Source organism: Capricornis sumatraensis, chromosome 22 (genome assembly GCF_032405125.1).
Source record: "Capricornis sumatraensis isolate serow.1 chromosome 22, serow.2, whole genome shotgun sequence".
In the NCBI taxonomy this organism is placed as follows: Eukaryota; Metazoa; Chordata; class Mammalia; order Artiodactyla; family Bovidae; genus Capricornis; species Capricornis sumatraensis.
In genome coordinates, this window is record NC_091090.1 from 20,499,355 (window position 1) to 20,762,764 (window position 263,410).

General features: G+C 48.7%; 8 protein-coding genes across 10 annotated transcripts; 4 read left to right on the plus strand and 4 right to left on the minus strand.

Annotated features, from left to right (window-relative positions):
* Window positions 1–18,177: 18,177 nt before the first annotated feature.
* MED20 (mediator complex subunit 20) lies at window positions 18,178–27,219 on the minus strand. Its single transcript, XM_068960813.1, has 4 exons — window positions 27,128–27,219; window positions 24,482–24,636; window positions 20,367–20,620; window positions 18,178–18,861 (listed from the first exon to the last, which is right to left on the minus strand). The coding sequence occupies exons 1-4, from the start codon at window positions 27,139–27,141 to the stop codon at window positions 18,646–18,648; spliced, it is 639 nt and encodes a 212-aa protein (XP_068816914.1). The 5' UTR covers window positions 27,142–27,219; the 3' UTR covers window positions 18,178–18,645.
* A 149-nt stretch (window positions 27,220–27,368) lies between these two features.
* Window positions 27,369–37,791, plus strand: BYSL (bystin like). The gene is made up of 8 exons (XM_068961085.1): window positions 27,369–27,496; window positions 27,672–27,943; window positions 31,952–32,108; window positions 34,138–34,276; window positions 34,536–34,669; window positions 35,246–35,406; window positions 35,514–35,616; window positions 36,096–37,791. The coding sequence occupies exons 2-8, from the start codon at window positions 27,676–27,678 to the stop codon at window positions 36,439–36,441; spliced, it is 1,308 nt and encodes a 435-aa protein (XP_068817186.1). The 5' UTR covers window positions 27,369–27,496; window positions 27,672–27,675; the 3' UTR covers window positions 36,442–37,791.
* Window positions 37,780–132,333, minus strand: CCND3 (cyclin D3). Of its 3 annotated transcripts, none has more exons than XM_068961087.1 (5): window positions 132,136–132,333; window positions 43,481–43,696; window positions 40,386–40,545; window positions 39,731–39,867; window positions 37,780–39,269 (listed from the first exon to the last, which is right to left on the minus strand). In XM_068961087.1, the coding sequence occupies exons 1-5, from the start codon at window positions 132,169–132,171 to the stop codon at window positions 39,102–39,104; spliced, it is 717 nt and encodes a 238-aa protein (XP_068817188.1). In that variant the 5' UTR covers window positions 132,172–132,333; the 3' UTR covers window positions 37,780–39,101. The 3 variants fall into 3 exon arrangements, with proteins under 3 accessions (XP_068817188.1, XP_068817187.1, XP_068817189.1); XM_068961086.1 differs by lacking the exon at window positions 132,136–132,333 and adding an exon at window positions 44,595–44,854; XM_068961088.1 differs by lacking the exons at window positions 43,481–43,696; window positions 132,136–132,333 and adding an exon at window positions 44,595–44,854.
* A 1,217-nt stretch (window positions 132,334–133,550) lies between these two features.
* TAF8 (TATA-box binding protein associated factor 8) lies at window positions 133,551–154,774 on the plus strand. Its single transcript, XM_068994243.1, has 9 exons — window positions 133,551–133,595; window positions 134,355–134,511; window positions 137,274–137,372; window positions 137,694–137,756; window positions 138,753–138,877; window positions 142,744–142,891; window positions 144,445–144,587; window positions 151,297–151,436; window positions 151,745–154,774. The coding sequence occupies exons 1-9, from the start codon at window positions 133,551–133,553 to the stop codon at window positions 151,755–151,757; spliced, it is 933 nt and encodes a 310-aa protein (XP_068850344.1). The 3' UTR covers window positions 151,758–154,774.
* A 17,483-nt stretch (window positions 154,775–172,257) lies between these two features.
* Window positions 172,258–194,424, minus strand: C22H6orf132 (chromosome 22 C6orf132 homolog). The gene is made up of 5 exons (XM_068994145.1): window positions 194,325–194,424; window positions 194,064–194,170; window positions 178,661–178,736; window positions 173,107–176,407; window positions 172,258–172,375 (listed from the first exon to the last, which is right to left on the minus strand). Exons 1-5 carry the CDS (start codon window positions 194,422–194,424, stop codon window positions 172,258–172,260), a joined length of 3,702 nt encoding a protein of 1,233 aa, XP_068850246.1.
* Window positions 194,425–205,079: 10,655 nt separating this feature from the next.
* On the plus strand, window positions 205,080–224,020 carry CIMIP3 (ciliary microtubule inner protein 3). Its single transcript, XM_068961089.1, has 2 exons — window positions 205,080–205,385; window positions 223,606–224,020. Exons 1-2 carry the CDS (start codon window positions 205,146–205,148, stop codon window positions 223,933–223,935), a joined length of 570 nt encoding a protein of 189 aa, XP_068817190.1. The 5' UTR covers window positions 205,080–205,145; the 3' UTR covers window positions 223,936–224,020.
* A 9,709-nt stretch (window positions 224,021–233,729) lies between these two features.
* On the plus strand, window positions 233,730–240,641 carry GUCA1A (guanylate cyclase activator 1A). Its single transcript, XM_068960965.1, has 4 exons — window positions 233,730–233,930; window positions 239,560–239,709; window positions 240,060–240,153; window positions 240,469–240,641. The coding sequence occupies exons 1-4, from the start codon at window positions 233,730–233,732 to the stop codon at window positions 240,639–240,641; spliced, it is 618 nt and encodes a 205-aa protein (XP_068817066.1).
* Window positions 240,642–243,303: 2,662 nt separating this feature from the next.
* GUCA1B (guanylate cyclase activator 1B) lies at window positions 243,304–253,313 on the minus strand. The gene is made up of 4 exons (XM_068961076.1): window positions 253,107–253,313; window positions 246,083–246,232; window positions 244,352–244,472; window positions 243,304–243,431 (listed from the first exon to the last, which is right to left on the minus strand). Exons 1-4 carry the CDS (start codon window positions 253,311–253,313, stop codon window positions 243,304–243,306), a joined length of 606 nt encoding a protein of 201 aa, XP_068817177.1.
* Window positions 253,314–263,410: the final 10,097 nt, after the last annotated feature.

Below are 263,410 nucleotides of genomic sequence, written 5' to 3' on the forward strand. Positions count from 1 at the left end.
TGGACTGTAGCCTGCCAGGCTCCTCTGTCCATGGGATCTCCTAGGCAAGAATACTAAAGTTGGTTGTCATTTCCTTCTCCAGGCAATCTTCCCTACTCGGGGATTAAACCTGCGTCTCCTGCACTGGCAGGTGGATTCTTTACCACTGAGCCACCGGGGAAGCACAAAAATACCTTCCCTCCTAAACAGCAACACCTCAATAGCACTTCTTAACATCTTACAAAAATAGGAACATTCTTTATTGTCCTATATCGTGACTTAAAAAAAAACAAACTTAAAAATGGATATCTTTCTACATCAGCAATAAGAGATTCACTGCATTCCTTAATAGCTGAATGGTATTCCATTGTATGGACTCCCTACACATTATTTAGCCAGTTCCTAGCTGATGGACATCACTGTTTTTGCAGGGACAAACGATGCTATAAAGAAAAACTTTATACTCATTTTTTCATGCAAGTGTATAAATATATTTATAGGACAAATTTCTAGAAGTAAAATCTCTAGGTCACAGGATACGCACATTTAAAATTCCAACAGGGCCTCCCTGGTGGCTCAGCTGGTAAAGAACCCGCCTGCCAGTGCAGGAGACATAAGAGATGTGGGTTCAGTCCCTGGGTCGGGAAGATCCCCTGAAGAAGGAAATGGCAACCCACTCCGGTCTTCTTGCCTGGAAAATCCCATGGACAGAGGAGCCTGGAGGTGCACAGTCCATAGGGCTGCAAAGAGTTGGACACGACTGAGGACGCACATTGCAGTGCATGTACACGCACGGCCGAGTCACTGTGCTGCACAGTGGAAACTAACACTACGTTGTGAAGCTGCTGTTAAGTCACTTCAGTCGTGTCCGACTCTGTGCGACCCCATAGACGGCAGCCCACCAGGCTCCCCCGTCCCTGGGATTCTCCAGGCAAGAACACTGGAGTGGGTTGCCATTTTCTTCTCCAGTGCCTGAAAGTGAAAAGTGAAAGTGAAGTCGCTCAGTCATGCCCGACCCTCAGCGACCCCAAGGACTGCAGCCTACCAGGCTCCTCCGTCCATGGAATTTTCCAGGCAAGAGTACTGGAGTGGGGTGCCATTGCCTTCTTCGTGTGAAGCTGCTGCTGCTGCTGCTGCTGCTAAGTCGCTTCAGTCGTGTCCGAGACTGTGCGACCCCACAGACGGCAGCTCACCAGGCTCCCCCGTCCCTGGGATTCTCCAGGCAAGAACACTGGAGCGGGTTGCCATTTCCTTCTCCAGTGCATGAAAGTGAAAAGTGAAAGTGAAGTCACTCAGTCATGCCCGACTCTTAGCGACCCCATGGACTGCAGCCCACCAGGCTCCTCCGTCCATGGGATTTTCCAGGCAAGAGTACTGGAGTGGAGTGCCATTGCATTCTCCGTGTGAAGCTACTATACTCCAATTTTTAAAAGTTCAGCAGATGCTGCCAATTTATCTTCAAAGAAACTTACATTCCCATCAAAAGTGAGACTTCCAATTTCCCCACATCCTCATCTACTACTGGCCACATCAATTTGTTTAATCTCTTAATCTAACAGGTAAAAAAAGTGGTAATTGTGTTTTATGTTATATTTATTTAAAGGAATAGAATTAGAATTTATAGCTTAAATAGGTTTTGAACTTCTTAGCTGTAGGCAAAGCTGAATGGCCTATGAAGAAAAAAGAATTCAAGAAGTATATTAACAGTATAACTAGGAACAACGTTAACGTTTAACCATTTTGGGAATAGACAGTGATGCCACCACAAATGAGTTTGATCTCTTCACTAAGGCACACTTATTTACCTTTCACTTGAAACATACAGTTATCAGTTCTTCACACTATGCCATATATTGTAGAAATGTTTCTTTTAAAAGAATATATTCAATTCCATAGTCATAATTCACTTTCTTACTTTTAACTCACAATACCCATATGATCAAACCCCTGTGATACTTTATTTTTTCATATGTTGTTTATTAATCTGACCTTTGACCTCTTTTAGATGTGGAAGCACAAAAGTGTAATCAATATCTCGCCATGAACATCTAATATAAATAAGACAATGGATATAGGTGGTTATACTAGAACACAGGAAAAGGAGAGTAAAGAAAGCAAATGTTAGCAAAGGCCAACCACAGAAACATTCAGAACGCTAGCACAGCCCCGCATACTCAGTGAATGCTAACATAAACGAGACGTCCTCTGTTCATGAATACTGCTTCACTGTCAAAAGCTAGACGTCTATGATTATAATGCTATTAGCAACGATGGCTGAACTGGGCTATTCACACATTTTCTTACCTGATTTTCTTTGTGGTTACCTCCAGGTAACAATTTTTGTCAGGGAGACTCTAATTAGCTCTAACAGGGATTGTGACCTTATTATCCTGATGAATGAGGATTCCTAACTACAAAAATAAGTACCACAAATTATCAAGCATTCTAGAAAGGTTTTGGCTCAAAACCGATACATCAGTAATCCCCTCTCTACCCTTCCTTTAATTCTCAATTTAAATTTCTATTCCTCACAGAACAAACTGATCCTTAAGACTTTTATTTCAAAGTCAGTCGCTCCTGCTGCATTACCATGCTCACATCACACGGCCTACCCGAGTGAACACAGGACAGACACTACACACAGACGTCAGAGTCCCATGTCAGAGACTGAGAGAGGCAGCATGGGGCCAGGAGAGAGTGGAACACCAACGTGACCAAGTGCTCAAGCCAAGCTCTAAATGGTCTTCTGCTCACTGGCGGCTGCATTTTGAAAACGCTGACGGAAAGGTAGGGCCTGTCTTTGCTTTGGAGAGAGTCAAGTGTCATATAAAAGCATGCTGTCCTCCCACCCCTCACACAAGCTGCCCGGCAAGAGAGGCACTGCTGGCTCCTAGAGACAATGACCAGGAGCTCTGTATTCTGTCCAAGGGAGGGAGCACTGAAGACCAGCTTCCTGGGCTCTAAACTATGCCAGACTGCCCTGCTAATCCCCCCTAAATCCTACAGTGTGGGGGTGGGGTGCGGTGGGGGTGAGGGTGGGAGACAGAATAGAAAACAGTCCGAAGTTGAAGCAAGGGCAGTAGCTCTGGACTGCAAGTCACAACGTTTCTGTTTGAATGGGGGAGGGGCAGGGGCAGCATGGCAGGGGACGCAGATACGAAAAGCCTGTGTGTTTATAAAAACACAACACAAAAATAAATTTTATCCGTGATCCTTCTGATGTGCTAACCAACATCTGCCCCCCATCATTTGCCAGCCCGGGCTGCATGGAAGGCGCAGAATAGCAGGCATTTTCACACGCTGAAAATGCGAGGCTGAAAGAGATGTTACTAGAGTGTAAATTACTAATTAGCTCAATAGGAGACAAAGAGAGAAAATACCTGTCACAGAATGCTGTTTACAACTTGACACATAATAAAAACAACCCTGGAAATTTCAGAAGACTGTCTTACTTTTCAGACTTCTATTAACATGCAAATGGCAAAGGAACAGTAGTATAGTCTTTAAAACTGCCCATGACTCAGAAACAATAACACATGACTGGAAAGAAAGCTTTTCCAATAATTTGTAATTTTCTCATCCTTGTAAAAGCAAAGTGTTTTTCATTATTATCACCAGCTTTAATAAGAGCTATATTTTATAGCTTTGATGATCACTTAACAGGGGCGGGGGTCGGGGCAGTGCTATATTTTACCTTGGTTAGAATTCAGTTCATAATCCCTTCAGCTGAAATCAGACAGGCCTCATTCTGAAGGTTATGCCTTTATCAAACGGACAGGCTACCATTTTCATAAAGATGAAGGATGAGTTGGACGGTGGCAATGGGGAGAGGGTCTGTAAAATCCCTTCATATCACAACAACTGAATAGACTCCCCAGATTTAGGTTTATTTTGGGGGAGGTAATAGAATGTTAAGATATTTATATTCATCTCTTTACCATCAGGCAAACCTACTTGTATTAACTGCAAGCAGTGTTTCTCAGGCAGTCTATTTTACACTTAGATCTTTTCCAGTTCCTCGAAGCAACAGAAGGGTCTTTAGGTAAAATGTGTATTTCACTTAAATATGTCTCAGTCAAGGAGCTGAATGGTGCTGTGGCTCCTGTTTTTATGCAGTAATTACCCACACATCATCCAGAGCTGGCATATGCTGAGGACCACCTTGTGTGAGCATACCGTCCAGGGTACTAAGGAGGCCCCTACAAAAGGGCAGACCAGGACAGCTTTTGCTGATGAGGAATGTTTTTCAAAATATCATGAGGACAACAAACCATGAAACCGCAAAATCCACTCAAAGTCCAATCTTGAGATTCTTTTGCTTCACATGCTTGACTGAAATCAAACACATACCAACTTGCTGATATACTGAAACCATTCTTCCCTTTTCTTTTTAAGACTAAGGGCTTCATATCCATTTTTCTTTCAAACTTAATTCTCTAAAAATACATAGGTGAGGATACGTATGGTCCCTTTCGCTGTTCACCTGAAACTATCACAACATTGTTTGTTAATCGGCTATACCCCACTATAAAAGAAAAAAAAAAATACACAAGTGAGAGAAAATGATAAAACAAATGGGGCAAAATAAAACAATTCCTGGATTTGAAGAAAGGTATATATAAACTCCTTGTATCATTTTTTCAACTTTTCTATAAATTTGAAAACTGTAAAAAAAATCCAAAGTCACCAAAAAAAAACCTGAGTAAAATCCCCACAAAGAAGCTTTCTCCTAATGTTGTTTTGAGTTTCAAGCAATTCACATACAATTCACACAAGCAATTCACATACAATTCACATAACTCATGCTGGGTACTTAGAAAACACTAATAATAATAAATTATTACTTATTTTTTAAATGTCAATTGTAAGAAACCACTTTGGTGAGGGATACTGATAATGGGGGGAGGTTATGCAGGTGTAGGGGCAGGGAAACCTCTGTACTTTCCCTTCAATTTTACTGTGAACCTAAACTGTTCTAAAAAAACAAACAAACAATCCCATGGAGAAGGAGCCTGGTGGGCTACAGTCCATGGGGTCGCAGAGTCGGACACAACTTAGTGACTAAACAACCACAAAAAACATGCATAAATGTCTTTAGCATGTGGCCTACATAGGCACATACAAAGAGAATTCAGGGGGGAAAATCAGCAAGCATCTGAACAGATTTTGTTTATGGATAGCTATCCACACTGAAACCTGAGTTCCATATTTTCCTCGGTGGGCAAACAATTTCTCATCTACAAACCTGTGTGGACTTGTTATATACCATAGAGGTCTGCAGATGAGAGACTGTTACCCACTGAGGAAAAGCCAATGGCCTCTTTCTAGCCAAAAAAGTTGACAATAATCAATCTGAAATACAATTTGGCATCTTATTGATTTGGATTTGTTTTGTTTTAAAAATACAATTTTGTAAGGAAAAATATACAACAGTGTAAGAACCCTGATGCAATCTTTGCATCAAAGACAGCCCTTATGGTGTCTGTCCCAAGTTCCCCATCTAGGAAGGACTGAAATGGTTAATAACAGAATCACAGGGCTAATTTAAGGATTGGCAAACAAGACTGGTTATGGATAAAATAATCTGAAGAGCATGGTGATGGATCACCTCACAACAGTCAAGCAGAGGTAATACTAAAGTAAACTGCCCATAAAACGCCAAGGTTCAAACCCTATCCCCACCTCACCCTACCTTATAAACTAAGATTAAATCTATCCTTTAGTTATTACCTGATTAAAAAAAAAACATATAATCTGTACTACAAGATTATCAACTATCAAACAAGTAGCTGTAGAAATATCTGAATATAACCTTGGGCAAGACATTTAATCTCAAAGACCTTGTATTTCATCCCATGGAAAATGAGAACAGTAGTATGCCACCCTCACAGGACTACTGGAAGGAGTAAATGAGTTACAGTCTGCAAAGAGCTTACAACAGTGTCTGACACAAAAGCACTATACATGGGGAGCTACTATTACTGAGTTTACGAAGAAATAAGGTCATCTCGATTTTCGAGTATAAATATCTGCTTACTATAGTATCAAGAATGGGGCAAGAGAGAACAACCACAAATACTGTATTTTTATTCTGCATTTGTTCTGTATTCTGGATAGAATACAGACTGTCCTGTTAGAGAAAATAATTAAATGCTGGAAATGTTGTATATTAATGTTGTATATTAACTACAAAGGTTGCCACATTACCTCTGAAGATTTACACAAAGAGGATAAATTTTTATCTACCTGGGATGATTTAAGTGGCATATTGACTGAAGTTGCAGGATAAACTAGAGGTCCTTTCAAGATCTCTTCCCATCCAAAGAATCTACAATTAACCAGAAAAACATTTAATTATATACAACCTACTGGTTGAATAAATAAACGTAAAAGTTTTCGGCTTAGCAAATGAGATTGTAGCCAAAATAAACTGAGTAGAATTCTGCTTGATGAAAAAATGAAAATAAAACTTAAATTTATCACTGAATTCCTTACTGACAAATAGTATTATTTGTACTAAAAGAGAAATATCAACTGAGAAATAACCATTTACAGTGAGAAGTAGAGATTTAACACACCACAGCAGCATACAGAAACAACAGCTAAGGCCCAAATGGACTTTCCTCTGGTTTATCTTGTAGTTTATATTTTCTTCTTCATCATTACCAAGTCTAGAGTAATTTATACTAAGATATCAAGTACAAAACAATTATAATATAAAAATGGCAATACCACACACAGAATACAACCTACTAGCACTGCCAAACACATGTAGAAAGGACGGGGACACACACACACACACACTTCATAGAGACAGATGCCTCACACCAAAGTCACCCTTCAGTTTGAAAGTTAACATTCAGACTAATCCTCCTCTTGAAACTTAGCAGGAAAAAATAGTAATTTTAAAAAATCCTGTCAAACTGCTAAACCAATCTAGTCACCTTGAACACCTGCTCCACAGAATCTGGAATCCATGAACATAGCAGCTGAACCCAGAAATTTAATTTAATATTCTAAATTACTCACCTATATTAATGACCAGTGTTTCTGATGTACACTAATCAAGATCTAATCTTTGCTAACTATCACAGATACCATAAAGCTGATCTTTGCTATTTATACAAATATCCAGAAAACAGTGGCAATCCAAAATTTACACAACTTTGAAGAAAAAGCATCTTTGTGTATCTGAACGTACACCAATGAAATAACCTCATATAAGAGTCTCAAAAACAGTTTGTGGTTTTTTCTTAAGTAAATTATATGCTATCCTTTGGTATCATCAAATGCAAAGTAATAATCGTTCATATTTTTAGCTAAATGTAAAAGCTTCAGGATTAAAAATCATCAAAACAAAATACTTGGTTAAGAATAACTTAAATTTTGTCCCAAATTTATCTTCCTTTAAATTCCCCAAAGTGTCTTAAATATAAAAAACTTATTCTAGAAAAATATTAATTTTTTATTCACAACTATGAAACAGGAGAGGCAGTGGAGCTGTCCAAGGCTCCAGCATGCATTACCTTACAGGTTATGATAAAATTACTCATAAGCCCATTATTTAACTGAAAGATAAATCCCACTGTAAAAGCCTCTACTATTCTAAATCTCCCTTTCTTTATTCCATTTTTGTCAAATGGGTGAGTTCTCTGTTACAGTACAAAAAGTCACACACAAAGCTAAAGGCAGCTAAACCCTCAGCACGCTGATTTAAATCTCTTCCCCTGCAAACTTCCCTGGTTGGCTATTTGCCTTTCTCTGAAATGATTTCAATGTTCTTCAGCCATCAAAAACAAGTAGGCAGAAATTTGGTTGATTAAACAAAACAAAAAGATTTTCATCTTTATCTATCTCAATAACAGGGTGCTCGCCACTGAAAATAAAAATGCTGTCGAGAAAGCACTGCCTAGCGCTTGTCAGGTACCACACTGCTACAGCACAACACTGTCACACCATACAGGCACAACCACACTGGAAATACAACCCAGTTTCCTATGATCACACCACCAGTAAAAGGCAGAGCTTCTCAGCACCCAGTTGACACTTTATCATTCATACAAGAACAAAATCAAAATGGGTCTCATCTTTTCAAAGTGGACATGAAAAGTCGATTTAAAAAACCATGAAAGGTGGAAGCAGATTCAAGATTCCTTGAAGAGAGAAAGAGGTTTCTGGAATTTCCTACTTTCATGGACAAAAGGACTCACACTTTCAATACACTAACAGTTCTCTTCTCAACAAAGAATTCCTTTCCTGCACCCCCCACCTCCACTGTTACTTTTTAGTTTTTGCCCCTATCTCTAGGTCTCTTTTCACTCACCATGGTTCCTCCTCTTCTGCACCAAAGGCTCCCTACTCTTGATCCTTCGCTAGAGAGTCTGTGCCCTGACCCAAGCGAACCTTCTGGAGCATCTCCCCCAACTGTGCAGTCTCCCCCAGGTTGAAATCCATCAGGCTTCCCCAAGCTTCCCTTAGCTCTGTTCTTTTCCCTCACTCCCCATCTCATCCTTTAAATCCTGGGGTCCATCTCTTCCTTGCTCCTCTCACCCTATGCTTTCAGCCTTGTCTCTTTACCTCAGTCTGGACCTAGGATCTTGCTGAACCTCGGCGATTAACACAATTCCCCAGTTACCCTGTCCCAGACCGCCATCACTTCTCACACCCTCACTCTCTTCTTTGAGCTTTTCTGGCCCCCGAATTGTCCTACAAACGCCCCATCTCTCATGTCCATTGCTTTTCACCCTTCCAAATCGGCCGCACTTATTCCTAACTCCACCTGGTTACTAGTCCAGTGTTTAATTCCCCTCTTCCTCACTTTCAAGAATTCACACCCACTGCCCATCCACTAACCCATACCTTTCTCAGACCTCGCAGTTTCCACCCATCGCCGGTCCTAGTCGTTCAGCTCATCTCGCTCTGCACTAGTTCACACCCTTGTCACGTCTGGCTCTTAATCACTCTCTCTCCTCTACTCCCAACTACTCCCCCAGCTCTGCCCCTCCTTGCCTTCCACTTCCAACTCCTACCCCTGTAACCCTCGCCCCACTACCATCCCCTACCAAGCTTTCCCCTCCAGAACGCTGCTCTCACACCTAACCGGGGAAGCCCTCTTCCCGGGCTCGGTCCTCCTAACCTCATTCCCGGCCCGGATTCCTTATCACCCAGCCTGGGCTTTGCCTCCTTCCCACCTCCTTGGCTGGCTTTTCCTCACTCCTTCTCTCCCTGCCTCCTACCCCTTTCTCCCCTTAATCCTCTTCATCTCATTCTCAGATCCGTTCCCCCGAAAAGCCCCCAAGCCTGCCTTCCCTTCTCCCCTCCAGGCTTTTACCCCAAACCCAGCGGTCGCCCACCCCGCCAAAATAAAGGGCCGGCGCGCCAGGACAGCCGGCTCTCGCCTCCCGCGGACCCCCGCCCCGGGCGCCCCCAGCCCGCCGGCGCCGCGGTCCCGCCCCCTGCCGCCACTCCTCCCGCCCGCTAGCCGCGCGCCGCCTTTGTCGCCCCTCACCCGGTGTGTGAGGATTTTGCTTCTTTAAAGGGGAGGGCCAGTGTGCCGGAGACTCCTGTCCCCGCCTCCGAGTCTCCGAATGGGATCCCTGGCCGTCACGTCCTCCCCGGTTCCCGTCCCCCCACTCTCTGGAGCTACCCCCTTTGCGGCCGCCCCACCTCCTCCGCCCCCTCTCCCGACCCCCCTCTATTTACCGCCATCATCAGCACGCGCGAGCTGTCACCAGGGCGCGAGACAACCGAACGCGGCCCCGCCCCCTTTCCGCCCATTGGCCCGCCCGCCGGAGCCCCGCCCCCCACGCCCCGCATTGCGCCAACGGCGCAGCCTAGGGCCCCGAGCCGGCACAGACATCCTCTCCGGGGGTTCGCGCGGCGGCCGCTAAGTTTAGGGTTAGCCACCGACGCGCGGCCGACTTGAGCCTGGCGTAAGGGGCGGTGGCGTAGAGGGGCGTTGTGAATCGCGGGTCGAAGTTTGGTTGAAGCACAGGAGGGTAAATAAGGAGGTTTCCAGACAAAGAGACTCTTAAAGGTACAGTCTTACGGCCGTCCCTCCTCCTTAAAGGACCAGAGACTCACAAGAGCCCATCTCCGCCCCCTTCTCCGCAGCCCTTCAGCCTGCGGAACTGTAAAGGAATCTTACGGTAGTTCGCCGCACTCCTTTGGGATGGACCGTCTTTAACATCTCTTCCCACTGCCAAGCGGGAAAGCGTTCCTCATTATACCGTCTAGGTTTTGTTTTGTTCTGTTAAAAATAAGACTATCAGTTTTCACGGTGTCCGAAAGATCCTGAGTCAGCTTTTGAAGAAGTTACTATTGGTTCCCAGGCGATAGAGCAAGTGTCTCACTTTTGCCACTGATAACCCAGTCGGGATTCCGCCTTTTTATGTAAATTCCCCTAAGGAAGTGGTTCGCTGCTGCTGTAAACTGAAGAAGTTCAGCAGAAGGTGGGGATGGAGACCCCAGGGAAACAGAACTGCAGCTACTTACAAATCTACTCAACATCAGAAAAAGTCTCCTTCCCGAGGAGCCTCTTGGGTGCATTGTCCTGACATAGTTGGGGGGGAGTTCCTCCAAATAAGACCAACACTGTTACATCACCCAACTGCAAGGCTGAAACAGGTAAAGGCTTACGTTTAAATACAAGCGCAAGGAAAAGAAACACATTCCTTACTACCTACACTGGCTCAAAGCTACACACTTGTAAATATGAAACAGAGAATTAACAGAAGCCAAAGAACAACAAACAAAATAAGGGAGCAGGGCATGTGCATGTGTAAGCATGAATCTACAGCCTGCAGTCAGCTCTGTGACACTTCCAAAGGTAACTAACACTTCAAAAACGTCTGATGAAGCGATAAAACCTAGTGATTGATTAATCTATTTGATGAGGATTTGCCATGTGGTTCAAGAGCTCAGTGTTCCTGTTCAGTGTGTGACCCTTGGCCACCCCATGGACTGTAGCCCTCCGTGGGATTTTTCAGGCAAGAATACTGGAATGGGTTGCCATTTCCTCCTCCAGGGGATCTTCTTCACCCAGGGATCAAGCCTCCATCTCCTGCACCTAGTCACCTGGGAAGCCCACAAGTTGGTAAGACCTAAAATTTAGCACTCCCTTTGCTAACACCTTTAACATAATTTTAAGGAATTCGTATCTTACATTTTAACTCAATTATCTATTTTCTCCTCCTGCTCCCCAAACCCTCAAGAAAATTTCTGGAGAATAAGATCGTATTTTATTCAATGTTATTTCTCTAACAAAGTTCCTGACACATGGGTGCTTTTTTGAGTGACGGATTTTGGAGTCACTTAAAACTTCTGAAGGAAGGGCTGGCTTGCAAAAAAGCAATTCTCAGTACTGTAAGTATTAGACCAGTGGTTCTCAAAATGTGGCCTGTGGAGCCCTGGTGACCCGAAGACTTTCAGGAGGATCCCTGAAATCAAAACTGTTTTCATAGTAGTAAGATACTACTTGCCTTTGTCAGTGATGACATTGGCGCTAATGATACAAAAGTAACAATGGGTAAAACTGCTGCTTCCATAACACAAATCCAGGAAATGGCACTAAATTGTACTAGCAGTCAACGCAGTCTTCACTGCCATCCAGTCACAGGAAAAAAGAATTATACCTGTGTCACTTTAAGGAACTGCTTGATGAAACACTAAAATAAAAACTTTGTTTTATGTAAGAACGTATTTTTCCAATAATACTGTTCTATGTGATTAAGTAGATAGAGACATAAAGCACTTTGGTGCCTTATAAAGTTTCTCTTGAGGAAAAGCACTTGTTCAATTTCTCTGAATTTTGAGCTGAATTAGCAATTCATGCAATACCATTTTCACTTGGAAGAACAGCTAACAGTCATTCAGCCTTGGGTATCTGACAGATATTTCCTCAGAAATAAACAAATTGAGCCTGACAGCATTTGTTAGTAATGATCAAACTCAAGCTCTCAAGCAAAACTTAGGATTTTTGAAAATATATCTACCACTCGGAGCTTAATAGCTTCCCAAGACTTTTCTGTTGAGACTGATGGTGATATTAACAAATATGATTTTTTGATATTGTATAATGAAATGTGTCAACATTTAAAAGCTCTGCAGTATTGTCCAAATGACCAATGCATGCTACAAAATCGTGTATGGTTAAAAGAGCCCTTCACAGTGCAAAATAAACTAATCAATGTTAATATAACAGAGTACAGAAAGCTCACTGATAGAATTTGAGATTCCACACTGCAACTAACCTTTAGCAGAGTTGTGATGGAGCATCAAAGAACATCCCCTATTATTGGAAGACAGTATCACTGTGGTGGTGGTGGTTTAGTTGCTCAGTCATGTCTGACTCTTTGTGACCCCATGGACTGTAGCCCTCCAGGTCCGTCTGTCCGTGAGATTTCTCAGGCAAAAATACTGGAGCAGGTTGTCATTTCCTTCTCCAGGGAATCTTCCTGACCCACGGTTTGAACCTGCAGCTCCTGCGTCTCCCACGTGGCAGGTGGACTCTCTACCCCTGAGCCACCTGGGAAGCCCCAGAATGTGTGAGGTTGGATTTCTTCACATTCTTCAACTGAATAACAAATTTCAACAGACTGACTAAAGAAGCAGACACTAGGATCCATTGTCTTCGACTATGCCAGATAGTCAAGAGATTTGCAAAAATATAAAACAATGCCATTCTTCTAAACTTTTTTGGAAAAGAGATACTTTTCATTAAAATATTTTATTTATGTTAACATGTGATGGGTTTATTATTACCTTTAGATGAAGTAATGCTTTTTCATTATAAATAAGTTTTAATTAACTATCAATGATACAACCCACACTAAGGCTCTTTGGGGTACTCAGTTAATTTTTAAGAGCATCAAGGAATCCTGATACCAACAAGTTTGAGAATTGTGCATCAGATGGAAGCATAAAGAATAAAAAGGCTATTTTATTTTAGATAAGTAAAACAGGAAAAGCTTATGTAGGTAACAAAAAGGTTTTATTATAGCTTCAGAGTTAACAGCTTAGGTGGTTCATCAGTGAGGAATGGAAAACACAATTGGGAACACTGAACTTAGCCACCACTGGCTGCAAGTAAAGCCACCACATACATCCGTATCAGAAACAGTTCAGAAGCAGGCACTAAGACTTGGGAACTGAGGAGAAACAGGGATGGATGTACTGCATAAAGAAGATATAGTTAATTCTATATATTTCTATACCCCCCGCCTTTTTTGTTGTTGTTGTTAGTTCAGCTTCTTTTCCTTTAGACTGTAAGAGAACAAGTAAACATCTCAACCCTATGAGTGAATATTACAGTCCCTACAACTATGCTCACTGATCTGGTTACAAAAATACACCTGTATGATAGACACTTTCTCTGGACCCTCTCCCCACATTGCTTGGTCTCCATTACAACTATTTCCTTTGCACTGGAGCAGAATTTTAATCTGCTACCAAATAGTAATGACCCCGTAGCTTCCCGTCTTCAACATCCTAGCCATACACAGTACCTTTGGTGCCATTAAAAAGAAGCAAGAGCAGAGGCAGCATCACTTGCCTACAAGGCACTCTCACACCTCTTCTCCCTTGAGCATCTCAACAAGCCTATGAAACACAAAGGGCATCATCACTCCCACTACACAGATGAGACCCAGAAAGGCCAACGTGACTGAAGCTACCTGGCAGGTTAGGGACGGTACTGTAGCAAGCACGCAGCCATCTGTCTCCTAAAGCCGTGTTCTCTTCCCTTTAGGAGGCTGCCTCGGAACATCTGTCCTGTCACCTCCACATTCCTAGCCTTGCCTTTCCCACAAGACAGAAGATGTTCAATATTGAATTCTGCCTTTATACAATCTAGAATATACATATGTGGACCCTAAATTATTTTTTAAAGCCTCCAAAGAAAATTCAGTAGAATTCATGTTAACTTTGAAAAACAGGTCTGTGCCATCTGACGCAGCAGGGCCGTATTGGCAAATAAAACAGAGACCACAAGAGAATTAGGGATCTTTGCCCTTAAAGTTCCAAGAATCTTTTCAACTCACTAATTTCATTTCAGAGGCAACGAACTATTTCTCGCCTCATCAATCACACCATCCTGAAAAATGAAAATATGCTCATGAAGCCGGATGCCATTACAACAGGGTAATATTCAGACCCCATGGGCTGAGTCACATGGAAGAGTAACCCCTGGGCTACAAAGTGGGCTATAAATTTGCTCCTGACATAATTACTCCTACTCATTTCTAAGAGGTTGTGTGTACATAGAGAAAAGAGGAGAAGCAGGAACCTATAGGAGGGAAAAGAGCAAGGACACAGTGCAGCTTCCCAGAACCTGACTGAAAGGCTGGAAGGACTATAAAAAATGAAGGAGGGAAAACCTTGGAGGGGATGGACCCGAGATGAAGGTCCGAAAGGCAGGGGAAGCGCTCGCGTGTGCTAAGTCAGCTGGATGTATCTCACACCTGCTTTATCTTCACCTTCCTGTTCTTTCCTTTCAGGATGCTCTCCCTTCAGAGATTCTTTTTTTTGGATCACAGATCTTTGAGATACTTTAATGAACCCTATAAATCCTATTCCCAGAGAACTGCATTTCTCCACAAACCTGTGTCCACTTTCGAGGCATCTTAGGCCTCCTGAGGCTCCCTCAGGGGTTGAGAACCTGCAGTAGAGTTAGAACCATAGTCCGCTCATACTCCAGCACCAACTAATGATCAGTTCCCTCATTAAGCACCAGACGGTATCCACAATCTGGGAGGGAAAGAACGGGTAGGTTTTGATTTTTGTCTCAGAGGTAGTGACAAAAGTGAAATAAACAGGGAAGAGACTTCTCTAGATGAGGTCAAGTCAAGGCTTCGTGATCGCTGGGAGGGATGGTGTAAAGTTATGGGTACTGAATGACAGTCAAACTGTGTGACCTCAAGGGTCCCTTGTAACCCAAGAGACTGATTTTGGAATGCTCCACACAATGGCAGAAACGCGCCTTGCAGGGAGTTTTAAGTCTTAACTTTTGACACCTAGAGGACACACTTAGATGGGAATTTCTAACCACTCCCCTCACCTTCGGAGGCACTGGCGACCCACTCCAGTACTCCTGCCTGGAAAATCCCATGGACGGAGGAGCCTGGTAGGTTGCAGTCCATGGGGTCGCTGGGGGTCGCTGAGAGTCGGACACAACTGAGTGACTTCACTTTTACGCACTGGAGAAGGAAATGGCACCCCACTCCAGTGTTCTTGCCTGGAGAATCCCAGGGACAGAGGAGCCTGGTGGGCTGCCTTCTATGGGGTCACACAGAGTTGGACACAAGTGATGCAACTTAGCAGCAATAGCAGCCCCTCACCTTCTAGGATTTGGGGAGAAAATTTCTCACTACCTCTCTCGTCCTGAAGCCTCAGGAACGAACACTGGATACAGTGGGCTGGGACAGACCTGGCGGTAGGAAGGAGTGATCAATCCCTGGGTATTCCTTCAGTGACACAGTGACACTCAAACACAGCGGGGGGGACATGGGATGACTTGGTCCTTCAAGACCAAAGAAAAGCAAGCAAGCAGGAGGCAGCATGGCAACGGGGGGACAGAGAGTCAGAAGAGCACAGGAGAGACGGGGGCGAACACAGCCCAGGAGCAAAGGCAGGAACCATCAAGGGATACAAGCAGCAGACGACCCACAGGAGAACACAGCATTTCCCCAAAGTCTAGCATCCATCTTCCTCCTCCAGATTCTGCCTCTTGTAGGTATCACCTGTAGTATAACTTACTAGTTCCCTTTAAGAAGACTCTTTTTAAAAAACTTACTTATCCTCATCATATAAGGCAAAAGTGCCAGTTATATTTCTAATATATATTAGAATAAGGCATAAGTATTAAAATAAAAATGTATCCCACATTCCACTTAAAATCACCTGGCCCCACAGAGGTCCAGGTGCCACTCTTTGACACATGCTGGGAGCCATGAGTCCTGAGTCTGAAGTTTGGTCCTGACTCCAGCCTCACCTCTCAGCATGATCCCCCCATCTTATAGTGAAGGAGAACCAGGTAAATCTTAATGCTGCCCTGCAGGGCTCCAACAGGTTAGCGGATTTCTCTGTAACTGGCAAAGGTACCCACCAAGGTGACATGTGAGCAGGACCCAGAAACATTCTGGTTTCTGCTCGTTTGGGGTTAGATACAGAGGTGGCAGGGGCAAGGCATCTGGGGAGAGGAGGGAGGGACAAGAAGGCAGTCTGGTGTAGAAGGAATGTCAGGCTTGAACCCAAACGCCCACTTTCTCACTGAGTGTAAGCTTTTTAATCTTAAAATGAGGCTAACCATGCCCTCTTTCCCTTATTCAAAAGCTTAACTTTCACTCAACCTCATCTTTCAAAAATTATATGCCAACAATACTAAACTAACTCTTGATAGTCCCATTCAGACGTAGATACAGAAGGTGGATGACATTTGGGCCCTTCCCACTAGTTATCAGTTCAGTTTTGGCAACTTTGCTAGTGGAGTTAAATTAAGAAATGTATTGTATTACTTGCCTTTTTTTTAGTAATAAGCTTTCTTTAACTGACACAAAGGACAAAGACGGACAAGAGTACGTGAGGTGGCAACTTTTATAGATTGATCTGGTGTTCACTGGACTTAAATCTGGTCAAATGTATGCTCAAAATAAGGGAAAAGAACAAAAGTGAAGACTTTCTGGAAATTTATGAGCCAAGATTGTATCTAAAAGACATAGTTAGGGAGTTAGTAATAGAAATCCCTCCTTATAATGCATAAATCTAGAGTCATATTTCCCACGTTCGATTTCTGTTTATTTTCAGGAACACATCATGCTCAAAATGCTATCTCATCTCATAGAAGATTTAAAGCAGTCTACAGCAAAATACAAACGGGTAAGTCTGGACAGGAGCCAACATAAATCAGAAGGCCAAAAACATAAAAATAAAACTATGTATTTTATTATGTATAAGTTAATATCTAAAACATATCTCCATTATAAAATGAAAAAAGAAAAAAACGAAGAAACAAACGAAGCCAGCGGAAGGTGAGAACAGAAAACACGGATGACAGATTCTCCAGTTAGAAAGCTGAACTGTGCTTCTTGCCAGCCAAAGTTAAGAGGGAAATGTGACCACCACCTGATTCTTGTTACAGAGCCTTAGATCTGAGCACTTAGATGTGAAAATGGTTCCTCCTCCTGGGTTTTCAATGAGAGACAGATCCTAGGACAACCCACAGTACATACATGAACTTGCTTCTTAAGACCAGCTCTGACTGTGACCTCAGGGTTAGCTGGACTGAGCATCTCTGAAGCAGGAAGGCAGGGGCAGGCGATGGAGGTCAAATGAGCAGCTTGGAGGCTCCCATGAGATGAGGAGTTAAGAGTTCAGGACACCCTGAAGCGCAGTGTGGGCCTCAGGTCAACTGTTTAACCCCGAGCTCTGGGCACTCGAGAACTGGAGAGGTCTTGATGCGGAGACTTGACTCAAGGGGTGCAGAAGTGACGTCCCCATGTGAATAATCCAGCTAAAGTGGCTCCGATATCAGCCCCATCCCAATCCAACTCAGAAACAAATAGCTTACTTACAGGGGTGCTCTTTGCAAAATAGCAAGAATAGTCTTGGGCATGTCCATTGAGCTCCCTGGGGCAGAGGCTACTAACTGGGGCCCCACATCCATTTTTTCCTTCACCTTTTGGTCGCAGAAGCCCTGGCATTTTAACTGGGCACATGACCACCCAAATAAGAGGCTCTCTATCCCTGAGCTCCTCTCAGCCAGGTGTAGCCAGAGTGACTGGAGCAACTCCAGGGCATGGCCTTTAGAAAAGAAAACTGTTCTCTTTCTCTTACCCCAGGGGAACTGGACAGGTAGTTGATGATGCTCTGAGTTGCCCAAGGACAACACCCCAGGGGTGGCTGGACAACAAGCTCAAAGGAAACCAAGTTCCTGACGACCTTGTGGAGTTAAGGCTGCCCTGGGCTATCTGATTACCTCTGTACTATTAGAGAAGAGAAAAATAAAACTATGAGCCTCTGTACTTTAGCTTCTCCTTATAGCCACTCAGCCTGTGCTTTAATATCATTCACTACAGAATGGAAAGATGGCCAGAGGGGAGACTTCAAAGGACTCAGGCAACACCCTAGAAAACTGATCTCACGATTTACCTCAGCAAACAGGTCAGAAAACGACAGCCATCAAATAAGCTTGGCCTCCTGCTTCTTTCCCAGGAAAGGCCCAGCCACATCCTCTGAGTGAAGCCCAAATGCAACACATAGCCTGTCCACTATGTGGCTGGACCGAATCCTCAGGAGCTGGTAACACAGACTGCCTTTCCACCGACACTCAGCAAGGACACCCCCATCTGACCTTTTCCCCTAAAGCAGGAGAGTTCCAGACGTCTCTGCTCTGGGTAATCACTTTCCTGAGGACCGGCCAAGCCCAGCAAGGCAGGGGCTGAAACAGCTGTGGCGGGGGAGGCACAGGAGGGACTGTGTGTGAGGCTCAGTGGAGGGGAGTCCAGCGCCCCAGAACAAGAGCCACAGCTGGGAACTAGACAGGGGGGGACACCCTCCCGTCTGCCCAGGATTTCCGGGGTCCAGAGGCCTGAGGGTGCAGCACCTGCTCCTTCTGTGGAGTGCTCCCCCGACCCCCCCGGTGACACAGCTCAGCCCAGCAGCTGCCAGTTGCTAACGAATCCCCGCCACCGGCACCTGCTGCTGCTTGCGGATCTTGTTGAAGAGTTCCATGTACTGGACCATGGTGTCTGCTGGGCTGTAGACAGCGTCATGTCTGTTCCCAAACACTGCGGGTGCCCCTGGGGTGTGGCTGCCTAGAAAGCTCTGCAGGAACTCCAACAACAAGCTCCAGCAGTCGCTAGCTACCACACAGGGGCCATACTCCACCTGGGGACCAAGAGAAGGGAGATGGAGGGTGAGTGAGAGCAAGGACAGGTCATTTGCCCTCTGCATCCATCTTCCCCAACCCGGAGACCAGGACAGGAACCTTCCAACCCAGAGTCGCCCCGCAGGAAATATCCAGCTCAAACACCAGGAATTTGAAACCCTCAGCACTGTACACTTTAAGCTCAAACATTCTCATCTTGGGATTATCAACTCACAGCCCTACGCACAAGACCCAGAGGCACAGCTTGGTCCCTTCAAATTATTTCTGAATTTTATAGTCCCAGCTATGATGCGTGTAGATTCATGGATAGCTTGGGAAAATTCTATGAGAGAAAACAAAGAGCAGGAGAAAGAGTCTGCAAGTGTGTATGAGTTGGGGGAATTGACAAGAGGGCATATAGGCCCGTAAGTCACTTCAAGACCAATCGTTATTCCCAAGGTAGATATAACCTGGGCTCTGACCCTAAGAAATGATTTCCCAACTCATGTGACAGGGGCTGAAGGATACAGATCTTAGGGTTGCTCATTCTCCTCTCCCAGTTTTTCACTGGAGAGATGGCAGGGCAAATTACTGGCAAGTACAAGGAGAAATAAGTAAAGAAACTGCCAGGTGTGTTTGTGTTGCAAAGTTGAAAATGTGGAGGATAAACAAACAGTGAGTTCCCCGTGGGTCTTGGCAAATTCTCTGTGTGTTATGAATGAAAAGAGTCAGGACATCTTAGCTCTAGAGGTCTCTGGAGTGTCACAGTAGTCATGACCACTAACGCCCTTTTCTCCACCTGTCCTGCTTTTGGGGACTTACCTATCCCCAAGTCTCCACATTTCAATTCCCTCCTTAAATGCTAATCTTGCAGGAGGTATCACAGTCCCCAGAGTCAGCAGTGCTCTCTGCCCCGAACTCCCAGAGCAATCTGTGCTTCCTTTATGGCATTTCTTACAGACTAACTTCAAAAACAGCCTGCATGTTTAGGCCTGGCTCTCTTATTAAGTCATAAACGTTCAAAAGGAAGGCCCTGCAGTTTACTTATTCTTTTTTATTTAATCTCACACAGTGCTGGGACTGTGTTAGATTGTGCAGACTCTCACTGGTCCCAAAGCCAGCTACTGTCACACTCCATCTTTGTCATTTTCAAAATATGTCATAGATGAAATCGTCACACATACCATGAAAGAAAGTGGACAGCATGTCAAAGGGAAGGGCACATCTTTGCTTCAAAACTTTGATTGGTCCCTCCGTGTAACAGTTCACCTGCCCCTCCTTGACCATCCCTCCTCTTCTCTTTCCTAAGCCAGCCTTCCTAAGCTTTCTACCTGCTAAAAAGCCAGCTCCCCATTCCCATCCTGGGCCAGAGTGTCCCTCAGTGATTGAAGAAAGGGTAAAAATAGCAGGGCAAGGAAGTGTAGCTGCTCTGCAGACAGGAATCAGGGAGGCAGACACATCTGCCTGTGGGAACCTGCAGAGCCAGGCCCTTCACCACATCTGCTCTAGTTCACCGAGGTCTTACCTCCACGGAGATGCCTCGGGCACTAGGCCCCATTGTGACCGTGCCCACCTTCACTAGGAAGTCACAGTACTGGTAACGGGTGCCCCGGGTCTCGATCTTGCTGGCCTTGGCACTCTGGAAAAAGCCCTTGAGTTTCACCATGAGCACGTCAAAGTTGGTGTCGGCAACAAGGCAAGGGCCATTCTCAAAGAGGGCGAAGCAGCTCAAAGGGTACTCAGAATTGTGCATCACATACATCAGCTTCCCGGCCTGACCTGCAAGGGATGGAGATCCTGCTCAGCGACAAGACCTTCCTCAGCACATCCCAGAGTAGAGGCCAAAGTGCTGAATGGGGCCAGGAGGCAATCCAGCATCGCCCCAGCAGTCCTGGAGGGCAGTGGAGGCAAGGGCCTCACCAACAGCCTTTTCCAGAGAAGACCAGCAGCCAGGCAGCATGTGGCAGAACCCACCCAATCTACAGAAAAAGGTGATGGGCACACTAGAACTTTTGACAGTCCAGATAATGGTTTATTTCATTTTTTCCCCCAGCTTTTATATTTATTTCTGATAGTTGGGAGTAAGTTTTGCACCCCATTATTTGTAGTCAGCCCTGCATTTTTGCATTCTGGTTGCTATGCCTTTTAGTTTTTAGTTTCTATTTTCTTCTCTCTTGCTCTTTTTCCTTTTAGCCACACTGTACAGCATCTGGAATTTCCCTGGCCAGGGACCAAACCTGCCCCCCCTGCGGTAAAAGCACAGAATCTTAACCACTGGACCACCAGGGAAGTCCCTGGTTTAACTCTTAAGGTTGAGTGATGGGCTCACAGATGGATGATTAAAGATGATGATTAATAACTCACACAAGATTTACATATGGCCTTCTGTATAGTCATATATTACATAACAAGGAAAATAAAAGTAACAGCATTTGAGCACACATGAAGCAGCTGCTCTCTTTTTTGCCCATCACTCCCTTCCTTGGCTTCCACCCTCTTTGAAACAGAGGAAGTGGCCCCACAGAAGCAGCACGGGGGAGAATCTGAACACGAGGCTGGACAGGAGGCCTGAGCCTTGCCTTCTGTGCCCAAGTTTAGTCTTCATCCTGAAGGCAATGGGGGGCGGGGGCAGGGGGTGGCTTGGGAGAATTTTAAGACATCTAGCTGACTTAGGAAGCAAGCAGTGCAGTACAACCATAGTAGAAAGAACTTGGAATCTAGATCAGAAGATCCAGTTTTAAATCTCAGCTTACCGGCTCCAGTCCCTGAGAAGTGAGTTTTCCAAGTCCTTGAACTAGCCCCAACACTGTGCTAGGGCTGAAGAGGCATGTAAGTAGAGGACTTAGCCCCTGGCCTCAAGAAGCTGACAGTCTCACTGAAGACTGTCATTGTCCTTCCCTGATAGCTCAGTTGGTAAAGAATCTGCCTGCAATGCAGGAGACCCCTGTTCGATTCCTGGATTGGGATGAGAAGGGATAGGCTACCCACTCCAGTATTCTTGGACTTCCCTTGTGGCTCAGCTGGTGAAGAATCTGCCTGCAATGCAGGAGACCTGGGTTCAATCTCTGGGCTGGGAAGATCACCTGGAGAAAGTAACAACTCCCCACTCCAGTATTCTGGCCTGGAGAATTCCATGAACTGTATAGTCCATGGGGTTGCAAAGAGTCGGACATGACTAAGCGACTTTCACTTTCATTGAAGATAGGTGGAAAACTTTTTAGAAGACCATGAAACCAAAGTGTTTGCCTGATGACAGACCAGAAGTCTTTGAAGGGAAGGAAAGACCTCAGGGAAGGAAGTGGTCAAAGTGGCAAGAGTCAGTTGGAAGAACCTTCATGGAAAAAATAGGACCTGAAGTAGGATACAAAGTGGGTGGATTCAGGCAGGGATGAGAGCGCAGCAATAGGAATGAGTGCAGAGACGAGTGCGGGTGGTGTGGCCTCTGCAGGCCTCCACTGCGCTGCCACTGCCTGAACACCATCGGCTCTGCACCAACCTCGCCCCACACCCTCCCAACTGCCCGCTGCATACTCACACCTTTCACCTGGGAAGTCCAGTTCCAAACATTTTAATCCTCCAATAAAGACATCCAAAGCCGATCTGTCATTCTGTTCTCATGCAGACTCACTGTGATACTTAATTCATATTATGGGAGTCTGGAAGTGTTTTTATTCTCTTGAAAAAATTCTGAAAAGCTTTGGTCCCTGACCAGCCAGCACCCACATCACTACCTGGGAATCTGTTACAAATGTATATTCTCCACCCTACCCCACAGCCACTGGGTCAGAAACTCTGCGGGGGTGGGGAGAAGGGAACCCACCCATCTGTGTGATAACAAGCCTTCCCTCTAGGTGATGCTAAAGCTAGACAGTGTGAGAACTTCTGATTCAAAGGCACAGAGCCGGTAAGCGACAGAACTGGAACTCTAATCTAGGCATCCTGACCTCCTTCCATCCTACCCCACAGCCCACCAAGAACCTGCTGTTTCTCCAACTAGACTGTAGCTCCTTGAAACCAAAGGTCTGATCAGGAAAACAGAGACCAAGCCAGGGAGTGTCACAGAAGTAGCATGTCATCTTATATCTGTATACTGCTGCTGCTAAGTCACTTCAGTCGTGTCCGACTCTTAGCTACGCTATGGACTGCAGCCCACCAGGCTCCTCTGTCCACGGGATTCTCCAGGCAAGAATACTGGAGTGGGGTGCCATTGCCTTCTCCACATCTGTATACTAGTGTTCTGTTTTCCAAATGCTTTCATAATTGTTCTCTCTTTTGATTCTTATATTCTGCCTTTTGCAGGCAAAACAAATGCTAACATTGCAATTGCACTGACCATGAAATTCAGTACAGCTCTTAAGCTACCATTTATCAGCTATTTATTCCATGACAACCTTGGTTCGAAGAACTTTGTGTGTACGAACTTATTTAACTAGGAGATAAATACTGGAATTATCTTCATTTTGCAGATAAGTGTACTGGGAAGGGTGCAAAAACGGAGCCCACACAGGTAAGTTTCTTTAGAGGGGGTTTAATACAGGGAACGAAGTACAGGGGTTGGTAGAACTGAAAAATCAAATGGAATGGTGAGGTCACCCAAAGATTAGTAACACAGGGAGCCGCTACCATCCCTAGGGCTGGAAGGAAAAAGGGCAGCTGTGCTGTTCTGAGAGCCAGGAACAAGGGTTGCCTAACAGGAGGTAGAACCAAGGAAGAGACACAGCCCAAGGCAGAGGGACAGGGAGAGAGGCTGTCTCTCTCTTTCCTCCTCTCTCCAATTTTTGCCAGTGCCTTTCACTGGCCAAAGGGAACTAAATGGGGGCCAGTCAAATGTAGTTCACAGGAGCAGGGCAGGGAATAAATCCCTGGGGAAATAGGCAAGTGACTGGCACAGGAACAGTCACACACTGCAGAATTACCTAAGGATGCAGTTAGTTGTGGCAGGCAGGACTCCGTTATCTGGTTCCATGATTTAGGCTTATTCACTGTGCTGTGGAACCATCCAAAGTCAAGTTACTGAAGAGACAAGACTAAAAGAACCTAGGTTCCCTAACTCCTATTCAGAGATCCTCTTTACCTCCCTACCACCACCAGCCACAATGCATCTCAATTTGAAATACATTTAAACAAAAGTTAATTCATCAATCAAGGTTATGCTAAGGTGGTAGCCAAGGCCACTGGCTAGGTGTGGGAAACAGGAAGCTTTTCTACAGAAAGTTCCCCAAACTCTAAAGCTCCAACAGAATCATATACAAAGGCTTCTGAGCTTAAAAGGAGACTTTTTCAAACTTTGGAGTGCATAAAGATCACCTGTGAAATTTACTATAATGTAGATTATGACTGATTACCAGTGAGTCTGTAAGCTGGGCCAGGAACCTGCACCTCTAACAAGCAACCCAGATGATTCTGAGAAAATTAGTGACCAACACTTTGAGAAATGAAAAGTGCTTTAAAAGTGCAAAAAGACTACAACACAGGCCCAGACTACGAGATGAAGGAAAAAATTAATGAATTCAGAAACACATATACCACATATCCAAGAACACCACCCTCAGCAGACGAGCAGAAAGATTCCAATGAACATGAATGTCTATTAACTCCAAACCAGGTTCCAGCCATCCCACAGGCCCATCTCTCACTGACCTTGGCTGCCCAGGGTAGAGGCAGCTGTGTGATAGGTCTCACAGTCCACACAAAATGTTCCTTGCTTCTCTGCTCCAAGCATCTCCAATTTCCGGGTGAGGAGCTCCACAGTCTGCTGGACGCTCTTGCCCTCGGCCACGGGCATCTGAGACACACTGGAAGGAAAAGGACCAAAATCATCAATGAGTCACTCACTTGCCTGCAGAATCGTAGCTCATCAGGGCCAGTATGTGCACAGACACCATCAAACTGAACCTTCTCAGTTTAAAAAGAAGGAAACAGAGGCCCATAGTCTCTTGAGAACTCCACTAAGAACCAGAGCAGGTCTCAGGACGCATACCAGTGCTTTGAACTTCCTGTTTAGAGCACCACCGTTGACGGAGTGTGGCAAGTATGCCAACGTTCAAGAGAAGATTTTAGGTGGCACACAGATTGGGCATTCAGTAACACAGAGTCATACAATGAGAAAGGGATTTCTTCTGCGTTTCTTTCAGTTTTGACTACATCAAGAAGAAAGCCTCAACTTGGAATTATTATTCCAATTATTATTACTCTCTTTAAGACTTTGCATGCAAGCTGTCCAGCACAGTAGCCACAAGCCACATGCAACTATTTACATTTAAACGAATTAAAAATTAAAACCTCAACTCCTCAGCTGCAAAACCCACATTTCAAGGCTTGACAGCCACAAGTGGCTGAGAGCAGTGCTAATACAGAACATTTCCATCAAGGCAGAAAGTTTTAAGGCTCCTGGGACCAAACAGAAAGCAAGCCTCAAGTTTCTAATCCTCAGACGTGAAAGGAAACAGCATGTACACGAATTTAACCAAAACAACGAAACAAAAAGTCATTTCCAAGATTTCCTTCTATGGTGAGGGAAACTGGCTCCCCCTTTACAGAGTGGCAGGTAACAATCACCAAGGACCAGCTATGTGACAGGTAGTGCCCAAAGACCTTTCGATGAACTAACTCTTTGAATCCTCACATTAGCCCCATAAGATATACAATTATCTCTTTGTTACCAGTGAGGAAAGAAAAGTACAGAGCGGTTGAATAACTCGCACAAGGTCACACAGCTTGGTGTGGTGTGGCCGAGAGTCAAAGCCAGGCAAGCTGGCTCCACGTCCATGCTCTTAACTGTACCAGAATGCTTCCCCAGAAATACAGCTATAAATACTTTTAAGGAAAAGAAAGGGAATTAAAAGAAGACATTAATAAATAATATTTCAAGTGCTACATGGCTATTTAAAAATCTTGAGTAGAATCATATGTGGCTGAATGTTGGGGGACACTGCATTACTTTATGATCAACCAAAATCAACTAGATGAAGCTATAGAGTCCTGTTACTAAAATTGTCTCTAATCTCCATCAGAAAAAGTACTAACAAGTAATGATGATGATGTGCCTTATTTTGAAATATAAAAGAATCCCTAAGGTGATGCTACTGGGGTCAGAAGTCCTAGAAGCCTGAAAAAGTTGAGAAGCATTCCAACAGAGCCCTTTCCCTGCTTGCCTTCTGCCCTGAGAGAACAGGTACTTCCAGGGTTTCACGCCTCTTTGCAGCACGCTTTTTTTTTTTTTTTTTGGTTGCGCCACAAGGCATACAGGATCTAATTCCCCAATCAGGGATTGAACCCATGCCCCCTGAAGTAGAAGGTGCCTCCTGCAGTGGAAGCGTGGAGGGTTAACCACTGGACTGCCATGAAAGACCCTAGCAAACTTTTCATTCCCATTCTTCGCACCCTTCTTACACTACAGGACTTTGAAGGAGGCTCATGATGCCAACTTCAGGAAGCAAATGTGCAGTCACTGACAAATCTGCAAGACCTGGGCTACCAGGAGTTCCCACAGGCTCTTACATGAGAAGCCTAGAGCCATTGCCTTCAGATAACCTGGCCTCTAAGCCCTCTCTGGGAGAGATGCTCAAGATACATATTTTTTAAAGCTCTGAAATCAAGCATTTGGAACTAAATGACTCGAAGAGAATTAAGCCCATACCTTTCCCTGCCACACTGACTTATAACGTGTTAGAAATAAGTCCATAGAAACTAAACCAACCAGGTAATTAAACAGAATAGGAAACAGACCCTGAAGAGGTGATGTGCCTGTAATTCCTATCTCCTAATTCCCAACAGCTCCTTTTTTCCCTCCAGACTCAAGATCTTACAAAGGCCAAAACTAGAACCAGACACATGCTGATCTAACTGCATTTAGTGGCTGTAAGGAGGGGCAGGCAAAAACCTAAAAAAGATACTATCTCCTTGTTGCTTATCCCCTACCCATCCAAGCCCTGCCTGCAGACGGGTCCGAGTCCCGACATACTACTTTCAACCCTAAAGTTCTACCCCAGGCTTCACAGTCAAGAAATTGTACCAAGAAAAAAGGAAGGAGGTACACGATCATTAACGGGTTCTTAAACCCTTTTTCTGCCGCCTTCCAGGAAGAAGGGGCGAATCTCCGAGGAAAGGGGCCTGCAGATTCTGCAGCCCTCGCGGTGGCCCCCTCACTTACACAATCCGAGGACATTTTGCTCATCTTCCGGGGGACTGTGGACCCTGGTCGGGATCCTCCTCCCGGGTATATTCGAGGCTCCAGGGGCCTTCAAGTCCCCAAACCCCGCCCCACAAAGTCCTCTGAAGTCCTACCAAGTCACTCCCATGGTGTCGGGCCAGGAGGATGGGAGGATCAAATAACTGAAATGCGGTGTGCTCCAGCAGCCCACACGAAGAGAAACCACCTCGCTAAAGCGATCTCCGATGGAGGCAGGCGCTCCGGAACTTACGTAAAAACACAGCGCCCAGTCGACACGCCCACGAGGAAGGGCGTGTCTAGGTCCTTCGGTGAGGTCACTGCCCGACTCCGCCCCGCCCCCGATCGCCTGTTTCGCCGCTCAGGGAATTCCCATTCGCCTGGGCACCCTGGACCCAGATCCATGAAACTAGGAAAGTGTAGCTCGGACTAAAACCACTTAGAGAAGGCAACGTTAAATTCGGGAGGACCCAGCTCCAGGACCCGTGAGCTCTTTTTGGTGGGGTGGGACGGGGCTTCTGGCACACCCGGCCTCCAGACGCGAGGGGGCGCTGTGAGCTCCGGTGGGCTCTTGGGCGCTGGGTGTTTACCGCGCAAGCGCACTCGGGGCCTTTTTTTCCTCCATACCCACGTGGGAAACTTCACGGCTTGGTTTTCTAGAAAAATGCCCAAGTTCAAGGCGGCCCGCTCGGCCGGGGGTCAGGAGAAGCATGCGCCGCTGGCCGAGCAGATCCTGGCTGGTGACGCGGTGCGGGCAGGAGCCCGAGAAAAACGGCGGGGTCGCGGAACCGGAGACGAGGAGGAAGAGTACGTGGGGCCCCGACTGACCCGACGGATTTTGCAGCAAGCGCGGCAGCAGCAAGAGGAGCTCGAGGCCGAGCATGGGAGCGGGGACAGGCCCGCGGTGCCGCGGGAGCGCACCACGCGGCTGGGTGAGTGGGGGGGATGGGGTACGAGGAGGAGGGTGGGTAGCTGGGGCGGACGGCTGAAAGGTGTCTGGCAGGGGAATAACTTGGAATTAAAAAAAAAAAACCTGAGGCCCTTGGCAAAGGTAATGGGGTTGGGAGACCCAGCTCTGGGGCAGATTGAGGGTTGCCGGAGCCCTCCACGCCCATTCCTTAGACGCATTCTTATAGGCATCACAGAGGTTAGGCCAGCAGGAAGCGGTTACTCACACCGCTAAGTTCTCCTGGCATTTATTTACGTGTTCTGTAAGTAATCATGGAGTGTCTACTACGCACATCCCGCCGTGCTAGGAGTTTAGATGGTTTAGGTAAAAAATTGTAAACAGGGTAAAGGTATACCTAACGTCAGGATCTTTCAGTGTAGCCCGAGAGAGAGAATTAAGTAAGCAATTAGAATAATGCACTCGTGATAAAGTATAGCTTCTCTGACAACAATAGCATTAGTCTTGGGAGTCAGGTTTCCCAGGTTGCATGACCGTTGTGCTGAGAACTGAAAAGTAGGGAGTGCTCTGAGCACAAAGAACAATATTGTTTCAGGACTAGAAAGGGAGTGAGATTATTTAAAAGATGGTCATTTTTCTCGTTATTACTCTTGAAAGTGTTGACCTCCAAGTTGCTTAATCCATTTCTCAACACTCATCTTTCATTTGTCTGTGAGCAGCATTCACAAACGGAGAAGGCAATGACAGCCCACTCCAGTACTCTTGCCTGGAAAATCCCATGGACGGAGGAGCCTGGTGGGCTGCAGTCCATGGGGTTGCTAAGAGTCGGACACGGCTGAGTGACTTCACTTTCACGCACTGGAGAAGGAAATAGCAACCCACTCCAGTGTTCTTGCCTGGAGAATCCCAGGGATGGGGGAGCCTGGTGGGCTGCAGTCCATTGGGTCGCTGAGTTGGACACGGCTGAGCGACTTCACTTTCACTTTTCACTTTCATGCATTGGACAAGGAAATGGCAACCCAGTCCAGTGTTCTTGCCTGGAGAATCCCAGGGGTGGGGGAGCCTGGTGGGCTGCCGTCTGTGGGGTCGCACAGAGTCGGACACGACTGAAGCGACTTAGCAGCAGCAGCAGCAGCGTTCACAAACACTAGCCTCCTTGCTACAGTATCTTTACTCGGCTTCTAAGACATCACATCCCTGTTTTGCTAGTTTTTCACCTCAGTGGGCTTCCCAGGTGGTGGAACCCACCTGCCAATGCAAGAGATGTTGGTTCAATCCCTGAGTCAGGAAGATCCCCTGGAGAAGGAAATGGCAACCCACTCCAGTATTCTTACCTGGAGAATCCCATGGACAGGGGAGCCTGACAGGCTACAGTCAGGAAAAGTCCACAGGTCACAAAGAGTCAGACACGACTGAGTACACGCATGCACCTCTCAGTATCCTTTGCTGGCTCCTATTCCTCCCCTCCCGACGCCTGCTGATGGGATCTCAGTTCCCCCACCAGGGATTGAACCCTGAGCCCCGGCAGTGAAAGCCCAGAATCCTTACACTAGGCCACCAGGGAGCTCCCTTTGCTGACTTCTCGTTTGTTGCCAACCTCTTCCTGTAGTGCCACAGCGTTGCATCCTTGGAGCTAGTCTCTTCACCTCTGATGACTTCCCTCGTGCTATCATCAGGGTCAAGGTTTAAATACTGTCTGTTTGGTAACTGCTTCCAAGTTCATATTCCAGCCTCGATCTCTTCCATGAAACCCAAAGTCTTATATTTCAGCTCTCTCTTTAGCTTCTCCAATTTGAAGTCTAAGAAACATCTCAGATTTAGCATGTCCAGAACAGAAATCCTGACCATCTTGCCAGACCTGCTCCACTCCCAGTCTACTTCATCTCAATTAATGACATGATGTCCTTCCATTTGCTCCAGGCAGAAAACTCCAGACTTGTCTCTTTCTCGCTCCATATCCAATCAATTAGGGTGTCCTGTTGACTCTGCCTTAAAAATATATCCAGAATCAGATCAGTTGGCACCATCTTGGAATACCATCCTGTTCAAACCACAGTGATCTCTCACCTGGATGACTGCAGTAGCCTCTTAGCGAGAATCCCGTATCTGCCACAGTCTACTCTCCACTCAGCAACTCAGGATTACCTGATCTACAGAGACCTATATGATCTGTACCTGTTGTCAGTCTGACCTCTCCTGCTCCTTTCCCTTTGCCCTCTTCTCTCCATCCGGGTCAAACCAGTCAGTTCTAAAAGAGATCAGCCCTGAATATTCATTGGAAGGACTGGTGCTGAAGCTGAAGCTCCAATCCTTTGGCCACCTGATGTGAAGAGCTGACTCATTGGAAAAGACTGATGCTGGGAAAGATTGAATGCAGGAGGAGAAGGGGACGAGAGAGGATGCAATGGTTGGATGGTGTCATGAACTCAAGTCCATCCATATAGGCTTCATTGCTCCTTAAACATGGCAAGTCAGGGCCTTCACCCTGGCAGGTCCTTCTGTCCTCGTACTCCTGTTGGTTTCCTCCCTTAATTCTTCACCTGCTCAGAGAGGCCTATCCTGACCACCCCCATTAAAAACTGCAACACATCACCCCTGTCTCCACATCACAACTTCTCTACTCTGCTGTATTTCTTTGTCGTGGCATTTGTGTTTTTTTAACATAAAGTACATCATATTAGTTCATTGTCTGTGTTCACCATTAGAACGTAAGTTCTGTAAGGGCAAAATGTTTTTCTCTTGTTTGCTGATATATTTCTGGCACCCAGAACAGTGCCTCACATGTAGTAGGCACTGTCAGCGTTTGCTGAATGGTGGTTACATAAGTCTCAGTGGCTGCCCTGAAGAGTAGGAAGCGAATAGAGACTAAAGAGACCAGTTATGGGACTGTGGAATTATCTAGACAAGAGATGATACTGACCTAGGCTTTGGCAGGTCTGTGAAAGCTTTGCGAGAGATTGTGTGAGGTTCAGTGGAAAAGGACTTGGTAGTTGGTTGGGTGTTGGGAGTAGAGGGCAGTGGGCAAGGAAGGCCTGCTGCCTAGGTTCCGGCTTAGCATTGACTGGATGGTGGTTCCATTTACTTAGATGTGGAACACGGAGAATAGACCTAGGAGGGTCGGGAGTGACAGACCAGGATTGAAGTGCCTGGGGGTCATCCATGAACAAGCTGTACAAGAGGCAGCTGGCGTTAGGGTCTGGAGCAAAGAAATTGTAACCCTACGGGTACAGATTTGGGAGTTGTGAGCATGTGGAGACAGAACATCTGGTACGTGTAACCCTCCCCCTTTATCTAACTTTTATCACACAGTATCTCTGGGGGTTGTGTGTGTGTGTGTGTGTGTGTGCTGCACCTCAGGCCATGTGGGATCTTAGTTCCCCAACCATGGCACAGATTGTACTTCTTCTCGCTTCCTGCAGTGAAAGCATGGAGTCCAAACCACTAGACCTCCAGAGAGTTCCTAGCAGACACTCTTGGGCTTCCCAACAAGCCCTCCTGCCAGTGTTACCGAGGTCTAGAACACACTCCTCCAGTTCCCATACTGCCCATCCAGAGCCTAGGCATCCTTCGCATCCATCATCTCTTCTGAGTGCCTGTGGTATACATCGTCTCTGCCACTCATTTCGACACTAATCAAGCCCTGCCACGCGTGTAAGAGAGAGGTGGTGAATGTATGCTCTAGACCCAGACTGCCTGCAGTAGGCAAGTCAGTCAACTTTTCTGTGCTTCAGCATCCCCATCTGAAACCGGGTATAATAATAGTACCTGCTCCTTACGGTCACGGTGGTTACGTATGTTATGTAACAGTTTAGTGTGTTTGCTGTTGTTTGCGGCTATCACTGTCTCATTGGTTCACACGTGTACATTTTGGTTCTCAAGCAGGATGGCACGCCCCTGGGGTCTGGAAGGTGGTGTGCATTTATTACAAGCATGTGAGGCCCGGACCATATCCACAATGGTTAAAGTTGAGTTGGCCTCTGGATTCCTCACCCACTGCTTGGCCTTGCTCACCCATTTCATCTCCCTCTTCCAGGCCCGGGAGCGCCGCAGGATGGATCAGATGACGAGGAGTGGCCCACCCTGGAGAAGGCTGCCACAATGGCAGGGCCGGGCTCTCAGGCGGAGGTGGTCGTGGACCCCGAGGATGAGCGTGCCATTGAGATGTTCATGAACAAGAACCCTCCTGCCAGGTAGGGCTGGCACAGCCTGGGATTTGGGAGAGCAGGTCCTAGTAGCAACTATGTAGGAAAGAAAGATGAGATGCAGAGAAGCGTATGCTCTGGCAGAGTTTTGAGTCCCCATCTCTGGGAAGGGCCTGAGCATTCATTGCCAGTTTGGGAAGCCACTTTGACAAAAGGACTGCTCTGAATGAGAATGATGCAGACTCAAGATAGCTCCCCCGCTCTGTCCACCCGTCTTAGAACTGCTTGGATTGCCTGGTGACGTTGCTGCAAGGTCTTATTCTGTCTCTGGGCAATCCACTCCATTGCATTTGGTCTTGGTATGCTCAGTTTTCTTAGCAGTAGGCTCGGTTTCTTTGGCCACATCTCTTTCACACCCTAACTGTCATTTTATCCAGGGTTTTCCAGCCCTTGCACCCCTGGCATTTGAGGCTGGATAGTTCTCTTCTGTGGAGGCTGTCCTGTGCAGTGTAGGCTGTTAAACAGCATGCCTGACCTGTACCCACTGGACAGCAGTAGTGACCCCCTCCCCCACTCTGTGATAACCAGAAATATCACCAGATGCTGTCAGATGTCCCCTAAAGGACAGAATCATCCCCCAGATGAGAACAAATTAGAACCACTATGCTGGGTCAAAAACATGCAGGTTTTTAAGCTCCTATGGTCAGGCTCCAGAGCCCAGGGTTTTGGCCCAGGAGAGAGGTGCCTCCGATGAGGGCCCTCAACCAGTTCATTCTGATGCTGTGATGATACTGTTCTTGGTTCCTCAGGTTGTTTATGGGTTCACACATGCTAGCATCATTAGTATACTAGTATCGGCGCTATTAACGCTATGAAAGACGGGGTCTGAACAGCAAGTTCCGCGGCCGTGTATTTGAGCCGTGAAGGCATGAGTCCCTTTCCCAGCTTGCCGCCCAGGATCCAAGGTGGATATCACAGAATGTGTGCTGGTCTCTCCAGAGAGCCTCTCAGGGTCTCACTCAGCGCCTGTCCCTCTGCTTTGGCAGCTCATTCTGACGAGCTTGGCGTGATGGTTTTCAACAGAAGGGTAAAACAGCTAGGAACAGGGGCTCCTGACAGTCTTGAGGGGTGGCAGCCGGTGTCTGCAGAGAGCCGGCTAGACCCACATGGACTCAGCAGTCAGAGGCCGCTTAGCTGGGGGGCACGCATATACTGTAAGGTACCTGGCCTTCAGACCTTGAAAGACCAGGCTTTGACTCTTTCCCCCACTCTAGACCATGGATGGGTTACTGACCCCTCTGCCTTTTGGTTACCTTGTCTGTCGCATAGATGGTACAAGGGAATGTCTGGCTTCTGCCATACATTGCTTTAAAGTGCTGTGGTGGAAGGGCACATCTCGGAAGTCCTGCCCTCCAAACACAGGAGTGGTTTGTATATAGACTTCAGCAGCCCCTGAAGATGCCCTTACTGTACTGAAGCCCAATGTAATGATAATTCTGAATCATCACAGTCAGATTGTGTGTAAGGAGGCTGGGATAAACTGATCATTCATCTTGGACCTCTCCCCATCAATTTTAATAAATTGAAACAGGAGAGGGGGTATGCCATGCTCTCTTCCTAATGATCCCAGCTCCCAGAAATCTCAGTGTATCACTGAGGTGTGTCTGGCACTCTGAAGAGGTCAGAGAAGGGTTTTACTCCATGTGCTAACTTTATGCAGGTAGGTATGTTATCATCCCTGTTTTATAGGGGAGGGAGCTGAGGCTTAGAGAGGCAGAGTAGCCTGCCCAAGGTCACAGAGGGAGCGGAGGAGCCACGACCTGAACCCAGCAGTCGCCTTCAGAGCCCAGGTTCCTCCCCTCCGTGCAACTCGAAGCTCCATCCTCAGCTGAATGACTGCCTGGTCCTTTGTGCTCTGCAGGGATTCTTTGCTGGGTGGGTAGGCCCAGCGTGGACCGAGGTCACACATCCCAGCAAGGTTGCAAGTTTATCAGGGCTCTCGAGAGACGGCGTGGGGTGTCCAGAGCTCCCCAGACTGAGAGAGTGGCCCTGCCGACCCTCCCTCCTGTTCCCCCAGGCGCACCCTGGCTGACATCATCATGGAGAAGTTAACTGAGAAGCAGACGGAAGTCGAAACAGTCATGTCCGAGGTCTCAGGCTTCCCTGTGCCCCAGCTGGACCCCCGCGTCCTAGAGGTCTACAGAGGGGTTCGGGAGGTAAGGACTGAGAGGAGAGCCATGACGGGACACCCCCACCAGGGCTCTGGGGGCCCACATCTCTTGTAGGCCCAAGGGCAGGCTCAGGGTCCCTCTCCCCGCTTATGACTCTAGGCTCAATTCCCCACTGAAAAATGAGGATGATACTAGAACCTCCTTACAGGATGGTTGTGAGGACTGAGTGAGTTAATGGACGCAAGGAACTCAGATGGGTGCCTGACAAGCAGCGACGAGGATTATTCTATTCCCTCCTGCGCAGGTGTTGTCTAAGTACCGCAGTGGGAAACTGCCCAAGGCATTTAAGATCATCCCTGCCCTCTCCAACTGGGAGCAGATCCTCTACGTCACGGAGCCTGAGGCCTGGACCGCTGCTGCCATGTACCAGGCCACAAGGTAGAGCTGATGGGAGTGGGGCAGCCTTGGGTCTGTAGGGCGGGCTGGGTGTGGGAAGGACAGGCTTTCCCTCTCTTTGTCGTTACATTCCCTCTCAGAGCTCTCTTGTGCTTCTTTATGGCATCACTTCCCCAGCTTTTCCTATTTCCTGTTCTGGGGCCAAGGTCCTGTTAAGAACGTCCTGTGATGAATTTCTAGGGGAGAGGCGCCTAACTACAGGGACACAACCCTGCAGTGTCAGGGTGGCCTCAAAAGTCTGTGGCTCCCCAGGCGTGTGCAGGTCCCTGGTCACAGCAGGGTACAGCGGACCCCTGATAGGGAGGGGAAGGTGAACAGCTGGTTCCTGTCTGTCTGCAGAGCTCTGGCTCGCCTGAAGACAGACAGTGTTCACCCCCATTCAGGTACATCTTGCAGCCCCTCCTGTTCCCTCTCTAATCTGACCTGGGTGCTGCACTCACCCAGCTCCCTCCCCGGACCCTCAGATCTCTTGCATGCAAGTATCATCCGCAGTGATATTTGAAGGGCCAGCTCTTTGAACTGACCTGGGATCTTCCTCCTTCTTTCTAAAACCACTAGGATTTTTGCCTCTAACCTAAAGGAACGGATGGCCCAGCGCTTCTATAACCTGGTTCTGCTCCCCCGGGTACGAGATGACATTGCTGAGTACAAACGACTCAACTTCCACCTCTACATGGCCCTGAAGAAGGCCCTGTTCAAACCTGGAGCCTGGTTTAAAGGTGGGGACCCAGGAGGCGATTAAGAAAGGGCAGGGCTGGAGCTCTTGCAGGACCTCCTTTCTCTCACTCTGGACTGCTAGTGACCGTGCCCCTCTGCCCCTCCCCAGGCATCCTGATCCCGCTGTGCGAGTCGGGCACCTGTACCCTCCGGGAAGCCATCATCGTGGGCAGCATCATCACCAAGTGCTCCATCCCCGTGCTGCACTCCAGGTAGTGTTGTGGGCTGTGCAGGACCATAGATTGGCCCATCTCGACAGCAGAGTCCCAGGACTTGGGGCGGTGGGGGGGACACATGGGGAAGGAGTCAACCATAAGCCCTTGGGTTTGCAGTTAAGTCGATGGGTATATGATAACTCCACAAGATTGTCAGTCCCGTGGGAACAAGGTCCCAGGGCCTGGCCCATGCTAGGTGCTCAGTAAAGAGTTGAATGAATGAGAGAGGGGGGAACGCAAGAAGAAAGTAGGTTGGGGCAGAGACATTTGGACACACTCTGAGACAGAAGCAGTCTGAGCCAGACGAGGGTATTTGGCGTGATTCAGCGTAGCCTGGGTAACAGGTCGACGGAGTGAGGGGAGGGGAGAAGAATGCAGAGATTTTCCTTTAGGGACAGCACAGTTTAGACCCCGTGGCGGGGCCGGGGTAAGGAGCAGCTTTCCCCCAGCGTTTCCCTGCCTCCCTTCCCCACTAGTGCGGCCATGCTGAAAATTGCAGAGATGGAGTACAGTGGGGCCAACAGCATCTTCCTGCGGCTGCTGCTGGACAAGAAGTACGCGCTGCCCTACCGAGTGCTGGACGCCCTGGTCTTCCACTTCCTGGGCTTCAGGACAGAGAAGCGCGAGCTGCCCGTGCTCTGGCACCAGTGCCTCCTGACTTTGGTCCAGCGCTACAAGGCCGACCTGGCCACGGAGCAGAAGGAGGCCATCCTGGAACTGCTCCGGCTGCAGCCCCACCCCCAGCTGTCCCCAGAGATCAGGCGTGAGTTGCAGAGTGCCGTCCCCCGAGATGTAGAAGATGTTCCTGTCACCATGGAGTGAGGACGCAGCGCTCGTCCGGGTCTGCAGAGCGTGGAAGGACTCCAGGATCCCTGCTGGTGACTGGAGGTGATTCCGAGCCTTGACAGCTGAAGACCCGGATCAGGGCCAAGACAGGTCGCGGGCCTCTGACTCCCCAGTTCTCAACAGGGGGACCTGAGTAGGGCTGGTTCCCTCTTGCGTTCTAGGCCTGCATCCCTGCTCAGTTCTGAGACCTGACTTGAGGTCCCACAGCCCAGCACTCCCGGGTCCCAGCTAGGGTTGGAATGGGTACTTCCTTTCAGGCTGGTGTCAGGTCACCGGGAGGTGGATAAAGACAAAAGGCAGGTATTTATTGAACCTCAGTGTTTTGATGTGATGGATGATCTTTGCTATCCTTGTTTCACTGGAAGCAAGCACTGCTTTGCTGGAGGCGGGCACTGCTTTCCCCTCATGCATAGCAGTGGATCCTTACCTATTTACATGGTAGCCTCGCACTTCCCCCACCTTATTCTACAAGTCTTCTCTAGGCTGTACCCACCCTGCCAGCCCCTAGAGGGCACAGCCTTTGCCTTCCCCTGACACAAGCTACTTGGGGAGAATACCAGCAACCAGGAGGTTGTTCAAACACGAGAAGGTCTCAGATTGGTTGCAAGAGCTAGAAGAAAGCACCTAGAAGAAGGTGGAAATTCAGGATGAGAAAGGTCAGACCCAGGGTCACCACCAGACCAGTTCCCTTTCTAACTTTCTTAGCCAATGAAAGCGTTCAACCAGGGGTTGGCAAATCAGGGTTGTGTATGCCTGTTTTCTTACAGTCCATGAGAGACAAGTGATTTTTTACATTTTAAATGGTGGGGGAGGCAGAGAAAAAACAGCAGTATTTTGTGATAGGTGAAGATTATATGAAATTTAAGTTTCAGTGTCCCTAAAATAAAGTTTTATTGGGACACAGCCACATCCATCCACTTCCATGTCCTGTGACTACTTTCACTGCCCCTACAGCAGAGACCAGTGCAGCCTGGCTAGAACCCTGTTACTTGCTTTTGCAAATATGAGTTTGTTCCAACCTAATTACTCTATTTGGTCATAAAGCAAATTTCATTTATATAGTTTTGTCTTGAGACACTAGATGAAAGCGAAAAACTACCCCCACAGAGCCAAGCCAGATGACACACAAAACGCACATGCCCAGCCCTGTGCCAGCGCCCCCAGCTCACCTTCTGGGTTGGCACCACACCCACATCTGGTGTCACAACGTGCCTTCCACATCCTTCCGACCTCTGCGTCCACAGCCAACTTCAGGTGTTTGTTTTTCAAGATAAAGGGCCATATACAGTATGTGTTTCTTAGCCATTTAATGTGTAAAAACATCATCTTAAAAAAAAAGTGTCCTTCATTAAGTATTTGAGTATTGTGCTTCAAGCCCCATTTTCCCCCATAAGCCATGTGGCCTTAATTGTGCAGTTTTGCATAGTGCAGTGCTTTTTAGAAATGTGCACATCAGGTTCTACAGCAGAACTCCGGATAACACAGGCAGAAGCCACATGGCCCACAAAGCCTGAAGTGTCTGCTCTGGCCCAAGACAGAAAAGGTGGGACGACTCCTGCTCCAGACATTGATTTCTGCCCTCTGTTACCCCATGCAGTCTAGAAATAGGCTTTCCCACAGACTGCCCTCTAATCCAAGAAGCCAAAGTCAGTTTTATTCTAGAAACTTTATTATAAAGGTAGCATGATGGTCCTCAGCCACCAGCCTGGACCTTGTGGCCTCAGGAAAGACCTGTGTTAACAGGGCCTGCCTCCCTCTCTGGACAGGGGGCTTGGTCATCACCAGGTCATCCCCTGTTTCATTCTGCAACGCCCCCTGCTCCTGGAGGATGGGGCAGAGGGCCAAACGGAGAGGAGGGTATGGCCCCACTCCAGGCATAGCAGCTCCTTGGCCACAAAGATCCTCTAGCAAGTAGCAGAGGGGAGGAATACAGCAACCACCAGGGTTACCACCCCTGTGGCAGGGGGAGAAGGGCCCCACCACACCCTCATACAGTTGTACTCAAAGTAATTAATAAATTAAAACAACTTCCTTCTGCACTGACACCCCCCTCCCCCCAATCACACAGGAGAAGCTGAGCAGAAAGCAAAGCAAGGAGGTTGGTTCCTGCCCCTGGACGGTGGCCGGGGCCCCTCCTAGGAGTAGCTAGGATTATGCAGGGCCTCCAAGTGCTTGGAGAGGGATGTCCACTCTTGCCCCTAATGTGTAACTAGAACATCCGAGGCTTCTTCAGAAAGATCCCAATCCAAATGCAGTAATTAGGGAATCCCCTGGCGGTCCAGTGGTTAGGACTCCGAGCTTTCTCTGCCAGGGGCTCGGGTTCAGTTTTGGCAGTTGAGAGCCCCAGAGATAAGGGAGCCCCTAGAAAGGAATGCTGGTACATGTATTACACCTCAATGTCACTGGCTGGATGCAGGCAGGAGGAGGAGCCGGACTGGCCCCCAGCCGTGGCCGGCCAGGCCCCTTAGTGCACACTGCAGGGTTAGGTAGGACCTGACCCCTCTGGCTGGCGAGGGGCAAGGGGAAGGAGCCCCCTCAGGCTTCAGCTGTGGCATGATTCTGTTCCTGCAGCCAGGGAGGGGGATGACAAGGTCCCCTCCTGCTGTCAGCAGCCACTCGAGGGGGCCTCTCCAGGGCTACAGGTGGATGGCCGTGACGTCTGTGGGAGTGCTGGTCTGGCTGGGCCCCTGGCTGCTGGAGCCCCTGGGGGCTTTGGGCGCTGGGCTGGGAGAGGTCTGGGCGGCTTCCCTGAGGCTCTCCCTGAGGGCAGCTTCAATCTGCTCCTGACAGGCCCGCAGGCAGTCCTGGGGACAAGGGGGAGTGGTGAGGAAGGTCCGCTTCCCGCCCTCCACCAGCATCTGGCAGCAGGTACAGGAGGACACCTCCCAACACAGCGAAGTCTGGGGAGGTTAGGCCACAGCCCAACCCCAGGAATCAGCCTTCAGTTCTCAGAAACTGGCAAGAGGATGTGGCAAGAGGGTGTGAGAGGGCCTGACATCTGACACCGAACCCCCCACCCCCACTCCTGCATACTGCTCGGCAAGGAAAGGGTACCCAGGGGCAGTGCCTTTCGGCCCACCCGCAGCACTTGTTCTTCTCCAGACCAAGGCAGGAGATAAAAGACCACAGAAGCCGCAAAGGTGGGGCACTTGAAACCTGGAGTGGAGACCAGGTTGGGAGTGGTCCACAGCACCCTCTGCTGGAAGCTCAGGGGAAAGTGCTACCTCGTGAGCTGAGGCCGTTTGCCCAGCTGCCCAGCACTCACCACTTCAGTGCCTGTGATCCCTGCCAGCAGCTCTGTGAGCTCGTCCCCAGACGTGGAGCAGGCACCCAGGCCTTGCACTGCAGCTCCGATGCTGCCTGTGGCAATCATGGATGGTGGGTACATGGCAAAAGTGTAGTCTAGGAAAGAGAAAAGGGACCATGAGACAAGGATGAATACCAGTGTGCACCTTCTATTTCCCAGGAAATGCCAGGCTGTATGAATAGAGCATGGGTATACTGGGACACCCCAGCAGTGCGTGGTATAAGAACAGCTGGGGAGAGGGTCAGGGTAGTAAGTGATCCAGGCCAGGAACCAGAGAGTGAATGGGTCTCTTCCTGGTATGGACACAAAATTAAGGTTAAGAGACCTGGGTTCTTGGCCTGGCTTAGTCACTGAGACAGCCTGGGCAAGTCACTTCTCTCTAAGCCCTTGGTGTCCCCAGCTACATACTCGGGTGGGAGGTGGGGGTGGGGGTGGGGGGCTGCAGCATCTCTGAGATCCCAGACAGCTCTGCTGCTTTCTTGTGTTGATACTGGGGGCTCAGAGGATAGAATTTTCACAAATTTTGAAGTTATAAACCGAACCTCCTAGTTCTCTCTCACCTTTCCAAGTCTTCTGATTTCCCTGGCTTGGCACGTGTGTGTGGGGCTCTTACCCGTAGCACAGAGGGCCAAAAAGGTCTGGGCGTGCTTCTTGACCAAGGCTTGTCGGTCGCGGGGCAGAGAGAGCCGGTGCAGAATCAGGGCCAGGAAATCGTGGGCAATCACTGCGGCCAGGTCCCACTTGAGCTTCCCCAAGACCAGCACCTCCCAATCCTGGAGGCAGAGGAAGAGGGCGGGGTCAGTGGCTGAAGAAGGGAAGGGGAGGAAGTAAAGTGGAAGTCTCACAGGGAACGAAGCACATCACACTTGAAGGTCAAGACTCCAGGTCTGCTTTTGAACTTCAGGACTGGTACTGTGGAATGGGGAGTCCAGGGCAGGGAACAGCTAGGGGCACTTGCTTTGAGCATCTATTGATCAACTTCCTAGATGCCAGAACTACATGCTTTACATAAACTGCCTCTTTTAATCCTGCTGGGTTATCTTTTGGGGGTCCAACTGTCCAGGCCTTCTCTCAACTTCCTGCAAGGCTCTGAGCAGGCCTCCAGGCATAGCTGAAAGAAAAGTCTGCAGACCACCATCGCCAGGAACTAGAGGCTCTTCTGGTGTGAAGCAGAAAGACTCTCCATAATCTCAAGGATTTGTGAAAGAGGAGATTACTAGCCTCTCCCCCAACTCAGCATGCCCACCAAGTCCACACCTCTTGAAGAAACTGGGGTTAGCGTGAGGCCCTTCCTCCTCTGACACAGCCCCTGAGCCAACCCCAAGGTTCCTCAAAGTGGAGGTTGCCCAACCCAACCCACATCCCCTTGGGGGGACACTGGGGTGGGGGGCCGAAATAGAGCACCCCACTCCACCTCTCTGGCTGAAACCCAGTGCTTAGTGTCATTTGAGTCTCAGGGGGAGAAGTGGAGGTCAAGGCAGACAGGATGGGTCCAGGTGATGATCCCTGAGGGACCAAACCATCTCTCCATCAGTCCCAGCCTCCCTACTACTGCTGGGTCCTGGAAGGAGACTGGGAGCCCCACCCAGTCCACTCCTCTGGGGTTCCCAGCCCTGGCCCTATTTCTGAGTTGCACACAGGAGGATTTCTTCATTGTTTTATCTCAGGAAGGAACTCATGGGTTTGACCCTTAGTGGGGTAGAAATGGCAACCCCACCCAATCTCTTTTCGGCCCTCTGTCACAGCTGCCCCTCTCCTGGCCCCCACCTAGGTGTCATGATCTTCAGCCTCTCACAAAGCCTCACAGAAATCAGCCTGGCCTGGAGCCAGAAGAAGTTGAGCAGAGAAGTTAGCATTCTACTCCCCGTGCTTATTCCAGGGGTCAAACTCCTAACTCAGAAGTCAACAAAAAGCATCCAGGATCCAAGGAAACATCTGGAAGGCAGCTCGGAGTGGGGACGCATAGGGTCCTGCGTTGGGGGAGGGTGGCCACCTTACCCTCCATCTGGGCAGAATATCTCCTGAGAATCTCAGTCGTCACTTGACAGAGAACACACCCCTAGCAGCTTCCATAACAACCCTAACCTCTGAGGCCACCTGAGGCCTCGAACACACCACCCTCCAAGCAGCACCGAGCCAGGACCCTTCCTTCCTCCTCTGGGCCCCCACCTTCTTTGTGGCACAAGGATTATTTGGACTGACCGGAGCTCTCTGATGTCCCTTCCAACTCTGACCTTCTAGGAAGTCATCGATCGGCACGCTCCACCCCCAGCTCAGGCAGGGGGAGTGGGAGGAGAGGACTTTTGGCCTGTTCTGAAAAACTGCCCTCACATAAAGGCACACATCCCATGCTCATCTTTTCACAAAAATGAAGTCCCCTTCCACCAGCCCAAACTCCTTCAGAAACATCTTGCTCTCTAGCCCTGGAAACCAGCTCCACCTTCAGACTTGCCCAAAACTACCAGATTCATCACAAAGGGCTGTGGAGCCTCCCAGATTCCCAGCTCTGGCCTCCTACTCCCATATCCGAGAGCTACTTGGCAGGAAGAGGAATCCCGTTCCCCGACAAGCAGCACTCAGGGGCCCCAGTACCCTGGCTTTCCTGGCCAGCCAATCACAGCAGCCAGCACGCTGCCCTCCTCCCCGGGAGATGGGGCCCAGAGACGCCTCTCGGGTCAAGAGAAGACTCGACTGCTGTAGAGCAAGGTGGAGGAAGGTGCCAGCTCACCCCTCTCCCCTGGGTCCCCCGAGAGATGATCTGCACGCTCCCAAATAACCTCTTCCAAATCCAAGCAACTCCCCACCTCCTCTCCAGGCTCAGTGGGGAAAGAGAACCATGACTGCCCTGCCCTGCCTTGGGAAGAGCCCACCCCAAGTTCCCAGCAAGAGGCCCAGGGAGCCACTTCCCAAACCACAGGAGTGACAGCAGCTCCCCACAGGGTTATGAAAGACCTTGGTCAGGGTGGGTGGGCCAGGGGAGAGGGCATCATTATCACATCGGAAGCAGCTGCAGTTCAGCCAGTCTGTGCCTCGGCACTGGCCTTTGGCTAAAGGGGGAAAGATGATTCCACCCGGCCTGAAGCAGCTGCTTCTGAGAGCAGTTTCTCAGGGTGAGACTAGGGAATGGAGAATGAGGGAAGGAGCTGGTTCTCCTGGGATATAAAAGGAAGGAAGGAAGCAAAGTGGGATGGAACTCCTCGGCCCTTCCTTACAGCAGCTGGGGCCTGGCTTTAATCAGCTCTGGGAGACTTTTTGATCACAAAGTCCACACACTGGGAGACAAGATTCAACCTGGGCGGCCCCTTCCCCCATGTGAAGCACGTTCCACTCCCCCACTCCAGTGGGGGTGCACAGGCATGTCCTGCTGCTGCCAATAAATAACTCATGGTGGCTGTGTAAACCCAGAGGCAAAGTGCTAGTGAGTGTAGACATGCAGTTTGACTTGTTGCTATCTAGGGGAAAGACCATGAAGGAGTGGCACCCCCTGGAGGTCAAGACAGGGGATCTGGTTCATGCTGGGAGCGCAAGCCTGAACTGGGGCCACCCTGACCATCACACCACACTGTCCCATCTTTTGTCAAAAGAAAAAGAAAAAAAGCTGCTACCCCCCCCAGGGGCAGAAAGCCTCCGGAGGCCTCAGCTTCCCCCCTCCTGGTACGTCAGGAAGGAGGCAGGGGGTGCTGGCAGGTGGGGAGGGTATGCACGCACCCGCAGCTGGCGCGGGGAGACAGAATGGTCGGTGTAGATGCACAGCTTCTCGATGGTCAGGGGCGTCGTCTCGCGCAGCTTGGAGGCCAGCAGCATGCAGACCGCACCCAGGAGCTGCAACTGCGCCTTTCGGGTGGGGACGCAGGACAGGTAGCGATCCAGGTAGTTCATGGCCAGGGGGAAGACTTCCTCTTCACAGCGCTGCTCCTCACACACCTGGGGGAGGGCGCACAGTCACTTCGGGGGCAGAGGCTTAGGAAACGCAGCAGCAACTAAAGGCGAGGGGTGCGGTGCGCTGAAGGGAAGTGGAATGGGGAGCAAGACACGGGAGGGGGTAGGTGTACTCACAGTGACAAGGACTAACACGCAGGATGCGCCTTCCCCAAGGTGACACCCTCCCACTTCCTCTGCGGTGCCTCCTTTCCCCGGGGGTGGGAGTGGGGGGGGGTGGGAGCGGGATACGCCAGAGGCTCCCTTCCTTCAGGAATCCAAACTGAGGCTGATCTGCACCCCCCATACCAAGGGAGAGGGGTTCGGAAGAGCCACCCATAGAAGCCAGAGAACTGGGACCTTACCCCCATTACTGCCACCCAGTGCACACACCCAAAAGGAAGGGAGGAGACTCCAGCGGCTGCCTCCCGCACTTTCCATTTCCCTGACGGCCGGAACAGCGCGCCACCCCCACCGGCTTCCCCGCCAGAACCCCCGCGACACACACAAGGAACCGGCTCTGCGGCGGGGGCGGCCGAGCCCAGGGTTTTCCAGGCGCGCTCTCCCGAGAAGACCGGGCGTGCGGTGGGGGCGGGGGGAGGCTTTTGAGAGAAGTCAAGAGGGGAGAGGGTGGCCCTCGCCCCGCTTTCCCGGCCCGAAGACAGGGTTATTTGGGGGTGCCAAATGCCTGGCGGTCAGGGTCAGAGAAGGGCAAGAAAAAGACAGCACCGAGGCAGCCGGCTAAGGGGGCGCGAGTGAAAAGTCCAGGCCCCGGGGATCTGCGCCACAGAAACATCTTGCTGATTGTTGCTGAGGACCAGGATGTCCCGACAGGGCGGCCCCGGGATGTCCGGAGCCCGGGGCGCGGGGGTGACGGGGGAGGGGAGACCCGCCCGGGCGGTACCTCCAGCATCCAGTACGCCAGCATCTTCCGCATGTGCGGCTTGATCTCCCTCTGCACACACTGGAAGTAAGAGGCGCGGGGGACGTAGCGCTCCTCCAGGCGGAGCAAGCTCTGCAGGACACGCTGGTCCCCTAGCAGCCGCGGGTCCGGCCCGGCCCGGGGCGCGTGCCGAGTGCCCTCGCAGCACAGCAGCTCCATCCTCGGGCAGCGTGCGGGCAGGGCGGGAGTGCGGGCTCGGGAGCCAGAACGCAGGCGGCGGGCCGGAGAGCGCGGGGCGCGGGACTGTGGCGCTGTCGCTGGCACTGCGCGGCCGAGCCTCAGCCCGCCCCCGCCGCCGCGCGCGCGCCGCTTCCCTGACAGGCGCCCCGCCCCTCGAGACCGAGTAGCAACCGTGGAATGCTCAGACGTCGCGACGCTCCGGGGGCGGGGCCTCCGGCGCCCGGACGGAAAGGGCTGGCGGGCGCTCCCCCTCCCCCGGGCGACCGCATTGGTCGGCTGGGCGCGGGCCGCCGGCTTCCGGGCGCTCCGGATCCTTCTGACCACCCGGTGCTAGAGGAGTGTGCTTTGGAGGTGGGCCTCTCCTCGCCCCCCGCCCCCACCTCCGAGCCCTTCCATTTTTGCATCTCCCGACTCCAGGCGCCCCGAAAGGTTATTCATTCATTCGTCAAACTCTACTTCACCCGCTGCTTGCTCTAGGAAAAGTAAATAATAATAAAATAGCTAGATCTTAGGGGAGACTGGTCTGAGCACTTATTAAAATCTTAATGAAGAAGCTGTGGGTTAGGTCTTATACTGATTTTGCAGTTGAGGAAACTGAAGCAGTAACTATAATAATAGTTCGTCTGCGGCAGAGCTAGGATTGGGAAGCCGACGGTCTGCCCCCAGAATCTCTGCTCTACCCCATGGCTACTTAAACTGATCCCCGAACCAGCCTGAGAGCGGGTCAGAAAAGCAGAACCTCAGGCCCATCCCCTGACCTACTGGATCAAAATCTGCCTTTAACCAGATCCCTGGTGATTCCTGTACACACTAAAGTGTGAGAAGAGACAGTCCTAAATCCGCACGCTTGAGAACTACAACAGGGCGGAAGGGTCATGGATTCAAGGCCTCACCTTGTCTGTCATTAAGTTGGGTGTGTGGCCTTGGACAAACCCTGACGTTGGCCTTAGTTTCCGTTTGAGGAAATGATGGGCGGAGAAACTGCCTCCTTTCTAGAGGAGTTTCTTGCTCAGATTCTATAAAATCTTTCAGGCGCCACTTTTATCTCCCAAGCTTTGGGACTTTGCAGTGTTTCCAGAGCTGGATTCCGCGTGACCAGGAGGCAAACACACCACAAGCCTCCAGTAATGCTCCAAATGGCAGGAGGCCATGGGGATCCCTGCCTCTCCTGGGGTCCTCCAAGGAGGTGAGACACTAAGGAAGTTAGTTACTAGAGAAATGACACTCTATAGAAAGAGGTCAGTCCTGCGCTAAGCATTATCCCAGTGAATTGTTCTTTTTTATGCAATAAAATTTTTGTTGTTTGCATATCATGGAAATATTCAATGCATTGCAGAAGACAGAAAATATCGATGTCACACAAAAAAGTAAATAGTAAGTACTGGCAGTTTCACCATCCAGATTGTTGTCCTTCAGTCATTAAGTCGTATCCAACTCTTTGAGACCCCATGGACTGCAGCATGCCAGGCTTCCCTGTCCTTCACTATCTCCCAGAGCTTGCTCAAACTCATGTCCATTGAGTCAGTGATGCCATCCAACCATCTCATCCTCTGTTGTCCCCTTCTCCTCCAGCCCTCAGTCTTTCCCAGCATCAGGGCCTTTTCCAATGAGTTGGTGCATTGCATCAGTTAGCCAGATAACCCTTTAAAATGACAATGTTTATTTTTCTAAAATTGTTCTATGAATAAACATATTTTTAAGAATGACATCATTGTGAACTATTTTGTAAACTTTTTTGTTTTCACGGAAAAGTATACTGTCAGCACTTTTCCATCTCCTTAAATATTCTATAACTTTTTAAATAACTACCTAGTAAACCACTGAGTGAATATAGCGTAATGTATTTCACCAAAGCTGTATTATTGGAAATCTAGGTAGTTTCTAGTTCCTCCCTATTAGAAATAATACTGTAAAATATTTTTGTGGTAATATTTTTGTGCACACTCATGATTATTTCTAGAAGTGAATTAATTTCTAGAAGTGAAATTTCTCAATCTGAAGTTATGAAACATTCTAAGGCTTTTGATACAGTTCTTATTACCAAATTTCCCTGCTGAAAGGCTGAACCAAACTAATGAACAAACATTAGATATCTACTTAAAAAAAAAACAAACTACCAACTGGCGAGATGAAAAGTGGTTTATTAGTAATGTGTATGAATTTTTAAATTCAAGAGTTCTTGTTGTATCAGTGTGAATGTGGGCTGTGTACCTTCTCTGATCTTGTAAGCCTTCTATTCCTGTCTTCAAAAATACAAGCAAGAAGTTTCTTGAGCTAACTAATCATTGCATTGCACGCTTTTGTTAAAGAGAACAGTGTATTTAAAATTATAAAAATTAGATATGACGTTAAGGGGAGGCAAACATGTTGAAGCATACAGGGCTTTTAGGGTGCAGAAGGGCTAAAAATGTAGCTTTTGAAGTCAGTACATAACCAAAAACCAGTTCTGTCCTGGATGTTTTTTTACTTTCAGAATTATTGAGTAGGACTGTTCTGTTAAGATGGTGCATCTTTGATGAGAGAGTGAATCATTTTTTTTTCCCCATAAGTATACTATTATTTCCCTCCATTTTACAGAAAGGGAAACCAGTACTTTAAAGTGGCTAAATAATTTGCCCAAGGTCACAAAGCTAAAGTGGTCGAGGCTAGATACAATCTAGTGAGTCTGGCTGGAGAATCCATGCTCTTAACTACTTCATTCCGCTACCTCTTGTGCTGATCTATGAGTGCAAATTGATTTATTAGTTGTTGGTTTAGTGAGGAAGGCGGACAGAAACTACCCGGTCCTGGAAGCTTGGGAGTGAGCCTACATCCTGGGGAAGGGGGCTCCTGGTAAGCCGGGCATTTTGAAGGATACCTCTGCCTCGCCCTTGACTAGGACTGACATGCCCAGAGCAGAGTCATCCGGGACCTCTGGCCAAGGTCAGCTACAAGCTGGCTGGCTGTCCTCCATGGAGGCGGGTGAGCTCAGTGCTGGGCCAGGGCAGAGGAGTTCCTGGAGGGTTGGCTGATCTGCCTGGGAACTTCACCAAGCACCTCCATCTCAAAGGAACAGGGGCTCCCCTCATTATTCATAAAAGAAGGGGAAAAAAAAAAAAGGCAAAGCACTGACCAGGGCCAATATGGGGAGGAGTTTCTGCCCAGGTGCATTCAATTAGAACAAGTTGCTCAATGAAATGGCAAATGAGAGGAGGGGTGGGAATGGAATGTCACAAGCCAGATGAAAAGCTCCAAGGAGGAAGGAAACAATGCTTTCTTCCCCTTCTTCCTCTTCCCACTCCTCCTCCTCTTCAGCATTGAAATGTCCCCCTCCTAGAACTGAGGGGGTGAACAAGGTGATGGGTGAGGCTCATCACCCCACGGGCTACATTCCGTGGCTCAGTTACCTTCGGACCCGTTCAGATGACAGGTAGAGAGGCGAGGCATCTTGGGTGGGGGCTGGGGCAAGTCTGCTTGCCTTCAACGCCGGGCTCTACCTTTTCTTTTTTTGTTCAATGAGAGTAAGAATAGTTTCAGCCGCAAAGGGGTTCTGAGGACTAAACAGGCAGAAAGCATCTTGCCGGTGCCTGGCCCACTGAATGCCTGTGAGCATTCAAAGATGGTAGTTTTTGTTGCTATGACTATCATTCCCTCTCTTAAGGAGTACCCTTTACTCTATGAACATACACCCAGAACCCCTCAGAGAAAAGTAAAGGTTTGAGCAGCAGAAGCCATCCTTCTAGAATGGCACCGCCATTACATTTCACAGTGTAAAGCGAGTGGTCAAGGGGACGGTGATGAACACTGGAGGGCTTGGGGCCACATCACTCTGTCCCTCCACCTACCCTGGCTGTGTGACTTTGGGCAAATTGTACCACCTTTCTGTGCCTCAGTTTCCTCTTCTGAAACTAAGAATGACAGTAATGAAACTGTGCTTCTGTTGCCTGGTTTTGTTGCTAAGCAAGCCTGTTGGGTTTGGTAGTTAAGCAAACCTGCTTTCTTGAGTGATCATTAACTTACAGGGGTCTCCTATACTTTTTTCTTTACTTACAATGCCCTAGTGGGATTAACTTTTTAATTACTTGCTTTGTCCCTTTACTCTGTCTCTATGAGTAATACCTCCCCTTCGAGTGGCTAGAAGGATGGAATGCACTCATTCGTGTTAAACACATGAAATAGTGCCTGGCATATGGTGAGCCATTTTTTTAAAGTTCATTGTGATTGTGGTACTTACAGACACAAACTTCTTTATGTGTACAGACTATTTATGATAATAAATGTAACACAATAGATGTGGAGGCACATGGAAAATAAAAATGCCAGGGATTACTGTAGTGGTGGTGAAGATCTGGCAAATTCTAATATATGAAAACTGGTCTGATGGGCTATTATCAGATATCCTAGTTTTCTGAGAACTGGAGACACTTATATGAATACTCTTCATACTGTTCCCCCCCCCCAACTTTTTACTTGGAAATATTTCAAAACTACAGGAAAGCTGCAAGAATAGCAGTGACCACTAACACACCTTTCACCTAAATTCCTATGTGTATTTTGCTGAACTATTTGAGACCTGATTACAGACATCATGATTTCTCATCTCTACATGTTTCAGTCTGGGTCGCCTAAGAATGCAAGTCTCCCACGTAACCATGAAACAATGATCCCAATTAGAAATGTATGTATATCGCAATCTGCATACCAAGGTCCCTAGCTGTTCCAGTAATAACCCTTCATAGCTTTTTGCTTTCTCAACCCAAGATCCATTCAAGGATTGTGTTTGCAATGTAACCTCTTTAATTTCCTTTACTCTAGAACAGTTTCTGATCCTTTAAAAAAAGTTTTTGATGTACTTCCCCAGTGGTCCAATGGTTAGGACTGTGCTTCTACTCCAGAGGGCACAGGTTTGATACCTGGTCAGGGAACTAAGATCCCACATGCCTTGCACTGTGACCAAGGGGAGGAAAAGTCTTTGAGAACATGGGTATTTTGGAAAGCCAGTTGTTTTACACAGTGTACTCCAATTTGGATGCATCTGATTGTTTTCTCCTGACTAAATGAGGATTGATAAATATTTTTATATTTTTAGTAGAAATATTACCTAATGATGTTGTGTCCTGAATGCGTATTTTTGAGTGGAAAAATCAAGCACAAAACCAAACTGGGGGCTTCCTGGGTGGCTCCGTGGTAATGAATCCACCTGCCAATGAAGGAGACACGGGTTTGATCCCTGGTCTGGGAAGATCCCACGTGCCACAGAGTAACTAAGCCATGCGCCACAACTACTAAGCCTGTGCCCTAGAGTCTGCGAGCCGAAACTATTGAGCCCACATGCTGCACCTACAGAAGCCTGAGAGCCCTGGAGATCCTCAGCTTTCCTCAACAAACCTGCTCCTCCCACCAGCTTCCCCCATATCAGCACATGGCAACTCCATCCTTCCAGCTGCTCAGGCCAGAACACTTGGTGTCATTCTTGACTACTCTCTTTCAACTCCCACATCCACCCATCAGCAGACCATGGAAGAGTCTACTTTCAAAATATCTGTAAAATTCAACCCTCTTTCTTCTTTTCCTCTGCTACCTCCCTGGTCCAAATTCAGTTCTTCTTTGTCCTGACTGGTCTCCCACATCCAAAGCATTACTCATTTCTATGTCCAAAATACATCTCCAGTCCTTGCCTTTTCTCTGTTTCCGCTTCTCCCACCCTGGTCTAAGCGGCATCATCTGTTGCCTGGATTGGGATGGTGGCTCCTAAGGGGCATCCCTGGTCCACCCTTGCCCCCTCCAGTCTAGTCTCAACCCCCAGGGCTCTCCATTCACGTAATTGTCTCTCACTCACCCTGCTCTGGCCACACTGGTCTCCTTATTGCTCCTGGACCATACCAGGCATACATGTTCCCTTTGTATTTCCTGTCCCATCTGCCTGGCATGTTCTGCATCCAGTGACCCCATGGCTCTGCCTTTGGGCTTTGACTAAAGTCACTGCTCGATTTTTCTGCTTACCACTAATCACTGACATACACCACACCTTACCTCCGTGTTCTGTTTATAGTTTGTCTACTCTACCCCACTGAAACAGAATGGTGCCTGGTTCATAGTAAGTGTTTAAACTGTTTTTTTTTTTTTTTCCTGCCTAAATAAATGAATGCATGAATGAGACAAATTGGATGTGAGAAAAACACCAGCACAATCGCACGGTTGAAGGCTGCTGCGTGTGGAGGCAGGTCTGGAATTAAGCACCACCAGCACTTCCAGCTTTCCTGGATGGTGGTGGGCACAGTGGGTCCTGACAACGGCAAGAGCCATCAGGCAAAGTCACAAGGCTGGGGGCTTGGACCGGGGGGACTGCTGTACCCTAAAATGTGAGGTCCATGGGCATCGAGGTGGAAAACAGCTGTACGTGCTACCTCATCAGAGTGGAGCACGAGTTATAATCCTGAGTAAATGTATTTTTAACAGTTTTGTGCTCATTCGAAAGTTGTGTGTGCACCAGAACATCAAAGCTGGGCCTTCATCAAGCTTCCTTTTTAAGATACATTTATCTAATGAAAAACTATTAATTTTGAAAATATGAAGTAGGATGTGGCGGTTGTGAGGGCACCATGTGAATGACAGACAACTGGGAATTCACGGAAGAGGAAGAAAACAGCATATTTTGGTAATTCCCCAGCAGTCCAGTGGTTGGGACTCTTCGCTTTCACTGCAGGAGGCGTGGGTTTGATCCCTGGTTGGAGGAAATAAGATCCCACATGCCCCATGGTCTGGCAAAAAAAAAAAAAGGAAGAATTTTGAACCCAAAGACCTCAATTTAAGTCTCAAGACCTGGTTCTGTACCAGCTATAAACCCAGAACCAAGCAAGTGCTTTAAATCTGGGAGCTTATTTCCCCATCTATAAAAGGGGATAACAAGAGCCCAAACTGCTTAGGGGATGGTTCTAAGACCAGATGAATTAAGGCACTGGTTAAAAAACACTAAGTTGGGACTTCCCTGGTGGTCCAGTGGTTAAGGCTTTGAGTTCCCAATGCAGGGGACCCAGGTTTGAGCCCTGGTCAGGGAACTAGATCCCACATGCCCCAACTAAAACTTCTGCATGCCACAACTAAGACCTGGTACATCCAAATAAATAAATACTAAAAAACAACAACAACAACAAAAAACCCCACTAAGTAAACTGTGAAGTGCTAGGCAAATCTAAGGGGTGATTCGAAGAAATATCATGGAGAACCAGTAGGGATGGGAAATCCTACCCTGCCCTTCTTTGTGTGACCCCCAAAGCCCCCACTATCGCCACCCCAACTTCAGCCTTACAAACAGAACCCAGATTTTGTTGTGATATCAGATGACTGTTTTAGAAGAGGCTGGATACTCCTCTGTCTGAGAGGTTAAACCTAAATTATTCTAAACCAAATCAAGACAATTCCATAGCTGGTTTAGGAATGGGTAGTTGTCATAATCTGGCCATAAGGCGTGAAATAAGTCTGCTGCTGCTACTGCTGCTGCTAAGTCGCTTCAGTCGTGTCCGACTCTGTGCGACCCCATAGACGGCAGCCTGCTAAGGGGCTTCAATAAATGCAGCGCAAAAGATAAAAGACTCATTTCTGCCTTATGTGAGAATGGAGTAAGATATGCTAAAATTTATTGGATGCTTACTATGATTCTAAGCGGAGAAGGCAATGGCACCCCACTCCAGTACTCTTGCCTGGAAAATCCTATGGATGGAGGAGCCTGGTAGGCTGCAGTCCATGGGGGTCGCTAAGTCGGACACGACTGAGCAACTTCACTTTCACTTTTCGCTTTCATGCATTGAAGGAGATGGCAACCCACTCCAATGTTCTTGCCTGGAGGATCCCAGGGACGGTGGGGAGCTGGGATCCTTGGTGGCCTGCCATCTCTGGGGTCACACAGAGTTGGACACGACTGAAGTGACTTAGCAACAATGATTCTAAGTGCATAATTCTAAGAGTTTAAAAAACTAATTCATTTAATCCATATAATATTAAACTTCTGAGGTAACGGACTATTACCATCCCATATGACAGATAGGTTAAGCAGTTTACCCAGTATCAGATACCTATGGGATCTGAAACCAGGTTTGGCTACAGAACCCACACCCTTAGCCATGTTGCTGTGATGTCCAGAGCAGCTGCAGCCATCTTGCAACAATGAGGGAAGGAGCTGACACCTGAGAATGACAGCTGAAAGATCAGAATGAATTTCTCTCCCTAGTGTTGTTGCACTGCTGATTTAACCAATCTTGGCACCACCTACCACTGGGCTTTTTGTGATGCGTGAGATAGTAAATTTTCCTCATTGTTTAGGCAACTTTCACTCCCAAAATAAAAGTTCCTTTCTCTACTCTCACCCACACGATAGGACACCCTTCAATAGCAAATAGGCAAAGAGCTCCACCAAACATTCAAGAAAACAGTCATTTCAATACAAACTCTTTCAGAGAATATAAAAAGAGGGTTCACATCTCAACTCATTTTTAGTATAATTTTGATTCCAACAAGTGCAATATGAGAAAAGACAATTACACTTATGAACATGAATGTAAAATCCTAAGCAAGATATTAGCAAATATAAAAAGGGTGATATGTTATTGACTTTATACAAAAAATGCATAGTTTATTTTGAACAGAACCATTATATATTATCACGCTAAAAGATTAAAGGGGAAAAAAAACATATGATCATATCAACAGATGCCAAAGAAGTTTTTTATAAAATTCAACATCCATTTACAATAAGAAAAAACTCTTGTCAAAGTAGAGATAGATGGAAACTTTTCTAGTCTGATATAGGGCATCTATAATATCCTACAGTAAACATCTTATTTAGTAGTGATGCACTGAAAGTAAAGTAGGCAAAGTGCCAAGGATGCCAAGCCATTGGACGGAACTCTGAAGGCTTTAGCAGAGGCTGAAAAAGACCAAAGGTTACTGGTTCCTTCTCCGTGGCCATCCTTTGTTCTCAAGGCCACCTGTGCCCAATGTTCTCAAGGTAGACCATCATCTTCCCACCCCTCTCTTATACATATTTTAAAAGTATCAGTTATCTCTTTTATTTATTTAATTAATTAGTTCAGGCCACACGGTGTGGCATGTGGGATCTCAGTTCCCTGACCAGGAATCAAACTTGCACCCCCTCCACATGGCAGTGCAGAATCTTAACCACTGGACTGCCGGGGAAGTCCCCTTAACTTGTACATTTTTTAATGAATAGCATCATCTTTCTTCAGAGTCCTCAGACTTTAAGCTCTAGTGCCATCTTAGATTTCTTTCTTCATTGGGTTTCCTGTACCCAATTGGTTCCCTGGGCCAATAAAACCATTCCCTGAAGCTCACTTAGATCCCACTATTCCTATTCCTCTGGTAGGCTTTTGGCAAATTTCTCAAAATTTGCCACTAGTGGTCCAGTGGTTGAGAATCTGCCTGCCAATGCAGGGGACATGAGTTCGATCCCAGGGTCAGGAAGCTCCCACAGGCCTCGAGGCAGCTATGCCCTGCGCCACAACTACTGAGCCTAACAGTGTTCTAGAGCCTAACAGCCACAACTGTGGAGCCCAGGCGCCACACCTCCAGAAGCTTGAGTGCCCTAGAATGTATGCTCCTCCGAAACAAGAGAAGACCACCTCCGTGAGATGCCCGTGCATCACAACTGGCAAGCAGCTCCTGCTCTCCTCAACTAGAGAAAGCCCTCTCCCAGCAACAAAGGCCCAGCACAGCCAATTAATTAATTAATTAATAATAAAAAAAAGACTTCACTTTCCAGTGCAGGGGGTGCTGATTTGATTCCTGGTTGGGGAGCTAAGATGCCACATGCCTCAGGGCCAAAAGTCCAAAGCCTAAAACAGAAGCAGCACTGTAACAAATTCCATAAAGACTTTAAACATGGTCCACATCCAAAAACAACAACAACAACAAAAAAAACCCAAAGCAAACCCCCTTCACAGCAGAAAGAATTCATCTCTCTGAAGAATCCGTTTGCATAATCTAAAATTGCTTTCTGCAAACCTGAAAGTCTAATGCATGCATGCTCAGTTGCTCAGTCATGTCTGGTTCTTTGCCACCCCATGGACTGTAGCCTGTCAGGCTCCTCTATGCATGCCATTGTCCAGGCAAGAATATTGGAGCAGGTTGCCATTTCCTCCTCCAGAGGACCTTCCTGACCTAGAGAGCAAACCCAAGTCTCAAGTCTCCTGCATTGGCAGGTGGATTCTTTACCACTGAGCCACCAGGAAAGCCCAAAGTCTAATATGCTGTCTTTAAAATGTATGTACATTTGGCATGAGCTCCATAATACAGTCATAATTGCTAAAATATAAAAATAATGGTTTAAATTATCAATGGCTAAGGAAAATGAAACTCCATGGAAGTGATATACATCATAAGACTGACCCCAAAGGAGTTTCAAACCCTCTTTTGAAAGGCCGGGGCTACATTACAATTATAGAAGCCTCCCTCAGAGGCTCTAGGTCTTTACCCTGCTTCCAGATAGATTCAGGATCCATGGCCCAGAGCCATCAGATTAATCTCTCATAGACACACCTTTCATCTCCAGTCCATGGACCTGCTTATCAGTCAAATTTAAAAGTCAACCAGCCTGTCTTTTAAAGTTCTTCAAGAGTGCCAAGGCACCCTATCCCATTTTATCTTAGCTGGAGCACTCCAGTCCACCTCAGAGCCTTATCACCCAACACTGGCATCCTGCTCCTTCCTTCAAATCTACCTCTTTACTTTAAGGCCTAGCTCCTGGCCCACCAATTCCAGGAACTTCCCAGGTTGTAAGATTGAAAGATTCACAGGAATTTTGAGCCAAAAAGGTTGATGACACCCAGTCATACAACCAGTATGACACCCAGGCTTGATGACACCCAGGCATACAACCAGTAAAAGGGTGTTACAACTGCAGCCATGAAATTAAAAGACGCTTGTTCCTTGGAAGAGAAGCTTGACAAACCTAGACAGCATATGAAAAAGCAGAGACATCATTTTGCCGACAAAGTCAAAGCTATGGTTTTTCCTATAGTCATGTATGGATGTGAGAGTTGGACCATAAAGAAAGCTGAGCGCTGAAGAATTGATGCTTTTGAACTGTGGAGCAGGAGAAGACTCTTGAGAGTCCCTTGGACAACAAGGAGATCAGACCAGTCAATCCTAAAGGAAATCAGTCCTGAATATTCATCGGAAGGACTGATGCTGAACTTGAAGCTCCAATACTTTGCCAACCTGATGTAAGAACTGACTCATTGGAAAAGACCCTGATGCTGGGTAAGATTGAAGGCAGGAGGAGAAGGGGACAGCAGAGGATGAGATGGTTGGATGGCATCACGGACTCGATGGACATGAGTTTGAGCAAGCTCTGGGAGCTGGTGATTAACAGGGAAGCCTGGTGTGCTGCAGTCCATGGAGTTGGAAAAGAGTTGGACATGACTGAGTGACTGAACTGAACAAACTGTGCCCACTGTATTCCCCAAAGATTGGAAACTCCTGGGAGTAGGTATCACATTTATTCCTAAAGTTTGTTAACCTCCTGTAGGGTAAAGACATGGCTGTGGTTCCAGACTTCCTGCTCAGGCAACTCCCCTGTGTGGAAGGCCTTTCCTCCACCTCTTGTCAGTCATTTACACTGGCAAAATCCAGTTTAAGATTCCCAAATCAATAACGTCAGGTATGCAGATGACACCACCCTTATGGCTGAAAGTGAAGAGGAACTGAGAAGCCTCTTGATGAAGGTGAAAGAGGAAAGTGAAAAAGCTGGCTTAAAACTCAACATTCAAAAAACTAAGATCATGGCATCCAGTCCCATCACTTCATGACAAATAGATGGGGAAACAATGGAAACAGTGACAGACTTTTATTTTCTTGGGCTCCAAAGTCACTGCAGATGGTGACCACAGCCATGAAATAAAAGACGCTTGCTCCTTGGAAAAAAAGCTATGACCAACTAGACAGCATATTAAAAACCAGAGGCATTACTTTGCTGACAAAGGTCCATCTAGTCAAAGCTATGGTTTTTCCAGTAGTCATGTGTGGATGTGAGAGTTGGACTAGAAAGAAAGCTGAGTGCCAAAGAATTGATGCTTTTGAACTGTGGTGTTAGAGAAGACTTTTGAGAGTCCCTTGCACTGCAAGGAGATCAGACCAGTCAATCCTAAAGGAAATCAGTCCTGAATATTCATTGGAAGGACTGATGTTGAAGCTGAAGCTCCAATATTTTGGCCACGTGATACGAACAGCTGACTCACTGGAAAAGACTGATGCTTGGAAAACTGAGGGCGGGAGGAGAAGGGGGCAACAGAGGATGAGAGGGTTGGATGGCATCACCGACTCACTGGACATGGGTTTGAGCAAACTCCGGGAGATAATGAAGGACAGGGAACTTGTGTGCCGCAGTTCACGGGGTCACAAAGAGTCAGATACGACTGAGTGATTAAACAAGGGTTGTTAATGAGCAGAAAAGATCCATACTTCCCCCAAACACACAAATCCAAGCCAGCTGACTTTTCATTTTTAAAAATACTATTTATTTATTTGGCTGTGTCGAATTATAGTTGTGGCATGCAGGATCTAGTTTCCTGACAAGGTATGGAACCCAGGTACCCTGATTGGGAGCTCATAGTCTCAGCCACTGGACCATCAGGGAAGTCCCCAGGTGACCTTTTCTTCCTTTTTTTTTTTTTTAAAAACATTTCCTCCAAGAGTGTTTGTATCATTTTTTCTCTTATTCATTCATTTATTCCACAGATCTTCCCTGACACCCGATCAAATGCCAAGAACCTCCTAAGGCCATGACCAATACAAGAACAAATAAAAGACAGCTCTTTTCTCTTAAAGGGAACACAATCTCCTGGGGGAAACAAAATGTACTTTGCTTTCCTTCTTAATAATTTACCTTTACTTGATTCTTTAATTGACTCAAGTATGTGGCTTTGGGGGCTTTGACTCATCGTGTGGCCTGAAAGTTCTCTGAAATCAGGAATTGAATCTTCTAAATTTTTTTGTATCTAAGTAGACTATGTTCCAGTTAGTAGCATTTGTCCTAGTATAATTATAAATGGTGCACCCTTTCACTCTCAAAAGTGTCCCAGATTGGAATAACAAGTGTTGCTGAGGATATGGAGAAAGTGGAGCCCTCCTACACTGACTGCTATGGGAATATAAAATGGTGAAGCTACTTTGGAAAACAACTTGGCAGTTCCTCAAATGTTAAACAGACAGTTACCATATAACCTAGTGATTTCACTCCTAGGTAGATGCCCAAGAAAAAACCATACATCTACACAAAAACTTGAATACAGGTGTCAGAGCATTATTATTATTCACGACAGCCAAAAAATGTAAGCAATCAAATGTCCATCAACATATGAACAAATATAATGAATCATATTTAAGAATGGTCTAATGAGTGGTATTCAGACAATGGAAGATCACTGAGACATTCGTAAAAAGGAATGAAGGGACCTCCTTGGTGGGCCAGTGGTTAAGAAGCCAGCTTCCCCTGCAGGGGGCGAGGGCTGGAGAACTAAGATCTTAGATGCCCTGCAGCATGGCCAAAAAATAAATAAAAAATAACATAACATAAAAAGGAATAAAGCACTGATGCATAGTACAACATGAATGAACTCTGAAAGCATTATGGTAAGAGAAGGAAGCCAACCAAAAGCCCCATGCATAGTATGACTCCATTTATATGAATTGTTCAGAATAGGCAAATCTATGGAGGCAGAAAATAGATCAGTGGTCAGCCTAGGTCTGGGGTGGTGGTGCTGATGACTGACTGCTAATGGGTACTGCATTTCTTTTGGGGATGATGAAAATATTCTAAAATTAGATTATAGTGATGATTGCACAAGTCTATAAATATCCTAAAAACCACTGAGGTGTGCACTTTATATAGGTGAATTCTATGATATGAAAATTATATCTCAATAAAACTTTTTAAAAAGCATTCTAGACTTCCCTGGTGGCCCACTAGCTAAGACTCTGTGCTCCCAATGCAAGGGGACCGGATTCGATTCCTGGTCAGGGAATTATATCCCACGTGTGCAACTAAGAGCTTGCATTCTCCAATTAAAAGATCCCACATACTGTAACAAAGACTGAAGATCCCGCGTGCTGCAACTAAACCCTGCAACAGCCCCCCAAAATAAATGGATACCCCAAAAAAGGTGTTTCCAATTGGATAATAAATTATATGGTCACCTTTTATCTAGGGAGGCCTTAGCATGAATTATTGAGAGCACAGGTCTTTTGAGTTAGACCTGAGCTTGAATCCCACCTCTGCCACTTAACTTGTTATGTGTCCTGGGAGAAAGCCTTGGAGACTTGTTGTAATGTAAATAAGGTTATGCATGAAGAGGGCTGGCAGCCTCCCAATCCCATGTTCAAAGTCCTCAACTTCTAGTGGCTATTGACACAGGGAAATCTGATCTAGAATGGATGGAGGGACCGATAGGTGGAGCAAGCCTGAAGCAACTCAAAATTCAGGGGACTCATCCCACAAATGGTATGTTCTTCTTAAAAAGGAACTCAAGGAGAATCAGCAGACTGGGTTCCCCGCTGCCCCCCATTCTGCTTGGTTATTCTGCCCGCACATCTGGTGCTCTATAGGGTGCAAAGCCCTGGGCTGAGCTTCCTGGAGAATAATGGGGGAGAGGTCAGGATCTCCACTTTCAGGAGTTTCTCCCCCCACCCCCCAACTCCCCCCACCTGCCCCCCACCCCCACCCCAGCAGTAGGAAGCTGGGTGCGTGCAGAGGAAGAGGCCACCTGCACAGAGGCCATGTAAATAACCCCAGGCTGACCAGAAGCACCGCTGGCTGGTCTGCGTGTCTCTAAGCAGATAACCCAGACTTAGTCAACCGTGTGCCCTCCATTAAATGTGTCCTCTACCGCCTATCATCGGGCGCTGAGATGTGTCAAACAGTCCCAGGGATGCCTTAATCAAAACACTCATCCACAGTCCCCCACCCCTGGTTCACCTGCCTCTGGAAGTACAAACATCTTCCAGGCCTTAAGGCCCTGGTTTTCTCTTCTCACCTAGCACACCTCTTAGACCTCACTCCATTCCTTCAGCCTCAGCTCTCACGCTTCTCTAGCTCTAACCTCCATCCCAAACTCCCAACCCACACCCGCTACCCGATGTCACAGAGACGCCTCAAGCACAAGATGCTCAAAACCTGTCCTCAGTGAACCATGAGCCACTGTTTCACCACGTGGATAAAACGTGGACAGTATTCTTTGTCAGCTCCTCTGGCTCAGGCTCCACATCAACCTACAAGCCGATCCTGTTACCTCTTCTTCCAACCGTCTCTGGAATCTAGTCCCCCCGCTCTAGCCTCCAGCACTCTTGCCGAAGCTGGACACTCCTGCCGTGCTCTCTTCCCACGGTCCTCCACCTCCATTCACCCTCTCAGCCTGAGTTCCCAGGATTGTCCAAGTACTCTTTCAAAACTTCAGGAATGTACACACATTTCCTTTACTTCTTTAAACCTTAAAATCTCTATGTCTACAGGGCAAAATCCAGATCTCTTATCTGAAATGCACACGCAAAGTCATCCATTTAAAAAAAAAAAAAAAAGGTTGCCATGATCTACCCAAAATTCTCTCTCCAGTCTTATCTCCCCAACAACACGTTCCACCCACCCCCACCTATACTCCTGGGCCACTGAAGTGTCCAACATTGATGTTTCTGCTCAGCTCATACACTTCTTTCTGTCTAAAACCCCACTTCCCCACCGCTCTTAAAATGCTCCATGTCCTTTGAGGCCAGCTCATACACCACCTCTGCAGAGACACTCACTTCCGTTCTTCTGCTGAAGTCTGAAAGAAGCTGTGGGATGAGACACAGAGGCCACTCTGACCACTGACCAGCTAGGGGGAGTTTGCCTTTGCCAAGCCACCATAATCCAGGGTCTGGTCCTCACCTTTGCAGGAAAAAGCGTTATTCTTATTATTATTTACTTGGCTGTGTCAGGTATTAGCTTCAGTTTCCTAGATTTGGTGCAGGATCTTTTAGCTGGGGCAGATGGGATTTAGTTCCCTGACCAGGGATTGAACCCGGGCCTCCTGCGTTGGGAGTTTGGTGTCTCAGCCACTGGACCACCAGGGAAGTGTCCAAGAAAGTGTGCTTTTTGAAGCTGCTGGGGGAGGAGACACAACTGCACTGTCTCCAGCAAATACCAGGGAAAGAAATGGATGGGCCAAACAGAGAAACAGAGCCACAGATGAGTAACAGCCGATCTGCCCATGCCGTACTTGACGTGGGAAGTCAGACTCCAGCCAGAGAGTGTCACGGTGAATGAGCTGTCCGCCCTCAGCCAAGGCACCCAATGTCCCTCCAAAAGACCATGTAGAGTAATGGCCCAGAGAAAGAGTCAGGAGTTACTGAACTGGGGTTGAAGACCCAGCTCGGCCACTTACTCTGTGATTCTGGATGACTTAACCTAGACTCTCGGCTTCCTCATCAGTCCAAAGGGGCTAGGGATCCCTTTGTCCTGGCTATTCCTTCTGCCTGGACCACCCTTCCCCTAGATTCCCTCACAGCTCCCTTCCCCCTTGTCTCATGTCTCTGCTCACTGTTCACCTTCTCAGAGATGTTTCCTGACCTTTCTAGATAAACAGGAATCCCTTTTCTCACCCCAGGCATTCCTAGCCTCCTAACCCTGCCACATCCAGGCACCAGGGCTGGACCAGAGGAAAGTGCTCAACAAATGTAACAGAATGGATGAAAGAAGCATACAGACCTCAGAGAGGCCTGAGGATGTAAGGTGCACAGACCTGAGCATGGCCCACACCAAGCAGTGCCACCCTTTACGAGGAGCGCCTCCAACTGCCATGTATCCGGTACCCAGAGATGCTGAAGGGGAACTGGGGGCTCAGAGTCTTGTTGGAAAAACAGACGGAAACCTCAGGAGAAGCGCGCCTGCTCCAGCCTCTGTGTGTGTGTGTGTGTGTGTGTGTGTGTGTGTGTGTGTGTGTGTGTGTGTGTGTGTGTGTGTGTGTGTGTGTGTGTCTATGTGCGGTCTTCCAGCAAAGACTTAGTGATGCTTAGTGAGGTGTGAGAAACTGGAATATTTGGTATGTGGTTCAGCACAGCCAGCAGGTAGGGCCCAAGACAGGATGGCAGCAGGAACAGAGGCCAGACAGAAAGCAGGGGTGACCATGAAGGGCCTTGTGGCTACAGCAGTATCTGAGTTGTGCTCCAAAGGCAATGGAGAGCTATTAAAGGGTTTTCATCTGGACTAGAGCCTGAGTCGGAGAAGGCAATGGCACCCCACTCCAGTACTCTTGCCTGGAAAATCCCATGGATGGAGAAGCCTGGTAGGCTGCAGTCCATGGGGTCGCTGAGGGTCGGACATGACTGAGCGACTTCACTTTGACTTTTCACTTTCGTGCATTGGAGAAGGAAATGGCAACCCCCTCCAGTGTTCTTGCCTGGAGAATCCCAGGGACGGGGGAGCCTGGTGGGCTGCCATCTAGGGGGTCACACAGAGTCGGACACGACTGAAGTGACTTAGCATAGCATAGCATAGAGCCTGAGGACAGAAGTGTTCGGAGTTTGGGAAGGAGTGAGCTTAGTGAACAGTTAAGAGGTTCTTATAATAACAGTGAGAAATTGCAAGGACAGCTTATGATAACAGAAGAAATGCAGAAGACAGAAACACTAAAAGTCAGTGGCCATTTGGGTGGTGGCCGGGGAAATAGTCCAGGCTGACCATCCGGAATCTGGCTTTGACAATTTGATGGAAGGTGAGTCTGTTTCTTCCGATTAGGAATCTATGTGGAAGAACAGATTTAGAGGGAAAGACCCTCTGAAGTCTCCATATTCACATAAAGTCCCACACTGGCCGGACATAATAAATAGATGCCCTTTACAGAGCTCTTACTGTGTTTCTGGAATACCAAGTCTATTTTCATTCCCATGACAATCATTTAGGATAGGTGTTACGATCCCATTTCACAGGTAAAGAGACTGAGGTTAAAAAAAAATAAAATAACTTCTAAGGTCCACAGGCAAGATGGACCCAGCCGGACTGTGAACTCTGGTCCTAGCTGACGATGCCCTCATCTCTCCTCAACCCTGACCTTGATGTCTTGAGTCTGGACATCAAGGATACAAAACTCTGAAGTCTTTAGCACAGGCACCCCAACTCCGGACTGGAAGCTGCCACCGAGGAAACCTGGTGGATTGGAATGAAGAGATATGCCACACTCAAGGGGTAAGCAGAGAAAGAGGAGCTTCCGAAGGAAATTAACAGCCAGAGAGGTGGGGAGAGAAGGAAGAAAGAAGCAAAGAGCTGATGCTGGGGACTTTCCTGGTGGTCCAATGGCTAAGACTCCCAGTGCAGGGGGCTCAGGTTCGATCCTTGGTCTTGGAACTAGATCCCACATGCTGCAGCTAAAGATTCCACGTGCCACAACTAAGACCAGGTGCAAATAAACAAACACGTAAAGAAAGCTGACAGCAGATCAGGACGCTCCCAGAGGTCAGCAGGGGTGGGTCCTCTCCCTCAGCCCAAGCAGCACCCCCAGCCCCATTGACGCATTCTTTCTGTAGATATGTTAACAGAGGCCAAGGGTTAAGGGCAAGACTTCCTTGGCTCCCTAAGCCTCTGGATCTTTTTAAATCAGTTTGCATATCTCTTCCAACCCGTCATGTATGGATTTTACAGTTTACATCAGAGCAGAGGATCTTAATGTCAATTCCTGAGAAGTTTCTCCCAGGTGGACCTCCTGCAGGGTGGAGTGGGGAGCTGCTGCATAGCACAGGAAGCTCATCTCTGTGCTCTGTGATGACCTGGAGGGGTGGTGGGATAGGGTGGGATGGGGTCGGGGGAGGTGGTTCAAAAAGGAGGGGGTATATGTATATATACATAACCGATTCATTTCGTTGTACAGCAGAAACTAACACAATACTATAAAGCAACTATACCTCAATTTATAATATATATAAATATTTATATTAGGCCTTTCGACTCAGACCTAGATTTAAATAGAAGCTCTTCTGTATGATCTTGACCCTCAGTATTCTTACCTATAAAATGGGGATACTATAAGCTGCTCGCAGGGGTGGTTCTGAGACAGGGCAATGCATCTCTGATGTCCAGTTTATAGTATATGTTGTCATTATTACATTGTCTCCGATTACTGCTTGGCCTCACACCTGATCACCTGGGGAGCTTGAGAAGAATTCTTTTTTTGGGGGGGGGGGGCCACTCTGCACAGCTTGTTGGGATCTCAGTTCCTTGACTGGAGGCTGAACCCAGGCCACAGGAGTGAAAGTGCCGAACCCCAACCACTCACTGGACTGTCAGGGAAGTCCCAAGCTTGTGAAGAACTCTGATACCCCTGCTCCACTCCAAGACCTAGAGCCCGGCATCTCTAGGCCTGGGGCCCAGGTTTGTATGCTTATCCCCAGGTGGCTATAAAACACCTCCCGGGCTGAGAGCCACAAGTCCCCCTTCACCCAGGAATTACTCTCTTCAAAATGGCAACCCACCCCAGTATTCTTGCCTGGAGAATACCATGGACGGAGGAGGTTGGTGGGCTACAGTCCACAGGTGGCAAAGAGTCGGACACGACTGAGCGACTTCACTTTCCCCTGATGCCCATATACCTCCGCACTGAATTTCTCAGTCGATCCGGGAACTATCCCTTAGAAAGTAGGTCTGTCTCCCAAGATTGGACATTCTCAGAAGAGGGCCACCCCCTCCTAGGATGAATGTGGTTATTCCCAAACCAACAATCCACTGAGTCATGCCTCTCACCCATTTACAAGAATTTCATTTTCAGAGGTCACCTCGGAGCTTTCTAATGTATTCACATATTCCCTCATTTACTGTCGCCCCCTTTAGCTCTCCGCATTAGTCGCTCAGTCGTGTCTGACTCTTTGTCACCCCATGGACTGTAACCCGCCAGGCTCCTCTGTCCATGGAATTCTCCAGGCAAGAACACTGGAGCGGGTTGCCATTCCCTTCTCCAGGGGATCTTCCTGACTCAGGGATGGAACAGAGTTCACACACATCTGGGGTGAGATTAGAACCAATGCAAAGAAAAGACATTTAGCAGGAGTTTATCCATGTCTCCTCTAGGTATTAATATCTGCTTTGTAATTCATGATAACAACAGTTATATATACTGTATGTCAAGTGTGGTTCTAAATGTTTTACATAAATTAATTATCTTAATTCTCAAATTTAGTGTTATCCTCACTTTACAGAGGAGGAAACTGAGGCACTGAGAAGTGAAATGACTTGCCCAAGGTCACACAGCTAGTAAGAGGATGCCAAATTTCAACCCAAGGAATCTGCGTCTAGGATCTGGATTTAATGATTCAAGGACAAGCTAAGGAGACTTGGACTGGACAAGCCCCCTGCAGCCTCAAACCAGCGACCACGGAAGAAGAAGAACTGACCTTGTCCTCAGGCCTGGGGAGAAGGCGGGAGGAGGAGGGGTGAGTCCCAGGAAATCAGACCAGGGGGTCACAGCTGACCGCAGGCCAAAGGCTTCCTGGATTCGCTGGCAGAGGAATGAGCAACATGGAAAAGACATTCCTCCAGGAAAAGACAACATTTTTGAGGGTTTTTCGGCCTCATCTCTGATTTCAGACCCATGGTTTCTTTGCTGAGTCATGGAGGACATCGAAAGGGGTGGGGCAGTGCTGGAGTAGCATGTCCCCTCTCCCACGCTGGACTGGCCAGGGGCCTCCTGGGCAGCCCAACTCCCTGCCCCTGGAAGGCTGACACCACCCAGCACCTGCTCTAAAAATAGTTCACCAGGAGGAAGTAGCTGCTATGCTGTTCTTCTTCGTCTTCCCCTGAGTCTCTTCAGTGAATAAATTAAAACACGTATGAATGCTTGAACGAATAACCAAGTAAGTAAGTAACATTTACTGATCCCCTACTGAAAGCCTTGGAATCAGACACTCCTTGGTTTCCAGCTCTGCCACATGACCCTAGACAGGTGATGGAGCCTCAGTTTCTTCATGCATAAAATGGGGGTATTTGGGGACTTCCCTGGTGGTCCACTGGTGACTCGGAGCTCCCAATGAACAGGTCCTGGGTTCGATCCCTGGTGGGGAAACTAGATCCCACAGGCTGCAACTAAGATCCAGTGCAGCCAAATAAATAACTAAAAAAGTATTTTAAATGGGGGGTATTTGTTTCAGCCTACAAGCTTAAGAAGAAGGCCATGGGAGGTAAGACAGGCAAAGCTCTTGGCACCCAGTGGACGTCCCATTATGGTAACTCTTGTGTGCCAGGCACTGAGAGGGGTTGGAAATCAAAGAGGAATACCCCACGACCCTCTAGTTGGCGGCCTGTGGGAAGGGAAATAGAAATACAATGAATCAACACAAAGGATGGGTACCAGAAGACAGGCCAGGTCCCGAGGTGAAGGACACAGAGAGGAAAAAGACCAGCTGCCAAGTTGGGATGGGGGTAGATCTGGAAGATTCTGCTAAAGTTCTGGTGCAGGGCTTCTCAGACAATCCCCTGCACAGAATCACTCAGGACTTGGTGAAGATGCAGACTAAGATTTAGCAGTTCTGGGTGGAGCCCGAGTGTCTGCATTTCTTTTAATTTTTATTTATTTACTGGCGGTTCTGGGTCTTTTTTTGCTGCACACAGGCTTTCTCTAGTTGTAGCAAGCAGGGGCTACTTTCTAGTTGCAGTGTGGGGACTTACTGCAGTGGCTTCTCTTGCTGCAGAGCACCGACTCTAAGCGCAGGGCCGTCAGTAGCTGTGGCCCACAGGCTTAACTGCCCTGCGGCAGGTGGAATCTTCCCAGACCAGGGATGGAACCCGTGTCCCCTGCACTAGCAGGCAGATTCAGGCTTAACTGCCCTGCGGCAGGTGGAATCTTCCCAGACCAGGGATGGAACCCGTGTCCCCTGCACTAGCAGGCAGATTCAGGCTTAACTGCCCTGCAGCAGGTGGAATCTTCCCAGACCAGGGATGGAACTTGTGTCCCCTGCACTGGCAGGCGGATTCTTATCTACTGGACCACCAGGGCAGTCCAGATTCTGCGTTTCTATCCAGCAACCCCAGCAACTGGGGATCAGGGGTCAAACTTTGAGTCCACGGCAAGGCAGCTGACAGCTGTCCACACATTCGCAGATTCCTGTTATTCTCTGTATCCATTTTAGGGCACCTGCTCAAAGTGCCTTCAGAATGTATTAACTTGAGCCCCTCCCCAGATCCCAGAATCAAATTCTCAGACACACTCTGGTAACTCTTGTCCATTAAGGTTCATATCCTTGAAGATGGTTATTTATTTGCTTCCTCCAGCCTTCCCTCTTTCTAGGCCAGATCGTCCAAATGCTTCAGATGTTTTTGCATCCGGTATTTTGTAATGAATTCCCTTTAGAAGGTCATAGATTTAGGAGAAAGAAGTTTAATTATGAGCCTTTTTTTTTTTTGAGCCTTTTATTAATGTAATCAATTTTCATTCCATCTCAAGGAGTAGGAAAGGGGAAGCTATTAAAAAAGATTAGAATATTTTTTTGCTGATTTGTCATAAAACAGTGATTATCAACGAAGATAACATTTAGCTGACAGCAAATGGCATAAGACATATCACTAATTTGAAGATTATTTTCGATAAATCACTGCATCAGAAAACACAAATTGCCCTAAAATCATATGGTTCACATACGGCAGGAATTTTGATGGAGACTTTCCCAAATGTGACAACTACAGGGAAGCCTGACTTGCTGCAGTCCATGGGGTTGCAGAGTCAGACACGACTGAGAGAATGAACTGAAATGAGCTGAACCCTAACATTTATATGACATCACCAGTCACTTGTAATGCTGAAATAAACTTCTAAACTATTGATAATTTAAAAAAACTTCCAATCAACTGTGCTAAATAACACTGAGTTATCTTTTTTATTTTCTCTATGGAGAGTGTCATAAGAAGACACAAAAAAAGGAAAATGCAGCCAAAAGATATAAGGAAAAGTAACATAGAGGAGAATCAAGTAGTTAACACAAATGTTTTATTATTTTTCTGGATTTTGTGATGTTTGTGACATTTTTGAGCCCTCACATTTGTTCTAGTATGTCGAGATTTCATTTTAAAATCTAAATAAATATTTGTTTCTGTACCATTTATATTTGTGATATTTGTACTATTTTTCTTAAAGCAGGCCTCCCAAATTATATAAGGTTTAGGCTGAACAAAATCTGAATCTAGGGACTTCCCTGGTGGTACAACAGCTAAGACTCCATGCTCCCAATTCAGGGGGCACAGGTTCAATCGCTTGTCATGGAACCAGATGTCCCATGTGCCACAACTAAGATCCAGAGAAGCCAAATAAATAAGTAATAAATAAAATAAACATGAAAAAAAATCTGAATCTACCCTGGGCAGAAAGTACATGGGCTTTGGTGTCAGTCCTGGGCTTAAATCACAGACTTACCCCTTGATGGTTGTGTGCAGCAGGGCCTTAGACAAATTAGTTAACTTTCCCTGAACCACAGTTTTCTCGTTTATCTAAAATGGGATGGTAACATCTATCTCTCAGGCTGGTCTTAAGGATTAAATAAGATGCTGCATGTAAACTGGCTATTATGTGGCCATCTCAATGACCTTGTGGTAAAGAGAGAATTGAGACCATGAGAGGTTCACTTGAGGTCACACAGCTGAGGACATGTACTTTACAAAAAAAAAATCTGATTTCAAGTTTATATTAACAATCCTCCTTCCTCTCCATCTCCCCCGCCCCTTTCAAGACAGGAAGTAAAAAGCAATCCTGTGTTATCCCTGAGCCCAAGAAACTCTCACCCATCCCTCTTCACCAAACAGAGGTCAGAGCTGTTTCTCACCACCAGCACCACTCGCCTCCATGGGGGGAATGTGAATGAGCACCCCCCTGACACTTGCCTGTGAGAAATCGTGAATCAGATGAAATTAAGAAATACTTGGCCTTTTGTTGAAATCATATATTTGGTTACCAGTTATATGTTCTCTTTTTTCCACCAACTCAGACAACCCCAAGATTCTTCTCTTTTTTCCACAAACTTGTGCCAGTTTCTTTACCAGCATTATCTCATTTCTTTCTCACAGTGGCCCCATAGGCTAAATACTTATTACTCCCATTTTGTGGAAAAAGAAACTGAGGCTCAGAGAGGTGAAGCACCTTGCCTGGATACGAATCCTGGTCTGTCTAACGTCAGAGCTCAGGCTGTTCATCATCAGGCCACGTTGTCTTCCTCCCAACTGTCCCCTCCTGTATTTCTCAGGGGGCTGGCTTTCCTGGTGACTCAGTGGTAAAGAATCAGCCTGCAATGCAGGAGCCGCAGGAGATGCAGGCTTGATCCCTGGGTCATCAGGAAGATCCCCTGGAGGAAGGCAAGGCAACTTACTCCAGTATTCTTGCCTGGAAAATCCCATGGACAGAGGAGCCTGGTGAGCGGGCTACAGTCCAGAGGTTTGCAAAAAGTTGAACACAACTGAAGCGACTTAGCACGCATGGGAACATATTTCTCAGGACAATGGAATTGAAACTCAGATGTGTCCTGGAGGTAGGAGTGGACAATCAGAGAATCCCCATGCCTGCACAGGGCCCCTGAACCCCAGCCTTGCCCAGTGGTGCCAAACTACTCCCTCCTCCCTTCAGCCTGCCTACTGACTCATCCTTTTGCTCCAATCCTCCCAACAGAGTAGAGCTAAGAGCTGCCTGCCACTTGAGGAGCTATGGGGTAGGCATCAGAAGACTCTAGTTCTAATCTGGTTGGGCTACCATCTTGCCCTTAGGAAAGTCAGTGGATCTCTCTGAATCGCCTTTGCCACAATTTTAAAATAAGGTAGGAAAAGAGACTCCCAAGATCCTTTGCAATTCCAACATTCTCCAAGTGAGCCCACCTGGTGTATACACATGCAGGCAAGTGAACATGTTCTTGCTGATTTACTGAAGATTCCTCCCTCCCAGAGATAGCGTGTCGTCTATTTACAGTGTATCATGAAGGTTACAAAGCAGACATGGTGGGTAACACGATGTGGCTGTGGAGTTAGATTAGTCCTGGCTGCCCCCAGCCCTAGCTACATGGTCTTGGGCAAGCCCTTAACCTCTTGAAGTCTCCTTTCCTCCTCTACAAAATGGTGGTCTCAGGACTTCCCCAGGGGTCCAGCGGTTAAGACATTGCGTTCCAATGCCAGGGGCATGGGTTCCATTCCTGGTCAGCGAACTAAGGTCCCACATGTTGAGGGGTGTGGCTAACATTTTTGAAAAAACAAACAAAATGGTGGTCTTATAGTGATTCTATCCCATAAAGTTGATGTGAGTATAAAAGCAATGGAGCCTGGAAAGCTCTCAGTGCCAGACGGAGGACTCAACCAATAAAGGCCATTACAATAATTACTGTGTGTGATGCCCTCAAGCTTCCTTGTCTGTTTTGGACCTGGGATATATGGCTCCCAGGTGGCACAGAGAAAAACAACCTGCCTGCCAATGCAAGAGATGCAAGAGACTCGAGTTCGATCCCTAGGTCGGTAAGATTCCCCTGGAAATGAAAATGGCAACCCACTCCAGTATTCTTGCCTGGGGAAATCCCAGGGACAGAGGAGCCTGCCGGGCTACAGTCCAAGGGGTCGCAAGAGTTGGACACAACTTGGCAATTGAGCATGCATACAGACACTGAAAAGAGTACCCAGGAACGGAGACTGAGTTGTTGGAGAGGGGCAGACGGAGCAAGGGACATGGGATGGACAGATGGTGAGACTCCGGATGGCTGCACCTGGCTGATCTGGGGGAAAGAAGGGCCTCACCCTCTTCCCGCCCCACCCACGGGTGTCTGCACAACATCAACGAGATGTTGGGCTGGAAAATGCTACAGAACGTGAAAATATCCAAAGTGGGAATGACAGATATTTCTGAAATGCATTCCAAATTTTCTGTCTCAGGAGGCAATGCCAAATCCCCGGGCTCAAGCATAGAGTCTGTTCCTTCCTTCTCTCCACACTGGCACCATTCCTAATCAGAATTTCATTCTCCATTCAAGCAGTCAACTCAAAGTCTCCAACGCTTCAGCCTCGGGGAGCTCAGCCCATCTGCTCTAAATCCTTTAAAACAAACAAATAAACTGGGAAAACAAACAACATTCCTACCATTTCTCTCTCTTAAAAAAAAAACAAAACTTGGCATTTATTTAAAATGCTAAAAAATGGAAACAGCCTAAATGTCCAACAATAGTGGATTCATTAAATGAGTTATAACCTTTTAATAAACTATTATACTACAGTAGGATATTGCGCTATATATTATGGTTGAATATTATAATATCAACCGTGGATGTAGAATAGACTGGTATTTACCAGTGTGACCCCTGGAAATAGACTGACCCAGGTCTGCCACCTAAATTGTGTGGCCTAGACAAGTCTCTCTCTGGCTTAGGTGTGTGTTGGAAAACCGACACTAATAATAAAAAAGAGCTCCAACTCCACAGTCGGACTTCCTGCCCAGTTTAAATCCCAGTTTTGCCATATTCTAACAGCTGTACTATCTTGGCGAATTAAGCCTTCTGTGCCTCAGTTTCCTCAACTGTAAATGAAATCTACCACCAGGATTTGGGGAGGTGCAAATTAAAGATGTAAAACCCTTTGAATAGTACTCAGCACGGCTAATCAGATACCGTCTTTTCCCACCCCCACCGCACTTCTAAGCCCCTCCAAGTGATTTCTAAATATAAATGCACATCCAAGTTGCTTAGAAGGTGCCACCTCAAAAAGGCACACGTGAGGCTCTCCAGTTGTGCAGCATGAGTGTGCATCCAGCTCACATGGGAGCCTTGGCAGGGGCCTCCGCCATCCGTCAGGACTGGCTGAGCAAGCACTAACCCTCGCCCCTTCCCCTCTGACAGTAGCAGCTGGGGGTTGCTGGGGTTCAGTCCGGAAAATCAACAGCCTGAGCTCAGGGTCTGGTGAACCACGTGATGGGGCGCGCTGCCCTTGAGCTTAACTGGAAGCTCGCCGGCCGGCTGCAGCAGGCTCCTGATGAAGGGTCCCAAGCGCCCTCGTTACCCTCAACAACAGCCCGACTCGGCCGGGGTCACAGGGGGGCAGCCACCTGCTGAACCACAGCACGGTTCAGTTCCCACCTTAGCTCTTCCTCTGGGTAAACCCAGGCCCTGTCATCAATGCAACCCTGAAAACGGGGCAGGGAGGTGGGTGGGTGAGGGGGAGCAATCTGCTATTGCTCTTGAGCTTAACTGTCAATTTCCCACTGTTCTTGGCTTCCAGCAGAACCACGGTAACTCATACGGCACATTACACTTTTCATAATGTACGCACACACGGTCCCATTTTAAAGTGACGATCGCCATTTACGTGTGTACAATGCTGAACCATGTTAGAAAGGGCTTTCTTCTCCACTCATCGGCTTCATCTTCACAAGAACATGGAGCTGAACTGCAGAAACTGGAGCGAGGTGAGCACAGCAGGTGTTGCCTGGGGAGGCAGCTTCAAGGCCACATGGGCAGCGTGCCTGGACCTGTCTCCTCAGTCTCTAAAATATGACCAGCCAGCAGGTCCAGAGGGGCCTCCACACCTGGGGGCACACCAGGGAACCAGCACTCCAAGGAAGCGGTGCACCCCACACAGCCAAGTATTAACTGACAGTGGGAGACACAGTTTGCTGAGTGAACAAGACGGAAGCACCCAGGGGCCCCCGGTCAGCACGTATTCTCCAAGTAGGCTCTTCCCCAGGGGCAGGCAGAGGGGAATCTGAAGGGACTTGGAGAGTGAGGGGGTGAACTAAGGGAAGGTGTTTCAGTGTTGGGGACACAGCCTAAGTGGTGACTCTTATCCACAATAGGGAATAATCACCAGGCTTGGCCAGGCCACCTGTCTACTCAGTGACCTCTTGCCGCTTTTAAAAAGTATCGAGGGCTGGGAATTCCCTGGCAGCCCAGTGGTTAGGACTCTGCACTTTTCACTGCTGTCCTGGGTTCCATCCCTGGTCAGGGAACTAAGATCCTATAAGCCATGCAGCATAGCCAAAAGGAAAAAAAAAAACAAAACTCCCCAGGGCTAACAGACCTTTCTCAGAAAATAGGTAGATATTTCTGGTCCAATGACAATAAGGCCTTGTTTTTCTGGAAGCTGTTCTGTTTCTTTAAGGTAACTCTGTACACCTCTGCTCTATCCATTATCTTTTGACCCATGTCTACCTCTCAGAGTCTGATTCTGCTTTCCAGCTCTGGATGGAGGTGAGGGAAGTAGAGAGGGATGCATCTCTGAAGCTGTTAGATTGTATTAAAAAATTATATATATATATATATTTAGCCGCACTGTATGTGGGATTTTAGACCCCTGACCAGGGATCGAACCCACACCCTTGCACTGGAAGCTTGGAGTCTTAACCACTGGACGACCAGAGAAGTTCCCTAAATTGTATTATTGTTACTTTTACTCTCATATTATATATGAGGAAACTGAGGCTCTGAGAAGTAGTGAAAACAAAACTGTCGTTTGTACATAAAGGTATCATATTATCAGCTCCTTGGAGTGGAGAGCCTGTTGGACTGACCTGGACAACACCTCCTGGCCCCATAACACACACAGAGTCTCCCCACCAGGAGCCTTCCTCTTCCACTTGCTAGTTCAGACGTGAGGCTGTCTGAGGCTATTATTTGCTCAAGGGCTACATGGTACCTGTCCCCAGAACAATCTCTGCCAGGGGGAGTATATCTGAAGAACTAGACCTCAGCTGTAGTGGCAGAGCTGAGCAGATCCAATCACATCTTTACCCAATCCTCCCAGCTCAAAGCTCACATTTGCAGAATGACTCATTGGATGAGGGGTCCAGCCAGGACCTAGAAATGCGAGAATCTCAGGGTCAGAAGGGGAGTCAAGGGCACCTCATTGAGCCTAACCAAATTATTCACTTTCCCCACAACTGTAGTTCCCAGAAATTTACATTTGAAAGACCAATAAAATTTCCCCCAAAATTTTGGAGACCAAAAATTAAGACAGTTGTCAAGGTTATCAGGGGAAAAACCTAGTTTATATATACCATATTTCATAAAATAAAGAATATGTGAACACTAAACCCTTAAAGAGGGCTTAGAATAAAGGACAGTACCTTTAATGGAATGAATCTAGGTATATATAAAAAAAATTAAAACCCAGTACATCCTCTGATGAAAACTAGTTTGCAGTCCCAGTCCTGTACCCGCCCCCGATGATCTATGTAGTACTTATGGGAACTTCTTCAATGATGGGAACTCACAGTTTCTGAGATGGCCCAACCTATTTTCAAAAAAACTTTACTAAGATTTTTAAAAGATTGTATAATGTAGGGCTTCCCTGGTGGCTCATTGGTAAAGAATTTGGCAGCCAAATGCAGGAGACACACGTTCGATCCCTGGTCCGGGAAGATCTCACATGCAGAGGAGCAACTAAGCCTGCTTGCCACAGCTATAGAGCCTGTTCTCTAGAGCCTGGGAACGACTGGGAACCACAGCTTCTGAAGCCTGCCTGCCCGAGAGCCCGTGCTCCACAACAAGAGAAGCCACGGCAATGAGAAGCCGGCATACCACAACGAAGAGTAGACCCCGATCGCCGCAATTAGAGAAGAGCCTTTGCAGCAACAAAGACCCAGCACAGCCAAAAATAAAAATAAATAATGTATAATGTACAAATATATTCTTATAAAAATTAAGCTGTTAGGAATAATGCTTCAATAACCTTTGTCTACCCACTTCACTCCAATACACATTCTGCACCCACCTTCAGCACTAATTCCACTAAGGTTGGGAGTAACAGGCTTAGTTACCCTGGGAGTAACAAGAATAGAGTTACTATATTGATTGCTTACTATAAGCTGAACACTGTTCTAAGAGGCGAAAACGTATTCACTCAGTTACTTCCTAGAACAGTCTTCTGCAGTAGGTACAATTATTATTCCAATTTATAGATTGTAAACAAGCAGAGAGTGATTTGCCCAAGTAAATGACCCAACTTCAGACTCAAACCCCAGCAGCCTGGCCCCAGGGCCCATTCTCTTAACCACTATGCTTGTCTGAGGTAAGGCTTCCATACATATCCATTCGATGGCAAAATACATTTTCTACTTTCCTCATCCTGTGGTCCCTGCCCCAGTTCATCCTCCCCTTCCCTTTCTATTGGACTCCTGAAATGAACCTAACCCACATCCCCACCTTCAATCGCCCCGTTCAAAATACTCCTCCAATCCTGGACACATTTGTTAGTTTAAACTTATTCTCACTATAAAATTAGTTATAGTGCTCAATTAAAGTTATACAGGCCAGTTTAAAAAAACTGGAAAATATAGAGAAGTAGAAGGAAAAAAAAAACCAATCTATTTATAGTCTTACCAACCACTGAAACCATCTGTATTAAACATTTTGATAAAGTTCCTTCCAGTTTCCTTTTTTATATGTGAGCCTTTTTATTCATACATGAAATTAAAAAAAATACTGGGTTCTAATCACCCTATATCTAAAATTTTAGTGAAAATTATCTCACGGGCATTTTTCATGTATCTGGGTCGTGAAGCTCTTTTTTGTACAGTTCTTCTGTGTATTCTTGCCACCTCTTCTTAATATCTTCTGCTTCTGTTAGGTCCATACCATTTCTATCCTTTATCGAGCCCATCTTTGCATGAAATGTTCCCTTGGTATCTCTAATTTTCTTGAAGAGATCTCTAGTCTTTCCCATTCTCTTGTTTTCCTCTATTTCTTTGCATTGATCGCTAAGGAAGGCTTTCTTATCTCTCCTTGCTATTCTTTGGAACTCTGCATTCAGATGCTTATATCCTTCCTTTTCTCATTTGCTTTTCACTTCTCTTCTTTTCACAGCTATTCGTAAGGCTTCCTCAGGCAGCCATTTTGCTTTTTTGCATTTCTTTTCCATGGTGATGATCTTGATCCCTGTCTCCTGTACAATGTCACGAACCTCCGTCCATAGTTCATCAGGCACTCTATCAGATCTAGTCCCTTAAATCTATTTCTCACTTCCACTGTATAATCATAAGGGATTTGATTTAGGTCATACCTGAATGGTCTAGTGGTTTTCCCTACTTTCTTCAATTTAAGTCTGAATTTGGCAATAAAGAGTTCATGATCTGAGCCACAGTCAGCTCCTGGTCTTGTTTTTCCTGACTGTATAGAGCTTCTCCATCTTTGGCTGCAAAGAATATAATCAATCTGATTTCGGTGTTGACCATCTGGTGATGTCCATGTGTAGAGTCTTCTCTTGTGTTGTTGGAAGAGAGTGTTTGCTATGACCAGTGTGTTCTCTTGGCAAAACTCTATTAGCCTTTGCCCTGCTTCATTCCGTACTCCAAGGCCAAATTTGCCTGTTACTCCAGGTGTTTCTTGACTTCCTACTTTTGCATTCCAGTCCCCTATAATGAAAAGGACATCTTTTTTGGGTGTTAGTTCTAAAAGGTCTTGTAGGTCTTCATAGAACCATTCAACTTCAGCTTCTTCAGCGTTACTGGTTGGGGCATAGGCTTGGATCACCGTGATATTGAATGGTTTGCCTTGGAAACAAACAGAGATCATTCTGTCATTTTTGAGCCTGCATCCAAGTACTACATTTCAGACTCTTTCGTTGACCATGATGGCTACTCCATTTCTTCTAAGGGATTCCTGCCCACAGTAGTAGATATAATGGTCATCTGAGTTAAATTCACCCATTCCAGCCCATTTTAGTTCACTGATTCCTAGAATGTCAATGTTCACTCTTGCTGTCTCCTGTTTGACCACTTCCAATCTGCCTTGATTCATGGACCTGACATTCCAGGTCTCCATGGAATATTGTTCTTTACAGCATCGGACCTTGCTTCTATCACCAGTCACATCCACAGCTGGGTATTATTTTTGCTTTGGCTCCATCCCTTCATTCTTTCTGGAGTTATTTCTCCACTGATCTCCAGTAGCATATTGGGCACCTACCGACCTGGGGAGTTCCCCTTTCAGTATCCTATCATTTTGCCTTTTCATACTGTTCATGGGGTTCTCAAGGCAAGAATACTGATGGTTCGCCATTCCCTTCTCCAGTGGACCACATTCTGTCAGACCTCACGAACAAGTGGAGCTGATGGAATTCCAGTTGAGCTATTTCAAATCCTGAAAGATGATGCTGTGAAAGTGCTGCACTCAATATGCCAGCAAATTTGGAAGACTGAGCAGTGGCCACAGGACTGGAAAAGGTCAGTTTTCATTCCAATCCCAAAGAAAGGCAATGCCAAAGAATACTCAAACTATCGCACTCATCTCACACGCTAGTAAAGTAATGCTCAAAATTCTCCAAGCCAGGCTTCAGCAGTACGTGAACAGTGAACTTCCTGATGTTCAAGCTGGTTTCAGAAAAGGCAGAGGAACCAGAGATCAAATTGCCAACATCCGCTGGATCATAGAAAAAGCAAGAGAGTTCCAGAAAAACATCTATTTCTGCTTTATTGACTATGCCAAAGCCTTTGACTCTTTGGATCACAATAAACTGTGGAAAATTCTGAAAGAGATGGGAATATCAGACCACCTGACCTGCCTCTTGAGAAACCTATATGCAGGTCAGGAAGCAACAGTTAGAACTGGACATGGAACAACAGACTGGTTCCAAATAGGAAAAGGAGTACATCAAGGTTGTATATTGTCACTCTGCTTATTTAACTTATATGCAGAGTACATCATGTGAAATGCTGGGCTGGAAGAAGCACAAGCTGGAATCAAGATTGCCGGGAGAAATATCAATAACCTCAGATATGCAGATGACACCACCCTAATGGCAGAAAGTGAAGAGGAACTAAAAAGCCTCTTGATAAAAGTGAAAGAGGAGAGTGAAAAAGTTAGCTTAAAGCTCAACATTCAGAAAACTAAGATCATGGCATCTGGTCCCATCACTTCATGGGAAATAGATGGGGAAACAGTGGAAACAGTGTCAGACTTTATTTTGGGGGGCTCCAAAATCACTGCAGATGGTGACTGCAGCCATGAAATTAAAAGACGCTTACTCCTTGGAAGGAAAGTTATGACTAAACCTAGACAGTATATTGAAAAGCAGAGATATTATTTTGCCAACAAAGGTCTGTCTAGTTAAGGCTATGGTTTTTCCAGTGGTCATGTATGGATGTGAGAGTTGGACTGTGAAGAAAACTGAGTGCCAAACAATTGATCCTTTTGAACTGTGATGTTGGAAAAGACTCTTGAGAGTCCCTTGGACTGCAAGGAGATCCAACCAGTCCATCCTAAAGGAGACCAGTCCTGGGGGTTCATTGGAAGGACTGATGCTGAAGCTGAAACTCCAATACTTTGGCCACCTCATGCGAAGAGTTGACTCATTGGAAAAGGCCCTGATGCTGGGAGGGATTGAGGGCAGGAGGAAAAGGGGACGACGGAGGGTGAGATGGCTGGGTGGCATCACCAACTTGATGGACATGAGTTTGAGTGAACTCTTGGAGTTGGTGATGGACAGGGTGGCCTGGCGTGCTGTGATTCATGAGGTCGCAAAGAGTCAGACATGACTGAGCAACTGAACTGAACTGAAACATAGAATTGTCATTGTAAAGTTATTTTTTTATAATTTTATTTTCATTTTAATGTTAAGTTCTGATCATATTAGTTATCACTCAAAAATTTCCAATAGCTCCCCCCATGCCTATCAAATAAATTTCAAATTCCTTAGTCTGGCATTCAAGGTCCACTATAGTCTATTGCAGTGAGTTTTACCTCGTTTTTTCCGTATCTCCTCCAATACATACATAGTCTTGCTTTTGGGATCTCCATTGTTGGAACACTTCCTGCATTTTTGCATACCCCCGGGTCTTTGCTGACACCTTTGTTTTGGATTTTAGAGGACACATCCAATGTTCATTGGTCTATGCTTAAATTTAACTCTTATTTTCCTCCTAAACCCAATTCCACCCCCTACCCCAAATCTAGCTCCACAGCATTTGCTCATGACAAAACTCGGAGTCATCTCTGACTATTCTCTTCCTCATGTGTGACATACCCAGTCCATCAGCAACTCCAATGGGTTATGCAATGGAATATCTACTGAGCAATTCTAAAGGAAATCAACCCTGAATATTCACTGGAAGGACTGAGACTGAAGCTAAAGCTCCAATACTCTGGCCACCTGATGTGAAGAGCCTACTCACTGGAAAAGACCTTGGTGCTGGAAAAGTTTGAAGGTAAAAGGCAATGGAGGTGGCAGAAGATAAGATGGTTAGATAGCATCACTAACTTAAAGGTCATGCTGCTGCTTAGCAAAGTCACTTCAGTGATGTCCAACTCTGTGATCCCATGGACTGCAGCCCACCAGGCTCCTCCGTGCATGGGATTTTCCAGGCAAGAGTACTGGAGTGGGATGCCATTGCCTTCTCCGCTTAAAGGTCATGAATTTGAGCAAATTGCAAGAGAGAGTGGAGGACAGATAAGACTGGAGTGCTGCAGTCCATGGAGTCGCAAAAAGTCAGACATGACTTACCAACTGAATGACAACAGCAACAACAAATCTACTGGGGATCCAGACACTTTTCAGGCCCTGCCCCAAGACCTCTTAAATCCCTGCTGCCTGTATCTGCCACCAAGTCAATGTAATAGCCTATATCTGGGCCATTCTGCTGCACTTTGGCCTCCACGCAGACTGTTTCAAATGCAGCAAAGAGTCTTTTAAAGAAGTAAATTAAAGCAAACCATTTCTTGCCTTAAAAGTGACCAACGGCTTTTCATCACATTTAGAAATAAAATCCAAAACGCCAGGCCCTGACTGTGTTACCACCCTCATCCTCCTTTACTCCCCGCCTTCAGCTCACTTGCCTCCTAGTTGTACCTAAAACTCAAGAATCTGTCTGGATCTTTTGCTCAGAAAACTCTTCCTCTGTACTGGCCGATATAGTGGCCACAAGCTTCTACTGAGCAGTTGCAATGTGGTTTGTCTGAACTGAAATGCACTTTTTTGTTTTTGGTTTTTAAAAATTATTTATTTATTTTTGGCTGCGCTGGGTCTCTGTTGTTGTGAGCAGCCTTTCTCTAGTTTTCGTGCACGCGTTCTTCTTGCCCTAGTTGTGGAGCACGGGCTCTAGGGCGTGCAGGCTTTAGCAGCTGTGGTGTACAGGCTTAGCTGCTCCATAGCCTGTGGGCTCTTTCCAGACCAGGGATTGAACCTGTGTCTTATTCACCGGCAGGCAGATTCTTCACCAATGGATCACCAGGGAAGTCCTGAGATGAACTTCTGAATGTAAAATACATATCGAGTCTCAAAGACTTAGTACAAAAGATGTAAAATATCACACAAATCAATTTTTATATTGGTTACATGGCGCAATAATATTTTCAATGTATTAGGTAAATTAAAATGTTATTACAATTAATGTCCTTGTTGTTGTTTAGTCACTAAGTCATGTCTGACTCTTTGTGATCCCATGGACTATGGCAGGCTCTTCGGTCCATGGGATTTCCCAGCAGGAATACTGGAGGGGGTTGCCATTTCCTTCTCTAGGGGAATCTTCCCAACCCAGAAATCAAATCCACGCCTCCTGTATTGGCAGGTGGATTCCTTACCCATGAACCATTAGGTAAGCCCATGATTAATGTCACCTATTCCCTTTTCCTCCTTAAACAAGGCTACTAGATTGTTTAATACACTTGGGACTTCCCTGGTGGTGCATTGTATAAAAATCCACCTCCCGGGCTTGCCTGGTGATTCAGTGGTAAAGAATCTGCCTGCCAATGCAGGAGACGCAGATTCGATCCTTGGTCTGGGAAGATTCCATATGCCACAGAGCAGCCAAGCCCATAAACCACAACTATTGAGCCTGTGCTCTCGAGTCCAGGAGCCGCAACTACTGAGCCCACGTACTGCAACTACAGGAGCCCACATGCCCTGGAGCCCGTTCTCCACAACAAGAGATGCCACTGCAATGAGAAGCCTACGCAACGCAACTAGAGAGAAGTCCGTGCATAGCAATAAAGACCCACACAGCCAAAAAAAAATCCACTGCCAACGCAGGGGACATGGTTTCAATCCCTGGTCCAGGAAGATTCCACATGCCATGGAAAAACTAACAAGCCCGCGTGCTGCAAATAGTGAGCCCAAACTCTAGAGCCTGCAAGTTGCAACTGCAGCCCTCGCGCCTAGAGCCTGTGCTCCACAGTAAGAGAAGCCACCACAATGAGAACCCCACACACCAAAACAAAGAGTAGCCCCCACTCACAGCAATGATGACCCAGTGCAGTCACAAAAAAAAATGCGTGAATTAAAAAAATTATACATGCGGTTTGAATTGCATTTCTATTGTCAGAGCTACACTAAGCCACTGGTTCTCCACTCTGGCTGCACATCAGAATCACTCAGGGAACTTAAAAAAAATACAGGTTCCTGGGTTCCAGAGGTTCATGTTCAGAGGGCCTGGTGCCTGGCATATTTATCTGAGGGGAGAGGAGGGAACGCCTTGCAGCATGCAGGATCTTAGTTCCCTGACCAGGGATTGAATCTTCCTCCACAGCGTACACACACTGGACAACCAGGGAACTCCCCAAAGCTCCCCCAGGTGGTTCTCATGTCCAGCTGGGACTGAGACTCAGGACAGCTCTAGACTTTCCTACAGTTCCTCATCAGGTCTCAACTTTAATGCTACCACCCTCCCTCCCCAGTCCAATTAGAATGGCACCAACATGCCCAGGCAGTTGCTCTCCATGCCCAGACCCAGCTTTCTTTTTCTTAACTCTTTCACTGTCAGACATATAGCACATGCATTTGTTTAGATGCTTATGTTCTGACTGCTTCATCTGAAGGTCAGCTCTCCAAGGGCAAGAAGTTTGCCTTCTCTTTGCAGTCTGTTCTCTTAGAACAATGTACAGCAAGCAGACAGTGCTCAGTAATATTGGTTAAATGAATAAATGAATGTTTAAGCCACGGACCCATGAAGCTGAGGGCCCTCGTCTGCTGGAAGGAGCCACCAGCCATTAAGCTAGCCATGGTTCAGTGAAGCCACTATGAATAACGACCATATGTTGGCCATCCCCTACCTCCCCCCGCCACTTCCTCCCCATTAAAATATTACCTCTAGAGTATAAATCTGATATGTTTCTGGAAGACAAATGGACAATAAGTAAACATTTGTGGGGGGGCATGCCACATAATGTGAAATTTTAGTTCCCCGACCAGAGATTGAACCCAGGCCCTAGGCAGTGAGAATAAGGTGTCCTAACCACTGGACCAGCAGGGAATTCCTAGCACCAAACATTTCAAAAGCATTCATATTCTTCCAGGAATCTGGTCAAAAGAAGCCAAAGAAGGATACAAATATTTACATATAACAGGATAATCATCCCAAGATGCTGCAGAATTTTTGAAAATAGGGAAAAATATTCACTGTATTAACTGAGGGGGGAAAATTGAGTAAAGAAAGATTAAGATGGTTAAAAACAAAAAGAAACAAACAAACTTGGCTAGGGAAGATGACTGTGACTACAATAAAGTATCAGTGCATGATTTGGGGTGGGGGACACTGACATGTTTTATCTCCTGATCTGGTGCATTGTGCATGTCACATGACAACCTGTGATTTGTGCTCCTGTTCTGTGCTCAGAGAGGAACATTCTAAGACATTACTATGTCATTTCTACATAGCAGAATTATGGGTGATCTGAATTTTTTCTTTAAAAAGGTTCTTTATTGTCTAAAATAATATGCTATATTTCTATACTTAGGAAAAAGTGGGGAAAAAATGTAAACCTCACTCCTATTAGAAAGGATCGTGCGAAGGACTTCCCTGGTGGTCCGCTGGTTAAGACTCTGCTCCCAGAGCAAGGTGGCCAGATTTGATCCCTACTCAGGGAACTAAATCCCACATGGTGCAATTAAAGGTTCGCAAGCCACCTCTAGAAGATTTTGTATGCCACAGCTATGATCCAGCACAGTCAAATAAATAAATGATTAAATATTTTGGAAAATGTTCACACCTTATTACAGGTCTTTTAGAAAGCAATTTATCAATAGGTATCAAGGATTTTAAAAATATTCAAACCAGGTGGAGAAAATATTTGGAAAGGGAATTCCCTGGTGGCAGACTGTTAGGATACCAGGTTTTCACTTGCATGGCCCAGGTTCAATCCCTTGTTAGGGAACTGAAGATCCCACAGGCCACACGGTGTGGCCAAAGGGGAGAAACAAAGTTTGGAAAAATCCACAGCAAACCATTAATAGTGATCACTTCAGTGGAGTCTGTCTGCTGAAGGGGGTTGTTAGGAAACTTTTACTTCTTTACTTGGTATATTTCTATCCAGCTTATTTATTTAACAACGAGCATGTACTAGTTTCAGAGTCACACACACACATTAAACTCTTGACAAGAAATCCTACCTCTAGAAATATATCCTTAAAAAATTACTAAAGGACAATTTAATAGCCCAATGTCTATTAAAGACACTGATTCAATAATTAAAAACCTTCCAAAACAGAAAGCACCAAGCCCAGATGTGTTCACTGGTAAATTCTACCAAATATTCAAAGAAGAAATTAAAATTCTCTACAATCTCTTTCAGAAGATAGATACAGAATAAATATGTACTGACTTATTCAATTGGAGAAGGCAATGGCAACCCACTCCAGTACTCTTGCCTGGAAAATCCCATGGACGGAGGAGCCTGGTAGGCTGCAGTCCATGGGATTGCCAAGAGTCGGTATGACTGAGCAGCTTCACTTTCACTTTTCACTTTCATGCATTGGAGAAGGAAATGGCAACCCACTCCAGTGTTCTTGCCTGGAGAATCCCAGGGACGGGGGAGCCTGGTGGGCTGCAGTCTATGGGGTCGCACAGAGTTGGACACAACTGAAGCGACTTAGCAGCAGCAGCAGCAGCAGCAGCAACTTATTCAATTACATTAGTATTACCTTAACAGCAAAACAAGACAAAAACATTACAAGAAAACAAAACGTCAGAGAATTCCCTGGCAGTCCAGTGGTTAAGACTCTGTGTTCCCACTGCTCAGGGCCTTGGTTCAATCCCCGGTTGGTAAACTAAAATCTCATAAACCAAGCAGCATAACCAAAAAAGAAAAAACCCACAGACCAAATCTTTCATGAATATAGATGCAAAAATCCTCAACAAAATATTAGCAGATTGAATACACTAATACAGAATTGTACAAAAATTAGACACCATGACCAAGTGAGATTTACTCCAGGTGTGCAAGGCTGGTTCAGCATTCAAAGTCAACTAATATAATTCATCAGGTCAACAAGCTAAAGAAGAAAACTAACAATAGGTGTGGAAAAAGCATTCAATGAAACCTAAAACCCATTCATGATTAAAAAATAATAATTATGACTCTTAGCAAACTAGGAATAGAGGGGAACTTGATAAAGAACATCTACCAAACTCAATTCTAACACTATCTAATCTACCTGGACACAGTATCGGATCCCACAGGTTCGGGGCTCAGTCCCCCAAGACTGCCACACAGAGATGCCAATTGCAAGTAGCAGGTCTCTAGACTACCCACAACTTCTGTCCCACTTGGCTACAAATCAGAGGTTCCCATGACATCCTTGGATTCAATTCATTCACTACAGCAGCTCACAGAATTCAGGGAAATATTTACTTCAGTTTACCAGTTTATTAAAAGATATGATAAGGGATACAAAGGAGCAGCCAGATGAAGATACATATGGTGAGGTCTGGAAGGGTCCCGAGCAGAGCTGGTGTTCATCACCCTCCTGGTATGAGAAGGTGTTCATCCTCCTGGAAGCTCCTCCAACCCCATGCTATTGGAATTTTTAATGGAGGCTTCCTGATGTAGGCATGATCAATTATTAACTCCATTTCCAGTCTCTCCTCTCCAGAGACTGGGATGGAAAATTCCAAGCTTCTAATCATGGCGTAGTCTTTCTGGTGGCCCACCTCTATCCTGAGGCCATCCAGGAGCCCACTCAGAGCTACCTTATTAGAACAAAAGACTGCTATCACCTAGGAAATTCCAAGGGATTTAGAAGACCTGCATCAGGAATGGGGGGTTCAAAGACCATATATTAGAACAAAAGATGCTCCTAGTGCTCTTATCACTTAGGAAATTACAAGGGTTTCCTCTGTGCCTGGAACCCAGGGCAGACATCAGTGTACGTTTGTTCTTTATTTCATACCACTATACACTGTGACTTAATTCAGAACACGGACACACCAAATGCTGGCAAGGATGTGAAGCAACAGGAACTCTCATTCAATGCTGCTGGAAATGCAAAATGGTACCGCCACACAGAAGACAATTTGGTGGCTTCTTTTTAAAAATTAATTAATTGATTTTAATTGCAGAATAATTAAATTTATTAATTTATTGTATAAATTAAATTTATAATTATAAATTAAAGTTAAAATTATTAATTTATTGTAAATTAAATTTACAATATTGTGATGGTTTTTGCCATACATCAACATGAATCACCCACGGGTACACATGTGTCCCCCCATCCTGAACCCCCCCACCTCCCTCCCCACACTATCCCTCTGGGTGGTCCCAGGGCACCAGCTTTGGGTGCCCTGCTTCATGCATCACACTTGCACTGGTCATCTATTTTACACATGGTAATATACAAATCATCCCACCCTCACTTTCTCCCAGTCAGTTTGGTGGTTTCTTACAAAACTCAATATACTCTCGCTATATGATCCAACAGTTGTACTCCTTGGTATTTACTCAAATGCACTGAAAACTTATGTCCACATAAAAGTCTGCACACGGATGTGTACAGCAGCTTTATGCATAACTTCCCAAACTTAGAACAAACCAAGATGTCCTTCAGTAGGTGGATGGATAAATAAACTGAGATACAGGCAGACAATGGAATATTCAGTGCAAAAAGAAAAAAGGAATTATCAAGTCATGGAAATACAAAGGAATCTTAGATGCATATTACTAAATGAAAGAAGCCAACCTGAAAAGGCTATATACTGTGTAATCCCAACTACATGACATTTTGAAAAATGCAAATCTACACAGACACTAAAGAATCTACCTGCAATGCAGGAGACCAGGGTTCAATCCCTGGGTTGGGAAGATCCTCTGGAGAAGGGAATGGCAACCCACTCCATTATTCACACCTGGAGAATTCCATGGACAGAGGAGCCCTGCAGGTTACAGTCTACAGGGTGGCAAGTGACCAACACACACACACATAGAAACAGTAAAAAGATCAGTGGTTGCCAGGGTTCAGCAGGAAGAAAGGGATGAACAGGCAGGGTACAGAAAACTTTCAGGACAGTGAAACCATTCTGTATGATACTACAATGGTGGACACGTCAAAATCTATAGACTATATGACGCCAAGAATGAACCCTAATGTAAGCTGTGAACTTTGAGGTGAACACTGTAGGTTCATCAATGATCACAAATGGACTCTCTGGTGGGGGATGTCAAGAGTCGGGTTGGAGAGCTTCCCCAGTGGCTCAGTGGTAAAGAATCCACCTGCTAACACAGGAGACACAGTTTGATCCCTGATCCAGGAAGATCCCTCATGCCCAGGAGCAACTAAGCCCACAACTATTGAGCCAGTGCTCTAGAGCTTGGGAGCCGCAATTACTGAGTGGCTCTGGAGCCCTAGAGAGAGCCTGGCTCATCAACAAGAGAAGCCACTGCAATGAAAGAAGCCTGCGCACCGCAGCTATAGAGTAACCCGTGCAGCAACAAAGACCCAACACAGCCAAAAAATAAACAGATAAAACTATATTTAAAAAAAAGAATGGGCTTGGTAGTGGAGGAGGTTGTATATGTGTGGGGACTGAAAATATATGAGAACTCTATGTAATTTCCATTCAGTTTTGCTGTCAACCTAAATAAGAAAGTTTATTAATTTAAAAAAAGGACTTATGCATAGGAAAGGCTATTTAGAACAGCAAAAAAAAAAAAAATTGTAAACTAGCTTACAGCTCAACAGAAGGAAATGACCATAGGAATTCCATCCACAACCACGTAGTTATATTTATGAAGCATTTATAACAGCAGGGCAAATGCTGAGATGTTGAAAAGAGCAGGGATGTATGAATGGAATGAAAAACTTGTATATTGCAAAACAACTGAGAGGATAACACACTGAAAGGTTAGCCTGAGTTGTCTTTGGGTTTTATTTTTTGTTTGTTTGTTTTTATAAGTGTCTACCTTTAAATTGCAAAACTCATGATAGAAAACTTAAAAATACAGGAATGTAAACAAAAGTCACCTATAACCCCATTATGTGGAGATAATAGAGCTCACCTTGAACTGTGAGACCATGGGTGATTTTCCTTTCCTGTGCTCTAGTATTTACAGGTTTTCTAGTACTCAACATACAAAGTTTACCGGCAAAAAGTTAAATATACTTTTAAAAAGTCCTCTTTGGGACTCAGTTTTAAGGCTACCATTGACCTTTTCATGGAATCATCAGGACCCTCCAGTTTGAATGGATCTCTCACCTTGGTCTATACACTAATTTGTATTTGTGTTATCATGTGACATAGTTTACTTTGCAGGCTTATTAAATGGGTACTCGCATTTCCCACTCCGGGAAGGCAGGGACAAGTATTAGCCATTTTCATATCCTGCCCTACCCGCTCCAGCAAACAAGCTCTGTCTAGAAATCCACTGACTAAAGGTCCCTGTCATGTGCACCTGCTACGTCTCTGCCAACATCCTCATCTATTCCCTCCCCAGCCAACAGGAAGGAAGCTCAGAGAGGAACTGTCTTCTTTCAGGGAATGTTGATGGCCTTCAATCTTCCCAACTTCCCAGCAGGAACGCTGTTCCACCTCTCCTTCCCACAGACCAGGACACAAAGGGTGGGGCATTTGCTCCAGAAGGGCCCCAGTCATAATGCACCTTTGTATGAAGCAGCAACCTTTGCACCATTTCTAATTAGTACTTTCAGAGCAATCCTTTTATCAGATTAACTAGTTGGCACTGATGTGCAGAACGTGATCCCAGGACAGGATCTAGCAGAACATAGGTGGGGTGGTGATGGGGTGGCAGAGTGAAGATCCGGGTGGTGGGGAACAGTGTTCCAGGGCAGGAAGGCAGACTGGGGGCAAAACAGGCAAGGGTGGGGGCAGGGATTGGGCTGTGGCAGCCTGGACTTAGGAAGCCATTAAAATAAATTTCACCTATTGGACCCAAGAGCTTAGAGCTATGGTCTGAGCTGAAAACCAGAGGCAGCACAAGAATCCAACTAGACACCAAAAACAGCCCATGGAGCTGGGGACTAGATTGAGTCCCTGCTAATAGTCCTTCCAGTCTATCATTTTAGGATTTCTTACGACCACTTCTTTTCTGTCCCTGACAGAATGATGACAATGATGTCAACAATGATGACAATATCTATCATCACAGAGCACTTAATTGGGCCAGTCACTGACCTATGCTTTTTACTATATTGACCTGCTTAATCTAAAAACCAAGGGAGGGGGGTATTATTACCTTTATAGTACAGATGAGGAAACTGGCACAAAAATATTAAGTGACTTGTCCAAGTTTCCACAATGGACAAGGTAGACTGTAACCCATCAGAGTCTGCGCTTGGCACTTGGCCACGCTCTGAGGGCTCCCTTCAGAGCCAAGTGCGAAGAAGGCACAGTGAGAGCCTCTCTTCCAGTTCCAGTCCCTTGGGGCCTCTGCTCTGCCATGTCACTTTTCCTTTTAGATTCTAAGGAAGGAAGTCGCTATGCTGGAAAGCCTCTAGCACTGAAGTGTTTTCATTTGCCTTCAAGGGCAGTCCAGCTGTGACCAATAAACAAGCTCTTTTTTAATAAAAAGAGGTCCTCCCAGCCCTGACTGTGCAGTTTTCAAAAGCTCTCTTCCCTCCCTCTTCCCCTCCCCATCACCCCCTCTCCATTTCTCTCTCTCTCTCTCTCCCCCCCACCCAAGTGCTGTTTAATTTACAATTATAAGTAATCTCTAAGCAATTTCTAGAGCTGAGAAAGTTCATTCATTTCCAAAATACTTCTTGTATACCTACTAGGTGCCAAACACTGGTCCAGGTGCCAAAATAACTTTTCCTTGGCTAGAAAGATTATGAAAGTGAGCAGGAAAAAAAAAAAAATGTTGGTCTTATCCAGCTGGGATTGAACACAGGGATTACCAAGGTGATGGCCCTCTGCTCTGTGGCCCAGGCTTTCACAAGCATAGCAAAGGGTGCAAGTCAGGACTCAGTTCGGTTCAGTTCAGTAGCTCAGTCATGTCCAACTCTTTGCGACCCCATGGACTGCAGCACGCCCAGCTTCCCTGTCCATAACCAACTCCCAGAGCTTGCTCAAACTCATGTCCATTGAGTCGGTGATGCCATCCAACCTCTCATCCTCTGTTCCCTTTCCCCTCCTGCCTTCAATCTTTTCCAGCGGCAGGGTCTTTTCCAAAGAGTCAGTTCTTCATATTAGGTGGCTAAAGTATTGGAGCTTCAGCTTCAGCATCAGTCCTTCCAGTAAGTAAGGAGTGGCTGCTGTCAAACATGTTTCTGAGACAGCTATGGCTAAGATTGGTTAGAAGTCCACCAATCCCTTTTCCTCTTCCTGGGTACACAAAGAAACTACAATTCCCAGTATCCCTTGCGGTTAGGCAGCCGCCATCCAGTGGGTCTGACCAATGAATGTGGGCAGCAATGATGTTGCCTCTTCAGGCACATACACACCTGGCACAGTCCTCACTGTCGCTCAGTTGAGCAGAGTAGGATGCAGAAGAGCTAATCAAGGACTTCCAGAACATGGCCACTGTGTCACCACAAAACTAAGAAGCCTGGATCCCTGACTCGGGATAACTGCTTGGGAGTTACGAAGTGAGAAGAGCTGTTTAATTTTATGAATCCCAGTCTGTTGTGTTGGGAGAATGACAGACAGAGGATTTATACAGAGATGTTCATCAGGGCTTTATTCACAACAGCCCAAAACTGGGAACAATCCAAACATCAATCAATAGAAAATGGGTAAACAATAGTGTACAGCCTCCCATATAATGGAATAAACTCAGATGACGTTTCTGGTATGTTTGTTGGAAATGGGGAAATGGGCTTCCTCTGGTCCTGGAAGCTTTCCCAGACTTGGCCACCCTCATCCCCACAGGGCCCATCTCTTCTGTAGAGTCTCCTGAAGCATCTGGTATGAATTTCTACAATGGCACTTCTAGCAGATGTTTAGGGTCAGTCTTCTATTATGGTGAGCTCCTTAAGGGTGGAGCTTGACATAAGCCCATCACTCTGGTGTTCAAGAAGCTGAGATGATTTGGTGGGGAGAAAGGATAAAGAATTTAGACAGAAGGCTTAACATTGATGGTTAGATACTCAAGTGGACCTACTCTGCTAGCATTTTAAGTAAGGGCTTCAAGCTCAAGCAAGAGGTTAGAGATAATTTGAGATGTTAGAAAAGTGCCAACATTTAAAAGAGCTCTAGAAACTTCCCTGTTGATCCAGTGGCTAAGACTCTGAGCTCCCAGTTGTGGGGTGTGGCGGAGTCCCAGGTTCAATTGCTGGTCAGGGAACTAGATCCCACATGCCTCAAATAAGAGTTTGCATGCTACAACTAAAGATCCCGCATGCCGAAACAAAGATCGAAGATCCCACGTGCCGCAACTAAGACCTGGCACAGACAAATTAATTTAAATAAATATTAAAATAATAAAAAGAATTCTAATAGTAGAAGAGATCATCAAGATTGAGGTCATGGTAACTCAGGACGGTGCCAAGTTCTTTTCATCATCATTTTACACCATTCTCAGAACAACACTATGAAGTAGTTATTATTATTCTGGCTTCAAAGATGAGGAAGCTGAGGCTTAGAGAGGTTCAAGAATTTGCCTACGGTCATACACTGGTAAGTTGAGGAGCTAGAATTCAGGTAAAAGCAAAAACAACATAATAATCATAATCATAAAAATACCAACTTACTATTTATTGAACACTTACTATGCTCCAGATACTTTAGTATTTTAATACATTTAATCTTGGAACCACTCTATGAAATAGTATTTGCAAGTGCAAAAGCATGACTTTGTTAACCAACTAAGTTCTTAACCACTATGGCTTTAAGCAAGCTTCTGACGACTCTCATTGTTAGGTGGCCAGGACAATAATTTGCAAAATACTTTAAAGTTTACAAAGTGATTTCACATGCTTTATCTCATTTGAATCTCATAACACTGGTGAAGAGGAGCATGCAAGGTAAGTAGTCTTTTTTTCTTAATTTTTTTTTGGCTGCACCACATAGGATGTAAGATCTTAGTTTTCCAACCAGGGATTGAACCCGTGCCCCTTGCAGTATAATTTTGAGCGTTAACCACTGGACCACCAGGGAAGTCCAAGGCAAGTATTCCTACACCCAACTGAACAATGAGACTAGAAGGGAGGTCTTCTGACTTCTAAACTGCTGCTGCTGCTGCTAAGTCGCTTCAGTCGTGTCCGACTCTGTGCGACCCCAGAGACATCAGCCCACCAGGCTCCCCCGTCCCTGGGATTCTCCAGGCAAGAACACTAACTAGGCCTCATTAAAAGTATTGGTAGACAAGAAATAAAAGCTCAGCATTCAGAAAACTAAGATCATGGCATCTGGTCCCATCACTTCATGGGAAATAGATGGGGAAACAGTGGAAACAGTGTCAGACTTTATTTTGGGGGGCTCCAAAATCACTGCAGATGTGACTGCAGCCATGAAATTAAAAGGCACTTACTCCTTGGAAGAAAGTTATGACCAACCTAGATAACATATTAAAAAGCAGAGATACTACTTTGCCAACAAAGGTCCTTCTAGTCAAGGCTATGGTTTTTCCAGTGTATGGATGTGAGAGTTGGACTGTGAAGAAAATTGAGTGCCGAAGAATTGATGCTTTTGAACTGTGATGCTGGAGAAGACTCTTGCGAGTCCCTTGGACTGCAAGGAGATCCAACCAGTCCAACCTAAAGAAGACCAGTCCTGGGGATTCATTGGAAGGACTGATGCTGAGGCTGAAACTTCAATACTTTGGCTACCTCATGCAATGAGTTGACTCATTGGAAAAGACCCTGATGCTGGGAGGGATTGGGGGCAGGAGGAGAAGGGGACGACAGAGGATGAGATGGCTGGATGGCATCACCAACTCAATGCACATGAGTTTGGGTGAACTCCAGGAGTTGGTGATGGACGGGAAGGCCTGGTGTGCTGCGATTCATGGGGTCGCAAAGAGTCGGACATAACTGAGTGACTGAACTGAACTGAACTGAAAGTTAAATGATGGAAAAAATATACTGAATAAATACTAACTGAAAGAAAGCTGATGCCAAATACTCATGTGAGATAAAATGGGCTCTAAGGCAAAAAGTTTTGTAAGAGATAGTCACCATAGAATGACTTAGAAATTTGCTACAGTAATAGTTTATTGTTTGCTAGAATGATACATGATAATTCTAAACCTATACATCCCCAATAACAAAGGTTAAAAATATATAAAGCCAAATTTGACAAAACTATAAGGAGAAATTGATAAATTCACCATTTATCAGTCAGGTAGGAGATTTTAATAAATCTTTTTTAGTAACTGATAAATCAAATAGACAAAAATCAAAAAGCATTTGGAATATTTGAATAATGCCATTAACAAGCTTATGTCTCAGTACTTTATTCACAACAGTCAAAAACTGGAAATAATCCAAACACCAATCAATAGAAAATGGGTAAACAATAGTGTATAGCTTCCCATATAATAGAATAAACTCAGCAGTAAAAAGGAACAAATTAACTAATGCACACAACATATGCTGAGTGAAAGAAGCTGGACACAAAAGAGACTATACAGTATGATTCCATGAAGGTGAACTTCTAGCCAAGTATAGTTCTAATGCTGATTAACTCTGGTGCTGAAGAGGAGATGGATCCAAAATGGGCCCCACTTGAATGGAGCTTTCTTGGATGAGGCAAATATCCTAGATCTTGATTTGGATGATTTTTAACATGTAAGTTTACATGTGCCAAAACTCACAAAACTGTATAATTAAGATCTGTGTCTTTTATGATAGGTATGCCTGCCAGTGCAGGAGATGCAAGAGATGTGGGTTCATTCCCTGGGTGGGGAATATCCCCTGGAGGAGGGCCTGGCACCCCATTCCAGTATTCTTGCCTGGAGAATCCTATGGACAGTGGAGCCTAGCAGGCTACGAACCATAAGGTTGCAAAGAGTCAGACACGACTGAAATGACTTAGCATGCATGCATGTATGGTTAATAAAGAAAAATACTTCCAGGATACAACCTAAATAACACTTATTGGGAAATACATAGTCTTAAGTGCATATAATAGAAACGAGAAAAAGGATTCAAAATTGATAAATCAAGGATAGAAATTAGGAAGTTAAACAAAGAGTAGCAGAATAAACCCTAAGAGAAGAAAAATGAAAACAACAAGATGAGGGTAGGATAAATTAGCATCACAGAATTAACAGTTATCCACTACTATATAAAAAACACAAATAACAAGGATTTAACATATACCTCAGAGAACTATATTCAATATATTGTAATAACCTATAATGGAAAAAAATTTGAAAAACATTACATATATATACAAGAATATGGGCTTCCCTAGTGGCTCAAATGGTAAAGAATCCACCTGCAACGTGGAAGACCTGGGTTCAATCCCTGGGTTGGGAAGATCCCCTGGAGGAGGGCATGGCAATCCACTCCAGTATTCTTGCCTGGAGAATCCCATGGACAGAGGAGCCTGGCGGAGGCTACAGTCCACGGGGTCACAAAGAGTCAGACACGACTGAGCGACTAAGCACAGCATATACAACAATATAAATCTACAGGAATATATATATATCTCCAAATCATTTTGCAGTACACACGAGACTAACACAACATCATAAATCAACTACACAGAAAGAAAAAAAGTAGAAAAACAAAAACTGAATAAAGGCAAAATGAAATGGAAAATAAACAGAGAAAATCAATAAGGTCAAAAGTTGTACATCATTAAGACTAATAAGAGAGAAAAAACTTAGGTAATATTGATCAAGAAAAAAGATGCAAATAAACAACATGTGAGATTTTTAACACTGCATCAGAGTTTTAAAAATGAAAAAACTGTGAACAACTGTGGGCTTCCCAGGTAGCACTAGTGGTAAAGAACCAGTCTGCCAGTGCAGAAGACATAAGAGATGCAGGTTTGATCCCTGGATCGGGAAGATCCCCTGAAGTAGGGCATGGCAACCCATTCCAATATTCTTGCCTGGAGAACTCCCTGGACAGAGGAGCCTGGCGGGCTACAGTCCACAGAGTTGAACTTGACTGAAGCGACTTAGCACACATGCATGAACAACTTTATGCCAATAAGTTTGAAACAAACTAGACAACATTACAGAAAAATATGATCCAGCTAAACTAACTCAAGTAGAAAAAGCAAAACCTACGTAGCTCCATACACAGAATACTCACATACATTTTATTATGTGAACAAAGACATCTTTGAAAGTGAAAGGGCGCATTAGTAATAAATACGCCAGGAAATAGGTATAACCTGATACTAGCCCAGAAAAACCAGGATGCATATGGTTATTTTTTTGGCCATGCTCTGTGGCATGGAGAATCTTAGGTCCCTAACCAGGGATCAAACCCACGTACCCTGCAAGGGTACTGTGGAGTCTCAACCACTGGACTGCCAGGGAAGTCCCTGCATATGGTTATTTACTTTATATATAATGTAATGTTAGTCGCTCTGTTGTGTCTGACTCTTTGCAACCCCCAGGACTGTAGCCAGCCAGGCTGCTCTGTCCATGGAATTCTCCCGGCAAGAATACTGGACTAGGAGGTCATTTCCTTCTCCAACTTTACATATAACCATAAAATTTAAAAAATTTAAATCAGTACTTTAAGATCTTCCTACAACTCAGCCATATATTAAAAAGATAATATATTATGTCCCAAATGAATTTATCCTAGAAATGCAAAGGAAGTTTAACATAAAAAGATTAATGCAATTTATAGCATTTGCAGATGAAAAAAGAAAACCCATAAGATCATTTCAATAGAAGTAGAAAAAGCACTTCATAAAATTTAGCAATAGACTAGAGATAAAAAGAACCTTCCTTAACCGGTTAAACAGCATCTACCAAAAACGTAGAGCACTCCTTATCATTAGTGGGAAAACATTAGAAGCATTTCCTTTCAATTCAGGAACAAGTTAGGGATGTCTGCTATTCCTGCTTCTAGTTGACAGTGAATTGGAGGTCCTAGCAAAAGCAGAAAGAAACAATGTTATTATGGGTAGATGGTAGGCTTCTCTAGCCAGAACCCCTTCAAATTTACAACTTCTTAAAATTAATTAGAAGGATAAAATAAAGTTTTGGAGTATTTCAGTGGAATATTATCAGTTTTTAGATGAATGACCCAGAAAGGGGGACACAGGAAGCTTCCATGGAACTGGTAATGTATTTCTGCTTCACAATTTATATATATATATATATATATATATATATATATGGGCTTCCCTGGTGGTTCAGCTGGTAAAGAATGTGCCTGCAATGTGGGAGACCTGGGTTCGATCCCTGGGTTGGGAAGAATGGGAGACGGAAACGGCTACCCCCGACTCCAGTATTCTGGCCTGAAGAGTTCCATGGACTGTATGGTCCATGGGGTTGAAAAGAGTTGGACACGACTGATCGACTTTCACTTTTCATATATATATATTTAAATATATAAATATAATTCATAATTCAACCAAGAAATGTAAAATAAATGTATTTTTACTTCCCACAGTATCCATTCACTAATGTTATTTTTTTTAATAATGAAAATGTAAAAAGGTCTGTATTTAAAAGAAAACAAGAAAGAAAAAAATAAAAGCCAATGAAGGGAGACTGGAATTTCAGGAAGGGTTTGACGGATGGGCTGGTGGGCGGCAGTGAAGATGGTTAACAAGGCCAAGTCCAGTTAAAATCAGGACAAGGGCTCAGTCAAGGACTAAGAAGAAGCTGGTAGATATGGAGGGAAGACCGAAAGCAGTGACCTTTAATAGGGCAGTTTTTATAGGCTGGCAGGAGGTGGGGCCCAAAAGAAGGGGGTGAAATCATGAATGAATAAATAGCAAAAAACTGGAAACCACCCAAAGGCCTAACAATCAAGGCCTGGTGAAATAACCATAGTTCCATTCAGAGAAGAAATGATGCTGTGTCCATACACAGACAGGCTTACAAAATTAGGTGACGTAAAAACATTTCAGGACACAAAATAGTACTTGTGCAGATTACAATGATGAAAGGGTATGAGGGTGCAGTGAGAAGCAGATAGGACTGGACCAGATCGAGTCCTGTCTGTGGATGCTGGTTGAAGGCTATGGGATTTTTCTTTTTTTCTTTTTGGGAATGCTGGTCATCGGCAAACAAAAACATGTGATGCTTCTTTAAAATCAAGAGAATGGCTGTTGAAGAAATGGAGGCAACAAGTGAAGGCCACTCAGTGGAGAAATCTGACGGTGACAGGAAGGAATGAGATGGCCCAGCAGCTGGAGGAGTGCGGAGGGCTTGGGGGCAGCAGCTGGTGCGGGTGAGCCAAGAGCTGCCAGGGAAAGGATGGGGGAGCCGGGGAGGCCATCTATTTCCTTTTAGGCCTATATTTCCTTTTTTTTTTTTTTCTTAAATTAAGGGACAGAAATAATCCTCCTTTTAACAAATTCAAACAGTCCAGTGTGTGTTTGTGTGTGCGGTGAGAGACCCCACACTCCTACTTCCTACTCCGTACTGTTAATAGTTCAGTACAGCTTTCCAGAGCTGCACCATTTTTTATTAATTTCAGTTTTTTTTTTCAATTGAAGGATAAGTGCTTTACAGTATTGCGTTGGTTTCTACCCAACACCAACATGAATCAGCCATAGGTTTACCCATGTCCCCTCCCACTTGAACATCCCTCCCACCTCCTTCCCCATCCCACCCCTCTAGGTTCAGTCCACTGGCTTTTAATTAGCGTGAGATGGGCTTGTTAAAATATAGGATTAGAGAAAGTAAACGGTAAAATTTCACATCTTCCTGAGCTGTTTTTTATAATTTTTCAATTATTTTTTTAATGTTTATTTATCTGCATCGGGTCTTAGTTGCTCCACAGCATGTGGGATCTTAGCTCCCCAACCAAGGATGGAACCCGAATTCCTTTGCATTGGAATGTGGATTCTTAGCCACTGGGCCACCAGGGAAGTCCCTGAGCTAACTTCTGATGGCGATCTGGAAACGGTCCTTCCAGAATTTTTTTTCTGGTCTGTGGGCATGTAAGTAAGTATGTATATGTTCATTTATAACTTTATAAATTGGCTGTTTTTTTACAAAAGCAGGAATATTTTCTGCCTATACTTGAGCAGTTTCACTCTACAATATGTCAAGGTAGGTCATTCCAAAGTCACCACATAAGAGATTAAATTCATGATTGGAAGAGCTGCCTAATATCCCATAGCAGATACCTGAAGGCTAAGCGTCAGAGAATATAAGGGCATCTCTTTCCCTACAACTGGCAGGGAAGAAGATATGGAAACAAAAGATTCAAGATGGCAGGAGGCATCGCTTGGAGGGGGCCTGGCCATGGGAGTGAGGGGAAAGCACACAGGGAGGGTCTTCTTTCTGTGCTCTTAAGCCACAGTCCCACCCAAACTGAGCTAAATCACACAGAATTTCGAGGGGGAAGGGTTGGGATTTGAGCCGGAGTGTTAAGGCCACCACTGGGGACCCAACTTCCTTGAGTGACCCGGTCTTCCAGGGGTGTCTCTGCAGAGCCCATGTATCAGAAATCTTAAGGGGAGCTCTAGAACAGTGGTTCTCTAGGTGTGGCCCCTGAGCCAGCAGGAGCAGCATCAACTGGGAAGCAAATCAGAAATGCAAATTGTCCAGCCCCACCTCAGTCCTGAGTCCGAATCTCAGTTGAACAAGCCCTCCAGGAGACATGAATGTACTCTCAAATGTGAGTACCTTTGTTCTAGTGAATGTGACTATCGATCCGATTCCCCATCACTACCCCACGCTCATTCTTTCAGGAGACAGGGAGGAATCTGTCCAAAGGAGGCAGGTGGGCCAACTTCAAAACCAAGGCTTCTCAGTGCCTGAGGGGCCATTGGTAAAGTCAGCGGCCCAGGGCCCGCATCTGCCCTCCCCTCCTTCCCCTGGTTCCTAAGACACCATTTCCCTTTCTCCACCTTCCTGAAAAACAAAACAAAGCCCACCAGAACAGAAGGGGAGGTGGCAATGCAAACCAACGGCTTCCCACTTTCCCTTGATCATGAACCGCCCCCCGGCCCCAGCTTAAAGCAACCCCTCCCCTTCACACACACACAGACACACAGACGGTGAGGGGGAGGGTGTGCTGCCCTTTGATGAATGAAGGATGGTGGGGTAGCGGGAGAAATGCTTTTGAATGTTGGGGAGGAAATGGGATGTTGTGGCTTCAGAGTGGCTGGGTTGGAGGAGGGAGCGGGAGGGAGAGGAGAAAGGAAAGGAGAGGAAGGCTGTCCTCATTTCACCCAGCTGCTTCTGCCTGCACCTGTTCAGCTGAGGCGGGAGGAAAGACGCCCGTAAATGGAACGCGGCCCCACCCGGTCTAGAGGGGCCCCTTCCCACAGTGCCCCGCGGCCGGGTTAACTGACAGGAAAACTGTGAATGGGTTCAGGTGGCTGAACCGAGGGGCTCGGAAACAGCTGGGCTCCTCTGGGGGGTGCAGCAACTGTCTCCTGTCACCCCCGGGCTCTTCGGAGTTTCGGACAAGGGGTGAGGAGAGGGTGGTGAGACCAGGTCAGGGACCTGCCAATTTCCCTCTGATTCTGAAGGGGGCCATGCTGCAGAGAGGTTTTAAGTAGAAATCGTCCGTGCCAGCCATACCCCATGTTTTTCAGTCCTACATCCCACGACATTCTTTAGTTACTCTATGGGCAACGACCTTCATTTAAAAGAAAAAGAGTAGGCTTTATTTTTGGAGCAGTTTTAGGTGCAGAGAAAAACTGATCTGTGAAAACTGGCAGGAAAATTTTTAAACTTTCCTCTTGATCTGTCCCCCATAGACGCACACTGCTGAGGTTCATCTAAGCAGTCAATGGGTCATTCAGTCAAAACATCATTTTGTAAGCATCCCATGAGGGTTTTCGACATCAATTCTCAAACTTATAAGAATACTGGGAAGTTTATTACAAAGGCAGGCTGTGGGTCTCCCCACCAAAGATTTGGTTAGGTCTGGAGTGCTGTCCTGGCTTGTATATTTTTGACACACCCCACAAAAGATGTTGATAATTTGGCACAATTTGAAACACTGGACCCCACTCTAAGGAGCCTGGGCTTGATTTAAGGTGCAAGGGTCCAGGGGCTCCAGTGGAGAGAATAGAGTTAATGTAAAAGAATCCCGAATCCCATGCCTCATCCCCACCCAAGAACTGAGGACACACAGTATGGATCAAGGTAAACTGAGGCCCTGACCATCTCAGAAGGGGAGGCCACCAACCAGAAGGCTCGCCAGCACTGAGATCTTTTTTCTCCAGCAACCAGCAAAGTCTCAAAAATAAGAGGGAAATACGCCAGGAAAATGTCAGAATCTTCTTGTTGAGAGGCCTTGAGCAAGTTAACATTTCTGTGCCTCCATTTCCTCATCTGTAAAATGGGCTCATGATCTTCACCAGGTAGGGCTAAACGTGTATGCTGAGTAAAGAGTTCAGAACACTGCCTGGCACAGGATAAGTGCTAGGCAAATGAAAGCTGTCATCACTAGGAAAAAGTGGAGGTCCGATTGGCAGAGACAAGCAGAGAAGGCCGGAAGAAAGCCTTGAGTCTGAGAGAAAGAAAGTGTCAGAAATGTCCCCTGAGGATGAGGAGTGTGGCTGCAGCAGAGGGACCATGTATGAGGAAATGCAGGATTAGGCTGGAAAGATGAGGGGGGGAAGTGTTACAGCTTGAACTGTGTCCCCCCAAACTGTAGTTGACATTTCTAACCCTCAGCACCTCAGAGTGTGACCTTATTTGGAAACACAGTGGTTGCAGATTTAATTAAGGTGATGTCATATCATATCACAGTAGAGTAGCCTTTAAATCTGATATGACCGGTATCTTTATAAGAAGAGACAGATGGCCATGTGAAGACAGAGGCAGACCGGGGTGATCCAGCGACAAGTCAAGGAAGCTGGGGTTACCAGGGGATGGAATAAGGAATCTCTCCTACAGGCTTCGGAGGGAGCATGGCCCTGCTGACACCTTGATTTCAGACTTCTGGCTTCCAGAACTGTGAGAAAAATATATTTCTCTTGTTTCAAGACACCCAGTGTGTGGACCTTTGTTATATCAGCCCTAGGAAATGAATACTGGGGGCATGTGGATTCTTGGTGGTGAGCAACATGGAACCACTGTGGCATCTTGAACAGGGAAGCCATTCTTGATGAATAAACCAAAGAAGCTTGAGGATCCATATCCAAACCTTCTCCTAGTCTCAGCTCATTTTTAAAAAAGACTGCTAAAGAGTCCTTTGCCTACTCATCATAAATGAAGTCATGAAAGACAAAGAAAAATTAAGGAACCACTTCAGGTTAAAAGAAACTTACAGAGACACAACTAAATACAACCTGTGATATGGGACTTCTTTCTTTTTCGGCTACAAGCTTATCATTGAGACTATTGTGACATTTGAATAAGGTCTGTAGATTAGATACTAGCATTGTATCAGTATTACTTTCCTGGTTTTTATCATTCCATTGGGGTTATGTAAGAGAAGACCTTGTTTTAAGAATATACACTAGTGTTTAGGAGTAAAGGGACATTGTTATGTCTTCAATTTACATTCAAACAATGTGTGTGTGTGTGTGTGTGTGTATATATATATGAGAGTTAGAACAACAAAACAAATGTGATAAAACGTTAACTTTTGGGGAATCTGGGTAGACTATATGAGGATTTTCTGTACAATTCTTGCAATTTTTCTTTATCTGAAATTATCAAACTAAAAAGGTGAAGGGGGAAAAGTCCACTGACCATGCTATTCCATGGCCTTCCTGTTGAACTTTTTAAAGAAAAGCTCTGAAGTTACTGGAGCCCAGGCCTGGACACCAAGCTAAAGTGATGAGTGAAAGAGTTCTTGAAACTTTGGATTTCTACATGTTGAGATTCTACTTACGCCCTTGGTGGTTGCTGGCTATTGTGGAAATTACTGTGGAAATAATATGTGGCTGATGTTGGAATTATCTTGTTACAAGTTATATGCAGAAAATCCTTCTTCTCATGCACATTAAGACCTGGAACTCGAAGGAGCCATACCAATTAAGTCCAAGTTCCTACCGGACTCATTATATCCTCATTTATATCCTGAGATGGGTGAATCCAGGCTTTTTTTAAACATTTTTGGAAAATGGACTCTGATCCTCTCACACAGCCCATTCCATTACTGGTCAGTTCTGACCACTAGAAAATTCTTCAGCTTGCTGACTTGAAACCTACCTTCTGGAACCTCTATGCACTGATCCTGATCCTGTTTTCTGGATGGTGTTACAGCATCTCCATCCCCATGATCTATCCTATTAGACAGATCTATCTATTAGATAGCCGATCTATCTATTAGTTATTCTATCCTAAATTCAGATTTGTCAGTGTCCTTCTAGAATATAAATGCAACACTCCAGGTCCAGCTTGACCATCAGAAGCAGGGCAAACATGACCTTTCTAGTTCTCAGCATCCTGTTCACCCAGCCTCAGATAGAATTCGACTTTTTGGCAACTGCATCACACAGCTGACTCAATGAATTTAGACTCAAACCACAGTTCTCTTGTGAACCATGGTTCACTGCTCTTGGTTTCAGCAGTTATCACCACCCAGTATCACCCCGCATCTCTCTGAGTTTGCTCAGCATCAGTTTCTACCCACTAGAACATAAGATTCATGAAAGCAGAGGCTTTGTCTTGTTCTGAATCCCCAACACCTAGGACAGGTCCAAACCCATAGAGGATATTCAATAAATGCACACCAAAGACATGAATATATATATTTATAACATATAAGCCATATCTCACTTTCTCTATACTTGTGTAACTTATTTATCATTCACACCCAGTCTACTAACAAGAGGGATTTGGGATGACTTGCTTTGCATGACTTTTTAACTTCGGAGCAAATTTGTTCTTTTTTTCAAAAATCAATTAATTTGGCCACACCAGGTCTTAGCTGCAGCACCCGGGATCTCTGATCTTTGTTAGAGCATGTGGAATCTTTCATTGTGGCATGTGAACTCTGAGTTGCAGCATGTGGGATCTAGTTCCCTGACCAGGGATCAAACCTGTGCCCCTGCATTGGGAGCTCGGAGTCTTAGCCACTGGACCACCAGGGATATCCCACAAACTTTGTTCTTGTCTATATTTTATTACATTTGTATCATTAGTTACAGCCTGTTGAGATCTAATTCCTGGCTCTCAACCAGCATATTGGCTACCTCTCTGAGTATCCAGTTATTCATTTCACTGCGGCCACATTGATCTTTCTATTCCTCAAACACTCTAAGAGGCTCACACTCCCGGGATTTCTACTTTGACTCTACCCTCTGCTGGGGAACCCCTTCCCCACTCGTACCCATCCCCCCATATAGTTAATATTACCAGTTCCTCACCTTTATGTCACTGTTCAAATATTTCCTTCTCAGTGAGGGTGACACTGCTCATCCTACTTAAAACTGCAAAATGTCCCCCCTCTCCAGTCCTATCCTCCTTACCCAGCTCCATAGTTTTGTGTTGTCCATAATGCTTATCACCTTTTAATGATCTTTAAGAGACCCGGGTTCAATCCCTGGGTTGGGAGGATCCCCTGGAGAAGGAAATGGCAATCTACTCCAGTATATTGCCTGGAAAATCCCATGGACAAAGGTGCCTGGAAGGCTACAGTCCATGGGGTCGCAAAGAGTCGGACACGACTGAGCGACTTCACTTCACTTCACTTCACTTCATGGGACTTATGGGCCTTAGGAAGCATCGCTACGAATAAAGCTAGTGGAGGTGATGGAATTACAGTTGAGCTATTTCAAATCCTAAAAGATGATGCTGTGAAAGTGCTGCACTCAATATGCCAGCAAATCTGGAAAACTCAGCAGTGGCCACAGGACTGGAAAAGGTCAGTTTTCATTCCAATCCCAAAGGAAGGCAATGCCAAAGAATGTTCAAACTACCACACAATTGCACTCATCTCATATGCCAGCAAAGTAATGCTCAAGATTCTCCAAGCCAGTCTTCAACAGTATGTGAACCGTGAACTTCCAGATGTTCAAGCTGGATTTAGAAAAGGCAGAGGAACCAGAAATGAAATTGCCAACATCCGCTGGATCATCAAAAAAGCAAGAGAATTCCAGAAAAACATCTATTTCTGCTTTACTGACTACACCAAAGCTTTTGACTATGTGGATCACAATAAACTGTGGAAAATATTTAAAGAGATGGGAATACCAGACCACCTGACCTGCCTCCTGAGAAATCTGTATGCAAGTCAAGAAGCAACAGTTAGAACTGGACATGGAACAACAGACTGGTTCCAAATCAGGAAAGGAGCACGTCAAGGCTATATATTGTCACCTTGCTTATTTAACTAATATACAGAGTACATCATGCGAAATGCCTGACTAGATGAACCACAAGCTGGAATCAAGATTGCCGGGAGAAATATCAATAACCTCAGATATGCAGATGACACCACCCTTATGGCAGAAAGCAAAGAGGAAGTAAAGAGCCTCTTGATGAAAGTGAAAGAGGAGAGTGAAAAAGTTTGCTTAAAACTCAACATTCAGAAATGGCATCTGGTCCCATCACTTCATGGCAAATAGATGGGGAAAAAATGGAAACAGCGAGAGACTTTATTTTGGGGGGCTCCAAAATCACTGCAGATGGTGACTGCAGCCATGAAATTAAAAGATGCTTGCTCCTTGGAAGAAAAGTTATGACCAAGCTAGACAGCATATTAAAAAACAGAGACATTACTTTGCTGACAAAGTTCCATCTAGTTAAAGCTATGATTTTTCCAGTAGTCGTGTGGATGTGAGAGTTGAGTGCCAAAGAATTAATGCTTTTGAACTGTGGTGCTGGAGAAGACTCTTGAGAATCCGTTGGACGTCCATCCTAAAGGAAATCAGTCCTGAATATTCATTGGAAGGACTGATGCTGAAGCTGAAATTCCAATACTTTGGCCACCTGATTCGAAGAACTGACTCATTGGAAAAGAGCCTGAGGCTGGGAAAGATTGAAGGCAGGAGGAGATGGGATGACAGAGGATGAGATGGTTGGATGGCATCACTGACTCGATGGACTTGAGTTTGAGTAAGCTCTGGGAGTTGGTGATAGACAGGGAGGCCTGGCGTGTTGCAGTCCATGGGTTTACAAAGAGTCGAAAGCAACTGAGCGACTGTACTGACTAACTGACTGGTGGGACTTCCCTGGCAGTCCAGTGGCTAAGACTCTGCACTCCCAATGAAGGAGGCCCGGTTTCCATCGCTGGTTGGGGAACTAGATCCTGCACACCGCCAACTAAGACTCGGAGCAGCGAAACAAGGCCTTACCTCCAAACAGAGTCACATTGGGGATTAGGGCTCCAACAACAACAACAAAGAGCTCTGTAAGCTAGCTTATTTCTTGTGTGTAGTGTTTGCTCTCTGCCCTACCAATCCTGCCCCTTGCTATACAAGGGAAGGAATTTTTGCCTGTTTTGTTCATTGATGTATCCCAAAGTACATAGAACAATGCCTGGCACATAACGGATACGAAATAAATATTTGCAGAATGAATGAAAGAACAACTGCTCAGGACCCAGGAATGTATGTGACATCAAGATGAATAAGACACCAACAGGCCAGCTGATCACATGCCACTCATGTTATCTCCCAAGTCACTGGTGAAAATATGCAATGGAACAGACCTCCCTTCCTCCAGAACAGTATCTATTTATTCATCAACTCCGTCAGTGTATTGTCTTTGGATCAGCAACACAAAATAAAATGAAATACCATTAATACTATTTCAAAAAATATTTTGATGGCATTTGAAAAGGCTCGTTTGATATACAACCAGGTCAGTGGGAGACAGAATATAGCACGTGGTCAGTAAGATAGCCAACAGTTCCAATTATAGGACGACAGCTACCTACATAGAAATAAGACTGAGAAGAAATATGCCAAAATGTTAACAGTGATTATGTGGTCCAGTAGTGAAGACTCCACCTTCCAATGTAGGAGACATGGGTTTGATCCCTGGTTGGGGAACTAAGATCCCACATGCCATGGGGAAACAAAGCTCACAACTACAGAACCCCACATGCCACAACAATCACTCAGCACAGCAAAACACAAAACAAACAAAAAACCACAGTGATTATTTGTGAGAAGTGGGATCGTGGTTTATTTTTTCTTTTTATTTTTCAAAGTGTCTACAATGAGCAAGTATTTCTCCTATAGGGAGAGGAAGATCAACATATTGCTACTTGTTATTCTTATTGTCATACCATTATCTGGATTACTCCCCACACATATCCTCATCAAGGCAGTGAGAACTCAGATGATACCTTACTGGCCCTCAGGAAGTTTCCAGCCTAGTTAATGTCAGCACACGCACACAGAGTACCATTATCATTACTGTATTATAGATGAAGAAATTGGAGCTCAAAGACGTTAATTTGGCCAAGGTCATTTACGGGATGGAGTTCGGTCATGGATCTGAGCCTAGATTTTTTTCTTTAATTTATTTATTTGGCTGCAACGGGTCTTAGTTGTGGTTCAAGGTCTCCAGAGTATGCAGGCTCCGTAGTTGTGGCATGTGAGTTTAATCACCCCATAGCATGTAGCAATCTTAGTTCCCCGACCAGGGATTGAACCCAAGCCCCCTTCACTGCAAGGTGGATTCTTAACTACTGGACCACCAGGGAAGTCCCTCTGAGCCTAGATTTTGAACTCGAGCAGCCCAAATCCGGAATGGATATTCTTAAGCCCTCTACCAGGTTAAATAAGCTCAAACTAGCCCCAATCAAAGAATGATGATCCAGAATGGTAGTGGTAAAGGCTATAAGGAGGGGGTGAGAGACCACATTTATTGGGTGTACCAGGTGCTTGATATGTATTAACTCATTTAGTTCTTACAAGTGTCCTGGGGAAAAGGTACTATTTTCCTTTCTGTGTTATAAATGAGGAAACTGAGACTCATAGAGGGGTGTGACTCTCTGTTATATTTCACACTTACTAACCCCTTTGGCCTTCAGTTTCCTCTTCTACTCCATGGGATCATAATTCCCACCACACTGACTGTTGGAAAATATTAAGTGAGAAAATAGATTCAAAACACTCTTATCACATGGGACTTCCCTGGTGGTCCAGTGGTTGAGAATCTGCCTTCCAGTACAGGGGACTTGGGTTGCATCCCTGGTCGGGAACTAAGGCCCAACTGCCTCAAGGCAGCTGAGCCTGTGCACCACAACTAGAGAACTAGAGAAGCCCTTGCGTTGCAGTAAAGACCCAGCACTGTCAAAAAAAGAAAAAATCCCTCACCAGTGTCCAACCTATGTGAAGCGTTTCATACATGTTAGTTACTCCGGCTATGACTCTTGATTCCAAAGTTCACACTCGTTAATGGCAACAGGCTGACTTGCTCAGTGAGCACAAGAGAGCAATCAGTTCTAATCGACGCCACCGGGACGCACGTGATGAATGAATGGAGTCGCAGAGGAGGTGCCAAAGGAAGGGGCCTTGATGGAGCAGGGTCTACCAGGTGGAGGAAGGCAGGGACCCACCCTAGCAGCGAAGAGGGGCACGGTTTGCTCGTTCCGGTCCTTCGCCCCGGCTCTCCAGTGCCCTTCCTTCTGGTTCTCCCTCCCCCTCTGCTCTGAGTCCTTTGCCTCAGCTGTTTCCTTAATCAGGGCCCCACAGCCTCTGCAGCAGGGAGTGGGAGCCCCTGGCCCTGGGGTGGCCCCAGATAAACAGCTGGAGCCCTTGTTTGCAGAATCTGTCATGTCCAAAGGAAAAGGAGAAAGAAACCTCTGGGGCCGGGAGGATGGCTGATAATAAGTCACAGCACTGCTGGGGCCCCTGCACTGTGTCCTCCAGCCTCTGTCTGTGGGACCTCCCACTCATCGTCAAGACCCAGCATAGCAAAGTCATCTCTCCACAAAGCCTTCCTTGATGGCACCCTGACCCCCACCTCTTGCAAGCTTCCGTTGCAAGCAGCACAGAAGCCACTTCTAGCCATGTATTCATTAAATGGAAACTGCTCAGGTGTTGGTGTCTCAACCAGCCTGGGAGGTCCAGAGAGCAGAGTTTGTCTCATCGGCCTAGCACAGTGCCTAGGAAACGTCTGTGAGGATTCTGAATACAATATGGCTGGACAGTTACATACATATTCAAAAATCTACACGTTCACATAGAAAAAGCTGTTTCTTAAAATGGTATGGGCCTCTTGCCTTCTGAGATGGCCCACACTCTCTGAAGTGTGTTTCTCTCTAAATAAATCTATTTCTTACCTAAAAAAAAATCAGGACTTCCCTAGTGGTACAGAGGTTAAGACTCCAAGCTTCCACTGAAGGGAGCATGAGTTTGATCCCAGTGGGGGAACTAAGATCCCACAAGCCTGGTGGCACAGCCAAAAAAAAAAAAACAGAAACAAAAATAAAATCATTTTGATTAATCAATGGGCTATTTCAATCATGTTCTGAAAAGTACAAAGTAGATATTTCTGTGTTTTTCAAGCAAATTATTCCATATTTTCAAACAGTGTTGTAAATTACAACCTATAACTGTATCATATGTCATGCATTAACAGTATGGATTCATTTTGTATAATGTCAGATACTTATTTAAATTTATATGGCATAAAAATTTTTTTTTTAAAAAAAGGATATGCAACGTTGAGTGCAAAATGATCTTAACTTTGAAAAAAGAAAAATAAGTGCATATGAACAGTATCCTATAATCTTATTTTGAAAAAATAAAACTGAGTGTATATACACAGAAAAAAAGGTTCAGGACAGATAATAGCCCTTAACACTGGTTTTCCCCAGGGGATGAAAGTTGGAGGGTGGGGCACCTTTATTTTCTTCCTGTCTATAAGGTGTTTTTAAAATGAAGGTGTTTATAAAGTTTTACTTTCACAATTACATTTCTTACTATTCAAGTTAATGAATTTTTCCTTAAAAATTAAATACAAAATTAACAATTACTTAAATAGGTGCTTAAATAATTGCAGGGCGATTATTTAAATAATAAAGAGAGAAGGCTTACAAAATGTAAACTAAGGCTGTCTTTGGGTGGTAACATGATTTTTCTAGCTTTTTCCTATTTTTGTGTATTGTCCAAATTTTCTATACTGAGCAAGTATTCATTTTATAGTTTTTTAAACCTTAAAAATAAAGGCTGAATGAATGAATGCACGACTTTCCCAAGCCCTCTTCTGTGCCTAAATCTGACCCAACATGCAAGAGATCCATGGCTCTCTCTCTGTCCTCCCTTGCTTCACCATATGGATCAGGCCTTCAGAAGGACTCTGTCCACGGATGTGCACGGTTCAAGCCTCCGTCCTCAGCAACCTCCCCAGATCTGGACACGGGCATGGTCGTGAGAGCCAGGAGCAAGAATCCTGGGCTCGGGTCAGGATGCTCAGGGCTCCCGCCCTGCCCTTGTCTCCATGTCCCAACCCTCCAGACTCCACCTATCCACTCCAGAGACTGCTCAGCTCTCCCGGAAGCCCTCCCCTCAACCCCGCCTTCCCTGCTCTCCCTCACCTTGGAATGCCCACAGCATAGAGACTTGCACCCCGAGACTTCATACTTGCAGCATCATCTGTTGGACCAGCATTGATCAAGAGGATATCATATGCAGTGATGGGTACATTAGAGAAACCAGGACAGGAGTCATCACGCACAGTCACCCTTCATATGGGCTAAATGAATGAATGAAAGAAGGGATTTCCCTGGCAGTCCGGTGGTTAAGGCTCTGCCAATGCAGAGAGTGCAGGTTCAATCCTTGGTCAGGGAACTAAGATTCTGCACACTGTGCGGCGGTGCAGTAAAAAAAATAAAAATAAAAAGGTGGAAGCTAACTAAGACATAGACCCTGTTCTCAAGGAATTCACGGTCTAGTAAGGACAAGGAGCTGCACCCACACCCAACGTTCACGAGGATATGCTATCCAAAAGGTGGGATGTGTCAGGGGAGCAGCCAGGTAGATTTAAACCAGGACGTGAAGACCAGCCAAGTCTGGACAGACAGGAGTGGATGAGAGGAGGACAAGGTGCATCCCAAGAAGGGGCGACAGTGTGAGGCAAGGGATGGAAGCAGGGACTCCCCAGGATGTCTCAGCATGCCTGTTGGGCAGAAATAAGGTGTGCTGTGCTTAGTCACTCAGTCATGTCTGACTCTGTGATCCCCATGACTGCCATGGACTGTACTCTGCCAGGCTCCTCTATCCATGGGGATTCTCCATGCAAGAATACTGGAGTGGGTTGCCATGCCCTCCTCCTGGGGATCTGCCCAACCCAGGGATCGAAACCCAGGTCTCCTGCATTGCAGGAGGATTCTTTACCATCTGAGCCACCAGGGAAGCCCAAGAATATGGGAGTAGGTAGCCTATCCCTTCTCCAAGAGAACTTCCCAACCAAGGAATTGAACCGGGGGTCTCCTGCATTGCAGGCAGATTCTTTACCAGCTGAGCTACCTAGGAAGCCCAGGAATAAGGTGATGGAGGTTGACTGTGGGTAGAAGGGCTGGATAGGTGGGTTGAGCCCAGATGCAAGGAGACCCAGAGCACCATGACAAGTTGAATTTAATTTCACGGGCCCAGAGAAGGAAGTCTCTGATGGTCTTCGAGCAGCAAAGCTATGGAAACACACAGTAATCCAGGCAAGTGCACACGGAGGCCTGGGGTGGGCAGGCAGCCACAGGAGCAGAGAAGAGGCGCAGTGGGGAATACCACAACACTTGCTTCCCAAGTGCAGAGTGTGTCCTTAAAGGAAGAAAGGCACACCCCCAGGCCAAATGCCCTTTCCCCATCCCACCTTCTTCTATACATTCTATGTATCTGTCTTTTACATTGGCCAGCATCTGGCACTATGCTGCTTCAGAGCACACCAGGACGAGCGAATGCAGCAAGGGATGAACAGGGACGTCCCTGGTTGTCCAGGGCCTAAGACTCCCATGCTCCAACACAGGCGGCCAGGTTTGATACCTGGTCGGAAAACTAGATCCCACATGTCAGAACTAAGAGTTTGCATGCCACATGTGATCTGCATTCCTGCATTCCACAACAAAGGCTGAAGATCCCGAGTGCTGCAACTAAGACCGGCGCAGCGAAATAATTAAATATTTTTAAAAAATAAAGCATAAGTTCTTAAAAAAAAAAAAGAAATGGATGAACAAATGACTGGATCCTGGACTGGCAAAGAATGCCTCTGGGCGCACATTTAAAGGGTGGAGGTGGGGAGGGATAGGAGGGTAAATGGAAAATAAACAATTGTTCTGTTACCACTTCCTCTGGGGCCAGGCCATGGTTTTTAACGGTGTGCAGCAGGCACACACACAGTCTGGCACGCGCACATCCACACAGACACACAAAGAGCTATTTATTTACTTCCTTTGTGAGGGGTAAATAAAGATTGGGTCAAAACAGGCTCCCCCAAACCGCCAGGGGGTCTTCCCCAGGTGTTGGTGCAACACTCGGCTTGGAGAAGTCACAGGTGGCTGCCTGCTCGTGTCACTCCACCTCCTTTTATGCACGAGTGGGTCTGGTTCACCAGGGAGGCCTCATGTGCAGTGTGAGAAAGTAGGGGAAGGGGGAAGGGTGGCAGAGCAGGGCTTCTTCACCCCTCCTCCAGTGCAGGCCAGGCCAGTGAAATTCACCCACCCACCCGAGAGGCAGCACTGGTGCAGCATGGGTGACGGAGGGCCATGCTGGGCAAGGCAGCCCATCCTTAGATGCTGAAGCTGGGGGGAGGGCTGGGGCAGAGGGCATCAGGTATCTAGCAACCCCTGTGGAGGTACAGTCATCCTCTATATTCACGGATTCTCCATTTGTGAATCTGCCTACTCTCTCTCAATGCTCCTGCTGCTTTTGTGGTCATTCGAAGACACTCACAGAGGTGTGAAAAATTCGAGTCAGCTGATGCGCTTGTTCTCAGCTGAGGTTGAACAGGGCGATGTTCTGCCTCTTTGCTGCATCTCCCGTGCAGTAAACAAGTGTCCTTTTCAGGCTATTCAGTGGCCCCTTTCCAGCATTTTTAGCCTTTTTGTTGATTTCACTGTTTAAAATGGCCCTCATGCATGGCTACACAGCTAACTACAAGAAGGCTGGGGTGTGCGTGAGCTAAGCTTCGTTCAGGCATGAGTTACAGTGCCCTAGACCCTGAGCTCAGTGTTAATGAATCAACATATTAAAAACAGTGTCTTAAAACAGAAACTCACATAAAACAAGTATGTTGATTGGCTGATGAAAAATGTTGGGACTACAGGCTCAAAGGAAGTCAGCCTTGTATTTCCCTCGGAGCAACGGCTCTGGACTCACTAATGCAGAGTTCATGGTGCCTTTATTTTTTACTAATTTTATTTATTTATCTGTGGCTGTGGGGGGTCTTCACTGCTACCTGGGCTTTTCTCTAGTTGCAGAGAGCGGGGTTACTTTCCAACTGCAGGCTTCTCAATGCAGTGGCATCTTCTGTTGCAGAGCACAGACTCTAGGGCAAGCAGGCTTCAGGGGTTGCAGCTCCCGGGCTCTAGGGCACAGGCTGAACAGCTGTGGCGCACAGGCTAAGCTCCTGCGAGGCAGGTGGGATCTTTCAGGATCAGGGATCAAACTGTGTCTCCTGCATTGGCAGGCGGATTCTCCACCACTGAGGCACCAGGGAAGCCCACACAGCAACCTTATAGAGCGTGAGTATTGTGAATAAAGACAGTGGGCTATATTTCACTGTTACAATAATGGGGCAGCCCTATCTTTGGGTTCCTGTGAATGCCAGCCTGCATCTACTCATCCATTCACTACCCAGCACCTACTGAACAGCTGCAAAGCGCAAATCCTGCTGCTGCTGCTAAGTTGCTTCAGTCGTGTCCGACTCTGTGCGACCCCATAGACAGCAGCCCACTAGGCTCCTCTGTCCCTACTAAAAGGCAAAAACATGTAATGCAAACAGGACCCCTGCCCTCCTATCAACCATCTTAAGTGCAGAGCTGAGGGCATGTGACTCTGAAGGTTTTTTTTCTTTCTTTCTTTGGCCAGAGTCCCTGGGTTTACATTCCAGTTGGGGCCTCAAACTTTTGCCAGGTAGTAAGAACAGCGCATGAAGTGACTGAGAGGCCACTCAGGGTCCAGAGCAAGGCTGTGCCTCAAGGAATAAAGTGAGAGATGACAACATGAGAAGGCAACTGGCAGGTCTGGGTGTGGGTCTGGCACTCAGAGGAAGCAGGAAGCCAGTGAGCCCTCTGCAGAGGCCAGGGTGTACAGCCTCTCTTCCTGGACTAGCTGGGAGGACTGCAGGGCAAGAGGGGCCCAGAGAGGAGATCAGAAACAAGGGCCCACAGAGGAAGTGTCCCCACACAGATTTCCACTCCCCACACTCTGCACTTTCCTGGGGTCACAGGTAATAGAAGGAAGGATCCCATCCAGACCAGGGTGCTGGAGGAGGGGCTTGGAGGGGACGTGTCCCCCCGGAGCAGAAGAGAAGTCACCAATCTCACCATCTGAGAAAAAAGCAGATTCCACCCCTAGTAAGTGAGGGGGAAGTGAAACACCCACTCCAATGCCTGCTCCTCCCCCGACGCACCCCCACCCAGCCCCACCCAGCCGCCCCAGGACAGCACCCAGGTGAGACCAGCCACATGCTTTCAGGAGCTACCTGCAGGCCTTTCACGCTCTGAGCCACCAGAGTGGCTCTCAGAGCTGCGATGGCTTGGTCTGTCCTCTGTGGGGAGGCAGCAAGAGCTTGTAAGATCCATGAGGTCAGGGGTTGTGCCTGTCATGCTCTTTTCTCTTTCACCTGAAATGAGCACAGCATCTGCACAGCAGGTGCTCAATACACAGATAATGATGAACGAAGGAATGAATGAGCAAATGAATGGATGAATGGATGAGCAAACAAACAACGGGCCCAGAAGACTGCATCCAGAAATTCACAGCTGCAGAGGAAGAGAACCATTTCTCTCCTCTGGAGAAAGCTGAACCCTCTGCCTCAACTCCGTGTCCTTTGTATCTGAGACTGAGATTTGGCCCTGAGAGCCCCGGGACTCTCCATCTCCTGACGCTGAGACGATTCCACCTGCTCACTAAGGTGAGGGGACGTGACGCTTCCCTCCTCCATCGAGGACAGCAGAGCCTCCCAAAGGGGCAGGCATGGTGCCCTTCACTGAGCGTCCTCCCCCATCCTATGGTGCTCCTGAGACCAGGGCTCTGGTCAAAGCACGTGGAGTCAAATCCTCTACCTGTGATCAGGAGTGAGGCATCCAGGGGAGAGGGCGGCAGCCAGGGGGGTGCTGGCCCCGCTGCCCTGGGCCTCCCCCAGAGAGAAGCCCATCTGGGAACCCTTTGCTCAGAGGTTCCACGTAGAAAAGCCATCCTCACATGCGTGACACAGGCTCTCCTGGTCTCCGCCTGTCGAGATCCTGGGATGAAGGTTCCTAACCCCACAGCATCCATTTCCCCTTCTTATACCTTTCATACTAGAAGCTCTGCTCAGTATCATCCCCAAGATCCTCTGTAGCTCAATATGATGGGTGACCAACTTTTGGCTAATGGGATAAGGGATCCGGCAATTTGGAGTCATGTCCTGAAAAGTAAGAGTTATGCCCCCTCCTACCCTCCTCTCCCTTCCCACTGGCTGGGTCATGGACCCAGGGGATGGGGTGGTATGCTATCTTCAACATCCGAGGGCCTGGATGAACAACAGCCTGGGAGAAGTGTGGGTCCCCAACCCTGTCAAGGGGTCCAATTGCCCACCCAGACTTGTATGCGAGAAATTTCCATTTTGTTCAGACGCCTGATTTGGGGGTCTCTATTCCAGCAGTCTGGGGTTGCCAGGTGGGGCTAATGGTGAAGAATCGGTTGCCAGTGCAGGAGACACAAGAGACACAGGTTCGATCCCTGGGTCAGGAAGGTCCCCTGGAGGAAGGCATGGCAACCCACTCCAGTATTCTTGCCTGGAGAATCCCATGGACAGAAAAGCCTGGTGGGCTACACGGGGTCACGAAGAGTCAGACACGACTGAAGCGACTTAGCACACGCGCGTGCATTCTAGCGATGAACCTCTCCCAGTGCGTACCGCGGTCCGTTCTCTGGTGCCAGTGGGTAGAATGTGTGAGAGGGACCTTCCTCTTCGTCTGCGTCCTCAGCCCTTCAGCTCCCCATCACCTCATGCCATCAGGTCTGCATTCCCGGGTGTCAGAGAGGGCCCTCCAGGCGGACAGCGGAGTCAGATCCTCGCCACGCCACCGCAGCCAACGCAAAGGAGGTGACCATCTGCCTCACTCACAATGCGTAATCCACTCCCCCCTCAAACTGACCATTTCTCAAACTCTGTCCTTGCTGAGAAAAGTCTCCTCCGTGCTCCGGGACCACCTCACCTTATCAGGCCCACCCGCTCCCGTGGGACAGGCAGTGAGGAAGGACAGAACACCTATGCAGCCCTGGACAGACCTCGGAGCCCCTCTGAGCCTCGATTTCTTCCTTTATAAAATGTGGATGATAACCCTCATTTACAGGTTGGCGGTGAGAATTCAAGTTTATCTATTTATAAAATGCCTAGAGGTTAAGACTCTGAGCTCGAAATGGAGAGGGCCCGGGTTTGACCCCTCGTCGGGGAACTAGATTCCACCTGCCCCAACTAAGAAGTCCACACGCCCCAAGAGAGGTCCCAAGAGCCACAACTAAGACCTAGTGCAGCCAAAATAAATAATGTGTTTTTTTAAATAAAAATTAAAAAAAATTAAGTGTCTAGCAGTGCAACTGACACATAGTAGGTGCTCACTAAACTGTGGTTGTTACTGCTATGGAGATACTGAGGACAGAGCTGGAGGAGTCCTGAGTGATGCTCCCCCCACAACCCCCAGTGAAGGCTGGCTGGAAAGGGCGTGAAGGAGAGAGCTGGGGAGCAGAGACCATGGGGGAAAGAGGAAGAGAGACAGGCAGAGCTGGAGGTGCCGTCGGGGAGAGGAGGAAAGGCTCAGTGATCCCCACACTGGGCGAGAGGGTGGAGAGCACAGCTGTGGTGTCTATCAGCCGCCTGCAGCTCACACAGTCCCCGGGCCCATCTCACACCGTCTCCACCCAGCACTTCTGTCGGGGTTGGGTACCCTCCCCGTACTGCCCCTGTTGCCACACCGTCAGCTGCTGTTTGTTGCCTCATCTTCCTTCCTGCCCGACAGGACACAAGAAGGGGACGGGAAGCAGCTGCCTTGCCCAGCAACCACCCCAGCCCCATGAGCTGCAGCGGCTCCTGGGTGGTTAACAGCCCAGGCTCTGTAGACAGACAGGCTGGGTTCTTTCCCCCCCGCTCTAGCCCTTAAGAGCTGATGACCTCAGCAAGTTATGCGGGTTGTCTAATCCTTCAATTTCCTCGTCTGCACAATAGGGAGAAAAGAGCCACTGAGAGGAAGGAATGAGATCATGCGTGGTGAGCACCCAGCACTGGGTCGGCATCACCGACAGTGTTCGATGAAGGGTAGTGACCCCAGGGTTGGCTTCGCAGGCGCGTGATCCAGGCAGGCACACACAACCCTGCACTCAGAAGGGTTCCACCCCTGGTTCAATGCTCTGTTGCCACCATCTTGAAATTCTCAATAATTTTTGAACAAGGGCCCTTGAAAAGTATGTTGTTGGTCCTGGCTAGTATCAGCATGCATACATTGAGTCTGCTGGCTGGGGGGACTAGACCAGGGGTTAGGAGGGGAGTTGCCCAGCAATCTGCTGGAGATGTGGGACATTAGAGGGCACTGGGGAATTCAAGAGGGTCGTTTAAGTAGAGTGCTGTGGGACTCTGCGAGGTTGCCTGCAGTTAGGGACTGAGAGGGTGGTGAGACCACTATACACACCCTCCCTAGGCTTTGGGGTGGTGGAAGTGTCCCCCCCAACCCCCAGTCGAGATCCTTCGTTGTGGCACAAGACTCTGTGTCATGTGGGCTCAGTAGGTACAGTGTGTGGCACAGGTTCCAGCGCAGGCAGGCTCAGTAGTTCCAGCGCTTGGGCTTAGCTTCTGCATGTGCGATCGTAGTTCCCCAGCCAGGGCTCGAACCTGTGTCCCCTGCATCACAAGGCAGATTCTTAACCACTGGACTACCCGGGAAGTCCACGTCTCCTTGATTTTCAGTCTCAGGTTAGCACGTCTAGAAAGTGGTCTGGGGTACTGACTTGAACTCTCAGGAGTCAGGGAGCCTTGGAGAGGCTTCCATAGGGCTGGGGTTGCCTCTGGGCACTACAGGGAGGAATAACCCCCTCAGAACCCCTTGGACCTGCTGTCTCCCCTACTGGACTGTGAGCTCCCAGAGGGCCAGACCGGGCCCACCCACAGCGAGGACCAGATGTTTGCAGAGCCGGCTATCAGGACCCCTGCACGCCCCTCTTCCCAGCCACCCCACGGCGGCATTGGCTTCCCAAGACTGGCCACCACCACCATCACCGCCACCCTCTTCTGTTCCTGGGCCTTCCTGGGGTAGCCCGTGCGTAAGTCTGAGGGTGGCCCAGTCTGGCAGGTGGAGTCCAGCCCTGGATGAGGCCCCTCTCCATCCGCCTCCGGCCACCTGTCCGGAGCACTCACTCCCTTCCCGACAGCTGGAGAGCGGCCCTGGAACCTCTGGTTAAGGGGTGGGGGGTAGTGTGGGAAGGTTCGGAGGGACCTAAGCCAAGGCTGAGGGGAGGCCCTTCTAGCTGATGGGGTGCTGAGTGTGCACGGGGTGGGGGGAAGGAGAGAGGGCAAAGTGGGAATCGGGGGTGGGGCCTGAGAATGGAATGTGGAGTTCATTCTCCTGGGGGCGCAGCTGTTTATTTTGATCTTCTCAGTCAGCTGCAGCCTATTCCTTATCTCAGAGCTCAATCCAGACTCCACCTCCTTCCCTGTTGCTGAGCTGAGGAAGGCAGATACTGTGGGACACAGCCCCGCACCCTGCTCTCACTGCCTTAGTCCTCCCCGGCTCCAAGTTGCTAAAAGGGACAGGAGAGAGCAGCGCCCCCCGCCCCTGACAACCAGAAATGCCTGCTCCATGTTTCAGAGAGGTAACTGGCTCGTGAAACAGTCATCTCACGTTAAGACGCACCCCACAACTGCCAGGACAACCTGAGCTGTCACCCTGGGTTTGCCAGGGTATTTCAGCTTTATAGGTGGTGGCCTTGGACTTGAAGGGTCTGGCGGATAGTGCTGGCTTAGTTGGGGACTTGAAGCAAGGGCAGCTGTCAACTCCCAGCCACACCAGGCTGTCCGCTCGGCTGTCACACTTACTACTCCTGCCAACTTTTTTTTTTTTTTTAACATTTTTTCCTTTTTTGGCTGTGCCACCCAGCAAGTGGGGAATCTTGGTTCCCTGACCCGGGATCGAATTCTCACCCACTGCATTGGATGAGTGGAGTCCTAACCACTGGACCGCTGGGAAAGTTGCATCATGCCAACTTTTTTAAAAAATTAATTTTGGGTTGTGCTGAGTCTTCGTTGCGGGGCGGGCTTTCTTGAGTTGTGGTGCATGCGCTTCTCATTGCGGTGGCTTTTCTCATTGCAGAGCGAGGGCTAAAGGGCTCACAGGCTTCAGGAGTTCCACCTCCCAGGCTCTAGAGTTGTGACGCATGGGCTTAGTTGCCCTGCGGCATGTGGGACCAGGGATCGAACCCGTGACCCCTGTACTGGCAGGCAGATTCTTAACCACTGCACCGGCAGGGAAGTCCCGCTGTGCCAACTGTTTACTTGGCACCTTATGTCTCCAATGCGATGATGTGAAAACAATAAGACTGATTTTCTATATGATTATGGAAACACAACTCATGACTTGTTTTGCATTTCTCTTGTCATTACAGAACTGGAACATTTAGAAAAAGGGGAAAAAGTAAAAAAGAAATCACCCATAGTTCTACTGCTTCCCCCAAACAACTGCTGTTAACATTTTGGTATAGTTTCTTCCAGTCTTTTCTCTATGTGTGTGTATATCTCTATGTGTGTACAACAGACAGTTGTCATTTTAATGCTACAGATTTATTTAAAAGGTCAAAAGTTTAAAAAGATTGAATATATTGGCAAGGATATGGAATAACTGGAAGCCCCAAGCTCTTCTGGTAGGAATACAAAAGGAAACAACCACTTTAGATTACAGTTAATGTGCCCAGTCTCTCAGTCTGGCTGACTTTGAGACCCCCATAGCCTGTAGCCTGCCAGGTTCCTCTGCTCATGGAATTTTCCAAGCAAGGATTCTGGAGTGGGTTCTCATTCCCTTCTCCAGTAAACGTATTGTATGAACACTTTTGCATCCTAATTTTCTCCTTAACATTACTATATAGGTAATTTTTGTGATATCACAGATTTTTGCAGTTGACATTTTTAATGACTACCCAATATTCCATGTACTAAATATAGTATATCTTGCTTAACCATACTCTATTGGGAGATGTTTCAGTTGTTCCAGTTTTGTATCACTATATGCTTGTCATTACGGACAAAATTTTTCCCTACATTTAGGACAGAGCCTGGAAAAGTGGGATGACCAAAGCAGAGGGTCAGAATATTCTAGAGCCATTTGATTTGACATCTTTAGCCAAGATGCTTTCTGAAGGGAGAATTTATCACATGGCAAGGTCATCAACAGGCAAGAACACACCCATTTAGACCCACTGCTATCATGTAGGGGCACCACTCTCTCTTATTTTTTCTTGGCCACACCACACAGCACGCAGGGTCTTAGTTCCCTGACTAGGGATCAAACCCTCAGCCCCTGCAGTGGAAGTGGAGTCTTAACCACTAGACCACAAGGGAAGTCCCTGTTAGGTATCTTTTTATATGTCTAAGTCATGTTACCTTTTGCAGACTGTTCTTTTTTTGGCTGCTGATCCCCTTTCCAACTGCACTGTCACTTCCTTTTGGGAGGTTACCTCTCCCCCAGTGCAAATCGAGGAGCCAACCTGACTGACCTGCAGCATGGAAACCAGAGCGTCTGGCCTGACCATTCCAACCATGCCGTCGGTCCTTCTGCTCAGCCCTTGGGCACTTTGTCAGTTTCTGCTCATTTCCAAAACTTGTTTTCCAGCCTTTCTGATGAGTCTATGGGTTCCCAACCTTCTTCCAATAAATTCCTTTTGCCTCATATTAGACAATCTGTTTCTGTTGCTAACAGAACCTTGAAAATATTGATACCTCGCCAACTTACTGTTTTTCAAATTGCAAGTCAGGACGCTTTACTGGGTCATGAAGTCATGAAGCTATCTGAACCAGCGTTTTTTAAAAATGAAACAACAGAATAAAAAAGATAAGTAAAGTGAAGTATTTTCTAGTTAATGAAACTTGTTTGTTTTATGTATACATATATGTGTGTGTATGTGTGCATAAGAAATAGGTTAAAATGAAGACATTCCTAATTTTGAAAAACATTGCCTTTATTGAACTTGAGTAACTTGAGAATAAAGAATAATCAAGAGCAATCTCTCCTAGACGTATTATCTATTTCTCCCCAAATCTTTAGTACTTAGGAAAATGTACTTCCTTTCCAAGAGAACAGTATATTTCAAGGCCCACCCACTATTTTATCTCTATTAATAGCTTGACATCTCCACCCACCCTTTACTTGATGATACTTAATGATAATGGACATCTTTTCCTCTTGGTCTTTAAATTTCTGTTAATGGCACCAATATTCTGCCACCCACCTAGGCTGAAATATCCCGTAGTAGTCTAGTCCTTGAACGCTCCTCCATTCATTTACTGACTACCTACTGTATCCCAGAAGGACAGAAGACGAGAGAGCAGCAAACGATAACCCATGGGCACATACTTCATCTTTGGAGTACACATGGTACCTAACAGGGAAGAGCAGAGCGATTTCACAGTGCCAGTGACTCTTCATACCTTCCTACCGAATAACTACTAAGTTCTTTCGCTTCTACCTTCAAAATATTTTGCCAAATCGCCCCCCCCTTGTTTCCATTCCTACTGCATCACCCTAGTTTCAATCCTTTTTATTTTGTGTAGGCTCTCTCTTGCCTACTGCCCTACTGAAATCTATTCTGATCATGTCACCTCTTTGCTCACAAGTTTTCAGTGATGGACTTTCCTGGTGGTCCAGTGGTTAAGGATCCGCCTGCCAATGCAGGGGACACGGGTTTGGTCCCTGGTCCAGGAAGATTTCACATGCCATGAGGCAACGAAGCCCATACATCACTAGTGATCCCTTGTACCTACAGCCTGTGCTCCACAACAAGAGAAGACATCACAGTGAGAAGCGCATGCACCATAATGAAGAGAAGCTCCCACTGGCCACAGCTGCAGAAAGCCCGTGAGCAGCAACAAAACCCCAGCACAGCCTTAGTCTTCAGTGGCTTCCCATTACCTCCTAAACGAGTCCTAACTCCCCAACCCAACATTGTTTATTTGGCTTCTCCACCACTGCCCCAAAGTTTCTTTCTAGCTGCATGTCTACTAATCCACAGTCCACCAGGTCCTCTCTTCCCAACCACATAACTGTGTGAGGCCTGATTTTCTTCATACAAATCAATCAAAACAACATATTGAAACAGATTGAAGCAGGAGCAGATATGAGAACCCAGCTGTCTTCTATTAAGCCGGGCATTAAAGAGATTTTTGAAAAATATAAAACAAGGCCACACTGCAAATTTTTTTGTTTTGGAAAATACAGTTATTATCTTATAAAAAATATAATGCTATGTTACTGCAAGGATTTTTATTGTTACTTTAAAGGAATTAATAAATATTTTTAAAATTTTGCACTTAACACTTTTTATTAGAAGTCAAACGTCGGTAGCTACCACTTTGAAAAGCAAAAACTTTGGGATTCTAAATCATTTTTAAGGGTGTAAAGTGATCCTGAGATCAGAAAGTTTGAGAACTGCTGCCTGAGTTCTAACAAGTCAGTTAAAGCAGACACGGGGTCTCTGAAATGCCCCAGCCTTCCCCCCTTACTCATGTGTTTTAACTCCCTGCCCCAGTCTGTTGCTGGAGTTTTTAAACCATTAAAAAAATAAGTAGTGGTAATAGCAGAGACATTACTTTGCCAACAAAGGTCCATATAGTCAAAGCTATAGTTTTTCCAATAGTCATGTATGGATGTGAAAGTTGGACTATAAAGAAAGCTGAGCACCGAAGAATTGATGCCTTTGAACTATGGTGTTGGAGAAGGCTCTTGAGAGTTCCTTAGACTACAAGAAGATCAAACCAGTCAATCCTAAGGAAATCAACCCTGAATATTCATTGGAAAAACTGACGCTGAAACTGAGGCTCCAATATTTTGGCCACCTGATTTGAGAGCCAGCCGATTCATTAGAAAAGACCCTGATGCTGGGAAAGATAGAAGGAAGGAGGAGAAGGGGACGACAGAGGATGAGATGGTTGGATGGCATCACTGACTCGATGAACATGAATTTGAGCAAGCTCTGGGAGCTGGTGAAGGACAGGGAAGCCTGGTGTGCTGCAGTCCATGGGGTCACAAAGAATTAGACACGACTGAGCAACTGAACAACATATAAAGAATAATTATTATTATAGAAATAATAGTGACTATAGAAACAGTCATCAGTTGTACTAGAATCAATAATAATATAAAGAATAAATAAGCCTGGGGACTTCCCTGGGGGTCCAGTGTTGAGGTCTCTGTACTTCCACAGCAGGAGGCATGAGTTCCATCCCTGGTTGGGGAACTAAGATCCCATAAGTCATGCAGCGGGGTCAAAAACAACAACAAACAATAGGGACTTTCCTGGTGGTCCAGTGGCTACGACGCAGGGGGCCCCAGGTTTGATTCCTGGTCAGGGAATTAGATCCCACACACTGCCACTAAGAGTTCACTTGCCTCAACTAAAGATCTTGTGTGTTCATAAAGATGGTAACAACGACCCTATATGCAAGACAGCAAAAGAGATACGGATTTGAAGAACAGACTTGTGAACTCTGTGGGAGAAGGTGAGGGTGGGATGATTTGAGAGAACAACATTGAAACATGTATATTACCATATGTGAAATAGATCACCAGTCCAAGTTCGATACATGAAACAGGGCACTTAAAGCCGGTATGCTGGGACAACCCAGACGGATGGGATGGGGAGGGAGGTGGGAGGGGGGTTCTGGACAGGGGGACGCATGTATACCCGTGGCTGATTCATGTCAATGCATGGCAAAAAAAAAAACACCACAATATTGTAATTAGTCTTCAATTAAATTAATTTTTTTAAAAAAGATCCCGTGTGCCACAACTAAGACTTGGTGCAGCCAAATATATATATATATATATATATATATATATATATATATATGTATATGTATATGTATATGTATATAAAGAATAAATAAGCCTAATAATTGTCATACGCTTTCAGCTAAAAAAAAAAAAACTCAGATATTCAGAGAAGAAAAAGATACAGAAACAACCATCATTTAAAACTGCTCCTGAATATCTTTCCATCAAGTCCACTCCTCTTTCATTTTTCTCAAATGGCACCTCTGCAGAGACATTCCTGGTAAATCCATCCACAAGAAACTGTTCCTTCCTCCAGATTCCCACAGCACTGTCACTCCAACCTTTCCTGCCAGCCAGGAAACCAGTGAGAGTCCGTAAGTGAATGCATACTGAATTCCTAAATATGCACATTGAACTATCACAAATTCAGTGCTGTCCACTGGAGCAGGTCCCCAACAGCCTCAGAAAACCACTTACATGGGTTTCGTATAATGTGAGCCCTTCCCCAAATTCAGCATAATGTTCCACCAAAGACGCGGCCATCTGTCTCAATGAAAACAGCTATGCTGGAGATCCTCAGATAATGTCCAAGCCATGCACAGTGTGTTTTATGAGCAGTTTAAGGAGACCTTAATAGTAATGTTGATGTGTTTTGCTTTTACACTGACTGAACCCAACACAGCACAAAACGTGGCTCTAGGGCTTCCCTGGTGCCTCAGGAGTAAAAGAATCCATCTGTCAAATGCAGGTTCCATCCCTGGGTCAGGCAGATCCTACATGCCGCCACGGAGGAGCTAAGCCCATGCGTCACAGCTCTTGAGTCTGAGCTCTAGATCCTGGGGATGTAACTACTGAGCCCTCACACCACAACTGCTGAAAAACTCGTGCCCTACAGCCCATGCTCCACGACAGGAGAAGCCACCACAGGGAGAAGCCCCTGCACCACCACGAAGGAGCAGCCCCCGCTCTCCACAACTGGAGAGAATCCTGCAAAACAGTGAAGACCCAGGACAACCACAAACGAAATCAACAATAAAAATAAGTAAAATGTGGTTCTACTGTCAATGAGGAATGGACAAGCCCTCTGAGGCTTACAGATATTGTTGGAGGGACATGCCAGGTGGCTGGGCCATGAGTCCTACATCTACGCAGTCCTGTCTTCAGGGCAGGGTACGTGGCCACCACCCTGGGCTGGGGCTGCTGCCCATCCTGGGGTGGAGTATCTGGAAGGTGAAGTTGCAGGCCCAGCACTAGGACCCAGCTTCACCACCAACTCCAGAGGTGTGCACAGCCACTGCCCTGGTGCCACACCCCTGCCAAGGAGAGAAAGGAAAATGCGGGGGGGAGGGGACGGAGCTGGAAGAAAAGCTTGTTTGCACCATGTTGCAGTTAGGGCGGCTGTGGTCGGGCTGATTCATCCAGGGCTCCCCAGAAAGGTCAGGGCCCCAGCCCCACCTAGCAGAGCTCACATTGCCACCACCCACCCCTGCTTCCTGGGTAGCTGCAACACCTGACCTGCCTGCTGGGGCAGGGGCGGGGTCCTCCTGGTTCCTTCCCTGCCATCTTGCTTGGCTTAGGGGACAAGCCTGCAGCTCCAGCCAGGAGCACCGAAGGATAGGGGAGGCTTTGGGACACACAGAGACAGCTCAGGGGCCTACCTGCCTGTTCTGCCCCGTCTTAATGCTGTGTTCAGGACGTCTTGACAGGGAACCTGGGGTCCACTCACACTCCTTGGTGGGAGTGCCCTCCAAAGTGCACATTCACACACACACACACACACACCACACACACACACACACACACACACACACACACACAGTGTGCATGAAAGGTCCAACTCCAGTATGGATGAGCTCCTTTGCTGCTCACTTGAAACTATCAAAACATGTTTGACTCTTTGCGACCCCATGGACAATACAGTCCATGGAATTCTCCAGGCCAGAATACTGGAGTGGGTAGCCGTTACCTTCTCCAGGGGATTCTCCTAACCCAGGGACCAAACCCAGGTCTCCCGTATTCCAGGCGGACTCTTTACCAGATGAGCCAGCAGGGAAGCCCTAATCGGCTAAATACCCAATATCAATTTTTTAAACTTTTTTTTTTAACTAAAAAATATAAAAAGAAGTCTGACTCCAGTCAGAGTTCTTTCAGCCACTGGCCTCTCAACACTGACTGGCTGTATGACCTTGGGCAAGTTATTTAACCTCTGTGCCTCAGTTTCTCTACCTGCAAAATAAGGGAAACCTCAGAGGATTCTTGTGAGGAATAAATGAGAAACAAGTTAATAAATATCCACATTTATTATCAATTTACATGAGCTTCCCAGGTGGCACAGAGGTAAAGAATCCACCTGCCAATGCAGGAGATACAAGAGATGTGGGTTCAATCCCTGGATTGGGAAGATCCCTTGGAGGAGGAAATGGCAACCCATTCCTGTATTCTTGCCTGGAGACTCCCATGGACAAAGGAGCCTGGGGGGCTACAGTCCATGAGGTTGCAGAGTTGGATATGAGCACATACACACACACACACACACACACACACACACACACACAGCAGATTAGAAATTTATGTACACATGGTACATATTACACATAGGCACCTCCCAGCACATGGAAGTATTGTGCAAACATGTGCTCTATTATCCCAACATCTTCGCTGCCACCTGTCTGCAAAGAAATGAGGGTTCAGAGAAAATCCACACAATAGATTCCTACAAGAAACACCCAACTCTAAGAGCTGCACGTGAGGTGAAGCAGGGGACACGCAAGACTTCTGAGGACCACCCAGGAGGCACCAAGCTCATGTCCAGTGGCTATAAAGAGAGTTTTGAGTTAGAGCCCAAGAGGTTGGGCCCTGAGCAGAAAAAACTCTTGTTTCCTTGGAGACCAAGAGACCCAACAGGAAGAACTCTGCCTGGTCCTAGAGGCAGAATTCTAAGAAAAGATGGTGGCCACCTCTAAGACCAGCAGGTACCAGCTGACGGGAAAGAAAAAGAGACTGGAAACCATTTGAAAGTTCTACACTCTGGCCTACGCTCAGCCACCCAGCACATCTGAGAGTGCATAACCCTAAGATCCCCGCTCACTGTGATGAAAATAGACTCTACCTCTGAACAGTAGAGGTAGACCTCTCCCGGTCTGTGGTTCTGTAGTAGATACTGCTTAGAGAAAAGGGAACAGGGCTGGAAGGAAAGCAAAAAGCAGTCCTGACCCCCGGGGCCGTGTGCAGGGAAGAAAAAACACTCTTCCCTCCATAATCCAAAGACAGCTTGTGATATCCACTTGCCAGAGAGGAGTAAATCCTCCCTGGGGTCTTATTCCAGGCTGTTTCCTCAGCACCCAGCAGAGTTAGCATAATAAACAGGAGCTCAGGAAGAAGAGTCTATGAAGAGCAGAGAGAGGCCTTCCGGGGGACATGCCGCCTGGCTGGGAGTGCCCTAGTACCCCATCCTCCCGTCCCCTGGCCCTTCCTCCCTCCTCCCACAGCCTCTAACACCCCCAGCTGGAGCCCAAGCTCTGCATCTGTCGGAGGCCCTGCTCCTGGCTTCCTTTCCCAGAACCCGGGGCCCCCCAGGGGAGGGGCTGGGAGGTGCAGCCTGGAGGGGAGAGGACAGAGAACAGGAGGCAGGCCGAGCTGGAGCAGACAGTGCGGGGGCCAGAACTGGGAGTTTCTGGGACAGTCCCAATTTCAAGTATTCTGTCCAACGGTCTGACCACAGGCCAGAACTGTGGGCCAATTTTTATACTAGAAAAGAGGATGAGATGAAGTCATCGGTGGGATGGTGAGCAAAGATACCAGGGCTGCCCTCTCGTTGCTGGACGGCCCCCACGCCCAGTCCCTGGAGCTCAGGCTGCGGGATGATCGTGAGGATGATATGATGGTGACAGAAGTATCGCGTGTAAGGGTGTATGACCTGCTCGGTAGTTGGCAGGGCTTTGGGCGTATTATCTCCTAAGCCTGGTGCAGAGCGTGGGCCCGGAAGCCTCGGCCCCTTAACTCTGTGTAACCACTTTGTGCCCCAGCTTCCTCGTCTACATAAAGGCATCACAAGGGACTTCCTTGGTGGTTAAGAATGCCCCTTCCAATGCAAGGGATACAGGGTCCATCCCTGATCCCAGAAAACTCCATGGGCCACAGGGCAACTTAGCTTGTATGCCACAAACACTGAAGCCTGGGCACCCAAAAGCCCACACTCGGCAACAAGAGAGGCCACCACAAGAGGCTCGCGCACTAGAGTCGCCCTCAACTCACCACCTGACCCCCTTACCCCCACCGCAACTAGACCCAGGAGCAGCAGCAAATACCCAGTGCAGCCAAAAAGAACAAAAAAGGCTTCATGATAGTACGTCCCTCACAAAGCCGCTAGGAGGACACAAAAAGATCCGATCTGGATATTATAAAGTGCTCAGGAGTGTCAGGACAATTAATCCCCACAACGACTCGGTGAGGAAGGGGCTACCGTTACGCCCACTCGACAGGTAAGGAAACAGTTTCACACAGCCAAGAAGGGGCCAAGCTGGGACTCAAACCAGGGTGGTTTCTGTCTTTGAGTCCAGGCTCTCTCAGCCACTCCACAAGAGAAAGCACGGGTTAGGTGGTCACGTGCACAAATCAGACAGGCAAAGGGCCACGACAGACTTCCAGCTCGGAAACTGTCCTGCTGCTTAACCCTCGGTGCCTTGCCTTGCTCCTTCCATACAACGGACCTCCCGCCTCACAGGGTGGTGGTGAGGCGTGGGGAGTGCTTGCAACGGGCGGGTTAAGGCCCCTCTCTCTGGGCGTGGCCTCCATGGCGCCCCCTGGCCCCAAGGTTTGTAACTGCACTCTCTGCCCTGGCACATGCTGAGCCCGGCCTGCCCTGAGGGGGCGGGGAACCCCAGTGGTTCTGGGCCTTTCTAAAGGTCTGAGAGGCTAGAACGCAGATCTGGGCCAACAAACGAGGCACCAGGCAACCGCTCTGGCCCTCCCTCCTTCCTGGGGACAACGCCTGGGCCCCGGCTGGCTCTCCTTAGGAGTGGCTGTCCTAGGGTGGTTCTAAGCACCGTGGGAGAACTGGGCAGGTTGCTGAGGACAAATAGTTTCTGAGCGGAGCGGTTTTGGAGGACCTTAAAAAAAGATGACATGATGCGGGTGTCATGCCCTTGAAGGCTATGAAAGGCCACGCTGACAAGGGCTGCTGGGCTTGCCCTCGGCCCCTAACGCGGCTCCTTCTATCTTCAGGACAAAGGAAGACCAGGGAGGGGAAAGAGCAGGAGGGGAGGGAGGGGACCCCGGGCCTGGGAAGGGAGCCTGCCCTAGCCGGGAAGGGAGCCTATCCCAGCGGCCCAGGCCCACACGTTCTGGCCCGAGCCACGAGGAGACCTGCGAGCACATTTCATGGGGACGGTGCTGGGTCAAAAGTGGCTCTCTGGGCCCTGGTGTGTTCACAGCTGGGGATGAGGTCGGGGAAAGGCCCCAGGAAACCAAGCCGGTAGCTGCAGGACCAGGTGGCGCTCTTCAGCCCATCCAGCAGCCTTGGAGCCGCGCGCTGGGCAACAGCGCCGCCTGGTGGACACATGGGGAGGTAAGTGAAGTGCAAGTCTTTCAGTCGTGTTGGACTCTGAGACCCCATAGACTGTAGCCTGCCAGGCTCCTCTGTCCATGGGATTCTCCAGGCAAGAATACTGGAGTGGGGAGCCGTTCCCTCCTCCAGGGCATCGTCCCAACCCAGGGATCGAACCTAGGTCTCCCGCATTGCAGGCGGATTCTTCACCATCTGAGCCATCAGGGAAGGAAGCCCGAGAATACTGGAGTGGGTAGCCTATCCCTTCTCCAGGGGACTTCCCGACCCAGGAATTGAGCCGGGGTCTCCTGCATTGCAGGCGGATTCTTTACCAGCTGAGCTACCAGGAAAGCCCTGGGGAGGTAAGACAGTCAGTAATCCCATGGGAGGCTTAGAGGCTTAGAAGGAGTTTGAGGGCTTCACCTGGCAGAAGCCTCACCTGAGCATGTGCTCTATACACCCCTAGATGAGGAACTCACTTCTGCAGAAAGAAGATTAGGCAATTATTTGTTAGAAAGTGTTTATGCTTTGTGGAAATCTGCCTCTACCAGTCCCCTACCTGGGGGCTTTTAAAGGCAGCCTTTCAAATGTCTGAACACAGCTACAATAACCTTCCTAAATCTTCTCCCCATTTGCCTCAAACTTCCAGAGTTGTTTAGCACCCACTTACTCTTCCTTTCCTTTCCCTCAGTTATATGGTTGTCTTTTTTCTTTTTGGCTGCACAGAGTCCTGTGAGATCTTAGTTGTTCCTTGGACCAGGGATTGAATCTGGGCCCTTGGCAGTGAGAGCGCAGAGTCCTAACCACTGGACCACCAGGGAATTCCATCCTTTTTAATATTAACTTCCAGAGAATCCCTCTTCCAACTCTATATGCAGGCCACCTCCCTCCCCGCACTAGCAGAATCATTTTAAAACATTTTTGGATTGGGACTTCCTTGGTGGTCCAGCAGTTAAGACACCCAAGTTTCACAGCAGGGGGAACAGGTTCAATTCCTTGTCAGGGAACTAAGATCTCTGCATGCCATGCAGCTCAGCAAACAACAACAACAAAAAAACCTTGGGATCTCAACCTCCTACTGTGCAGGGTCTGTGTTCAGGAAGTTGATGCTCTGATCTGAGGATTAAATAGACATCTAGAGCACAGGCTCTGAAATCAGACCAGGGTTCAAATCTGGGTTCTGTCCCTTACTAGCTCAGGTAAGCTTCTAAGCCTTTCTGAAATTCAGTTTCTTCATCTGTAAATTGGGACTAGAAGCATTTACTTGTTGGCATTATGGTGAATGTGAAATCAGATAAGGCAGGTAGAACAGCTCCTGGCAACATCATTCAGCTCCTAAGTGGCCACTATAACCACATTTTCTAGTGTTTGGGGCTGTAGTGAGTGCTGCCGGCAAGAGTAAGGTGAAAGGGCAGAGATGAAAAGAAGACTTTGTGGAGTTAGCTAGCCAAACAACACAAATCCCAGCACAAAATCCAAAAAATGAGTACCATGTTGCAACCCCGTTTCCAGGGGGGTCTCTGACCACCCCCACAGTCCTCCCACCCACCTACACACACAGAGAGAGTACAGGAGCAGGCCTTGAAAGCTCTTTGAAACTCAGAGGGTTTAAAATTTAAATGTCTTTGAGGGCAAGAGAAACACACCAAAACAAACACACCTCCGCGCAGCAGAGAAAGGGAAACTTGGCAGGGGCCCCAGAACTTTCCTCACCCCCAGCCCTCCCTAAACTTCCTCTTGTGGTTTCTCAAGAGTACAACCTGTTCTCAAGCAAAAGAACAGCGCCTGGGGCAGTGGGCTGGGGCATGCCAAGGCTTCCATCACACCCCACCCTACAGGAGGAGGAGGGGGTGTGTGTGCCGAGGAGCAGCCTGGAGGTCCACACAGTTCTGGTCTTCACATCCTGCTTACCTGTGATGGAGGTGTGACCACCATCTACCCTCAACTCCCAGCATCAACACCCATCCCCACCTCCACCCCCCTCCACCTGCCCCCTAGACACTAGAGCTAGTCTGACTGCAGGCAGAGAGGGACCTCCGGGCCTCCCCAGATCTGTTTAGAGGCCTCATCTGAGAAATCTAGTTCCAGAGAGATAATGGAAAATCAGCGGGAATCCATGGAGCCTCTGCCCTGTGGCCTGGCTGGCATCATGGCTGAGTCCCAGTCCGCCTAGAGGGATGCATCTCAGATGTGCAGATGCAGTTTGGGGACGCAGCTCTGGGATGCAGCGGCTGTGAGGAAGAAAGGTGCATGTCTTAAGACTGCTTAAGGACACTCCCTGACCATCTTCCTGACTCAGCTACCAAGTTGGGGTCCAGAACATGAAGGTTTCTGCTCTTCTTCAAGATTCCCAACAAAAGAAGTGTCTTGGTTTCCCATCTCCCTAGATTCTGGGCTGGCATCACCTCCATGCATCTTTCCTGCATCAAACCTTGGTTTATTCCTCTTTGTGAGTGAGGCTTACTCAGGAGAATACACACACACACACACACACACACACACGCACACACACACACACACACACACACACACACAGGGTCATTAGGAAGGGATACAAGCTCTGTGTAGTCCCCACAACTCTGATCCAGGCCTGCTGGGGCTCCCTGTAAACAGCACCTGCACCCACACTCAGCTAACAAATTGCTCTCCTCTGCATCATTTGAGATACAGGACCACAGACTCCCTTTGGGAAATTCCTAAGCCCCTGGCTTAAGGGCACATTCTATGTGGTCAGTCAAGGAGGTGCGCTAGCCCAATGGTTAAGAACAGGGCCTCCCAAGTCAAGTAACCTGGGTTTAAATCCCAACCCTGTCCTCTGGAAAATTATCTCCCCCAGGCCCGAATTTCCTCATCTGTAAGATGGGATATCCCACGGACAGAGGCGCCTGGCGGGCTACAGTCCATGGGGTCGCAAAAAAGTTGGATATGACTTAGCGAGTGAACAACAAAGACGGAGATAACACTAGTGTTCACCTCACAGGACTGTTGGGAAGAGTACAGGAGACATTACACCTGAAACATTTGGAAGAGTGCCTGACAGTGCTATATAAGCCTTAGCTGGTGTTCTGAACCCTTGAGAGAAATGGGAAAGAGAAGGCACTTGGGACCATGGAGGTCATGGTCTCAAAGACTGGGCAGAGACTGGGATATTGGTGGAATCCTCAGAGACGCTTTTGATCCCGAATTCCTGGGGAGTAGAAGCTCTGACTTGTTTGCCATTATGTCCCCACTATTTAGCCTGTGCAGATAGTGTGGTCTCGGCAGACAACTGAATGAAATTCATAAATTGTTGTGTCAGCCACCTCTCAAGTGAGCCTGGGAATTGAAAATGCAGAAGCAGTGGCAGGAAAACAATGGCAGACCCGCTTCTTTTCACTCACCTCTAGTGCCAAGGAGAACTGAGCTGGGGGCTTAGATTTGTTACAGGAAACAGCCTTAGCATCCAGGGGTGGGGGGTGGGTACCCCAGCATTGTGTGGACTCTCCCTGCTACACCTACTTGGGAATTTCTGGGGTCCTGGGAACCAGCCCAGAAACATGCCTTTCCCAGAATCCATCCTGTTCATTCCTATCTCTTCTTCGTGTCTAGACAGCAGGGTCAAAGAGAGCAGCAGCTGTTTCTGTGTCCCCATTGTTTCCCAGTGCCCAACCCAACAGTCAGGGTTCAGTCCAGCTCTGTAGAATGAGTAAGTTGCCCACAAAGACCCCACCACTTTTCTGCCTACTGACTTTCCATCATTGAGAACCCAACTTAAATGTCCTCTTCTCTCTGAAGCCTTCCCAGCCACCCCAACTTGGCACCTTGTCTCTGTTGTTCTATGACTCAGGCGAGATCACTGTGGATGAATAACACCATTGTACCCTCAGCATCCCAGCCAAATCCCAGACACACAGTAGGTGCTCAATCAATGTTTGCAGATGAATACATTAAGGCTCCCTCAGTAACAGCAACCAATGTCTTCAGTTATTCCTCTTGTTGACACATTAAAAGACACAGAAGAGGCTAGAGCCATCACTTGTGGGTAGATGCCATCTACCCATCAGACACTAGAGAGACCACCATTGCGAGACCCCTCTTTGCCTTCCTGTCTTCCAGCCTGCTCCCCCGGCCCCGGCTGGCAGAAGGACCCCAAGGCTCCCTGCCCACCCTCTGCCCTCCCTCCGCCTCCCAGTTCATCTCTGAGGTATGCAGAACGACAACAGAAAGCCCAGTGAGGTCACTGGGCTTCCAGTTCAGCTTGGAGGGGGACTGTGCGGACACAGAGAAAGCAGAGAGCTTTGGGGGGGCTTCTCTGCCCTTCAGCCACGTGCAACTCAGAGAGAAAGTGAGTTGAGCTTTGAGAGACAACGGGAGGTGATGAGACGCAGTGACCTCTCTAACCACCGCCCCCCATCCCCGATCCCCCGCCAGTCTCAGCTTGGAGGTTCCAGGAAAGCAGGGTGTCGCTGACACCCATCTATCTTGGTTTCTCCAGCCCTCAAGCCTACCTTCTCGGCAGGTGAGCCCCCCGGAGCATCGACCATGGCCGCACACACTCTCTCTCGCCGCCTCTGGCTTCTGTCTCTGGGGAGGTGTGTGTGTGGGGGGGGGGGGTCGCCACCTCCAGCCTCGGGGAGGGGGGTGCACCCCTCCCCCAGGCGCCCAAACAGAACCAGCCTCCGCTGCCGCAGACGCGGCGTGTTTACAAAGTCGGCGCCTCGCCGCCAATCCCGAGTTTAAAGCTGGGCAGGAAGTGGGGAAGAGGGGGCGGGGGAGACAAAGGGGCTGGGTGCTCCGCTCAGCGAAGGTTTGGGCCCCGACTCCTCCCGGCGGTTCGCCGGGCGCCGCGATCCTGGCCCTCAGACGCCGCCCCACGCGTGCCACGCGCCCCAGGTGAGGGGGTGATGGGGGTGCCCCCCAGGCACAAGTGCTCCCGGCGGGCAGGCGCTGCGCAGGATTCCAGTCATCGGCCTCTGAGCATTTTCCACTCATCCGTTCGCCACGCAGGAAATAAACATTAGGCGCTGTTTCTTGACCTCTTACTGTTAAGTCTGCACATGATAGACCCTTCGTCTGTATTAGCTCACCCCCAACCCCTATCCATCTCATCCCAGCCTAGTTTTACAAGAGAGGAAACTGAGGCACAGTGAAGTCAGGCAATGTATACGAAGAGCCAGAGCTGGCGAGTTCTGAGGTTCAAATCCAGCCTCTGCGTCCTGCCAAACACCCGCAAACGGGGCGGTGCAGGGAAGACCCCCCGCCCCCTCATCCGGAGGGGGCTGACCCGCGAGCGAACCACAGAAAACCACAGGCACCGCGTGGACGCAACGGCCTGGGAGGGAGACCGGCGAGCGACAGCCTCCAGCCAGCGGCGCCTTCAGACTCGCCCGCAAACGCCTGCAGATTCACACAGGGCGAGAGGGCAGCGTGATGCACCGGAACACCAGAACTGGATGGCTGTGAAGCTCTAGTTCCAAGTGGGGCTGCGGGGACCCCAGCACAAAACAGGGTTTCCCTTCAGATTTCCCGCTCATAAGAATCACCTGGAGACTTAAGAATACAGGTTCTCAGGCCCCTCTCCTAGAGAGCAAATCATGGGGACCCAGCGGAACCCCACACAACCATCCAGGAAAGTTCGGAGCGTCCCAGGGATGTGCTTTTCATGAAAAAGCGATTTCATTTAAAAAAAGGTGTGAAACCGTGGGCTCATTTTCCGGGGCAAACTTCCGGAGCTAACTGAACCCACCGCTCACAAAAGGTCACGTGAGCCGGGATTGGGGTGGGGGGTCACCCTGCGGACCTCGCAAGGCCTCGGAAAGCTCCGCCCGGCGCGCCTCGCCCCGCCCCTGGCTCCCGCCCCGCCCCGCCCCTTGACTACAAGTCCCGTCGTGCCCCGCACTCGCGCACATTACGCCAGGGCAAGATGGCCGACGCGGCGGCCACTGCCGGGGCTGCGGGCTCCGGAACGGTAAGGGCGGGAGGCAGGCGCGGGGCCGGAGCCGAGAAAGTCGGGGCATTCCCGACTTTACCCCTATCCGGGCTACGAGCCCATACCCAGAAACCCAGCTCCACCCTGAACCCTGCGTGGAGGAGGCTCTTTCAGGCCGTACGTGACTGCCACCCCCCGCCCCCTCCCCCGCCATTCTCAAGACTTGGCGGCGGCCTCCGGAGTCGGTGAACCTGTGTACTGATTGGCCCGTTCTTTGGGGGTTGGGAACCCGGAACAGCTCCTGATTGGTCCACTGAGGCCGTTTTCGCCTTCTTATTGGCCCGCTAAAGTTGGGGAGGGATTCGCATTTCAAAATAATTTAGGTTTCCTACTTTTTCTGTCCTCTTAGCTTCATGTGTGGTTTGTTGCTTTGACTCTCCTCGTTAGTGAAATGGTATGGAGATGGGAAGAACGAGAGAGAGAGATCACTTTTTTTCTGGGAGATGGGCACGAGTTCCAATCTCATCATGCATGTTTCTTCAGCTATATATTCTGAAAATCTGCTAAAATAGAAAAAACAGCCGCTTTGTGTTATGAAATTGTTAAGTGTTAGGTAGGCAGAAAGGTTGTCTCCGAATTTAGAGCCCCTAGGATGCTCAGTTACTGTTCATTTGGCCAAGAGTACCGATAAGTATTTAGCAAAAGAACCTTTGCTTGCCAGTGACAGTATGTGAGCTCTAATTGCATCATTGTCCAGTGAATAAAAATGTTCTCTGTCTCTGGGCTGCTGATTCACAGAGATCAGGAAGTAAACAGTCCACTAACCCTGCTGATAACTACCATCTGGCCCGGAGGCGAACCCTGCAAGTGGTTGTGAGCTCCCTGCTGACAGAGGCAGGGTTTGAGAGTGCTGAGAAAGCATCTGTGGAAACATTGACAGAGATGCTGCAGAGCTGTAAGTACCGGGAAACAATAGGAAACAGTAGGCCTTCTTCCAGTCAAACATCTGTTCTGTGTCCTGCATCATGATAGTGTTGAAAAGGTTTAAGAAAAGGAAGGACATTGTTAAGCGACTAACAGGCTTTAGAATAAGATAGACCTGGGTGTAAGTTCTCACTCTGCCACTTAATAGCTTGGTTCAACCACTAAACTTCCTGAACCTCAATTTCCTTATTTGTGAAAAGGGGTAATAATTTGCACACTTTGGAGTTTTGAGTATAAGTGAAATATATATGTAAAACAGTCAAAGCTGAAAATGTAAGCCCTCGATGACTTGTAGGTGGTGTTATTATTACTGTTTGTTCTTTATGCTCAAAGAATTTACACTTTTATTGGAGAGTCAGGATTAAGTCCCATGAAATAGATGCCACACATTATATAATCAAATGCTATATTATGTGATACAAAGAGTGAGGGAGGATAAGTTTTAGAAAATGGAAAATAAAAACCACCACTGCTTTTAAAAGGAGGTATCTTAAGATTTAGGAGCCTGGAATGGTCTCACACAGGCTTGTGCATAATCAATGTATTTCCCTCTTTGGGCCTTGGGTAGGGAAGGGAAGGATGAGATGAGGGATTGGGCATTAAGGTGTTTTGGGAGGAATCAGCCCTGTGAATGGAAGTGAGAGAAAGGTTTAGGCAGAGAGGGAAAAGTTCAAACAAAGAATTGGCCAGCTCAGCAGGGAACCCTGGAGGGATTATTGCCCATCAGAGTTTCTGACATCAGGTCCCCAAAGCCCTGCCTTTGCAGTCTTGATCAGTCATGGATGTGGGCTGCTCCAGGAAGGGTGTGATCTGGGGTGAGATGACTTTCTGCAGCTGATGTTTGGGACTTCAAACTACCAAATGTTTTCCTAAAGCAGCTATCTCAAACCCCTTTAGATTCTTAAATATTGAGGGTCCTAAGGAATTTTGTATACATGGGCTTTTTTTTTTTTAATGATACTCTCTTTTAAAAAAAAAAATAAGCTTTTTTGGAGGCGAGGGGCTGCTCTAGGTCTTTGTTGCTGCGTGCAGGCTTCCTGCAGATGCAGCGAGCAGGGACTACTCTAGTTGCAGTGCACAGGCTTCTCATTGCAGTGGCATCTCTTGTTGCAGAGCACAGGCCCTAGGGTGCACGGGCTTCAGTCATGCAGAGTGTGGACTCGGTAGCTGTGGTACGTGGACTTACTTGCCCTGCGGCATGTGGAATTTTCCTAGACCAGGGATTGAACTTGTATCCCCTGCATTGGCAGGTGGATTCTTAACCACTAGACCATGAGGGAAATAGCAACATGGGCTTTATATAGAGAGATTTTACCACATTAGAAAATGAAATTGAGAACATCCTAAAACATAAGGATGCACACGGACACATTCCATTAGCCAGCAGAGCCATGACATCATCACAGGTGACATAGCCTCTGGAAAACATGGCAGAGAGTGAGAGTAGAAAAAGTCAAAGAATGTCTCATTTTATTATGAAAATGCTTAAATCCACAGGCTTTTTGTGTTTGTGTAAAATGGAGCACAATTTCAGAATTTTCCCGAAACTGCTCATCCACCTCTGAAGCCCATTCATGGAGCCCAGCTTCCTGTTTCCCCTTTCCCCTGAGGGACTTCCGAGTGACTGAAAAAGAGGTTTCAGCTTCAGGTAGAAGAGAAAAAACCTGACACCCAAATAATAAGACCTTTTTTTTTTTTTTTTGATGGCACAATATACATACCATAAAATTACCATTTTAATTACTTTTAAGCATTCAGTAGTGTTAAATATAGTCACAGTGGTGTCAACCATCAGCACTATCCGTTTTCAGAACTTTACTTTTTCATGGTTCTGAACAGTAACTCTGTATCCATAAACAACAGCCCCTCATCCCTCCTTCCTCCCAGCTCCTGGTAACCTCTAATCTAATTTTTGTCCCTATGGATTTTCTTTTTTTCTATGTACCTCATGTAAGTGGATCTTAAAATGTTTGACTGGTTGGGTTATTTCGCTTAGCATGACATTTTTGGAGTTCATTCATAGGCTTCTCTGGTGGTCCAGTGGTCAAGAATCTGCCTTGCAATGCAGGGGACACAGGTTCAATCCTTGGTTCAAGAAGATTCCACACACCATGGGGCTGCTAAGGCCGTGAGCTCTAGAGCACGTGCTCCACAATAAGACAAGCCACCACAGTGAGAAGCCCACGCTCCACAAGGAAGAGGAGCCCCCCACTCTCTGCAACTAGAGAAAGCCTATGCGTAGCAACAAAGACCCAACACAGCCAAAAATTAAAAATTAATAAGTAAATAAATATTTTATAAAAACACAGGAAACCTAGATGGGAGGGAGTTTGGAAGAGAATAGATACATGTATATTATGACTGAGTCCCTTTGCTGTCTGCCTGAAACTGTCACAATATTGTTAATTGCACTGGCTATACTCCAATATAAAATATAAAGTTAAGAAAAAAGTTCTTTCATATTGTATCTTATATCAGAACATCATCCCTTTTGAAGGCTGAGTAATATTCCATTAAAGGTATAGACCACATTTTCTGGATCCATTCCTCTGTGGATGGGCGTTGGGTTGTTTCTCCATTTTGGCTGCTGTGAACATGTACATGCAAGAATCTGTTTGAGTCCCTGTTTTCCTTTCACTTGGGTATATACCTAGGAGTGGAGTTGCTGGCTCATGTGATCATTCTGTAACCGTTTGGGAACTGAGAACAAGACTTTCTGCTTTTGATCCTTAGACATTTCAGAAATTGGAAGGAGTGCCAAGTCTTACTGTGAGCACACAGCCAGGACCCAGCCCACACTGTCAGATATTGTGGTCACCCTTGTCGAGATGGGTGAGTACATCTCCAGTTTCCATTTCTTCAGTGCAGCTGAGCTGGGAACATGAGAGAGAGAGGAGTCCCCAGGAGGCAGGCCAGTCTGCTGAATGTTCTTGAATCTCCTTGTGAGTCTCCTGGTTTGCTTTCAACTTGACAGTTATCAAAAGAGAGTTCCTCTGAACCCCTGTAAGAGACCTCTTAACTCCTTTGGGGGACTCTGTTGCAGCTTCCTTTGAGTGGCAGCAAAGTCAGGAGTTTAAACTATTTCACCGCAGCATTACTTCCCCTTCCATATTTAGTGGCCTAGGCAGTGATTTTTGTTTTCCTGTTTCTTAGGTTTCAATGTGGACACTCTCCCTGCATATGCAAAACGGTCTCAGAGGATGGTCATCACCGCCCGTAAGTGACTGTGAACCGAGATATCCGGTAGTGCTCAATTAATGCTGGTGGAGTGAAGTAATTGAATAGGGCAGGGACTGGTATGTAGCTACTGCCTCAGTGCAGGCTCCTTTCCATGATTTGGGGCTACCTACAGTGTCGTCTTGATTTGGGCCGATGGAATTAGGTTGTGAAATTCACTCACCACAAAGGCAAACCATCCCGATGCTACTTGAGAAATACGAGAGTTCCTGTTCCTGCTTAGATCAAGAATCAGTAAACTATGGGTACTGTGGCCCACCACCTATGTTTGTAAATAAACCTTTGTTGGTACACAGCCACATTTACTTATTACCTATGGTTGCTTTCTTGCTATAATGGCAGGGTTCAGTAGTTGTGACAGACTGCATGGCTTGCAAAACCTAAAATATTTACTTTTTGTCCCTTTATACAAAAAGTTTGATGATCTCTGCCTTCGATACACTGAGCACCATAAACTGAGTTGGAGTAACTAGTTTGGGTTTATGGAACCTGGCAAGAATTCACTAGTTTGGTTTTTTTTTTTCATCACTCTTTTCAGGCTGGCATCTTTTTAGGAATACCTCTCAAGGCAGCAGTGGAAGGTGCCGTTTTTAATCCCCTCCTCACTTAACTTTCCCTGGCTCAGTGTTTGTCTTTGTTACCCAGATTCTTGAAAAGAGCGAGCAGCCCACCTAACTTGCTTAGTTCCTCAGGCCTCTCTTTTACCTAGTTAACTTGTCACAGCCACCAACTCACCTACCTGAGAGGCATGCAGGCAGATTATTGTACATGGGAATGTCACCCCAGATTATGCAGAGGTTGGGGACAGAGGTACCCTTTCAGGTCCTGAAGCCATCGAACGCCTTTTATTAGTAGAAGTACAAAGTGCCTGTTGCATAGAACACTAAGGTCCAGCATTTATTTTGAGAAAAGGAGGGTTGGGTTAGAGATGCAAGACCTCTGGTGGAATCGTAACCAGTCATGACTCTGTTGCAGCTCCGGTGACCAATCAGCCGGTGACCCCCAAGGCCCTCACTGCAGGACAGAACCGACCCCACCCGCCACACATCCCCAGCCATTTCCCTGAGTTTCCCGACCCCCACACCTACATCAAAACTCCGGTGAGTGACAAGGCCATGCTAGAGGCTGTGACTGATGCAAAAGCAGACTCAATTCTACCTGGCTGTCAGACTGGAGTCCAGAAGTTTATTGGTAACAGGGTAGTTCAGGACTCAGAATGTCTCTCCTCCAAAATGTCTTCAATTTGGCAAAGGAGAATTATCTTCTGCACTTTGCTGGCAAAAATAGAGTTAATGAAGAAAGCTGGCACGATTTTGCCTCTCCCGTCCAGACACAAAAGTCAGTTCAGTTGCTCAGTCGTGTCTGACTCTTTGTGACCCCATGGACTGCAGCACACCAGGCTTTCCTATCCATCACCAACTCCCGGAGCTTGCGCAAACTCGCGTCCATCAAGTTGGTGATGCCATCCAACCATCTCAACCTCTGTCATCCCTTTCTCCCCCCGGCTTCAATCTTTCCCAGCATCAGGGTCTCTTCCAATGAGTCAGTTCTTCACATCAGGTGGCCAAAGTATTGGAGTTTCATCATCAGTCCTTCCAATGAATATTCAGGATTTCCTTTATGATGGACTGGTTGGATCTTCTTGCAGGCCAAGGAACTGTCAAAAGTCTTCTCCAACACCATAGTTCAAAAGCATCAATTCTTTGGCACTCAGCTTTCTTTATAGTCAACTCTCACATCCATACATGACTACTGGAAAAACCTTAGCTTTGACTACACGGACTTTTGTTGGCAAAGTAATGTCTCTGCTTTTTAATATGCTGTCTAGGGTGGTCATAGCGTTTCTTCGAAGGAGCAACCGTCTTTTAATTTCATGGCTGCAGTCACCATCTGCAGTGATTTTGGAGCCCAAGGAAACAGTCTCTTACTGTTTTCATTGTTTCCGCATCTATTTGCCATGAAGTGATGGGACTGGATGCCATGATCTTAGTTTTCTGAATGTTAAGTTCTAAGCCAACTTTTTCACTCTCCTCTTTCACTTTCATCAAGAGGCTCTTTAGTTCCTCTTCATTTTCTGCCATAAGGGTGGTCTCATCTGCATATCTGAGATTACTGATATTTCTCCCAGCAATCTTGATTCCAGCTTGTGCTTCATCCAGCCCGGCATTTCACATGATGTACTCTGCATATAAGTTAAATAAACAGGGTGATAATATATAGCCTTAATGTGCTCCCTTCCGAATTTGGAGCCAGTTTTTTGTTCCATGTCTGTTTCTAACTGTTACTTCTTGACCTGCGTACAGATTTCTCAGGAGGCAGGTCAGTTGGTCTGCTATTCCTGTCTCTTGAAGCATTTTCCACAGTTGGTTGTGATCCACACAGTCAAAGGGGCAGGTCAGTTGGTCTGCTATTCCCATCTCTTGAAGCATTTTCCACAGTTTGTTGTGATCCACACAGTCAAAGGCTTTGGCATAGTCAATAAAGCAGATGTTTTTTTGGAACTCTCTTACTTTTTTGATGACCCAACAGATGTTGCAATTTGATCTCTGGTTCTTCTGCCTTTCCTAAATCCTGCTTGAATATCTGGAAGGTCACGGTTCACATACTGTTGAAGCCTGGCTTGGAAGCATTACTTTTGCTAGCATGCGAGATGCGTGCAATTGTGTAGTAGTTTGAACATTCTTTGACATGACCTTTCTTTGGGATTGGAATGAAAACTGACCTTTTCTAGGCGTGTGTCCACTGCCAAGTTTTCCAGATTTGCTGGCATATTGAGTGTAGCACTTTCACAGCATTATCTTTTAGGATTTGAAATAGCTCAACTGGAATTCCATTATCTCCAACAGCTTTGTTCATAGCAATGCTTGCTAAGGCCCACTTGACTTCGCATTCCAGGATATCTGGCTCTAGGTGGGGGATCATACCATTGTGGTTATCTGGGTCATGAAGATCTTTTTTGTATAGTTCTTCTGTATATTCTTGCCATCACTTCTTAATATCTTCTAGATACAAAAGTACCTAGTCACATGAAGAAAAGACCTATTCCACAAAACATTGGTAGTAATTCTTGGTTAGAGTGTAGCTAACTCTTGTTTTGTATATGCTTTTCTGGGTTTTCCAAATTTTCCATAATAGGTAAGAGTTATTTTTGAAATCAAGGTAAAAGTTACTTAAAACATACTTGGTGGGACTTCCTTGGTGGTCCAGTGGTTAAGACCACTGTTCCATTGCAGGGGCATGAATTTGATCCCAGGTCGGGGAACTAAGATCCTGCATGCCATGTGGCACAGCCAAAAAAAAGCTTGGTATATGAAATGTAACTTATCATAGGAGAAGGCAATGGCAACCTACTCCCGTACTCTTGCCTGGAAAATCCCATGGACAGAGGAGCCTGGTAGGCTGCAGTCCATGGGGTCGCAAAGAGTCGGTCACGACTGAGCAACTTCACTTTCACTTTTCACTTTCATGCATTGGAGAAGGAAATGGCAACCCCCTCCAGTGTTCTTGCCTGGAGAATCCCAGGGACAGTGGAGCCTGGTGGGCTGCTGTCTGTGGGGTCGCACAGAGTCAGACACGACTGAGGCGACTTAGCAGCAGCAGCAGCAGCAGCAGCTTATCATAACTGTGAGCTTTGGGTCTATATAGGACAAGTCTAGTTTTCGTCTGTGGTTTGGTATGTCCTAATTTGCCTTCTAGCAATTTCTCCTTCCCTTGGAAGGCACACGGTGGCCAGGAGTCCCTAGAAGGTGTTCCACTCACTTCCTGTGTCCCCGTGTCCTGATGCAGATGTGGCCACAGTGCGGGGTTAGAGCAAGTCATCCGGGAGATTTTTCCACACCTCAAGATATGGGGGGAATGGAGCAAGTGGTCACCCACCACTGCAACACAGACATTGCCCTTGACCAGTGGATTCTGTATGAGGGTCCCAGGGCTGCTGTAACAAAGTGCCACAAAGTAGGTGGCTCGGAACAACAGAAATGCATTGTCTTCCAGTTCCAGAGGCCAGAAGTTCAAAATCAAGGTGTCAGCAGGCTCCCTCTGAAATCGCTTCTCAGCCTCTGGTAGCTTCAGGCAGCTCATGGGGCCCTTTGGCTTGTAGATGTGTTACTCCAATCTTCCGCCTTCACGTGGCCCTCCCTTTGCCTCTTCGCCTTCATGTGACCATTTCTGTTAAGGACACCAGTCATGTGGCTTCGTACCGCCCTACTGTATATCACCTCGTGTTCACTGAGTGCATCTTGCCCTGACCCTACTTCCAAATACTGTAAGATCATATTCTGAGGCCCTCAAGGTTGGGACTTCGACACGTCTTTCTTTAAACTGAAGTTTACTTCAACAGCTCTCATAGTTGAAAAAGATATATTACAAAGATAGGTGGCATCTTAGGCTGTCCTTAATAAACCATAAAAGTAATTTTTTTTCATTCTCACCTACCAATTTATTTGAAGAATTTTGTTAATTAAATTTCAAACTTTTATGATAAATGTCAAACAGTTGTCTTAAAAATAATCGTAAGATCTTGCTTTTTAATGTTTTTAACCAGAGTGTTCAGGAACTCATCAAATTCTTCATTTGGGGAAAATTTCAAACATGTCAGAAAATCTTGTCATCACATTACACCAAGGGTCCTGGGTGGTCCCATCAGGGCTTGCAGGGGGTTGGAGTTGAGGATTCCCTGTTCTCCCTTATGCCTGAGTCCAGCTGTCACGGGAGCTATATGAATGCCTAGGATCAATCACTATATAAATATTTGTACATTTCTTAATTTTTAAGATTCAAAGTAAATGTTAATGATAGTCTTACTGCTTTCTTTGTGCCCTTCCAGCACCCTTGGAGATCTCTGCTCTGGGTGATGGTAGAGGGTCATTTAAAGGGTGGGAGGACAGAGCAACAGCAAGGCAGGGACCCAAGGAGAGCAATGCAGTCACGGGTATTTTCTCGAGCGTCTTTGCTGCTCTCCCTTTAGACGTACCGCGAGCCGGTGTCAGACTACCAGGTCCTGCGGGAGAAGGCCGCGTCCCAGAGACGCGATGTGGAGCGGGCACTCACCCGTTTCATGGCCAAGACAGGCGAGACCCAGAGTCTTTTCAAAGATGACGTCAGCACGTTTCCACGTGAGTCTCTCCCCTCTGTGGACCCTGCCTTGTCCTTGAGACACCATCCCCTCTTCCCTCCCTCATTGTGATTGGAAGAAACAAGTAAGCTTTGTCCTTATCTTGGGTGGAACTTGTTCTTCAGATTTCTGGCTCTTTTTTCCCAGATCTTCAGGGCCTGTCCCTAACTGATGACTCCAAAATAGTCATGACCTGTGTTGGAAGTGGGTGCTTGAGGTTCATTGAGTTGAGGTCACCTCGAGGGTGACAGCCCTGGGCATCAGAGAGGCTCATCCAGTGAGAGGGCGGTCCTGGTGGTAGAAGGACCTGGCGTCAGGGGCCAGGCAGTTACAGAGCCTCTGCCAGGCTTCGCCTTCATGGCAGCCTCTCACAGGGCCCACCCCTGAAGTTCTCATCTCAGCACTACCATTTCGCTGTGTGACCCAAGTTCCTTCCTCCATCAGCCTCCGGGTTTCCCTAGGGGAGCGAGGGTGATGAGCTTGGAGGGGTCAGCGGGCTCCTGGTGGATCCTCGCTGTGTTCCGGCCCTGGATCTACAGTAGCTAGGTTACTAAGTCCAGAAGCTATGCTGATCACTTCCCTTCTGTTACTTCTGAGCTCCTCGAGTGAACCTCTGAGTTAGGAACTATTTCCACTGCCCTTCTGGGAAGCCAAGCCTTCTAGAGAAAAGCAATGGAGTAATTTGCCGAAGGTCACGTGGCTAGCAGATGGTATTCAGACCTAGTTCTTTCTGTGTGCAGGACCCACATCTGAGCCATGCTGAAAATAATCTTTGAGTGTCTGCTGTTAATTCTACCATGGAAGTATACACAGAGACTTTCTTTCAATTTTTTTTTTTTTTAACAATAATTTCCCCTCAGCCTCATTGCTTTTTGGAGGAATTGGATCACTCCTTTACCTGAAGTGCCCTCTAGCTCCATGGATATATTCCAGGCCAAGAGTTCTCAGGTCCACTGTCAGGACTTGAGTCCTTCAGGCTGAAGGGATCCATATCTTTGCTCTAGTAAGGAAGCTGAGGGGTTAACTGGCCTCGGGTATAAGATCACTAAGCTGATGCTTCGCTAGGATTCAGCCCCAGTCCTCTCTGGTGCTTGGTAAAAGAAGCTCTGAAGTCATATTGCCGGGGTTCATATCCCACTCAGCCACTTCCTGTGTGTTTGAGGGGGGTGGCTCAGACAGTAGAGTGTCTGCCTGCAGTGTGGGAGACCTGGGTTCAGTTCCTGTGTCTGGAAGGTCCTCCGGAGAAGGAAATGGCAACCCACTCCAGTCTTCTTGCCTGGAGAATCCCATGGTCATGGGATTGCAAAGAGTTGGACACGACTGAGCGACTTCACTTTCACTTTCACGTTCATCATCCCTCCATTCCTCAAGTTCCCCATCTGTACGATGAGGCTGGTAATTGTACTTGTTTAATATGGTGGAGGCGAGGATTAAAGGTAACGTGTAAGTGTTACCTGGCCCGTGGTGAGTGCCCGAGCGTGTTAGGCATCCCTGCCGCTGGGTGCTGCTCGCTGATGTGTCGTAAGGCTCCCGGCCTCTTTTCCAATCCCCCAGTGATCGCTGCCAGGCCTTTCACCATTCCCTACCTGACGGCTCTTCTTCCGTCCGAGCTGGAGATGCAGCAGATGGAGGAGACGGATTCCTCAGAGCAGGACGAGCAGACGGACACAGAGAACCTCCCTCTTCACATCAGCCCGGTGGGTCCAGCCTTCCGTCCGCTTCTGTGCACCCCTCGCCCCCACCCCCCACAGGAGCCCATGCTGCTCACTGCCTATCTCCCCAGGGGTTGGACAGGACCCCCTCAGTCTCTGGCCTCTGGTGAGGGGCTTGCACGATGGGCCTGTGGTGACGTTTTCTCTTGCTCCCTGGGGATTCATTCAGTCATCCAGCAGATACTGAATGAGCCCCTGCCAGAGTTAGGGATGTGTTGGGTGCTGCGAAATTAGCGGAAGGCGAAATAGGCAAAACGTCCTGCCCTCACGGAACTAAGGAAAAATGAGACAGGAGTAGGGGACAGGAGTAGGCATGGGCCTGGGGGGTGTGGTATTAGACAGGGTGAGTGAGAAGGCGGACAGGTGAGCAAAGGCCTGAGGGAACAAGGCCTGCGCTTTTCTGGGAGGGGAGCCTTCCCCGCAGAGGGAACGGCAGATGCAAAGGCCCTGAGGTGGGAACTGCTGTGCTGAAGAAGAGCAGAGGCCGTGGGGGTGACCAGGGGGACACCAGTAAGAGGGGAGCATCAGGGGATGGGGTCAGGGAGCTCCTGGGGCTCAGGGCTTCACGATACACCAGCACTTGGGCTTTTTGTCAGTGAGACGGGAGCCACGTGACCCGCTAAGCAGAGCTGGGTCTCGGGATGGGTGAGCTGGTGCGGTCAAGGTGGACTGCACAGGGTGAGGGCGGAGCAGAGGCCGGTCAGGGGGCTGGTGCAGGAAGCTGAGAGACAGTGCAGGAAGCTGAGAGATGGTGCAGGAAGCTCAGAGACGGTGCAGGAAGCTGAGAGACGGAGCAGGAAGCTGAGAGACAGTGCAGGAAGCTGAGAGACGGTGCAGGAAGCTCAGAGACGGTGCAGGAAGCTCAGAGACGGAGCAGGAAGCTCAGAGACGGAGCAGGAAGCTCAGAGACGGAGCAGGAAGCTCAGAGACGGTACAGGAAGCTCAGAGACGGTGCAGGAAGCTCAGAGACAGAGCAGGGGGAGAGGCACAACCGAGTGGGTGACTTAGCCGAATTGCAGGTGATTTTCAGAAAAGAACCGACTGATGGAGTGGGTGTGAGATGGGAAAGAGAGAGAGTCAAAGATAAATGCAAGGTTTTTTGCCTGAACAGTAGGAAAAAAGGAGTTGCCTTCAGCCAAGAAAGGGGAGGTTTTTGGGTGGAATCGGGGTAGCGGGGGAACCAGGAGTTGAGGTATACATGAGGTAAGTTTGAGATGCTTGTTAGATATCCGGCTGGTGAGATCAGGTAGGGGCCTCCCTAGTGGCTCAGTGCTAAAGAATCCCCCTGCCAATGTAGGAGCTGCAGGAGACGCAGGTTTGATCCCTGGGTCGGGAAGATGCCATGGAGAAGGAAATGGCAACCTACTCCAGTATTCTTGCCAGGATAATCCATGTACAAAGGAGCCTGGTGGGCTACAGTCCATGGGGTCACAAAGAGTCATGGTGATGTCAGGTAGGAAGGTGTTTGGGCTCATAGTGCAAGTCTGGGAGTCCTCAGCATGTAGGTAGTGTTGAAAACCACTAGAGACCAGATGAGCACCTAGGGAGCAATGAGGATAAAAAAGAGAAGTACCAGGACTGAGTCCTGGGGCTCTGCACTGTTCAGCAGCTGAGGAGACAAGGAACCGGCCAAGGATGTGGAGAAGGCACAGGAGGGAAGGTGGCGCGTCCTGGGTGCCGAGGGAAGAAAGTTTCAGGAGGAGGAACGTGATCCCGCTTGACCTGCTTTGTCTGCAGCTGCGGCTGGTTCCAGCCATGTGAGGACTGAGACTTTGTCCCTTAGATTTGGCACCAGCCATTTCAGGAAGAAGGAGAGCAAGTGAATTCAAAGAGAATGGGAGGAGAGAAATTGGAGTGAGTGAGTGCAGACTGGCGGTGTACTTCACAGTGGCCAGTAGTCCACAGGCAACTAAGTCTAAACTGATGTAAATTACATACAACAAAAACTTTGGTTCCTTAGTCACACCAGCTACATTTCCGTAGCCACCTGTGACTCCTGCTACCCTGCTGGGCAGTGCAGATATGAACAATTAAAGCATCACAGGAAGTTCTATTAAATGTAGACCGTGGTTTCAAGGAATTTTGCTGTGACGGGAAAGAGAGAAATGGAGTGGTCACTAAAGGGAAAGAATTAAGGGGGTCAGGGAGGTGTAACAAGATGCCTGTGCTGATGGGAGTGATCTGCTAAAGTTGATTCAGGAGAGAAAAACATTTTGGAATGATGATCTTTGGTAGGGCAGAATCCAGTACCCAAAAGGAGGGGTTAGCCTGATTGTGGACTTTTCCCAGCCAGGATAGGAGACAAAGTGTGTGGACAGAGACAAAGGTTGAGGAGGGGAGTGTGCTCGTGGAAACTTGGGGGTGTTCCTTTCTGGTTATGATGTATTGTCCTTGGCAAGTAAGAGGGTAAGAGCCACTCATTTATGCATCAGGAGAGAAAGTTCCAAGTAGAGGCATAGACATGCCAGAAGCTCTAATGCCTTTAAGGCTTATTGGATCCTTAGAGTGAGGTTGCCATGTTCATCTGTCCTTTAAGGCTGGCCCTGGCTTTTAAGCAAGAGATGGCTTAGTGGTCGTAACTGGACTGAGGGTTCTCTGAGGTGTGAGGCCCCAGGTGGCAGTCTGCAGCCCCGGGATGCAGGTGGAGAGTGCCAGTTCTGACTCTAGTATTTACTGACGGTCTCCCTTGCCTGATCACATACCTCTTTAATGTTGAATTATTCCTTTCAGAATTAGGGCTGGCAGCCCATGGCTTTACGTAAAGCAGAGGAGCTTGTTATCCTACGCTTCTGGTTTGGACTTTGTTAAGTCGGTCTGAGATACGGTGATTGGGTCATGGACTAAGATGAGGTTCACCTTATGAGAAGGAGGAATCTTCTAAACAAACATCACAATCCTTTTGTAAGTAAGCTCAAGGGCTTGCAGTTGAGTTACCTAACACTCTGGGGAGTGACATAGGTGAGGTCATGGCGGTGAGTACAGCGAGGCGGACTGGATGCCAGGAGCTGCCTGAGGACTTCTGGATCCCTGGAGGCCAAGCCAGACAGCAAAGAGTAAAAAGACCTGAGCCTTGGGAGTCAGACTGGCCTGGCTGCAAATCCAGACCAGGCTGTTTTCCACTAAGTGACGTTGGTTGCCTGACCCAGCATCTGAGTCTGTTTCTTTACAAATGGGAATGCCTACTTCAAGGGGAAGTGAGGCGCCTGAGATAAAATCAGCTCATCTATGTTGGGTGCTTGGCATATGGCAGCCCATGGCACCCCTGCCCATCCCCTCCCCGCCCCTGTTGTATGGCCATGTGCTCTTCTGTACAGAACAGAGAAATAAAAAACTTCAAGAGAAGGATTCCAGCAACAATTTATGGACAATCAATTGGGCTTGTTATTTTGCTGGCCTGGCAACAAGCAAACATTTGAAACCCGAATGTGCAAAAAGATGTGTGGTGACCGTCTTTCACTCTCCTTTCCCTCCTACAGAGCAACCAGTGTCACCACATTCTTGTGACTCCTTCTAGAGACTTTGTTTGAGTTTATTTTTTTGGCCATGCTGTGCAGCACGTGGGATCTTAGTTCTCTGACCAGGGAGCAAACCTGTACTCCCTGCATTGGAAGCATGGAATCTTAACCACTGGACTGCCGGGGAGGTCCTTAGAGACATTTTTTTAATTGTTGATTTGAACATGCACAGCAAATCACAGTTTTTACCCCTTGCTTTCTTCCCTTGTGGAGCTACTTGGCGGTCATTCCACATCCTTGTATGTGGAGCTGTTTCACCCCTCCCCATAGTCCCGCCCTCTTGTGTGGACTTGACAAGCCAGTCCCCTGTGGACGTTAGGTTATTTCCTGTCTTTAGTGTTTACACGACATTGTTAACAAGGAGTTCACTAACTGGTGTTTTAAAGTGTTCTTTTGTCTGTGGAGGAAGAAGCTCTCACGGACTGTTGCTGGGAAGTTACTTTGTTGAGCTTGATTCTGGTTTCTCTGTCTACGAACATGAAGGGGCTCTTCATTTTAAATTGGTGTATCAGATGATTATTTTCTCATACATCTGAACCAGCTGCCGTCTGCAGGCAATCCCAGTGCCTCACCCTTTACTTTTTCTGAACAACGTACCATTCACTAATTCAACAAGTATTTACTTAATACCTGGTAGGTGCCAGACATTGTTCTGGGTGCTTGGGACGCATCAGTGACCAGCACAAAGACAACCGCTGCCTCTTGGCAGCCCGTGTGTTGGCAGTGGGGGCTTGACCATGAAGTGTAATATGTAAATCCGTCACTGTATAGTATGTTAAAGATGAAAAGTGCTCTGGGTGGAGGCGGGGGGGACTAAGTAGGGAAAGATCCAGGGTAAAGCGGGGAGGTTTCCGTTCTAAATAGGGTACTCAAGGTACACGTCACAGGGAAGGTGACATCCGAGCTGTCTTGAAGGAGGTGAAGGATTGAGCCTCGGGCTCTCTGGGGCGGTGTCCTGGAAAGGGAACAGTAAGAAGGCAGGTGGGGCTGTGACTGAGGCAGGTGGGATGGGCTTGGGGGAGAGGGAGAGGTCAGGTCAGGAAGGGCCTTGTGAGCAGTTTGAAGAGCTGTCTTCCCATTGGGTGAAGCGGGAGTCATGAGAGGATGTGGGGCAGAGGAGGGGCAGGTCTGAGCTTCTCCAGGGAGCACTGGCCACGCTGGTGACCATGGGGCAGGCAGAGGATGGACTGTGACGGGATGACTGTTAGGAGGCTGCTGCCCATCCAGGTGGGAGACAGCAGGGGATCCTACCAGGGGGTTCCACTAGAGATAATGGAAGTCAGTTCTGCCTGTATTCTGAAAGTAAGGCCAAGAAGTTTTCCTAACAGGTTGGCTGGGGGATATATCAGAGAAAGAAAAAAAGCAGGCGTGATGGATTTGGGGCTTGGGCCAATGGGAGGATGCAGTTGCCGTCACCTATGTCAGTGGGAGGAGCTGTTTGTGCTCGGGCTTCAGTTTCAGGCACATTGAATTTGAGATGCCCGGAGATGGCGGTGGTAGAGTGACAGGCCGTGCAGGCCTGGAGGTCACGGGAGAGGTGACAGCTGGGGAGGTTCAGGTGGGAAATGTTGCCGTGGAAATGGTGTTGGAACCTGTGAGGCTGGAGGCAGCACCCTTGGGTGCCTGGTATTCACACAGAGCATGCGCATTGCCTGAGTCTGGCTTTTCTGAGCCCAGGTCACTCCTGACAGTCCTTTTTGCTCCCACCTTTTCTTTACAAATCTCAGTCAGTTTAGTTCCTTTATTTCTTTCATCTACTTCTCCTATCCCTGATGACAGCATCCTCTGCCCTGCTGTCTTCTGACAGCGCCATCTCCTGCTTGAGGTCAGATCCTCTTTTGCCTCAAGTTACACAACAGCTGACCTGGTGGCTCAAATGGTAAAAAAATCTGTCTTCAATGCAGGAGAACCTGGTTTCATCCCTGGGTCAGGAAGATCCCTTAGAGAAGGAAAAAGCAACCCACTCCAGTATTCTTGGCTGGAGAATCCTATGGACAGAGGAGCCTGGCGGGCTGCAGTCCACGGGGTCACAAAGAGTCAGACACAACTGAGCAACGAGCACATACAGAACAGGAACCTCAGTGGTGGAACCTTCGGCCTGTCACCAGGGGGTACAGCCCAACCAGCAGCTTCTGGTCACTTATTGCCACTTGGGCCTGAGCCTATCGTGTGAGTCCCCTCAGCGCCTCTCCTGTAGCTTCTGCTTATTTTAAAGAACTTGGAAAATAGAAAGAGAGTGTAAAAAAGGAAAGGAAAATCAGTATTTTTAGAAGCAGTTCGTAAAACTTCAGCATCATTACTGTTTTCTATGTCTACATCCAATTGTGATTAAAAAAAAAAAATCTTCAAGATCATATTGGTTATACTCAAACTTATAAACTTTTCTCCAAAAATCACTTTTCTCAAAAACCGAACAGGGAGAGGCCTGACCCATGGGCCGCACGTGGAGGTGGTGGATGACACTCCCATGCTGATGCCTTCGTGGGAGCTCTCGGGGCTCCAGCAGTTTCTGGCCTCCACCGGCATATGACCATTGGCACCACGTTGCAAGTACCAGATGCTGAGAATTTATGGGGCAGTAGATCATGATTTACATGAGGTTAGCTCCAGGAGGGGCTCTGTGCACATGGTCTGTTCTGGTCCTGTACCTCTCAGTCCTGCAGGGGACCAGGGGCCCCTTCTCTCTCTCTCTCTCTTTAAGTTTTAAAAAGTATTTATTTGATTGCGCTGGGGCTTCCTTGTGGCACTCCGGATGTCTGATCTTTGTTGTGGCATGTGGATTCTAGTTCCCTGACCAGAGACTGAATCTGAGCCCCCTGCCTTGGGAGTGAGAAGTCTTAGCCACTGGGCCACCAAGGAAGTCCCACTTCTCTTTTTCTTATGTCCCCACAGGCTGAAGCATCTGACTTGTAGTCCCTGATTCCCTGCCCTCCCAGGTCTCTGCTCCCTTCCGACTCCTGTCCCTGCCTTCTCAGGGTCTTCTGTTCTGTGTCACCGCTGACGCTCCTGCCTTCCTCTGATCGCAGCCACTGCCTGGTCTCCTCTGGAGCAGAGAGAGGCACATTAGCCAAGCTTCTGATTTCTCAATGAGAGGGGTGCTTGTAGTAGTTTTCAGCCACAGGTAGGATCTCTTTCCTCACGCTGCTGGTTGTTTTGCTTTATTTCGGCTTTGCTCAAAGGATGATTCTGGAGCCGAGAAGGAGAACACCTCTGTTCTGCAGCAGAACCCCTCCTTGTCGGGGAGCCGAAACGGGGAGGAGAGTATCATCGATAACCCCTATCTGCGGCCTGTGAAGAAACCCAAGATCCGCAGGAAGAAGTGAGTTGGAGGCTGGGGTGCAGAGAGGCCTCCCCGGCTGACCGAGGTGGTCTTCTCTGCTCCTGGGCAGAAAAGAGAGGCTCATGGTGGGTCTGAGCCTTGGGCAGAGCTACTTGGTGACAGGAAATGTTCCCCACTACCTCTCCATCCTCGTTTCCTGCACGTACCTCTTTCTTGTTGCATGGAGGTTGAGCATCCTGCAGCCCAGGGACCAACCCGCACAGCCCAGCAGTTTTTGTTCCCCTCACCAGAAGGAGAGCTAGCGGGCCCCCCGCCAGGTGGGCTCCAAGGATTCCTCTTCTTTCTAGGTCCCTCTCCTGAGCTAAGAAGGAAGCCTGCCTTGTACAGAGATGTGGACGCCACCCTCCTGGGCGAGTTAAAGCCACACGAGGGAAGAGGAAGGTGGTCGTCTCGGGGTCAAGCCGAGGCTGTGGGGTGTGAACTTGGCATGATTTTAATAGCCAACTCTCTATTACAATTACCTGTTCTCACTGGATTTTGGGGTTGATGAAGAAATGATGAGACTTTTAATCAGCTGGCCATACCATGGGGTACAGGAATGGTGAATTCATTTATAATCATGGAATTTGATTCTTTGAAACCTGGGAGACCAGAGAAGGTGGCAGAGAGAGGGGGCTCTCTGCCTGCTGTGCTCATTGCCAGAAAGACGGTATGCTTAGTTTGTGTTTCAGGATATCTGGATCCTTTCGTTGGCCAACAATTTGTGGCTCTGATTTATCATCCTAGAATCTGCTTAATTTCTCTGCCCGCCTGGGCTGCAAGCACCCTGTTCATTTGGTTGAAGGTGACTTGCCCTTTTTCAGCATGTTGGAAGCAGGAGGCTCACCCATTGCAGCCTCATTGCAGGGCCAGCAGGAGTCAGGAGGCGTGACCAGATGCCTTCATGGGGAGGAGAGTGGAAGACAGCACTGACTCTCAGCATCTGATGAAATCTCCCTGAGGCAGGGCAGTGCCCTCTCGCGAGAGGTTTATCATTTACTGTCCCGTCATGGAGCATGTGCTTGGGAACAACCAAGTTCTGCACCATCCTGGGAAAAGAGATTTTTCTTTGGCAAGAGCCTACTAAGTGGATGTATTATGCTGTGATTTGATAGCAGAATCATTGATTTTATGCAATAGGAAAAGGATCGATGGGACTGGGAGGTGGTGGGGATGAGATTTTGAAGGCCGGGCTTGGCCGTATGGTCCAAAGGCTGAGAAACCTGGCGGGTCTGCTGGAGGCTGGCACGGATAGAAGGCCATGTGCCCGCCTTATGGCAGAAGTGGGACAAGAAGAACCTGCATGTCTGAATCTGCCCAAACTCTTTGCCTCTTCATCCTTGATGTGCCTACACACCAAGAAAGGAAGATGCTGGGCAAGCTGATACCTTTGGCTGGTCTCCAAAGGAAGAGGTTTTCAAACTAAGTCGGAGGAAGAGAAATGCCAGTGAAATCCCAGAGAAACCCCAGTTAATACACAGAAAACACGAGACCCTGGGTAAAGTCCTTAGGTCCATCCTGAGCTCTCCTGATACTCAGCCTCCACAGTCATCTCTTAGTCTTACGTCCTCTTGGTTGAATTTGAAAACTCAAAAAGCCTGGTGACAGCAGGCAGCAGGCTCCATGTGCTGGCCTCACCATTCTCTTAAACACGCCATCCCACCGGCTGGAAGGAAAGTGCTGCTATCAGTAACTGGACAAGGGAAGCGGAATGAGAAAATCTGATTCCCCAGCTCTGGACCAAATAAGAGTTTCCCCGTCTGTAGTGACCTGAAACCCTTCCAGTTATAGTCGTCAGATTGGGCCTGTGCTGACCCCTTCCAAGCTTGTCATTTGGCTCTTTGTTAAGTTTAAATACAGTCCCAGAGTCGAGCCATGGCAGTTACAGGGCTAAAATTCCACTTCCTGGAGTGGTCATCCCAGCGGTTTCTCCTGATACTTCCCAGACAAGCACCTGTTGATGCTGTAATGCTGAGTGATGAGGTGAAATTTGGAAAAGAACTGCCCTTCTGCTGTTGAGACTTCAGAGGCCATGCCGCTCAAATTCTGTCCTGAACGAGACACTGGGAGATGCTCGGACAACGTGAAACGTTGACCCAGCTCTTACTGTGTAAAAACTGCATGATCCTCACTGTATATTTATAAATGTTTATTTTTTATAACTTTGGGAGAATACGTGGAGGGAAAAAGTAGTCAATGAAATCAGATTAAGCCTGTGATTTATGAGCTCTTAATAAAAGGTCATAATAAACTTTGTAAATGAAACAATTACAAGCATTGAACTCAATTTATATGCAAAAGTTATAGCATTGAGTATGGCTGTCTAAGTTAGGCTTAGTCCTTCTAAGCTGTCTAAAACTTTTTATTTGGGAAGTCTGCAAACACAAAACTAGTGTTTTGCCTATGTATTATTCACCCAGCTTCAACATTTAGCAACATCTTTTCAGTTCTGTTTCATCTATGTCTTCTACTGTTTTATTTTTTTAATTCCTAGAATATATTTTAAAACAGACCTGAGAGCTGTATCATGTAATCTGTAAATATGCTGTTATGCATCTCTGATAGACTTTTTAAAGTTTTTCTTCAGGTAATTACAGATTGAGAGAATGTTACGCCCCCCCCCCCCAAAAAAAAGTGTTTTACCAGGGAGGTCCCACTGGTAGCATCTCAAATAACTAGTATAATAGCAAACCCAAGAAAATGGCATTGGTACAATCCACAGAGCTTATCCAGATTTCACCTTTGTGTGCGTGTGTAATTCTATGTAATTATGTTGTGTAAATTCACAGTCAAGATATAGAACATTGGGGAGCAGGCAGGGCTAAACTGGGAGGTTGGAATTGACACACACACTACGACAGATAAAAAAGATAGGACTTCCCTGGTGGTATAGTGGATAAGAATCCACCTGCCAAAGCAGAGGATGCGGGTTTGGTCCCTGGTCTGGGAAGTATCCACAGGCAGAGGGGCGACTAAGCCCAGGTGCCAGGACAAGAGTAGCCTGAGCTCTGGAGCCTGCACGCCACAACTGCTGAGCCCACGTGCTGCAACTCCTGAGCCTGTGCTCCACGACGAGAAGCCACCGCCACGAGAAGCTCGTGCACAGCAGTGAAGGTAGCCCTCCGCTCCTGCATGCAGCGATGAAGACCCAGTGTAACCAAAAAAAAAACACCATAAAAGTTATAAAATACAAAACTAATAAGGACCTACTCTATAGCACAGGGAACTCTACTCAATACTCTATAGAGACCTCTTTGAGAAAAGAATCTAAAAAAGTGGATATATGTATGTGTATAACCAATTCACTTCGTTGTATAGCAGAAACTAACACGACATTGTAAATCAACTTGCCCCAATAAAATTTTTTTAAAAATTCAGAACATTCTCATAACCATGAAGTTCCGTCGTGTTGTCTCCTTATAACCATATCCACCTCTCACATCTTCCCCATACCTACCTTCTGGCAACCACTGCTCTCCTTTCTCCATTTCTTTAATTTTATGTTTAAAATATTACATACATGGAATTTTAGGTTTGTAGCCTTTTGGAATTGGCTTTTCCATGCAGCATAAGGAGTGAGAGCCGTCCAGGTGGCTGTGTCAGTAGCCCCTTTATTGCTGAGCAGCATCCCAGGTGGATGTACCATGTTTGTTTAACCATTTGGCTGATTCCAGTTTGGGGCTGTTATGGCTAAAGCAGCTGTGAACAGCTGTGTATAGGTTTTTATGTAAACATAAATTTTCATTTCTCTACAATAAATGCCCAGTAATGCAACCACTGGGTCCTATGGTAACTGTATGTTTCATTAAAAAAAAAAAAAAACTATTCCACAGTGGCCTGTATCATTTTGCCTTCCTACTGGCAATGTATGAATAAGCCAGTTTCTCCACATCCTCTCCAGTGTTTGATGTTATCATTTAAACAGTTTTTTTAGCTGTTCTGCTAGGCATGTGATAACACTCATTGTGATCTTAGTTTGCCTGTCCCTGATGGCTGGATGTTGGACATGGTTTCATGCGCTTTTTTGCTGTCTATATCTTCTTTGGTTAGTTATCCATTTAAATCTTTTGTCCATGTTCTAACTGGATTGCTTCTTTGTTTTTAGATTTCTTTATATATTCTGGATACAAGAACTTTGTCAGGCATGTGGTTTGTAAATACTTTTTCACACTCTGTAGCTGGTCTTTTCATTTGCTTCACAGGGATCTTTGGGAGAGCAAAAGTTTTTGATTTTCATGAAATCCAACTTATTTTTTCTTTTATAGATTGTTTCTGTTGACAGGCCTAAAACCTCTTTATTGAGCCCTAGGTCCTGAAGATCTTTTTCTATATTTTTCTAATATTTTAATACATGTTTTATGTTTTAGGCCTTGATCTATTTTTTTTTTAATTGAAGGATAATTGCTTTACAGAATCAGTCATAGGTATACATATATCCCCTCCCTTTTGAACCTCCTTCCCATCTCTCGCCCCTTCCCACCCCTCTAGGTTGATGCAGAGCCCCTGTTTGAGTTTCCTGAGCCGTACAGCAAATTCCCGTTGGCTATCTATTTTATATTTGGTAACGTAAGTTTCCATGTTACTCTTTCCATACCTCCCACCCTCTGCTCCCCTCTCCCCGTGTCCATAAGTCTAGTTTCTATGTCTGTTTCTCCACTGCTGCCCTGTAAATCCTTCAGTACCATTTTTCTAGATTCTGTATATGTGCATTAGAATACAGTATTTGTCTTTCTGACTCACTTCACTCTATATAATAGGTTCTAGATTCATCTGCCTCATCAGAACTGACTCAGATGCATTCCTTTTTACTCAGTGGCTGAGTAATGTTTGCTCAGTATTACTTAGTGGCTGAGTAATATTCCATTGTGCATATGTACCACAACTTCTTTATCCATTCATCTGTCGATGGATGCAGGTTGCTTCCATATTCTAGCTATTGTACATAATGCTGCAATGAACAATGGGATATGTGTGTCTTTTTCAGTTTTTGTTTCCTCAGGGTATATGCTTAGGAGTGGGATTGCTGGGTCATATGGTGGTTTTATTCCTTGTTTTTTAAGGAATCTCCATACCGTCTTCCATAGTGGCTGTATCAATTTACATTCCCACCAACAGTGCAAGAGCATTCCCTTTTCCCCACACCATCTCCAGCATTTATTGTTTGTAGACTTTTTGATGATTAGGCCTTGATCTATTTTGATATACTTTTTATGAGGTTGGGATTTAGGTTGAGTTCACTTTTGCCTGAGGATGTCCAACTGATTCAGTTACCCTTTGTGGAAAAATTACCCTTCTTCCACTGAATGATGTTTGTGTCTTTGTTAAAAATTAGGTTTTTATATGGGATTGGTGGCTCAGATGGTAAAGAATCTGCTTGCAATGCAGGAGACCCTGGTCAGGAAGATCCCCTGGAGGAGGGCAAGGCAGCCCATTCCAGTATTCTTGCCTGGAGAATCCCATGGACAGAGGAGCCTGGTGGGCTAGTCCATGGGATCGCAAAGGGTCAGACACAACTGCGCAACTAGCACTTTCGCTTTCACCAGGGAAGTACCCTGAAGAGTGATTTTATAGTATCCTCTCATATCCAGTTCATACTCAAATTTTTCCTATTATCTCAAAGATGTTTTTATTTTTTAATAGTTGGCTTGTTTGAATCAGGACCAAAATAAGATCCACACATTGCCGTAGGTTTTCACATCTCCAGAATTGGCTCATTGGAAAAGACTGATGCTGGGAGGGATTGGGGGCAGGAGGAGAAGGGGACGACAGAAGATGAGATGGCTGGATGGCATCACGGACTCGATGGACGTAAGTCTGAGTGAACTCCAGGAGTTGGTGATGGACAGGGAGGCTTGGCGTGCTGCAATTCATGGGGTCACAAAGAGTCGGACACGACTGAGCGACTGAACTGAACTGAAGTGTACGACAGCCCCTCCCAGCTCTGGCCCGGAGATGAGGGTGCTGGGCAGGTCCTCTTCTCCTTTTCTGATCATGAGGCAGTTAAATAAGATGATCAGTGGAGTTAATTGAGAAACTAACAACGAAGTGGCCTGGCTTGGGGGGTGGGTGGGACAACCCTAAATGGAACTAGCCTTCCTGAACTTTGATTTTCTGGAATCCTTAAGTTGCTCAACTTAATGGTGGTGGTTCTATAAAACAAGACTCAGTGACATTTATCTGTACTTATGGCTCTACCACAACCTACCAACTGTGTGCCCATGCATGCTCAGTGGCTTCAGTCATGTCTGACTGTTTGCAACCCTATAGACTTGTAGCCTGCCAGGCTCCTCTGTCCATGGGATTTCCCAGGCAAGAATACTGGAGTGGATTGCCATGCCCTCCTCCAGAGGATCATCCTGACCCAGAGATGGAACCCAGGTCTCCTGCAATGCAGGCAGATTCTTTACCCACTGAGCCATCTGGGAATCAGCTGTGAGATGGAGGGCAACTCCCTAAATGTCCAAATCAGTTTCCATAAAATGGATAATGATGATTACCTCATCAAGAAGATTTAATGAGAACATCTCTGTACCTGTGCTTTGTAAGTGACAATGTTACTCAGTTGCCAAACTTTGTTCATCTCTGTTGCGTTAAAAATGACATACAAGCTAATACTAAGTGAGAACTTAATGCTGGTCAGTCACCATTGTGTTTTCCACATACGGACTCATTTAGCCCTCACAATCACCTCAAATGTAGATGTCCTTACTGTCCCCACTTGCAGTGGAGGCCCTGAGGCCCCAGAGCTCAGAAACACCTCAGTCTGCTTGGCTGATAAGGAGCAGAGCTGTGGTTCTGCCCACAGGCATCCCATTCAAGTCCACGCTTGTTAACCTTTCATGCTCTTGCTTCACGGGCACACGATTCTGCTCCTCAAAGGCATTGCTACCACTGTGTGCCACGTGGGTCCACCCATGCGCACACGCACACCGTCCCTGGGAGCTGGAAATGAAATCAGTTGCAGAGAGTGTTGGTGAGCCTTCTAGTCGCTGTTACTCGTTTCTTGATGGAGTCGCTGTTACTCGTTTCTTGATGGAGTAGATGGCAGGTTTACAAACATTTTTATCAAGAATTTTGAGTGGTTTCTGAGTAATGGCTCTGTAACAGATCTGTAAGGAGACTTAACAATTCCTGGTATGTGGAGAGTGCGAGTCTTCGTCAAGGGACACACCTGTGGCCCCCTGTCACTGCCCCGCGGGGCCCCTGGCAGAGATGGGTGGGGTGGAACGACTTTTGGTCTGATCCAAGTGGTATTTCTACTGGATTAAACGATATGTTCCAACCTGAGTTAGGCTGCTCTCACAAAGAGTCCCCCAAATAGAGTCACTTAAGACAGACTATATGCCTTCTGTGAAAGTCGGGGTGGGTGCTCCAGGCCGGCTTGGTGGCCTGATGATGTCAAATCTCTGTCAGTCTCCCGGCTCCCCCATCACCTCAGGTGACACTCGTGTGTGCGCTGAAAGACTGCTGCCGCCCCTTCTGCTGGATCCACTTTCCAGTGAGGAAGAGGAAAGGGGTGGAAGCGTGTGTGTGAAGGGAGCTTGGAGCCCAGAAGCTGACCCCCTCCCAGGCCCTGCCGAGCTGCACAGCAAGTGAGGAAATCGGGCTCTGTGTCTAGGACAAATGTGGGAGGCTTGTCAGCAAGGAAAGAATGGATTTGGCAGACAGCCGGCTATCTCTGACACAATGAGGGTTAGGACACGTGCCTGGGAACGCTTTGGTGGGACAGGCAGCAAACCTTCTCCAGCACTGGCCGCACCTGGCTTGGCACTGTCAGCTCCCCCAGCCGGTCCAGAGGTGGCAGAAAGGTGCTCCTCAAGGATGCGGCCCTCAGTGAGCTCCAACCCGGCCTCGCTTCTGACAAGGGGCCTGCTGACTGCCCCTTCCTTCTTCAGAGTCGCTCCTTTGGCCCCAGGACCTTGCCCCCGTCTCCTGATTGTGCCCCCTCTTGGCCTCCCTTTTTGCTGGCTCTTATTCCCTTCCCCGACCCACCCAGCTGGGTGTGATCCCAGACCACCCTCTGCTTACACAGAACGTGGCTCATCTGCTCTTCCACCCCTGGCTGTCACCACCCTGCAAGTCCTCAGCGTCTGTCTGTCGCTCTCCACTGAGCTATCTGGTTATACCCTCAAAGCAACAAGGTAGATTGGATTTTATTCACTCAACACCACCCCCCACAACAAACCACTTCCACTCCCCAGCTTTCCCACTTCATGCAAAAGTTATTATAGAATCAAGGCCAGTAGCAGCTGGGCCCAGAGTACTTACCTTGGGCCAGGACCACTGGCTTTGCAGCACCATCTCATCCTCCAGATGGTCTGGACTCCTCATCCTCCATCTGCATCTGATCTCTCCCCAGTTTCTGCCACCTCTTCCTTCCCTGCCTGCTGGAGGCTGCAGCAGCCTCCCTTCTGTAAGCTCTTTCTGTAAGCTCCATCTTTCTCATCCCCACCCCCACTCCTGCACTAGACTTTTAAGTTCATCCCTACCACTCTGCACAAAACTTCCAAACTGCCCAACCCGGCTTTCCAGGTCCTCTGCCAACTCAGTGTTTCTTTTGGATAACTCATGCATCTTGCATTTATCTGACAAGTGTGGATCTAGAGCCTTTATGTATGTCAGGCACGGTGCCGGGCTCTGAGGATACCAGAGTGAACAAGACAGACATGGACATGCCCCTGGGGAATCCATTCTAGTGGGAAGACATACAAAGAAAGCAAACTGTGATCACCGCAGATTGTGAAGTGCTAAGAAGGACATACACAGAGGTCTTTATGCTGGCGGGGAGGCAACATCCTCATCACTGCTGCTCTTTTTCCCCTTCGCCTCCTAAAATCTCAGCCTGTCCTTCCCGCCTCCATAGCCCCTCTCCAGATGATACGGATCCTTCCCTTCATTCACTCATTCGACAAATACTGAGCTACTATGCGCAGGCGCTGAGTCAGACACTGGGGTGCAGCGGAGGATGACTATGCTGCTACATTCTCTGACCTTCTGGTCTAACTGGGGGCCACATGTAATGGGTGGTGAATTGGGGTCCTGAAAGAAAAGCCACGGTATACTTGGGCTGGGGAATTTGAGGAAGGTTTAATAAAGGGACTACCTCCTAAGATGTGGACGAGCTAATAGGGGAGCACAGCACAGGGAGCCGGACCTGGGTGAGTACAGGGAGGGGAGGCGCAGTTACCAGACCTGGAGGGAGGCTGTTGGGAGACCCTTTTGCCAGGAGCTGGGGCCAAGGCCACTGAGGGGGCCAGTGGGCAGCAGCCACCCTGCAGGGAGAGAGCCGATCCCAGGGATTAACACCCTGGCCTCCTAACCCCTCCCTTCCTGTTCTCCGCTGAATAGAAGCCAGAGGGCATGGTGCCTATCCAGGCAGGCAGAACGGCCACCCTCCCAGGGCCCTGTGCGGGGTGGAGAGATGGAGAGTGAGCAGATCGGATCAGGAGGGGCAAGTGAAAGGGGCTAGGTCAGGGTGGGGAAGGAGAGCTGTCAGAGTAGGGCCCTGCCGGCATTAATAGGGCCAGCCACATGGAAAAGCATTCCGAAGAGAGGGAAGAGCAAGCACAGGAGCTCTGAGGCAGGATGTGGGCCCCTAGACCCTGGAGAGCAGAGGGAGAGAGGGTGCTGGGGAGCATCAGGAGGCCAGGGGGCAGCATGGCCCACACAGCACAGAGCCTGAGTCAGGGCTTTCAGTGCTATTCAGAGTGAGATGGATCACCAGGCAGTGACAGCCGCTGACTTAGCTTGTCAAAGGGTCATTCTGGCTCCTGGTGGCCTTCTGGCTGGAAGGACATGAGAGATGCCATTTCTCTTCAGTTACTTTCCTGTGGTCTGGTACTTAACAAACATGATCAAGCTGGGGGGAAGCGAGTCCTGGCCCCAGGACAGCCAACAAGGCCGAAAGGGACTGCCCCCTGCATCCTGAGCCCTGTACCTAGGGGAGAGGAGGGAACACAAACACACACAGATAATTAATTCCCTCCTCTGGGCAGTTGCAGTGTTGTCAGGGAGACAGATAAACACCAGAACCTGCTTACCACCACTCACCAAGTCAGAGGAGCCAGGGTCAATAGAGGGCTGGACTTAAGTGATAAAGGGACGCTGAGATCTGAAGGGGCAGGGAGGGTGTGAGCAAGTGAAGCTTCCGGAAGAGGTGAGTAAGGATTGAGGAGGGCAGAGAGAGCTTGACCCAGCTTTGGGTGACCCAGCCTCAGAGACTCAACTGCCCTAATGCTGACCTCCTATAGTCTTCTGCCCTGAGGTTACTTTGCTGTCAGCAGGAACCAGACTTCTGGTGGAGCTGGCGGGCGGAAGTCCTCCCACCCCCGCCAGGGCACTGGCCCTCAGATTGTACCCCCACGGGGCAGGTTGGGTTTTGGAGTGTGTCTGCCGGCTCTGTACCAGCCTTGCCCCAGAAAAGGGGTCTCCTGATCTGGCAGGGTCCAGGGCTGGAAGGGGCCCTGGCCCAAGCCCTTTACTCAGATAAGTTGCTGATGATCCGGGAGGCTTTTAAATAGAAGGGCCAGCATCCTTGGAGGCTCTTAGAAGTGTTTGTGCTGTGGCCAGAGAAAGGGCCTTGTCAGGTATTTGCCATCACGAAAAAGCCCTGGTACCCCAGCTTCTAATGGTGTTCCTTTTGGACTTTTAGGCATTCGTTTATGCATTTTCTTCAACTACTGATAGTGGGTCTACCCTGCTTCTGTTTAACTAAGGCTCCTACTGAAATAAGTCTTTAATTCTCTGATGTCACCTGTCAATGCCCAGGTACAAGTGGGGAGCAGCTGGCCTGAGGGTACAGATTTCCCATGGACACTCTCACTCACCGTCATCTCTATTTTATTATGGTGTTTCTTTTTTTCCTAGTTTACTAAAAAGTTTTTTAATCTTGAATAGATAATAAATATATGTCTACAATGTAACATTTAAAAGACAGAAAAAGATATAAGTAATGACTAAGCATCCCCCTTCTCCCCTCTCTCCCAGACGCCCAGTTCTTTTCCCTGGAGGCCTCCAGTACGTCAGTGTCAACATCACCTGATGTATTTTTCAAGAAATAGTCTATGCATCAAACACAAATGCCGGTATATCCTTTCTTCCCTTTTTATATAATGGGAGATGCTGTATAAACTACCCATGTTCCTCCTCACCCCCGACTTCCCAGTGTATATTTGGTGCTGGTTCCATGCTCATAATTAAAAGCTACTTCTCTCTATTTTATGGCTGTACCATGTTCCATTGTATGGCTCTACCATGGCTTACTTATCTAACCCATTCCAAGTGGAGGGACATACAGGTAGTTTCCAACCTCCTCCTGCTATTTCAGGCATGAATGTGGTAAGTGGCTTTGTGCCTCTGGGACTTCATTGCCTCTGATTACTAGCTAGATAGATGTGCAGGTAGGAGGTTTGCCTTCCCAACCTTCTCTCCACCTCAGTGCTCAAACATCTCTGACCACCTCCACCAAAGCCTGCTCTCTAGTGGTCATCAAACTGGGAGTCCTTGAGGGTAAAAGCAGCTGGGAGACTGGGCTGTAAAGCCAGATTACGACATTCCTCAACCTCAGTCTGGGCTTCCCTGATGGCTCAGTGGTAAAGAATCTGTCTACAGTGCGGAGACATGGGTTCGATCCTTGGGTCAGGAAGATCCTCTTGAGGAAATGGTAACCCACTCCAGTATTCTTTCCTGGGAAATCCCATGGACAGAGGAACACGCGTGCATGCACACACACACACACACATACACACAATTGTAGTCTACTGGTATTTGGGGCTAGATCTGCTTGCATTGTAGGACATTTAATAGTAACTGTGAGCTCTACCTGCTAAATACCCTTAGGATCTCGCAGGTCTTTTTAAATTTATTTATTTGGCTGCACCAGGTCTTAGTTGCGGCATGTGGGATCTTTAGTTGTGGCATTCAAACTCTTAATTGTGGCATATGGGATCTATTAATAGTTCCCTGACCCGGGATTGAACCCAGGCCCCCTGCATTGGGAACATGGAGTCTTGGCCACTAGACCACCAGGGAAGTCCCTTCTCCCAGATCTGGGAACAACAACAATAAATATCTCCAGACATTGCCAAAGTTCCCCAGGGAGCAACACCCCTCCTCACCATAAGAACCACTGAACTAAAATTAGGCACCAGGGCTGCATATTCAGACACCGGAGAGAGCTGTCTGAAAAGGACTGGGAGCGATCAAGGCTTTTTTTCCCCCTCTCAAATCAGAATAAATCTCCTTTGGCTGATTCCTTTAATTTCTTTGAAGCTAGACCACAGAAATGTTCTAGAAGACAGTGTGTGTAACACTTCAGAGCTTGCATAGGAATCCTGGCTGTGCAGCTTCCTAGCTCTGTGACCTTAGGCAAGTTACCTTTCTCATCTGTAAACCGGAGATAATAAAAATACCTACGTCCTGGGGTCACTGGGAGGATTCCTTGAAATAATATGTGTAAATGCTCAGAACAGTGCGTGGTGTGTAATAAGTTGTGGCAGGACAGGTTCCTGGGACACTGTGATTTGTGTACAGGATGTGTTTGGGGAGAGCCTTTAGGATGCATACCTGTCAAGTAGGGAGGGGTAAAGGAGAGCAGGGAGAGAAGGCCAGCCACCCTGGGGGAGCCCAGGAGTTGTGAGGAGTCTTCAGAGTTGTCCTGGCTTGGAAGGAGGAGCCATCAACAAACATGGGCTGCCTCCAGGGAGCTGACATGACCTTGGATGAGGTGGCTGTCTCATGGAAAGGGCAGTCAGTCATATGGAAAAAGGACCATGGGGAGGGACCCAGCTGAGCACAAACAGTTGCAGCATCTCTGCCAGCAGGGGGAGCCAGAGCTCCAGCCCTGAAAAGGGAGGGGATCAGAGTGGCCACACCGGGTCTGCGGTGTGAGTGCTCATTAGCCAGTATTATGAGGATATATATATTTTTTCCCCCTCTCTCTTTCTTCTTTAAAATATTTACTTATTTGACTGTACCAGGTCTTAGTTGTGGCATATAGGATCTAGTTTCCTGGGCAGGAATTGAACCCAGCATTGAGAGTGTGGCGTCTTAACCACTGGAGCACCAGATAAGTCCCCCAGACTATAATTCAATAGAAGTAAAGTGCTTTTAAAACACTCTGGACCCCCGGGAATGCCTCCCAGACTAACAACGCCTCATGCCTCCTTTCAGCACCCTGCTTGTCCCTCCCTTGCTCTCTCCTCTTACTGCCCTACTGGAATCAGGAGGGGTACATCACAGCCACTCCAGCCACAGTGCCCTTGAGGCAGAGGGCGGGGCCCCAGGTGGTTGGATCTTCCCTGTCCTCTGCCGTGTGGCTTAGGCCACGTTTCTTGGCCTGTTGGGAATCTCTTTTCTTCGTTGATAACTGGATGCTGCCTTACCAGAGAGGAGTGGGATGATTACTCACAGTGTGGTCCTTGGGTCATCGAGGCTGGGATGCTCAGTTTAAGTTGTGTCTGAATCTTTGTGACCCCATGAACTGCAGCACGCAGGCTTCCCTGTCCTTCACTATCTCCCAGAGTTTGCTCAAACTCATGTCCATTGAGTCGGTGATGCCATCCAACCACCTCATCCTCGGTCGCTCCCTTCTACTCCTGCCCTCAATCCCAGCATCAGGGTTTTGCCAATGAGTTGACTCTTTGTATCAGGTGGCCAAAGTATTGGAGCTTCAGCATCAGTCCTTCTAATGAATATTCAGGGTTGATTTCCTTTAGGATTGACTGGTTTGATCTCTTTGCTGTCCAAGGGACTCTCAAGAGTCTTCTCCTGCACCACAGTTCGAAAGCATCAATTCTTCGGCACTCAGCCTTGTTGATGGTCCAACTCTCAGATCTGTACATGACTAGAACTGTGAATTCTCAGGACCCACAGCAAACTCACTGAATCAGGAGTGCTGGGAATGAGCCCCAGGGATCTGTGTTTTCACAAATCCTCCAATATATCTAATGCAGCTCGAGTTTGGGAAATACTGGCAGATGGGGCAGCACTTAGCTCTGTGCCTGGATCCTAAGGGGAGCCGTGTCAACCTCAGCATGAACATCTTTTTCCGGGCTTGAGGTCAGGTACCTGTGAGCAGAGCGCCACCTGCTGGTTCCACGCACAGCCAACCTCACATATACACGTGAGGGTCACAAGCAGCGGCTCAGCCTAGCCCTCGGGGCAAGGACAGCAGTGCTACAGACACAGACTTCCGCTCTTCATTTCCCTCCACTCCCCTGGAGAGATCAGGTTAAAATGAATGTCAACGGCAGCCTTAAAGGGCCAGCAGAGGCCATCGAAGACAACAGCAGTATGTGTGTCTGCCTCAGCAATAACAAGTACCCTTTCCCAAGGGTTTGCATGTCAGACACTGGAGAGGAAGCAGGTAAACAGATGCCTGCCCTCCTTCCTCTGCCCGCTCATGCATGAACTCCCACTGGGGTCACAGGGCTGAGGGCGGCCTTGATGACCTGGTCACAGGCCAGCAAGGGGGGCCGCCCGTGGTGCTAGGCCAGCAGTGTGTCCTGTGTGGTCACCTGCTCTATTTGGCCACCCGGCTCCCCTGGGTGGGAGAACTTTGAAATGTCTTGCTTTATATCCTAGTTATTTGTGTGTGTGTGTGTGTGTCTCTCCTGCACTCAACTGTGAGCCTCTTGCCTGACTCCTTGCCTTTGTTTGTTTTCTGGCTGTACTGGGTGACTTGTGGATCTTAGTTCCCTAACCAGGGATCGTACTCAGGCCTTTGGCAGTGAAAGCATGGAGTCCTAACCACTGGGCCGCCAGGGAACTCCTGTTGGCTCCTTGCCTTGTACTGTGCAGCCCTCTAGCACTGTGGGATGGAACTGCCTCAGGTTTGTGCTGCCTCGGGTATTTGGAACAAATGCTGGAAAGTTTTGAACCAAAAGGCAGGAAGATCACAGATAGGGTAAGAGAGAGAGAGAGAGAGGAAGCAGGCACCTACCAAACCCTTTTTGAGTGGCTCAGAAAGCAAATGACAGTGACACGAAGTGGCAGAACACAGAACTCTCCTGGGAGGAAGTCTTAAAGGAGACTGGAGGCTCAGTCTGGGGAAGACAGATGGAAGAAATACAGTTTTCAGGGATGAGAAGGGAATGCCCCACAGAAGGGCTGCCAGCGACATCCCACCTCAGCAGCACCGGGAACATGACGCCACTCTGCAGTGGGAGAAATGGAGGATGGCAATGTTGCTGGGTCCCCATTCTGTGTGTGGGTCCCGCCTAAGCCTGAGAACTTTGTGCAGGGAGCTCGCTGTTTAACAGGGGGGTGGAAAAAAGCCAAAACAAACCCAAACCCCTCGAACTGTAAGGCTTCCTCCTGGGGTGGGGGGACAGTGAACAGACTGATCCTGACCGGCTTCTGCCACCCTGGCCCCAGGGGTGCTGCTGCTTCTCACTGTCCGACCCACGTTGGCCCTGGCAGCACAGGGACAGGCTGGAGACCGATCACGGTGCTGAGGATGGAAGGGCAGAAGGGGAGTGGACGTGGAGGGCAGGTCGTTGGGCTGCTTGGTGCTGGCAGCTCCAGGGGGCAGCAGCCCTGACCTGATACGAGGGTCATCTGAGGCTCCCATGCCTAGCCCTCTGAGGACCAGATGGACCACACCTGGTAGTACCCAGCTCCTTCTGCTTCCACTTAGAGGGCATCAAAGTCTCAGCGCACCAGGCAGGAGCCTCTTCAAGGCATCTTGATGCCATTATGATGAAACCCACGAGGCCCGTCCCTAAAACCATTACTTTACATCCTGCAGGAACCTCAGCATTAGATCAGGTCACAGACATCTAGAAACAAGAGGGTTGGGATTTCCCTGGTGGTCCAGTGGTTGAGAATCTGCCTTGTAATGCAAGGGACGCAGGTTCGATCCCGGGTCTGGAAAGACCCCACATGTCGTGGAGCAACTAAGCCCAGGTGTCGCAACTACAGAGCCCGCATGCCACAAAGAGAGTCCATGTGCCGTAACGAAAGATCCCCAACAATACAACGGAGATCCTGCATGCTGCAGCTAAGACCCAGTGCAGCCAAAACAAAAAAAAAAAAACCAGAGGGTTGTGTGATCACGGGTCCATAGGAGACATGGCCTTTGCCCTCAAGGAACTTAGATAGTGCATGACAGCATCTGATTACATACTAACAGGTAGCCATTCAACAAACGCATATTAGTACCTGGTGCGCCCAGGAGCAGCCAGAGATGCCGGGGATGCTGTGATGAATAAGACAGGCATCCTTGTGGAGCCAACAGGCTGCTGGGGGAGGGAGATGTAGAGCGTCTGAACACCATGTGAGGGGAACCGTGAGCTTTAACAGGAGCTGAGGTGGCCATGGACGTGAGGGATGTTCGGTGGGGCCTGAAGGATGAGCCAGCCATGGGAAGTGGGTGCCGCGGTGTGGAGGAGGGAGGGGTCTCCTAGCGGCACGGGGCTGGCTGGGCCTTGAAGAGCAACTCAGCCTTGAGGAAGCCGAGGGGGCAGGTAGTGAGGCCATCAGTCTGGCTGCTCTGGCCTCATGATTGTGTGAGAAGGAAGGAGGGGAGAGGAGAGGCCGAATCTGAGTGGCCGGCAGGATCCACAGGGAAATGGCTGGGGACGGAGTACTTTCAAGTTAGCAATGGGTGCAGGCCAGACGGGGGTGCCACTGAGTCTCCTGACATGGACGCTATGGAGAAGGAAGACTGGTTGGCGGAGGAAGGAAGGAGACAGGACTCCTAAAGGACCGGAGACCTCAGAGAACCATCTGTAGGAGTTTGGAGAGCAGTTCTCAAGGAGGGGAGCAGGGAGAGGCTCCCCGTGCCAAGTGTTGACGACGGTTCTAGAGCTCTGAGAACTGGGCAGGAGCACAGGACCCTCGAGGTAAAGACTAGCATCCGTACATTGCTGCCAGGGTCTCCATCCCCTCCCAGAAGCGCACCTTCCTTCTCTCACCTTCTTGGCCAAAACCGCCTACAGAGGCCCCAGCAGCGGGCCCACAGTGGCCGGCCGGCCCTGGGCCTTCGGGAGGAGGAGGCCCAGCTCCTCTGCCTGGACTCAGGGGCCGCCCATTCTGGGCAGCTGACTGACTCATGGTGGGAAACCAGCACTGCCCTCGAGCTGCAGAGATGAAAGTGGCCAGAGGCCGCCGAGGGGAGGCAGGTGAGGGGTGAGCAGGAGGGGGCAGGCTTCCGCTCACTCCCTCACGCCTCCCAGTGGAAGGCACCTCTCTCTCCTGCAGCCTCGGCAGGGGTGAGAAAAGGCCTCTCTGCTTCCAGGAAACCCCACCCCAGAGAAAGCTGTGCTTTCTACTTTGGGAGAAGAGGGCCCTTCAGACATCACTGCAGGCCCCAGGACCGGACCCGCTGCTGCCAGGCCTCAGAGGGGGATGGGGGGGGTTGGTTCTGGGTACCGGGACTTGGGCCACATCCAGGAAGCAGTGAGGAGGCTCCGAAAACCAAGGTGCGACCACCCCGATCCAGGAATACCTCTGCCACCTACACCCATTAACTTTGCCTATTAGCTTTTCCCTCCTCAGGCCCTCCCCCATCCCTGTTCTGACAGGTACACAGTTTGGGAAGAGGGATGAAACGTGGGACTGGTGGGAGGCAGGCAGTGGTGAGAAGCAGAGTTGGAGGCAGGTGGGCTATTCTGAACAATTCACTCTTCTTCTTGGAGCCCTGATGTTCTCATCAGCATGGAAGTAGGAGTATCCCGAGGCCGGCACTCCTTAGACGACTGTCGGGAGTAAACAAGCAAAGGAATGAATTTTCCAAACTGTCAAAATTAAGTACACTGTTGGTGGTTACCACGACCACGATTTCATCAGGAGTTCTCAGCGTGAAGTCCACGGAGCCCAGTCGGGGGGAATCTGTGGAGTGCCTGAAATAATGTGTAAAAATGCATGTGGGGGCATCTTTCTGGGGTGAGCATCCATAGCTCTCAAAAGTTCTTTAAAGAAGTCTGGGACTAACAAAGTTTAAGACTCAGACACAGGGTGGTCCAGTGGTTAAGACTCTGTTGCCAGTGCAGGGGGCACAGGTTCAATCCCCGGTCGGGGAACTAATATCCCACATGCCATGCAGCAGGGTCAAAAGATTTTTTTCAAAAAAAAAAAAAAAAAACCACACAGCACACATCCATCCTGGCCACTTTCGAGCTGAATTAGAGATGAATCAAGGTGATTCCTCGATCCTCGCCTCCTGCAGAGCAGCCAGAGGCAGGGCCCCATCCTTGCTCACAGTTCAGGGTGGGGACGGTGAGAGACAAGAGAACCAGGGAGCCCCAGGATGGGAGAGGCGCGGCCCTTCCAAGTTGCCAGACAGGTGAGTCACCCTCCCAGCCTCCCTTTCCCAGAAACCCCCCCACAAAAGGCTCAGACACAGGAAACACAACAAGCACACTCTCACACGGTGAGAGACGACCTCTGGTTCTCAGTTTCCTCTTCTGGGAAAGTTAAAGATGCTTTATGGAAAGCCATGCAGGGCCACAGACAAGATGCAGTTTATTGAGCAATTACTGAGTGCCAGATACATGATGGATGCTTGGCTGGAACCACATAAACGGCACCCTTTCAAGAGGCCGCCCCCTGACCAGCCAGCCAAAGTCAATCCGCTCCTCCCCTCCACCCTCCAGTCATTCTCACAGTCCCCGTTTTCTCCCCTCCCTACCATTCTTTATAACAGAGGCTGTTTCTGTGCGTTCCTTCCATTCTCTCTCCTCCACGAGACTACAGTCTTGCCATGGGTAGGAGGTGTGTCAATGTTGATGGCTGTATATCCGTGCTAAGCACAGTGCCTGCTATCTCGTGGCCACTCAGATCCCTGTTAAATGAATGCACGACTGTCTTTAGTCGTCACAACAGCCTCATGAGGTAGGTTATCACATCCATTATACAGAAGAAACTGAGGTTCAGAGACTCAGAGACTTGCTTTGGGGCACAGTCTGTTAACACCAGACTTCAGCTCTACTCCCTCCCCTTGAAAGGACTTGGAGAATGAGAAAACCTAGGGGTCAGAAGAAAGAGTTGGGCTCAGCATAACGGCCCCGGTACAGCCACCACCCTGTACTCGGCCTTCCCCAGCTGAGTTCCCCCAACCTCTCGTCACAGCCCAGTACGTCTCAGTCATCAATCTGCAGCCACAGGGCTGGAGGCCATCCAGACTGGCCTGTTTATTTCCATGCCAAGAAAGAATCAGTCCTTCCCTGCCAACCCCAGGTCAAGATACAGCTGGGAATCCACATCCCACCCCTCAAGCCATAACATAGCAGATAAATTAGTGAAATCTTGTATAAAACATTGTACAGGGGGAAATACATACATATATATGGAGCCACTGCTGGCACTGAGGTGTGGTTGGCTTTTTAGACACAGGCAACCAGATCCTGCCCCATCAGAGCACCTGCCCACCCCAGCACTCTTTCCCTGAAGTGGTCATCTGCTACCCCCCACCCTGGTACTGTGAGCGGTTAGCACACATCACAGAGGTCTAGCATCATGCCCCCAAAGGGAACTGCTTCCCGGGTGCCCCCACCAGCCTGTTCCTCTGAGGCAGGCACCCCCTGCCCTATTCCCTCACCCAGGTAGCCTGCCTTGGCCTGGCCCCAGGAGTTCAACCCACCAAGACCTGAAGACAAGATGGGCCAAGGAGTAGTGGTCCCTGACATGTCTGATGGCCAGACACCATCTACACCAGGACTTTTTTGAAAGTGGAAGGGGTTCTAATAAGCTGGAAAACAGGCCTAAACCCAAACTTCCCACCAAAGAACAAATGGTCACCCTACTGATCAGGTTTCCCTGCTCTGAACGGGCCTGGTCCTGCACTCTTGACTTTCCAAATCACGGTCCCTACTCGTAGCAAACTCTTCTCAGACCTCTATTACCATCTCTGTCGCCTCCTACTCTCCAAGGCCTTCTGGCATCTTGGTTACATATCCCAAGGCCTCAATAATATTGGGGACCTGTAGTACTGGGGTTGGGAGGGGTGGTTGGGATGATGCCCCTCCAAATCCCATACAGGACCTGACCACCACTCAAGGCCTTTGGTGTCAAGCCCCAGGCTTTCTGGCTCCTTGGGCCCAACCCCCCAAATCATGGCTGCCTGGGTCTGAGTAGAAAAGCAAGCCTCCACCCTGCCTTCCATCCCAACCTTGCCAAGTCTCCCCTCTCTAGGCCCTTCTGTAGCTCAAGGCCAGGGAGAAATGAACCACCAATTCCCCCATCCCTACTCATGGTCAGTGCAAAGCACTTTGTTCTGGTATCTTCCCCACTTCTGCCTACATATTCCTGGTCCCACCTCACTGTGGCTTTCATACCAGCAACCCCAGGTATCGCCTCTGGATTGGCAACTGGTGGAAGCTGAGATCAACCTGTAGCACCCTGCACCCCTACCCAGACAGGGCTGGTCCCCAGCCCCTCATGAGAGCCTTCCAGCAACCACAGCCATCCTGATGGGTTCCCATCAGGTTCCCATTCGGAGCCAGTGCCACTGCCCTTGCTTTTAGAACCTGCTCGGCAGGGCTGCTTGGAAAACTGCTTTCAGTAAGCCCTGCTAAGGCAAATAGTCCCAGATAGTGAAAACTCAGGTTCCGGGTCCTTAAAGGTTCCTTCTCTTCTCCCTTCTCCTCCCTCCCACCCTCCTCTGCAGACAGTCCACAGCCACACCAAGGCTTTGGGAAACAGAAGTCCAATCCTGATCTTCCTGGGGCCAAGGCTTCACTCGTTGTCCATCTGTCTTTGGGAAACAAAGACTCTTCTGTGTCTGGGTGAGGCTACCTAACACCAGTTGCATCCCTCCCAACCCCACCAAAACAAGCGCCTGGATCCGACCCCTTGGAGGAGAGCTGAGAAAACTCTGAGCTCAGGAGGGGGCCTTCCAATGGGCCCCTGAGTAGGCGTAGGAGATGGGATGGCGGGTCCCAGGCCTCACAGTGAATGTGTTGATGGAGCTTCCGTAGTGCATGTTGTTGTGGGGAGACCTGGCGGGAAGCAGGAGAGAGATGAGGTTAGTATCTGCAGCTGGTTAACCATCAACCCGGGAATCTCCCCAGGGCCATCAGAGGAAGGATGGAGCTGCCCCTCAAGCCCAGGGCTTATCCTCCCCAGTGGAAGCCCAGTATTGACTTATCAGCCCCAGGGTTCCCTCTTGTCCAGGCCCTGTCGCCAGAGTACACGTGCAATACCCTCCTTCTCAGAACCCTTCCCTCCTAGCCTGGCTCTGGATGCATCTCGGTGATGGGAAATCTCAGCACTCAAGGACCGCTCAGCTCTCCCCCACCCCACACGGGAACTCTAGGAAGAGGGAGACAGGAGCGAGAAGACAAAGGAGACAGTGGGTGTTAGGAAAGCAGGCCTCCCTGCCCCTTCTCTCTGCCCTGAGAGCCAGGAGGGAGAAAACCAAATGTCCAGGCTGATGGCTGCAGCCTGGCCAGCTCCGGGTGGTCTGGGGGTGAGCCTCCCTCTCCCCTGCCTTCCCAGCCCAGCCCCCCTCTCCCCTGCCTTCCCTGCCCAGCCCCCCTCTCCCTTGCCTTCCCTGCCCAGCCCCCCTCTCCCCTGCCTTCCCTGCCCAGCCCCCCTCTCCCTTGCCTTCCCTGCCCAGCCCCCCTCTCCCCTGCCTTCCCTGCCAAGCCCCCTCTCCCCTACCTGCTCCCCTCTCCCTGCCTTCCCAGCCCAGCTCCCCTCTCCCCTGCTTTCCCAGCCTGCCGCTCACCTGCCGGTAGCCGGGGCGCAGCCATAGTCGCCGCCGCCGCCGCGAGCTTTGTACTTGGCCTCTCCGCGAGCGGCGCCCTCCAGGGACATCTTCCGCGAGTGCAGGCCGCCGGGGGGCCCGCGGCCCGCCGAGTTGACGCGCCGCATCTCCGGGCCGCTGGGCGCTGCGAAGGGGCCCCCGGGCTGCGGCCCGAAGCAGTTGGGGAAGCTCAGGCTGCGGCCGGTGCCGCCGCGGGGCGGCTCTGGGTTGCGGTGGGGCTCCCCGACGTACAGGCGCTTCTTGATGAGCGAGCGGCCCCCGCCTCCGCCGGAGAAGCGGTCCAGGCCCCGGGCCGGACCTGGATCCGCGGAGAAGTGAGAGAAGCCGCGAGCTGGGCCCGCATTCGCGGGCTGCCCCAAGTCTGAGAAATTGTTCCGGGGAGGGGAACCCCGGCGCCCCAGATACTGCAAGGGGGCGGCCGGGGGCTCGGGATCATTGCTGAATTCTGGCGGCGGCGGGATGACCTCAAAGTTGAACTCCTCCTCCTTGTCTTCCTCCGGCTTGTGGGAAGGAGAAGGAGGGGAAGAGAAAGACTTGGGCAGCAGGCGGCCCTGGAGGAGGCTGGAGGGCGCTGGTCTCTCCCAGGCCGCGGAGGCCTGGGGCTTCACCTTTGTCGAGCTGGGCCCGCGACCGGACTCTGTGTCCTTCGGGTGCCTGCGGGGCTGGAGTTCCCACTGACAGAGTCCTTTGGGTTGTCCTGGCGAGGTTAGCTGGGGGACCTTCTCAGTCTCCTTGGACACCTTGGGGACCACAGTGAAGGAGTTGGGCTGGCCCTCGTTGTACAAGATGGTATCAGAGCCTGCCTCGGGCTGGCTGGGGCCTTGGAGACTCCCTGGCAGGGAGGGCCGGCCCAGGGGGGACCCCCTGGGCCTCCCCTTCTGGGCCCTCTGCTTGGCCGCAAGGAGCAGGGCCATCGGGGAACCCCGCTCCACCACCTCCCCCGTCACCGGGTGCCTGAGGAGTTCGTCAGCAGCCTGGGATGAGGCTGGGGGTTTGGGTGGCAGCTCCTGGGGCTCCTTCACCTCCACAGGCTTGCCTGACCCTGCAGCCTCTCCTCTGGACAGAGTGGGTATCACCACAGCCACCTCTCTGCTGGAGCTGTTCTGGCTGCAGTGGGGCTTGTAGAAACATGGCACCTCTTCTCGCCCAGGTGATATCTTTGGGGGGAAGGCTGGAGATGAGAGGGCTCCCTGTGTAGCAGGCTTACTGGTCTCTGAGGAGTGCCCCTCTACCTCTGGCTTGGAGGGCACTGCAAGTTCTTCATGTTCTGGCTTCTCCCACTGCCCAGCAGGGGCCAGGTTCTTTTCTGCTATCAGTTGGGAAGATGTGATGGGTAGAGGTGTGGCCTTGGGTGGTGTGGCTGGTCCAGACGTGGCTTTGGGTGGTGTGGCTGGTCCAGGCATGGCATTGGGTGTTGTGGCTGGTCCAGGCGTGGCATTGGGTGTTGTGGCTGGTCCAGGCGTGGCCTTGGGTGGTGTGGCTGGTCCAGGAGTGGCCTTGGGTGGTGTGGCTGGTCCGGGCGTGGCCTTGGGTGGTGTGGCTGGTCCGGGCGTGGCCTTGGGTGGTGAGGCTGGTCCGGGTGGGGCCTTGGGTGGTGTGGCTGGTCCGGGCGTGGCCTTGGGTGGTGAGGCTGGTCCGGGCGTGGCCTTGGGTGGGGTGGCTGGTCCAGGTGTGACCTTGGACTGGAGTGGTGTGTTTGGCAGAGGGGTGGTGGATAGAGGTGGCAGATTCTTGGCCACAGGCTTGGGGAATCTGCTGTTATCATCTCTGTTTTCAAAGATTCTTCCCCCTTCTGGCTGAGATTTGGGAGGCAGAGACCCTCTGCTGGGCCTGGCCTCCTTCTCAGCTGATGAGGAAAGCTGGGCCTCCAGCTTCTTCCGGATCTCCCAGACGCTAGGAGTTGGCGCGTCTTGGGGGAGGTAGTCCACAGGAGGGAGAATCAGGCTGGTGGCAGCCTTCTTTGGCCGGCTGCAAGGACTCTCCTCAGGAACACTTGAGGGGGCCTCCTTCTCTGGCAGGCTTGGGGGAGCCTCCTTCTGTAGCAGACTCGGGGGCGCCTCTTTTGCTGGCAGGCTGGGACGCTTGTGGTCCTCTCTTTCCTGAGAGGCTGCTGTTGGACCTGGTCTGTGACTGGCAAGCCGGTCCTCTCTCCTGGAGCTGCAAAGATAGGCTGACAGCTGGTCCCGGAGCTTTGCCATCTGGCTGGGGTCCCGCCAGTCCATGGGCTCCGAAGAGGCTGTCTCCTCCGGGCTAGGGGGGTCAGGTTTGGGTTTGGGAGCAGGAAAGCTAAACTTGGTTCTTTTCATCAAGCCAGCAGGTGGAGGGGCTGCCTTCTCAGCAGATGGCAGAGGAGGGGCGGCTGGGGGCAGTGGGGGTGCTGGTGGAGGGAGTGGGGGTGCAGGAGGGGGTAGGGGAGGGGCTGGAGGTGGCGTCTCAGCTTGTTCACTGCTCTGGACCTGAGGCTGGCCTGGCCTTGGGCCGGCCAGTGCCACAGTGCTGGGCTCCTCAGGGAGCGCTAGCTCAGCAGCCCTGTCGGGGTAGGCCTGGCACGCGGAGCGGATATGGAAGCTAGGAGGCAGTGAGGGTCGACCGGGGCCCTTCTTGCTGTTCTCTTCGTCCTCAGGAGGAGTCCCTTGTGCTTCTGGAATAGAGATGGACGAAGTCCTGACTGGGGTTGGGGGAGGCACCTTGAATGACCGGGGGAAGGTGAGGTGGGACTCCAGACCCGGTAGGGCCCCCTTGGGCTCAGCAGGGCTCCTGGGGGGGCTGGTTCTGGGGACCTCTGGCTGCCTGCCATTCAGCACCACTTCTGATTTCCACTTGGTGACACCCCCAGTGGGGAAGAGGCGTGTCCCCACGGTATGAGGAGACTCTGGGGCTGGGGGTGTCGGGGCTGGCAAGAGGGGTAGAGGTGGGGCTTGAACGGCCTGGGGTGGTGCGGGAGGAATGAAGTCAGGAGGCGTGGGTGTGGATGGTGAGGAAACGGTGGGTGGGTGGGGAAGGGGCCCCATTCCTGGGGGCAGAGCTGGGGCTGTGCTGGGTGGGGGTGGGGGCAGTGATTCCAGCAGGGGAGGAGGCGGGGGAGCTGTGGAGGGTGGAGGTGGCGGAGAGAACTCTGGAGGCTGCAGAGCACCTAGGGGTGGCGCCGGCGCTGGGCCTGGGGGAGGTGGGGGGATGAGTAAGTCCTGGCCATAATGCCCAGGCCTTAGGTCCCCCACAGAGCTGTATAGTCGGAGGTTGCCATTGACGAGCGTGCTGGTGCCTGAAAGGAGGGAGAGGCAGAGGTGAGGAGGGTGAGCAGGCACCATGGGCTTGCTGACCTCCTGAGAGAGCAGCTGGCCAGTTTCTTGAACACCAAGCGAGGAGCAGCCATGTCTCCAGGCTCCTGACCTCTCCTGGGAGGGACCCTCTGCTTTCCAGGGAGGGACCCCTGCCCCTGCCTGTCCCTGGCACAGCCTCTGGAGCCTGTGCTGAATTTTCTCCATTGGCTTCCGAGGCTCAGGCTCCATGCTTCTCTGCCCTGCTCACAGTCCTATATATAATTCCTTTACTAGACTCTCTTCAGTTAGCCCCTTGGAGTGCACCGGGTGTTTCTTACAGGTGCCTCAGCTGGTACAAAGCCGGAAACGCCAGGGTTCAAATCCAGGCTCTCCACTTACTAAATGTGTGACCTTGGACCCACTGATTAAACTTGCTGAGCCTCAGTTTCATTATCTGTAAAATGGGAATAACGTCAGCAATTGCCTCATAAAGCTGTTGTGAGGATTAAGAGAATTTTTGTAAAAGCATGGAAAGAGCTTATCAGGTGCTGCTTGCTGCTGCTACTGCTAAGTCGCTTCAGTCGTGTCCAACTCTGTGCAACTCCATAGACGGCAGCCCGCCAGGCTCCCCCATCCCTGGGATTCTCCAACACTGGAGTGGGTTGCCATTTCCTTCTCCAGTGCAGGAAAGTGAAAAGTGAAAGTGAAGTCGCTCAGTCGTGTCTGACTCTTCACGACCCCATGGACTGCAGCCTACCAGGCTCCTCCATCCATGGGATTTTCCAGGCAAGAGTACTGGAGTGGGGTGCCATTGCCTTCTCCGTATCAAGTGCTAGGTCCAGAGAATGGTAATCACTTTGACTACTACCACCTGTGCTTAACTTTTCATTCTGCATAAGACAGGAAGCTGGGAAAGGTAGGAAGTCATAGATGGAAGTAGGGGCCTGGACACCTCAGTGTCACCTCAGTGAGGAAGTTTGGGTGAAAGTTTGGGAGGAAGAAATCTGCATGAGCAATTCTTGCTTTCTAAAGATCCTGAATCTACCAAGAACCCAGAGAACCTCGCAGAGAACTGGAAGGGACTCTGGACTGCCGGATGGATGGGGTGTGTAGAAATGAATTGACTTGGATGACTCAGGCACTAGAGAGATACTGAGTCCCCCACCCTAGCCCCAGAGGCTCAAATCCCCAGCCCCCAGCCCCAGTCCCTGCCCCCTCCCTAGTGTCTGCAGACCACCAGGATGCCCTGGTTACTCCTCTCTGAGGGGCACATATCCTTTGCCTCCCCCACCTCTCAATTTCTGGCACAAGAGTGAAACAAACCCAGGAATGTGCAGCTCTGAAGGGCTCCTCCCAGTTTCCTGACTTCAAAATAAAGACCAGACAACATCCATTGAGCACCCAAGTGTTAAGAGCTGGGACACAGCAGAAAAGACAAATCAAAAAATAATCAGAATATCGGCCCTCTTGCAGCTTGTGTTTTAACGGGACAATGAGATAGACAATGAATATATCAGTAAATTTCCACCACATCGAGGTGAAGAGTGATACAGAGGGGAAACCCAGGATGGGTGCTGGGGGTGCAATGTGAATAGCGAGGTCCGGGAAGACCTGGCTGAGAAGGTGACATTGGAGCAAAGACGGAATGAGAGAGAGAGAGTGAGCTGTGCACATGTGCAAGGGAAGAACAGACTGGACAGCAGAAAGTGCAAAGGCCCGAGGGTGGAAACGAGCCTGGATATTGAAGGAGCGGCAAGGAGAGTGGGATGAGACGATAAAGCCAGCAGATTAAGCTAGGTGGGGCCAGATTCTGGCCATCCTGGCAAGAACCCTTCCTGGCGGGTTTTGAGCAGGGATATGACAAGAAGTGACTCACATCCTATCCAGTACTTTGTTTGCGCCTCCAGAACTGGAATTGTCTTGCCCAGAGATACAGAGGGCAAGGGGTTAAGTGACTTGCCCCAGGGAGCGAGGCTAATATGCGGGGGAGCTGGGACTCAAAGCCAGCGCTGCCTGACTCCAGGGTTCTTTCTATCACTCACGCTGCCCTTGTTCCTGCTCTGGCCACGTCCCTAACCATCCTTCCTCCCCTGGGCCTTAGCCCTGGCTCTCCTCATCTCCCACCCACAGCAGCTAGCAGCCAAGAGGCCTGGGGACTCCAGCTTTCTCACCAGCTGGGGAGGGAGGTCCAGATGCTTGGGCTTAAGGAGGAAAAAAAGAAAGATGGGCAAGTCTCAAGCATGAGGTCCTCTTACCTGTCCCTTGTTTGTCTGCAAAGCTGTCTGGCACACAGGGCGTGGGTACAGCCAGTCCATGGTTCTCCTGGGCATCCTGAAAGAGAGCAGAACCATCAGGGGACAGGGAAAGACAGTTCTTAACTTGCTGCTCCGTGAGGCCGTTTTAATTGCTGGAAAATCCACAGGGTTAACCTTGTGAATATACTGAAATATGGGCTCAGTTAAAAGGGTGAATTTTATGATATAGTCAAGTCTTGTTATTCGTGGTAGTTAGGGTCTGTGAAATTGCTGCAAACAGTGAATTAGTAAAAACTGGATCCATGCCCTGAGGGAAACACAGGGTAAGGATCCTGTAAATCTTGGTCAAGTCACTTTCATCAGCTGATCAATACACAACTTTGTCTTTATGCGTGTTTCTCTTTAAAGACACCTTATTTAATGTCTGTTGTTAACTCGCTGATATTGAACTCACAGCAGTTCCATAACTCACGCCTTTGAAGCTTACCTAACACACGTATTTTCTCTGTAAGGCACCTCGTAGCTTCCTTGCACGTAGGGATGTTAGACAGCACATCAGCCCTGTGCTTAGGGGATGTTTCATTTAATTTTTAAAATTAAAAATGTTTTTCTAGCCATTCCATGCAACATGTGGGATCTTAGTTGCCCAACCAGGGATCAAACCCATGCCCCTCTGCATTGGAGACAGAGTCTTAACCATTGGACTGCCAGGGAAGTCCTTGAGGGCTATTTTTAAATAGCAAAATCACCAACAAAAAGTAAAGAAATATGAAAAGTATGGCACTAAACAGAAAAGGAGGCTTATTTACAGTACAAGGGCTGAAACAAGGAAGCAAAATGCCTTGTTCGACCTCAGCTGGTTCCCTGTGCAGCAGGTGACAAACTTTTCACTGCTCCGCTTGAGCCAAAGTGTCTTGAATACTGATTTGGGGGGTTACAAATAAATTTTAGCGAGTAAGCGAATTACAGATACTGAATCTGCAAATAATGAGAGTCAACTGTATATGAACTGTATCTCAATTGAAACAGATCAAAAAAACAAAATAAAACAAAACTGTGCATGACTCCCCAGGGATGTCCACAAGATCAAAAGCCAACCCCCCTTGGCCTGGCCTCCCGTTCACGCTTAGTTTTCATTAGGTAGTCACAGAAAAGTAAATAAGAAAAGAGTGGTGACCTGGAGTACTGACAACGCTGTGGATTTCTGATCTCTAGGCTTTCAGACCATAATGCGTTTACACAGCTGTTGGTCTGTACATACTATTTTGCATTCTATTTTCTTTCCCTCCAAACACACATTTCCATATGTCAACAATGTCCACACACCTGTCCTTTGGAGGAGCTGTGGGGCGTTTTATGGTAGCTTTCAAAGTCCTCAACACCCTGGCAGTATCCTTCAGGCTAGTGTTAATTTCCATTCACCTGTTACAGCCAATCCGATAATCTAACTGAACCAGCTCCCTCTCTAGGATCCTTCCAACCCACCCCTCTGGTTCATGTTCATCCCTGATACTGGGTGTTGGTCAGGCTGTGCCCCTCTTCCCACCCTCCATTTCTAACAGTAACACCCCTTGCTCTGTGCTGTAAACACATGCTCACCATCACACTACCCTGCGATGAAGAAGTTGTCCCCATGAGCCGGAGAACGCAGAGGTTTAGTAGTTTGCTAAGTTGTTTACACTCTCACGACCAGTGGTGCTAAGCCCAGGTCTGTGGAGCTCCCACCCCTGAGTATTTTGCTTCCCTATAGTCCAAGTCTCTAATCCTAAAAGGATTCACAGAGCCCCTCTAGAAAGACAGTAGAGGGAATGAGAAAGTTCTGGAGCCAGACTGCTTGAATTTGAATTCTAGCTCTGCTTCCCACTGGTTATATGACTCAGCCAATGACTTACGTTCTCTGTGCCTCAGTTTCCTTGACTACGAAACTGATTTAAAAATAGAATTTACTGGGACTTCCCTGGCAGTCCAGTGGTTAAGACTCCACACTCCCAGTGGCAGCGGGCACAGGTTTGATCTCTGGTTGGGGAACTATGTTCTCACATGCCACACGGCACGGTCAGAAAAGAAAAAATAGAATTTACCTATTCTAGGGAAGTTGTGAGGATTAAGTGATGCAATACACAAAAAGCGCTTAGCTCCTGGCATGCAGTGAAAACCCAATAAACGTTAGCTCTTGTTATTCCTACGGAGCCATCCTTGTCTGCTCCAGGCCATACTGACCGACTGCTGTTCAGAGCAACCCACAGCCAAGTCCCACAAGGGAGGACTCCTGTTGGCGCCCTAGATATTCCCCCAGTTCCTCCAATGAGATCTGGTTGCTCCTTGGAGCCCAGGGACATGTCTTATATGAATCCCCCAAACATGGACACATAGTAAGCCAAGCTATTACTCACTGATGGGCTGATGGTGCCAACTCTCTAGACTTAATGGTTCAATATATAAGAAGGGGGATTCAAGGCAGATGTTTCACAAACATCCACAAGACCTCGGGGTACCAAGGGCAGTCTCAGAATTACTCTCTGGTTATATGAGGGCAGCAAACAACTCATTTTATTCTTAAAGAATTCTGAAGAACTGGAATGGCCTTGCTCCATCATCTACTTTTTTTCTGCCTCTGTTTGAGTCAAATGGCCACATACTTGTTCTCAACCTCTCTCAATCCTGCATTCTGAAATGCGGTACATACTGCATGAGAGGCAGTACACAAGGCTGTCTAGCTGTTCAGTCGCTAAGTCCTGTCCACCTCTTTGTGGTGTACCCATGACTGACTGTCTAATAACCCTCATGGAGTATGTATGCTCTGATTTTGATGAGATGGAGGCCAGGCCTTTAAAAGCCCAGGTTGAGCTCTCATTACTCTTTTGCCATAACTGGAAAGTAGAAAGACCTAGGGACTTATCATCAAGAGTTCTCAGATTCCAGTCGTGCTCTGATTTTGCCTGTGCATGTGTGACGTTGCCAGGAGTGTGACCTTGGATAAGCCGTAGCAACTATGATGTTAATCTATCATTTATGCACCTACTATATGCCAGCACTATGTTATCTCAAACCCCTTAAGAGACAGGGTGCAAACCTAGGCCTCCTAACTTCCCTTTTCTACAAATCAGAGACTCATTTTCTTCATGCATAACATGGAGAGATTTCCTGCTCTGTGGGGCCATCACGATGACCACAGGAGATAATGCTCCTAGCCCAGGAATCTGTGTTCTAACTCTTCTCCCCACAAAAGTGAGAATATTGTGAACAGTCAAAGCAAGCTGCCTGGAATCCTAGAAGCACCTTCTGGGTCACCCTATAATTATGTGTGAATGAGGAACACGGACGGACTTTATGGGCTGGAGGTAATACTGTCCACCCCACCTTTGATCTGAACTCTGAAAACGCATTAGATCCCAAAGACCACAGGATGGATGGAAATCTGTCTCCTGAGCGGCCTTGGAACGAACACACACACACACACACACACACACACACACACACACACACGAGTCCAGAACACGCCTATCACATCCCCATAGTGCTTGAGGTGCTGCGGTACTCTGTTACCCTTGCGGTAGGTCCCAAAGTCCAGCCTCACTCCTTCAGTTCAGTTCAGTTCCGTCGCTTAGTCGTGTCCAACTCTGCGACCCCATGAATCGCAGCATGCCAGGCCTCCCTGTCCATCACCAACTCCCGGAGTTCACCCAAACCCGTGTCCATCAAGTCGGTGAAGCCATCCAGCCATCTCATCCTCTGTTGTCCCCTTCTCCTCTTGCCCCCAGTCCCTCCCAGCATCAGAGTCTTTTCCAATGAGTCAACTCTTCTCATGAGGTAGCCAAAGTATTGGAGTTTCAGCTTTAGCATCAGTCCTTCTAATGAACACCCATGACTGATCTCCTTTAGGATGGACTGGCTGGATCTCCTTGCAGTCCAAGGGACTCTCAAGAGTCTTCTCCAGCACCACAGTTCAAAAGCATCAATTCTTCAGTGCTCAGTTTTCTTCACAGTCCAACTCTCACATCCATATGTGACCACTGGCAAAACCATAGCTTTGACTAGACGGACCTTTGTTGGCAAAGTAATGTCTCTGTTTTTTAATATGCTATCTTGGTTGGTCATAACTTTCCTTCCAAGGAGTAAGCATCTTTTAATTTCATGGCTGCAATCACCATCTGCAGTGATTTTGGAGTCCCCCAAAATAAAGTTTGACACTGTTTCCACTGTTTCCCCATCTATTTCCAATGAAGTGATGGGACCAGATGCCATGATCTTAGGAGCCCCCAATACTGAACTGAATGCAGCCCCAAGCCCCAGCTGGCCCTGCTTCTTCCCCTCCCACCTGCTTGGGCTAGCTGTCCCTTCCACCAGTGTGGACTGGGGAAGGCAAATGCAAACTCATTTTAATGCAAGTGCTAGTAAAACAGACCTGGAAGGTACGTCACACCCCTCTCAACACGGGGACCCAGGGAGCTGGCATCCAGTGCCCTGGCTTGGGTGGTGACAGAGTTCAGTGTGCAAATGCACAGGTGTGAACAGCATCCATCTCCACGGGGAGTGAACTTCCTCACCTGCCTCCCTTAGCCTCAGAGGACTGAGGTGAAGCCTCCTTTGGAAGAGGGCCTGGAGGTAACATCTCAATTCGATGTGTGATCCTGCGATGGGGGAAGGGTGTGCCGTAAAAGGGTCTTAATGGACAATCAGCGATGATTGAATGTAAAAGGTATATGAAGTAATAGTATCGTATCTATATGAAATTCCTGAATTTGCTAGTTGCACAGAGAATGTCTCTGTGCTTACATAGCACACACATAGTATGTAAGTTTTTTCTTTTTTTTTGAAGAGGGAAGGTTTTGGTTTTTTACTAATTGCATTATAGTTGATTTAAAGTAGTTAGGAATAAAGGGATCCGATGTCTCAAATTACTCTAACATTTGGGCAGAAACAACGTGTAAATAATGAGAGAGAGGGCAAATAAAGCAAATGGGACACAATGCGGTGAATCTAGGTGGCGGCTCTAGGGAGTCCTTTGTACTATCCCTGCAACCGCTCTGCACGTTGGGGTTGGTTAAAAGGAGAGAGTTACTTAATACCCTTGAATGGTCCATTTTAAAATGGTTAAAACGGTAGATTGCATGTAATGTATCTTCACAATTTAAAAAGTTAAAACATAGCAAACAAAAGACCAAGGACTTCCCAGGGGGCGCTAGTGGCAAAAAACCTGCCTGCCAGTGCAAGAGACTTAAGACAGGAGAGTGCAGTCCCTGGGTCAGGAAGATCCCCTGGAGGAGGGCACAGCAACCACTCCAGTATTCTCGCCTGAAGAACCTCAGGGACAGAAGAACCTGATGGGCTACAGTCCATAGGGTCACAAAGAGTCGGACACGACTGAAGCGACTTGGCACACACTCCCACAAACAAAAGAACAAGAATGTCAAGAGAGAAAGTCTTGAGGGAGACTTAGAGCTTACCCATCCACTGGACAGACATCAGCATCTCACTTCTTTCTCTCGTTTCTAATATTCCCGACCTTAACCACAACCATAACAGCTGCTACTTAGCACTTACTCTGTACCACGTGCTCTGTCTTCCATCTCTTAACTCATTTACTTTTCACAACATGAGATGTGATCAGTGTTATTACACCTCCCCTTTACAGATGAGCAAATCACTGTCTTTCCAGGCATCTACCCGTCACCCATACCCCCAGCTTTTCACCTGGCTCTGCCAGGCATATCCTGTGTCCCTCCCTTCCTGCTACCCCGAAAGCTTGGCCCTCCTTCAGTCCTCACTGTTACCCAGACAGACAGACTACTGCTATCATCTCCCTGGCTTCTGCCTCACCCCATTCTTTAAGCCTGATGCCAGGATGTTCTTTCTAAAATGCATCTCAGGGAATTCCCTGGTGGTCCAGTGGTTAAGACTCTGCCTCCCAATGCAGGGGACACAGATTCAATCCCTGGCTGGGGAACTAAGATCCCACCTGATTCGGAGCAACCCAGCCCGTGGGCCACAACTGCTGAGCCCCCATGTCTCAACTAGAGAGAAGCCCGGCAGGCACAACTAAGACCCAGAGCAACCAAAATAAATAAATATTTTTTAAAAAATAAAGAAAGAAATAAAGTGCATCCCAGAGCAGGTCCCTTCCCTGTTCAGCATCCTTCTGTCGGTCTGGAGGATGACACCCAAACGCCTTCGCATGGCGTTCTAGACTTTTCCTAAGCTGTCCTGTCTGCAACTCCCGCCACCTTCTCCCACTCACTCCACACACTCTGCGCTCCATTAGTGGTTCTCGTGTTTTTCCACCAGTGTCCCTGGAGACCTGCCTCACTCAAGAGCAAATGGGCTCCCTGCAGCAGGGATCTTCAGTATGGCAGAGAGACCACTCCTTGGAGGGAGTATTTCGAGGTTCTGGGGGTGAATCTATAGCTTGAAAAAGCCCCTAGGTGATTTGGCTCTGCTTCCCTCCCTCACCGTGCAGAATCACTGCAGCTGCTTGAGATTCACTCCCACATACTCTCAGACCTCCCAAATCTTGCTTTGCTCTTTTTTTTAATTATTATAGTAGATTTAAGATGTGTTCGTTTCTGCTGTACAGTAACATCTATCAGTTATGCATATACCTATATCCACTCTTTTTAAAATTCTATTCCCACGTGGGTCATTACAGAGTATTGAGAAGAGTTCCCTGAGCTGTACAGTAGATCCTTATTAATTATCTCCTTTACCTTTGGCTCTTATTCTTAGATGCCCTTCTTTGTCCAGCAAACTCCTACCTAGCCTTTAAACCCTAGATTAAATACCCCTCCTCCATGAAGCCCTCCTTGGCAACCTCAGCCCAAGTTCATTTCTCTTCTCAGTGTGTTCCTCACCCTGTGTGTGCATTCTGATACCTGACATTTATTAGGTGCCTACTATGTGCTAGGCACTGTTCTGAGTACTTCTCATGTAGCAACCTAGTTAATCATCATAGTAACCCTAAGAAATAGGTTGTTGTTTTTATTGTATAGAAGATGAAACTGAGGCACAGAGAGGCTAAGCACATCACCCAAGGTCGTACAGCTAATAAGCAGCAGTCGATACTGGAACTCGGAGCCTGCCCTCTTTGCCACTATTCACACTCACACTTTTCCTCCAGCATAAACGAAGCCTGCTGCAGGTGGCCATGGTCTCTGCTGGCCCAGCCCAGTCTGTCTGTGGGTAGGGGGACGGCTGATTCTTTTTGGCCCACCTGGCACAGATGGGGCAATTCAGTGAGAGTTGGATGAGTGAAGAAACTCCTGGATGAATGAATGAGAGGTGGAAAGAACATAGGACAGGGAGGTGTGAAGTCTGTGTTCTGGCGCCAGACCCACCACCAATTAACTGGGAACAAAGGGCCTCCTTCCCGCCCTCTCCTGTGAAGCTCTTCAGGATCATCTCCAACCTGGCGTTCTGTGAGTCTCGGCCCATAAGGTGTCCTGTCTGTGCTTGGCTCACCTGTGCCATGTGGGCAGCGGCCTGAACACCGGAGGCCACCCTCTTCCACAACCAGGTGTTGGGACAGACCTCTGCCCTTGTCTCGGGAGAGTTCTTGGGGGGAGGAGGGTGGCGGAACACGTAGGGGCAGGGGAGGAGGAAAGGGGAGGAGGGGGTGGGAGGAGTCTGTGAAGCTGCTTTTCCAGGAGTTACAGGGCGAGGCCAAGCGGGCAGGACTGGGCCTGAGGTCACCGCTGGCTCCGACGTGGGCCTGTGACCGCAGCAGTCAGCCGAGGGCTGCCCCACCCTCAGCACGCTTGCCCTGGGAAAATCACAGACCCCACGCCCCAGGGGGCTGCCTGCAGGGACTGGCGTGCCCCTCAAGTAGACTCAGGAGGGAGACCTGTCTGGCCCTTGAAGGACAGCGGCCCCACATCGAGGGATGGGGTGTGGCCACCTGGTGGGCAAGGGAAATGACCAAGAACATGCAAATGAGCATCTGAGCTCCTCTGCTGGGGCAGCCCCCTGGCGCCTCCGTCCTCAGCCAGGCCACCCCCACTCCACAACAGCAGCCCTTGCTCAACGCCTGGGGCAGAGTCCAGGTGGGGCATTCCCCCTGAAGCTGGGCCTCAGCCCTTCCCGAACCCACACCCGGACAACACCCAGAAGCTAAGATCCCCGTCACCTTGCCCACTTCACAGGGGTGCAAGCTCCAGCTCCCCAGCTCAATCAAGCAGCCCCATCACAGCCTCGTATACTGAAAAGTCACCCGGCAATGATTAGCTGGCAAGGAGCCTAGGGACGGAAGCGCCATTCTGAGGATATTTATATATATTTCCTTCCTTATACTTGTCTCTATTTTCAGTTCTTAACAATGAACTTCTGTTTCCTTCACAATTGAAAAATACACACACACACAATACGTAGTTTTGGGTTTTTTTTAAGTTCTTGTAATCAAGAAGAGTATGGGGACTTACTTCCCTGGTGCTCCAGTGGGTCAAAACCCACCGTGCAATTCGAGGGATGTGGGTTTGATCCCTGGTCAGGGAACTAAGATCCCCCATGCTGCATAGCAACTAAGCCTGCAAACCATGACTAGAGAGTCCCGGTGTTGCCACACAAGATCCTGTGTGATGCAGTGAAGATTCTGTGTGCTGTCCCTAAGACCCAGTGCAGCCAAATAAATGAATACTTAAAAAATGAAGAAAAGCATGGATTTTGTAGGCAGGTAGACCACACTGGCAATCTTAATTTAACTCCATCATCTCAAAGATAGAATCACACACTCAGTGGTCAGGAAGTGTGCCCCCTTCTTGCCTTTTGAGGTTCAGTTTTCTCATCTGTAAGATGGGGTTGATCCTGCCTCCGTGGGTTTGCCGTGACATCGGAGGCCTCCCCACACCTAAAGAGATCCTGCAGAGAAGCACTCAAGGAAGGGGCATCTCTCTGAGTCCCCACACCTCAGGTCCTAACAAGGCTCAGTGGGTGAGCAGTGGCCCGAATCCATGGATACTCTGCTCCGGGAGGGGCTCCTGGGATGTGTCTGTCTGGTTGGGCCCGAAGAGATAGATGGGTACTTCCCCGAAGTCAGGGCCAGGTCACCGGGAATCCCCTACTGCCCTTTGGACCACAAATATTTCAGAGTTAAAGAGAAGGAGGAAAGAAAGCAGAAAAGAAGAGGGGAGGAAAGCATTCACTATTTGAGGACTGAGGTTGTCTCCCCCTTAAAGTCATAGGGAGTCAGAGCCCACCACTAGCCCCCTGCTGCACCACCAAGGATCTGGGGGACAGCCTCACCCCACCAATGGGCCCAGCCCAGTCCCCTTGCCCTCTCTGGGCCAGGACACACATCCTCATACCTGGGGTTCCTCAGAACGCAGGCCAACCCCGAGGGTGGGTCACAAGGGTTGGGCCAACGGGCTACACACAGTTGACCTTGAGTATGAGCCAGCTCAGAGCCTTAGTGACACGCTGTGGAATGCAAACTTCCTCAGATTCCTCCAGGAGCCTGGTGGGGCACCTCAGGGTGGGGTGCAGAGCTCAGGCGGTGAGGGAGGTGACCCTGAGTCACAGTCAGAGCCGGGAATGGTTGGGAACGCTGCTGTAGGCTGGGGAACAGAGGGATGGGCCCCTGGAGTGAGGGCCACAAGGAAACCCCTCCCGGCACCCAACGTCCCCAGCTGGGTGAAGCCCTGCTAGTTATTTCCCGGCTTTTGGGGGCAGTGTGAGGGTCGGCAATGTTTCACCCACACAGCAGCTTCTCTGAAGTTGGGAACCAGTGAGCATTTAAAATCAAGAGCTCCAGGACTTTCCTGGGGTCCAGTGGTCAAGACTTCGCCTTCCAGTGCAGGGGGTGTGGGTTTGATCCTCAGTCAGGGAGCTAAGACCCCACATGCCTTGTCATAACCCCAAAATAGAACAGAAACAATACTGTAACAAATTCAATAAAGACTTTTTTTAAAAATGGTCCATGTTAAAAAAAATAATAACCTTAGGAAAAAAAAATTTTTTTTAACATAAAAAGAGCTCCAGGACTTCCTTGCCCCAGCCCCTGCTCTCTGCTGAAGCTCATGCCTCCTTCCTGGGGAACAGAGAATTCCACCAATAATGCTGTCTTACTCTGGACCCACGCCACCCCAGGATCTCTCTTAGACTTGAGCTCTAGGGCCCGGCCCTGGACTCTCATCTGTAGAGGGCTGTGCTCTGTTGCCCTGCAGGGCAAGGAGTCCATGGGGTCAAGGAGACAAGCCCTAAGAGCCCACCCTGCCCCCTTCCTGACCTTGCTCCAGACACCAAGGTCCCTAGAATCCTCCATTCAAACGGCCCTTAGGCCTCTTTTGGTGACTCAGTGGTAAAGAACTGCAGTGCAGGAGATCCAGTTTCAGTCCCTGGGTTGGGAAGATCCCCTGCAGAAGAAAATGGCAACTTACTGCAGTATTCTTGCCTAGAGAATCCCCATGGACAGAGGAGCCTGGCCGGCTGCAGTCCACGGGGTCAGAAGGAGTTGGACACAACTAAAGCAAATAACACTTTCACTTTCTAGAGCTTCTTTCCCAATCAGTCCTTCTGAAGGCAGCCTGAGTGGGGGGCACACATCCCTGAACCCACAGGGTGGCCAAGTGTGTGTGCTAGGTCACTTCAGTTGTGTCCGACTCTACAACCCTGTGGACTGTAGCCTGCCAGGCTCTTTTGTCCATAGGATTTTCCAGGCGAGAATACTAGAGTGGGTGGCTATTTCTTCCTGCAGGGGATCTTCCCGACCCAGGGATATAGAACCCATGTCTCTTAAGTCTCCTGCGTTGGCAAGCGAGTTCTTTACCACTAGCACTACCTGGGAAGCCCCATCGGGTGGCCAAGGGGCGGCCATATGTGGTTAGGATGAGGGTGTGTGTTGGGCTTTGGGGGTTCAGGCTGAGGCCCTCCCTGTGGAAGAAGAGCCAGGTGGGTGGCTTCTGCGGGGAACAGAGGGGTATTCCATCTGTTCACTGGCTGCAGGCTCCCAACACCCACTCCCACAGGAACACCCGGAGCTCCCTACCCAAGAGCCGTGCCAGCTAATGTCAGCCAAGAGAATCACTCAAAAGCCAATCATGACTGACTGCCCTTCCCAGCTCACCCAAAGGAGCACCAACCCCAAAGGGAGCGTGGGCCTTGGCTTCCGAGACAGCTCCCGGAGCCGGCGGATGGAGAGGAAGAGTGGAAAGGAGAAATCTGGCTGACTTGGGCTGCATCTCTGCTGAGGAGTAGAGGGTGGGCCCCAAAACAGTCAGGCTTCCTGCCCGGAGCCCAGCCTGACATCTCCCCAGGCCCTGCCAGCCCTGCCTGACTCAGAGGGTGGGGTGACCCAGGGAGCTCTCACCGCCCAAGGCACCCCGGGGGACCTGTCTGGCCAGTTTCCCCATATTTGCCTCACTGGCGTTTCTTTTTTAATTCCTCACATGCACTGCCCTGGAGATGGTTGGGTTCAGACTGGGGTAGGGCCAGAGGCAGCCCCAGAGACAAGTTTGCCCTTCCCACCACCAGCCATCCTACCGTCTCAGCTCTGAGAAGCTAGGGGCAGGCTCTGGCTTGAGTTCTGGGCCAAGCGTCCCCTTGAAGGGAGAAGGAAGTGGGGAGAAAGGACCGTTCCCAGACTCAGCCCAGGCCCATCCATGGTGGTGTAGATGGGAATTGGGAGGAGAAGACCTGGACTTGGGGTCTGTCTCTGCCTCCATGGAGCTGAGGGAGTTGCATGCATCCCCCCTCCCTGGGCTTCAGTTTTCTTATTCCGATGCTCACCAAGGTCTGCGCCCACCCCCACCTTCAGTTTTGAAGTTTGCCATGCTAATCCAGCTCCTTGGAGCTCTCAGAGCAGGAAGTTGGGACAGGGTGGGGTGGGGGAAGCCCTGGTGGCTAAAGGGCTTCCTTTTCAGAGGGTCTGGCATCTCTGGGGGCCTCCAGAGAGCTGACCCCACCTCCTGCCCCTCTGTTAGTGAGTTATTTGGACACAGAAAGTCACAGCTGAGGGGACCCTAGCAGACCATCCCACGTAACCCCACTGATGGGTGAGGAGCCAGAGGCCCCTGGAGAGGAAGGGATGTGGCCCAGAGGCAGAGCTGGGACTGGTCCCCCGAGGATCAATCCAGAGCCCGTCCCAGTCACCGAGTGATCCCAGGGTCCTTCCCGTAACTGGCCTTTGGTGGCCAGCTGCCTGGGAAAGTATGGAGTAGGCCAAAATATTTCCCCATCCTTTGCACTTTCACCTCAATAAGCAAGGAAGGTCTCGGAAGGAAGCAGAAGCCCCAGCTGTGCCCATCCCCTCCTCGTCTTGCCCTCCCCTCTCACACCGTCCCACAGGAGCTCATGAGGGGTCGTGAGAGCGACTGTGTGCTCAGAAGACAGCCCGGCCTGGATGGCACTCAAGGAAGAGCATGGGCCTGTCATGGGCACTGAAGCCTGGCCCCTCCCCTGCCCCAGGGTCAGGCTTGGGAGGTGCCCCTTGAGTGTGGGAAGGCAAGACAGGGAGGGGCGAGGCCCAGCTGTGAGGCGGTGTCACAGCCCAGCTCCCCACTCAACCTGGCTTGTGGGGGGGGGCCGGGGGCAGGGTGTGCACGTGCACGTCTGCGAGTAAACCTGCAGCTCTGTCCTCCTGCCTCTCATTCTCCGGGCCTTCTGCCCCGGCGAGAGGAAAGCAGAGGCCCCAGTCCAGAGCCTAAGGCAGAGGAGTTGGGTTCCCCGTAACCCAGATGCTGGGGCTGCTTTGTATCTTAGGACCTGAGTCAGGAGCAAAACACGTCCCTGGGACACAAGCGGTCAGGCTCAGGGCTCCTAATCTCCAGGTGCATCAGAGGTGGGCTTCTGGGGCCTGAGAGCCCTGGCTGGAATTGTAAGCAAGATCATGTGGATGTGGCCCACAGCCTCAGCATGGTCTCAGAGGGGTGTGTGATCCCCAAAAGGCCAGGCAGTTCAGAGAGGCAGACACGGGAGATGCAGGTGGTTCTGCAGGCTGATGTTGGGAGGGAAGAAGGAAAAGGTCAAGGGTGGAAGGGCAGGTAGAATGGCCCAATAAACTTGGACCCTGGAGCCTGGCTACAAACCCCAGCTCTGCCACTTATGAGCTGCCTGTCCTTGAGCAAGTTACTTCCTCATCCTGAGCTTCAGTTTCTCTATCAGTTCAGTTAACACATGCTAACACTTGGGATGGTGCCTGACACACAGGAAGGGCCCCCCACAAGTCAGTCACGATCTCATGGCCCTGCTGTTGGCTAGCACCGTGCCAGCTGCACAGTTGGCACTGAAGGTACGGAATGGCCTTCCCTTTCCAGGTTCAGTTCCTGCCAGTGTCTAGGGAGGCTGGTGTGGACCCCACGAGGTCCCTTTCAGTTGTGGATTCATGGCGTGTTCATTCCCTCATCCTCACCAATGAGGGGGTGTGAGTTTGCTGGGGAGAAGCCCCCATCTCCTGGGACTGGGTCTGAGGCTTGCCCTGATGGACTGTTCCCAAGCCAGTACCAGCCAGCAGCCCCTAACCCTGTGCAGCGCTCCCAGTCAGGCCCTGGTTGGCCCAGATCAGATCCAAACCAGAGGACTCAAACCAGAAGGGGGAGGGCAGAAAGGATGGACCTGTGCTGTTAATCAAATGGTCCAAAGTGAGTGGGTGGGTAAAGGCATGGATGCAGGATGCTGACCAATCAGAAAAAACTCAGTGATGCCTCATTAACACTTTACTTGCTGGTTCAGACCTAAAAGAGGAGCTAAGAGAGCAACAGCCATTCAAGGGGCAACAGCCATTTATTTCAATATTTTATCAACCACAATGGGCACGGTGTGCCAGTCCTGGGTGCCCACCGCTGTAATTCTGAGTATGCAGTAGATGAAGGGAGAGAATCAAATTCACCTCTAGTGACAATCAAAAAACTGTTTCATCTGCATATATGGGTGCGGTAACCCTGGAAACAGTTTTATGCATCTCTGGAAACAGTGAGGAGTGGACTCATTTGCTTTATACCTTTTCACTGGTGGTGGTGTACTTTCTGTATTTGTCTGTGATGTCCATGAATTGGTTTTGTAAGCAGAAAATAAATTAAAGCCGTATGCCCAATGATCTGTATGCTCAGGCCTCCACATACAGGCCTTGGGGACACAGCAAGGAGAATGTAAGACTCAGTCTCTCCCATCTAGAATCTCAGGTCTGTGGCGAGGTTGAACAACCAGAAAAAAATTGACGATGGTGTGAGGGAGGTGGTTGTGCCAGGCAGTGCTGGGCAGAATTTGTGAGTGCGGGGACCAAGGTGTCGGGTGCTGTGAGGTCTAACGGGCCCCTGAAAACTCAGATCACGATTTGGTGCCTTGTGAGTTGAAGCAGAACAGAGCCTCATGGAGGTGTGAGATGCTGTGGCCCCAGTGACAGTATTGTCCCAACCGGGACCCAGGTCTCACAGACGGTAATGAACCTAGAATTTATGAGGCTGACTGTTTAGGTCTAAATCTGGGCTGGTGTATATGGTAGCCACTGACCACAAGTGGCTCTTGAGCCCTTGAAATGCCACTGCTCAGAAGCAGGATGTGTGCTCGAAGTGCGACACACTAGACTTTAACGACTTAGTGTGAAGGAAAGAGTGTAAAACATCTCAGCTGTACTTTCTACGTTGGTTAAATGTTGAAATGATCATCTCTGGACTAATTTTATCTATTTCTTATTCATGTTGCTACTAGAAATGATAGTTATACCTGAGGCTTGCATTGTGTTTCTATTGGACGGCACAGGCCTAGGCTGTCTTGGAAAAGCCAGAGCTCTCGTCACAGTAGATAGAACCAGTCACAGAGAGGTTGTTTTGAGTCTCTTTCCCTTGTCAGAGAACAAAAGCCCAATCACAGGCTCCAGAAGGGAGTGTTTGGTTTCTGGCAGTTTCAGACCCACAAATAAAGTAGTCCACACACTCTTCTCCCAAGGGTCACTGCTATTTGACCTTTGAGACAATCAGGTGTCACCTCTTCCAGGAAGCCTTCCTTGACCAGCCCCTGTGGCTAGGTAGGCTGCTCCTGCTCTGGTCTACGTATTAACAGTCTCTTTACTGATTCATCCCCTATACCGGGCAGCAGGTTCCTTGAGCAATCCTGGGTCAATCATTTCTGAATCCCAGGATTCTATGCAAGGCCTGGCATGAAGCAGGCAGCCCCTGGTGAGTGTGGAATAGGAATCCCATTGAGCTGGAGGTACCCACCGCTGCATTGCTTCTGCACCCATGTTCCCCATAACCCCTCCTTAGGTTTCGACTCAAAGGAGCTGACACCCCTAATCTCAGCCTTCCTGTCGTGAGCCATGCCTCCTCCCAGTTGCCGCCCTCAGTTGGCATCAGGAAGGAAGAGGATGGACAGAGGGTGAGGCTGATGACCACTCGGACCAGGGCAGGTGGGGCCACCTTCTCTGTGGCAGCCCAGGTGGCCCGCCCAGAGCAGACCCTCTGACGTCAGGGCAGAACGTACTCACCAGCGGAAGAAAGGTGAGCAGGGGCCGGACTCTGGGCCGAGCTTTTAGCGTGGCGGTTCCCGACTCACTCACAGTGTCAAACCGGTTGTCTCCATAATAGATCCCATCTAGAGGAGACAAGACGGGGAGACCATGACTGGGGATCAAGAGCATGGGGGACGACTGAGTTTAGTCTGCTCTGCAGTTCCCAGTAAGGAAAACCAAGCCCCTTGGTGGCCCCTGCTTGGCTCTGCCAGGCGCCTCTTCGTGACAAGATCCTACAGGTGGACGTGCGCTGATGGGGCCACCGGAAACAGCACTGCGAGGGACTCCAGGGGTGGTTTCTCGGGGTCTCCTGGGGCTTTCGGCCCCCAGCTGCCATCTGTCTCCTGATCCACCCACTGCAGGATCTGAGCCTCCACTCCCACAAGACCCTCCTTTGGGGGCACTGAGAGCTTGGCCAAGGCCTCAGCTAACGCTTATCTCTGAGAAGAGGGAAGAAAACAAGTTGTTTTCTCTCGAGTGTTTGAATTTCTAATCTGAAACTAGAAGAGCAGATGAGGCCACCCAGTGGCTTAGCACCCACCTTCTGGACTCTGCTAACCTGAGATCTCTTTTATTTGTTTGTTTATTATTTATTTGGCTGTGCCGGGTCTTAGTTGCAGCATGTGGGATCTTTAGTTGCAGCATGTGGGATCTAGTTCCCTGACCAGGAACTGAACTGAGGCCCCCTGCATTGGGAGTGCAGAGTCTTAGCCACTGGACCACCAGGGAAGTCCTTAACCCAAGATTTCTTTAGCCCCCAAACCATCAGTGATTGGGGGTCATGGCTCCGTTTGAGGTGCCCTTGAGGGCAGAGCAGAAAGAATAGGACAGTAGGGTCCACCTGATTTAATACAGATCCCAGCTCTGCCATGGACTTGCCATGTCATATAACCAGTCTGGATCTCACTTTTCCCATCTGTACAATGGGAGCAATGATGGGCCCAGCAAATGTGGTTCTGTCCCCTGTAGAAAGATGATACAGAACATTTCTCTTCCTCTAGTTGCTGGCCCTGTGCTCTGGGTTGTTTCTACAGGAGTGGGAGGGAGTGAGATGCTAGTCACATTTTCTCAACCAATCGCCCTCATGACTCTTAGCACGCATTGATGGGGCTTTCCCATCCTGCCCCAGACTCACACTATCACCTCCGAGAGGCAGGAGTCACTGTGGACCTCCTACTACGTGGGCCAAGAGCAAGGAGGACTTTCTCCATTCACGGGACGTGGGGGACTTCCTCTTTAGCCAGAGAGGACAGAGGAGAAAAGTCAAAATTCCAACGAACTAGTATCCTACTAACTGAAACATTGGATGAACGGTGATTACTTTTCCTCTTGTACGTGACTTTAGGAAGAAATTGCAATAGTTTACAGATCTGACATAGAGGGCCTTGAATATGACATGGAGGCTCCAGGGGGCACCCTAGAAATGGGACCCAGAAACCTCTGGTGTTGCCCTACCAGCCAGAGAGTTGGCTGGCACATTCCAGATTCTCCACCTTTCTGAGGGACCAACACAGCAAGCTTTCCCCTTGTCCCTGGAAATTCCAGTTCCCAGCACTGCCCAGTCCCATACACTCTGGGCAAACCCGATTTCCCAGTGTGGCTGCCAGGCTCCACGCCTGGGCCTGGAGACCAAGATGCCATGGGGTGGGTGGGGAGGGAGAAGGAGGTGGTAAGAGTGTAGATTTGGCCCAATCAGAAACAAGAAAAGTAGAGATAACCACATCTCCAACCGCTAACGCTAAAGCCCACCCAGTTCTCACTGGCTCTAATGTCTCACCAGCGTGTTGACACCAGGGTTTCCTGGGACATTCTCTAGACAGGGCTGTTTTGAAACCAAGGACCTAGATCTGACCTGGCAGCCAGGTCCATCGCTGCCTGGCCCCTTATTAGGACAGGGGGTAGGGTGGGGACTAACCCAGGCATGCTCCCCTCCCTCTCACTATTTCATTTAAATCTGTACTGGTGTTGGGGTCAAGGGAGCATCCTCTCAGCAGCTGAGTTACCACAATATTAATAGTTACTATTATTGTGGACCAAGGAGTTTTAGGGGTTCCTTGGTAGCTCAGCTGGCAAAGAATCCACCTGTGATGCAGAAGACCCTGGTTCAATTCCTGGATCGGGAAGATCCCCTGGAGAAGGGAGAGGCTAGCCACTCCAGTATTTTGGGGCTTCCTTGGTGACCCAAACAGTGAAGAATCCGCTTGCAATGAGGGAGACCTGGGTTCAATCCTGGGTTGGGAAGATCCCCTGGAGGAGGGCATGTCAACCCACTCTAGTATTCTTGCCTGGAGAATCCCCATGGACAGAGGAGCTTGGCGGGCTACAGTCCATGGGGTTGCAAAGAGTCAGACATGACTGAGCTGACTAAGCACAGGAGTTTTAGAAGCAAGCAGCCTGGCAAGCTGATCACTATAATAGCAGTAATAATATAATGCCAGGTGGACATTTGTAATGGGTCAGGCACGCTTCTAAGCACCTTTCATGCAGGCTCAGCCACTCAGTTGTGTCTGACTGTTTTCAATATCATGGACTCCTCTGTCCAAGAATGCTGAAGTGGGTTGCCATTTCCTCCTCCAGGGGATCTTCGCAACCCAGGAATCGAACCTGCATCTCTTGCGTCTCCAGCATTGGCAGCAGGATTCTTTACCTCTGAGCCACCTGGGAAGCCCACAGATTCCATGACTCAGCCCATCTTCTGAGGCACTGTTGTCTTGGTTGGTTTGTGGTTATTTTGAACTGGGGAACCCTTTCTAAGAATATGATTGTTCTCTAGAATACCTGTGGAAAGGGAGCAGCTCTGGTAGAGACAGGCGTGGAAGGCCCAGGTGGCTCCCTTCCACGGGAGCACCTCTTGGAAATACAGGTTGCTTTCCCAGTTCTAAGAGGTGTGGCTGGGATTCAGGGAAGGAAATATGATGAGGGAAGCAGAGGCAAAGTGGTGTGATGTGTGAAAGACTCAGCTGGCCGTTGCCAGCTCTGAAGATGGAAGGGGCCGTGAGCCAGGGAGTGCAGGCAGAAGGTGGAAAAGGAGAGAAAACATTCTCTCCTAGAACCTCCAGAAAAGAACAAAGTGTTGCTGACATTTTAATTTTAGCCCAGTGAGATCAGACTTCTGATCTACAGAACTATGAGATATTAAATGTATGTTATTTCAAGGGGGAAAAAAGAAAAGAAAAAGAGGTGTGTCTAGAACCTGACACAGTTTCCTGGGCCCCTCATACCCGGGCACAGTTCCCAGCTGGTCAAGTCATATCAGGAAGTGGGGTAACTGTGACTGCTGCCATAAGCTGGGATGCCCGAGAGTTCAAGGTCAGGGCTGGGGCTTTCTGAGCCTCAAGGTCAAGGTCCAAAATAAAGAGAAAGACAACAGAATCAAACTTTGGGGATTTTCCTGCAGAAGTAAATGAACTCTGCTGGGATGAGTGTCAGGGACACTAGAATAACTTTCTGGGAAGCCCCCTCCTCAATAGAGGAGATAAAGGAGGGCCTCTTGAGGGAGATGAAGTCAGGAGATAAAGCTGGTGACAGAGAGGAGGCTGGATGACTCTACCCAAAGGGGCAGAGCCACCAGGAGGTGGGTGGCCCTTTGCTCCTTTGTCAGGGAGAATTCTAGAGTCTAGACACTTGGGGCTGCCCTCTGTGCTGATGGGGAGACTGAGGCCCAGAATGGCTGGTGGGGGGCGGGGGGGCTGGCCTAAAGTCTCAGAGCAGCAGTGGTGCCAGGGCCCAAATGGAGTGCCCCTTGAAGTGTTGGGCTCCAGGCACAAATAAGGGGGTGCCCTACACATGCCATGTGGCTTACTGCCTCTCCCCAAATAGGCTGACCTAGTTTTCTCGGTTTGGAGCAGGGTGTGCGTGTGCTTGTGTGTGTGTTATGTGGAGGGGGAACCGCCAGCTCTGGGGGAGCTGAAGACTGGGTATCCATGGCTGCCTCACTCCCAGCCCTTCCTTTCTGCTTCTCCCCAAGGAGGAACCTCTCACTGGGCCTTCTTTCCTCACAGAGCTCAGGGTTGAAAGCCTGACAAAATGCTCTTACTGCCCCAGCCCCAAAGCTGCCCATGGGTCTTCTTGGAGGCTGAAGTCCAGAACAGTTGTTTAGCTCCTTTCTCAAATCCTAGATAGGTCCAAACTAGAGAGGAAATGAATGATAAAAATGTAACTGTCTGGGACTTGCCTGGTGGCCCAGTGCCCAACACTCCAGGCACCCAATGCAGGGCGCCCGTGTTCGATCCCTGGTCTGGAAACTAGATCCTATATGCCACAACTAAGAGTGTGCTGCAACTAAGTCCTGGCACAGCCAAATAAAATAATAATTTTTTTTAATGTAACTGTGTGATACCTGATACGCAGTATTATGAGCTAGGACCATTCTAAGCTCTCTTTACATCCCTCTTCATACACCTGTGTGGGAGGCACTTTTACTATCCTCATTTGCCAGATGAGGAAACTGAGGCTCAGAGAGGTTAAGTCCGCAGCCCACGGTCCCACAGCTAGTGAGGAAAAGAGGCCAGGATTCAAGTCCAGGCAACCCGACTCTAGAATCCAATTCCCTCTGGCTACAGCCAGCACAGCAGGGAATTAACGCAGGGATTCACCATCCCTTTGCTCAGTCTCCAGTGAGCTTGAAGAGTTGGTGAGGCCTGGAGGAGACAAATGCATCCGGGAATCAGATCTGAGGTCATGCCCCAGCTCCTCCATGTAGCACTTGAGGACTCTGAGCACTTGCTCAGGTTGGGTTTCCCCACTGCCAAATGGGGACCCTTTAGGGAGAAGCCTCCCAAAATCAAGGAAAAGAAAAAAGCTAGCAGAGCTGAGAGGAAGGCTGGGGTGACAGTGCGGGGTCCCTAACTGCCAGGAGCCCCCACATGACACCACGAGCACTGGCCATGGGTCTCATCAGATCCCAGGTGCTTGGGCTTCTCTGCCTGCAGATGCAGGGGACAGGGGTTCGATCCCTGATCCAGGAAGATCCCACATGCCGTGGAGCAACTAAGCCTGTGCTCTAGAGCTGGGCAGCCACAACTACTGAGCCCTCATACTACAGCTACTGAAGCCTGCGTGGCCTAGAGTCTGTGCTCCAGAACAAGAGAAGCCAGCGCAATGAGAAACCTGTGCACTGCAACTAGAGAAAAGTCAGCAATGAAGACCCAGCACAGCCAAGAATAAATACACAAATATTATGTTTTTTAATAAAAAATTCCAGGTGCTTAAAAAGGGTGGGGTTTCTAGTTGGAAGAGTTTGTTACCTTGACCAGAGTAACCCAGAACCCCCAAACAGGCCCCAACCTCCACCCCACCGAGGTAGGGCATCTGATCCTTGTCACTTGGCTGGAGCCCCAGCCTTTCAGGGACGAAGCTAGGGGGCCCCATGTGAATGTAACCCACAAACGGCTGATGAGGCCCTTCCTTGCTAATTAACAAGGCCACATGACAGGAACCTGAAAAAGCTGGTCTGTCCCAGCAAGTCTCAGCCCGTCTGACCCAGGGTGCCAGGGAGAAGCCTTTGTCCAAGGGCAGAGGGGACGCCGGAGGTGGAGCTGGGCTGGGCTGGGAGAGCCACAGAATAGGGGAGGGGGGACCACTGGGGGACGGAGCCTCAGGGTTGGGGACTGGGGGAGGAGGAGTGTAGCAAACAGGCACCCCCCACAACCCCGCCCGCTTCCAGGCTAGGACATGCTCCCCAAAGTATGGCCTACAGCCCTGGTGAATTTCACCTGAAAAAGTGTCTGAAGTGCATCAGAATCTGATCTTAACAAGGTCCCCGGTGGCTGGATGCACTAATTTTTGAGCTGCCTGGAGTCAGACTGACTGAGCCTCTGAGTGTTTCCTCAATTGAGAAAACAGTTTTTAGCATGGTGCTTCTTTCAGTAGATAAGCGCTTGCTAATGCAGGAGACTCAAGAGACATGGGTTCAATTCGTGGGTCAGGAAGCTCCCCTGGAGAAAAAATGGCAACCAGTATTCTTGCCTGGAGAATCCCATGGACAGAAGAGCCTGGTGGGCTACAATCCATGAGGTCGAAAAAGAGCCGGACATGACTGAGCATGAGGGGGAAAAATAATAATGATGAGGATGGTATTATTATCATTAATTTATTGGCTGGGAGAGAAGGGGCACCCTGTAGCCTGCAGTGGTCAAGGAAGGGCCTGGCTTTCTAAGCTGAACTATAGGAACAAGAGGAGCTTATATAATGGGACATCAGAGACGGGGGGTGTGTGTGTGTGTGTGTGTGTGTGTGTGTGAACAAGAGGAGCTTATATAATGGGACATCAGAGACGGTGTGTGTGTGTGTGTGTGCCAGCAAACCACAGCACACCTCCAGGGGACACGAGTGTGTGTGTGTGTGTGTGTGTGAACAAGAGGAGCTTATATAATGGGACATCAGAGACGGTGTGTGTGTGTGTGTGTGTGTGTGTGTGTGCCAGCAAACCACAGCACACCTCCAGGGGACACGAGTAAACAGAAATCTCCTTCACACCCCTGCCACGCACAGGTCAGCTTTCCTTTCGGGAGGCTGGTGCCAGCCTGTCCCGGGCCAGAAATATGTGCTCAGTGCCTGGAGTTCATGGCTTTCTTACCCGTTAGCCTGGCCTGAGACACACGGTCCCCAGGAGCAGGACTAGTAGAACCTGCAGCCACCTTAGGGAGAACGCCCAGGGGTTCTCGTGGATAAGGAACTGGGATAGCCCCTATGTATTTATGCAGAATTGCAGGAAGTCCTCAGTGGGGGAGAGCACGGCAGCTCTACCTGGAGAAGATTCTCAAATTTTCCCATACAAAAGAATCACCCAGGGGACTTCCCTGGCAGTCCAGTGGCTAAGACTCTGTGCTCCCAATGCGGGGGGCCTGGCTTCAGTCCCTTCAGTCAGGGAGCTAGATCCCATATGCTGCAAGGAAGAGTTCATATGCCACAACTAAAGATCTCACACAGCCAAATAAATTAATTAGTTTTTTAAAAATCACCTGGGAGTTGGTGAAAAGTCCAGGACCTGGGTCTTAGCCCAGAGATTCTGACTTCCTATACCTCAGGTGGGGCCCCCAGGAATCTGCATCTTAAATAAGCATCCTAGGTGGTTGTGAGGAAGGTGACTTACATTTCGGAGGAAGGGCCCCCAGCAAGCAGGGTGTCCTATTGGTGGGGTGGGGTGGAGTGACAATAGATGAGGAAGCTTGGCTCAACTAATCCAAGAGCCGAGGGAGGAGTCCAGAGCCACTGGCAGTCTGGTCTCCGGCTGCAGCAAGTCCTTTATCGTGAGATTTAGAAAGATCCACATCTCTGTTTTCTCACGTACTTTAAAAAACAATTGTGTGGCCTTTTAAGACCCTTGGATGGGCCCAGCGGGGAGGCCTAGGCTTCATTAGGAATGCAATTGCATTAAGTGAAGCGCTTTAATAGTTACTGGATAAATACCAGGGAAATCCTGTAAGGAAAAATTTACCCATCACCACACTCACATGACTGTTTGCATTTTACCTGCTGCACCCAGCCTACCCTTGTGCAAACAGATTTTTACATGACTGTAGCCAAACAGCAAGTGCGTACTCCTTAATTCCCTTACATACTCCCCATTGATTTTCTTCCCCCTGAATCCTACCGGCTGTTCTCCAAGCGTATGGATACTGCCAGCATCTCAGGGAACGTCACAGACTCAGGGACCCTATGAAACTCTAATCCCAACCCCTTTGAGACCGCTTCACAGATCAGTTTCCTCTGGTCTACAGCAATGTTAGGAGGAAGAACTGAAGCAGGAAGCGCTCAGAGCTAGACATGCCCTGATAATAATAAACCAGGCAGGAGTTGACAGATTTGTTCTGTAAAGGGCCAGCTAGTAAATATCTCTGGCTTTGTGAGCCACACTGTCTCTGCTGCAGTCACTCAATTCTGCTCTTAGTAGCATGAAGGTAACCACAGAAGACATGCAAATGATGGCCATGACTGGTCATGTTCTAATAAAACTTTATTTACAAGAACAGGCCATGGGCCTTAATTTGCCAATCCTTGTTTTAGTGTCTTTCCTTTTGATGCTCTTTAAAGCACTGCCATATACAAAATTCAAGCACTCATTCTGTAAGGAGCCTGGATACCAGACTGCTGGACCCACTTAACAGAAACAAAAAATACTGAGGCCCAGAGAGTGGCTAGGCCCTCAATTATTGACAGAGGCGGATTCCAAAATAGGTCTGGGGTCTTCATCACATCTGAGAATCCTCAACACTAGTCCTTCCCGTCCCCAACTCCAACACATGTCCTGCTTAGCAGGAAGACTTCTGCTACACCCACTGGGGCCCGGGAAATACCCTGGAAACACTGGAGAGCCATTCTGCTGGCTGCACGTTGCTTCCCACCTCTCCACGTGGCGCAAGCAGGCTGAGTCAGCTGGAGACCCAGTTGTGCCCTAGGGAACGGGAGGCTCCAAGCCATGGGCTCCAAGCCCTGCTGGTGGAGGCAGCAGCTGGCCAGAGGTGACTGGGCACCATGCCCACATCTCTTTACTGACCCCACCAGAAGTCTGTTCGGTGTCGGAAAAATGTTGGGGAATTTACCTATGGCAAAAATGTAGAGAAGTAAGTAAAGCAAAAATGTAGAGGTGTGCAAGGAAGGCATTCCCCTTGGGGAAGGAGTGTGGGGGGAGGTGTTCTCAGGTAGATGCCTCTCCATCCAAATTCCCCCTTGATTACCTTCCACTTTCGAGGCTTCCCTGGTGGCTCAGATGGTAAAAAATCCGCCTGCAATGCAGGAGACCCGGGGTTCGACCCCTGGGTCAGGAAGGCCCCATGGAGAAGGAAATGGCTACCCACTCCAGTAGTCTTGCCTGGAGAGTTCCAGGAGAAATCTGGTGGGCTACAGTCCACGGGGTCCCAGTGAGTCCGACACGACTGAGTGACTTTCATTCATTCATACCTTTCACAAAGTCACCTCTGCAAGCTGGAGTGTGGTCTCTGGAGCCCCACAGCCTGGGTTCAGATATTGGCTCTGCCCCATGAGGGAAATTTGGGGGCAATGAAAATGTTTTAAAACTGAATTGTGCTGACAATTACACAGCTTGATAAGTCTACGAAAAAAAAAGAAGAAAAAATCCGTGAACTGTACACTTAAGAAAATCCTGGCTCTGGCTTCCCTGGCTCAGTGGTGATCTAATCCCTGATCTGGGAAGATCTTACATGCACAGAACAACTTAAACCCATGCACCAAAACTACTGAGCCTGTGCTCTAGAGCCTGGGAGCTGAAACTAGCAAACCCCACATGCCTTAGAGCCATGCTCAGCAACAAGAGAAGCCACCACGGTAAGAAGCCCTCAACCGCCAACTAGAGAGTAGTCCCCACTTGCCCCAAGCCTGTGCAGCAATGAATACCTAGCACAGCCATAAATAAATATTAAAAAACAGAAAAAAAGAGAAAATCCTGGCTCGATCATTTAAAACGGTGTGCTCTTGGGCATGTTACTTAACCTCTCTGTGCCTCCTTTTCCCCACCTGTCAAACAGGAATAACAGTCCCTACATCACAGGCTAGATGAGGATTAAACAAGTCAACAACAGGAGGACTTTCGAATGGTACCTTGCACCTAAGAAGGGGTCAATAAATGTTTGGGATTCAGGTGAGGAGAGGTGTTTAGACCTTACAGAGTTGTACTTGGCAGGACACATGTGTTTGCTAAGTTCCTAAGCCCTGCCTCCAAACTGCCCTGGCCCTCCTACCTTTGCTCCTGCTGTTTGCTCTGGAAATGCTGGGTGCCCTTCTCTCTCAGCTCACATGCTAGTTCCAATCAGAGGTCACCTCTCTGTTCCTTTTGCACTTACTCTTTTATAGCAAAGGCTCAGAAAGGGCTAAACGGCATTTGGTCATCTCTGTTCACCAGCCAGCCGGAGATCCTTGGGTCAGAGAGAGGCGATGTCTCATTTGCCCTCTCCTGTCCGGGTGTCTTGTGTCCTGCTCCTGATAAAGCTGGGGGCTAAACTGAATCCAAGAGCAGGGGCTGAGGCTGTGACATCCTCTGGGGGTCCCCACACTGTGGCCATAAAGGTCAGTAAAGGTAATGGGGTGACAATGAAGGCAGGTGAGCTAAAGCAGTGATGGGTGACCCTCCTTGGGCCCAGAACCTCAGATCAGACACCAGAAGTGAATTCCTGGCCTCACCTGACTAGATTCTCTCTGTTATAGAAGGTACAAATTGCAGAAAGATGCAGTGATCAGATGACCCACAGGCAGAGCCCAAAGGCAGGGCAGGCAGGTATGATGTTTTCAAATACCTGCAGACACATCAACCTGATTCAGGGGCCAAGGGCGGCTGGCAGTCAAGGGAGGCTTCATTCATAGGCACCCGTCGTTGACCTGACAAGGGCCTGTGATCCCAGAAAGAGACTGGGTGACTGGCACAGCCTGCTATCCTGCTGGCAGCAGTGGCTCTGGGCCTCCTTAGGGTAGAGGCGGGTGTGTGGGCACCCAGATAGCAGCTCCTTCACTGCCTGCAACGCCAGGCCAGGCGAGGCCGGCCGGGAACTGGGAGAGGGGGAACGGAGGCAGCGGAAAGAGTAGGGGTTGAAGGGACCATCCCCAAGTCCTCAGATCCAGGCAAGGCTTCAGACTCAACAGAACTGCTGGGGGAAGGGTGAGGGAGGGTTTCGCAAACCCCGGGAAGCCTTTCTGGCAACAATAAAGCAAACATAACTTCCTCGGAGGAGGGAAAACAAACACCTGGGGAGAGGGACAAGGATCAGATGCGGCCTCCCCATCAAAGATCTCTGACCTTGCGGTGGGGAGGGGCCCCTCCTTCCTTTTCCCAGAGACCTCCCTTTGCCGAAGGCTCCTGCCGGGCCAGCGCACAGGTTCAAACGCGTTGCTTCCCCTCCGCGCTGGCGCGTCTCCCGCCCTCGCGGCCGCGGATCACCCAGAGCCCGGGCAGAGCGCCGCCCTTGGGGAGGGGGACCACGCGCAGGCCCCCGCGCGCTGCCGCTCCCGGGCGCACTCACCGAAGCCCCGGGTCCCCTCCTCCGGGGCCTCCTGGGTGAAGATCCAGGGGGGGTTCGTGGCGTAGAGGGAGGTGGCGGGCGGGTTGGCATGTTTCTTGCCGAAGAGTTTGCTGAAAGTGCCCGGGTTCTTTTTCATGCTGCCGCCGGCCGCGCGGGCGCTGGGGGAGGACCGTCCCTCCCTCGCCTGCCCTGCTCCGGACTGGACTCCACACCGTCTCCCCGGGGGCCTCTACCAGGCCATGCCGCGCGCCGTCCTCCCGGCCCGCGCACCGGGCGACAGGTGCTGGGGGCGCCGCCGCTCTCCGAGAAATGCGAGCTACCTGGACAGGTAAGAGGCTGCCGCTGCGCCCCGGCCCCGCCCCCCGGCCGCCGCCGCCCCGCCGCCCGACTCCCCCGGCTGCATTCCTGCCGCCTCCTTCCACAACCGGCCATTGTTGGCGGGTCCCGGTGGGCCGGGGAACCTCGCCCAGCCCACGCCCAGCGCGGGGACGACCCACCCCCTCCCCGCGGCCGCCTCCCGGGCCTCCTCCTCCGCCCCCTCCCCCCGAGGGAGGGAGGGGGCGGGCCGGGTCCCCGCTTCCAAGGCGGTTCGCGACCAGGACAGTCCAGAACTTGGGAAACAACTCGTGCGTCCAGCACTGGGGCGGCTGCTGGCCTCAGCGCGCAGGCAGATGGCTCCCAGAGGCCCTGGAAGAGTGGGCGGGAATCACCCATGCCTGTAAGGAAATGCCCATAGGAAAAAAAGGGAAAAGCGATAAATAAAAGCAATAAACTAGTGTCCCAATCTGATGACTAGGGTGGAAAATATCCTCGTTGACAAGCTCCAAAGAGAATGCAGGATGGCTAAATCTTGGTGCGTTTTTTTTTTAACATCAAATTCTTTATTTTTTCTGTGAAGTTGTGAATATTAATTGAAATACAGTTGAATCACAACATTGTATTATTTTCAGGTGTACAACATAGTGATTTAATATTTTAATAGATTATATACCATTTAAAATTATCATAAAATATCGGCTATATTCCCTGTGCTGTACAGTAGGTCCTGCAGGTTATTTTATCCACAGCAGTTTGTGCCTCTTAATTCTCTACTCCTGTTTTGTCCTTCCCTCCTTCCTTCTCCACTATCCAACCCCCCCCCAACTATTAACAGTTTTGTTCTCTGTGTCTGTGGGTCTGTTTCTGTTTTCTTACATTCATTCGCTTTATTTTTTAGATTCCGCAAGTGAAAACATTTAGTGTTTGCTTTCTGTCTGACTTTATAAGCATAATACTCTCTAGGTCCTTCTATGTTGTGGCAAATGGTAAGTTTTCATTCTTTTTATGGCTGAGTGGTGGCTCAGTGGTGAAGAATTTGCCTATGATGCAGGAGACACAAGTTCAATCCCTGGGTCAGGGAAAATCCCCTAGAGAAGGAAATGGCAACTCGCTCCAGTATTCTTGCCTGGAAAAATCCCATGGACAGAGAAGTTTGATGGGTGACAGTCCATGGGGTCACACAAGAGTCAGACACAACTAAGCAACTAAACAACAACAAAAGTATTCCATTGTGTGTATAATGTATATATACTTCTATGTATACTTATAAATAAAGTATCTTCTTTATCCATTTATCAGTTGCTAGACTAGGCTGTCTCTGTGTCTTGCCTATTGTAAGTAATGCTTTTGTGAACACTGGGGTATGTATATCTTTGAAACTGTTTTTTTCATTTTTTTCAGATATGTACCTAAGAGTGATATTGCTGCATCACATAGTAGTTCTATTTTTATTTTTTTGAGAACCTCCATACTGTTTTCCATAGTGGCTTCACCAGTTTACATTCCCACCAACAGTGTCCAAGGGTTCCCTTTCATTCTTTGCTGCTGCTGCTGCTGCTAAGTCGCTTCAGTTGTGTCCGACTCTGTGCGACCCCACAGATGGCAGCCGTCCAGGCTCCCCCGTCCCTGGGATTCTCCAGGCAAGAACACTGAAGTGGGTTGCCATTTCCTTCTCCAATGCATGAAAATGAAAAGTGAAAGTGAAGTCGCTTCGTTGTGTCCGACTCTTCGCGACCCTATGGACTGCCGCCCACCAGGCTCCTCCGTCCATGGGATTTTCCAGGCAAGGGTACTGGAGTGGGGTGCCATCGCCTACTCCTTCACCCTCTAAGTGAATGTAATTTTTAAAAACTTCTGGTGGGTCAAGCCCACGGAGGTTCAGTTCATTCTCCAGGGAGTTGAGCTGTGCATCTTTAAGATGCTCCAGGTGCACCTTAAGACGCTGTTCTAGCTCGGCCAGGGGGTGGCCTTCCACCAGGGGAGGTCCCATCAGATGAGGACCTGAGACACTGTGTGGAAGATTCAGAGAGTTAGGCCATGGGGATGGGGTGGGGAGGTTAGATTTGAATGCTTTCAGGGGACCATGTGGAAGGCTAGTGTGTGTGTGTGGGCGTGGTGGTATTCGAGTCACAGAGTCGAAGTGCTTCCCCTGAGCTACTCCATCAGAACCCCCAGCTGCATTTCCCCTCTTTCTCCCAGACAGTTGGAATGGCACCCCTCTTTTACCACAAACCTTTCCCCTCCAAACTTTTCATTTTGAAAACACTGAAACAGTAAAATGACCACCTGCGTGCACATACACACTTCATTTTCATTTTGCTGACGGTTCATAGGTGTGGGTATGGCACATCTCCCCACCCTGACCACTACTTCAGTATCCATTGCCTAAGATTAAGGACATTCTCCTTAATGACCACAATGCAGTTATCACACACCAGAAATTTAACATCAATCGATACACTGTGAATATCTAAAGTATACTCCCCATTAAACATTTCCCAATTATCCCCCAAGGTGTCATTTTAGTTTTTTGTTTTTTTTCCAACCTGCAATTCAATCAGGATTCACACACTGTGGGACTTCCCTGGTGGTCCACTGGCTAAGACTTCCTGCTCCCAGTGCAGGGGGGCCCAGGTTCAATTCTTGTTCAGGGAACTTAATTCCACAAGCCGCAACTAAGAGTTTGCGTGCCAGAACTAAAATGTCCTACATTCCGAAACGAAGATCCCTCATGCCGCAACTAAGACCTGGCACAGCCAGATAATTTTTTTTTTAAAGACTCACCCATTGCATTTGCTGGTCATATTTGTTTAGTCTCGTAATTTAGGGCAATCCTCTGCTTTTGTTTTTCACGACAGTGGCATTTTTGAAAAGTCCACTCCAGTGTCAAGGGACAGGATGAGAGGGGCCCTCAGTCATCGTTTTCCCACCAAGAGAGGAGGGATTGAGGAACAAATTGGGGGACAGAGCATCTTTAAAGACAGTGTTCCCCAAATGTTTTTGATTGGTGACATGTCTGTGGTCAACCTTGTCCTGCCCCACCCACTCCCAGGGCACTGCAGGAGCCAGTTCCTGTTCAGAGTATTTGTGGAGGCTTCCCAGTTGCCTGTTGCCGTGCTGAAGGTTTGAGGTAACTGGAGCTAGAAGATAGTTATAGAAGTCTTATTTCTACCTTGCAGGGTCTTGAGGTCTCATCAGGGAACTGGGTTTACATGATTCAAGGTGGCAGACCACGATGACTTAAGTACAGAACAGTGACTGCTGCCAGTGATCCATACACAGCAGGAATTCAGAGGAGGGTAGAATAGCATGAGGTCCAGGAAGGCTTCTTGGAAGAACTGAGGTTTGAGCTGGCCTCTGAAGGATGACAAGGATGTTGACAGAGACTGGAGGGGCATCCACACATACCCACAGGATCCGCCCCCCCACCCCCACCTCTGCATCATGGCTCCTCCCACTGGCCACTCGGGAAGGGCGCAAGGGGACTCCTGATACCGCATCCTGCCCTGGACATCATCACAACCCAGTCAAGTGCTGCAGATACTCAGGCACGAGATAGGGGCTTCCTTTTTGGAGACCTCCCGCCTTGGGTAGCTCCTAGGCTCTTACACCCTGAACTATCCCCAGGAGAGTCACCATCCAGCAATTCCATTCATACGCAACTTCCACCATATAAATAATATTCTTGTTTTTAAGTATTTATTTATTTGGCTGCAGCGGGTCTTAGTTGTGGCATGTGAATCTCGTTCCCTGACCAGGGATTGAACCTGAGCCCCCTGCATTGGGAGCTTGGAGTCTTAGCCACTGGACCACCAGGGAAGTCCCTATAAATAATCTTGAGAACATCTGTGTGCCCAGCTCTGGACTATGAAGGATCCAGAGAAATCAGAGACATGGTTCCTGAGTTCAAGTGGCTTTAGTCTATTTGGGGAGACAGTGAGAGACACGTGGAGAGGTGAAGGGCGGGGAGGTAAGTGAACAGGGGGAGACTAACAGTGGGATTAACAGAGATTCAGAGTAGGAGAAAACAGGGTGGGCTGGAGGATCTGAGGAGGGCAGGCAGGAAGGGCGAAGACCTCTGCAAGGGCTCAGGGTGGTGGAACTAGGAACTGGGAGATGGAAGAGAGGTCACAGCAAGGTCAGCCAGGGTGTGACGGGCTTAAAAAGGCAGAAACAACCCAGATTGTCCAGTTAAAGATGACTGGTTAAATAAATGATGGCATAATCACACAATGGAATAATCATGCAACTCTAAAAATGAGTGAGTCAGCCAACTGTGTCCAGTTTTCTACCAGATAAACTGATAAACTGTTGACAAAACCGTGTGTGTGTGTGTGTGTGTGTGTGTGTGTGTGTTACCATTTGGGGCAGGATAGGTAGCTCAGACGATAAAGCGTCTGTCTGCAGGGCAGGAGACCCGGGTTCCATCCCTGGGTTGGGAAGATCCCCTGAAGAAGGAAATGGCAACCCACTCCAGTACTCTTGCCAGGAAAATCCCATGGACGGCAGAGCCTGGTAGGCTACCATCCATGGAGTCACAAAGAGTCGGACACAACTGAGCGGACTTCACTTTCACTATGTATAATCTTATTTGCTTGTATTGGCACAGAGACACTAAGGAAAGATAACCTAAGAAACTAGTAAAAGTGGTTACTAGGGGGACGTGGTGGGAACAGGGCAAAGAGAGTGGGAGGGAGAATTCTCACTGAATGCTGTTTTACACTTTCTAATTTTCAAACCGTGGGAAATATATTTGCTGTTAAAAAATAAAAAATAACTCGGCAGGAGAGTTTAGTTTAGAAGCACCATGGGGCTTCCCTGGTAGCTCAGTGATAAAGAATCTGCCTGCAAATCGGGAGACTCAGGTTTGATCCCTGGGTTGGAAAGATCCCCTGGAGAAGGAAATGGCAACCCACTCCAGTATTCTTGCCTGGGAAATCCCACGGACAGAGGGGCCAGGCAGGCTACAGTCCATGGGGTCACAAAAGAGTCAGACATGACTTAGTAACTGAACAACAACAAATGGACCCACCACAAACCAGCCTCTGCATCACCTGGGATTTTACTAGAAATATAGGATCTCTGGCTCCACTCCAGATGTTGAGCAACCTCTCGAGATGTCCACTTGCTCATCTGTAAAATTAGATGTTAATTTAAAATCATTATGCGATTCAGTGAGCTGTTGCATTAAGGTACCCAGCAGAAGATCTGCAGTATATTTTTTTGAGAGTGTAATTTAAGCAGTTTTTTAAAAAAAATTCTATTGCAGTATAGTTGATTTAAAATGTTGTTAGTTTCTGCTGTACTGCAAAATGAGTAAGTTATATAACAAGACTCCCAGGTAAGTCAGGAGCATGTTATAGTTTGAGAAGTTCAGGCTTAGAGTTGGTGGTTACCAGGTGATGGAGCAGGCAAGGGTAACTGGTGGTAACAGCTGTTTGTAAGGATCTTTAGCAGCTGGATGGAAGACCAGGAGAAGGAGAAAGAGTAGGCTGAGGGACTATGGGAGGCTGTGTAATTGATCAGTTATTTGCTTAATCATTAGGTTAATTGACATAAGCAGGAGGGGATTTGGACACGTGTGCTGGGGATAGAAAATGAAAAAGTTGTTAGTTTGTGGGACACTTCTTAGGAAGAAGGGAAGGGCATGGTAAACAGCTTGCATATAGGGAGATAAAAACAACTCTGAGCTCGCTTCCTCATCTGTAACATGGGAGTAATAACAGATGTGAAGTGCCAGCACAGGGCCTGGCACCCAGGGGCCGCTCCTCAAGTGTTCGCTCATTTCTTTCCCTCTGGTCCCTTTGCCTTAGGGGTTAGCCTTGGTTGGGGGTGGAGGAAAGGGGGGAACCAGGGTGACGCATGAACACCCAGAAGGGCTTGAGGCTGTAGAGTAGACAGCAGGGCTCTCCCTGCCCCCTACCCCCACATTTTACCCAGATTCCTTTTCCATGTTGGTGCGTGGAGAGGTGGGGGCCCGTTTCTGACAACTTTAGAGGCTGGGTTCCCTGGGGCAGGCTCGGGGCTTGATTCTCTGTCCAGCTCAGCCCCCTGTTGTAGCCCCACTCCATCTAATGATGACATCTCACACCTGGTCCCCCAGGAAAAGAAACAGCCAAATAACAGGCTCCCCTCCAAACAGCCAAAAGCCCAATCCTGTAATTAAATCTTGGCTTGGCAGTTACTTAGTCACCTCCAAGAGCCGACTTTCCTGGCCAGTTCTGGAATGTGGGGTGGGATGGGGGCCCGGTAGGTGCAGTCTCCCCAGAGACCCAGCCGGGCCTTTGTCAAAGTGGTGGTCTCCCCTCCAACAAAGCCAAATGCTCCTGGCTGGGGGAGTGCACTCTGAGTGCGGGAAGGGCAGGCTGAGAGACACCAAGAGTCACCTCATCCCCACCCCAGGTCTCTGTGGTGAGCTCTGCAAGGGCAAAAGTCAAACCTCCCATCATGCCAATTCCCATATCCACTGAGCTGTGGATCACCTCGTCCCACCGCTGCTCCAGGTTGGAGATGCCTTCTACCAGACCAGCTCCTGACACTGTTCCCTTCAGCCTGCAGGGTGGAGTGGGCTTCAGTCTCCACCCATCCCCTCTCCCAACCCCAGTCTTCCTCTGGGCTGGGCAGGTGCCAGGAAATGTGGTCAGGCTAAGAGGAAGCCTGGCTAACGTGGACTCCTAAATCCTGAGAAGGTGGTCAAGGTCAGTACCTGGTGCCTGAGAGTATGAAGATCCAAGATCCAGCCCTGAGTGGGAAGTGGTGTGTTTGAGGGTGCTGGGAAGGGACGCATTTCCCTTGGTAACTGTGGGCTCTGTGGGTGGGACCATGGCAGGATGGGAAAGATCCTTGCTGGGGAATAGGTTTGAATCCTGACTCTGTTGTTTAGAAAGGGTGTGACCTTGGCTGAGATACCACCTCTCTGAGCCTCAGTTTGTTCATCTGTAAAACAGGGGCTATTAATGTAGGTGGTTATGAGATTCAATGAGATAGAGAGTTAAAATACCCAGCAGAGTCTGACTCATGGTGGGTACTTAGTACCTGCATGCTCTCACCCCAGTTCCCTGCCTTGACTTTGGGCATGGACATGCTGAACAGAACAGACAGAACAGAGGCCTTGAGAGGCTGTACGAGAGCAGTACCCATTCAACAAAGAACCTCAAGAAGGAAAATTCCATGGGGGCCTAGGAGACAGGGCGGGGTAGGTGTTTACAAGGTTAGGTTCAAAAGCCAGGCAAAAATATTCCATTGTAAAACACATCCTACCATCTGAAATCATGTGTGTATATTTAAAAAAGGGAGATTATTTAGTACAAAAACAAAAACCCAAATCTCATGTAGATTGTGACTATAGGTAGATAAGGTGTATTTGTGAATGAACAGCCAGGGGTTCGCAGGGACCAAGACTGTGGAGCTGACTGGGAGTGTGGGGGTAGTTGGGGCAGCGAGCAGGTGGGGAGTGCTAGGATGACAGGTGGGGCTTTTACTTTTCAGTAATGTCCTTTGTTGGTAGATCATTTGTCTTAACTTAAAATTCTACAAATAATAAAGAACACTATTTATTTTTTAATATTGGCCACGCGGGTTCTTTGTTACGGTGAGAGAGCTTTCTCTAGTTGTGGCTCACAGGTGCCCTAGTTGGGGTACACGAGCTTAGTTAGATGCCCCACGGCATGTGGGATCTTAGTTTTCCAACCAGGGATCGAATCTGCATTGGAAGGCAGATTTTTTTAAACCACTGAACCACCAGAGAAGTCCCAAAGAACATAGTTTAGCATGGAATGTATTTTTCCTTTTTTTAAAAAAAGAACACTGGATGGGGGCCAGCATGGAGATGTGGATCTCAGTGCCACTAACCTCCTGTTATGACCAACCTAGACAGCATATTGAAAAGCAGAGACATTGCTTTGCCAACAAAGGTCCATCTAGTCAAGGCTATGGTTTTTCCAGTAGTCATGTATGGATGTGAGAGTTGGACTGTAAAGAAAGCTGAGCGCCAAAGAATGGATGCTTTTGAACTGTGGTGTTGGAGAAGACTCTTGAGAGTCCCTTGGACTGCAAGAAGATCCAGCCAGTCCATCCTAAAGGAGATCAGTCCTGGGTGTTCACTGGAAGGACTGATGCTGAATCTGAAACTCCAATACTTTGGCCACCTGATGCAAAGAGTTGACTCATTGGAAAAGACCCTAATGCTGGCAGGGATTGGGGGCAAGAGGAGAAGGAGACGACAGAGGATGAGATGGCAGGATGGCATCACCGACTCGATGGACGTGAATCTGAGTAAACCCCAGGAATCGGTGATGGACAGGGAGGGCTGGCATGCTGCGATTCATGGGGTCGCAGAGTCAGACACAACTGAGTGACTGAACTGAACTGAACCTCCTGTGAGACCATCCAGGCTTCCTGAGCCTCAGTCTCTCCATCTGTAAAGTGGGATGCTCACGCTCAGTCCCCTAGTCATATACGACTCTGCGACTCCATAGACTGTAGCCCACCAGTCTCCTCTGTCCACGGGATTATCCCGACAAAAATACTGCAGTGGGTTCCATGCCCTGCTCCAGGGGGTCTTCTTGACCCAGGGATCGAAACTGCTTTTCCTGTGGCCCCTGTATTGGCAGGCGGATTCTTTACCACTGAATCACCTGGCAAGCCCTGTAAAGTCACATGGTGCGCTCCAACACTCAGGTGTAGTTTCTCATCTGATTAATGTGTTCCTTGGCTGGCAGAGTGCAGGCAGAACAGCACACGAGGATCTCTGGTGCCTGTTATGCAGGAGGCGCTCCGGGGAAAGAGAGGTGAACACTGGATGCAGGGAGTATTTCCCCAGGGCGTGGCCATCTCGTCTGCACCAGCTCTGTGCTCTGCCTCTAGCCTTCAGGAGCCGTCTCTAGCCTTCAGGATCCGTCCCCTACCCTCTAGGAATCAGCGGAGCCCTGTACACTTTTCACGTGTTCTGAAGACCAACACTTGAATGGGGACCTTGAGCCCTGGGTGTGTTTCTATGCAACCGCTTGTGGGTCCATCTTGTCTCTCCCTCTCTTCCTGAGACCTGAAAGTAATAGCAGCTGCATCTACCATTCACTGAGCATCTTTGCTGTGTGAGGCACAGGGCCAAGTGGACTAGGTGCATTAACCCAATACCATCTTAAAATTTTTTTTTTCATTTATTTTTTGGCCACACCACATGGCACGTGGGAGCTTAGTTTCCTGACCAGGGATCAAACCCGCGCCCCCAGCAGTAGGAGTGTGGAGTCCTCCTAATCACTGGACCACCAGGGAAGTCCCAACCCACTACCACCAAGCCAGCTCTACAAAGGAAGAGGACGATACATGCATCTTGTGGATGGAGGGAAAAGACTTCAAATGACATCCATTGTTGTTTAGTTGCTAAGTCATGTCCAGCTCTTTTATGACCCCATGGACTGTAGCTCGCCAGGCTCCTCTGTCCATGGAATTCTCCAGACAAGAATATTGGAATGAGTTGCCATTTCCTTTTCCAGGGGATCTTCCCTGACCCAAGGATCGAACCCGAGTCTCCTGCATTGGCAGGCAGATTCTTTACCAGTGAGTCTTCAGGGAAGCCGCAAATGACACCTACTCATACCCTGTGACCAGTCAATTCTCTGTTAGGAGCAGGCCCCAAAGAAACTTTCACTCTGGTCCATAAAGGCATGTGGATGTGATGTTATTGCCGTGCTGTTTGTGCAGATGGGGAGTAGGAGACACCTGGGAGGAAAGGCTTTGGAAGGAAGCAAGGAATGAGGCTTATGCAGCAACACGGATGGATCTTAAAAACAGAAGGTAGAGATCAAAGTAAACAACAGAATGAGATCTAGAACACACAAAACCACTTATGTAAATGAACACTACCTGCACACAAAACAATATGTATTTTGAAAACACATTTGAACAAGAAGATACTTATTAAGAACATTAGAATAGCTGCCTCTGGTGGGCGTGGGTGGAGAGTGTGGTTGGAGACTGGAGATAAAGAGGGAAAATTAATATAACAAGAGAGGAGGACTTCATAGACCAGTGGTGATAAGGCACCTGATGTGAGCTGTAAGAATAGCTCAGTTGTTTGTACTTGAAGTCCAACAAAGGAAACTCAAATAAGGATCAGAGAGGTTAAGTAATTTGTGCAAATCACACAGCAGACAAGGAGGAGTGGAAAGAGGATGTTCGAATAAGTAGGCTTCTTAAAGCAAGACGGTAGCAGGACCCTGAAAGCCACGTGTCTGCACTGTAACAGCAAAGAGGGCAGGAGGGACAGAGGGACAGAGGACAGGTGTATGTGTGGCAAGGGGTGGGGATCTTCTTGGGCTCCACAAGTCAGCCTGGCATGTCACCAGCTCTCCCCATCATTCCCAGACACCCACTGAGTGCCGTGGGGTACAGATCACCCTCCTTACCTTCCAGGAATTATGATGAGGAATAAAATGAGCTCATGCTGGGGGTGTGGCAGAGAAGTCAGAAAGAGTGGGCTTCCAGGAGGCAGGACTGACTCAGTGCTGTCTGGGGCTTAGAAACGATAATAACAATATAACTCAGCACTGACCATGCAGCAGGCCCTCCTCCCCACCGTCTCCCAAGCAAGATACCATCTGCCCAGAGCCTTGGAGATCCCAGATCAGAGGCTCCGCCAGGGCTGCCCTTCCTCCCTGCTCCTCCCTGCCTGCCTCCCCTCTTGGTCCCTCCCATCCTCTCCAGAAATTAGGGGTCATTACCATTAGGGTGTGAGATCTGAGCACAGCGTACAAGTCATTAACACCCCAACTCCCACTCCGCCTGGGGGCGTCTAAGTCTACACCATACTCAACAGGCAGTGCTGACAGTGCCAGGAAGGAAACTGGGCTGGGCCCAGCCCTGGCCAGTGGGCCGAGGGCAGGAAGTCACCAGCTGTTCTGCCTCCCTCATGCTGGGCCCCCTCCTTTCCTCCTCACTGACCCAGGGAGAAGCTCAGGGCAGTCCGACATGGGGCATTTCTGACACGTTCCTGGAAGTCTGATGTTGCGGAGGTGGGACCCGAAGGAGGTGTGTCAGGGAAGACATCTGGTTTTGAAGATGGCAAGAGGGCAGCCCATTCAGCCACCTACCCCTCAATACAGTTACCCACCCACACATAATAATAGCCAGTTTTATTTATTTATTTAATTTTTGGTCACATCGTGTGTAATGTGGATCTTAGATCCCCAACCAGGGATCGAACTCATGCCCTCTGCGTTGGAAGCACAGAGTTTTAACCACTGGACCAGGAAGTCCAATAATAGCTAGTATTTATTGAGTGCTTCCTCTGTGCCAGGCACTGTCCTAAGTGCTTTGCCCTACTCTGTTATTAGTAGTTAGGGACCTTTAGTCCAACCATTTTACAGATGAGTAAACAGAAGTACAGAGAGGTCAGTTATTTATACTTGCCCAAGGTTACACAACTAGTAAAATGGTAGAGCCAGGATTCACGCTCATGAAGTCTGGCTTTGAGCCTGCAGTCTCATCCACTGTACAACAACCCACCATCTATCCACATGGACCATCTTCCCATCCACTCACCCGTGGCCACCCCACTTAACCACCTGTCTACTCACTCATCCATCCATCCCTTCATCTCCTAACCCCTTGTTTGAAGTGGTTTAGGAAAGGGAACAGCAAATGCAAAGACTTAGAAGGGAGAGAGCAGGGCATGTTAAGAAAGTAGCTGCTGCACAGAGTGAGGGAAAAGATAGCAAGCGATGAGACTAAGAAGGTGACCAGGGCTCCAATCAGGAGGGTCTGCTCATCCGTCGTTTATCCGCCTACTCGCATCCATCCACCTCCCACTCTGCTCTCCTACTCCTCTGTCCATCCACCCATCCATCCATCCACCCACCCACCCATCCATCCATCCATCTATCCATCCATCCACCCACCCACCCACCCATCCACCCATCCACCCATCCATCCATTCATCCATCCATCCATCCATCCATGCATCCACCCACCTACCCACCCACCCATCCACCCATCCATCCACCCACCCACCCATCCACCCATCCACCCATCCATCCATCATCCTTCATTCCTATTCTTGAGAAGGCAGATAGAGAGGAAGAAAGAGAATAGAGAGTTAGCTGGTCTTCCATGCCAGTGATTTCTTGTGACCTTTTGCGGGGCTGGGGGAACATTAGGACTCCCCAAGTTACCTGAATAAACAGAACGATGTCCTCCACTCTCCACTCACCCCACTACCCATAGCTCACCAGTCCTGGGCACCATGGGAAGAAGGAATTGCAGAGTGTAGGTATTAAGGTTGGAAGAACCATCCAGACCTTGAAAATTCTGCCCCCAGCCCTGCCCCTGTATCTCCTTAGGAAGACAGAAGGAATTATGTTGTCAAAGAGGTGTCACAATGCCCCCAGCCCCATACAAGTTCTCCTGACTTGGTGTCCCAGTACCCTCCCAAGAGTCCCTGAATACCTCTGGAGCCCTTGGCCGCCAGAAGTTCCATCTCACCACCAAGGAAGGCACTGGTCAAGGATGTTCCAGGTGGGATGACATCATGGTGTAGGAACAGAGCAGCCCAAAGTGGCAAGAAGTTTGATTGGCAGGAAGGAGTGTGAAGGCCCCAGGCCAGCCCACCTGTGCAGCTGGGGGCTGAGGGACTCTTACCAAAGGTTTAGGTGCCAGTGACACTGCCCAACTCCTGTTCCCCAGCTGTGGAGCCGTCCTTGTCTCCCCGGGTTGGGGAGGGCAGGTGACCACCACTCAGCTCCTTTGCTCTCTGCCCTTTCACTTCCCTGAGAGGCTTCCTGGACCGTTAGTTTGCATGGCCCTACCTCCTAGGCACACTTGTGATAAGTAATAATGCTGGTCAACAGTTACTGAGGGCTAAAGACATCCAGGTGCCTTAAGGAGAGTATCTCATTAACTCATAGTAACCCTATGAGATAGAGTCTCTGTTGTCCTTCGTAGATGGAAAAACAGGCCGAGTGTATGATAAATTACCGGAGAGGCTCCCCTGGTGGTCCGGGGGTTAGGACTCTGAGCTTCCACTGCCGGGCGCACGAGTTCGATCCCTGGCTGGAGGACTAAGATTCTGCACACTGCGTGGTGTGGCCAAAAATAAATAAATTACCGGAAGAGCAGGTACCCAGTGGGTGGTAAAGGCTTCCTGAGGAAGCCGAGGCCCCCCCCCACCTGGCTTCTTCACTGACTCCCTTCAGAGTCCCTGTCCCCTCACTGAAGGCAAATAAGTGCTCATAAAGCTTCGAGCATGTGTGACATCTCTGTGTAACTTCTGGACGGGGCTGATGATAATTACCACTTTCTTTTACAGCTCCCACAACTCATGGTGCCCCCTCCACAAGCTGTGCAGTAGATAGCCTTATTAGCCCCATTTTGCAGATGAGGCAAGTCAAGCTCAAAGAGGTTCAGTGACTTGCCCAAGGATGCCCGATCTGTAAGGGCAGAGTCAGGTCCTGAGCTTAGACCTTCAAACTCCAAAGCCCGGGCATATTTCCAGCATCAGGTGCCCTGGGAGGCTTCACCAGCTGCCTCACGGAGTGCTATTTGCATTTTGACAGGGCACAAGGCCTTCCACGAAAAAGGGAGGTGCAAATGGTGGCATGTCAGGCACAGACTAGGCCAGCAGATGGGCCGGGGGCCGGAAGAGGGGCCTGAAGTATTGAACTTCATCTCACATATGAAGTCTTCTTGCCTTACTCAGAAAGTGCCGCCCTGAAGTCTCCCTCTTCCCCGTTCTCGGTCCGGGTATCAGGGACAGATGTACACATGATATATCTAAAAAGCCTGGGTGGGTCTGCCTGCGGGTGTGGGGGTCATGGAAGGAGGGGGTCAGATTCCTTCTTTTGGCTCTTAACTCAAAACCCAAGTGAAAACAGGGGAGTGCGATTCAGCAGGGAGCGAAAGGGCTGGTGGGACCCTCTCCTTGCCCTGTAAACTTCATTGCCCCCTGCGGAACGGGAGGACGAGGAGGCTTAAGGCAGCAGAAACCAGATAGGGGAGATGGGGGCCTTCCTTCCACCTCTAAACTCTTTTTCTCCGCCTCAGCATTGTGAGCTGATGGTTCTTCGCTGTGGGAGGGGCGGGGGAGGCCAGTGTCCTGTGGGATGTTTGGCAGCACCCCTGGCCTCTGGACACCAGTAGCACCCCCCAGTTCTGACCACCGAAAACGTCTCCCCGCATTGCCACATGTCCCCCCGGGGTGGGGTGGGGGCGGAAATGCCCCCAGGGGTGAACCACTTCTCTGAGTGCACACACACTGTGCATTTGACCGGGAGGACCTGAGAGGGGAGGAGACGGTTAAATGAAACCAGATGTTAACCTGGGAAGTACGCAGTCGGGCCCCACCCTCCCTCCAGAGCGGGCCGTGCTGGGCTGAGCATGGGATGGGGTGTTCTCAGCACGCGGAGCTTAGTCACCTGGAACCTGGCTGGGCCCCCGGGAGGGGTGGGACGAGGCTGGGGCTGTCCGGCTTCCTCCTCCTCTTCCCATCCGCCGCCTCCTTTCTCTCTTCCTCCTCCCTCGCTCCCCAGTTCCTGTGCGAGCCTCATCCCTGGATGTGCTGGGGGTCCTGGGTCGCCCAAGCAGGGTCTCAAGTATAGCAGCAGCAGCAGCGGGGGCATAGCTGACGGGAGACTCGGGGTCTGGGCTGGGGCAGAGTAGGAGAGGAGGATTCAAACCCTGGTTCCTGCACTAACTGGTCACTGGTTGTGCAACTTCTTCAAGATTCTTACACGCCTCTCACTAACCATGTGTGCTTAGAGTCCTCTGAGCCTCAGTTTCTGCATTAGAAAGATAGGAGGCTCCTCCGTCCATGGGGATTCTCCAGACAAGAATACTGGAGTGGGTTGCCATGCCCTCCTCCGGGGGATCTTTCCAATCCAGGGATTGAACCCACGTCTCCTGCATTGCAGGTGGATTCTTTATCGTCTGAGCCACCAGGAAAGCCAGAAAGATGGGAATAACATCTCACAATGGCTCTTTGGGGCTTTCGCAGAGGTCAGTGCTTAGTCACTGGCAGTTGGTAGATTCTCGATCCTATTAGTAAAGAGTGTTGCAAGCCCTTCCCCTTGCAGGAAGAACCCCCCAAAACAATTCTGAAAGCACCTGCCTCTGTCACCTCTCACACCAGCTCTGGAGCCTGAGGGGCAAGGCCCAGGTGGCCAAGAGCTGCTGGGGAGCAGGGACAGGTCGGGGCAGGGTCTCTGCAGTTCCCTGTCTCCACAGGCACAGGCTGAGCCTCCCTGCCGTGTCAGGAGGACCAGAAGCCCACATCCTCGGATTCGTGCTTAACGTGAAAAGCCCGAGCCGCTTGTGTGCCCCAGGAAAGGAGAATTCTATACCTCCAGGCTCTCAGCCTCAACACTGAGGAAAGAGAAATTGTCATGGACTCTGTAGCACTGATTCTCACCGCCCTTGGAAGGAGCTGGCAATACCGAGAGATGTTCTCGGCTGTCACAATTGGCAGGGGGTGCTACTGGCAGCTAGTGGGCAGAGGCCAGGGCTGATGCTAAGCATCCTTTGACGCGATGCACAGGGCAGCCCCACAGCAGATGTATCCAGCCCAAAGTGCCAACGGGGCCGAGACTGAGAAGCACTGCTCCCCAGGGCTTCATATTTGTGTTCATATGTGTAGTGTCTCTGCCACTTGTACACCCAGAGCCTGGTGCATAAGAGGGGCACAAATGGATAGAACAACTGACGTCACATCCTCAGCTGCGCTGAGAGATAATTCATAGAATAAACCTCACACTCCTGGGGTGTCATCCTATCTCTGCCAGGTCCAAGGACCCAGAACCAAAACCCAGCATTCAAAACCCCACAGTGTCCCTGCCACACCGGGGACATCAGGCCACCCTCTCTCACCAGCGAGCCTGGGGACTGGCGAGGGGTCGCCCTAGCTGCTCACCTGCCTCCCAGCACATCTAGCAAGGGGCCAGCAAGATGCTGAAATGAGGACAGAAATGAATTGGCAGGCCCCAATCCCCACAGTGCTGTGGACACGGCATGTATTGTGGGGTACAGGGGGTGGCCCCTGGAGTCAGCCAGGCCTGGGTTCCCATCGCAGCCTAACTCCTCACCAGCCACATGACCCTAAACTTGGGAATACCCTCCTGACTTCTGTTTTCTCAATTTTAAATGAGGCTCATAATGATGCCTTCCTTAAAGGGTAAATGTGAGGATTCTCAGAGGAAATCCACTGAAAGACTTTGGCGCTATGCTCATGGCTAGTGGTGAAAAATTATCGTGGATTATCTCTATTCATACCTCATTTCCGGTGTGAGCCCCTCTGTTTGTCATTTGTATCCCAAGACTGAGCCTGGACAGGTCTGGGAAGGCTGCTGACCACTCGTGCACCCCTCTCTCCAGGTGAATAGGATGCGGTGCTGACCTCTGAGAGCATGTACAGGCTGTTGGGACATTAGCCAGAGCCTGGAAGGACCACTATTTGGGATAAGATGAGGCAAGCACAGGAGCTAGGGCGCAAAATATTTGAAAGGAAGCACTCATTGTGCCCTTGCATGAGTCTGAATATGAGCCCCTCCTGAAAATGCATAGCCTTGCCTCATCCTAGTCCCAGCCCAGCAAAGGACTACCTCCCAGGAGGAGGGCCTGACGGCACAGAGGATGGTGAGATGGGTGCAGAGGCCACAGCATCTGAGGCTTTCTGGAGGAGGTGCCATGAGAGCTGCTGGTGTGGGAAGATAACGGGGAATTTTGAAGTGCAAGGCTGAGGTCATATATTGCTAGGTGGGAACTTATGGGAGCAGAGACTGCCTTGGAAAAAAGCCCTGGGCAAGTGTGAGTTGGGCAAATAATTTATAAATTAAACACAACAGAACGTACATTATGATTTGAGTAGTGGGGGTTTCGTCAGATGGCAGGGGTTCAACTTCCAATAGCTCTACAGGTAGGGGTTTCCTCCCAGTCCCTGGGGCCTCTGCAGACAGGAAACGGGTCTTCTTGAGAATTGCAGCCTGGGGAAGTGCAACAGACCTGCCTGACACTCAGGGATCTCAGCCTTTGGGTTGTTCCATCACAGCTATGAAGATTCCTAGTGAGAGGGCACCCAGGATCTGGGAGACAGTATAGGGGTTCAAAGGTGAGGAAGATGATTCAGTCACAGGGTGGTCAAGGAGGGTGGCAACAGAGGACCAAATAAATGTCAGTACCGTGAGATAAAGGCTGCAACAGGGACCTCCTAGGAGGGTGGATCTCCATACCCAATCACCCAAGAGTGGTTATGAGGGGCAGACATTGTTGGGTGGGAGACACAGTCTGTAACAATGAGAAGTGTTCTAAATTAGAACGGGGCTGGCTGGTTGGAAGGCCAATGACCCCTTACTAGAATCCAGTTCTGTTGAACCAATAGTTATTGAGCGTTCACTCAATGTCTTGGTCTGGAGTAAGAGAAGGAATAGGATTTTGGAGGCTATTATGTCAAGGGTAAGGGTGAGAGAGCGCTGCTCTTAAGGGGTTCAGGGCTGAATAAGAAAGAGTATCCCTGATGGGTGGGAGGGAGGGCAGGCTAGTCTCGGGGGACAGCCTGAGCTAAAGTGAGAATGCCTGGAAGGATCAGGTGTGACCAGGAAGTGACAGGCAGACTGGATGGCTGGAACTCAGGTTTTGGGGAAGCCCTGTCTTTCCAGGCTGGGGACTTGGCCTTTATTTTCTGGGCAGCAAAAGATGCTTTGAGGACAAGCCATATATTCTGGCCATTAAAATATTGGGTTGGTCCAAAAGTTCATTCAGGGTTTTCTGTAGGATGTTATGGACTTTGGGGCCAACCAATAGAGAGACTAATTCAGTGTGAAGCGCAAGCTGGGAAAGCAAGAAATAAAGAAACAGGAAGAGTTGGTAGAAAGCTGGAGTCACCTTGTAGGAGAGAGGATGGAGGCCTGATGGAGGGGTGGCAGAGGCCAGGGAGAGAAGGATGTGGGGGACATTGATGGACAGACCGGATACAGAGGGAAGGGGCAGGCGTGGGGTTGGAGATGAACCCCGGGTTCCCAGCCTCTGAGCTGGTCGAGGTCTCCAAGAAGCAAACCAAGGTCTGTAGAAGCAGGTCCGGTGAGGGGACCTTGAAGGCTTTCTCCTGCCTGCAAGTGTCTAGCTCCAGGGCCAGCAGAGCTGGGCTCCAGGGGTAGCTCTGTGGGCCTCTCAGCAGTGCCCCTGCCCCCTCCCTCCTGCCCTTGGCCCTTGCAAAGTCCCCAGCTCTCCCCTTCTTTCCTTCCTCGCAGGACTCACAGAAATCCTCAGTACCCAGTCTTGGGCCGAAGACACCATCAGGCCAAAAGGTGAAGGCTCCACACCGTCCCCTGTCCTTGTCGTGGAAGCAGGACCGTGAGCAGACTCTGGCGGCAGCCTATGTGCCAGTGGTGGTGGACCCCAGAGGGCAGAACCCAGACAAGCTCAGGTTCAATTTCTACACCTCCCAGTACTCCAACTCCCTGAACCCCTTCTACACCTTGCAGAAGCCCACTTGCGGCTACCTGTACCGCCGGGACACCGACCACACCCGCAAGCGCTTCGACGTGCCTCCTGCCAACCTGGTCTTGTGGCGCTCATAGGCCTGTGCCAGTCGGAAGCCCCCCACCCTGCACCCTCACCCCCACAATGCTGGGTCCCCAAGGGGAAGGGCTGCTTCCTCCCGGAGGAGCAGAAAGTGCCTGGGCTAGGACGGCTGTGCCTTGCCCACTGTCAACAATGGCAAAGGGAGGTCTCGCTTTTCAGCAGCAATTAAAGTTTCTTCTTCCTTTCCCTGATATCTGAATGGGTGGCTATGGATGGGTAAACTGAGGCCACAGGGGTGCTGTAAGCAGGATTATGGCCAGAGGTGCCTGAAGACTTGGAAGGACCTGATTCTCATCAGCTCACCCCAAGAGTAACTACAACTCCCCTGCAGAGCCTGAGTCCCAAGCAAAGCTCATGCTGGCCACACCCCGCCTGTGGTCCCAGTTTGGCAACCTCTCCAATAAGAGCTACATCAATCGACCATGACCTGGGGTTGGAGCAGCCACTGGGGAAGGGGTGCCGGGGTCCAGCCCCGGTGGATCCAGGGAATTCGAAGGGTGGACGGCGTTGGCGTGGAAAGACTTGTTTATTTATTAATATAAGATTAGATTAAGAAACTGTAGTGCAGTAGGAAGATTAAGTGGAGAAAGAGGGCTGAATAGCTTGGTTTACGCGGAAGACCAATAAAATTCCAGACAAGGAATTTGCACCATCTACGTTGGGCCACCGGTGCCCGCTTGAATATCTAAGGGTGCCTCGCCTTAAGCTCCCTTTCTCGCGGATCTTAATAACCAGGGCAAATAAGTAGACCTGGCGAGCCTCCGCGCCCCAGATGGAAATTCAGCCTGAAATTAAAGTAAAGAGCAGAGGGAAGAAAAGGGAGAGAAAAAGAGAGAGAGAGAGAGACACGGGGGGAGCCAGATTCCCAAGAAACCAGGCCGAGACTAGTCCGAGAAACTGGTCTGAGAATCTGGTCCATCCTTTATTGTTCAGAAGGCCTTTTATACTTTTGGTAAAACATGGAGATCAATGGGTAACACAAAGTTATGCAGCGTTAGCAGTCCAGACTCTTATCAAAACCAGGCTTTTTTCTCTGCATACCTAATTGTATACACAAGTCTTAGGTAATTTACATCATCTTCCAGCCAAAAGGGCCAATTTAACATTTTACAGCCTTTTTTCTGATAAGGGTTTGTCAACCACAAGACTTATTTGTGTTGATTTTCCCAAGGTCTGGTGCCACTCTCAGAAAGCACTAAATAAAGTTACATTCTTACACAGCAAGGATACAGCAACTTATAACAATTAGAGGGAGTACAGTGATTTACAGCAAAAGAGAAGCAATTAACTCAAAAGTCTAGTGTTGCTAACATCAAAACTACTATGTATCTTTTTCTACATCCTGCTTACATTAACATCCTTCCAGGTGCCTAAAAGATAAAGAATAAGGAGGTCTGGCAGCAATCCTTGAATCAACAGTGAAAACCCTCTACTAATATAATTTTTAACTCTTTAGAAAAGGCTCTGTATCTTTAAGATGTCTCTCGCGGTTGGGGGCTGTAAGCAATTCACAAGCTGTAAGCTTTGTGCCTCTCGCGGTTGGGGGGCTGTAAGCAATTCACAAGCTGTAAGAGGTCTGGGGAACCTGTTAGGCAGACTAGAGAGCTATCAGAGGGGTTTAACTGAAACATCCCTTTCAAATGCAGAAGACTAAAACCCTGAATTGACTTTTTTCCAGAGAATATCAGAAAAGTGGAAAAGCAGAGCACAAAAGCCGGCAGATTTTTGCTGGGGTACATGCTTAGGAATATCCAGAGGGGTCCCTGAAGTCTGAGCACGCCTTGCGTATGTCAGCTTCCTTCCTCATGACCTTGTCACGGGCGGGATTCCTCACACTGGCTTCCGGCAAAGGGGGATGTCCTCCAGGGAGTGAACCTGATCTCCAGGGAGCCTCCTCTCTAGCTCCTAGTTTTACATAAAACTGCCTCTTCTGACTGATGGATTTTTTTGGTGAGGGATGGACTTCCCATCTCAAGTCTCCCCTCTGGTCCAGAAGAGCTGATGCTGAGTTTAGTTAGGCTCATGGGCTGTGGTTCACGGAGAAGGAGAGTAAAAGCAGAGTGCGCTTGACTCCTAGCCAGAGCGAGTCCTTGGTCACTGCCGCCCAAGGCTGGATCCAATGGCTTGCTGGCGCCAGCTCACACTGGCCTGTGAGAGCTGGCAGTGGGCAGCTCCCAACTCCACGATCAGTGACTTCATGTTGGTAGCTTGAAACCAGTGCAGTGGAAGTATTTACACCCAGGAAACCAGCAACCATCTATAAAACAGGATTTCTTTTTTTCCAGAGAGCCAGTAGTTAAATATTTACCAGCAGACGACTGAGTGATTCCAGCTGGTTTCACTTCTAGGAATCATGTCTTATTGCAGGTAGAATGGTGAATTCAGTGGTGCATACTTCTAGGGCACAGGAGACAAGGGGGCTGGTGTGGGATGAAGAGACAGGGTGCTGGGGACCCAGACAAGCAGCCAGTGCACTGGCCAGATCTCCCTGGACACCCTTCTCTGAAAAGAAGATGGCAAGCCAGAGAAAAAGGATGAGAGGGTGTCCTAAATATCACCAAACAGCGAAGGATCCAGGTTTTCTATGTATTATATTTGAAGTAGGCTGTCTTTCAGATTAGAGGCTTTCCTCGAATGTCTAGTGATCCTTGGCTGGAAGCAGGCCATTTGGCATCTGTATCAAGCCTCTCCTTCCTGGTTGCCATTGTTCATGGAGCAAGTGTGGAAAGGAGCTGCGCAGGGGTCTCACTTTTCATATGCAGACTTTGCCATAACTTCCTGGTTTCCAGAGCAGCCCTTCTCTCTCCTTTCGAGCTATCTCTCAAGGCTAGAGCTTGTCCAGTTCAAGTCTCAGAATAACCTTCCCCCAGGGCCAGGAGGAGAGAGATGACACCTTAAGATGTCCATTCTGCTGCCTTGAGGAAGGCCTCTGGGGAACTAGTTGCTCCTGACACAAACTTCCCACCAGTATCCCTACTTCTTTCCCACCTGTCCTGCACCCCAGCCCCCTCGACACCTTCTGTGCCCACCTCCTGAGCTTCCAGAGTCCTGTGGTGAGAATTTAAAATTGTATTTATTTTTAATGTATTTATTTGGCTGCACCAGGTCTCAGCTGCTGCACTAGGGATATTTAGTGGCAGCATGTGAACTCTTAGTCGTGGCACGTGGGATCCAGTTCCCTGACCAAGGATCGAACCCAGCTTGCCTGCATGGGGAGCATGGAGTCTTAGCTAGTGGACCACCAGGGAAGCACACCCTTCTGCTCTCTGAGCACACTCAGGTTTCAACTTTCCGCACTCTGGTAAGGCACCACTCGTCCAACGGTTTCTCTCGTCCAAAATTTGTATTAGAACCTGTCATCTGCTGTCTTCTTCTTCTTGGCCTCTTTGGATCTGCAGCTTTTGGAAATGAATTGCCATTCCAGTGTGCTTTTCAAAAGAGGCAGAGATAAACGCGTTTTTCAGTCTACGCACAACCCGAAGCTGTACCTCCCTACAGTCATCCCACAGACACTGGGTGAACACCTAGCGCATGCTGGGCCCTTGGGCTACAAAGATGAACAAGAATCACCTCTGAGCCCCTAGACCCTACAACCTCGAGGAGTGGGGGCGGGGCCCGTATCTGCACGCGCTCAACTGACGCCTCCTCCTCGCTCCTGGAGAAGGTCGCCCCCTAGAGGTTCACCTTGGTAAAGCGGCCTCCACTGATACTTCCAGGACACCTTGACAGAAGCCAGTCAAGGTGCCAGGTTGGTCTGGGCGGGACACTCTCTGGAGGCCCAGAACCTACGCTCAGGGCTCTGTTGTGTTTCTGTGGAGGTGGCCAGTGGGCAGACGGGCACGTTGGAGCGAGTCAGTCGGGACTGGGATTGCCACCCCTCCCATCCCTTCCAGGCATGGCTTCTATCTCTACACCCCTGCCCACCATGTTCCCTCTCCTTGGCATCATTCAGCCCCGTGGGTGCTCTCTGGTGTGGCATCTGTCCCAGGAAGGAGTCCTGCAGACAGCAGCCTGGGGAGGCCACAGTCCTCTCTCACGTGGCCACAGCATGAGCTGTCCACTGAGACCCTCTGTACTCCTCTCACGTGTTCATGTCTTCCTCCTCCCATGGTCCGTCTCTTCCTCCTCCCACGTATTCATCTCTTCATGGATGCCTCGCTATGGAGCCCCGTCTCCCTGACCTGGCATCTGTGTCTCTGGGGGAGGGATGGGGAGGACTGCTGGAGCCCCTGAAGAGGGAGAGGCTGGGCTCTGGGGCTGGGGAGCTGTGGATTCCATTCACACCTCGGGCTGGAGTGAGGGATAGGGCCCCACAGCCAGCTGGAGCAAGCTCCCTGTGGGGGGTTGCTCAGGCAGAGGGGCCACAGGGAAGGCGCTGGACTCAGGAGCTTATAGATCCTCTAGGTTCAGCCAACCTTTCCCCCAGAGACTTATTTTTTTCCCCAGCAGTGTGGCTTGTGGGAATCTTAGTTTTCTGACCAGGGGAAAGGTTGGCGTGCTGCAGTCCATGGGGTCACAAAGAGTCGGATAGGACTGAGAGACTGAACTGAACTGACCAGGGATTGAACCCTGGGCCCTTGGCAGTGAAAGTGTGGAGTCCTAACCACTGGACTGCCAGGATGTTCCCTTCCCAGTGATTTGATGACTTAGGCTAAAAGCAAGAATTTAACATGAAAAAACTTTGGTACATCACCACTTAAAAATTCTGTGAACCTGAGAATGTGATTTTTCTGCCCCCCATTCCTCCTGTCTCACATGGAAATAATAACATCCATCCCACAGGACTGTCTTGAGCCTGTTCATCGAGCTTAGCCTGGTATTTAGGATAAAGCGTCTGCCTGCAATGCAGGAGACCCGGGTTCGATCCCTGGGTTGGGAAGATCCCCTGGAGAAGGAAATGGCAAACCGTTCCAGTATTCTTGCCTGGAGAATTCCATGGACAGAGGAGTCCGGCGGGCTACAGTCCACGGGATCGCAAAGGGTCGGACACGACTGAGTGACTTCACACTCCCTACACTCACAGTCTACGTTAGCTCTCTTGAATCTTTTCTTATCATTCATTCATTCAATAATGTTTTATTGAACCCCTTCCAGTCAAGTGTTACTCTCAAAAAGATAATTGAGGGGGAAGGGGGTAATGAAGGAACTATTCACAGATAAGTGGGCATGGTTAAGGGACTGATGATATGCCCAGAGGGTGGCAACAGAGGGAAGCCCTTCTTACCCCTAAGCCTGAGGAGTAGAGGGATGAGGCTTTGTCATAGGAGCCTGGAGGGAGTTCTAGCAGGAGCTGTAGATGAAGGTCAAAGAAAACAACCAGGACCCAAACTGTGGTCCAGCAGGGACAGAGGGGAACAGATTCCCAGCCTTGGTCTCTTTTCATCCTCCAATCTCCTAGCTGCTGCTGCTAAGTCACTTCAGTCGTGTCCGACTCTGTGCGACCCCATAGACAGCAGCCCACCAGGCTCCCCTGCCCCTGGGATTCTCCAGGCAAGAACACTGGAGTGGGTTGCCATTTCCTTCTCCAATGCATGAAAGTGAAAAGTGAAAGTGAAGTCGCTCAGTTGTGTCCGACCCTCAGCGACCCCATGGACTGCAGCCTTCCAGGCTCCTCTGTCCATGGGATTTTCCAGGCAAGAGTACTGGGGTGGGCGCCATTGCCTTCTCCGAATCTCCTAGCAGTGCTTCTCAAAGGATGAAGCTAGCTTGAAGTCAGAGGGTCAGGGAGCCCAGGTGATCCAGTCCACAGGTTTCAGCCTCCTGGGGCTCAGAGCAGACCAAGAAAGGTAGAGGAGTGAGGCAGGGGCCAACAGCATAACCAGCACATGACCAAGTGGGATCCATGTGAGCACAAAAGCCACCTCCTCTGTCAAGCCTTCTGAATCTCTGCAGAATTCACCTTCCCCGCCTCAGCACCATGGTACTGGGTACTGCAGTGTTGTGAAAAAAATGAGGAAGACAGAGGTCTCTACTGGGGAGCTTGCTAGATTCCTGAGGACAGGCTGGTAATAACCAGCTGCTTATAATTCCAGAAAGAAATGAGTGTTCTGTCTATGTTATTGTAAAAGTGTGACTATCATAGACTTTAAGGTGAGCTGTACTGATTTCCACCTGTTGTTCCTGCCTTTGTGCAGTCTCCTCCCTCTGAGTGTGGGTGAGACCTGTGACTTGCTTCTACGCCACAGACTATGGCAAAGGTGATGGGTGTCACTTCCTTGATGAGGTTCCACTATATGAGATTCCATTTTAGCAGATTACAGAGAGGATCTCCTCGCTGACTTGATAAAATAAGCAGCCATGTTGAGGAGTCTATGTAACAAAGAATCATGGGCAGCTTCTAGAAACTTTGGGCAACTTCTCGGACCTGAGAGTATCCTCCAGACAATGTCTAGCAGAGAGCTGTGGCTTCAGTCCCACAGTCGCAGGAAACGAGTTCTACCAAAGACCTGGATGAGGTAGAAGTGGATGCTTCAACAGTCAAGCCTTCAGATAAAAACATAGCCCAGATGGTACCTTGATTCCAGCCTTGTGAAATCCTGGGCAGAGGACCCCGCTGAGCCATGCCTAGACTCCTGGTCCACAGAAGCTGTGAGATAACAAATGTGCATGGTTTGAAGCTGACGACTTGGTGGGTAATTTGTTATGCAATGTAGAAAACTAATAGAACACATGAGCAAGATGTCAGAGTGCTGAGGCGGGGAAGGTGAATTCTGCAGAGATTCGGAAGGCTTGACAGAGGAGGTGGCTTTTGTGCTCACACGTGAAGAGTGAGGAGGATGTAAGCAGAGATGGAAAGATGAGCTGTCACCTCCTCCTTGACCTCTTCATTTCAAACCCTGGGCCTGAGAGGACTCTGCAAGGACATGAATCCTAGCCTGGGTCCCAAGCAAAATAAAGGGAGGAGCCCTCTCTGCCCTCTCACCCCCAGAAAAAACCATGCTCCGGAGAACTTGATCAAAGCAGGCAGATCCCAGTGTCCCCCTCCCCTGCAATGCACCTGAAGTCGATCATTTTAGGTGAAAGAGAAGTAAAACAGTCCCATTTGATTCCTTTTTCAAAAATGGTTATCTTCTGTTTATGTGAGCAACATATGTACATTATGAACTGTTATTTTAAAATTTTTTATTTATTTAAAAAAATAAATAAGCCTGCTGGCTGTGCAGCATGACTTGCAGGATCTTAGTTCCCCGACCAGGAATTGAACCTTGGCCCTAGGCAATGAAAACACCGAGTTCTAACCATTGAACTGCTGGGGCATTCCCATGAACCATTTCTTGAGACGCAGATTTTTTTTAAAAAAACAAAGATTGAAAAATCACTGGTGATCTCAGAGATGACCCTGTTAACATTTTGGTGGTTTCCTTCTCATTGTAGGTATCATGTTCACAAGTGACAAGGACAAGAGTATTGGCATCACTCTGGTCTCAGTCTTTCTCTCTCGCTGGTCTTCTAAAGGGGCATTCTTAACTCAGGTCCTTTGGATGAACTTTCTCAGGATAACAGGCAAAAAGAGCTAGAGAGCTGGAAAGGAGACCATCTTGTGGATAATGGAAAGGAAGAAAACTGCTCCCTGGGGGAAAACCAGATCTGAGAAGGCAGACAGACCTGGTCCAGAGCACAGCACATAGCCCCCCACCCCATCCCATCCTCAGTTATATCTGGCAGATGTCTGTAGATCAGGGCCAGAGAAACAGCCCCCAGAGGTTCCTCTGTTCTCAGGGAGCTTTGTCTCATTCCATCTGAAGCATCTTGGTCAAGGAGGGAAATCTCTCCCTAGGTGCTTCCGGTGGTTCCTCTGTTCCCTGAGCTGTTGGAAGGGGGTGTCCCCCTGAGAGAGGGCTTCTAGGACTGAGCAATATTCAGGGGCACAGACCCCATCACTCCAGGCTCCTCCCTCCACCCAGCCAGTGCTCACAGCCCGTGGATACACAGGACGGGGCCCTGATGGCTGGAAGACTGTGACTGCCCTTCTTTGTTGAGCTGGGCCATATCCCTGAGCTGACCTCTCCAGGCCCAGTTCCTTCTGTCTGGTTCTTAGGAAGGGATCTTAGGATGACAGCCTGACTCTTCCCACAAAACTGTATAAGAACTACCATCTTCCTGGTGCCTCCATCCTCAAATTGCCTCTGAGGGTTCTAGTTTGCTTTTTAAAAATATATAAATATATGTTTTTGATGTGGACCATTTTAAAAGTCTTCATTGCATTTGTTACAGTATCACTTCTGTTTGATGTTTTGATTTTTTGGCCGTGAGGCATGTGGGATCTTAGCTCCCTAAGCAGGAATCAAACCCAGGGATCTAACCTGCACCCCCTTTATTGGAAGGCGAAGTCTTAACCACTGGCCTGTCAGGGAAGCCTCCTCTAGTCTACTTTTAATTTAAATGAAGAGAGGGTGGCCCATGTAGCAGATGAGAGAAGCAAACAGGGAAGGGACAGGACAGAGCTAGGGCTTAAGTGCACTTGAATGTTGGCTGGGGACTTCTCTGGGGGTCCAGTGGCTAAGAGTCCACGCTTCCCACATGCCACGACCAAGAGTTTGCATGACACAACTAAAGATCCTGCGTGCTGCAACTAAGACCTGGCAGCGCAGCCAAATAAATTAATTTTTAAAAATTATATATATAATAGTCTATGGCCAGAGAGTATCCCACCCGAGATCAGAGGAAGGTGTTGCTGCATAGATGGGCTTCTATTCTCAGCCAGGGACGCTTCCAGGACCAGCAGGTAGCAGCACACTCACGCACCTGTGTGCCTGCACTCACACACACACATACACACACACACATGCCCCAGGCCACTAGGCACACTCTCAGTGTCCCCTCCCCCATGCCCCTTGAGTGGTGATGGTGTCAGGTTTAGAGTGAGATGGAGGGCTGAAGTCAAGCCTCCCATGATGGGAAAGATGCAGCTTCCAGGAACATAAGCGTGGTCAAAACAGGACCAGTGTGTGTGTGTGTGCGTGCGTGCGTGCGTGCGTGCGTGCGTGTGTGTGTGTGTGTGTGAGGCTATGTGTATTTGTGCAGTTTTATGTAAAAGGGGTTTCCCTCTGACTTCTCTGGTCTCATCTGGGGAGCCCATAAACTCAGCATCACCCAGGCCCTCTCATATATCAACTATCCGTGGTGTGATTGGAACCCCTCTGTCATGATGGCCAAGTGCAGTGCACAGCCTGGGTAACTGTACACAGCAGTCCTCTCAAGGGCCCTCAGCTGGCCCAGCTCTGGAAGAGAGACCAGATCTTTCTCATAGGTACCTCAATTCCGTGTCCGAGGACAGGAACCAGAAATACCGAGCACCCATTCAACCCAGGAGAAGGGAGTGGAGGTGGCAGGATCAGAACAGCTGTTGGCTGGCCACCCACTTTGTCCCCATAAGAAGGGATCAGGAGATTGCAAATTGGGTAAGAAAATCCTCTCACCTCCAGCTCAAGACTGTAATCCTGGGCCTCTGGTCCCCTAAGCTTTGTTCTATTTTCGCTCCTCTTCTCAGAGTGAGCAGGTCTCCATTGGCTGCAAGGATTTAGTGGGGACTTTTAACACGTGTTCTCCAGCAGCCCTTGGATCTGGTGTAGCCTTGCACAGCCCCCGTGACCTCCTCTCTTCTGCTTACCTCCTCTAGTCATTTCCCTGCGCTTTGGGATTCGTCAGGCTCTTCCTCGCTCAGATCTGGGGAACTCAGGCTTGTGAGCGAGGAGGGCCCAGTGTTAGGAAGCCCAGCCGCGCTGGTGTGGGGACCAGCGGTGAAAAGAACCGGTCTCCCTTGGGCATCAGCCTCCCACAGGCCTGAGCGATGGGGAACATTATGGACGGTAAGTCGGTGGAGGAGCTGAGCAGCACTGAGTGCCACCAGTGGTACAAGAAGTTCATGACAGAGTGCCCCTCCGGCCAGCTCACCCTCTACGAGTTCCGCCAGTTCTTCGGCCTCAAGAATCTGAGCCCGTGGGCCAGCCAGTACGTGGAGCAGATGTTTGAGACCTTTGACTTCAACAAAGTGAGCTGGGCTCTGGGTGGGGAGCGCTGCAGGGATGCCCCGGGGCTAGTGTGGGGGTGGGAGGGGCAAGTGTGAGGACGGCTGGAGGAATGACTGTTTATCTGGGAGACTGAGAGTCTACATCAGTGACTCCAGTTTTCTAACGTCCATTGAGCACCTACTGTGCATCAGGCACTGGAGGTTTAGAAATCAACTAACCCTCATCCCCAGGGAAGAGAGAGAGAGAGAGACCCTGGTCAGTGCACTCGGAGGCTAAATGTTGGTTTCCTCTGCCTCTTCCCCATGCGCAATTTACCCCAGAACACGCGTGAACACTTAAAAGACGGTCGGCAAGCACCTACTAAGTGCTTGGTGCTGCACCTGATACCTCTGCCCAGGCCCTCAGATGCCCCCAGGATGCAGAAGGCAGAGGGGCGGAGGGCAGAGAGCAGGGTGATGAGCTTCAGGCTGGCTTCAGGCCTGCTAGTCTGGGGTGGGCAGGTCCATGTTGTTTGGGTCACCCATCCCATGATGATCTGTGGACCCTAGAACTGGGACAATCAGGGTTGCCTGGTCACCGGGGAACCCAGGCCACGCCAGCTCCCAAGTCCCCAGTGACCTCCGTTCATCCTAAGAGGACCTGAAGGTCTGTGCAGTGGTCAAATTATCGATGTCTCCCCAAGGGATCACCTGAACGCACCAGATGAGGGCTTCCTGAGAAGACAGAGGGGGCACTGTAAGTTTGCGTCCCTAGTTTTCATCAGCTGGGAGGCCTTGGAGCCCATTTCTTCCCTGCTCTGCCTCAGCTTATTCACCGTCAACTGTCATGGACATCAGGAGCATTAGTTAAGATGTTTCTTGGTATTTCAGAGCAAACCTTCCATTTATTTGGAGCAGTTCAGTCAAGACGTAGTGGTAGAAGAACGTGAATCCACACGTCTATCTCCTCCGACCCGCTGGCCCCCACCTCGGCTGCTGCCTCCTCCAAGGTGAGGACAGGAAGCTGCCAAGTGTCCACTGCATGCTGGGGAGACATTGCCCAGAGCTTTTCTGGCTCCCCTAGCTGCCCAGAGGGTCCCAACATCACTGTAGGTGGGGCTTCTAGGGAAAGCTGAGGCGCAGAGGCTATTTAAAAACTCACTGATGTTTAGGATCAAGGGACCAAAGCAGCTTATGGGCTTTGAGTCCAAGCCTCAAGGGCAGCATTGTGGTGCCTGAGGGATTTCCTAAAAGGGGTGCAGGGTCAGAGTACTGGAGCCCAAGGTACAGAGACCAAGAAGGGATGGCATCCTCATGCTAGACCCCTGAAATACTCCAGAAGAAATGATCTAGAGTCCATGGTTGAGCCTCAACTCATTATACCCAAATGCACTGAAAGAGCTCAGCTTCTTGCCTGTTAAGGAAAGGATCTCAGATCTAGGATGACACTTATGGCACCGGGGCGGGGCAACCCCTCCACCCTGTATTTGGCTGAGTCATTCAAATGCTAGCTCTTCAATTTCTGTCACATGTAGGCACCACTGCTGACTCAGACAGTAGAACTCGCCTGCAGTGCTGGAGACCCGGCTTCTATCCGTGGGTCAGAAAGATCCCCTGGAGAAGGGAATGGCAACCCACTCCAGTATTTCTGCCTGGAGAATTCTATGGACAGAGGAGCCAGGCAGGCTACAGTCCAAGGGGTCACAAACAGCCGGACACAACTGAGCAACTAATACTTTCACTTTTTTTTAAAGCGCCACTTGTATTGTCCCAAACCGGACCTCTTTGATTCTACTCACACCCCCGCCTTAGGGCCTGAGTTCTGCCAGGCACTCTTCCTCCAGAATTCTGCTTAGCTCACACCTTCCCCAGCTACAAGGCTCTGGTCAAATGTCTCCTTTCCACTGATACTGCCCTGATGTCCTGGTTTCAGCCCTGTTTAACTGGGACTAGTCCCCACCTTGGAGAAGGCAATGGCACCCCACTCCAGTGTTCTTGCCTGGAAAATCCCATGGATGGGGGAGCCTGGTAGGCTGCAGTCCATGGGGTCGTGAACAGTCGAACACGACTGAGCGACTTCACTTTCACTTTTCACTTTCAAGCATTGGAGAAGGAAATGGCAACCCACTCCAGTGTTCTTGCCTGGAGAATCCCCGGGACGGGGGGAGCCTGGTGGGCTGCCGTCTATGGGGTCACACAGAGTCGGACACAACTGAAGTGACTTAGCAGCAGCAGTAGCAGTCCCCACCTGGGCATTTCCTCAACCTTCCCTTTTCCCCTACAGCATGTCTCATCTTTGTATTAGAAGATGATATTGAATAACATTTAGCTGCTATGATTATGGTCAGTCTCCCTGATGGAATGTGAGCTCCACAGAGGCAGGGATTTCTGTCTTTCTTTTTCATTGCTGTATCCTTTGCACCTAGAACAGTGCCTAGAACACAGTAGGAGATCAGTCAGTATTTTTACTTGAGTGAATGACTATATGAGGAATTATTAGTTTTATGGACTACTTATATATAATATATATTAATTAACATTCATACTTGCTAAACTGAAGAGCATCTCTGTAACATTTGAAGTGTCTTGTACACTGAAGGCAGAAATCACACTTTGGACACTCCTTCCACCCACTGTCACCAGCAAAAGGCAGTGGGGCAGGTAGGCTACAAGATGAGACCCAGGACCAGGAAGTTTTGATACAGAAGACTGGAAGTTTTGGGTAGTGCAAACAATAGCCCTTGGGCTTATTTTTGTCAATGAAGTTTTGTTAAAACACACCACATGCATTCTTTTACAGATCATCAAAACTGAAATACGTGCTATGTGGCCCTTTGTAGAAAAAGTTTGCCAGCCCTTGAACTAGAAGAGAGTTGTATCCTAGGGTACTGTACCAGATGGTCAGGGTTTGGGGGTATGGCCATGAGTAGGGAACGTGACCAGGGCAACCTCATATGCTTTGCTTACTTCAGAGTTTTGCCTGAGCTTGATTGTGCCTGGCAATCACACAGGTGCACACAAATCAATGTAAATCTCCCAGCCCTGCATCTGAGCGCTGGGTGGCAATTAGGAGACTCAGTTTATTAATATTTATTTATTTGTTTATTGGCTGCGCCACAAGGCTTGCGGGATCTTAGTTCCCCGACTAGGGATTGAACCCATGCTCTCCTGGCAATGAAAGTGCTGAGTCCTAGCCATGAGACAACCAGGGAATTCTCAAGGAGACTCAGTTTCTAGGCAAGGCTTTGTCATTCACTAGCGTGTGGCCTAACCTTTCTCACCTTCAGCTTTTAATCTGAAAATAGACATAGAAATACCCAGAGGTGGTTGTGAGATTAAATGAGTAAAGTGAGTGAAACACACATCACCTGAAGCACACAAATCAAGTTAGTATTGTTGTAGTCATATTACCGATCTAACCCAGACCACAATCCTGAAAAGCACATGCTGTCCTTTCGTCTCAGAACTGAGACCCTGAGGCTATCTGACTTGTCCAAGGCCACACCTCTCCCAAGAAATGGTTTAGGTCTTTCTGGAACAAACACACATGCCTTTCCATTGCCCGATTCTGGCCATTTTTTTATTACAAAAAATTATAAGATTAAGAAAAATTTTAATTACCAAGAAATGACAGCTCATTGTAAAAAGTTTCCAACAATATAGAAGGATAAAAAACGAAAAGCAAAGTGTCCTTACCCTCTGTCCCCTTGCTTGGGGGAAATCTCCACAGTGGTAAGAAAGCAAACCTCTTGCTTCTCTGAGCATGGCTGCAGCGGGGCCTGGCTCCACCGTGACAAAGAGCCTGAGAGGAGGGTTGATCAAGGGGTGATTGAGGGACTTCCCTGGTGGTCCAGTGGTTAAGATTCCGCACTTCCACTGCAGCGGGCATGGGTTCCATCCCTGGTTGGGGAACTAAGATCCTGAATGCCCCATGGCACAGCCATGTGTAGGAAAGCCCTTGAACATGGGCAAACACCCTGAAAATATTCACTATGATTTTGACTTCCATCGTGGAGCTCAGAGTGGGTGAGGCCTCACCTAAGGCCAGCACATGATCTGGAACTCTTGGAGGCCTTCTTGTCCCATCTCTGCCACGTCCCTAATAACAGTACCCCAGCCTCTGCTCGCACACTTTCAGGGACAGGGAGCTCATTACTGCATGAAGCTGTCCCTTCCACTGTGGGCAATTCTGTCTGTTAAAGAGTTCTTCATATGGATCCCAAACCTGCCACTCAGTAACTTCCTGGTTCCAGAGTGAGGGCTGTGAGTAAGCCGAGCAATAGAGGCTGGACTCAGGTTCACAGGCTCTGAGTCCAATGCCCCTTTCCTTTCAGCACTCATCCTCTCTGCAAGACACAGGCTTCCCTTTTCCAGCTTCGCTTGACTTGGGCAGAAGGTGGGCAGAGGCAGGCCTGTGTTTCCTGCTTCCCTGACCCTATTTGTAGGGCTGGCAAGGCCAGGTGGAGAGTCAGCTGCTGAACATATGGGGGGTCCTGGGGAAATATCCTGCAGGAATGTCTTGTACCACCTTCCCCCATGGCCAATCCCTCCAAGACTTAGTGAGGGCACGACCTCCCCCCAGAAGCCTTTCTGCTGCTTTTGCCTGGTCGCTGTCCTGTTCTATGATTCCATAATGTCCCGTCCAGATGTGCTGTCCCTGGACATATGTCATGATGGCACCATGATTTCCTTATAGTGATGGTAACAATACTGTGTGTGTGAGTCGTTCAGTCGTGTCCGACTCTTTGTGACCGCATGGGGTATAGCCCGTCAGGCTCCTCGGTTCATGTGATTTTCCAGGCAAGAATACTGGAGTGGGTTCCTTCTCCAGGGGATCTTCCTGATCCAGGGATCAAACCTGGGTCTCCTGCCTTGCAGGCAGACTCTTTGCCGTTTGAGCTACCAGGGAAGCCTTGGTAATAATAATAATAATAATAGCTGACATTTACTGAGTGCTTACTATGTGCCAGGCAGTGTTGAGTGCCTTACATACCTGCATTTATTTAAGTCCACATCAATTCCATGGAGGTGGGAGCTATTATAACTACTACTGATCAAGGGTCAGAGTCATGTTGAATCCTTCCTACCAGATCCTATATATTTGAGAAGGTGGGGTCAGGATTCCAGCCCGTGTCCTCAACGCTGCGCTCCCATCAGGACGGGCTTTATCTTACTGAGTTCTGAATCCTCAGTCTATCACAGCACCTAGTCGGTGCTCATTAAGCTTCCAAGAATAAAGGGAAGAAGGAGAAAGGAGCTCGATGCCTCCAAATCTACCTCTATCCCTTATCCAGGCGCGTTAGAGCGCCTCCAAATTACGCCCCTATTCCTAGGGGGTTCGTGTCTCAACTACACACATCTTGCAACCACACCCACCAAACTGGAAGGGCTGAAGTTTGAGGATCACAGCGATGGCTGGAACCAAAGTACCTGTGAAGTGATAGCAATAAGCCATTTACACTCCAGTGGGCGGTTGGTTTATCCGAGACGCTCAGCATCTCCTGGGCCCCTGGGGACTCCGGGGGCGGGGCCGGGGCCGGGGGCGGGGCGTCGGTCAGGGCCTGGGCTCAGGGTCTTCTGGTTCCCCCAGCGGCTCCGGGCCGGGGGCGGGGCCGGGGGCGGGGCCTAGACAGAGGGGCTCAGGCGGCCACCCCCCCAACCCCCCGCCCAGGACGGCTACATTGATTTCATGGAGTACGTGGCGGCGCTGAGCCTGGTCCTCAAGGGGAAGGTGGAACAGAAGCTGCGCTGGTACTTCAAGCTCTACGACGTGGACGGCAACGGATGCATCGACCGCGACGAGCTGCTCACCATCATCCGGGTAATTCCAGGTGCCGAGGGCCGGGCAGGGGCGGGGCCGAGCTGAGAGCCGGGGCTGGGTCTTCAGCCGGCTGGGTCGGTAAGCGGGCTCGGAAGGGGACGGGATTGAGACTTAAGGTCCCCTCGGCGGCTCGGGCCTTCACCAGCTGCGTGACCTGGGCCAGGTTCCCCTGGGCCTCAGTTTCCTCTTCTGCACCAAGAGCTGTAGAAGCGCATCCCCTACTCCGTCTGAGGCCCCGGGCCACCTTGACCTCTACTCCCCTGGCTCCCGTCGGGGGCTTGACGAGCTCTCCCTGCCCCATCCACCGCTGAGACGAGTTAGGACAGGTCCTCTCACTTCTTCCCTTCCAGGCCATCCGAGCCATTAACCCCTGCAGCGACTCGACCATGACCGCCGAGGAGTTCACCGATACAGTGTTCTCCAAGATTGACGTCAATGGGGATGGTGAGGCCGAGCTGGGGCTCCCCGGGAAGGGGTCACTGGGGCTGTCACCAGTCTCAGAAAGGGAGAGGGCAGGAGGGGAGAGGGAGGCTCCAAGGGGCCGCTGCTGGCTACCTCCTCTGCCTGCCTCCGCCCTGGCCACAGAGCTGGCTTTTGGGGAAGTCTGCACCAGACTTTGGTCTCTGGCTCCTTGGCCGGCTCTGTTCACAGCCACTTCCTCCAGCCTTGGTTCTGTCCCCCTTACAAGAGTGCAGCTCTGGGCCCCGGTCTGCAGACGTGAACGCCTCCTGCCCATGATGCCCTTTCTTTCCACCCCAGGGGAGCTCTCCCTAGAGGAGTTCATGGAGGGCGTCCAGAAGGACCAGATGCTCCTGGACACGCTGACCCGAAGCCTGGACCTTACCCGCATTGTGCGCAGGCTCCAGAATGGAGAGCAGGATGAGGAGGGGGCTAGCGGCAGGGAAGCGGAGGCCGTGGAGGCCGACGGCTGAGCTCACTGCCTGCTCTTTCTGTACTGGGGAGGGTGTGTATGGTGGTGCCTGGTGTTTTACTGTTGTTTTAATACTAGATAGAGTTTAATACTAGATAGAGTCTACTGAACTCAAAGGCTCAGCTCACTTCTTAGGGGTCCATGGTGGCAGCACAAGGGCAGTGGTCCAGAGCGGGGGACCTTTCCGGAACTCTGTGTGTGATTCAGCTGGTGGTGACTCTCCTTGCTGGGGGCAGCCTTCAGCATCCGTCAGGCTCCTCCTCCCTACTCCCTCCTGCACCTCCCCCAGCTTTTACCAGCTCTCCCACTGAGCTTCTCTGGTTCCACGCTCTTTTAGATACAGAAGCTTTGAGGCAGAGGTGGGCTTTCCCAGGACTCCAGTGGGACCCTGAAGATCTGGTGGCTGCAGCCTTCAACTGAGTGCTGTCACATGCCCGGCCTGCCCCCAATATCCCAGAGCCTAAGTGGTCTGTGTTGATTCACTCCTCCCTTCAACAAGCGTGTCTCGAACAGCTACTTATATTAATGCTAGATGTTACACGTGCAAAGAAAAGGACAGCTCGCATCTTCAAGGAACTCACAGCATCCTTATCAAACAATATGCCAAGAGAAGTTATGATACTATAGACAGTCCTCCTTAATCCATTGGGATCTGTATTTATTCAGGAGTGGTTGCACAACACCCTCATTCTTCCTCTGCTGGCCCCTCAGTGCCACGTGGTACCACATGGTACCCCCATAGGATTTCGACTCATTGTTAATGGCAAGTGTCCTGACCATCCCTGATCTAACCTAAATCCCTCTTACCACAGTGAGACCTGACACCAGTAGAGAAGTGGAACAGTCTCTTACAGGGGGCCCTCTCCCCATTCTTTGCACACTCCAGCTTTAAGAATACCTGACCAAGACCCTGGGGAGAGACACAGGCTGGAGTAGTTGTGATCACTTTTTTCAGAGATGCTGTTTCACTTGAGTCTTCACTTCAGCTGGGTGTGGGGGAGGTTCTGGGAGCACATGAAAATCCAAGGGGGTGGAAGGGAGCAAACAAGGGGAAAGTAGGGGGTGGAGCCCCAGCCTGCAGAGAGCCCCCTGGGATGGAAGGGAGGAGGCATTTTGTTCACACCTGTCCTGTCCATCACGTGGACTGCTCTAGATTGGAAGTCAGGTGGGACTGGAGCACAGACATGGACGGAAAGTGGAGCTCAATGCGAGGGGCAAAAGGGAGTTGACATTTCTGCTTCTTCTCTTGGTGGCTGCCTCTTGGGAAATGCTGGAGGTCAGAGCTAGGAGGGTATCTGGATAGAATTGGGACATTTCCCCAGCCTCATTCACATACCAGCTTCATGATTTGGGGCATATCTGTGTCCCAGCTGGATTACTATTACTTTTTAATTGACTATTTTTTGAACCTTACATTTATTTCTACAGTTAACTTTATATGGATATCATGCCCATGAAATCACAGGATCTACAAATTAGTTTTATTCTTCATACTTCAACACAAAAACATATCTATTTACATGGGTTTCTTTTTTGAGTTCCTCAGTACCACCCCCTGCAACCAGAGTGACTGCCTTCTTTTTTTATTTTTTCTTTATTTTTTGGCTGCACTGCGTGGCTTATAGGATCTTAGTTCCTGAGCAGGGGTTGAATCCAAGCCCTCAGCAATGAAAGTGCAGAGTCCTAACCCATGGATTGCCGGAGTGACTGCCTTTTAATCTAGTGTCTGTATCGAGGCTGCACATAGAGTTTGTATAACAAAAAGAATCCCATATCTAAAAAAGTAATAATCTGAAAACTGCTTGTCGAGTCCAGCCTGCTCATGGTGCAGACAAAACACCTAGGTCAGGGAAAAGAAATGCCCGCCGTGAGTCACACAGGAGTTGGAGGCAAAGCCTGTCCTAGAGCAGGTTGGCAGATCCCAGTTCTCTCCAGAAATAGAAGAAAGGTTCCTCCATTCTTTAAGGAGACATACTTGGCTTGTGGGCTTGTGATGGCAAACTTTGGAGGGTCCATTCTGGGGGTGGGGGTTGGAGAGCTGAGTGTGAGGGATGAGGGGTAGGGAGTGGGGAAGGAGGGTTGGAAGGAGCTGGTGGAGCAGCACCAGGGCAGGGCTGAAACAGCCCCTTTAAGTACAGTCTACCCCCTCCAAGGGCAGGAAGAACAGTCCTTGGGGTCCTGGGGGGATGTAATTGTTATTCATCCCTTCTCCCCAGTTCCTACCTTTTCTTCAGCGTCAACACCATCTGCCAGCCCCACCCTTCTACTAGTGAGTTTCACACTGTGTGGGCATTTTCATTGCTAATTTCATCTATGGAACCCCTACCCCTAGATCTCCATGCTTCCAACTAAGAACCATGAAGGAATCTGTGGGAACCCCACAGTCACCTAGCAAGGCATAGCTTTCCCAGAATCAGCTAAAGGGGGAGAGGAAGCCAAGTCCCTTCAGTACCCCACAAATCCTCCCGGTGGACCAGCCCTGTTGGCCATTTCAGACTAATGACCCCTGCCCTCCCCACTCAGCCCCACCCCCTGCAAGGGGATGCCAGGAAGTTCAAGCCAGGATAAGAGTGGGCATAAGCAGGTTGAACCAGGGACCCTCCCACTGCTCTGGAAACCTGGTGAGCCTGGAGTCTTGAAGGGCTCCCAGGGCCCCGGAGCCCTCAGAACATGGCACTTTTCCGCCTCTGCTGAGAGATCCAGCTACTGGGGTTCAGATCCATCTGCAGCATCTTCATCACCCACTTGTCACGACGGGCACCTTCAACAAACTCATTCAGGGACAGCTGGCCTGCGCAAGGGGTAGGAACGACAGTCATGCCAGGTCGGGGAATGGAAGAAATGGGGTGGGGATGTACACAGATAAGCCTGCGGTCTCAGGGCCTAAGCTTCGGCTTTCCTCCAGGAGTCTCCTGGAACCTCCAAGGGTTTCTTCAAGGGACTTGCTTTACAAATGAATTCAAGGTTTACTTTTGCACGTGGGACCCTTGAAATGTTCTTTTGCAAATGAATTCAGGTTTTACTCTTGCACATGGGACCTTTAAAATATTTTTGAGGGCTCTTCTGGGTGTGTTCCCAGCCAACTGCCTCTTTGCACAGCCTGGGGCTGGGGCGCTGAGCTACAGCGATGAGAGTCCAAGTACGTGACCCCATTTACTCCTTTCGGTTATTATTATTCCCATTTTCCAGGTGAGGAAACTGAGATCAGGCTGAGAGGGTACATGAAGCATCCTGGTCTGCCTGACTCCAAAGCTCCTCTTCTTCCACGGCACTTGCCTGGCAACTCCAGTAGGAGTTTTAATCCCTCTTACAAGCCTCACGGGGCTTCCCCGTTGGCTCAGCAATAAATAATCCACCTGCAGTGCAGGAGACGCAAGAGATGCTGGTTCGATCCCTGGGTCCTGAAGATCCCCTGGAGGAGGGCATGGGAAATCACTCCAGTATTCTTGCCTGGAGGATCCCCATGGACAGAGGAGCCTGGCAGGCTACAGTCCATAGGGTCACAAAGAGTCAGACACAACTGAAGTGACTTAGCACACACGCAGAAGCCTCACGTGCTAGGGACATTCTTGTTATTCTATGATCTCTTCTCCACACCCATCTCACTGCCGGGAAGTGAAGGGCCTAGTCTAAGGTGACGTGGAGAAAGTGGAGTGACCCAGGATGGGGAGCCCTCCGCCCCTGTCCCACCATCATCTCTGCTCCAGTTACCATCTCCATTTTCATCCACCAGAAGGAAGATCCTGTCCACGACCTCCTCGGGCGTGAGCAGCTTGCCTTGCTGCTCGGCCTCCATCTCCACACTGCAGGCTTTCTTCAGCTTGTAGATGGACTGTGGGAGGGAAGCCAGTGACATCCAGAGACCCTGCACGCTCTGCCCCACCCCCACTCCCCACCATGACCCATGTCCCTCGGCACCTCGTCCTCAGCACTGCCCCCCAGTCTGTACATCTGAGGATCACGGGACCCAGGTCCAAACTAAAAGTGACCTGTGCTAAGGCCGTTTCCTCAGGGTTTCATGGCCTAATTCCCACCGAAGGGTTCCTGGCTTCACTCACTGCCCCATTCCCATGCCATTGGTGTTTCCACTGTGAGCATCAGAGCTGACACCCAAAACCTCTAACGAAGGCATAGGGATGGCCTAACCTCCACTTTACAGCAGAAGACATGGAGATTTCAGAATACTTGTGGGTGTGTGTGAAGTGTATGTGTGTGAGATAGGATGATGGGAGACACAGGTGTTGGGCTGGAGGGAAAAGCATGAGTGTCTCGCTCGCCCTGTTTCCAGCAACAAGGCAACGTTTGGAAGTGAAAAGGGGCAGAGACAGACAGACATGAGGAGTATCCTCAGGCCTTGGCTGGGGCTCGCCTAGGACTGAGGTGTGCACTGGGGGTCCCCATGGCCTCACTGCCCAGCACGTGGCACAAACAAGGCACCACTACAGGCAGCCCAGCTTCTCCTGGTGGATGAACTTGGGCAAACCACACAACCTCCATGGGCCGATTTCCTTTTCTGTAAAATGCGCCAGCATCTCCCTCCTCAGAGTGAAGTTCTGGAGAGTAAGAGGCTAATGAGGGTTTTGTGCAGAGTCTGAGCCAGAATACTTTTTCCCCTTGCTCATTCTTGCTAGTAGTCAATCAGCTTTCTGATCTTTCCAGAGAACCTACTTTTGCTTTTGTTGACTTTCCTTGTGCATTTGTGTTCTGTTTTGTTAATTTCCATTCTTTATTAATTCTTTTCTGTTGCTTTCTTTGGCCTTACTTTTCTTTTATTTAATTTGTTGAGATGACTTCTTGGATCATTGATTTTCATTTCAGTCTCTCTTATTTTCTGCTGCTGCTGCTAAGTCGCTTCAGTTGTGTCCGACTCTGTGGAACCCCATAGACGGCACCCCATCAGGCTCCGCCATCCCTGGGATTCTCCAGGCAAGAACACTGGAGTGGGTTGCTATTTCCTTCTCCAATGCATGAAAGTGAAAAGTGAAAGTGAAGTCACTCGGTCATGTCCGACCCTTAGCGACCCCATAGACTGCAGCCTACCAGGTTCCTCTGTCCTTGGGATTTTCCAGGCAAGAGTACTGGAGTGGGGTGCCATTGCCTAGTATATACATTTTAAGGCCACAGATGTTTCTGTAAGCTCAGCTTTAAGCTGCATTCCAAAGTTTTGTTATGTTAAGATCATGACTCAGTTCGTGATATTTTGTGTGTGTGTGACACTATTTTTTTGATTCATGGAGTATTAGGAAGTAGCGTGATTTTCAAACAGATGGGGATTTTCTCATTCTCCTTTTGTAATTGATCTCCAGCTTAATTTCACGATAGTTGGAAAGCACACTCTGAATGATTCCAATGCCCCTTCCCACCCCCAGGCCCAGGGGCCCCCCTTCAGCATCCAGCGTGCCCAGGTGCCCGCCCCGCCCCCACCCCTCAGCAGACAGTCACCTGCACGATGTCCAGCAGCTCCTGGCGGTCGATGCAGCCATTGCGGTCCTTGTCGTAGATCTTGAAGGTCCACTTGAGCTTGTGCTCCAGGGTGCCCCTCAGCACGAGGTTCAGGGCTGCCACGTACTCCAGGAAGTCGATGGTGTTGTCCTGCATTGGGGGTGGGAGCTGTGAGGCTCCCTTCAGCCCCTGACCCCGTCTCCCGGGAGCATTGGTGGGAACTCTATTCCAGGCCACCATCCCTGAAACTCAGGGCTTGGCCTCCCCGGTGCATGCATGTGCCTCTGCATCTGTGCTCGTGGTGTTCTCTGCCCTGGGATCCATTCTCAGTCTCCAGGATCACCCAGTCCTGCCTGTCCTTCAAGGCTCAGCTCAATGGTCCCCTCCTCCAGGAAGCCTTCCTTCTCACACCACTTCAGCCACAGTGACCGTCCTCTCCCTCTCTGACACTCCCAGCTGTTGCTGTTTTAGCAGCTAAAACAGTCAATCCTAAAGGAAATGAACCCTGAATATTCACTGGAAGGACTGATGCTGAAGCTGAAGCTCCAAGACTTTAGCCACCTGATGTGAAGAGCTGACTCACTGGAAAAGACCCTGATGCCCGAAAGATTGAAGGCAAGAGGAGAAGAGGGTGACAGAGGATAAGATGGTTGGATGGCATCACTGACTCAATGGACATGAGTTTGAGCAAACTCTGGGAGACAGTGAGGGATAGGGAATCCTGGTGGGCTACAGTCCATGGGGTTGCATGACTTAGTGACTGAACACAACAACACGGACTGTAGCCCACCAGGCTCCTCTGTCCATGGGATTTCCCAGGCAAGAATACCAGAGTGGGTTGCCATTTCCTTCTTCAGGGCATCTTTCCGGCCCAGGGATCCAACCCCCGTCTTCTGCATTGGCAGGCGGATTCTTTACCACTGACCACCAGGAAAGCCCAGCACCTACCCTCTCTTCTACCCTTAACTGTTCTGTGTGTCTGTCTCATTCTCTAGCAACAGTCTATCCTCCAGGAGAAAGGAGAGGGGTTTACATTGCTTCTGTTTCTCCTCCATGCCTAGTACGATGCAACTTCTGCCCAGAGTCTCAAAACTATTTACAAATCTATAAAGAAATGATTGACTTAAGTCTGAATATAAGACTAACATAGTTTTGAAAGGAGATTAGAAAGCAGGACCTCACATATTTCAAGGTTGGGATCTCAGCTCTCCAAATCAAAAATTGGAATCATCAGCTCCTCCGGGATCATCTGTCATCCCCATGACTTTGTAATCAGAATGGCATCACTAACCCAGAGCCCCTCTGTCCCACTGGGTCAGGCCAAGTGGGAGCCTCAACCCCTGTTCAAGGGGTGCCTGGGTGGGCAAGGTATGGACAAGAGGAGAATACAGCCCCACACGAGGGAAACAGCAAACGCTTAAGGAAAAACCAAGAAAATGAGCCCACCTCAACACCTCCAGAGTTTAACCAACGTCCTTTATATAATTCCTCTGGCCCCCATACTCCTCACTGTGTAAATATTTACCTAACTGAGGTCAGGCTGTAGCTATAGTTTTAGTTACTGGATTTTTATTTTAAAATTTCCCATGCCTTCAAAATTATTTAAGATAATACCTTTTCCTCTTTTTGAGGAGTACTGGGCAGTCCCTCTTGTTGAACATGGCTTTGATGTTTCACATTACACAATGAACATCTTGTGCGTACGTATTTTTCCTTATGCCTCTGATAATTCCTGTAGGGCAGATTCTTAGCCGTTGGTATTTGTTCTGTTGTTTTTTCCCCACTAGTCTCTAATGCACTATTTTTGTGGGTATATAAGTTCTATGAATTTTTAAATTGATGTGTAGTTGATGTGCCGTATAAGTTCTAGGTATACAATATTGTTGTTTAGTTGTTAAGTTCTGTCGTACTCTTTTTCGACTTCATGGACTCTAGCCCACCAGGCTGCTCTGTCCACAGGATTTCCCAGGGGAGAATACCAGAGAGGATTGCCATTTCCTTCTCCCAGGGGATCTTCCCAACCCAGGAATGGAACCCAAGTCTCCTGCACTGATAGGCGGATTCTTTACCACAGAGCCACAAGGGAAGCTCCTAGATAGTGATTCGTAGTTTTTAAAGATTATACTCTATTTGGTGTTCTTATAAAATGTTGGCTATATTCCCTGTGTTATACAATATATCCTTGAAGCTTATTTATGTAATAGTTTGTACCTGCTAATCTCCTGCACTTGAATTGCCCCTACCTCCTTGTTCTACAAAATTGTATCACATGTGTAGACACACGTAGATACATAGATACCAGTAACTCTCAACACAAAGAACATCTCTTGTGTTACCTCTCAAAGGTCACATCTTTCTCCCAACCATAACACTTGGCAACCGCTGTTTGGTTCTCCATCAATAATATTTTCACTCTGAAAAGAGTATAAGAATAGAATCACATAGTGTGTAACTTTCTTTCACTCAGCACAGTGCCCTGTAGATTCATCTCAGTCACTGTAAGCATCAACAGTTCCTTTTTTTAAATTGCTGAATGGTGCGCCATTATATGAATGTTCCCTAATTTGCTTTCTGTTGGCCCATTGAAGGTTATTTGGCTTGTTTCCTGTTTTGTTTCCCCCCCCCCCCAGCTTTATTGAGGTATAATTGCACAATAGCCTTTTAAAGAACACTGTGTAAGTTGAAGGCGTACAATGTGGTAATTGGTTGTCCTTTAAAAGACTATTTTCATTAGTAATTATTATTTGTTAGGCTTTCTAAAAATAGATCTTGGGTTTCTTTTCATTGGCCATGCCCTGGAGTGCATGGGGTCAAACCTGCACCCCTGCATTGGGAGCATGGAGTCTTAACCACTGGATCACCAGGGAAGTCCCTTAGGTTTCTTTTTAAATAAGAATTCAGTTAGAAAATTATGCAAAATGGACCATTTGTTTGACATACATCGTCTCCCTCAGGTCTGTTATCCCCATTTCATGGATGAGGAAACTGAGACTCAGAGGTTTAATAAGTTGCCCAAGAAATTCCCACCCAGCAAGTGGCAGAGTCTTTCAAGCTACATGCCTTCTGCAGTTCATCAGGTTGGGAGAAATTTCTTACTCCATGCAAGGTCTATTACTGTTTAAAAAATTAACCTGGTGGCTAGCACCAAGGGGGGTAAAACACACAAACAAACCCCAAATCACCAGCAAATTTCTACTCTTCAGCTCTCTAGATTTCCCCCTCATTCTTTGTCTAGAACTTTCTGTTCTCACAACATCCTGTCTCAACATGATAGGGTTTCCACAGTGACCCCTCACCTTACATGAGTCTCAGTGCAGAGCAGCCCTTTCCTGACAAGTGATCTCACGTGTGAGTTTACTTCAAACCCCAGGACCAGTTCTGGGAAGCTCCCAGCAGGGGCTACTCTCTTCCACTGCGCACGCGCTCTCGTCAGCTTCAATTAGCCGCAGAGGCTGAAGATGACGGAAACGCCTGTCTACTCAAGAGTTGGAGCAGAAGTGACAAGGGTGTGATCTGCTCTGTGGGATTACCTGCCTCGTTTCTCCCTGAATTGGCGGCGTTTGTGAACCAGCCCTGACCTCCCCCCAGCACTCGTTACATAAGGACCCTGAAGGACATTTGACCTTCATCCTTCCTTTTCCTCCATCCAGAGCATTACAGGCGAGCACCAGAGATGGCCTTACTGCCTCCACCAGCAGGGAGCATAGCAGCAGAGACCAGGTGCCCCTACCTCCTTGCCACCACAAAACTGTTTTCACCACCACAGATCTTGACGTGTGAGCTAGATCTAAGAGCTCTTTTGATTTTATCTGCCCCAGAAATCTCAGAGATCAATTGCCCAGAAATGACACTTGCTGATTATGAAGGTTATTCTGAGCTGGGAAGTGGAGTCGGGCAGGAGTTTGGAGACAAAGACCAAGTGGGAAAAGAAAAGGAAGAAGGCTTAGCTTCTGAAAGAGGAGCTGAAAACGCCTGCTAGGAGAGCTCTTCCTTACAGCAGGAGGCCAACTAATAAAAGAGAAGGGACAGCGGAGATGGAACATTATCAATGGGTGCCAAACCTAGGGGCTGATCATTTGATGAGCAATAGGAAGTGTACTTAGTCTCAAAGTATTAATATCTCCCTATAAGATGCTTATTAATTACAAAGAAGAAATAGTCACTTTACAGTGGTGAAATCTGGCAGACACCACATAGCTAAATGATCCAAGGGACCAGCCAACATCACGTGCCCTCTGATGTCACATGCTCAGAAGCACATAGCATCTCTTCCGGGGCATTAATTTCTGCCAGAAGTGTCACCTGCATCTCATCTCAAGGCAACACAGGGTAAACCCAGATCATCGACTTACGGTCTTCAAAGTGTCAGAGTCAAATAAGATAAAGAAAAGCTGAGACTAAAGGATCCAAAGGGCATCAGGTCCAGGGCAGGGGCGGGGTAGTGAGGAAGGGAGGGGATGGACAAATTGGGAGATTAGGATTGACATATATACAGTACCATGTGTAAAAGAGATAGCTAGTGGGAACCGCTATAAAGCAGAAGAAGCTCAGCTTGGTGCTCTGTGATGACCTAGAGGGGTGGGATGGGGGTGGAGTGCAAGGGAGGTTCAAGAGGGAGGGGATATATGAATACATATGGCTGATTCACTTCATTGTACCGCAGAAACTAACAAAACATTGTAAAGCAATTATACTCCAATTTTTAAAAAAAAGGCTAGGGGGGAGATAGGACATTAAATACAATGTGTGATCAAACTTAAAAAAAAAGGTTGTAATAGATGTCATCAGGACAGTCAATCAAACGTCAATATAGATTGTCAGTTAGATAACAGAACTTATTAATGTTGACTTTCCTGAGTTTAATCATTTGTTAGGTTAAGAGAATGCCCTTGGTTTTAGAAAATACATACTAGATATTTGGGGTAAAAGGGTGTGATGTCTATATAATTCTCTCTAAAAAATGCATATACTTATATGCATAATATACACATATATGAATATATTGTATACATGTATGTATACATGTATATATATAAAACATCACACAGAGAGAATAGTAAAGCAAATGAGTCAAATGTAAACAACTGGGGAATTTTGATAAATTGTAAATGGAAATTACTTGCACTATCCTCCCTTATAATTTTTCTGTAAAGTTAATGTCACCGAGATTAAAAAGTTATTTTAAAGATGACTGATGAATATTATATGCTAACTTAGAAGAAATGAGGTATACGAGGTTGCAGCTGTTTTATTTCCAGGGGCTTCATAATCCCTTTGAAATCTTGAATTGTTAGTATATTGAATTTTAAATGAATTTGAAGAAAATTGATAAATTCATGGGTGTGAACCTTGCCGCATACTACCTGATATATTTGTTTACTTTTCTTCTGACATTCAACACTTCAAAAAAATCATTTCCTCTGTTAAACAGCCCAACACACTGCCTTCTGGGCAGGAACGCTTGCCTGGGATGCAGGACCGCTGAGTTTAAGATCTTGGACAAATCAGTTCACTGAATTTGGAGTAACAACCTCGGCCTGCTCCCTTTCAGGGCTGCTGCTGACTCAGATAAGTTTATGGAAGGAACTTTGGGAAGACTGAAGCTCGGTTGAGATCTTGAGTTAGGGTTCACCTCCAAGGTTTTTGTTGCCGCGATGATGCTGACCCCGCCCTACCGCCCCCTACAGGCGCAAAGAAGATGTGCACTGACAGTTCCAGGGCAGAAAGAAGAAAAGCGTTAGCCGCTCAGTCATGTCCAATTCTTTGCGACCCCGTTGGACTGTAGCCTGCCAGGCTCCTCTGTCCATGGAGTTCTCCAGGCAAGAATACTGGAGTGGGTAGCCATTCCCTTCTCCAGGGGCAGGGTGGGAACTAAGAAGCATTCCCAGTGACTCACTCTGAAAAGTGAAGCTCTCCTTCTACACAGAAGTGGGGTATCTACCGCTTTTTCCAGATTAAATTATCTAGGTCAAACCCACTGGCCCCTCAATCTGAAGGAGTGAAACAGGGGTTTGAGGCAAACTTAATGGTTTAAAGGACTGTGGAGGCACTGGACTGGATGGCCTTAAATAATGAAGGGGTTTCAGTGCTTAAGGGCGTTCCTGGTGGCTCACATAGTCAAGAATCTTCCTGTAAAGAGGGAGACCTGGGCTGGATCCCTGTGTCGGAAAGTTCCCCCGGAAAAGGGAATGGTAACACACTTCAGTATTCTTGCCTCGAGAATTCCATGGACAGAAGAGCCTGGTGGGCTTACAGTCCATGGGGCCATAGTCAGACATGACTGAGAGACTTTCACTTTTACTTTTTTTAAAAATTCAATATATTATCTTCTGAGCTCCTGGTGCCAATCAAGGACTTGTAGAAACTCTGTGGATGAATGATTTCATGGAATCTTCCATGGGCTTCCCTGTGGCTCAGATGGTAAAGCGTCTGCCAGCAATGCAGGAGACCTGGGTTCGGTCCCTGAGTCAGGAAGATCCCCTGGAGAAGGAAATGGCAACCCACTCCAGTATTCTTGCCTGGAGAATCCCATGGAAGGAGGAGCCTGGTGGGCTACAGTCCACGAGGTCGCAAAGAGTCGGACATGACTGAGCGACTTCACTTTCACTTTCAGCAAAGGGGCACTCATGGGCTGTGCCAAGATAGCTCCGCCCATTAAACCCTTTATATTTAGAGCAAGGGGAACCCCGATGGATGCGGAAAAACCATGTCCTGTGACTGCAGAGTTCTGTCCATAAATACACGTAGAGAGGACCCTGGGTCTTTCTGCAGAGCCTCCCTTCAGCTCTCAGGAAGAGGACAAGTCAGATGAAAGCGGAGAAATGGAAAGAAAAGATGGGAAGGAAGAATGATGGGAAAGAGAGGAGTTTGGAGGAAGAGTGAGACAGAAAAGGCAAGAGAGGATGGAGAGGAAAGAAGAGCCGAGGCCGAGCAGGAGGGCTGGCGAGCGGAGCTCCCACGGAGGGTGCTCCTTCAGTCAAGGATGAGCCCTGAGCTCTCGGTCCGCCCCCTCGGGGCACCTTACCCCATTCGTGTCGAAGGCTCGGAACATGCCCTCTACGAACTGGGTGGCCTCCTCGTTGTCCGGGACCTTGAAGAAGCGCTTAAACTCGTGCATGAAGAGCGTGCCGCTGGGGCACTCATCCAGGAACTTCTTGTACCACTCTTGCAGCTCCGCCGCGTCCACCGCGCCGACCGCGCCGTTCTCCTCCCAGCTGAACTGCTGCCCCATCCTGGCCCCAGGACGGCAGGGAGCAGAGCCTGGGCCTCCTGCTGAGACGCTGCCGACTGATTCCTTAGGCGAGGGCCCTCTTTCTACCTTTCCTCTGCTCTGCCAGCCTGTTCATCCTCTCCAGGCCAACCGAACGGGACGGGCAGCGGAGGGGGTTGGCAGTGAGGGGGCGGGACCAGGCCAGCTAAGTGCCTTAAGATTAGAAGATTCCCCTAGAAGGTCTGACCTCCAGTCGGCTAAGCTCCCCTAGCCTCACCCCTCCCTTCAGTCTGGTCAACCACTCAAGTAAGCTGTCCAGTAGATTCTGAACAGGGAGAAGGGGCGGAAACAGAGGTAAGCAGATGGAGGGGGAATTGGGAAGGCAGGCTGGGACCCTCCCATCTTATGCATGGGCCCTGGCACTTTCAGAAGGGCACCATGCAGCTCCAGGGAGGCCCGCCTTGGAGACACAGGAGACTGCTATCCAGAGAAGATGCAAGTACAACTTCGAGCCCATAAATCAGAACTGCTGGTGAGCAGGGGCTGGCCCTCCACTTGGTCTAGTGAGAAGCAGCAGGGTCTATGATGTGAAGGACTCTGGGTGAGCAGCTCTGTCCCCACATTGTCGGTCCCCAGCACCAGGGGTCCCCAACCTCTGGTATCTAATGCCCAATAATCTGAGGTGGAGCCAATGCAATAATAATAGAAATAAAGTGCACAATAAATGTAATATGCTTGATTCATCCCCAAACCATCCCCTGTCCCCAGTGTGTGGAAGAATTGCCTTCTATGAAAACAGTCCCTGGTGCCAAGAAGGCTGGGGACCGCTCTCCAGTGCGATACCTGAAGCTCCTTTACAGGCCAGACCCTTGAGTCTTAACCCATGACCCAGGGGAAGCTTGCAGTCTTAACCACCAGCCTACCAGGGAAGTCCCTCCTCTGTCCCAGAGATGACTATTCCACCACGCTTCCAACCCTAGAAGCTTCCTCTCACTCCTGCATTCAGCTGATGACCTTGTCACATCCTTCACTTCACAGAGAAGGTGCATCAGACACACCTCTCTGCACCTGCGCTCACACATCCGGCCTCTCTTCCCGGTCCAATGGACGCAGAGTCCCTTCCCCACTTCTCCACCTGTCAGCTCCCCCGCTTGGTTTCTAGCTGCCACCTCCCTTTGCCCAACCAAGTACTGCATGTCCACAGCCACCCCTTTCTCTTCTGCACCCCCCTCGTATCCTGTGCTAATGGCTCATTCCCATCTGTAGACGTGCCTCAACATTACCCCTATTCAAACAAAATAAGACAAAAATTCCTCCTTGACCCCACAGTCAGAGGCCACCTGTGACTTTCTGGGGCCTACTTTTGCCTTCATGGGTTATAAGATAAATATTGATAACTGAATAGTAAATAATTAAGTATTAAATGTGCTATTTGGAGACTTCTCCGGTGGTCCAGTGGTTGGGAATCCACCTGCCAACGCAGAGGACGCGGGTTTGATCCCTGGTCCAAGAACTAATATCCCACATGCTCCTGAGACCATGCTCCCTGGAGCCTGCGCTCTTCAACAAGAGAAGCCGCCACAGTGAGAAGCCCATGAACCATAAATGGAGAGTAGGCCCTGCTTGCCACAGCTAGAAAATGCCTGTGTGGAGCAACGAAGACCCAGCACAGCCATAGATAAATAGAAATTTAAAACATGAAAGTGCTATTGTATCATTCATTGGTGAAAAGAGGAATATAACCCAGTTCCAGTCCAGACTGCATTACATTATTTTTGAAGGAAATTAAAACATTGAAATTAAAAATATTGTGGGCCCTAGACATGGTGCCCACTAGATCCAACAGTCCTGCCTGTTACTGCTCCCCACCAGCCGCTGTCCTCACCTTGGCCCCCTCTTACAACAAACCTCCTCGAGGAAGGTGTTATTTGCTGAAAATGGCATAGCATTGGGTCTGGTCTCACATGTTCTTCACATCATGGGGAAGAGCCTCTTTCTCCCTCGCTTCAACCTGGATACGACTTTGCTATACTCAGCAAAGAGAATGGGCAGAAGTGATACTATGTGACTCCTAAGGCTGGGTCATCAAAGGCAGCAGGGTTCATGCCTGGCTCTCCCCCAGGTCTTGTCCTCAGAACGCAGCCATCATGTTGTGGGGAGGCCCAGGGCTTCTGAGTGACGGCCAGCATCAGGCACCGGACACGTGGGGAAAGGGGGCCAGTGAACCTGCTGATGCCTCCAGCCCTGGCCTTCCAGCAGCCCAGCTGATACCACACAGGGCAGACCGTGTCCTCAGAGAACACTGATCAAACTCTCATGAAGCCGTGACGTGTTGGGCATTTTTGAAGGCAGCAATAGATAACTGAACCTGTTTCACATCCCCTTCTTTTATAATTTTGGCTGCACCGGTCTTAGTTGCAGCACATGGGCGCTTTAGTTGCAGCATGTGAAATCTAGTTCCCTGACCAGGGATTGAACCTGGGCTCCCTGTGTGGGGAGCTCAGAGACTTAGCCACTGGACCACCAGAAAAGTCCCTCCTCTTCATTTATTCTCTTCTCAACTTACTCCAACTGGTTGCTCATCCCCATCACTCCATGGAGAAGGCTTTACGATGACCAACTTTCCTTGCAGATTCAGCACCACTTCCCAAGTTCTTTCTTCAAACACTTTAGGGTTCAAGGACTCACGTGGAGCCTGGTTCCACTCCAGCCTCACTGATTGCTCATCTCCTTTGCCAGCACCTCCTCCTTTTAAACAAATCTCTCCATGCTTGGGCTTCCCAGGCTTGTCCTCAGGACTGTGCTCCTCTCTACTCATATGTGCTCCCCAGATGAGCTCATTCACCCTGGACATCACACAACATTTGCAGCTTCCAGATTCAGGACCCCAGATGCCCACCAAACATCTCCACTCAGATTGCACACTTACCAAGGCCAAAGCCAACATACTGATGGCCTTCCTAAACCCCTGCTCAACCCCTCTCCACCTCAGTCATGGCATCACCGTTTATCCAGTTGCTTAGACTAAAATCAAGGAGACATCCTGGAGTCCTCTCTTTCTCTTAGATCTCCCTTCAGCCTACGAGGAGGTCTTTCTGTCAGCTCTACCTCCAAACTTATTCTTAATATAACAGTTTCCCATCCCCTCCATCCCTGCAGCTCTGTCCAGGCTACGTCCTCTCGCTGGTCCAGTGCAGCAGGTTCTGCTCCACCCTTCCCATCACCCCTTCATTTCAGTCCATACCAAGCAGCCAGAGGAGGGTATTCTAAAGCGTAAATCAGATCCTATCACTGTCCTGCTTCAAACTCTCCCGTGGCTTCCCACTGACACTCAGCATAAAAGCCACACTCCTTCCCACAGCCATGATCTGTCCCACCCACTTCGTTGCTCTGCCCTTGTCCTCAGACACTTCACACTCGCTGGCCCTTAGCATTGACTGGTCCTGCTGCTTGGACTGCCCTTCCGCAGACTCTCATACAGCTGCCTCCTTCCTGACAGTTTCCTCTCCTCAGAGACAACTTTCCTAATCTCATCTCAAGTAACAGTGAAAGCATCAGTCGCTCAGTCATGTCTGACTCTTTGCGACCCCATGGACTGTAGCCTGCCTGGCTCCTCCATCTATGGAATTCACCAAGCAAGAATACTGGAGTAGGGGATCTTCCCAACTCAGGGATGGAACCCAGGTCTCCTGCACTGCAGGCAGATTCTTTGCCGTCTGAGCCACTATTAGTGGCTTTCGTCCCAAGTAACCACTCAAGTAATTTTGTCGTTACCCTACTTTAGTTGCTGCCCAGGGCTTAGCTGCATACCTAGGAAATGATCTTATTATTTTTCCCCCCATATCATGTCTTCTCCACTAGAGTCTAAGATCCCAGAGAAGAGGGACTTCACCATACACCGTGCAGAATTTCCAAAGCCTAGAACAGTGCTTGGCACGAACAAGGAATTCTTGGCACAAACAAGCCTTGTTGAGTAACTGAGCAAAGCGCTTGGCACATGGTCAGAGTTGAATTCATGTGAGCTATTCCTTCATAATTTTACAAGACAACTGCCCTTGATTCCTTGGAGTGTCTGGGTTAGCAGATATATGTTGTTGTGAAAAGACAAGGTGATTTTAGCACTGAAGAGGCCTCCAGTGATTTCCAACCCTGTCACCATCTCAGAACATCTGAAGACAACATATGCCGTCACTGTGGCTGTGTGAAGATGGTGACACCCCTATCCACCTCTTAACTTTTGTCGGTATTTAGGAAATGTTGAGGAGTAATTAAAGGATGATACCTGCGCTCAAGAGACCGTATGAATGAAACAGAACTTGATTTAGCCTCTGGCTGAGGAATATGAAATTCAATGGGCTTTTCATGTGGGTCAGTTGCCCATGACCTGCCCTTAAATACCGCTGAGCTGTTGGGATATAAATATATCGTTTTAAAGAGGATTAGGACTCCACAGACAATGATAGCTCGAAGTAAGTAACAATAGTAAGGCTTTAAGGAGGGCAGGGTTAGGAATTGAGCAGGGATTTGCAAAGAGAACTCTGGGGATCCCAGGCATTCAGCCCTAAGCCTGGCTCCAGGGTTATGGAAATGCACGTGAGCAACAAACCAGAGTGCCGAGCCCGAGACAGGCCTGGCCTGCAGCCGCACAGCTGTCACTGCACCAGACTTCCTGTGACCCTGTAGGCTCCCCCTGACTGGAGCTTAAACTCTCCTGTGGCTATGGTAGACAGTCAGGACCAATGTCAGCCTTGAGACCACAGGGATCCAGCTGTGGGTTATGGTTCTGGCCTTTATTCACACACATTTACATCTTTTATTCCTTATTTCCCTCCATCTCTTTATTTCTAACCCTTAGGGGAAATGAGTAGTATACTTTGCTAATCTGCAAGGGGACATAAATCTGGATTTTAGGTTTGAAAAGGCAACGGCACCCAACTCCAGTACTCTCGCCTGGAAAGTCCCATGGATGGAGGAGCCTGGTGGGCTGCAGTCCATTGGGTCACTAAGAGTCGGACACAACTGACTTCACTTTCACTTTCCATTTTCATGCACTGGAGGAAATGCCAACCCACTCGAGTGTTCTTGCCTGGAGAATCCCAGCCTGGTGGGGTGCCGTCTATAGGGTCATACAGAGTCAGACACGACTGAAGCGACTTAGCAGCAGCAGCAGCAGTCTGCCTTTAATATGTGGGCATTCCAGTACATATTTCCAGACTTTATTTTTGAAACATCTTTTTAAAAAAAGTCCTTCTGGCTGCACTGAGTCCTGGTCACTGTGTGCGGGATTCTCACTGCCATGGAGACGGGCTCTGGGGCCTGTGTGCTCAGCAGTTGCGGTGTATGGGGCTTAATCGTTCTGTGGGATGTGCAATCTTCCTGGACCAGGGAGCAAACTCATGTCTCCTGCATTGCCAGGTGGATTCTCAACCGCTGGACCACCAGGGAAATCTCATCCTAGCCTTTAAAAATTAGGTTCTGAGGCGGCTGTCTCTGTCGTTACTAACTGGAACTTATCAGTTTCACCTTTTTCACCTGTTTTATCTGTAAACTGAAAGGGCAACTGAGTGGGCAAGTCAAACTTGATTTTCTCTTCCATAAAATGGGGATAATAAGAGTAACTACTTTATTGAGTTGTTACAAAGATTAAATAAGATAGTATCTGTAAAAAAGATAGAATGTATGGCGATAGAATGCTTTGTAGAATGTATGGGGGTTATTATAATGAGCATGCTACATGTTTTCTCATCTAAATTAAACCTTGCAACCACTGTAAGGTATTATGCTCATCTTGGAGATATTCTGAAGTCCGTTCCTGCTGGTTTTTAAACTGCACAGCACACGAGCATCTGGAGTACACTGTTTGTTCTGCCACCTGGTAACAACTGTCAACTGAGCAAAACGCACAGTCTACAAGTGAGAGTTATGTTTTATTTGCTGAACAAAACTGAGGACTTGGGCTCAGGACACAGCATCTCAGATAACTCTGAGAGGCTGCTCCGAAGAGGCAAGGGGGGAGGGCCAGGATATATAGGCGTTTTTGCAACAGACTAGGTATTCAGAACATCAAAACATTACTGTAAAAGGTATTTAGAGTTAATGAATTTAGCATTTTTCTAAGTATGGGAAGATGCAAGAGTCTGGGCTCACTGAAATCCTTTCTTTGCTATCTGGAGCCAGTACCCTGTGCTTCTCACCCTGTGTCTCCTCAGGGTGCACAGTCGGGGTGGCTGTAATGTGATGGCTTGATGGCTGTGACATTCTTTGTTCACTGATATGGCAGGCAGTATTTCTCATTTACATACCTGATACTTCTTGAATGTCTTATTATCTGCCTGGTACTGTGGTACTGTGTGAGTGGCTTTGTTAAGTTATCTGATTTAATGCGCCAACCTTCCTAAGTAGATTTCCCGTAAATTGAGGCTCTGACAGGGTTAAACGTCTTGCCTAACTTTATATCAGTTCAGTTCAGTTCAGTTCTGTCACTCAGTCATGTCCGACTCTTTGCGACCCCATGAATTCCAGCACGCCAGGCCTCCTTGTCCATCACCAACTCACGGAGTTCACTCAAACTCACGTCCATTGAGTCGGTGATGCCATCCAGCCATCTCATCCTCTGTCATCCCCTTCTCTTCCTGCCCCCAATCCCTCCCAGCATCAGTCTTTTCCAATGAGTCAACTCTTCACATGAGGTGGCCAAAGTACTGGAGTTTCAGCTTTAGCATCATTCCTTCCAAAGAACACCCACGACCTATCTCCTTTAGAATGGACCGGTTGGATCTCCTTGGAGTCCAAGGGACTCTCAAGAGTCTTCTCCAACACCATAGTTCAAAAGCATCAGTTCTTCAGCGCTCAGCTTTCTTCACAGTCCAACTCTCACATCCATACATGACCACAGGAAAAACCATAGCCTTGACTAGATGGACGTTTGTTGGCAAAGTAATGTCTCTGCTTTTGAATGTGCTATCTAGGTTGGTCATAACTTTTCTTCCAAGGAGTAAGCGTCTTTTAATTTCATGGCTACAGTCACCATCTGCAGTGATTTTGAAGCCCCCCAAAATAAAGTCTGACACTGTTTCCCCATCTATTTGCCATGAAGTGATGGGACCAGATGCCATGATCTTAGTTTTCTGAATGTTGAGCTTTAAGCTAACTTTTTCACGCTTTTTCATCAGGAGGCTTTTTAGTTCCTCTTCACTTTCTGCCATAAGGGTGGTGTGATCTGGATATCTGAGGTTATTGATATTTCTCCTGGCAATCTTGATTCCAGCTTGTGCTTCTTTCAGCCCAGCATTTCTCATGATGTACTCTGCATATAAGTTAAATAAGCAGGGTGACAATATACAGCCTTGATGTACTCCTTTTCCTATTTGGAACCAGTCTGTTGTTCCATGTCCAGTTCTAACTGTTGCTTCCTGACCTGCATAGTAGGCTTCTCAAGAGGCAGGTCAAGTGGTCTGGTATTCCCATGTCTTCCAGAATTTTCCACAGTTGATTGTGATCCACACAGTCAAAGGCTTTGGCATAGTCAATAAAGCAGAAATAGGTGTTTTTCTGGAACTGTTCTGCTTTTTCCATGATCCAGTGGATGTTGGCAATTTGATCTCTGGTTCCTCTGCCTTTTCTAAAACCAGCTTAAATATCTGGAAGTTCACGGTTCACGTATTGCTGAAGCCTGGCTTGGAGAATTTTGAGCATTACTTTACTAGCGTGTGACATGAGTGCAACTGTGCAGTAGTTTGAGCAATCTTTGGCATTGCCTTTCTTTGGGATTGAAATGAAAACTGACCTTTTCCAGTCCTGTGGCCACTGCTGTTTTCCAAATTTGCTGGCATATCGAGTGCAGCACTTCCACAGCATCATCTTTTAGGATTTGAAATAGCTCAACTGGAATTGCATCACCTCCACTAGCTTTGATCATGTGATGCTTTCGAAGGCCCACTTGACTTCACATTCCAGGATGTCTGGCTCTAGGTGAGTGATCACACCATCATGATTATCTTGGTTGTGAAGATCTTTTTTGTACAGTTCTTCTGTGTATTCTTGCCACCTCTTCTTAATATCTTCTGCTTCTGTTAGGTCCATACCATTTCTGTCCTTTATCGAGCCCATCTTTGCATGAAATGTTCCCTTGGTATCTCTAATTTTCTTGAAGAAATTTCTAGTCTTTCCCATTCTCGTTTTCCTCTATTCCTTTGCACTGATCGCTGAGGAAGGCTTTCTTATCTCTTCTTGCTATTTGTTGGTACTCTGCATTCAGATGCTTATATCTTTCCTTTTCTCCTTTGCTTTTCGCCTCTCTTCTTTTCACAGCTATTTGTAAGGCCTTCTCAGAAAGCCATTTTGCTTTTTTGCATTTCTTTTCCATGGGGATGGTCTTGATCCCTTGTCTCCTGTACAATGTCATGAACCTCTGTCCATAGTTCATCAGGCACTCTATCAGATCTAGTCCCTTAAATCTATTTCTCACTTCCACTGTATAATCATAAGGGATTTGATTTAGGTCATACCTGAATGGTCTAGTGGTTTTCCCTACTTTCTTCAATGTAAGTCTGAATTTGGCAATAAGGAGTTCATGATCTGAGCCAGTCAGCTCCTGGTCTTGTTTTTGCTGACTGTATAGAGCTTCTCCATCTTTGGCTGCAAAGAATATAATCAATCTGATTTCAGTGTTGACCATCTGGTGATGCCCGTGTAGTCTTGTGTTGTTGGAAGAGGGTGTTTGCTATGACCAGTGCGTTCTCTTGGCAAAACTCTATCAGCCTTTGCCCTGCTTCATTCCGTATTCCAAGGCCAAAATTTGCTTGTTACCCCAGGTGTTTCTTGACTTCCTACTTGAAGTCTCCTATAATGAAAATGACATCTTTTTTGGGTGTTAGTTCCAAAAGGTCTTGTAGGTCTTCACAGAACCGTTCAACTTCAGCTTCTTCAGCATTACTGGTTGGGGCATAGACTTGGATTACTGTGATATTGAATGGTTTGCCTTGGAAACAAACAGAGATCATTCTGTCGTTTTTTTGTGATTGCATCCAAATATTGCATTTGGACTCTTTTGTTGACTATGATGGCTACTCCATTTTTTCTAAGGCATTCCTGCCCGCAGTAGTAGATACAATGGTCATCTGAGTTAAATTCACCCATTCCAGTCCATTTTAGTTCGCTGATTCCTAGAATGTCGATGTTCACTCTTGCCATCTCCTGTTTGACCACTTCCAATTTGCCTTGATTCATGGACCTAACATTCCAGGTTCCTATACCAGTTAGTGGGTTTCAACTCCCTTATATGCCTCAGGCCTTTTAGGCTCCAGAGTCCATACTTTCTTTACTTGGCTACTCATAAATCTTGTAGTAAAGCTAATTTAATAATACAGTTTAAGGAAGGAGGAATGGTAGCTGACAAACAGAAATGTGAAGAAAATAGACTGAATTAAAACCACTGCTTTACGTGTTTACTGTGGCATATCTAAGTGGCCAAAGGACATATTAAGTAATTCTCTTTGAAATCAAAACTACCAGGTGCTGAACAAGTTTAATCTGTAGAGTCTACCAATAGTTTAAGACAGACCTTAACACTATTTTATATAATATAAAAAAACTATACTTCAGATCAGAGAAAGCAACACTGAATTCAGGCCTTCACTTCAATAAAAGACCACCTTAATTCATACCTGCCTTCTGGTCCATCCTGATAGCAGGCCTATGCTTCTCACTACCTCTCATCACCACCACGAACAGAGAGTGAGACTTGGGCATTAATTCTAATTTTCGGAATGTGCATTTTACTCAGGAGACGCAATTTAAAAGAAAAAACAAAACTTTCTCAGTCTGAGAATAAACAAGTTACCTACTTTACATCAAGTAGGCTTCAAATATGCCAATTACTTATGTCAAGGAAATACCACTAATTTTAGCTGTGTGTGTAGTTTATCTCTGTATTTATCTTAAAATGAGATTTTAATATGTAATGTGAAGAGCTAAGTAATCTGGTTTAACAGGCTACTTTAGTCTGAAAACAGTTGGAAATGGAAGTATACCTTTAAAGGAGAGCCACCAGAGGCGAGGGTGCACGCCACCCTACTACAATTATGTGACTGACAGTCTGTAATAAAAGCACCAAAAAG

Coding starts and splice junctions, on each gene's coding strand:
- MED20 (XM_068960813.1), bottom strand. Junction 20,621..24,481: donor CTCTACCCTGGGCAGCCAAG/GTCAGTGAGAGA, acceptor CATCCCTTGCAG/GTCAGGCCGGGAAGCTGATG. Junction 18,862..20,366: donor CCCGAGGCATCTCCGTGGAG/GTAAGACCTCGG, acceptor CTTGGTCCCCAG/GTGGAGTATGGCCCCTGTGT.
- BYSL (XM_068961085.1), top strand. CDS start 27,676: ATGCCCAAGTTCAAGGCGGCCCGCTCGGCCGGGGGTCAGGAGAAGCAT. Junction 27,944..31,951: donor GGAGCGCACCACGCGGCTGG/GTGAGTGGGGGG, acceptor TCCCTCTTCCAG/GCCCGGGAGCGCCGCAGGAT. Junction 34,277..34,535: donor TCTACAGAGGGGTTCGGGAG/GTAAGGACTGAG, acceptor CCTCCTGCGCAG/GTGTTGTCTAAGTACCGCAG.
- CCND3 (XM_068961086.1), bottom strand. CDS start 44,792: ATGGAGCTGCTGTGCTGCGAGGGCACTCGGCACGCGCCCCGGGCCGGG. Junction 39,868..40,385: donor TTTGGCCCTCTGTGCTACGG/GTAAGAGCCCCA, acceptor TCTCTTTCCTAG/ACTACACTTTTGCCATGTAC. Junction 39,270..39,730: donor GGATCACAGGCACTGAAGTG/GTGAGTGCTGGG, acceptor CCTTGTCCCCAG/GACTGCCTGCGGGCCTGTCA.
- TAF8 (XM_068994243.1), top strand. CDS start 133,551: ATGGCCGACGCGGCGGCCACTGCCGGGGCTGCGGGCTCCGGAACG. Junction 134,512..137,273: donor GACAGAGATGCTGCAGAGCT/GTAAGTACCGGG, acceptor TTTGATCCTTAG/ACATTTCAGAAATTGGAAGG. Junction 137,757..138,752: donor GAGGATGGTCATCACCGCCC/GTAAGTGACTGT, acceptor ACTCTGTTGCAG/CTCCGGTGACCAATCAGCCG.
- C22H6orf132 (XM_068994145.1), bottom strand. CDS start 194,424: ATGGCAGCTGGGGGCCGAAAGCCCCAGGAGACCCCGAGAAACCACCCC. Junction 178,737..194,063: donor TGCTCACCTTTCTTCCGCTG/GTGAGTACGTTC, acceptor GCTCTCTTTCAG/GATGCCCAGGAGAACCATGG. Junction 176,408..178,660: donor TGCAGACAAACAAGGGACAG/GTAAGAGGACCT, acceptor CCCTCCTTTCAG/GCACCAGCACGCTCGTCAAT.
- CIMIP3 (XM_068961089.1), top strand. CDS start 205,146: ATGTTTCTTGCCGAAGAGTTTGCTGAAAGTGCCCGGGTTCTTTTTCAT. Junction 205,386..223,605: donor AATGCGAGCTACCTGGACAG/GTAAGAGGCTGC, acceptor CCTTCCTCGCAG/GACTCACAGAAATCCTCAGT.
- GUCA1A (XM_068960965.1), top strand. CDS start 233,730: ATGGGGAACATTATGGACGGTAAGTCGGTGGAGGAGCTGAGCAGCACT. Junction 233,931..239,559: donor AGACCTTTGACTTCAACAAA/GTGAGCTGGGCT, acceptor CCCCCCGCCCAG/GACGGCTACATTGATTTCAT. Junction 239,710..240,059: donor AGCTGCTCACCATCATCCGG/GTAATTCCAGGT, acceptor CTTCCCTTCCAG/GCCATCCGAGCCATTAACCC.
- GUCA1B (XM_068961076.1), bottom strand. CDS start 253,313: ATGGGGCAGCAGTTCAGCTGGGAGGAGAACGGCGCGGTCGGCGCGGTG. Junction 244,473..246,082: donor AGCTGCTGGACATCGTGCAG/GTGACTGTCTGC, acceptor TCCCTCCCACAG/TCCATCTACAAGCTGAAGAA. Junction 243,432..244,351: donor GGTGGATGAAAATGGAGATG/GTAACTGGAGCA, acceptor CCCCTTGCGCAG/GCCAGCTGTCCCTGAATGAG.